General features: G+C 41.8%; 1 protein-coding gene across 3 annotated transcripts; it reads left to right on the top strand.

Annotated features, from left to right (window-relative positions):
* Nucleotides 1–45774: 45774 nt before the first annotated feature.
* Nucleotides 45775–185191, top strand: LOC124789532 (sialin-like). Of its 3 annotated transcripts, XM_047256927.1 has the most exons (11): nucleotides 45775–45870; nucleotides 76232–76443; nucleotides 80918–81151; nucleotides 89542–89626; nucleotides 103876–104090; nucleotides 110597–110749; nucleotides 118275–118407; nucleotides 132597–132838; nucleotides 155922–156042; nucleotides 176310–176461; nucleotides 184843–185191. In XM_047256927.1, the coding sequence occupies exons 1-10, from the start codon at nucleotides 45831–45833 to the stop codon at nucleotides 176429–176431; spliced, it is 1557 nt and encodes a 518-aa protein (XP_047112883.1). In that variant the 5' UTR covers nucleotides 45775–45830; the 3' UTR covers nucleotides 176432–176461; nucleotides 184843–185191. The 3 variants fall into 3 exon arrangements, 2 of the variants coding, with proteins under 2 accessions (XP_047112883.1, XP_047112885.1); XR_007016129.1 differs by lacking the exon at nucleotides 155922–156042; XM_047256929.1 differs by lacking the exon at nucleotides 110597–110749.
* The last annotated feature ends 26729 nt before the right edge of the window (nucleotides 185192–211920 follow it).

Genomic DNA, 211920 nt, shown 5'->3' with positions numbered 1-211920 from the left:
GCGCAACGTAGGCCAGTGCTGTGGGTCTGTTCCACACCTGATTATTCAAACAAAGTTAAGGCCGAAGCTTGGAATGAGATCTGTAGGATGTATAACAAGGATTTTGACACCTGGCCACCACAGGAGAAAAAACCATAGGTAACTGTAAATATTTTTATTAAACTGTAATTAGGTATTTTCTGTACAAACATACGAAACTGATACATTGTATTGTAGTTCGTTTTGTGCTACGTGACAACACATCACAGTTATCTTCCTCAACGTTTACATAACGCTTATATTCGAGAATATTGCCATTCGTATTCTCCAGTACTGCTAACGAAGTAGTCTGCAAAATTATTGCGAATACTTTTCACTGCAATCGATCTACCGTTAGTAACTGAGCCACATTCTGTATCTTTAAAACCATCACAGCCAATCTATCTTCAAATTTTATTCCTCTCTGGTGCGGACAGAAGTGTAAGGCACGGTGCAATACTTTATAATGTCTTCTGCAAAGTGGAAACTCGAGGGAGACATTCAATGGTCCCTCCCCCCCCCCCCCCCCCCCCCCACCCTACCCCCCTCTTTTAAACCAACCAACCAACATTCAATGGTCGGTGTAAAATTCGCCACTTATTCGACAATATTCCAAATGTTCATTCAATAAGACGTCTTCCTCTAGACAGACGGTAATTAAAGAAACTGTTTTTCACAAAGACAGAGACCTTCCAGCGAAAGGACGCTTAACATTCATGGACAATCGGAATGCTTCATCCGCAACAAAAACAAATGGCATATCTGGCTTTGTGATCACTGGCATTGGGCGTGGGCTAGGTAAATCAAATGTTTATTTATAATTTTGTTTCTGAAAGTCGAGTTCATGAAGAGCGAAGAATCAGAATTTTTTCCGTATCCTACAACGTCAACTGCAGTAAAGCAATAGTTATGATTGCAAGCAGCTAGAAGTACGATTGAAAAACAATGCTTGTAATTATAAAACATTGAGCCACTCTCTTGTGGAAGAATAATCGTCACATGCTTTCCAGCTATTGCGCCATCGCAGTTCGGGAAATCTGTTTCTTTGAAAAATTCGTCAGCTACTGTCTCCCACATTTCCTTGTTAGGCATTGGAATAGTCATTTGTCTCATGTGATGCCATAACTTCTTGCATACATCCTATATTATTCCATACAAGGTTGAAATTCCAAATGTAACGCAAATCAGTAAGAAATGCACCAGATGCTAAGTACCTGTAAGAAGAACAGTTTTACATAAATACAACAATGACAAATATACTTTTAGGGAATGATAAACAAAAGAAGTGGAAGAACCTGAGGTTATCATATGTGAAGGACAATGAAAGGTCTCGAGAAGTAAAGAAAGAGTGGTTCAGCAAGAACTGACAAAACTAAATATATTTATTCTGACCTCCTGTCATTTTTGCCACCCATTATTCAACACAAGATGTAAGTAAACAAAATATATGCTTCTAGAATGAAATTTTCACTCTACAGTGGAGTGTGCGCTGATATGAAACTTCCTGGCAGATTAAAATTGTGGGCCGGACTGAGTCTCGAACTCGGGACCTTTGCCTTTCGCGGGCAAATGCTCTACCATCTTTTTTCTTTATTTTCTTTTTTGGTATTTTTTATATATTTTTTCTTTATTTCTTTTTAAAGCCCCTTAAGAAAATGGAACTAAAAAAAACTAAGTGCCACCGCCACTTTTCATCCTGTAGAAAAAAAATCAGGTCCGCTTCAGGCGTTGGCTCCTGACTAAACCTACCCCAGAGAGCTGCCTATATACCAGGGGAAATATGTGAATTCAAGGTTAGGGCTATCCTTATAAACAAAACAAAATCTTCCTTTTTCTGAAATTTTTTTTTGTTTATTTTTGTTGTGTAATTGATCAGAGGCCTTCTGTGCTCCGCTGCGAATATGTTGAGTCACGTCTTCTCGAAATTGATGTGTTCCGTTCAATTGTTCAGAAATGTTCATTGGTTCAAACAGGAAACCTTCTTCTCTCTTGGCTTAACACATTCCAGCTGCGAGGCGGGTCCTGGAAAGCACTCCGGGAAGTTCGAAAAAATCTTTTGTGCAAACCAACTGAGCTACCCAAGCACGACTCACACCCCGTCCTCACAGCTTTAATTCCACCAGCAATATATGCTACTCGTGTATTATATTATTCTGTATAATTGAACACATTCAAATTGCTTTTTTTTAATGCTGTCACATACATAATTCTTTCCAGGACATTCTATAACTTTTGTGAAGAAGACAATACATTTATAAACGACGAAGCTGAGGAAGATAGCGATGAATATCGGGCTAGTATTAGTGAATGAGAACGGATCCCTTCAAAATGAAGAAGAATTACAAAGCAAGGTCCAAAATCCGATGTAGACAAATTGTGTAATGTTTTATACTGAAGCACTGAATGTAGAGAAGAGAAGAGGACAACATCGTCTGATGAGGACAAACTTTGTTTTATTATCTTTGGTAATGGAATTAGCAGCTATTCCAGAACACGGCAAGCTTCAGGCAAAATGTGAAATAACGCTAGTGATTTCTAAATATAAGCTACAGACTTTTATGACTATGCTTCAGCCAGGTTAGGCAAACTTTGCAGCACATATGGCACAACAATGTTATTTTCTCCCAATTGCTTTTTATCCGAGCCAGCAGTTTTCCTCAAATGCCTTTGAAATAAGTCACCCAATTCACCCGTACCCAGTCTCAATCAAGATAAATAGCACTTACAAACAGTTTTCCTCTCAACCCACTACAGGAATCGAAAAATAATCTCATAATTCGTCAATTCTGAGCCTTTGAAGAAATATCTTCCTTCGTTAACACATGCAGTACTTCCTTTGTTGTGCAGTTCTGAAAAACTTCCATGACATTAGATTCTATTATGTTGATTGACATATTTGTATCTATGACAAATAACTTATTAAAATTTTAATAAAATGTTCCATGTAGTTCCCGTACTGTACACAGTTCATCGAATGATGTTAATGACATACGATGTAAATTGAAAAATTTCTCAGTATCTGCTCTAAGTGTCCTGTGAAGGCAATGCAAAACTTGCTTAGTCGAGAACTAGTTATTGGGTGGCACCACTCTCTATTTTGCGTTTCTTTATAACAACTGCAGCAGCAGCAACAAATATTTCGTCTTCAGGAAACATTTTGTTATTGACTGGTTGTAGAAACAACACGTCAACAGGCAGCAGTTCTTTTTATGTACCACGTGACAGCTGCAGTGGAAGGGACTTCGGCTCTGTGCGCCGACCGGCGGCGATTAAGTGCGGCTCACTGCATCCAGATGCACGGCCTCCCGTGTGAAAGGCACGTAGAATACTGCTGTGCGGTGTGGGATCCTTACCAGGTATGATTTGACGGAGTACATCGAGAGAGTTCAAAAAGGGCAGCACATTTTGTATTATCGCGAAATAGGGGCAGAGTGTCACTGAAATGATACGAAATTGGGGTGGACATCATTAAAACAAAGGCGTTTTTCGTTGCGCCAGAATCTTCTCACAAAATTTCAATCACCAATTTTCTCCAACCTACATAGGGAGAAATGATCATCATAATAAAATAATGGGAAACAGAGCTCGCACTGAAAGATATGGGTGTTCGGTTTTTCTTCGCACTGTACGTGGTTGAGAATAATAGAGAATTATTCTGAAGGTATTTCGATGAACCATCTGCCAGGCACTTGAATGTGATTTGCAGAGTATCGATGTCGATGTAGATAATAAGGGAAGTCGGAAACTGTAGTATTTCAAAATGAAGAAATTAATAATTAGGAACTTACTTCAAACTTTCTATTAATGGCAACAGCAAAGTTACTCTTTTGAAGAGTACGAAAAATAACGACGTCAATATACACAGTTATTTACAGATTTCTTTACTGCGATATTCTGATTTCCATTGTAGACAACATTACCGACCTAGAATTGTCACATTGTAAAGGTTTCTTTTTATGTTACTGCGTAGTCAATGACAACAAAGCAAAATTAGAGCAATAACAGCCCTCGGTCGTAAAAAAGTCTTTTGACCTAGGTTTCGGCACTACTGTGAGTGCATTCATCAGAAGTAAAACACTCAAACTAGCCTATAACATAAGTACAAAATTACAGGAAAAAATTTTTTTTAAAGTGGAAGTACTGACTAACTGTACAAGAAAGAAACAGTATTTACATGTCACGAATAAAATAATTATCTAGCGATAAAGCACAAAATTTTTTGAAATGAAATACACGGAAGGCAAGCTTCTACGGGCTGCTCGTATATGTCTAGCTCAGATAGCATCAGACTGAGGCGCCGGCGTTAGCAATTGCGGCCAGGTGGATATTACACAAAGAGTGCCATCTAGTACCCGCAAATATAAACAAGCTACTTAACATTCAAATTATAGACAGATGATTATTATGGTGAACATTATTTAGTACAAGAAGTAAAAGGCAGTATTTTATCTGACAGCAGCAGACATGGTAACATTTTGTCTACATAAGAGTTTAGAAGTACAGTTTAAAGGATAAAAACGCCATTATAGAATTACAAATGGAGTTGAATAATCCAGCGAGTAGCAAACACTACAAAATGGAATTCAGCCGATATAAACCATTTAATAAACAAAAAATTGCGAGTTGACTTGGATACAGTGGCGGATACAGAAAAACCTCAAGGAGGGGGAGCCAGAATGCGGCTGAGGATTGTCTTGAAGAAGAAACAGCACGACAGTTATGTAATGTTGGCTGCATATCTTCAGGCGAAATTTCTCACCAGGTGCTCGTACTTGGCGGGAGACACTATTGTTCTAGGTATCTTTATGTGCTCCCTGTGTGCTCGGAACTAAAAACGCGATCGATAGGCATACTAGAGACACTGCCCAACACATCTGTGCAAATCTTCATCGGATTTTCATTGTGGTTTCCATTTCGCGACCGATTGTTCCTTACTTTCCGAATAACCCACGAATAATGTAAGGGCGAGTTTCCAATGATGACGTCATTTGGCAATTTAAGTGTGTGTAACTTGTGTAGTCGACTCCGTTCCTTTCTAGTGTATTCAGTATTACAAGTTAGGTATGGGAAACTATTGTAACGTTATTAGTAAAAACATTGTTACGAGTCTCGTAGAAATTACTATGAATTACTATTATTAATACTTCACAATCAACTGCTCACTCTCACTCTTGGCTCATCTTGACACTTGCACTTACTACAGCTAGGACCTTTTACTTATCCATTCTTCAGTCTTAATATTTCTGCCCCTGAATGTAAACTAGCTTCCTATTCGGCGAATAGTCCGTATTTATAGCGATACGTATCGAAGGTTCTCAGTACGAGAAAACAACAGAATATTCGCGACTTTTCTCGAACAAATGCCAGAGCGAATAACGTATCGAGATCACTAGAATGGCCGCGACTTTTCTCTTAGGTATGTGTTAGCCATCTACGTGCCAGACAGAAACGCATAAAATACGATGACGCGGACGCGCGTGCTACGTACGAAAGTACAACTACTCGATACCTCGATTCAGTCGAGTCGACTGACGAAAGAAACGAACGAATAGCGTGCAAACTAACTGGCGGAGGCGGCGCTGGTGGCAAAGAGGGCGGCCCCGCGAGGACCACTGCTTAGATAGAAAGATATATTTCGGTAAATGCACGAGAGAGCACGAAATCAAATATCAAGAAACGACTTTGTACCGTTGAAGAAGCTTTTATTACGTAATTATAGCTGCTCATTAAGAATGAGTACATCATTTCCAGAAAGATGTTTACAATTTCTAATTCTTCGAGAACGTCTAATCTACGCCCTTCCTTCTCAGTGTGTAAAATGTTGATTTCGTGAACAGCGTTAGGCGCGTGACCTATAATCAGAAGGTGGTCGGCAAAAGACGAATTTTGGGTGCTAGTGCCATTTCTTCTTAAAAAGATGTTCTTTGTATCTGATTGTAAAGCCACGTCCTGCTTGTCCTATGTAATAAGAAGAGCAGGTCTCGCAAAAAATCTTGTAGAGGCCAGAGTTTTCCAAAAAGGAACGGGTCGATTTTAAATTATAGATACAAAATTTTTCACACTATTATTGCTTGAAAAGGCGACATTACAGTTGTATTTATTACGAAGAAGGTGTTGACTCTAATAGGATATGGGCCCCAAGAAAGGAATAGAAAAAAACTTCTTTAGGCTGGATTCAGTGACAGAGGTGCCAAGTGTAGTAACTCTTTCAATAGTTTTCTTTTCAAAGATGTCATCCACTATGTAAGGCTCGTATTCTTTATTAATTGCTATCGTTCTGATTAAATTAATTTCTTCCTAGAAGTTTTCTTTCGAGAGTGGAATAGAAGTAGCTCTATGAGGATTAGCTTTTCAGAGCATTCACACAAGGCTGGCGCCGGTGGCGACACCTACAACGTGCTGACACGAGGAAAGTTTCCAACCGATTTCTTATACACAGACAGTAGTTGACCGGCGTTGCCTGGTGAAACGTTGTTGTGATGCCTCGTGTAAGGAGGAGAAATGCGTACCATCACGTTTCCGACTTTGATAAAGGTCGGATTGTAGCCTGTCGCGATAGCGGTTTATCGTATCGCGACATTGCTGCTCGTGATGGTCGAGATCCAATGACTGTTAGCAGAATATGGAATCTGTGGGTTCAGGAGGGTAATATGGAACGCCGTGCTGGATTCCAAAGGCCTCGTATCACTAGCAGTCGAGTTAACAGGCATCTTATCCGCTTGGCTGTAACGGATCCCTGAGTCAACAGATGGGGACGTTTGCAAGACAACAACCATCTGCACGAGCAGTTCGACGACGTTTGCAGCAGCATGGAGTACCAGCTCGGAGGCCACGGCTGAGGTTACCCTTGACACTGCATCACAGACAGGAGCGCCTGCGATGGTCTACTCAACGACGAACCTGGGAGCACGAATGGCAAAACGTCTTTTCTTTCGGATGAATCCAGGTTCTGTTTACAGCATCATGATGGTCGCATCCGTGTTTGGCGACATCTCAGTGAACGCACATTGGAAGCGTGTATTCGTCATTGCCATACTGGCGTATCCCTGGTGTGATGGTATGGGGTCCCATTGGTTACACGTCTCTGTCACCTCTTGTTCGCATTGACGGCACTTTGAACAGTGGACGTTATATTTCAGATGTGTTACGACCCGTGGCTCTACCCTTCATTCGATCCCTGCGAAAACCTATATTTCAGCAGGATAATGTACGACCGCATGTTGCACGTCCTGTACGGGCCTTTTTGGATACAGAAAATGTTCGACTGCTGCCCTGGTCAGCACATTCTCCAGATCTCTCATCAGTTGAAAACGTCTGGTCAATGGTGGCCGAGCAAATGGCTCGTCACAATACGCCAGTCACTACTCTTGATGAACTGTGGTATCGTGCTGAAGCCATCCAAGCTCTGTTTGACTCAATGTCCAGGCCATCAAGGCCGTTATTACGGCCAGAGGTGGTTGTTCTGGGTACTGATTTCTCAGGGTCTGTGCACCCAAATTGCGTGAAAATGTAATCACATGTCAATTCTAGTATAACATATTTGTCCAATGAATACCCGTTTATCATCTCCATTTCTTCTTGGTGTAGCAATTTTAATGGCCAGTAGTGTAGATTCATAAAGTCAGTGATCATAGAAAAAATTGTCATCATTTCAAAAAAGAACTTTCAAATGAAAAAATCACTGACCTTATGAATCCAATCACAGTCATAGTCAGAAACAATTATTTTGAATTGAATGAACAATTGTGTCTGCAATCCGACGGTCTCGCTATGAGAAATCCGTTAGCTGGTATCCTACCTGACATTCTCATTAACTCTCTAGAAGAAAAGTTTTCAACTGTTTCTCAGCTACAGCGTTAGGCATTCTCTCCTATTTCAGATATTTCGATGATATTTTAGTCATCTAAAAAGGACCTGTTGATGGCACTGACCATATCTCAATCTTTTCAACGAACTTCACGATAAAATATCCATCACCTGTGAACTCGAAAACGAGGCCCGACAATTGAACTTTATTGACTTGACACTTACAGTAGAAGAAAATAAAATCTCATTTAATGTTTTGCGTAAAGAAAAGCACCTGATCAGGTCGCTGTGAAGAAGTTGGTAGCACTTCGGCGTTGAATGTTGCTGTACGGAAGACTTTAATGCACGATAGAGAAGATATAATCAAACTTATGAATATCAAAGCATGTACTACGTTCTACCATTCTTAACAGTTACATACACCCATGATTTTTCTTTCTGTACATTTATGGCAAAGTTCCTTTCGAATTACGTAAGTTTCATTGGTCTCCTTTTATAATTAATACTAAAAAGCGGTTCTTTTGATTTCGTGTTCACATATTAATATTATAATAATCTTTAAAGTGGCATTCCAGATTACTTCTCTTTGTCTGCAATCATCTATAAATTTCAGCGTGCTCTCTTTAGAGTCAAAAGTCATTATTACCCATAAATCGCATTGAAGAGTAACCTCGACACACTAAACTACGAAACGCACATGGGTCCCAGCTGTCAACCATCTTCTCAACAGTGTAAGAGATTCCCACCGAAACCGGGAAGCTCGAGGAAATGAGGTTTTCACAAATGCGCATGTGTAGTTGCGCCTCCGGAAATGGCGCATGCGCAAAGTTGAACGAGAAGATGGCATCGTGTGGACAAACCTTAATTGCTAATCCGTCACGCCGTTTTAGATGGGGTACCACTGATTAGCAGCAGTTACTAGTAACGTGAAACTTTCCGAATTCTCTCGACGACTTGCGATCAGTAACAGGGGGCAGGGGCTCTAAATAAAGGTGTGGACGAGCGTTTCTCGGCGCTTCAGTCATGAACCGCGCGACCGCTACGGTCGCAGGTTCGAATCCTGCCTCGGGCATGAATGTGTGTGATGTCCTTAGGTTAGTTAGGTTTAAGTAGTTCTAAGGTCTAGGGGACTGATGACCTCAGACGTTACGTCCCATAGTGCTCAGAGCTATTTGAACCATTTGAGCCATCTAAATAAAGAGAGAAGCCGTTATTTTATATCACGAATTTATAACACAAAGTAATAACTACTTGTACAGTACATCACGGAGTGAACTATTTTATTTTTATACTTATCAAATTTTTAACAGAAAAGAGTAGATACCTTTTCCACACAGGTGAGTGAGTAAAGCTTTCATGAACTTGATCAACACTGAAAAAAAAGGTCATGCAGTAAAGTAACTTAACAAAACACGGTATAGGTAAATATCTCTTTTTCAATGAAATATGTTGGTAACTGCATTTTCTGAAGATTACCTAAATCAAACATTTGTTGGTTATGCATAGGCAGATGCTTATCGCTTATTTAGTTGGGTCTGTAATCCTTGTTCTGAGCTTTTATAGTAGATTTAGCTGTTATCAACGAGTTAAGAAGTGTAGATTCTGTCTTATTTCGAGTTAAAATGGGTGATCCCGTCTTACTCGGTTTCCGGTTCTGCATTTGTGAAGCAGAAGTGTAAACACAATCTTTGCAAGACTGCAGTTTTCAAAAACTGTTTGTCCTTCAATAATTTTGACTGACGACAGTTGACTCTAAAAGACTTCAGGCAGTTCTGTTTGTAAGAGCTCCTTGTTCGTTCTGTAATGAGACAGAAATTGGTAACAAATACTGATACTTTTCTGAAAGCATTTGCAAATTTGGTTATCTGTCCTCTTTGCATAGCTAAGAACAACATTTGTCTCAACAATCCTAATCTCTTGGAATAACGACTCTGATACTAGTAATCTATGTATCACTTCGATTGCAGTAGTTTGATAAAACTGCAGGCACCGCAGTCTTAAGTTATGACTATCTGTTTTCCCGTTATTAGTAGAAGTATTTAACAACTTTTCACATTCAGTTCCAAAGTACACTCCTGGAAATGGAAACAAGAACACATTGACACCGGTGTGTCAGACCCACCATACTTGCTCCGGACACTGCGAGAGGGCTGTACAAGCAATGATCACACGCACGGCACAGCGGACACACCAGGAACCGCGGTGTTGGCCGTCGAATGGCGCTAGCTGCGCAGCATTTGTGCACCGCCGCCGTCAGTGTCAGCCAGTTTGCCGTGGCATACGGAGCTCCATCGCAGTCTTTAACACTGGTAGCATGCCGCGACAGCGTGGACGTGAACCGTATGTGCAGTTGACGGACTTTGAGCGAGGGCGTATAGTGGGCATGCGGGAGGCCGGGTGGACGTACCGCCGAATTGCTCAACACGTGGGGCGTGAGGTCTCCACAGTACATCGATGTTGTCGCCAGTGGTCGGCGGAAGGTGCACGTGCCCGTCGACCTGGGACCGGACCGCAGCGACGCACGGATGCACGCCAAGACCGTAGGATCCTACGCAGTGCCGTAGGGGACCGCACCGCCACTTCCCAGCAAATTAGGGACACTGTTGCTCCTGGGGTATCAGCGAGGCCCATTCGCAACCGTCTCCATGAAGCTGGGCTACGGTCCCGCACACCGTTAGGCCGTCTTCCGCTCACGCCCCAACATCGTGCAGCCCGCCTCCAGTGGTGTCGCGACAGGCGTGAATGGAGGGACGAATGGAGACGTGTCGTCTTCAGCGATGAGAGTCGCTTCTGCCTTAGTGCCAATGATGGTCGTATGCGTGTTTGGCGCCGTGCAGGTGAGCGCCACAATCAGGACTGCATACGACCGAGGCACACAGGGCCAACACCCGGCATCATGGTGTGGGGAGCGATCTCCTACACTGGCCGTACACCACTGGTGATCGTCGAGGGGACACTGAATAGTGCACGGTACATCCAAACCGTCATCGAACCCATCGTTCTACCATTCCTAGACCGGCAAGGGAACTTGCTGTTCCAACAGGACAATGCACATCCGCATGTATCCCGTGCCACCCAACGTGCTCTAGAAGGTGTAAGTCAACTACCCTGGCCAGCAAGATCTCCGGATCTGTCCCCCATTGAGCATGTTTGGGACTGGATGAAGGGTCGTCTCACGCAGTCTGCACGTCCAGCACGAACGCTGGTCCAACTGAGGCGCCAGGTGGAAATGGCATGGCAAGCCGTTCCACAGGACTACATCCAGCATCTCTACGATCGTCTCCATGGGAGAATAGCAGCCTGCATTGCTGCGAAAGGTGGATATACACTGTACTAGTGCCGACATTGTGCATGCTCTGTTGCCTGTGTCTATGTGCCTGTGGTTCTGTCAGTGTGATCATGTGATGTATCTGACCCCAGGAATGTGTCAATAAAGTTTCCCCTTCCTGGGACAATGAATTCACGGTGTTCTTATTTCAGTTTCCAGGAGTGTAGATCTGATCTAAAGTAAGTAACGTTTTAAGGCCAAAAGGATATAATTTATCCATTTTTTTAAGTAGAGGGGTTTCATAAAGTTCTGACAAAGAATTATAACTAATGTGTGGCTTTGCGGCTGAAGTTGCTCCATGAAACTGTGCTTACTTTGGAAAAGAGCATTTGCGGTGTTAAAAAAGCCAATAACGTATTTAATAAATTCGAGAAAAGCTTTTGCATAAACGTTGCACGTTAAGTCATCATCACTCAGGGTGTATACGCCCAGGGACATCGGGAAAAACCGAGGAATTTTTTCATCCCGGAGAAAACCGGGAAGAAGCCGGGAATTTTTCATTGTTTTAGTTTTTGGTTAAATTTTTGTAATTTTGACTGGTAAGAACTGATACACCAACAAAGAAATTTATATTAGCCCGCTATTGCAGAATAGTACTGCAGCAATAAAATTTAAACGAGGGAAAGAAAACCAAAATAAACTGAAGTTGCAAAGGAAATGAGCCATTTCCAACAACATAACACAATGGGCACCCAAGGATCTGCCAGCATCAAATACTTCATAACAACAAACTGCTTCCAATGACCGCGACGTCACAACGCTTTATATTAGGTTCGTTTGAGCAGTTGTCATCGGGCTCGTGCGCATGCGTAATTGAGTCGGGTATGACTTGAAGCACAGCTGTTGGCTGTATCAGCAGTAGCAACTAGCAGCCAGATACTAGCAGGAAAAATTCTTCGGGCGACCCCAAGCTGCCAGATTCGCGCAAGCGCAGAGCAATCTAAGTTGCAGTGGAGATGGCATTAGTCTCCACGTGACCCGTGTTTAGGTTTAAGAGATTTTGCTGTTTCTTCTTCGTTATCAATTCTCACTTCAAATGAAAATAAAACGGATTTCTGTGATCGAGAGCTAGCAAGTGAATTAAAATACATTCACATACTTACGGAAGGCTAAAATATGTTATTAGTTTTAGTCTCCTGGTTTTATTTTATTTCCAGGTTATGGCAGTCAAGCATTAATTGCCTTGAAGCACACTTAAGTACTTTTTGTCGACTTGCTAAAGAAATTTGGCTCTTATTAATCTTTTCCTCAGAGATAGTCAATTTATTTGAAACGAAGTGTTTCATTCCACAGTATTGGCTAGTGTCAACAGTTTGCTGAATTACAAGCGTACGTTTCTATCTCTGTATAGCGATATGCCGTATAGCGTTATGCCGTAATCAACACCCAAACAAGAGATAATACAGTACTAGTACTCCAAGAAAATTTGCAGCCCGAAAAGCTTAATAACAGGTTGGTTCCTACTTCTTTGTGAATCTGAACATACGAATGCGCACTTTCAACAGAATTACAGATTTTCGTCTGGTTTACGAAATTCCGATGTTCTTGGAGTACCCTTTGATATTCTGTTTCGTTTACGACATAATGTAAGACCTCTATAGGTACGATATATGTAGGTACACCCATGCAGGTTTTCTGTCACCGAAGCCGCGCAGGTGCAGTAACGCCGTTTTCTGGCGCAACTGCTGAAGCGAATTCTAACAGGTCGCGGGAAAATATTGCGAATGGTGGTTGAAAAGCCTTACTTTCAACGTAAATTTCATTTTAAGCAACATTAATTATGTTACGTCTGCGAATATGCTTTGAATTTCTTAAATCACAGAGCGTTTGTTTCTCATTTAAAGCTTAACACATATTATTTAAAATTTTACTGGCATGTTTGTGTTTTGTATATTAAAGTGTGACACGTGTAAAAATACCGGTATTATATGTGAAAGCTTAGCTTTTCCGCCGGTCGGGCTGGCCGAGCGGTTCTAGGCGCTACAGTCTGGAACCGCGCGACCGCTACAGTCGCAGGTTCGAATCCTGCCTCGGGCATGGATGTGTGTGATGTCCTTAGGTTAGTTAGGTTTAAGTAGTTCTAAGTTCTAGGGGACTGATGACCTCAGAAGTTAAGTCCCATAGTGCTCAGAGCCATTTGAACCATTTAGCTTTTCCTGTAGCTACACTATGTATATTAATTTAAACCATAACTTTTCCCATTTGTGTGTTCACGCTACTGTTGGTTGCTATTGGAGGACTACGTCACATTTCCTATGCTCTGAATATCTGTTGTCATAGGCTGTCGAGATCACGTGAAGTTGGCTATGACTGGCTTACTAAAGTGCATCGCAATCTCGATTTCACTGCTTCAGAAACTAACGTGCTGTGTTTGGTGGAATTCAATATATACTTTCGTAATACACAAATATGCAGCGTACATGCTGCTGCACATCATAGATCTTTCCAAAAAACGTATTTCTTTTTTTCTGTGGGAGGGGGGTAGGTTGTTCGTTTTTTAAGTGCAGGGAAGTTCTACGCCTGTGTATAAAGCCTTAACCATTCGAAGGGTTGATAAGTTTTATGGTTCCAAGAGAGCGTATTCTGTCACTTAACACGGAAAAAGTGTATTTTCACGCGGAAGAAAGTGTATTTTTAATCGGGACATCCAAGAAAAATCCGGGAATTTTTTTCCTTGTCCACGTATACACCCTGTCACTGTATCTTATAACCTGGCTTCAACAAATACGAGCTGCAGGGTCCTCAGTGCTCTGAAAATTGGAAATTTGTGGTAAGGACTATGGGACCAAACTGCTGAGGTCATCGGTCCCTAGGCTTACACACTACTTAATCTAACTTAAACTAACTTTCGCTAAGAACAACACATACACCCATGCCCGAGGGAGGATTCGAATCTCCGACGGGGGGGAGCCGCGCGAATCGTGACAAGTCGCCTTAGATCTCACGGCTACCCCGCGCGGCTCAGTGCTCTGAAATCCTCGACATACACTACTGTAATTCTAGTCACTTTGTTCTAGCAGCTCTCAAAATTTTGTTTCTCTTGGGTCATAAGTTCTTGTAATTAAGAGAGCATTGAATCTTCATTTCTCGACGGCTTCATTGCAGCTTTACTGACAGCAGTGCGTAAGAAATGGCGTACATTTAACAACAGGGAATGGTCACTTTCCTTAGCTTCCAGTTTTGTCATCAACGAGTAATTTTCCCCTAACATGACGCATGCATTATCTACAGCCATAGCAAAAATATTTTTAGCTGGAATATTTTTTCCGTTGAAACGTGTGATGGCATCTAAAGTTATGATGTTCATCAGCTGTGCAACAGTACACTTTCTGTCTTCACAAAAATATCTAACAAGTACATACAACAATTTTTTGGTGAAAACGTCAGTGCTTTCGTCTGAAAAATTATGAAAACTCGTGAGTGTCCAGGATGTCGTTCAATTTATCGGACTCTACTTTAGCCACAACATTTTAAAAATACTTGTGCACTTTGTTCTATCAATTTTCATACCTTGGGCAATTTCAAAATCGACGAAAATGTCTCTTATGAGCTCATCTATCTGATCTATGGTTGACAGGAACTTCTGTCGCCAATCTTATTTCAGCAGCTTTGGTGTCCTCGTCGTAACGGCGTCTCAAGCGGGAACGGGGTGGGGGGGGGGGGGGGGGTCAGGGGACCAGTAGCGGCGCCCCCCCCCCCCCCAGTTCAAACTCGTGGTGGGGGAAGTTTTACCACCCTTACCCCCAAAAAAATTAACTTGGAGCTTCATTTGATCTGTGGGCAGAGCTAGTGATAAACTATGCTGCCGCCAAGAAATGTTAAATCTGTATTTTTGCTGGCAACAATTTTTGCTTTTGTCTGAAGCATCTTATGACACCTACTGCATCCTGCCCTCTCCCTTCGTCACATTTCTCAGTCTGTGACCCCTAATGGGAGGCAGCCTGTGTATGCATATGTAATAAATTTTGCATAGCACTGCCGAACAATAGTTGAGACTGATCGGGCCCTCAGTCGCATAGGCGAACTACAATGTAGCCAGTGAGCTGAATTTGGGGGAAAAGCGCCTGTAAAAAATTGATTTTGTTTTCGCTTTGCGTTGTTAACAGTTATCCTCTGCACTTGCGTAATAATATACTGTTCAAAACAAGTACTACCACCACTCTCATTATTTACTGTTCGGTTTCACGTGAATAATAAGTCCACATACGTTATCCAGCAGGTGGCGCAAAACTTTTTTTGATCAGTTTATTCTCGCGGTCACGAAGGCACAAGCCCCATGCGGTCCTATCGAAAATGACAAACACCGGCGAAAAATGGCCAAACAGTAGTCGGTACGCCCGACTCTCGCCGCTACGACAATGTCCACCGCACTCTACAAGCAATCCAACATTTAAGAAAATAAAAACAACGTGATAACCTGAATGTGAGGAGAGGCAGTATTTTAACGCTCCCCCCTCTGGACCTTTCACGACCACCATGCCTTCACTCCGTAATTACATCGCTATACATTGTTGCTCTGCTAACAGTCGTGAAACGTGTAAGCCGGCCGAAGTGGCCGTGCGGTTAAAGGCGCTGCAGTCTGGAACCGCAAGACCGCTATGGTCGCAGGTTCGAATCCTGCCTCGGGCATGGATGTTTGTGATGTCCTTAGGTTAGTGAGGTTTAACTAGTTCTAAGTTCTAGAGGACTAATGACCTCAGCAGTTGAGTCCCGTAGTGCTCAGAGCCATTTTTTTTGAAACGTGAACAGTGTAGCCAGAGATTTTTCCCCAGGTTTCTGTACAGAGATAAGGACACAAACATTTATTTGCAGTTTCGAGGTGATATGAGTGAACCCTAGTGTATGTAACTGTTTTATGCCATTTGTTTGTCAGAAATCTCCTAGTTCAGTAGTTGATTGAAGAATGTAAATGTAATTGTATTCCCACACTTCTCGGTAAGACTTTTATGGGAAGGGGTGGGGGTGGGGGCTACGGCGTAACCGAAAGTATTTGCGAAAAGAAGTCAGTTATTTCCGATACAGTGGAAATGCTTTTGAGTTGAACGGGGCACCAAATATCAATGTAAAAGCGACAAAACATTGCCTGGATCTACACTGGAATACTCAGAATTTACTTGACTATCCGTATCAGTGACAAACAGATCAATCCCAAGAATTCAAGCAGGGAAAAGCGAAGAAATGTTCCAGAAATAGCTAACAACGGTCGGTGAATAAGCATTCCCTACCATTTCAACTAAGCAGGTAGAGGTTCGGTCAACGAAGCTGTCGATAATCACTATGTAATGATATAAGTTAAACTCATACAGAAAGGCGCAGACTACGCACATATAACATCGTATCGAGAACAGAGATGGAATAATTCTTGTAAGTTGCAAGAAAACTAATATTTTGGGGCATGGGTTTGAGCTGGGCACAGTATTGCAAGAAAATCCGTCCGTAACGCATCACAGCTTGTCCTGGCATTAGGCATCGTGACAGTGGACTCAGATCATTCTTTTATTCCACAACAAGAAAAAGTCCACTGCTGTTACAGTGATCAGAAAAGTGAAACGTATGTTTCGAAATATTATTATGTAGCAAGCTGTTATGAAGTCCATAGTTCATAACACGCATTACATTCACATTTCAGTGTGAAAATTTTAATTAATTTGACTAGTTACAAACATCTTCCATTTGTGACTCATAGGAAAACGTAATACACTCATGATTCGACACACGCTGCTATGTTTAGAGGCCATATATCTCATACACCCTGGAATAGTAGTTCAGCAATGGTATCAATTAGTCGGGGCATTTATTGCTTAGATAATGTCTTTCAGGTTGAAAACAACCCTCAATTTACTAAGGCATTACAGATAATTTTATCCTGAAGCCTAGTACGCACTGATTTATTATCCAGACTCATTATCGCAGTTCGTTATCCCTGGTTCATAGACGCGGTATTGTTGTTGCGGACTGTTTGTGGAAAACTCTTTCTCACCCTGCAACACAAAAGTATCGAAGCAGAAACCGAATTTTCACTAATGTGGATCACTTCATGAGGCAAAGCTACATCCTTTTCTGAAACTAGTTTCCTCGGAAAACCCATTAATATTTGCACAAAAAAATTAAGAAAATAATATTTTTGGATTTGCGTGGGGTTTTTCTTTTCGCTACGCAACGTTTCTCATGTGATTTCATATAAAAGTTGACATATTGTTGCCTAACATTCGTGATTGGCAGAGAAGTGGCTAACTTTTCGTTATGTCAGTTTTTACCTTGTTTATAAATGAAGTAGCATAACTCATTGAGCGTAATTTGAAAAATTTGCAATGAAGAATGACCTCCCTGGCTGTTTCGGGTTTTTGCGCTTTAGGTCATGTATTGTAGCGTGCCAACTGAAGCTAACATACCGAAGTTTTTTTTTTACCGTGGTAGGAAAGTATTTTTTTACCGTGGTAGGAAAGCTGTATCTTTTCAGTATCGAGTGTGTTGGTGATAAGCCGCACATGATAAGTTCCTGCACGCCACGCAGAGTACAGCGTGACAACGAACTACACACAAACAGTTCGAGGTAGTCAAACACGGTTTTCATCAAATAATAGTACGCAGAGAGATGAGTAGTTCTCTGTACAATAAATATTGAGTTGTTTTATTCTTAATAATGGGGAAGTGTATTAGTGGTTCAAATGGCTCTGAGCACTATGGGACTTAACAGCTGAGGTCATCAGTTCCCTAGAACTTAGAACTACTTAAAGTTAACTAACCTAAGGACGTCACACACATCCATGTTCGAGGCAGGATACGAACCTGCGATCGTAGCGGTCGCGCGGTTCCAGACTGAAGCGCCTAGAACCGCTCGGCCACATCGGCCGGCAGTGTATTAATGTCATTCATTGCTTATGAAAGGAAGAGTATAGTGCTATAATGCAAATCAATGTTTACAATAAAACTTGTCGCAAAAACAGCAGCATGTAAAAATATGTAGTCGCTTCTGGTAACAAGTTTTAATATACTGCGAGTGTGGCTTCATTCTTGCCTGTTATACAGCCACTGAGAAAAGCATTCGTACACAGAAAACGAGATATGAGTTTGTAACCTCTCCGCAAAAAAATTGATAAATGAAAATAATGAAAATGGAGCAAAGCGTAACCTATAACCTCCCAGCAGAAAATAATTAAATGATAAATGAGAATGGAGCCAAGTGTAACCTCTTCACACAAAAATTAATGAATGAGAATTTGTGAAATGAAACCATGCGTAACCTCCCCACAAAAATTAAGGAATGAAAATTGACCAAAAACCACACAATAATATTGATTAAATAATGAACCATGAACGAAATGTAACCTCCTAACAGAAATAATAATATCTGGTAAATTTTATAAGGACAGCAGCGCTGACCTTCGGCCCTGTATTCTGAATAGAAAAAGCAAAAATTCTTACCTCAATAAAAACTGCAACTATATCTGCTCTTATTTATCGACACAGTTTCGTGCAATGCTTTCATATAATTTTTTTTTTATTTTTGGAAGGAATGCATAGGAAATATTCTTTAAATTGAAATGAATGCTTTTTCTTCAAAAGAGTGGAAAAATTCTTTAAATTGAAATGAATACTTTTCTTTAAAAGAGTTACTTTATAAAAAAATTATTATTGGGGCATTTTTCTGAACAAATTAAACTACAATTAACATACGCTATTAAATAGGCACAAGACTGCTTCTTTACCTTCTACAACAATACTCATCGTCCAGAGTCCTGACCAGAGTCGCGACCATAGCACACAGCCGACGCATGCCGACTCCCTACTACCGTATCCGACTACTACTGCAGACTCACTACTACTGTCGACTCGCGCAGACTAGCGCAGACTCGCGACAAGCAACAACTAACAATAAACTACTCTCTGGTCAGAGATTCTGTCATGCCTCGCCCATCGCCGGCGAAGCATACACCTTACATAACCCTCCACTGGGGGGCAAAAATTTGGCAGCGATGGTGAGTCAATTGGACTTGCCATGAGCAACAAATTTTTCTTAATTAATTAACTTTACAATCACAAAATATTTACAGATATATAAGTGCAGAACACGAAATAAAATATAGTGCACATGCACTGAGTACAGAACATATAAGGCAATGACAAAACCTATACACAATGAGCACAAAACATATTAACAAATGGCAAAAGTGCACACGCACTGTAGTACAGAATATATCAGCAAATCACAAAATGTATATACAATGAATACAAATCATGTTGACAAAATGACGAAAGTGCACACGCACTGTAGTACAAAACATATCTGGGAATCACAAAATGTATACGTAATGAGTACAAATGGCATAAAGTGCACACGCACTGTAAAACTCTCTAATATTTTTACAACAGATAAACCTAATGAGTACAAATCATATTGACAAATGACAAAAGTGCACACGCACTTAAGTTCAGAACATATTAAGTAAAGACAAAATGTATACACAATGAGTACAAATGAAATGACATAAAGTGTACACGCACTGTAAAACTCTCTAATATTTTTACAACAAATAAACCTAATGAGTATAAATTATATTGACAAATGACAAAAGTGCACACGCACTGTAGTTCAGAACATATCAGCAAATCACAAAATGTATAAGCAATGAATACAAATCATGTTAACAACATGACGAAAGTGCACATGCACTGTAATACAGAACATATCTGGGAATCACAAAATGTATACGTAATGAGTACAAATGGCATAAAGTGCACACCCACTGTAAAACTCTCTAATATTTTTACAACACATAAACATATCAAGAAGTGAAATAAAGTGCATACGCACTATAGAAGTCTTTAGTATTCTTAGGACAACTGATCTTGTTAACAAATGAAAGGAAGTGCACACGCACTGTATATGCCTTTATCATTTTACAAGAATTAGGAAAGGAATGGGAAGGATTGCGTCATGGTTTTAGCACTTTAGGTTGCACGCAGCTGCACTGAAAGTCCATATCTTTCTACAGAAGCACAACACCAAGTGAGACAATCTGAAGCTTTTTTCCTTGAAGTATTAATCAGTGTATCCAAGACACTGAAATGTCGTAATAATATTCCATGCTATCATTTTGGTAGTACACTAGGTACACCAAACAGTGGGACCACTATAACATCTCCATCGCTCAATGTGGTGGACAGCATGTCGTGTCAACACCATGTTCTTGTAAAGTAGACCAACGTAGAATTAGTGCAGAAACCAAATATAGTGCTCCATGATCATGAGGATAGACAGGACAAATGGATATTGCAGTAATTTCTGGTAATTAGGTCAGAAGGTGAAGGACATTAAGTCACATAGTAGTCTTCACTGATAATTACACTAGTCTAACAACTGATTTGAGTAATTGGTGGCACTCATCGCCCAGTTACCGAACATTTCTGTACCATGTATGTAGTATTACAGAATAATGTTCATAAAATTAACTGAATATAGTAATTATTGGCACTCATTGCCCAGTTACAAACCATCAGAAGTCATCATTCGAAACAGAAGCTAATGAATGGCATAGTATTAACATAATTCACTTAATTATAGTAATCATTGGCATCATAGATAATCTTATTACAATAAACAGTGGCATTCATTGGCCAGTTACAAGGCTTTTTTTGTATTATTCAAAAGTCATTACTCAAAATGAGTTAATTATTGGCATAGCATTTATACATAATTAGTCTAATTATAGTAATCATTGGCATCATAGGTAATCTTATTACAATAAACAGTGGCATTCATTGGCCAGCTGCAAAGCATTTTTTTGTATTATTCAGAAGTCGTTACCCAAAATGAGTTAATTATTGGCATAGCATTTATACATTATTAGTCTAATTATAGTAATCATTGGCATCATAGGTAATCTTATTACAATAAACAGTGGCATTCATTAGCCAGTTACAAAGCATTTTTTTTGTATTATTCAGAAGTCATTATTGAAGTGACATACTATTCAGAGCTGATCAGTATTATTCAGAACTCTCTTAAACTAGTAGCTTTATTTGGGACTGGTGATTACTTTGTTTGCTTTTGAGTTATTGCTGCAAATGAAGATGTGTAACGTCATTCGTCATGAGTCAGCTGTAGCAAGGTTATGAAACAAGTAGAGTATATGTGATCACATTCATAAACGACATAGGTTTAATAAACAACTATTTATACCACATTAATTTCATGAATAATTTCTTCTGCAAAATATACAAAATGGATTATGAAACTGAAAGAAGAAACGCATATTATGCTGAAAAGTAGTGAACTTCGAATTAACAGGTAGTGAAATGAGTATAAAAATATATATGTTCTCTAGCTGTCCTTTCCAAAACCTTCAGTCATCATACCACGCGATATAATACATACTGTCAAAACGAACTGCAACAAATACTTAAATAACTACATATCATCTCTTAACTAACAGCAAATATGTAAACTTCATCATTATTTTCATCTGCAAAGAAAAACTTCATTATCCATATCACCATAACTCCATTATTATCATCACCTGTAAAGAAAAACTTCATTATCCATAGTAGCATATTCTTCATCATTATTCATCACCATTCATTATCATCTGCAAAAGAGTCACTTCATTATTCATTATACAACTATTCCTTATTTCTATCATATTTCATCACTAAAACTAAGATGTGTAGTTCTGTCTGACAGCCTGCATCAATCGCTTCGTATTGTGAAAGAAAAAATTAGTTAAGACTGCTATTCTACGATGTGTATAGTATATTCTTGTTAATGCTTGTTAATTCTGATCCATTTACTCTTCATCACGAGGTATTGCATCCTCTTTCGTTCATTCCGAAGGTGTAATTCCCATTTTGTTTAATTTATTTCGTTTACACGTTATTTCTTTCTGAAAATGATGAACAAAGTTTAATGTCTTGCATTTAATTCATATACCCATTAGATAAAAACTGTTTTATAGTAACATAATTGAGCATACAGCATAGCATGACAGAAAACGTAATATGTCAAAAACATCGACAGTGTTCAGAAGCAAAAATGTACACAGTGTGTCACAATGTAGCAGCAAAAAAAAAAAAAAGTAAAGTAGTCACGATGTTTAGCTATCATAAGGCAAAATGTTAAAGTCAACTGGTGTTTCTTATATCTTAAATATTTCATAGTACATACAAACAAAACAGGAAAACAATCTTACATACATAAAAATGGAAAATATGCACGGTCTAGGGTGTATAACGACAAGAAATGTGATCTTCTCTGTGTACAGCTTGTATGTTGTGTAGTTAATAGAGGCGAGAATTGAAGACTTTAATGGAGAGAAAATTTGATAAAATTAATATATCACTAGATAGAATTGCATAATTATTCGTATCTGGAAAATGTGCACTGTCTAATGTTTAACGACAAGAAAAGCGACCTGCTAACCTTACCTTGTCGGGCACTTGCCAAGAAAAAATGCAATAATCATCAGTAAGTGTTCATATGAATATATATGCATAAGCGGTCATAAAGAATTAGGAAATGGCATTACAGTGTGATAAATCATGAAGTATTTTCATTCAATAAATGGTTTGACGTTCGACACGTGGTGGTTCCCTTTGGTTTTTCTGGTTCTCAAAGTTTCGACGTGTACTACATTGGGATGAGGAATGCTGCGAATTCGATATGGACCTGCGTGTAGAAGCTCAAATTTACTGCATTTACTCTTTCCTTTGTTGGATAAATAGTGTGTACGTACTAATATCTTCTGTCCAATGTGAAATTCACGGCGTGTACAAACCTGTTTTTGCTGTCTTCTCCGGCGCTCTGCGGCACGTTTGATGTTGTTCAGCGCAATGTCAATTATTTCATGGTGTCGTAGTCGACGAGATGTAGGAAATGTTACTAATTCTTTAATTTTGTTAGGTGGTTCAACATTTTTCAGCATAACAGACGGAGATAACATAGTAGATTCATTCGGTATGGAGTTAATTACATCTTGGAATGAGAGTATATGTGTGTCCCAATCAGTATGTTTTTTATGGCAGTAAATTCTACACAGTTTACCAATTTCTTTCATTAATCGTTCACAAGGGTTCGAAGAAGCATGGTACCTGGATATATAGATCGGAGAAATGTTTCTAGCTCGTAACATACGTGTCCATATAACAGATCGAAACTGTAATCCATTGTCGGAAATTACTTTCAACACATGCCCTACATGAAATAGAAAATGTTTTACAAATGCTTTCGAAATAGTTTTAGCAATAGCTTTGCGTAACGGAGTGAAGGTAACAAATTTTGAAGTGAGTTCAACAGCGACAAAGATGTAGCAAAAACCTCTATTAGTTCTGGGAATCGGACCAAAAATGTCTACAGCGGCCATATGTCTTAATTTAACAGGTACAATGGAATGTAATGGAGGAATATGTGAAGTCGTATCTGATTTAGCTTTCTGGCAGATTTTACATGACGCTAAAACTCGTCGTATACGTTTCTCCATGTTGGTAAAATAACAGTTCTGTCTCAGTATAAGAAAACATTTTCTGGCTCCGTAATGTGCGTAACTTAGATGAGTATACCAGATTAATTTGTTAACAAGTTCGTCAGGAATGCATAATAACCAATTGTTGCTGTCAGGATGAGAGCAGCGAAACAGAATGTCATTGCGTACAGTGTAATGGTTTCTAATGGTAACATTATTCCTATCTTGCCAAAGGTGTTTAATCTCTTTCCATGCGTTGTCTTTATTCTGCTCTTGTGCTATGTCTTGTAATGACGACGAAATGAAATTTTCAAATGCAACTTGTTGAATGTACATGACGCTGAAATTTGCTTTGCAGAAGTTGGTTGCGATGTCTTGCTGATTGTTGCTGAGAGAACGGGACAGTGCATCTGCTACAATATTTTGTGTGCCGGGAATGTGAACAATTGTAAAATTAAATTCCTGCAAATTAAGTTTCCATCTACTTAATCTGTCGTGTGCAAATTTAGCCGAAAGTAAAAATTGTATCGCTCTATGATCCGTGTAAACTGTAGTGTGTCTTCCATAAAGAAAATGCCTAAATCTGGTAAAAGCCCATACAACACACAATGTTTCAAGTTCTGTAACAGAATAATTTCGTTCAGCAGGTGACAGAATGCGACTTGCAAAGGCGATGTTTTGAATTACTGTAGTGCCTAAAGCGGTGTTAGAACTGTCGGTCGCAATGGAAAAATTTCTAGTAAGATCTGGGTGCGATAAAAGTGGTGCATTCAACAAAGCTTCTTTCAGGTTCACAAATTCAGAATGTGCTTGCCTGTCCCAAGACCAAATAGTGTTTTTACCTGTCAATTGATATAATCTAGGGGTGTCTAAAGCAGAGTAATGAATAAATTTACGAAAAAAGTTAATTAAACCCAAAAAACTGCGTAGTTGTTTCTTCGTCGTTGGAACAGTAATGTCACGTAAAGCTTGAAGTTTTTCCGGGTCAGGCGTAATGCCCTCTGCTGAAATTACATGTCCAAGAAATTTTATAGAAGTTTTACCAAAGTGCGATTTACTGAGATTAACTGTGAGGCCTTGTGCACGTAAAGTTTGCAACAGTCGTTCAATAATCAGATTGTGTTCAGACCAGTTAGCTTCTGCAATAGGAATGTCGTCTACGTACGTTGTGATTCTGTCTTTAAGTTCTGTCGGAAGTATTGTATTCAAACCGCGAATAAAAGCTGCTGAAGAAATAGTTAAACCGAACGGTAATTTACAAAATTGATAACAGTCACCAAAACAGAGAAATGCTGTGTACTTTCTGCAGTTCGGATGGAGCTGAATTTGCCAAAATCCCGATTTCAAATCTAATGTGGAGTAAATAGCAGTACCATGAAATTTCTGGAGAAGTTCTTCTGGTGTCTGTGGGCGATCTGTTTCATTAATAATAATGTCATTGATGTGACGCGAATCAAGTACGAGGCGAAGTGAGCCATCCTTTTTAACAATATGGAGCGGGTTTATGTACGGACTAACTGCCGGCTCAATAATTCCTTGGTCAAGCATAGCTTGCAATTCTTTCTTAACTTGTTCTCTATGAATATACGGAATGGGATAATGCTTGGCTTTAAATGTGTCGTGTTGTTTAACTTGAAACTCATACATAAAACCGGACATAGTACCAGGAACGTTGTCAAAAACTGGAGCTTGCTGTAAAAGAATTTTGTGTAGTTGCGTGCGTTCGTCGTCTGTGTTTGCACTGCTCTGTTTAAATTTATCAGAAATCGTCTGTATAACGTCATACTCGGCTTCGTCTGGAGTATTATAGTTGTGTACGTACGTATCTGTGAACAATGTGGAATTACAGTCTATGTTACGTGATGCAGAAATGACCTCTGTCCGATTAATTGCTTCTTCTTCCGCAGATAAAGAGTGCTGAAATTCTAAAGCCAGTTGTACATTTTCATCCTTTAACGTTAAATAGGAGTTTTGAAAGTCAATAATGGCATCGTGTTGTACCAGAAAATTCGTACCTAAAATAATGTCTATCGTCAATAACGGAATAATCCATAAATTTGAGTGAAATGTATGACCTACAATACAAAATGATAAATGTGTCTGTAATTTAACGTCTACTCCTTTACTAGATACTGTTCCTTTTACTTTCGTTTTACCGAATAGTAACGTAGGATACATATTATCTTTGTTACACTCGTTGAAAGTTTCTTCATTTATATCTGACATAGGTGATCCAGAATCGATTACTGCTGAAAATTTCGATGATCCAATTTTAACTTCGATGACAGGGTGTGAAATGGTTTTTTGAACAACTGGTCTTTCCTGTAAAAGTGTGTCTCGGATGTCGTCAAAAGTAATAACATTTTCGTGAACAATATTCTGTGTATCTGAAGTATTGCTTACGTTGCTGGAAGATGCAACCTGCACTGTATCTAGTCAAATTCTATCTGACGTGTTATTATTTTCGGGAGGATGCTGTGGCATTTCGACTATTTGAACTGTTCTGTTATTTCTTCCTGACGTATTACGTTCCGGATGATATCTACTGTCTGGTTCATTCATGATTATATGTTGTGGCGGATGTTCTTGCTGCTGATAAGACCGACTGTTATTAAATGTACGCTGAAAATTGTGCTCATTATTTTTACGTCTGTCATGATAGTCATTTCTATACGGTGCACTGCGTGACACTGGGAAAATTTGAGTTCTCATAATTTGGTAAACTAATTAGTTGATCTTTAATTCCGCGCTGTGTCGTCTTCGACCAGTACGCTGACAGAAAAGCATTCTGAAATTCTTCTACCGAGTAGCATTGTCTCGCGATCGGTCTCATACGAGTTGCCGGTTCGCCTTCCAAAAAACTGCAAATGAATTCAAGTTTGTGCATTGCAGGCCAAGGCGGTGGAAAAGCAAAGCTAAATTGTTGTAACCAATCCAGGGGGTGAATCTGTGTTCTGTCATTTTTAAATACTTTAAATTTTCTCACTGATAGAAAATGCTTATAATCAAAATTATCGTCTCTGTACGTCTGAACAGGTTCAGGATTGTATAAGAATCTACTTGCCTGTGACTGTTCGGAATCTAAGTCACGTACTCTCTGTAAATTGGCCAAATTATACTGGTTGTGTGAGTGTGAGAAATGTTTGGAATGTGCCGTATGCTGTGACGTGTTATTAACTGAAATATTTTTTATCTCTGTCACTTCTTGCTGTAAAGTTGACGATTTTCTACGTAATGTATTATTAGATGAATCTATCTCACTGATTGTCTGCTGTAGATTTTGAAATTCAGGTGTTTGATTAAACGAAATCGGTGAAGTATCGTCTGATTTGCTGTCATTATTACTTTCAATAACGTCAATACGACTGGCCAATTCATCATATTTTTCAGTCAGTATTTTTACCTGATCATCGTTTTTATTGTCAGAAGCATTAATCTGTTTTTGTAATTTACGTGTGGTTTCGTTCAATTTTTTAACGTCAGCTTTGATGACATCAGAATCCTGTGTTAGTTCTAATTGTTCGAGTCTGTCGGTCACTGTCTGAAAGTCTACTGTGTATGTGTCTGTTTTTGTTTTAAGATCGGAAATTTCATCACGCAATTCGGTGTTCAATTGTTGTTTTGATAGTATTAATTTCGTCCGATACTGTAGCAATATTGTTGTCTACGTATGTTTTTGCTTTCGTAAACAATTTACGTGTATCCTCCTATCTCTGTGCGGTAATTGTTTCCATGACTTGTCGTTTTACTTTATTTTGTTCCTGTATAAATTTACGGAAACGCGTTTCACTGTATTGTAGGTGCTGATTAAAACGTTCGTCAGTTTGACTGTTCTGTTGGTCGAATTTCGCGTCTACTTTTGCATCCAGTGTGCGCGAAAGTTCTGCTGTCATTAACTTAAACTCGTCGCGTAACTGTGTTGCTTTTTCAGAGCATTGTTTACCGACTGCACTAATTTCGTCTCTAAGTGATTCTGTTGCAGCTGTTTCCATATCTCTTAATTCTTGAGCAACAGATCTAATTTCTTCACTACTTTTCCTAGCGCAAGCCTCAATTTCCTCACGTAATTGTTCTTTAGTATCATGACACTGCGCGGCAACGGCTGTAATCTGTTCACTAAGCTGTCTGGAATTGTTGTCTAATTTTTCATTCAACTGTTTGGAATTGTTGTCTAATTTTTCATTAAGTTGTTTGGAATTGTTGTCTAGTTTTTCATTAATTTCATGAATAAGTTGTTTGTGATTGTAGTCTTGTCTTTCATTCTGTTGTTTGGAATTGTTGTCTAATTTTTCACTAAGGTTGTCATATTTTTCACTCTGTTGTTTGAGATTGTTCTCGTTAAGTTGTATCATTAATGCTATGACTCGATCCATGTCAAAATTAGCTACTGTATTCTTTGTGCTGTTTAAGGTGTACCTGCAATTGTCACGTTTTCTGTAACCATTTGGTCATTCTGTAATTTTTGAAAAGGTTTGCTAATCGGATGTGCACTGTTAATCACTACACCGAAATGTAATAAACCTGCCCTACTCTGATTACACTGTCCATTTTCGTTAGAAAAATTTGTCTGTTCGTCACGTAAATCCTGCAAACCGGGTGTGTCAAGCTGGGCAACGCTCATTGCAACAGAACGTCCCGCGTCGTCAATTTTCGTCAAATTAAGCGAGGACACAATCGAATTTATTTGCTCATCACTAGAATCAAAATCAATATTGGTGGTCGGTACACACTGATTGTCTGTAAATAGAGGATTGTCATCATTACACTGCGTGTCGCAAGTACTATCGGTCAAATTATTTGAGTCGGCTATTTCACTCATTATACATCGCGATGTACTGTTAACAGTTTTTCGCGGCATTTTTACACAAAACAAAATTATTCACTAATGAAACAAAGACAATACAAAATGCAACAAACACTATTACAACAAAGAGCAACAATTTGTCGATGATCTGTGGAAGAAAGAGTGACAAATTAGTAAATGCGTTGCGCCAAATGCTAATTATATTTAAGTAAATAAGAGCAGATATATGACTACTTATCAGAAGATTCACAAAGAAATACGATCCTGGCCGGATGTCGCCAAGTGTAAACTCTCCGCAAAAAAACTGATAAATGAAAATAATGAAAATGGAGCCAAGCGTAACCTGTAACCTCCCAGCAGAAAATAATTAAATGATAAATGAGAATGGAGCCAAGTGTAACCTCTTCACACAAAAATTAATGAAGGAGAATTTGTGAAATGAAACCATGCGTAACCTCCCCACAAAAATTAAGGAATGAAAATTGACCAAAAACCACACAATAATATTGATTAAATAATGAACCATGAACGAAATGTAACCTCCTAACAGAAATAATAATATCTGGTAAATTTTATAAGGACAGCAGCGCTGACCTTCGGCCCTGTATTCTGAATAGAAAAAGCAAAAATTCTTACCTCAATAAAAACTGCAACTATATCTGCTCTTATTTATCGACACAGTTTCGTGCAATGCTGTCATATAATTTTTTTTTTTATTTTTGGAAGGAATGCATAGGAAATATTCTTTAAATTGAAATGAATGCTTTTTCTTCAAAAGAGTGGAAAAATTCTTTAAATTGAAATGAATACTTTTCTTTAAAAGAGTTACTTTATAAAAAAATTATTATTGGGGCATTTTTTCTGAACAAATTAAATTACAATTAACATACGCTATTAAATATGCGCAAGACTGCTTCTTTACCTTCTACAACAATACTCATCGTCCAGAGTCCTGACCAGAGTCGCGACCAGAGCACACAGCCGACGCATGCCGACTCCCTACTACCGTATCCGACTACTACTGCAGACTCACTACTACTGTCGACTCGCGCAGACTAGCGCAGACTCGCGACAAGCAACAACTAACAATAAACTACTCTCTGGTCAGAGATTCTGTCATGCCTCGCCCATCGCCGGCGAAGCATACACCTTACAAGTTCTCTGTATTTCATATCGGTTTCATCACAAATGCAACTTGTAACGCCGGGCGCGATTTGCCGCGCGGTCTAAGGCGCTGCAGTCATGGACTGTGCGGCTGGTCCCGGTGAAGGTTCGAGTCCTCCCTCGGGCATGGGCGTGTGTGTTTGTCCTTAGGATAATTTAGGTTAAGTAGTGTGTAAGCTTAGGGACTGATGACCTTAGCAGTTAAGTCCCATAAGATTTCACACACATTTGAACATTTGAACTTGCAACGGCACAAACATTACTCAGTTTACTTAAATTGATTCAACAACTGAAATTTGAATGTCAAATAACAGCAAAAACAGTGCTTCACACGGCAGTTCATCATTGAACAAATGTGGTAGCACACATCATCTTTATAGCTGAAAATATTTTATTTACCATGTGAGTTTCCTTCTAATAAATCATCAGTCGCAGTCGATTTGGTATGAATTGTGCAAATTTGTTAGTTATGTCTAATGTTAATGTTCTTCCATTTACATTACAGTATGGCTTTAAGGTCTGATTTGCACCCTCTTCTGTGATTTACTACACTCATGTTCAAAATGTTTACAGTGTTTCCTCTTAGTCGCGACGCACTCAATTAGTGAGCTATAGCGTCGTTTTAAATTTCATTACCTAACTTTTCGTTCCATTATTATCTCTACATCGATCCATGGGTGATGGCTGATACTACTATTTTGTTATTTTAGGTGTGGTACTGCACAATGTCACAAAAATCAATCAAGGAATTTTTTGGAGGTGGTAGTAGCACTAAAAAATCTCAGATCGTTTGTATTTGTGTTACCCATGACAGTGCCCAGTTACAGTCTGATAGTAATAATTCTAGTCGAAGATACTTACAAGAACGCACGAACATTAATACTGGTTAGTCAAATATTTTGTGGTCAACTATAAGTGTTTCTTCCTATGCTTGTGCTGTTATGCTATGTTCTCACTGTAACAGACTTTGCTTGTGGAAAGTTATTTTTATGTCAGATGTGTACGATACAAGTCATGTTGCACTTTTTTATGCATAACGATTTCAGGTATAGGCGATGGACATAAAATTTGCGGCATAGGACCGTCAAAGCGTGCAGACACATCGTTCTCATATGAAAACACAATGTATACTTGATTTTTAAACAAAATTTCACCCTTTACAGAAGCATAAGTTTCCGCGAAGGAATGGAAGATCTTGTAAATCGGAATGGTTTGTGGTTTATCCATGGCTACATCACGAGGAAAAAGTGATAGTGTTGTCTGCTATGACTGAATTCGGTCCATCCACGTACTGTACAATTGACGACCACAGTAAGAGACGGTTTTTCTTAAAGGAGGTAACTGGAAAAGAGCTCCGGTAACTTTCAAGACACGGGAGAAGGGATTTTGTTTTCGTCGAGAGCCTCTCGCAATTATTCAGAAACGTGAAAGTAGGCACTAGTGACTCCCAACTCTGCTGACTGATCAGAAGAGAGCTAGAACCGCTTTACAGGTAATTATCACTACATGAGTCGAACAGGAAACGCACTGAGAGGACATGAAACGATCTCTGGGATCTCAGTGAGAGGAAGAATGATGAGCCAGAACTGAAGGCATGGCTGAAACGCCGCGACACTTGATTGGCGCCAGTGATACAAAACGAAGAACTGGAAATTATGGCTCACATGAATCAGCGAGAAACGGTGCAGAAAATAAAGAATCCCCCATTTTACGGAATGTGGCAGATTCAACGACGGTCGTGTCTGGCCAGGAGCACTTCACTCTTTGTGTTCATTGCGTTGACCCTAAGACGCTCTAAATAAAAGAGCTTTTTCTGGGTTTATACAGTCCGCCGGACTCACTAGAAATTGAGTTTCCACGTGCTCACTATTCGATAGTGCTGCTAATACACTACTGGCCAATAAAATAACTACACCAAGAAGAAATGCAGATAATTATACTAGAACTGACATGTGATTACATTTTCACGCAGTTTGGGTGCATAGATCCTGAGAAATCAGGACCCAGAACAACCACCTCTGTCCGTAATAACGACCTTGATACGCCTGGGCATTGAGTCGAACAGAGCTTGGATGGCGTGTACAGGTACAGCTGCCCATGCAGCTTCAACACGATACCGCAGTTCATCAAGAGTAGTGACTGGCGTATTGTGACGAGTCAGTTGCTCGGCCACCATTGACCAGATGTTTTCAATTGATGAGAGATTTGGAGAATGTGCTGACCAGGGCAGCAGTCGAACATTTTCTGTATCCAGAAAGGCCCGTACAGGACCTGCAACATGCGGTCGTGGATTATCCTGCTGAAATATAGGTTTTCGCAGTGATCGAATGAAGGGTAGAGCCACGGGTCGTAACACATCTGAAATGTAACGTCCACTGTTCAAAGTGCCGTCAATGCGAACAAGAGGTGACCGAGACGTGTAGTCAATGGCACCCCATACCATCACGCCGGGTGTACGCCAGTATGGCAATGACGAATACACGCTTCCAAAGTGCGTTCACCGCGATGTCGCCAAACACGGATGCGACCATCATGATGCTGTAAACAGAACCTGGATTCATCCGAAAAAAATGACGTTTTGCCATTCCTGCACCCAGGTTCGTCGTTGAGTACCTCATCGCAGGCGTTCCTGTCTGTGATGCAGCGCCAGTGGTAACCGCAGCCATGGTCTCCGAGCTGATAGCCCATGCTGCTGCAAACGTCGTTGAACTGTTCGTGCAGATGGTTGTTGTCTTGCAAACGTCCCCATCTGTTGACTCAGGGATCGAGACGTGGCTGCACGATCCGTTACAACCATGCTGATAAGATTCCTGCCATCTCGACTGCTAGTGATACGAGGCCATTGGGATCCAGCACGGCGTTCCATATTACCCTCCTGAACCCACCGATTCGATGTTCTGCTAACAGTCATTGGATCTCGGCCAACGCGAGCAGCAATGTCGCGATACGATAACGTTTGACCAGGGAACGCCGGTCAACTGCTGTTTGTGTATGAGAAATCGGTTGGAAACTTTCCTCGTGTCAGCACGTTGTTGGTGTTGCCACCGGCGTCAGCCTTGTGTGAATGCTCTGAAAAGCTAATCATTTGCATATCACAGCATCTTCTTCCCGTCGGTTAAATTTCGCGTCTGTAGCACGTTATCTTCGTGGTTTAGCAATTTTAATGGCCAGTAGTGTACGTTAGGGTGGAACAAAAATGTGAAGGAAATCCTTCGTCAAGACCAGCCAACGAGTTGTTACATCCACTGCAGCAATCATTGTTTGAATCTTGCACTACATAAACTGTGATCCATTGTGCGATGTACAGGTAACTGTTAAAGACGCATGAAATATAACTCTAGAATACGCAAAAAGGAAAAACGTGTACGCAGATAGAGACGAGGTATTGGCAGAAGTAAAGCTGTGAGGACGGGGCGTGAGTCGTGCTTGGGTAGCTCAGTTGGTAGAGCACTTGCCCGCGAAAGGCAAAGGTCCCGAGTTAGAGGTTCGGTCCGACACACAGTTTTAATCTGCCAGGAAGTTTCGTGTACGCAGATGTGCTACCACCTGGTGTCGATGAGACGAATTCAAATCCAAAAGATCAACGACTGATTCCATTGTGTCCCATCCGATGGACTGTAAAAGTAGAATCTTTGACACGTTTCAGGGAAAACTATGCGAGATTCACAAAACGGTGACCGAAATATTTAATGTACCGAGCTCAGTTAGAGACGAGAGATGGCCAGTCCTGCAGAACTAAGCGAAGTGGCTCGAGAAGTTTGAAACTATTTTTTGTATAACAGTAGCAAATGAAGTGTTTGGACCGTCTGAGGAACTGGCCAGATCTCTAGAGAATCCTTATTTTAGTGCAGCCGGAGTGAAACATTCTGTAGAGGTTCTGAAAGTAGCTCTTGCAAATCTTAGGCCTACGGAAGCATTTGATTCGACGTTAAAGAATTTCAAAGATTATCCTAAAAACCTAAATATGAAAGACCCAAATGTCTCACGACCAAGAAGAAAACCAGCGAAATTGCAACACACAGAAACACCGTCTGTTCCCAAAGAATAGTCTAAGGAACGAAAATTTAGCAAAGATTTTTTGACATGCTTGATCCCCTTCTGAATGAAATTGATCGAAGGTTCAATCAAGAGGATCTAAACTGACTATCTCAGCTTGAAGAGATACTTGTTACATGCTCCCAAACACATCCTACATCTACACGACGTTTGGAAGAATTGCTTGGAGTACATGCAACAGAACTTAACCTGGACACAGCTCGAAATACTGCGGTCCGTTACGACTGGTATACAACCATGTAATGTATCCTCCGTTGGAATGGTTAAAGAACTCTTTCAGGAAGTTATTCGTCTCATCATTCTGATTCTAACAGTTCCAGTATCGTCAGCATCCTCTGAGAGGTCATTCAGCCCCCTGAGGCGACTTAAAACTTGCCTCAGATCAACAATGACTCAGTTGAGACTCACACATGTCCATGAGCATCAACACAGGGTTGGAAAAATTAATTTTATGGATGTCATGAAAGGATTTGCTTCCCGAACTGTCTGAAAGAAAACTACATTTGGAAATTGTACATAAAATTTTTAGTCTAAGTAAAAACAAAATAAAAGTCTTCTTCTTTTTCAAACTAATTATGTTTTTCTTTTCTTTTTTCAATACATTGTGATGCACAATTTTTGTAAAATAATAATAGTAACAAAATGTTTCTTTCTGACCGATTGATATTCCAGTCTACAGTAAATATGAATTCCTTTTCGTAAATGGTCTAAAAACAAAATAGATCAAGTGTCTTACCAGATAAATGATGTCTTTTTAAAAATTGAAGCAACGAAATTGTTTTCAAAATCACGACCTACAATATTGGGTCCATATTAGTATTAGTGAATTGTTTCTATCTGTAGATTAACATAGTGCTGATTACCTTCCCACAATATCGGTATGCGTGTATTCTTAACAATTTTGATGAAAGACGAAATCACTTCAAAATGGTTCAAATAGCTCGGAGAACTATGGGACTTAACGTCTGAGGTCATCAGTCCTCTAGAACTTAGAACTACTTAAACCTAACGAACCTAAGGACATCACACACATCCATACCCCAGGCTGGATTCGAACCTGCGACCGTTGCAATCGCGCGGTTCCAGACTGAAGCGCCTAGACCCACTCGGCCACTCCGGCCGGCACGAAATCAGTAAATGGGTTTGCCTCCCTCTAAAGAAATATTTGACTCGCCACTGCCTCTTCAAGCTTAATATTTGCTGTGCTTGTAGTAGGTAGATGCACCCACTATGAAAGCACTGATTGTTAACTTATGACACTAAACTTCATTGCGAATCGCGATTTGCGTCTTTCAAAAGTTCGCTTCTTCCAGTACACAAACTAATATCACACATCCTGCATCAAGCACGATAAGTGTCTTTGGGGTCTCAGTTAAACACCCTTTAAACTGTTCTTCCTTTTGTCACACTTCCCTGAATTTCTGCTTTCAACTTTGACTATCACTACTTTGTAACTCTCTTTTCTTTTCTTTTTCGGTGCTGAAGCCAATACTAATACTACCGTTACACCCTCCGACCCAAAGAAAAACAACTTTAGAAGCTTATGGAAAGGCTAAAGGAACTGAACTGATCTACGAAAGCTGTCTATCCTTTACTTTCAACATGTGAACAAAGACAGAAACACAGTCGCCACTCCGGATGTTAAGAATGGAACTGTGTAAGTAACAATGGTGCAGAGACGCGCTAAAAGTTGCCTGATGGACCCCTGCTTTCGGTTGTCGGATGATTACCCCATTCGGTGCACTTCGCATTAATTGTCTTCTATTCACGATTGGTACTAGCGTTAGGTTTTTCTCAACAGTGCTCATTTTCTTCTAATCATTGCGTTGCACTACAGCAACTTTAGTTTCAAAATTTTCTGGAGCATTGTTCCAGGAAAAACAGCGATCGATTAATATTATAACTTATTTCAGTACACACAGTCGTGGTCGTATTTAAGTTGTTTGTTTTTATTTTTAGATGCTGGAGCAGTGTTCTCCACGTCTGCACAGATGGACCTGTTCCATGGCAACGGCTCCTATGGTCATCAAGGATTATAAGATTTAAAGATGATCTCTTAGAAGATAAAATCGGTCATCTGAAAAAGAATAAACAACTTAAATGGGATCACAAGTGTGTATTGAAATAAACTAATTCGTGTTTAGTTTATGTTCTTTGCTACAAGTAAGTACCGCATTTGAAAATGATTGTCTCGTAATGCGCGTTCCTGAGTCTGTGTTGCTTCTGTGCAAAATTTGTACCTCAGGAAGCAGCAGCTCAACGGCACGGGTAGCGCTAATCTACAAACACGTCAGTATATCCCCTCCAGACTCTTACTTTCCTCTGCACCTCGTTTCATCCCTGAGGTAGGTCCCAATAGCCAACTTCCTGCATATAATGGTGACAGACGTGTACAATTTTTAAAATTTATACAGTTTGGTAACTTTTTCTTGTTTAATTTCTCATTTCGCAAATTTTTCTTTCTTGGGCAAAAACTCCCTGCGTTTTACAGAAGGGTCGGGAATTCCTTCCTTCGTCGCTAGATTTTTGAAAAAAGAGATAAAAGTTCCTGCACGTAGGAATATGACCCTATGGTTGGCAACTGTGCTACTGACTTGAGATGGGCCAGCTCGAGTTGCCAAACCGGGTTAACTCGAGTTCCGCTCACGCGGTGTTCGGCGGCCGCCGCTGTCGACGACAGTTTCGGTCAAGACTGGAGTTCACCGCCGTCGCGCCGACCGAACCCGAGTTGAACCGAATAGAGTCTATGCCTACAGAACGGGGTGTCATTCACTGTGGTCGATTCGACGAACGCATTCCCTCCTACATTAACCCCTATTGTTGCAGACGGGAGGGGCACGCCGCCCTCTCAGCAGTGCCTGGGGGGGGGGGGGGGGGGTTCCATAGTCCGATCCACGAACGATGGTGGTTCACGCATGTCGAAGCAGGGACGGGTAGTGCATTGTTGACGATTCCAAGAGAGAGTTGTGGTATGTACGTGCGCGTGCTTTCCTCTTGAAGACAGCGCATATCCTGCAAATTATGTCTCTCGCTTGTTTGTGCAGAATTTGTCACTTACCACGACAATTAGTGATGACAACTCACAACAAATGGAATCGAAATTCACTAAACAACTCGCTACAGCCACGTTTAATGCTCGCATTAGCTACATAATTCACAGCAGAGCGCTCAGAACACTACCGAACGCTCAATGACTGTCGAAGAATACGTGACGTAGGTGCGCAAGGTCAAGTGTAAAACAGACCGTCGTCGTTCGTGACTCCAACTATATTGTACGCGCAAACAAAGTTGACACTCGGCACGGTGGCTGATGGGAGCGACTGCAAAGGCACTTCCCATTTACAGTCGCTCCCATCATCTAGCGCGCCGGGTGTCACCTTTATTTGCGAGTGTAATAATTGGCTCTGTGATACTGCAGGCGGAAGTGATCTAAACCGCTTTTCAATCAGGTAAATCGTATTTCGTCCCGAAGTCACATCGTCGATTCGACGAAGGTATAAGTGTACATGTAAATGTTGGCTCGTTGAAACGACTAACGTGTAGTAGTAACGAACAAAAGGTAGTCGTCGATTGGACGAACCTTTAGTAATGAGCGAATAATTTGCTATAGGTACGTAACTGGATTCTGTTGAATATAATGCTTTGCTTTCATGTGGGTTGTCGTTTCCATAACTTTCCTTTTCTATTCAGGAGCTGGCGAATTATTCAAAACAGAGACTTATGGATTCAGTGGAGTCAAATCTCCACCTACCCTCATCTGATGATTCTGACGAAGACTACAACGCCTAAGAAGATATCATTTTCGATGACACTATCGACTCTGCATCAGACTGGGCTGAAGAAACACTCAACGCAACGGTGGCGCCAACTGAGGAGGAAGCATCTGTTGGGAAAAACAAGAAGGGGCAAAACAATCAACTGCTTGCCCCGAGAAAACTGGCCGGAAAAATGTGGAGTACGCAAGTAACAAGTATGTTTTCGGGGAAAAAGAGTTCCTCGACAGCTTCACAATCGTCAGTCACAACGTCATCCTCAGGAGACAACTTCCGAAACGTCTTGGTGCCATCTGAAGGCGAGCTTATGTCTGAAATAGGAATCGCCTGGAAAACGATAAGTCTGCGTGAAACCACTGGTAATGCACCAGCATCAAACATAGCCAATATTCGCCAAGGTCCGATTCAAATGGCTCAAATGGCTCTGAGCACTATGGGACTTAACTTCTAAGGCCATCAGTCCCCTAGAACGTAGAATTACTTAAACCTAACTAAGATAAGGACGTCACACACATCCATGCCCGAGGCAGGATTTGAACCTGCGACCTGCGAGCGGTTCCAGACTGTAGCGCCTAGAACCGCTCGGCCACCTCGGCCGGCCAAGGTCCCATTGCTTCCACTGGATAGACGTGTGACGTTCTACATTGTTTTGAGTTACTCTTCTCAGATGACATTGTCCTTCTATTGTTTGTATTCTTTGTATTCGATGCTCCTGGTTCTGGTCACTCAAATTATCGTGTAAGAATTGATGGCATTTTCTTTTCGGTACTTATTCCATAGTGTTCCCGGCGGGTGATGTATGTATATCTATATGGTGGTCCATTGATAGTGACAGGGTCAAATATCTCACCAAATAAGCATCAAACGAAAAAACTACAAAGAACGAAACTCGTCTACATTGAAGGGGGAAACCAGATGGCGCAATATTGGCCCGCTAGATGGCGCTGCCATAGATCAAACGGATATCAACTGCGTTTTTTAAAATAGGAACCCCCATTTTTATTACATATTCGTGTAGTACGTAAAGAAATATGAATGTTTTAGTTGGACCACTTATTCGCTTTGTGACAGATGGCGCTGTAATAGTCACAAACCTATAAGTACGTGGTATCACGTAACATTCCACCAGTGCGGACGGTATTTGCTTCGTTATACATTAGCCGTGTTAAAATGGACCGTTTACCAATTCCGAAAAAGGTCGATTTCGTGTTGATGTATGGCTATTGTGATCAAAATGCCCAACGGGCGTGTGCTATGTATGCTGCTCGGTATCCTGGGCGACATCATCCAAGTGTTTGGACCCTTCGCCGGATAGTTACGTTATTTAAGGAAACAGGAAGTGTTCAGCCACATGTGACACGCCATCCTCGACCTGCAACAAATGATGATGCCCAAGTAGGTGTTTCAGCTGCTGTCGCGGCTAATTCGCACATCAGTAGCAGACAAATTGTGCGAGAACCGGGAATCTCAAAAACGTCGGTGTTGAGAATGCTACATCAACATCGATTACACCCGTACCATATTTCTACGCACCAGGAATTGCATTGCGACGACTTTGAACATCGTGTACATTTCTGCCACTGGGCACAAGATAAATTACGGGGTGATAACATGTTTTGCACACATTCTGTTTAGCGTAGAAGCGTCATTCACCAACAACGGTAACGTAAACCGGCATAATATGCACTGTTGGGCAACGGAAAATCCACGATGGCTGCGACAAGTGGAACATCAGCAACCTTGGCGGGTTAATGTATGGTGCGGCATTATAAGAGGAAGGATAATTGGCCACCATAATATGGATGGCATTCTAAATGGTGCAATGTATGTTGATTTCCTACGTAATGTTCTACCGATGTTACTACAAGATGTTTCACTGCATGACAGAATGGCGATGTACATCCAACATGATGGATGACCGGCACATAGTTCTCGTGCGGTTGAAGCGATATTGAATAGCATATTTCATGACAGGTGGATTGGTCGTCGAAGTACCATACCATGGCCCGCACGTTCACCGGATCTGACGTCCCCGGATTTGTTTCTGTGGGGAAAGTTGAAGGATATTTGCTATCGTGATCCACCGACAACGCCTGACAACATGCGTCAGCGCATTGTCAATGCATGTGCGAACGTTACGGAAGGCGAACTACTCGCTGTTCGAGAGGAATGTCGTTACACGTATTGCCAAATGCATTGAGGTTGACGAACATCATTTCGAGCATTTATTGCATTAATGTGGTATTTGCAGGTAATCACGCTGTAACAGAATGCGTTAACAAAGGTACTTATATCACATTGGAACAACCGAAATAAAATGTTCAAACGTACCTACTTTTTTTTTTCTTTTTCTGGCAGCAGCTTACTACGCTGCTCTACAGCCTACAGACTTTTTTTAAATAAAGGAAGAAGAAAGAAACAAGGAAAAACAGGCGATAAAATGGTGATTTAAAGTGTAAAATGGCGTAATATTGCGGAAAGTTAAAACAGAAAGCAAAAGGGGTTGGCAATGTAGATAAAATACACAGGAATCAAACAAGTAACATAGTAGACACACAATTAAAAAACATGGCGACAGTCTGGTTTCTGTTCGCAAGAGATAAAAGGCACACCCAGCGACAGTATGCTGGCCGTTCGCAACAAGTCCCAAAAAACACAACACGGAACACTCACTGGAAAACACGCACTGTAGAACACTCACTGTAGAACACTGCACGAAAGTGGCAGCACAAAGAGACACTCCTGAGCCAAAGGCAGATGGGGGGGGGGGGGAACCTGCAGGAGGGGGAAAAAACCAGGAGGGAGGAGAGGAAAAAACGAAAAGGGGGGAGCCAAGGAGGGAGAGGACTAATGAGGGGGAGAAGGGCAGACGCGAGAGGGAATGAGAGGAGGCAGAGGAGGGAAGTGGAAAAGGACACGTGGGAGAGAAGGGGGCAAAAAGAGGGGAGGTGGGGAAGAAAGAGGATGGAAGGGGGGGGGAGAGGGAGCCCGGGAAAAAGGACAGAGGAAAGGAGGGGGAGTGAGGATCAGAGTGGATAGGAGGGGTAAATGGAGGGAGAGAGGGCAGCATCCGGGAGGGGGAGTTGATGGAAGCCACCTTGGGAAAGGAGATGTAGGGTGTAGAGGTGGAGGGTAGGGGGGACACAATGGTGAAGACGTGGCAGGGGGCAGGGATCGGAGAGGGGAGGAGCAACCAGGGGGTGAGGGGGTTCAAGATGGCGGGAGGTGTAGAGGATGCGGATATGTTCGAGGAATAGGAGCAGATGGGGGAAAGGAATGAGATCATAGAGGATCAGGATGGGGGACGGGAGGCGTATACGGAAGGCGAGGCGGAGTGCATGACGCTCAAGGATCTGGAGGGACTTATAGAATTTGGGGGGGGGGGCAGATATCCAGGCAGGACTGGCATAACAGAGGATGGGACAGATTAAGGATTTGTAGGTGTGGAGGATGGTAGAGGGGTGCAACCCCCATGGCTGACCGGAGAGGAGTTTGAGGATTCAGAGGCGGTTGTGGGCTTTGGATTGGATGGAGCGGAGATGAGGGATCCAGGTGAGGTGATGGTCAATGGTGAGGCCAAGGTAGGTGAGGGTGGGGGTGAGGCGGACAGGACAGGTGCAGACAGTAAGGGAGAAATCCAGGAGCCAGAAGGAGCGAGTGGTACGACCTACGATGATTGCCTGGGTCTTGGAAGGGTTGAGTTTCAGGAGCCACTCGTTACACCATGCAGCAAAAAGGTCAAGGTGATTCTGGAGAAGGCGTTGGGACCGTTGGAGGGTAGGAGCGAGGGCGAGGAATGCGGTGTCATCAGCATATTGCAAGAGGTGTACTGGAGGGGGGGGGGGTTGGGGCATATCTGCCGTGTACAGGAGGTAGAGGAAAGGGGAGAGGACAGAGCCCTGGGGCACACCTGCAGAGGGGTAGAAGGTGTAGGAAGTGGCATTATGGATGGTAACATAGGAGCGGCGGTGGGAGAGGATGGAGGCCACCAGACGGATGTAGTTGATAGGAAGGGAGTAGGTTTGGAGTTTAAACAGGAGGCCGCGATGCCAGACATGGTCGTAGGCCTTTTCGAGGTCAAGGGAGACAAAAATGGCGGAGCGACGGGAGTTAAGCTGGAGGGAGATGAGTGAGGCGGAGGAGTTGGTCATCAGCAGAGAAGGAAGGTCGAAAGCCACATTGGGTGTTTGGGAGGAGGTGGTTTTGGCGGAGATGGTGATGGATGCGCCGGGAAAGGATGGATTCCAAGAGCTTGCTGAACACCGATGTGAGACAGATAGGACGATAGGAAGAGGCATCGGATGGAGGCTTGTTGGGTTTGGAGAACATCAGGATACGGGAGGTTTTCCACAGGTCGGGATAGAAGCCAGTGGCAAGGATGACATTGTAGAGGGTGGCAAGGATTGAAAGGAACGAGGGAGGGCAGTGTTTGAGGTGGCGGTAGGTAACGCAGTCGTGGCCGGGAGCAGTGTTGCGTTTGGTGTGGAGTGTGAGGCTGATGTCCTGGGTAGTGATGGGAGTGTTAAGTTCAGATGGTGGTGTGTGGCCCAAGTACTGGAAGCTAGGAGCAAGGGGAGGAACAGAGGTGTTCGTACGGTCCAGGACATCAGGGAAGAGGGAATAATCAAAGTGGGGATCATCTGGGATGGAAAAAACATCAGAGAGGTGGGAGGCAAAGTGGTTGGCCCTACTGAGATTGTCAGGAAAGGGACGGTCATTAAGGAGGAGAGGGTACAACGTACCTACGTTCTGTATTTTAATTTAAAAGACCTACCTGTTACCAACTGTTCGTCTATAATTGAGAGCCATATGTTTGTGACTATTACAGCGTCATCTATCACAAAGCGGAAAAAGTGGTCCAACTAAAACATTCATATTTCTTTACGTTCTACACGAATATGTAATAAAAAATGGGGGTTCCTTTTTTAAAAAACGTAGTTGATATCCGTTTGACCCATGACAGCGCCATCTAGCGGGCAAACCATAGCGCCATCTTCTTTTCCCCTTCGAACTAGACAAGTTTCGTTCTTTGTATTTTTTTCTTTTGACGCTTATTTCGTGAGATATTTGGCCCGGTCATGATCAATGGACCACGCTATATATATATATATATATATATATATATATATATATATATATATATATATATATATATATATACGCTCTTTTGTTTGTGAACCTATGCATTGTGAGTCTTTGTGATTTATTGCAGTGGAAAGACCGTGCAAAACCTGAGATATAGTTTTCTTTAACTTTCCTACAATAACGGGTTTATAATTATACCGTTGTGTCGCTTTTAGTAATTTTCCTGGCCAAACATAGGCGTGGTACTCGAATCGACGAAGGTATAGGTATGGAAGGGCTCTAAATTATTGTGGTATCCTAGGACTAAAAGCTAAAAGTGATTGAGGGAAGCCGGCCTTTGTGGCAGAGCGGTTCTAGGCGCTTCAGTCCGGAGCCGCGCTGCTGCTACGGTCGCAGGTTCGAATCCTGCCTCGGGCATGGATGTATGTGAGGTTCTTAGATTAGTTAGGTTTAAGTAGTTCTAAGTCTAGGGGACTGATGGCCTCAGATGTTAAGTCTCATAGTGCTCAGAGCCATTTGAATTTGATTGGGGGAAACGATGACGAAGCGGTAACTTTATAGGAATTTTGCTCCAGCCGTGGTATTTGGCTACAGCTCGGCGACATTTATGCACATGACGAGGCAATTTGCTACCTTAAGATGGTCCGATCACCGTCGAAATCTCACAGCACATTCAAAATGGCTCATAAGTGTGTTCGCATTTCAGCGTGTAGTGTGGCAATACCAACACGTTTTCCATAGCGCGCTTTGCGGGGGAAGGGCGGCGGGTGTGTGGACTGTTCTTTATGCCCACCTTAAAAAAGTTAAAAAATAAATTTCGTTAATTGTTGTTTATTTATATTAATAACATACTGCTTAAAGAGGCAGTGTCGTTCAAGTAAAGTCCAGAACCTGTAACTATCTTTTAGAGTACTTTTAGCAATATTTGCGCATTTTTCAGTAACGTGTACTACCCAGATGAGGGTATTTTATGATCACCGAAAAAAATTTTAAAAACGCAGATTTCGCTATCTGCCGTTGACTTTTAATTACAACATAGGTTTTAAGGAGACATTGAAGTGTAAGTAAGGTCTTTAACATGAAAGTACTTAATATTACATTTGTTGTGGAAAGGGAGGTCACTGTTATGACTTAAATTTTTGGCCTAAAGCGCAGTATCCATTCACGCTCGTGGCGAGTCATTTGGCTACTTGGCTACAAAATCGCAGATTATGAACTTCCCTCAAAAAAAAATGTTAATAGTGTTATATAATAATGAGTATATAGCTTACAAGAAAAAATAGTAATAGGTGGAAAATAATGCTTTGACAACAGATATTTGGATGTCAGGCAAGAAAAAGAGTGATTTCAAATCTGACTGCCGATTTCACATAAGAACCAAAACTTCAATCAAGCAGGTACGCAAACCGCGCAGACGCTAACGAGAGAAACGAACGCTACAAGAATTATTCTGCCAACTTCGTTTGGTTATTGTATTTTAAGAGAAGCTACAACCTGAGCAGACTGAACATTGCAAACGATATCGAACGTTAATTCAGGATTTCCTACTAACACGCTCTGAACGTGCGTAGGGTGAACTTGGTTTATGAAACGGGCCAATTTGGGTTGAGATTATTACTAACTCCACTTAAACGCGTTACAGGGCTGATGGAGCTGCGTACGATTTGTTTCTCGCTAGTTCGTAGCTCACCGCCGCTTTCCCACCGAGCGAACCCGAATTTATCCGAATCAAATAACTATATCTTCAATGACCCACGTGAATTGAATATTTTCATAAGTCTATCTTTCAAATTTCAAGCCGAAAGACCAAAAATTGCGCCCTATATAGTACCCATTAAGCTCGTGAATATAACCATCGATTGGGAAACCGCGAATCTCTGTTTGGTTAACTGTAATGAATCGTAATCTGCTCAGACGCGAAAGACATACCGGCATTGAATCATTGAATGTTCTCTCTGTGTTTTTCTTTTTTTTTTTTTTTTTTTTTTTTGCCCAACTCCGTTTACGCAAACTTTCAACTCGATTTGGCGTAAACCCGTGTTGACCCAACACTACTAACTAGCAACTCGAAGACATTAACAACGAACCGGCCTTTGAGGCGTTTTGATTCTAATCGTTGGACTTTGGGTCCGCATTCTTCAAGTGGATAGATGAATATAACTTTGTAACCTGCGAGATATCGTAAAAAGCGATGCCACCCATAGCATATATTACTATTTTTTTGTAACGTTCTATTATTATTTTTTAAGTGAACGAACTAAATACGAATGAAATGTGTGAAGTCTGTGCATAGTGACTATAAAAGCGATTTTAAGTATGACATACATGTCCTACGTAGACGTCCTCGCCTCAATCATAGGTGGTAGTAAACGATACATCAAGATATATTAGGAATCTGTAATTAAATGACCTTTCATACCCGAGAAGGCGAAGTTAATCTATGTCAGTAATTGCGATGAAAATCAACAAAATGTTAACTCTGAATTTTTGGATTGCTATTGACGGTAACAAACTTTGTCAGAACTCACATCTACTCTTTCATTACGAAGTCCGATTTCCACCGCGAACAAAATTTGTTGCGCATGTAATAATAAATATTTACGCCGTCGCGAATTAGAATTTAGGAGCCTGTTAACACGGCAGCGGACAATGTGTGCACATACCCACAATTCAAATAATTTTCTTTACCAATGCAACTCTTCTTCTCCGCCGTAGAGGAAGAGTATGTAAACGAAAATTGGCTTTAAGTAAGCGTGGAATTGTTTGTGTAAATCTAGCCTATGGAAGTGAAATTCGGTGGCAATGACTTTTATTACACATTTTGTTCTGCGTGAAGCTTAATTTTAAAGCGTAGGAGTAGCTATTCACGTGAACAATCGTCTTTGTCCCGATATTTTGCTTTCTGTGGGAGCAAAAACTGAGAGCTGCAAGTAGCGTTTCGCGGGTCCAGCTCATTGTGTGCTCCTCTCTTCATGCGGGTGAGCCGCCCAACACAAGAAGTTGTTTGCGCTGTGCTTAATAAGAATTAAGCTTCTCCTTCAGCAGGACAGGAGATTCATATGGCCTTGCAAGGCGTCAAGTGTCGTATGTAAAATGATGTCATGTGGCTGTTACGCAACACACGTTAGCAACAGTGGTTGTTGGATGATTTCTTGAGTACCTCGGCATCTGTTAAAATACACCTCGGCGCTTTCCCCTTCGGCACTCTTCGTATTTTCTGCTACAGCCGCCAGAGAGTATAAATAGAGGCGCACCAGCGCAAAACAGTGCAGTAGGTGGCTGCAGTGCAAGTCGCGAAAGAGATCTTCAGCAAGCAAGTGAATTATTTCAGGAACAGAATGTCGGCTGCTGTGACGACGGCGCCTCAGGACAGCGCAGGTGTGACATTATCTGCGTCTACGAATGTTTCTTATCCCTTTCTCGCTCGTTTCACGCATTTAAACATCAGATACAAACTTCTTACTTCGCCTGACTGTTTTTACTCTCGTAGCATATCAGAATCTCTTCATTAATCCGCTGAGTTGTTTCTTCCATTCATCTGGCCATTCCTGCGAGTGATCACTTTCAAGGCTTTTCCTCGAATTGTCACTTTGTTTATAATATTCCAAGATTACATAATTCTTATCTTGTGTTTTGTGATTATTTGTTTGTGAATCAACAGTAGCCTTCGCTAGCCAGTGGATGTTACCTTCTTGGAATCGATAATGGTAAATAGTATTACGTTTTAATAATTTTTTGGAGTTGAGATCCATGGACTATATAAAATTATCAAGTGACATAATATAGATTCGGAAGGAGAATCAGCATTGGTCGTATTTTTTTGTTTTATTATCCGCAAAATCGATTTCGGTCACTTAGTGACCATCGTCAATGCTGTAATATACAATTAAAATTGGTAGGCACTGGTATCAACAAGCTTACAGCTTACAGCTTGTTGATACCAGTGCCTACCAATTTTAATTGTATATTACAGCATTGAGGATGGTCACTAAGTGACCGAAATCGATTTTGCGGATAATAAAACAAAAAAATACGACCAATGCTGATTCTCCTTCCAATTCTATCCACTATTTGGTCGTGGTGCACAGAATACTCCATGGAGTCGCCAATCAATAATTTAGATTTATTAGGCTGTAATTACTGAATCGAAGTCTGCACATCGAATACAGTCAGCTGATTTATGTCACCTGTCGCCATTTTCATGTTAATTGTACGGACAGATAATCAAGATTTGGTTCCTGGATTTGGAAACCAAAGATTTCCCCTTCCTTTTTTGTCGCTTCTGTTGTATTTTTACTAAAAATAAATTAGCAACATTACTCAGATATTTTATACAGTTAATAATAAGTTTTAGTTTTATTAAAGTGCGAATCTTTTTTTTTCGCCAAGTCTTCACATAATAACTGAAGGTGCAACATGAAGTCCCGTAGAAGGCATGCGACAATAATGTAAACTACTGAAAACGTCGCTAAGACAACTAGATATTGACTTTGCTTTTCAGAAATGGTTTATTGACGAGTTTTTGGCTCTGTTCATCATCAGAAATATCTGACAAGGATGAATGCAAAGTCGTAGGCACAAATGTAATTAACAACACATAAAGTACGGGAGAAGACATACCAGAAATAAGAACAAAGACTTCATACAGAATACAGGGTCATGTGTACCATCCATCGTATTGGAACTTAACTGATAGCATGACGTTATCGCAAAGCTTAACTGACATCACTAGTCGCCAGATGACATGAACGTATTAGTAGAGTGGCGCTGTATTGTACCCATAGAATTAGCGGAACAACCTTACATTAAAAATATAAATAATTAAAAAATCTAAGTATTAACCTAAAGATATGATTAAAAAGGATATATACAACAGTACGCACAGTATATAGGTAAATAGGCAAATTTCCTCCCTGTCCTCACCCTATATATATATACATATATATATATATATATATATATATATATATATATATATATATGTGTGTGTGTGTGTGTGTGTGTGTGTGTGTGTGTGTGTGTGTGTGTGTGTGTGAAAAACTTTAGCTCTATTTTATTGGAGTCGCATTTGAATATCTTGTTCTGTTGCCATATGGCTACCTCTAACAACCACATGTTCGAGGATGATCCTCTTATGTCACGCGTTTTTCTTAATATGGTATGTACTTTGTGTGGCTCAGTCGACTTTTGGTTTAAGCACTACCTAGTTTATACACAGGGGCTTTTTCCTCGACAGTGTTTATATAAGAAAAGTAGACATTTTGTCCTTTCCATTATAGTCTTATACTCCATAGAAAGATGCGTTTAGTTTCCTAAATAGGTAGTAATTTATAAAGGGTAAAAACAAGAAATTTATCTTCGAAAAAGTTCGTTACTCGTCGTTCAGTTATGTTGGCCTAACTGTGATAGTGTGCTATTACTTGTTGTCAGACATGTCAACTGTGCCTGCAGATCCTAATATTCCTAAACAGAATTAGACACTGTATTTCTGTGTACTCGTTTCTATTCTTATGGTTAATTTTTCCATGTATCCTGTGGATATAACCATTTATTTTCGTGCCAGTAGGTCCTAATATTCAATTCTCCTTAAGAATGTTTTAATGCTATTAGCTCTCTGTCAACTTTTTGTCATTGATACTTGTTTTGTTAAAAAAACTGCCTTTCTTGCTGCCACTTTATTTACTTATCCCATACGCGTTTCCCCTCTCTCTTGTTCTAAGGCATCATCAATGGGATCTATAACGCTGCAATTTTGTTCAGTTCACATCGCGATTGTTTTATGTACAGTCTTAGACATAAAACCTGGCCGCCGGCCGACCGCCACAGAGACTAAGTCCGAGTCGTTCACTTAAGGTGGCCTATAAAACTGACCGCCCCTGACAACTCTAAGTCCAGCTATCTGCACAATCTGGCAACACTGTAAGATGCGGAAGTGTTAGGAGGAAGTGTTGTCTACTTCCGAGTGGTTCTCGGACAGGGTGAGCCCGTGGTCTAATGGTAATCGTCGTGCATTCTAAACTTGAGGTCGCATGTTCGCGTTCGGTGTGTATATATATATATTTTTAACCACATGTCGGTCTAAAGTTGTGAGTCTGATTGAACATGGAAGATAATTCGCTTAACATCCTACCCACCAGCAATAACAAGTATTCCAGAAACAATTCCGCAGGACAGCTCGTGGCTGCGTCGCGATCATAACAGCATACGCTCGAGCGTTTCCTCACGCTGCAGCGGCTACCGGCCACCGGCCAGACGCCACCCGCCGCCTGAAATACGGCGCCGCCCATGTGAACGCGGCGCGACGCTGTCATTTTCGAATTTGATGTTCTAATTATCATCTTGCAGTTAAGCATTGGATTTCTGCATACTTGAAAATCATGAACTACAGTTCAGCATTGTAAAATTGAGTTGCAAGTGGAAAAAGGTGTAACATCTGCAACACAACGTTTACTTTTGGTATATCAGAGGGGTGAACGCAGAGGAGGCAGCTAGAAAGATTTGAACTGTGTTTGGCGTATTTTTCGCAAAAACACTCGCTCCAAAGACCGTTCTGGCATGAATGATTTTCCACATTAAGGAAGTCTCGACTACTGATATACGTGAAAGATTACCTTTTTACCATCATGCGACATTTGCATTCAACAGGCAAAGTTCAGAAGTCTGGTGTAGGAATACTGCATGCTTTAATTCGAAACAACAAAAATCAACGGAGTGACTATTATTGAACGTCATCAGGTCGCTCATTAAGCAGTCCTATGCAGTACTGATACTGGTGAGGTGTTATGATGCCTTTATCGTTAACTTCCTAAGAAGAAATGAAAGTCTGAGCTCCACTAAAAGACGTAAACTCGAGCAAAGAGTAGTGTGAACATAATATTTTACATCTGATAGCTCCAAAAGTGTGTTTTGGGCTACGAATTCTGCCCCAAGGGGTGTGTGCAACACAGCTGGAATTTGTTGCCAACAACATCCAGGAGATTGATAGGAAAGTCGTCTCACAGGCACTTGAATTGATAGGGAAGTCCTCTCTCAAGCACTTGTCCCTCTCGTCATATATTCGTAAAATTTTACCTTTCCCGCTCTTGATCGATCAACCGTCAAGGCCATTCATTTCTAGAAGATAACACTCTTAAAACTACACTGGGTTAATGACATTGTTAGAACCAGTGGGTATCTACGGGCGTAGAATTTGTAAACAACTTTAGCATTGTCAGATTGTATTAGATATCGTGAAAGAAAATTCTGCTGCTGATTAATTTCTCTTTGATGATTACTGTTGCGTTTGGTAAACTAATGGAAAATGGAATTAAAATATTCACTGTACAAATACAAATTGAATTCAGCTTACTACAGAAATATCACGACGGCAGTCTATCTTAATAAAGCATTAAGTTCAAAAGTGTTTCAAATGGGTCTGACCATTATCGGACTTAACTTCTGAGGTCATCAGTCCCGTAGAACGTAGAACTAGTTAAACCTAACTAACCTATGGGCATCACACACATCCATGCCCGAAGCAGGATTCGAACCTGCGACCGTAGTGGTTGCAGGCCCCAGACTGTAGCGAAGCATAAAGTGTCTGTAAGACGATTGAGGCTATTTTAACAAGAATTAGTGTGATATTACCGACTTTTGACCCCGAAAAGATCTGTATTTATTTATTTATTTATGCATTTATTTTACCTGGCAAGATTAGGGCCTTCAGGCCCTCTCTTACACCTAACCAGGCATACTCAGATTCAACAAATTTCAGTGTCTACAGAAAATTAGGACATATAACATGTTATACAGTATTAATGTTAAAGAAAAAAAATAGAGATTATAAAAGTAGTACAATGATAATTATAACAATCAAAAAATAATTATAACAATCAAGAATAATAAAAATAATAATAATAATAATAATAATAATAATAATAATGACTATGTATATGAAAGTAAACATATTTTTCTTATATGAGTGTCAGTCCTATTGCTAGTTGGGAATTTTCTCGTTATATTCTTGCAGCTTGTAAGTTATTCTCATCAAGCAGAGACATAAGACGATGGAATGGGGTGAAAGAGATATAGAAGAGGTAGATAGGTTAGAGGAAGAGAAATAGAATGGTAAAATTCGAAGCTATGATGGAGAGGAGAAAGAAAAAGATGAGGGGGGGGGGGGCACAACAATGGTGGCTATACCGTCCCTAATATGTAAGTCTTAAGTTCCCTCTTGAATGTTGAATGGTTTTGGATAAGACGCAGATCACAGGGGAGCGCGTTCCATAGTCGTATGGCTGAGATGGAGAATGACACGGAGAAAGATTTTGTGTTATGTAAAGGTACAGCCAAGATGCTAGACGTATCCGATCTGGTATTGCGGTTGTGGAATGATGATAGGTGTTTAATGTGAGAAGATAAGTATTGGGGGCACCAGTGGCTAAGAAATCGATGAAGTAAGCACATCGTGTGGAGATCGCGTGCCTTATGTGGGCGTATCCAACCTAGCTGGGAGTATGAAGGACTGATATGATCATACAACCGTATGTTGCATACGTATCTAACGCAAGCATTCATCACTAGCTCAAGGCATCTCGAATTTTCATTATTTGTGCCATGTTGAACTACATCACAGTAGTAAAGATTAGGCAAGACTAGTGTTTGGACTAATTTTTGTTTAACGTGGGATGGAAATATTTTTCTAAACTTTTGAATTGCATGTAGGGAGGAGAGCGATTTCCGGCAAGCTGTGACTGTTTGTTCTTCCCAGTTTAGGTGTTCATCCAAGATTATTCCAAGGTCTTTTACTGTTTTTTGGTATGGTAGTTGGGTACCATTGAGGAGTATTTGAGGGACTGTTTCGCGAAAGTACCGACTGATTAACTTTGGATGAGATATAAGTATGACCTGGGATTTCTTGGGGTTTAGTTTCAGACCTAGGTTCTGTGCCCATCGAGAAACAGAGCAAAGATCTGCGTTCATACTCGCTACTGCGTCAGCAATGTTCTTGGGGCTTGCACTTATGTACAGTTGGATGTCGTCGGCATATAGATGGTAGTTGCAGGAGTGAATCACTGAAGAAATATCATTGATGTACAGTGAGAAGAGTAATGGACCAAGGACGGAGCCTTGGGGAACTCCAGAGCGCACGTTTTTCCATGATGACTTTTCCGATCCACAAATGACTTGTTGACTTCTGTTTTTGAGGTAGCTGTCGAACCAGTGTATTGCGCTGTTTGAGAAATTCAACTGCTTCATTTTAATTAGTAATATATCAAAGTCAACTGTATCAAAAGCCTTGCTAAAGTCAAGCAGTGTTAGGATGGTAGCTTCACGTCTGTCCATAGCATGTTTAATGTCATCAGTTACTTTGATTAATGCAGTTGCTGTACTATGGTGCTTTCGAAAACCTGACTGATATTTGTCGTGGATGTTATGAGTTTTGAGGTAATCTGTCAGCTGTTCATGGACGATGTGTTCTAGGGCTTTAGATATTGCAGGAAGTATGCTGATCGGCCTGTAGTCACCTGGCGACTTAGGGTTGTCAGTCTTGGGTATAGGTTGAATTAAGCTTTGCTTCCACTCAGTAGGATATGTACTACTGACAAGAGACAGGTTGAAGATGTCTGTGATAACTGGAGTAATAGTGTTTACGACGTTCTTAATCATGCCAATGCTCACTCCATCATTTCCTACTGCCTCGGAAGAGATTCTCATAATTGCCTTGTGTACTGTGCCGGTAGTGACATGTTTTAGGAAAAACTTGTCTCTCGAGAGATTGATATCTTGGGGCTGGTAATTTGTCGCTGCGTGGCAGTTTACGGCTGTTGAGAAGAAATCGTTTAATTCTTCTGCAGACGCTTGATAAACAGCGTCAGATCTTCGCTTCCCTATACCGAAACTGCGCAGCTTTTTCCACAGTGCGGCAGGTTTTGATATGCCGCATACGACAGAGCGGGCATGTCTGATTTTGGCATTCCTCACGCTTTGCTTGGTTCTATTTCGGAGTTTCCTATAAGCTTCGTACGCCTCGGGAGTTGGGTTACGCTTGAAGGCCCTATGTGCAGCATCACGTTCATTCATTAACTGGCGTAATGCAGTGGTGAGCCACGGAGCGGGAGCTCTCTTTACCTTGACAGTGCGTTGAGGAGCATGTTTATCATACAGTGCAATAATTTTGCGACATAATTCCCGAATTTTTCCGTCTAAAGTCGGTTCATTGCTTATATCATGCCAAGGGATGTCTGAGCAATCCTTTTGAAGAGCGTCATGGTTAACATTTTTTAGGTTTCTGTAGGTTACCAGGTGAGATTTTTCTTTGGTAGTATGTACTGAGTAATTTAAGAAAATCACGTCATGAGCAGAGAGTCCTGGAGCGGATGTCTGATTGGCGCGAATTATTTTATCTGGTCGCTTTGTTGCTATTATATCTATGAGTGTATGGCTGTGTGGCGTGTGATGAGTTGGGTCCAGCGGTGCTAAACTCATATCATTGGAGTGGAACAGTCTCCTAAGTTTTTCTGCAGAGGGAGATTTTAACTGTAAGTCGATGTTTGTGTCGCCCATAATGATTATGTGTTCATACAGTGTCACGAGCGAGGACAGGGCAGACTGAAAGGAGGACATAGCACCGACGTTTGGAGGTTTATAGATTACTCCAATTAGCAGTTTCTGATTTGATGTATTTATTTCGAAAAACAAGAACTCTGCTTCTCCTTCGCCCTTTGCATCCGATGTGCATAGTATAGTAGGTCTCAGATCAGAGCGAACATAGGCACCCACACCACCCCCGCGTCGTGTTTCACGATCTGCCCTTAGGAGAGAGTAACCAGTGATTCGGATAGCGTCGGAAGAAATGTTTGGTTTCAACCAAGTTTCAGAGACGAGGATAATATGGAACAGCGATTGGCAGAACAGGTCACAGAACTCGTCGAAGTGAGCCGTTAGCGACTGAGCGTTCGCGTGGGCCACAAAGAGCCCGCCGCCGGAACCGGTCCGTCCCATTGTGGCCGCCTGTAGGACCGAGCGCGCTCCGTCTACCTGCTGGCCGGAAGAGGGACAAAAGCTGGATTTCGCGGGGGAAGACATATTTACAGGTGTGTCCAAGGTCGTGACTGACTCAAGCGTCTGTGGGCTAAAGGTGAAAGACAGGCTGGTGGTATCGGAGAAGGGAGCGAAAAGAAAGATGGAAAGTGGCAGTAGTGGTTACGATAAAGATAATAGTAGTAGTAGTGGTAGTGACGAGGATGAAAATAACAGATATAGAAAGGCGGTTTTAAGGAGATTCCTGTTAATGGAGAATGTTAATTCCCATTTGACTGACAATATGAATATAAATGAGCACTTATGATAGGCAACTAAAGAAGCAATATTTATGTGAAACAATTGACTGATTTTAAATAGAGTACTTATGGTACATATAGAAATAACGAAGCAATATTTACGTAAAAAAATGAAAAGAAAGAATAAAAATTAACTTATATTAGACAGAGTAAAATATGAGACTTTGTGTCTCGCGAGATTTCGCTCAGTCTTTCAGTATGTACTTCACTTCCTGTATCATTCGCAAGTGTTATGAATATGTGGCAATTCATAGATAAAATTATGTATTCACTACAACACTACAACAAAAAATATGTCGGCAGAAAACAAAAGTGGCATTATGAAATTGGCAGTACCGTATAGTTTTCGCTCTGACACTAGGGATTACTGAAAGTAGCAAGACGAATTTTTCTCGAGCGTTATCTTATGATTCCCTTATTGAGTTTGTATCTGCCTGCTTGTAGCTCTGCTACAAAAGAATTAAAAATCTGGCCTTCACCAATTCTCGAAAGGCGAACGAAAGCCGCTTGTACCTGACAGCCAAGCATGTTAGCTGGGAAATGGTTTTTTCCTAAAGTGGGAAGATATCCTTTTGTGGTTAAATTGTTGGCAGATGTCTGTCAGACGTGTGCCGTTGGTCTAAGCGTTTCGGTGTGTTGAATTTGTACCAATGATTTTTCTATACGTTTTTTCAGTCCCAAATAGAGAGTTGAAGTCTCCCGTTAGTATTTTCACGTCATCTTGGTGAATTTTGCTCATAGTATCTTCGAGTGTGTTCCAGAATTGTTCGACATTTTCGGTGTTTTTCTTACTTTCGATGTTGGCGGGGGCATGTGCATTGATGAGTGTATATTTTTTACTGGGGCTCTGAATGAGCATAGTCATAAGTCGATTGTTGATGGGTGTGATTTCTTTGACAGAGATGATGATAGATCTGTGTTCGAGAAATGCCATGCCGAAGATTGATACGCCTTTCGCTACCTTTTATTGTATTTTGCTCTTGAAGATACAATGGTTTCCTTAATGCAAGATTTCATTGTCGGTTAGCCGTGGTTCTTGAAGTGCAAGGATGAGAATTTTTTGTCGCTTGAGTTCTTTTGTGAGATTATTTATTTTTCATATTTGGATCAATGTATCGACGTTTAGTTTGCAAATGCATGTTTTCTGCTTGTAGGGAAATTTACCAGAGATCTTCGATATTCTCTGCCGTGCTGACCAGGACTCCCCAGAATCCGAGAATCCAACTGCCGCCTGTCGACAGCCGGGTTGTGTACCACCAGGGGTAAAGTTGACTTTGCTTGCGTAGTTCATGTTTGCTTGTGTTTCATTGGTTTGGCCTGGGTGATTCCAGGACCAGACAGGACCAGTGGGTGTTGAAGCCTTTGAAAGCGAATATTTTCAGCCGAGATGATTGAGCTAACAGACGGTGACCAGAGTAGCGGTGATTTTCACTCAGACGTGTCTGGATTTTGGGTTCAACGGACTGAGTAGTCATTCAGGATTGTGTTAGAATTTTGTTCACCCCAAGTAATGGAATTCAAAGTGGTTCAGATGGCTCTGAGCCCTATGAGACTTAACTTATGAGGTCATCAGTCCCCTAGTACTTAGAACTACTTAAACCTAACTAAACTAAGGACATCACACATATCCATGCTCGAGGCAGGATTCGAACCTACGACCGTATTGGTCGCGTGGTTCCAGACTGTAGCGCCTAGAACCGCTCGGCCACCCCGGCCGGCAGTATTTGATTTCCTCGGTACCACCCATATGGGGTAGGATTTCCTCGGTACCACCCATATGGGGTAGGATTTCCCCTGTCCGCCACACGGGATTATTATTATTATTATTATTATTATTATTGTCATTATGTCATCAGCAAATCCGATATGGTGTATCATTCCATCACTGAAATAGATGTGTATTGTTCGATCCAGTATTTCCATCACATACATATGGGCTATAATTACGTTACATTGCTGCTAGTAGACATATTTCTCACTTCTTCTTAGACAGTTGCTACCTGTTACTCCATCATAAGAATTTATGTGCGCAGCATTGTTGCAATACAGACGTTTAAATTATCCGATTTCTGTAATTTCTTTTCGATACCAGATCGTTCTAATCGGATTCAGCCATTCAATCTTAATGTGGATATCCGATTACGACTCTCATCATATGATGAATTTTGTAAAGCACATTCTTAATCGCACTGTTGAATCTAGATCACTTATCTATGACAGGGCCTGAATTCTTAAACACTGTGGAAAATAATAATCCAATATGCTTATTACAAACAAGTTATTTAAATATAAATCCATGAACTAACGAGATAACAGTTTACTTACAGGAGCAGAGCCCCATCCATCATAGCAGAGCAGTGCGAGATTGGTTTCAGGGCCAAGAGAGGATAAAGCTGTTGCCGTTTGTTCCACGATCACCGAACATCAACAAGATATAGAATATGTGGGCAGAGGTAACAAGGTCATTGCCATGTGGGTCTACTAATGCAAGCGCCCTTTGGACGAATATCGAAAACGCATGGTGGGAAGTAAACCACACTGTCGACGACTTAATGAAATCATTGCCCCTACGCCTTCGAGAAATCATTCGTAATGATCGTGGGTGGGTTGGTTACTAGTATACTCGTCCACAAAACCCATATGGACAATTACCTGATAATCGGTCAAGCTTTGCTTTGTCGCAGCTCTTTAGCTTACAAGTCCATTTACTTTCAGTCTCCTCCATACAACTCTTGCAATGCAAGGTAACTGAAAAATCTCATCCACTCAACGCCAGCTGAGGAATTGACTGATGCATGTCTTGCTCAACACACAGTAGTTGTCCCCCGCACTGGAATCAATGACTGTTTTCGTGCGTGCGCGCGCGCGGTGTGTGTGTGTATGTGTGTGTGTGTGTGTGTGTTTTCGTGTTCACGCACAATCTGAAGCAATACTATTAACATTGGAAAGACAACCAACAATAAATATTGCATCAAATATGACTGTAAAGTATTTTAATGCGATGGGAAGTTACAAACTCAATTTTTACCCAACCACGTCCTGCATATTACGTTAAGTAAGATGTATTAACTCCATAGTATCGTTAGCAGAGACAGTGCGCTCTTGTTGTTGAGGCTCGCGACAAATGCAGCGATTAGCAGTGCCCAATGCCGCCGCGATTTGTTTACGTTGGCTGAGCGTGGACACTGCAGCAGACGTTTCGCCATAAAGAGAAAGAAATCACCTTGGCTCTGACTGCAGTGAGCGGATATCACTGCCTGCGTGTTCTTATAGTAACCAACGTGAGACTCTACTCACAGGTGCCATGGAGCAATTGCAACGGGTATCATGGCATTAGTCATCAGAATATTAACCAGTGATGAAATGTCCACTTTATTTGAATCCCAAGAAAATGTGAACCTTCTCACAAAGGAATGTGGGGTGATATCAAGATTTTTGCAACATACAAAAATTAACTGCAGGGCTTTCATGTATGCAGTAGTAGCACACAAGGAAATATTGTGTCTTGGAAGCGTATATTTCATTTCCTCCTCTCATATTAACGCCCTCATGAAGCGAAAAAATAAACACGAATAACTAAAGTTCCTTAGAAGCATATAAGTCATTTCCTCTTCTCATATCATCACTTTTGTTTTAGTATGAAGTAAAAAATTAACAGTTTAGGGTTGTGAAGCATAATATGACACCAGATTCTTATCGTAGGCGCTATCGGAAACGCATAAAGCAGGGAGCTGTCCATTCTTTTGTCCAACAGTATGTTTCCTTTCATGCATTACTCCCGCAGGAGATTCTTATTTAAGGACTTGTGGGAATCAAGTTCTTCGGCAGAATAAGCCTTGTGTTATTGTGCTAATTACGGTATGGAAAAAATTCAACAAAGACTAGTTCCCCTAGAGCAGCGAGGATATTTGCACATGTCTGTATTCAGCAATGACTGCCAGCTGCCACAACACTTCACAGAATCCATGCGGCAGGCAACACAAATGTGCGTGCACTTCAGACTTCATTCGGTAAGACGCCAGGTGATGGATGGAAACGTCAAATTAACGTCGTTTTCCGAGTCGTATTCAATCCAGAATGAGGTGTTATTAAGGTAGTTGAGCGTTCTAGCAATTACACTTTTATAATTCCCACATGATTATTTTGATAGCCAAAAGAACCCGTTAGAGTGAAACCATCGGGAACTGCATTAATATCAAACTGCAAGAACTTGAAACAATAAGTGGACTCTTCCCTTCGCTGGGTGACCTATTACTGTTATTTAGGATTCCCCCCGTCCTAGTCGTAATGCAAATGAAACTTCAGAGGCGCTTTACGCTATTCTTGACAAACATCAACAACTTGTAATCAGTGCGAGTAACAACTGCGTAATGATAATGGTTCAGGTTGTCAGTAGTCGTGGTGGTGTTATGCTGTCAAACTGTGTTCAGTAACGTTAATGGTGGCGCACATAATTTAGCACTGACTACTTACTTAAGTAAAGATAGTGTTGTGGCGTCGTCGCTTCTCTTTATTTGGCCTCAGCTTGAGTAATCCGATTTAACGAACATAGTACTCCATTCGCGGGCTGCTAATGATACTGTATGACGACAGAGATCATCGTGGGGGTATTACATTAATTCTGCAATGAATTGCTTTGCAAATATTACCCTCAGCTATGCAGCTGGAATGACTCATTACACAGGTACTCTATGTTGCACTTGGTTAAGTGATCAGTTAGCTGCAAAGCTGCTTCTGCTGTTCGTAAATACTTGTATACTTCAAAAATGGTTCAAATGGCTCTGAGCACTATGAGACTTAACTTCTGAGGTCATCAGTCCGCTAGAACTTAGAACTACTCAAACCTAGCCGCGCGGGATTAACCAAGCGGTCTCAGGCGCTGCAGTCATGGACTGTGCGGCTGGTCCCGGCGGAGGTCCGAGTCCTCCTTCGGGCATGGGTGTGTGTGTTTGTCCTTAGGATAATTTAGGTTAAGTAGTGTGTAAGCTTAGGGACTGATGACCTTAGCAGTTAAGTCTACATCTACATCTACATTTATACTCCGCAATCCACCCAACGGTGTGTGACGGAGGGCACTTTACGTGCCACTGTCATTACCTCCCTTTTCTGTTCCAGTCGCGTATGGTTCGCGGGAAGAACGACTGTCTGAAAGCCTCCGTGCGCGCTCGAATCTCTCTAATTTTACATTCGTGATCTCCTCGGGAAGTACAAGTAGGAGGAAGCAACATATTCGATACCTCATCCAGAAACGTACCCTCTCGAAACCTGGCGAGCAAGCTACACCGCGATGCAGAGCGCCTCTCTTGCAGTGTCTGCCACTTGAGTTTATTAAACATCTCCGTAACGCTATCACGGTTACCAAATAACCCTGTGACGAAACGCGCCGGTCTTGTTTGGATCTTCTCTATCTCCTCCGTCAACCCGATCAGGTACGGATCCCACACCGATGAGCAATACTCAAGTATAGGTCGAACGAGTGTTTTGCAAGCCACCTCCTTTGTTGATGGACTACATTTTCTAAGGACTCTCCCAATGAATCTCAACCTGGTACCCGCCTTACCAACAATTAATTTTACATGATCATTCCACTTCAAATCGTTCCGCACGCATACTCCCAGATATTTTACAGAAGTAACTGCTGCCAGTGTTTGTTCCGCTATCATATAATCATACAATAAAGGATCCTTCTTTCTATGTATTCGCAATACATTACATTTGTCTATGTTAAGGGTCAGTTGCCACTCCCTGCACTAAGTGCCTATCCGCTGCAGATCTTCCTGCATTTCGCTACAATTTTCTAATGCTGCAACTTCTCTGTATAATACAGCATCATCCGCGAAAAGCCGCATGGTACTTCCGACACTATCTACTAGGTGGTGCTGGTGGTGGTGGTGGTTAGTGTTTAACGTCCCGTCGACAACGAGGTCATTAGAGACGGAGCGCAAGCTCGGGTTAGGGAAGGATTGAGAAGGAAATCGGCCGTGCCCTTTCAAAGGAACCATCTCGGCATTCGCCTGGAACGATTTAGGGAAGTTACGGAAAACCTAAATCAGGATGGCCGGAGACGGGATTGAACCGTCGTCCTCCCGAATGCGAATCCAGTGTGCTAACCACTGCGCCACCTTGCTCGGTTATCTACTAGGTCATTTATATAAATTGTGGAAAGCAATGGTCCATAACACTCCCCTGTGGCACGCCAGAGGTTACTTTAACGTCTGTAGACGTCTCTCCATTGATAACAACATGCTGTCCCATAAGATTTCACACACATCTTTTTGGAACTTAAACCTTAGGACATCAGACACATCCTTGCCAGAGACAGGATTCGAACTTGCGACCATAGCGGTCGCGAAATTCCAGACCGTAGATCCCAGAACCGCTCGGCCACTCCGGCCGGCATACTTGTATACCGACCATTCGTTATTTGACTAAATATGAACTACAATCTGATTCGCATATATATGACATGGGCTAGTGTTGGCACAAAGCAATGACTAAGGGTTGGATGCCGTTGAAGTCCTGTTACATTGATGGCAAGACAAATGTTCGCAAATCACCTCTATTGCCTCAAAAAACAATTGCATCTTAAATATCGAAGGACCGACGTCCACACTGTCACAGCGCGTTGAAATACAGCAACGACGGCAGATGAAAATTTGAGACCGACTGGGCTTCGAACCTGGACCTCCTGCTTAGTAGACACACGTGCTGATCACTGCACTATTATTTTTTTTAAGTTGAGAAGACTTTCAGCGCCAGGTAGGCGGTGGCAAAGAGGGGAGGGGTCGAAGATCCGAGGCCTAGCCACAATGCCTCCCCCGTACCTATCACCATATATTACTTTAAATTGTAGAACAAAATTGATGTAGTTATTAAGGTAAAATAAATTACAGATTGCAGTCTCCAATGGCGTGCGTTCCTTGTAGAACATAACTTATAACAGTGAAAAGGGTGACGGAAAAATACATAGCAAACATTCATTCAGAAATATATTCATAATTTAAGTTATTATGCACTGGATGCATATGAGGTCTGTAACGAAGCCATTTATTTTTCAACAAATGAAAGAAATTTCGGAGCCGGAGGGATTTTGCCAAATTAGAACAGTTCTGATTTTAGAATCAACGTAAAAGAATATTCCAGGGATAAAAAAGTGAAAGAATAGTATTCTGCTTAAGAATATTCCAGGAATAAAAAAAAAGTTAAAGAATAGTATTCTGTTTCTAATCAAAGAAACTGTCCACCTCTTTGTAGCCAACATATAGATAAAAAAAAATTTGAAACCATTCCTTATATTTGTTATTCTTCTTCAGCTTAATATATTCTTCTGTAATATAAAACATGTACTCTTCTAAGTTCTAAGTTTTGTTTGTTACGACGTAAAACAGAAACTGTCCCAGAAGCCACGAATAACTGTTATTCTTAGCGGACGGGTAACATTTCCAGTCGGGATGTAAAGCTTCAGTTATCGGTATATGACGTTCTGCGGTTCTGTTGATAGTGCTAATTTCTTCCTAGACCAGTCCCAAATTCTGATTCTATTTTCACATAAGAAGATGTGCGCTACAGTTTCTACAAGCCGACATTTGTCGCAGTATGGAGATGGTCTGAATTTGATTTTCCATAATCATTTCGCTGTGTATATGGCTTCGTTTACAACGTCGCACCATACGGCACTGACTCTAGTTGGCAGAATTTTATTGTTGATATTTTTCCAGACGTTCCTCCAGTTTTTTGTAGGTTAATTTACCGGGTTTTGTTTTTTGAAAACGTTGTTCAAATGGTTCAAATGGCTCTGAGCACTATGGGATTTAACATCTGAGGTCATGAGTCCCCTAGAACTTAGAACTACTTAAACCTGATTAACCTAAGGACATCACACACACCCATGCCCTAGGCAGGATTCGAACCTGCGACCGTAGCAGTCACGCGGTTCCGGACTGAAGCGCCTAGAACCGCACGGCCACCGCGGCCGGCGAAAACGATGTCTGGTAATATAATCATAGACGGTTCTAGTGTTGGTTTGTGCTGGTGGAAGTCTTACACAGCTCCAATCGCCATAGTACTTTCGGACGTAATCTATGCTGGCATGCCACATTAACAGGAGCGTTCCTATCCCCAGGATCTAACGAGAGGAACAGAAGTTTCGTATTGCCTGTCTTAGTGGCATGTATTAGTTTAAAAGTACGTCTTTAATTCCAAGTCCTCCGTTTTGCCTCTGCAAAGTCGCCGTGTGGAAGGATACTTTGAAGATATTTTGTTTCCACACATACCAAGAGGCTACAGCTAATATTTTATGTGCAGTCACCTGTGGTATCGGTAAGACTGCTACGACTTGATATATTTTGCTAAGTATGTATGTATTTATAAACTGAACTTTCTGCAGTCGGTCTAACGATCGTATGCCATGCTCCTTCAGCCGACCGTGGTGGTCTCGCGGTTCTAGGCGCGCAGTCCGGAACAGCGCGACTGCTACGGTCGCAGGTTCGAATCCGGCCTCGGGCATGGATGTGTGTGATGTCCTTAGGTTAGTTAGGTTTAAGTAGTTCTAAGTTCTAGGGGACTGATGACCACAGCTGTTAAGTCCCATAGTGCTCAGAGCCATTTTTGAGCCATGCTCCTTCAACAAGGTTCCGATGACATTAAGTTTCCGCTCCCAATTGTTCGTGACCATGCGCTTGGGATTCGCCCTTAACCACAATCCGAGTTGGAGTGTCTCATCAGTTACATCTAACCAGTGCGCACCTATTGCACTATTGTAAGAACCGAGATGCAGTATTTTGGATTTAAAATTTTGTAAATTTGTAGTAAGAACTTATGAGGCCAAGCTGCTTAGGTCATCGGTCCCTAAGCTTAGACACTACTTAATCTAACTTAAACTGACTTACGCTGTGGACAACACACACACACACATGCCGGAGGGAGGACTCGAACCTCCGACGGTGGGCACTGTCGGGACACAGCAGCCAACCTCTCTGCAGCACCTATCTACACACGCTCCTCGTCAGACGCGAATTCCCATCTTTGCCGCATACGCAGTACCCACCGCCCCCGCCCCTACTCCCACCCCCCTTCCCCTCCCCGGGCCGTTATTGCACTCGCTCGCGGCCACACTGTATTCCCGCGAGGGTTCGGACCATGTCATTCGTCTAGCACTGAAAACTTTCGATGACCCGTTGAGACCCAAATAATTATACCGGATGTTTCAGGAGGAATAGTAAATATTGTGGGAGGTGGTAGTATAGACAAATTGCAGAAAAAAATGCCATATAACACCCTCTATATGGATATATATGTAGTGTCTTCTTTCGGACATTTCCGAAAGAACAAAGACACTACGAATCCGGGTTCGAACTTGGTCAGGCACAAATTTTCATCTGACGCCGTTGTTCTGTTTAAATTCTCATGACAGCCTGGACATCTGTCCTTCAATCTTTACCGGTTTAACAATGCTGTCTATTTCGATTCTTAGTGTCTGTTCTTTCGGGAATGTCCGAAAGGACAGACACACACACACACACACACACACACACACACACACACACACACACACATACATTTTTATCTTAAGTGCTATCGGAAAATGTTTGGCAGCTCAGTGATAGTGCCAGAATGCAGCTGCATCAACCTACTCATTTCACTAGATTTAATTGTAATTTTCTGAACAATTCCTGTTTAATAAGTGACAGCGACATTGTCTCTCATTGTTTACTTTGTCGGAAACCTGCTTCTTTCTGCCCTAGCCTATACTGTAGAAATGAGTGATTGCTCACATTCTTGATACCTCAAGAATAGCGAAAGATTCAAATCCCGCTGGAAAAGTATGCTTCAAGTCAGATGGTTTTGCTGCTCCCCAACTGTCATAGAAAACGATCACAACGAAATTAAGTATAGGTATCCTATGAAACCCTTGAGTTCATACTGCGGTGCTGTGAAGATGGAAAAAGTAGTTTTTCACAATTATCAGATGACAGATGGAATTAGTCAGATTCCACTAATTATGATCGCATTATTAACTGTTGGTTCACAGGCGCTTTTCTGCCGCTTATTGTAACTGTTATTTGAATGTTAGAGATGGAAGAATAGAAACATCAAATTTTCGCCATATGGAATGTTCGAATTCACCTTAAGTCTTCACGTTTCGAGCAAAGGCAGAGTATCCGTCAGGAAAAATGACAACAATAAGCCAGGCTATGCCTGTCTTCTGGTGGATAGGCCAATGACTGTGATCTCAATAACAATATTGTACAGCAAAGATACATTGCCAACTCAACCACTGTAGAAGCTCCAAAATTGTGAATCGCGTCTGGTGAAGACGCCTTCTAGGTTTCGGCCCGATTAAGACAGTAAAACACAAATAATTGTAGCAGTTGGATAAATCTTGATATCACCTCACATTCCTTTGTGAGAAGGTTCCTATTTTCTTGGCATTCAAATAAAGCGGACATTTCATCACTGGTTAATATCTGATGACTAGTGCCATGACGCCCGTTGCAATTGCTCCATGGCACCTGTGAGTAGAGTCTCACTTTGGCTACTATTAAGAACACGCAGGTAGTGATATCCGCTCACTGCAATCAGAGCCAAGGTGATTTCTTTCTCTTTATGGCGAAGCGTCTGCTGCAGTGTCCACGCTCAGCCAACGTAAACAAATCGCGGCGGCATTGGGCACTGCTAATCGCTGCACTTGTCGCGAGCCTCGACAACAAGAGCGCACTGTCTCTGCTAACGATACTATGGAGTTAATACATCTTACTTAACGTAATATGCAGGACGTGGGTTGGGTCAAAATTGAGTTTGTAACTTCCCATCGAATTAAAATACTTTACAGTATATTCGATGCAATGTTTATTGTTGGTTGTCCCTCCAATGTTAATAGTATTGATTCAGATTGTGCGTGAACACGAAAACACACACACACACACACACACACACACACACACACACACACACACACACACACACACCGCGCGCGCGCACGCACGAAAACAGTCATTGATCCCAGTGAGGGTGACAACTACTGTGTGTTGAGCAACACATGTATCAGTCAATTCCTCAGCTGGCGTTGAGTGGATGAGATTTTTCAATTACCTTGCATTGCAAGAATTGTATGGAGGAGACTGAAAGTAAATGGACTTGTAAGCTAAAGAGCTGCGACAAAGCAAAGCTTGACCGATTATCAGATAATTGTCCACATGGGTTTTGTGGACGAGTTTACTTTTAGTGTACCGTGGTGGTTTACTTCTATATTCGTCCAAAGGTCACGTGCATTTGTAGGTCCACATGGCAATGACCTTGTTACCTCTGCCCACATATTCTATATCTTGTTGATGTTCGGTGATCGTGGAACAAACGGCAACAGCTTTATCCTCTCTTGGCCCTGAAACCAATCTCGCTCTGCTCTGCTATGATGGATGGGGCTCTGCTCCTGTAAGTAAACTGTTATCTCGTTAGTTCATGGATTTATATTTAAATAACGTGTTTGTAATAAGCATATTGGATTATTATTTTCCACAGTGTTTAAGAATTCAGGCCCTGTCATAGATAAGTGATCTAGATTCAACAGTCCGATTAAGAATGTGCTTTACAAAATCCATCATTTGATGAAAGTCGTAGAGGGACCTCCACATTAAGACTGACTGGCTAAATTCGATAAGAACGATCTGGAATCAAAACGAAATTACAAAAATCGGATAATATTAAACGTCTGTATTGCAACAAAGCTGCGCACATAAATTCCTATGATGGAGTAACAGGTAGCAACTGTCTAAGAAAAAGTGAGAAATATGTCTACTAGCAGCAACGTAACATAATTATAGCCCATATGTATGTGATGGAAATACTGAATCGAACAATATACATCTATTTCAGTGGTTCTCTGCCTCGTGATGACTGGGTGTTGTGTGATGTCCTTAGGTTAGTTAGGTTTAAGTGGTTCTAAGTTCTAGGGGCTAATGACCATAGATGTTAAGTCCCATAGTGCTCAGAGCCATTTGAATCATTTATTTCAGTGGTGTGAAGATACACCATATCGGATTTGCTGATGACAACAATAATAATAATAATAATAATAATAACAATCATAAAAATAATAATCTCGTTTGGGGATAGGGGGAATCCTCCACAATATGGGCGGTACCGAGGAAATCAAATACTTCGGGTGAACCAAATTCTAACAGAATCCTGAATGGCTACTCAGTCCGTTGAACCCAAAATCCAGACACGTCTGAGTGAAAATCACCGCTACTCTGGTCACCGTCTGTTAGCTCAATCATCTCGGCTGAAAATATTCGCTTTCAAAGGCTTCAACACCCTCTGGTCCTGTCCGGTCCTGGGATCACCCAGGCCAAACCAATGAAACACAAGCAAACATGAACTACGCAAGCAAAGTCAACTTTACCCCTGGTGGTACACAACCCGGCTGTCGACAGGCGGCAGTTGGATTCTCGGATTCTGGGGAGTCCTGGTCAGCACGGCAGAGAATATCGAAGATCTCTGGTAAATTTCCCTACAAGCAGAAAACATGCATTTGCAAACTAAACGTCGATACATTGATCCAAATATGAAAAATAAATAATCTCACAAAAGAACTCAAGCGACAAAAAATTCTCATCCTTGCACTTCAAGAACCACGGCTAACTGACAATGAAATCTTGCATTAAGGAAACCATTGTATCTTCAAGAGCAAAATACAACAAAAGGTAGCGAAAAGCTTACCAATCTTCGGCATTGCATTTCTCGAACACAGATCTATCATCAACTCTGTCAAAGAAATCACACCCATCAACAATCGACTTATGACTATGCTCATTCAGAGCCCCAGTAAAAAATATACACTCATCAATGCACATGCCCCCGCCAACATCGAAAGTAAGAAAAATACCGAAAATGTCGAACAATTCTGGAACACACTCGAAGATACTATGAGCAAAATTCACCAAGATGACGTGAAAATACTAACGGGAGACTTCAACTCTCTATTTGGGACTGAAAAAACGTATAGAAAAATCATTGGTACAAATTCAACACACCGACGCTTAGACCAATGGCACACGTCTGACTGACATCTGCAAACAATTTAACCACAAAAGGATATCTTCCCACTTTAGGAAAAAACCAGTTCCCAGCTAACATGCTTGGCTGTCAGGTGCAAGCTGCTTTCGTTCGCCTTTCGAGACTCGGTGAAGGCCAGATTTTTAATTCTTTTGTAGCAGAGCTACAAGCAGGCAGATACAAACTCAATAAGGGAATCATAAGATAACGCTCGAGAAAAATTCGTCTTGCTACTTTCAGTAATGCTTAGTCTCAGAGGGAAAACCGTACGCTACTGCGTCACTTTTGTTTTCTGCCGACACATTTTTTGTTGCTGTGAATACATAATTATCTATGAAATCCCACATTATCATAATACTTGCGAATGATACAGGAAATGAAGTAAATACAAATCTTTACGAAATCAAAAGTCGGTAATATCCTACAAATTCCTGTTAAAATAGGCTCAATCATCTTACAGACACTTAACGCTTTACTGAGATAGACTGCTGTCGTGATGCTTTTGTAGTAAGCCGATTTTAATTTGTATTAGTACAGTGAATATTTTAATTCCATTTTCCATTAGTTTAATAAACGCAACAGTAATCATCAAAGAGAAATTAATCAGCAGCAGAATTTCCTTTCACGATATCTAAAACAATCTGACAATGCTAAAGTTGTTTACAAATTCTACGCCCGTAGATACCCACTGGTTCTAACAATGTCATTAAACCAGTGTAGTTTTAAGAGTGTTATCTTCTAGAAATGAATGGCCTTGACGGTTGATCGATCAAGAGCGGGAAAGGTAAAATTTTACGAATATATGACGAGAGGGACAAGTGCTTGAGAGAGGACTTCCCTATCAATTCAAGTGCCTGTGAGACTCCTGGATGTTGTTGGCAACAAATTCCAGCTGTGTTGCACACACCCCTTGGGGCAGAATTCGTAGCCCAAAACACACTTTTGGAGCTATCAGATGTAAAATATTATGTTCACACTACTCTTTGCTCGAGTTTACGTCTTTTAGTGGAGCTCAGACTTTCATTTCTTCTTAGGAAGTTAACGATAAAGGCATCATAACACCTCACCAGTATCAGTACTGCATAGGACTGCTCAATGAGCGACCTGATGACGTTCAATAATAGTCACTCCTTTGATTTTTGTTGTTTCGAATTAGAGCATGCAGTACTCCTACACCAGACTTCTGAACTTTGCCTGTTGAATGCAAATGTCGCATGATGGTAAAATGGTAATCTTTCGCATATATCAGTAGTCGATGTGGAAAATCATTCATGCCAGAACGGTCTTTGGAGCGAGTGTTTTTGCGAAAAATACGCCAAACACAGTTCAAATCTTTCTAGCTGCCTCCTCTGCGTTCACCACTCTGTTATACCAAAAGTAAACGTTGTGTTGCAGATGTTACACCTTTTTCCACTTGCGACTCAATTTTACAATGCTGAACTGTAGTTCATGATTTTCAAGTATGCAGAAATCCAATGCTTAACTGCAAGATGATAATTAGAACATCAGATTCGAAAATGACAGTTGATACATACACTGACAGCGTCGCGCCGTGTTCACATGGGCGGCGCCGTATTTCAGGCAGCGGGTGGCGTCTGGCCGGTGGCCGGTAGCCGCTGCAGCGCGAGGAAACGCTCGAGCGTAAGCTGTTATGATCGCGACGCAGCCACGAGCTGTCCTGCGGAATTGTTTCTGGAATACTTGTTATTGCTGGTGGGTAGGATGTTAAGCGAATTATCTTCCATGTTCAATCAGACTCACAACTTTAGACCGACATGTGGTTAAAAAAAAAAAAAAATACACCGAACGCGAACATGCGACCTCAAGTTTAGAATGCACGACGATTACCATTTTTTTTTAATCTCATTTTGTTCGTTGCATCTGCTCGGTGCGGACGTCGTAAGACATCCGTTTAATTTCGTTGTTGATCGATTAGCTCAGTTTTTTTTATTACAGAGGGCTGCTAACCCTCTGACCGAACACGCTGAGCTACCGTGCCGGCAAACCATTAGACCACGGGCTCACCCAGTCCGAGAACCACTCGGAAGTAGACAACACTTCCTCCTAACACTTCCGCATCTTACATTGTTGCCAGATTGTGCAGATAGCCGGACTTAGAGTTGCCAGGGGCGGTCAGTTTTATCGGCCACCTTAAGTGAACGACTCGGACTAAGTCTCTGTGGCGGCCGGCCGGCGGCCAGGTTTTATGTCTAAGACTGTACAAAAGTACTTACGATTTGCTGACCTGCGTGTCCTCACATCTGGTCTGGAAATCGCACTTCCACTTTATTATTGACATATAAGGACAACTTTTCGTTCTCACCTTCTTCACACTGTTCACCATGTTTCTCCTTGTTTTTTGTGGTGTACTATTGTTCTTTTGCCACTCAATATAACTATTTCGGTGGACACTGTTTATCACAACGTAAATATTGCAACTCCATTACGTGTTTCCTCCTGTTTGGCAAGTTTACCTACTCGTTGCCAACCTAACTTAGTATATGTTCAAGACTAACTCCTGTTCATTATGTTTATACCGTGTGTGTGTATGAGAGGAGAATATGTGATGTCAGATATAAAGAACACATGAGAGCCTGGAAATATGGGATAAACCACTCCACATTTGCAGAATACCTAAGAGAACACGACCACAAACCAACCACTAGAGAAGATGACGTGAAAATAATTGGAATCAACAGTAAAAAACACCTCTTATCCCTGGAAGAAAATTACCACATACAGAAAACCAAAGCAAAAACCCTGTTGAATAATCAAGTACACATACCAAGCAATTCATTATTTACACTAATAGATAATATAATAGCATAACTCTCCCAAAGACGATTAATACAATAATACTATCCAATATAATAATAAAACCACGCAACATCTTTACACACACTTATCCATGAACCCTTCTACGGAATATTGAAACGAAAGGCAAAATCAACTGTCACCAAAGCTTTCAACCACTCGCTAACAGCTAGTACAACACCATACAGTTCAAACCACGAACCTCCATAAAAAACACTTTTCAGCTCTCTCTCTCTCTCTCTCATACACACACACGGTATAAACATCATGAATAGATTTTAGTCTTGAACATATACTACCTTAGGTTGGCAACGAGTAGGTAAACATGCCAAAGAGGAGGAAACACGTAATGGAGTTGCAATATTTACGTTGTGAAAAACAGTGTCCGACTAAATAGTTATATTGAGTGGCAAAAGAAGAATAGTACACCACAAAAAACAAAGAGAAACATGGTGAACAGTGTGAAGAAGGTCAGAACGCATTGTTGTCCTTATATGACAATAATAAAGTGGTATTGCGACCTACAGACCAGATGTGAGGCAACGCAGATCAGCAAATCGTAAGTAATTGCTTTTTCACATAAAAAAATCGCGACGTGAACAGTTTAATAATCTAAAACTAACAAAACTGTATCGTTATAGATCCCACTGATGATGCCTTAGAACAAGGAAAAGGCGAAACGCGTATGAGATCAATAAATTAAGTGGCAGCAGGAAAGGCAGTTTTATTTACAAAAAAAGTATTTATATGCGTGCTGCAGAGGATGGCCACACAAACAAACTTGTTTTTCTCATTGCTTTATACATTGTACCTTATTTCCGCTCCGTATTGTAACGATACTTTGAAATGATTGTAAATACACACACAGACTCCTGAGCCAATTACTTCTATAAATTTGCTCACGCACCTCATATGAGTATTTAGTCGAAGTGGCACCACCTACAAAATACAATAACATCCCCTCATCGTAAATATGCCCATGTACTGTCGTGCTTTGTGGTTCTATACCGTCAGTCATATTAGCTATTTTATCTTATAATTTGATTTTTGTATGAAAAGTGCATTACGAGTGATTTGTTTTTTACTATTTACTACTAATGTGGCTTCGTTTTTTCCAACTCAGTTTCGCCGCCTGACGGTCGCTCCTATCAGTTATTTTTTGTAAAACTGTCCTGTTTACTGTGCATATTGTCTTTTATTATATTTAGATTTTTCTTTTATTATTTATTTTAATGTAAGGTTGTTCCACTAATTCTATGGGTACAATACACCGCCACTGTCCCTACAAATTCATATCACCAGGTGGCAAGTGGAATCATGTAAGTTTTGTAGCGTCATCTTGTTATCAGTTAATTTCACATACTAATGCGCGATACATATGACTCCATACTCTGAATGAAGATCTTGTTCTTATTTTTGGTATGTCTACTACTGTACTTCATGTAACATCATCAGTAAAGTTTGCTCTGAGTTACGTGTTGCTAATTACATTTTTGGTTATTACCTTGTATTCTCCCTTGCCATTACTGATGGTGGACAGTGCAAGAAACGCATCAATGAATGACTTGTGAACAGCAAAGTGAATAGTTATTTTAGCGACCTACCTAGCAATGGATAAAGATGCAAGTTCACGTAATAAATGGCGATGTTCATTTTGAATGAATCCATATTACTAAATTTCGGTAAAATAAGTTGTGCATTACTTAGTGTGTTACAGTTCCTAGGTGTTCGCAAGCAGTTCCGTGATGTTCCTGAATTACTTTAACGAGCTAGTCCGCCACACATCGAGTGAGGTGGCACAGTGGTTAGCACACTGGACTCGCATTAGGGAAGCCGACGGTTCAATCCCGCGTCCGTCCATCTTGATTTAGGTTTTCCGTGATTTCCCTAAATCGCTTCAGGCAAATGCCGGGATGGTTCCTTTGACAGTCACGGCCGACTTCCTTCGCCATTCTTCCCTAATCCGACGAGACCGATTACCTCGCTGTTTGGTCTCTTCCCCCAAATCAACCCAATCCGCCACAATAGTATACATATGAGAGAGTTCGGAGCTCTGCGGTTCGGGGAAAAAAATCCCTGTCTTCCTCTCGCAGGACTGGCTTCCTAAGCCCGTGATTTATGCATCTGTGAAGGCAGGAGTGATACAAGGTGAGAGCGATAGTTGATCCTTCTTGGTGTTGTGGGAGTCGAGTCCCATCACGAGCAAGAAATATTCTATTCAATTTCGAAGAAAGAAAATAAAAGTGTGCGTAGTATTGTTCCTCCTTCTTACCCACGTCATACAATGACTGTTCCGTAATTATCTGGATAGTGAAGACTCTAACATAACAACTCTAACGTTTAGGGTCACGAATGTTATTTGTGAAACCATTTATCGTCCATTGCCCCATAAAGATTCACAGTAAATTCGACTATAATACAGTATACTGTACGTCACGAAGTGTAAAAAGATTTTTATACACTTAAATTCCAGATCATTGATACGTGACTCTATTTTTATATCTTATTATCCCACTCTATTTAGACATTAATCCAATAATGAGACCATTCTGCTGACACGATTTTTTCCACAATAATACAACAGCGTAGCGGTGAACGAAGATCTACGAATGCTGTCAGCTGTAACACTGCTGATATGTTGTCCGTTACCGGCAGTCAGCGCTAGGCTCATTTCTTGTTTGTTTAGCAGCTGGCCTTCTATCGTGTACTTAACGCCATAGACTCCATGTGCATCATGTTCACCACTGAAGGGAACGCTGCTTCGCATAGGCAGGAAGTGGCAGATGACCCTAATAATTTCAAAACTTCCATTGCTAGCTGTAGATATTCTTATTTTCTTATCATCCAGAAGGCGTCAATCTTTCTCGAAAAGTTCCATTTTAAGCATGCAGCAAAAATTGTAAGTGTTCCTTCCGTCCTCTTCTCAGATCAATCAGTTGTGCTAGGATATCCAGAAATGATTTATTATCCATCTATGCCCGTTGTCAGTTTAAGAATTCAGCTCTGGAAATTAACATAATAGCTTCTCTTCAAAATTGTGCAGGCTCTGTGTCACGCAAGGACTGTGCGAACTTACTGCCACAGATTCGTCCGTTGCAATGTCTTCGACAATATTCTGAAAGCAAGGGAAAGACTCAGACATTATCTTTTATAAAAATGTGGATCACAGACGAAGTTTTGCGTGGAATCCTATGATTTTATCTTCGACCGTTACGTTTTGTCTCCCTCGGCGGCTGTTGTTTAAAATAATTAGATGATTAAATAGATCAGATAGAAAGGTTAATTTTAATCGCTAAACAGGTTCACAAAAATTATTCGAAATTCAGATTTAGAATATTGTAAGAACATTAACAATTTTGCTTTTAGTTCGAGAACCCTTGTCAATACCTTTCCTTCGGAGTGCATCTGGCCTCTGTGTGGTAAGGGAGATTTTGATAGAGCGAACCCATGTCTACAAAAATTATTCTTAACAGTTGAGTGTGCAAAGCTTTACTTTTAAAGAGTTCACAACTTTGATAACCACTTTGCTTGCATCAAAATACACTCTAAGGCAAAGGAAAAAAAGAAAAGAAAGATGCACCATGAAGGAATTATTCGAATGGGACGAAAATCAGTAGATGTGATGTACATGTGCAGACAAAAAAATGATTACAGTTTCAGAAAAATTGGATGATTTATTCAAGAGAAAGAGCTTCACAAACGGAGAAAGACAATAACGCGTTGATACGCAATTATACGGCTTGGAGTTGATTGATAGAGTTGTTGGATGTCCTCGTGAAGGATAATATCGTGCCAAATTCTGTCCATCTAGCGTGTTAGATTGTCAAAATCTCGAGTTGGTTGGGGAGAGATCTGGCGACATTGATGGCCAAGGTAGGGTTTGACTAACTACTGGTTGCCTTCGTGCTTGTCGAACCCTACCTTGGCCAGCAATGTCGCCGGATCTCTCCTCAACTGAGCACGTTTGAAGCATTATGGGCAGAGCCCTTCAATTAACTTGGAATTTAGACGATCTAACGCGCCAGTTGGGCATAATTTGGCACGATATTCCTCAGGAGGACATCCAACAATTCTGTCAGTCAATTTGAACCGAACATTTGCTTCCGTAAGGGCCAGATTGGACCAACGCGTTATTAACTTGTTCAATTTGTGATTGGTTTTCCCTTGAATGATTCATCCAGTTTCGCTGAAATTGTAATCTTTTTTTGTCTGCACAACGTGGTGTTTTCCGTTCCATTAGGATAATTCCTTCGTGATGTGCCATTTCTTTTGTCTTAGAGTGTATAAAAGAGCGCAGTTGTGCACCTAGACTCAACCTTTAATGAAGTTTTTCGAAGAGTTGTGGTTCTCTGAAAGTGGACTCTTTCTAAATTTTGAGATAATACACCATTCACAGTTCTGCACATCTAAGAGAGCGATACAAACAGCTGAACGGGAGTCAGTAAACAGGGTAGACGAGTATTTAATACGTGAGAAGCGTATTACTGAGCTCATTTAATAATTAAGTTGAGCTATTTTTCCAATTCGCATAACTGCTGGTCCAAGAAACATATAAAGCAACCGCCAGACATATTTTGCAAATATACACTTAACAATGTCTTATGGAGTAATTTTCTGGAGTCACTCATCACTTAGAAAGAGGGTACTGATTGCACAAAATCGACAAATAAGAATAATATGTGGTATTCGTCTGTGATCATCATTTAGGATTTGGTTCAAGAGCTTATGCATTTTAACTACACCATCGCAAGACATACGTTCACTGATGAAATTCATCATAAATAATCCATCACCATTTCAGAAAGATAGTGATGTCGATGACTACAAGACTAGAGGAAAAGATGATGTTTATTACCAATTGCTGAAGTTGTCGTTAGTTCAGAAAAGAGTTCAATATGCAGCAACAAAAGTGATTACTTGCCCAATAACATAATCCGTCTGATAGGAAGCGAAGAAAGTTTTAAATTGAATCTAACAACCCTGGACAATTCCTACTATTCCATGGATGAAATGAGTGAATTTTTATTTAAAGACTGGTAGCCTATAAAACAAACTATATTCATGCTAATAAATTAAGGATAATTGCAGAATATGGTGCACATAACGTGGCACTACACAAAACTGGCGCTAATAGCATAGGCACATTGGGAACACACACGACACAGATCTGTAAGTCCACGGTATTGGTGATAAGTTGAGAAAACCGTCCCGAAACGCCACTGTTTCCTGCGCATGTACCCCGAAATCAGTATGATAATATGATCACCATGCACACGTACACAGGCCACACAACGGGTTGGCATACTCAGGATTAGGTGGTCGAGCTTCAGCTGGGGTATAGCCTCCCATTCTTGCACCAGTGCCTGCCGGAGCTCCTGAAGTATCCTAGGGGTTTGAAGACATGCAGCGACTCGTCGACCGAGAGCATCCCAGACGTGCTCGATGGGGTTTAGGTCTGGAGAACAGGCAGGCCACTGCGTTCGCCTGATATCTTCTGTTTCAAGGTACTCCTCCACGATGGCAGCTCGGTGGGGCCGTGCTGTATCATCCATCAGGATGAAGGTGGGACCCACTGCACCCCTGAAAAGGTGGACATACTGGTTCAAAATGACGTCCCGATGCAACTGAATTGTTACATTTCCTCTGTTAAAGACATGCAGGGGTGTACGTGCACCAATCAAAATCCCACCTCATACCATCAAACCACGATCTCCATACAGGTCCCTTTCAAGGACATTAAGGGGTTGGTATCTGGGTCAGTGTAATGCACCTTGCACGTCTCCAGGCGAATAAACCATATCTGTTCAGTCGTCTGTAGACTGTGTGTCTGGAGACAACTGTTCCAGTGGCTGCGGTAAGGGCCCGAGCTACGCTACCTGCAGTACTCCGTGGCCGTCTGAAGGCACTGATGATGAGATATTGGTCTTCTTATGGTGTTGTACACTGTGAACGTCCCGTACTGTAGCGCCTGGACACGTTTCCTGTCTGCTGGAATCGTTACCATAATCTTGAGATCACACTCTGTGGCACATGGACCTGCTGTGTTTGACCAGCCTCCAGTCGTCGTAGTATTCTACCCCTCATAACGCCATCAATGTGTGTTGATCCATTTTCAACACACAGGCACCATTAGCACGTCTGAAAACGTCTGCAAACTTACTCGCTGCACCGTATTCTGACATGCACCAATACACCTCTGTGTATGTGGACTGCTGCCAGCGCCACCGTGCGACGACCGCAAGTCAAATTCATTGCATGGTCATACCCCGAGGTGATTTAAATCAGCAAACCGCCCACTAGAGCGTTGTTTCATCATGTATCAGCATTATCCCTAATTTGTGAGCATGAGTGTAGTTTTAAAGTGTAACAGCATGAGTAGTAATAAAAAATAATATGCTCATTAAAGTTAACACTAATCATGTACATATATCCGTAATCTGACTCGTTCCACATGGTATAGATAACCTATGGGATATGTGGCTAACTAACTAACTAATAAATTAGCGAACTCAGATAAGACGAAGATGAAGACCACTCCTTTTATTCCGTAGGCTTCTGGAAGACGCGCTACACGATGCTGCTGCTGAACACTCTTGGCCTGGCCATCAGCTACGCGACGCGCGTCAACATCTCGGTGGCAATCGTCGACATGGTCAATGGGACAGCGCTGCGGGAGAGAGAGGCCGCTGAAGGGACCCAGCTGGTCCGCGACCCTGACTCCTGCCCGGGTGAGCTGGTGCTCGAGGGTCCTGGCGGGCGCAAGGCGAGTTGCGTCCAACGTAAACATACCGTGTTTCAGGCGGCCGAACGAATCTAGCAGTGGGCTCTAAGGACCATTAATTTCTTGCGATTTCAACGTAGGGTCATTTCTTTGAGTTTTCAACAACTACCATTATCATCGTCACCATGAACAACGGCTGACTGCAACGATTAGTTTATACTCATATTGATAATGATCATTTGTGTCCCCACTAGACTGAGGTCTTTCACTTGTATGTCCTTTAAAGTTTAAGAGAGTAATTAAATAAAATGTAGATAGTGATAAAAAATAAATAAAAGTTCTACATGGAGGCCAACAACAATTACGTATGACAAGATGTAGATTGTAATGCTATTTTGATGAAGCAAAGCTGTATAACGGAAATGGGTGACGATCTGCTCCTGGTAAATGTCGGTAAGTTGGAAAGATTATTGCGTAAGAACTTATTTGAATGTACAGGTATCATGAGCTTCATACCTGCCTTGTGGCAGTGACGTGATGGAAATTGTGGTGTGGTGGCTATACGGAACTTTGTTCTGTGCGGACATGCCTTTCCATGAGCATGCAACACGTTTTCCGCCTGAGACTGTGTCTAATAAAGCCTTGATTAACGGAAAGCTTATTCACAGCTAAGATAAATTTTTGCATGAATTTTTGAAACAAGCAGCGGGAATCGCTGGTATGCCTTTGATCGTGTGGTATTCTGTTGAACTACATGTTGAACCTTGCAGACGTCTTTTGAGCACAATTTTTTTTCTATCTGTTTGATAAGTCAGTCCGTGGCAACACCTTCAAATTTAGGAGTATTTGTAAACTTGCTTTGTCTTTTGTAACTATATCAATTCACGATTCACGAATATTCCTGAATATTTTCGTTCCCTAAACCCAATTGTGAAAGATAAACTAAATTTAAAATTACCGAATAAGCAGCTTATTTGGTAATTTTATGGTTTACGGTCGCTGCACAACTTGGGAACCATATGGAGCCCACGATTCAAAACTAACTTTACTCATACGAATAGGACTTTAACAAGAAATGTCACCTGTAATTAAAGGATCCGTATGACGGTTGTGAATACTGGCTTGAATCAGTTCATGTCACGATGTCAACGGAAACATTGAGACAGGATCTGCCTAGACAAAGCTTTTGTGGTACAGATGCAATTGCAAGAAGTGTAATGAGCGATGTGAATGCAAAGAATAGACTTCAGTGATGTACGAAGTATAACACATGGACTGCCGACCAATGAAAACATTGTGGTCTGACTGTTTTACTTTACATTGTTTCAGACAGAAAAATGTATTTAGAAGTGTATTGAGCATTCGTACGTGTCTATCCAAAAAGGTGATACATTAACGGGAAAGAAATCGTAACACTAAGAAGAAGTTATGGGACTTAAACGAAGGTTGGTAGGCGTGTTTCTATATCTGAAAGATGATATCTGTTCAAATTTCGCCCCAGCTGCCTAACAGGCAAATCAAGTTTGCCTTAAATACACATTGGGTTATGTTTGAGATTGGACGTGATGAATTGATTTTAGTCAAGAATACCTTCAAGGCGATAGAGAACCATGGATGAAGGGTATCAGACGGATGCCATATTTCTTGACTTCCGGAAAGCGTTTGGCTCGGTGCGCCACTGCAGACTCCTAACTAAGGTACGAGCATATGGGATTGGATCCCAAGTATGTAAGTGGCTCGAAGACTTCTTAAGTAATAGAACCCAGTACGTTGTCCTCGATGGTGAGTGTTCATCGGAGGTGAGGGTATCATCTGGAGTGCCCCAGAGAAGTGTGGTAGGTCCGCTGTTGTTTTCTATCTACTTAAGTGATCTTTTGGATAGGGTGGATAGCAATGTGCGGGTGTTTGCTGATGATGCTGTGGTGTACGGGAAGGTGTCGTCGTTGAGTGACTGTAGGAGGATACAAGATGACTTAGACAGGATTTGTGATTGGTGTAAAGAATGGCAGCTAACTCTAAATATAGATAAATGTAAATTAATGCAGATAAATAGGAAAAAGAATCCTGTAATGTTTGAATACTCCATTAGTAGTGTAGCGCTTGACACAGTCACGTCGATTAAATATTTGGGCGTAACATTGCAGAGAGATATGAAGTGGGACAAGCATGCAATGGCAGTTGTGAGGAAGGCGGATAGTCGTCTTCGGTTCATTGGTAGAATTTTGGGAAGATGTGGTTCATCTGTAAAGGAGACCGCTTATAAAACACTAATATGACCTATTCTTGAGTACTGCTCGAGCGTTTGGAATACCTATCAGGTCGGATTGAGGGAGGAAATAGAAGCAATTCAGAGGCAGGCTGCTAGATTTGTTACTGGTAGGTTTGATCATCACGCGTGTGTTACGGAAATGCTTCAGGAACTCGGGTGGGAGTCTCTAGAGGAAAGGAGGCGTTCTTTTCGTGAATCGCTACTGAGGAAATTTAGATAACCAGCATTTGAGGCTGACTGCAGTACAATTTTACTGCCGCCAACTTACATTTCGCGGAAAGACCACAAAGATAAGATAAGAGAGATTAGGGCTAGTACAGAGGCATATAGGCAGTCATTTTTCCCTCGTTCTGTTTGGGAGTGGAACAGGGAGAGAAGATGCTAGTTGTGGTACGAGATACCCTCCGCCACGCACCGTATGGTGGATTGCGAAGTATGTATGTAGATGTAGATGTAGATCAACACCTCACTCAGTTTGAGAGAGGTCGTGTAATGGGACTACGCGGAGTTAAATGTTTATCCTTTGACACCGTAAAAAGACTTGGCATGAATGTGACCACTGTACACGATTGCTGATAGCAGTTGTCGCGAAAATGTACAGTCGCAGAAGACTGGGCTACGGACGGCCGCGTGGCACGACCGAGAGGGAGATGTTCGTCATTAGCGTGTGGCTCTGGCGCATCGTACTATATCTGCAGCAGCAAACTGAGCAGCGAGTGGTACCACAGTGACACAACTAACAGTGAACCGAACAAATCGGTTACTTCAAGGACAGCTCCGAGCCAGACATCGAGTAGTGTGTATTCCACTGACCCCGAACCACTGCCATTTGCGATTTCGGTGGTGTCAAGCGAGAGCGCATTGGAGAGCAAGGTGGAAGTCTGTTGTGTTTTCTGATGAAAGCTGGTTCTGCCTCGGTCCCGGGTGAAGGACGGGTGTTGGAGGCCAGTTGAGGGTCTGCAACCAACCTCTTTGCATGCTATACGTACTGGACCCACACCTGGAGTTATGATCTTGGGTGCGACTTCGTATGACGGCAACAATGGCAGGGGCACTCTCGTGGTTGTCCCATGCACCCTAACTCCAAATTTCTACGTCAGTCTGGTGAATAGACTTGTTGTGCTGCCATTCATGAACAGCATTCCAAGGGGTGTTTTCCAACAGGATAACGTTCACCCACATGCCGCTGTTGTAACCCAACATGTTCTCAGAGTGTCGACATCTTGCCTCGGCCTGCTCGATCACCAGAACAGTTTCCAATCGAGCACATATGGGACATCATCGGATGAAAACTCCAACGTCATCTACAACCGGCGTTAACCGTTCCTGTATTGACCGACGAAGTGCAACACGCATGGAACTCCATCCCTCAAACTGACATCCGGCAACCGTACAACACAATGCATGTACGTTTATACGCTTGCTTTCAACATTCTGGTGGTTATACCGGTTATTAATGTACCAGCATATAATATTTGCAATAGTGCTCGAACAGTCCACGGGTCCACTGCCGGTTCATAGTGTCCAACGGGCACAATGTTTCGGCGATCAGACAGCGCACCTGACGATGGCGACATCTCTGATCGCCGAAATTTTGTGCCCGTTGGACACTATGAACCGGCAGTACACCCATGGACTGTTCGAGCAACAAATACGCCGGGAGAAACTGAAGAATCACATTTGCAATAGTAATTACTTAAATATGTTACCTACACAAACGTATTCCCAAAATTTCGTCAATCTACATTAATTATTATTTAGTGCTGCGATTTTTTTCCGTTAGTGTATTTGAGGTGAGCATATCGTTGTTATCAGTGGGTCTTACAGTTTTGTGGTATTGCTCATTATTTTATGAAGGCACGTCCTCTGAAGGGGCTTCGTACTTCTTCACACGTTTGTTAAATCCATTGTTGATTTGATAAGCTTGTATTTGAAGCATAGCATCGTTTCCCGGATTCCACACTTCCAGATTTCAATTCCACGAGTATTTTCTTTTGGAAAAGTTGATAACCGTTAAACTCCCGGAATCCTTAAAAAATCGGCAACTTCTTTGGTGATGAACTATAAGTTGAGTATGAAATCCCACTGACCATCATTCAGAATCAACCCACATACTTACGATATCCTAAATGACATAACTTCATTCTATGTGTATTACGTGTACGATATACTAGCTGTAATTTTTTAATGTATATTACCAAATAAACTTTTCAGAAAATCAACTTTTATATTGTATCGCTATTGCAGGAAGGGGAGTTCGTCTGGGACATGTATATGCAAGGAGAGATCCTCGCAGGCTTCTACTACGGTTATACGGTAGGGCATATCCCAGGCGGCGTGCTTGCTGATCGCTTCGGTGGTAAAGTCGTCCTGTTGTTCGGCATTCTCGTCTCATCTATTCTGACTGTTCTGACACCACTGTCTGCGTGGGCTGGCTACTACGTTCTGTTTACCAACAGAGTCCTCCAGGGACTAGCTCAGGTACCTACACTTTTTTCTTCTTCTTTGTATACATCATCAGTACCTAATGCTTTGAATGTTGATACTGATAAAGTCAAGAGCTTTGAATAGCCTTAACACAGTTATAAATAAGTTGGATAAAACAGTAACAAACGTATGTTGGCAGAAAAAAATTTTCAGCACCGTAAAATATTCCTTGGAAAAGCGTAAAATCTGTGTTAATTATTATTACCAAAGATACAAATAAAGCTTAATATTTGATACTACATAATGTTACGGCCACACAGCTGATGAGAATTTTTTTCTTACCAGCTAGATTATCCACACCAACAAATACTTTTATGTCAGTTATCAAGAGGTGCTAATCAGTGACAAATTGGAACAAGGGCGTGATACGAAAAACGTCGAGGATCTTATTTAACAAAGATGACAATGAAGTCTGTAACAGCAATGTAATAACTGAACAATAAGATTTCTGCTTCTGTTAGTTCATTGCCTATTGGCCACACCACCCAACACTTTCCGGGTGCAAGTTACTATCGTAGGTGCAATTACGTAGCCATATATAAAGTATGATATTACTGTGGTGTCACCGCCAGACACCACACTTGCTAGATGGTAGCCTTTAAATCGGCCGCGGTCCGTTAGTATACGTCGGACCCGCGTGTCGCCACTGTCAGTGATTGCAGACCGAGCGCCGCCACACGGCAGGTCTAGAGAGACTTCCTAGCACTCGCCCCAGTTGTACAGCCGACTTTGCTAGAGATGGTTCACTGACAAATTACGCTCTCATTTGCCGAGACGATAGTTAGCATAGCCTTCAGCTACGTCATTTGCTACGACCTAGCAATGCGCCATTATCAATTGCTATTTATCTTGTGATGCATGTACCGTCAGACAGATGTTCACCAATTATGGATTAAAGTTAAGTATTACAGAAGCTACGTACTATTTTTGCTACTTTAAGACCTTGACCTGTTCCAGACCTCACGCCAGCCTGCGTGAGCTAAACGCGTGCCTTTCGGCTACCCGTCATAGTGGCTTGGCTGTCTTGCCAAGTCACAACAATTACAGCATAATCCACCATTGAAAAACATTTTGTACTTCTTGTGCATATTCCGTTGAGCATGTGTGGTTACGAAGCATTTTTATAACACCGTTTAATGGACAATGAGAAACGTTAATAAGGCATCCAAACCAGCGATATCTGAACTGTAGTACTCACTGTGAGGACAGGAAAATTAAAATTTTATTACAAAACGAATGGAGATCGTGAAGAAGGTCGCTAGCTGCTGGATTAGGTGTCAATAGGCGATCGCTTAATAGTTGTATTGTTGTTTGCGAATCAAGAATGCGTGGGGTATATTACTTGATATTCCCATAATTCTAACAATTTTGCCAGTTGTGGTACATTAAATATAATTCTTTGGTGGTTCTGAGCATTTGCGATTCCCCCTCCCTTTCAGTACTTATCTGTTTCTGTGAAAACTGTTCTCTCAGTAACACGGATAATTCAATCACTTTGTTTCTAATAATGAAAACAGCCTTAGTCCACCAATAACCACGTCAGACTCCGAAGAGCATACTTATACTGGTGCAGTTGCCTGTGTGGTCTTGTGGTCAGTTCGGCCGACACGAAACGGAGAGGTCCCACGCTCGATTTCCAGTAATTCAAAATGTCTCGGATAGAAAGTGCGGAATGTGATTCCTTCAGCCTCATGAGGCCAAATGAAAAGGTGCTTGAAGAAAATGTCACAAACTGATACTTTTATAGACTGATTGAAACCATTTGATCTTTTTTTTATTTATTTAACCAAGCTCTAGTTACAGAATTCAGATACCCATTTCAACCCGTCTTCCAATAGAAACATCGTTCCATGACAAGATTTCATTTTTCTTTTCAGAATCAAGCCACTTCAACAACGTTATTTTTATCTTCATAAAGGTTTCTCCGTTTCTCTTGACACTATAGTTCCTAGCACAACAATGTCCTAAATGAACCAGTTACCATTTCCTTTACTTGAAGTTTATCAGCGCTGCAGCCAGTCATGAGAGAGTATACGACTCGCACTCTGTATACTGGCCAGGCAGTAGGGGAAACTATGGAGAAATGGTCATCGATGGTCATCAGGGCTCAGTTCGAAGTGCAACTCTTCACTGAAGACAGTTGCCGGCCGCTGTGGCCGAGCGGTTCTAGGCGCTTCAGTCCGGAACCGCGCTGCTACTACGGTCGCAGTTTCGAATCCTACCTCGGTCATGAATCTGGTTCAAATGGGTCAAATGGCTCTAAGCACTATGGGACTTAACATATGAGGTCATCAGTCCCCTAGACTTAGAACTACTCGAACCTAACCAACCTAAGGACATCACACACACCCACGCCCGAGGCAGGATTCGAACCTGCGACCTTAGCAGCAGCGCGGTTCCGGACTGAAGCGCCTAGACCCACTCAGCCACAACGTCCGGCGGGTATGGATGTGTGTGATGTCCTTAGGTTAGTTAGGTTTAAGTAGTTCTAAGTCTTGGGGACTGATGGCGTCAGATGTTAAGTACCATAGTGCTGAGAGCCGTTTGAACCATTTTAAGACAGTTCTACTCAAGTCAATCAGAGTCCAGGCCGAAGACGTGTCTGGAGACGCGCTGGACAGCAGTAGGATGCCAACCTGACTGTCGTCCGTCATATGTCCCGACAAGCAGCAGTGATGATCTGGGGTGCCATTTCGTTTCATAGCAGGACTCCTTTGGCTGTCATCTGCAGCGCAGTTATAGCACAGCGGTAAATCGTTGATGTACTGCGCCCTTCATGGCAAGCTATCCAGGGCTTACATATCAGCAAGATAATGTCAGCCTTTACACGGTGAGAGCTCCTGCTGCTTGTCTTCGTGCTTGCCAAGCTCCACCTTGTCCAGCATGGCCACCGGATCTCTTCCCAGTTTTGAACGTTTAGAGCATTATGGGCAGGGCCCTTCAACCTTATCGATATTTTAATGATCTAACGCGGCCGTTGGACAGAATTTGGTACGATATCCCTCGATAGGATATCTAACAAACCCAGCAATCAACGTCAAGCCAAATAATTGCTTGCATAAGGGGCAGAAGTGGACTAACTTGTTACTGACTTGCTCAATTTATGAATCCCTTTCTCTTTTGATAGAATCATCCAATTTTTTCTGAAACTGTAATCATTTGTTTGTCCGTACAAGTACATAATTTCTACAGATTTCCGGCCTAGTCGACCAGTTCCTTCCTGGTGATCCCTTTTTTTTGCGTAAGAGTGTGTTTCATATGGGCAAATACACATCTAAAAGTTCATTTGACTTACCATATTCTTAATTTAATGTGTGTGAAGTTACTGAGTGATCAGTCTATAACACTAACTGTGTCCTAGATGCACAGTAATTCTTCAGAATGTTACCTCAGGTGTAATAGGATGTTGCCAGCGCCTCCTGCTTCGTCAGTGAGCAATAGCACACTTGAGTAATTTCATTACATCTCCTAGAGCTCGAGTAATTATCTGGGTGTTTTCCGTAAACAGTCGGTCCTCTAAATATTGCTCATTTACAGTTGGTCAGCACTCCACCGCACTTCCGTTCGTATTCGAAATTAGACACCTCCCTGCTGCAGTCTGTCTGTCACGGAACAAACACTTATTTCTAAAAGGTTACAATGCCCTATTGACGACTCGCTAAATAAGTGTTGTTTACAAAGATTCTTCCATATAAAAGTTTTCATTGCATTACTATATTTTCGCGACAAATGATTCCACACGTGTAAACAAAATCTTAATATGATAATTTACAAAAACTTAAACTTATGTATTTCAACTAGTTACGCAAACGACCACCAGATAGGACTACAGACTTGTCAAATACCGTAATATTCATTGGTAATGCCGCAAATATATTTCGGGAAAAAGAATCTAGGTCTGTAATCTCAGTACTACAGTTGTTCATGATATCTTGAGATAAGATAAGGGTGACAATAAATAACGACACGGTGCTGGATAAAACATACTTTATTTCCGATACGTTACACTGCTGGGCAGCCATAGAGCGAAATGAGTCATTTCTCCAAAGATCTGCTTAGCGAGGAAGCAGTTGATAGTCAAAGAGGTTCCTCTGATACGACGTCCCCATAGAGCCCAGTCCAACCCCCCACCCCCCTCTCCTTCCCACCCCATATCACGTGGGAGAAAGGCACCCGTGGTCCATTGTTGAGATGAAGCATCCTCAGCGCCATAGTGGAAAGTGGTAGTCACAGGGATAGGGTGGAGAGTGACGAGGGCGGCCGTAACAAGAATGCCAATAGACGTCATATGCTGGACCAGACCTGGTTTGAGCCCCTTATGAAGTGTGGGGGTCCGTTGCAATAGAGGTGATCTGGTGTGATGTCCTAGTGCCCATTATAGTGAGGAACCCATTGGATGATAGGCAAGACATTATGGCGACCATATCTATGTCGTTATGTAGGTTGTAATAGCGCGTGAATTGAGGAGTCATGAGTCCATTCTCGGCGGTTTCTCGTTTGTCAGGTCGCCCCTCGACCGCCAGCAAGTTAACGACTTGTTTGAAGTGTAGATCATCTGGTATAAAGTGTTGGGCTTTCAGGCATGTGGGGTTGTTGGCACCTGTGACATCCGACTGTGTATCAGTGGTCACGGCTGAGTGGGTCAAAGCAGTTGGTGCATTGTCAATCAAACTGTTGTCACGTAAGTTCCATTTCAGGCTGGCCATGAAGTAAAATGTCAAACGTGAGTGCTCCACATTCAAGAACCTTGTGAGGACCTGTGTACGATGGCTGGAGTGACAGCCGAATGGTATTTATCACGAGGCATGACAAAATACGGTCAGTCAACGCCTGTGGACGAAGGTTTCAGAGTGTTTTGCGGCTGTGGAAGTGGCACCCAGAGGTGTTCTATGTGCTGTCTGACACTTCCGACATGGATAGGCAGGTCCATAGTCGATGTTCATGGTGCCCCAGTAGAGCGAGTTCTTCACTGTATAGGGTCTCTGCTAGTGACGCACCAAGGTCGTCCTTGTGCATGGAGCGAATGGCCAACAGTATAGAGGGAAGGGCCTCAATCCACTGACCCCGAAAGCACATGAGGGCAACTTTCGAGATAAAATGGCTGCGTTCAACGAGAGCATTGCTTTGTGGCTGTTATGTGGAGTTGCGGTACCAACAAATGCTGTAAAGGTTACAAATTTCGTTGCACAAAGTCGATTCAAACTGCTGATGTTGATTGCCTCCTACGGAGGCCAGACACCTGGGTCAACAGATCTTGCAGTCCGGAACCGCGGGACTGCTACGGTCGCAGGTTCGAATCCTGCCTCGGGCATGGGTGTGTGTGATGTCCTTAGGTTAGTTAGGTTTAAGTAGTTCTAAGTTCTAGGGGACTTATGACCTAAGATGTTGAGTCCCATAGTGCTCAGAGCCATTTGAACCATTTTTCAACAGATCTAAATATCAACAGAAGCTGTGGCAGTCGATTCTCCTTTGACCTCCGACTGGGGGAGCCGCGCGAACCGGTGAAATCCCGTATGTTCGATGTAGTATAACAGCGTCTGCGTGAGCGTTAAGTCCTATAGTCTCTGCACAGTCTCACTGGCCCATGTTTCTTCAGCACCAACATAATGGGAGAAGCCCATCAACAATCAGCACGTCTCATGACCCCAACCTATAAAAGTTTATCGACTGCCATTTTGGCAGCACAAAGCTTGCCTAATGGTAATCTGTGTGGCCTGTGACGAGCAAGACGACGTGACAAGATGGTAATCTTATGGAACATGCTGTTGTAAATAGCACATTGTGTAAATAACACCGTAAATAACACTCACAACTGTGGAGAGGTCGTTGGAACAATTGAAGATTCAGTGGGGACTGTGTGATGTATAGCGTCGTTTTTATCTTGTAGGCGTAATGACTCCAGTCTTGTGTCAAGATACTGCAGCAGCTGAAGTTGTTGCAGTTCAACGAGGAATGCAATGCATTCTCACAGTTCTTGTTGACGTTCATAGGTTCGGTTGCGACACTGAGATCCATTGGTCGGAGGGGGCCACTGTCTTGATGCATCAGAGTACCAAGGGTCAGATCTGGTAAATGTCGAAAATAATGAATGAAGTCAGTGCCAAGCACCAGATCACTGACATCTGCATTAAGGAAGTTTTAGGTAGACAGTTCCCCGAGACTGAGATATAACAAGTGAGACTCTGCCCCACAGACAATAGTGAAAGAGTCATTCGCCAGATGGAGCCGTATAGCATAAAAGAGATTCGACGCTTAAAGTAGACTGGGAGGTGCGGTACTCATGTTAGAAACCATGATGAAGAGAAAATATTGTTGACTGATGCTGCTGAAAATGTAAAGCTTGAAAGGCTTTCACGACCCATTGCTCCTACTGCGGGCTGTGCCTCGCTTTTATGTATAAGCATGGCTGTCAATAGTTCCATGAAGTGTCGCTGTATTGAGTGTGGAACAATGGAAACAGTTCCTGTAGCGACATGTCAGCTTTCAGGATGTGGCTGTCAGATGTGGAGATGTTTGGAGGAGTGTGGTGACGTGAAAGTCACCGTCCCCTGTGGCGGGAGTTGATGTCACGTTCAGCTGGGAGGGCTTGGTCCAGCTTAGATGTAGGAGGAGGCGGGTGTGTCACGGCTGCTGTGATCTACGTTTGGAGGCGTTGTTTACTACGTTTACTACAGTATTTGTACTTTTAGAGGCTATAAAATCGTAAAGATTCTGTTTGCTAACTTTGATTTGCGTGACACTGATTCATGTTCATGCGAAATCATCGCAAGCTGGACTTGAGGTGGGAGTTTTACAATCCATAGTTTCACAGTGTGTGGTCTGGTATCGGACAGCCGTCAATTAATGTGCGTAACCAGCGCCAAAGCAATGAAGGCATTCTGACCGTGTTGGTCGTAAATAACTCTTATTGTATTTGTTGTACCGGAATCTGGGGGAGGCGCTTGGGAAGAGCAGATATTTATTGTGAACAGGGGACAATAGAATTACGTTATTGATCACAAGTGCGTGGTCACCAAGCTGCGTAAGTAACGTCAGGAATTTAGTACCGTCACTTGATGTACGTATGTAGCGAGCATGATCTCGACAACTGCGAACAAGATACTGGGTTGATCGTGGGTTGATCCTGGCTGAACAGCGGCAATTTAGGTTGAGCCCTATAATGGTTACTGGTATCGTTGGTTGATGGTCATGCCAATGACCAAGGCGAAATAGTGAACGGTACATCAGACCGTTGTTCGGGATCCGTATGCGGCGCGGTTGTAGGTGCGATAGGAATATCTGAAAATTGTCCGGCAAGCGGCTTGAACAAGCTATGTGCAGTGTGTCGTCATCAACGGCTGCGAAACTCGCGAATATGCCCATTCGAGCAGTTGATGCACATTATTTGTCTGGCCTGCATGTGGAGTAGAATCTGGAATGAATCGCCTAATAGACTGTCTGTAGGATTTCCTTGTTTATTTCCATAGTCCACCACTGTTGTAGTGCAGCGATGACAGTCATATTCGTTTTTGTGGAATGCGGTTTGCTATGAAGCCGGCCGTAAAACAATGTTCACTTCCGTACGGAGATCATTGTCCTGCCTTGAGAATTGCGACGTATGGCAGCTGCACAAGGGCTTCGACGTTGACGCGTAGAATCTGGATCCGGAGCCGAAGGAGAGCGAAAACTATCCTTACATGGTCGACACGGGTCACAAATGTAGAATCTCACCCTCATATAAGATAAGGGCGACAATTAATAACGACACGGTGCTGGCTATACCACACTTTATTGCCGATACGGCACTCATGCAAGACACTTCACACCGCTTAGCAGCCATATAGTGAACTGAGTCATTTATCCAAAGACATGCTTAGCGAGGACGCAGTCGATGGTCAGAGAGGTTCCTCTCTTGCGTTGTCCCCACAAATTCATATCCAAATATGTATACCGTGTGAAATTGATTGCTTACCATCTGCTATGCAACTGCTTGCCATTTCTCTCTCTCTCTCTCTCTCTCTCTCTCGTGATGACTGGGTGTTGTGTGATGTCCTTAGGTTAGTTAGGTTTAAGTAGTTCTAAGTTCTAGGGGACTGATGACCGTAGATGTTAAGTCCCATAGTGCTCAGAGCCATTTCCATTTCTCTCTCTCTCTCAGTCTTAATCTCTTTTCGCGGCTGCCGAAGTAACAGACTCAAAATTAAGTCGCGTTTCTTTTAAACTTTAGTGAAAACTGTGCATTTTTAACAGCAAATGTTGTTGTATGTTCACTATAATTCTTTTAGTGGATAACTATTACATAATAAAGCATTCCAACATCTTGCTAGACTTTTCTCATTAATTTATTTTTCAGTTTTTTCCTGATTGGTCAGATCGGACTTGAAGAATGTCTTTTTCGTTCATAGGGTGGCATAATACCAGCTATACAGACAACTGTTTGCACTTGGGCACCAGACCACGAAAGGAGCTTATTTTCCATTATTTTTCTAGGTAAGTGTCAACAAATTGTGCTGCACCTATACTTCAATAAACATTATATTTCATAAACATGTGGTTTTAAATCGTAGCTAATGGTATGCGGTCGTCAATAGGACAATATCGTCAATAGGACAATATCACTAAGTACATTAGGATATCCTACTGAACGTCTTTCAAATTCACTAAAAGATTACAAAATTGTGACCAGCTTTTCGCCGACCACTGATGTGTAACGAAGTTGACGACAGAGCGCTGCTCAGCCAATGTATATGTAATTCTTCAGTTATTCTTATCACTTTCCTGAATTACTCCTCTTTGATGCGTCATTCATATTGGTGAAAACTCATACACAGTGGAATAGGTAGTGGATGACGGCGACACATACCATCTAAACAGACGACGATCTGCAACCATTCCCATCGCCCTCACCGCCTGCACATTGATCATGGTCCAGTGCGCAGTAGATATCTTCCATCTACGTAGAACATTTACTTCCACCCAAAGACTTCCCATAGTAAGTCAAACCACTTCTGTATTCACAATACTCTTTAAGGTTTATGTGATGTATTTGTGTATACTTGTAAAGCAGCTGCTATGATTTCAGACACGAATCTGGAAATGGAAAAGAAATAAGGTATCTACCAAATTTTGAAACAGATGTAAGTTGTTTGCATGCACACGAAGAAGTTTATTTCTCTTGTCAACTATAAAACATTAGCTGAGTTGATACTTGTTATACACTACTGGCCATTACAATTGCTACACCACGAAGATGGATTGCTACAGACGCGAAATTTAACCGACAGGAAGAAGATGCTTTGATATGCAAATGATTAGCTTTTCAGAGCATTCACACAGGGTTGGCCCCGGTGGCGACACCTACAACGTGCTGACATGAGGAAAGTTTCCAACCGATTTCTCATACACAAACAGCAGTTGACCGGCGTTGCCTGGTGAAACGTTGTTGTCATGCCTCGTGTAAGGAGGAGAAATGCGTACCATCACGTTTCCGACTTTGATAAAGGTCGGATTGTAGCCTATCGCGATTGCGGTTTATCGTATCGCGACATTGCTGCTCGCGTTGGTCGAGATCCAATGACTGTTAGAAGAATATGGAATCGGTGGGTTCAGGAGTGTAAAACGGAACGCCGTGCTGGAACCCAACGGCCTCGTATCACTAGCAGTCGAGATGACAGGCATCTTATCCGCATCGCTGTAACGGATCGTGCAGCCACGTCTCGATCCCTGAGTCAACAGATGGGGACGTCTGCAAAACAACAACCATCTGCACGAACAGTTCGACGACATTTGCAGCAGCATGGACTATCAGCTCGTAGACCATGGCTGCGATTACCCTTGACGCTGCATCACAGACAGGAGGTGTACTCAACGACGAACCTGGGTGCACGAATGGCAAAACGTCATTTTTTTCAGATGAATCCAGGTTCTGTTTACAGCATCATGATGGTCGCACTCGTGTTTGGCGTCATTGTGGTGAACGCACATTGGAAGCGTGTATTCGTCATCGCCATATTGGCGTATCACCCGGCGTGATGGTATGGGGTGCCATTGGTTACACGTCTCGGTCACCTCTTGTTCGCATTGACGGCACTTTGAACAGTGGACGTTACATTTCAGATGTGTATTGACGCGTGGCTCTACCCTTCATTCGATCCCTGCAAAACCCTACATTTCAGCAGGTTAATGCACGACCGCATGTTACAGGTCCTGTACGGGCCTTCCTGGATACAGAAAATGTTCGACTGCTGCCCTGGCCAGCACATTCTCCAGATATCTCACCAATTGAAAACGTCTGGTCAAGGGTGGCCGAGCAACTGGCTCGTCACATTACGCCAGTCACTACTCTTGATGAACTGTGGTATCGTGTTGAAGCTGCATGGGCAGCTGTACCTGTACACGCCATCCTAGCTCTGTTTGATTCAATGCCCAGGCGTATCAAGGCCGTTATTACGGCAAGAGGTGGTTGTTCTGGGTACTGATTTCTCAGGATCCCAAATTGCGTGAAAATGTAATCACATGTGAGTCCTAGTATAATATATTTGTCCAATGAATACTCGTTTATCATCCGCATTTCTTCTTGGTGTAGCAATATTAACGGCCAGTATCTATATAGTCCTCTACTACTGTTGTGTTTGGGCTAGCGGCCTAAATGTTGTAGGTACGTTAACCATAATAAATAACACACACTCGGAATTTCAGAAAAAGAACAGTATTTATTTTACTGCTTGCAGCATTTGCACAATTTTAAATCGCGCATAGATCATGCAGTGAATGCAGAGGTACCAGAGATTGGCTGAATTGCCCGTGTATCGCCAATAGCCATCCACTGCATCAAGCAGAGTACGCACTACACTCGAAGCCCTTGTCGAACTTCTACTCGGACACAGCCCCTTTGCTGCAGACTGGAGCTGCGCCGGGAACGTATGGCATCAGGTGTCGTACTCGACGTCTAGTCCTCGTATACACTGGTGGGCATCGTTGTCATCCTCAAAGGATGTCTTTAGGAGTTGACAGCGAGAGCTCATGGTGCGGTGGTCATGTAGGCCTCACTGAAAAGCTTACATGCATGTCTGAAAGAGCAGACACTTGACGATCCCACTCCGTACGAAATACTTCGGAATTCCTCGACACCAGTTGTATTAGGAAATTTTTTGTGGTGATAAGTTCCTGTGGAACCAAACTGCTGAGGTCATCGGTCCCTAGGCGTATACACTACTTAATTTAACTTAAACTAACTTACGCTAAAGACAACACATACTACACCCATAACCGAGGGAGGATTTTAACATCCGACTGCGGGAGCCGCGCGAACGGTGGCAAGCCGCGCGGCAGTTATATTAGGCACAGATTTGCTACCCAGTAGTGTTGTTGTTGTTGTTGTTGTTGTGGTCTTCAGTCCAGAGACTGGTTTGATGCAGCTCTCCATGCTACTCTATCCTGTGCAAGCTTCTTCATCTCCCAGTACCTACTGCAACCTACATCCTTCTGAATCTGTTTAGTGTATTCATCTCTTGGTCTCCCTCTACGATTTTTACCCTCCACGCTGCCCTCCAATAATAAATTGGCGATCCCTGGATGCCTCAGAATATGCCCTACCAACCGATCCCTTCTTATAGTCAAGTTGTGCCACATATTTCTCTTGTCTCCAATTCTATTCAATACCTCCCATTAGATATGTGATCTACCCATCTAATCTTCAGCATTAGTAGTAACCCAGTAGTAACAGGTGAAAATCCGGGTTCGAGTCCCATGCGGGCACAGATTTTCATATGTCGCTACTACGTGATAGAGCGATAAATCATCTAGCTGATGCCAAGCCTTTAGCAGTCGGAGAAATAATTTTGGTTGCTGAAATGGGTGGCTCGTTGACCTCACTCGTCGCATCTGATGGAGGACAGAGGTGCTGAGATGGTAGGTCGATGCCACGTAACGTGTAATCTCGTTTAACTCTGTCCAATGACAGTGTCATATGTTTACCTTTGTACAATATTTGCATAACATAGGGGGCTGCTCATTGTACTTCAAACCTTGGTAATGGCCAGTGTAAGGAGGCAGTGAGAGTGGACAGGCAGCGTTTACCCTTAACATAACACGTGAGCACTTCCTTGGAACCTTGCAAATGAAAATTCTGGTTTGAGAACAAAGTCTTACACGACGCCACTGTCGTATAAAACATTGTCGGACTTCCTTCCGCGTCAATTCAGAGTAAAATCTTGAGATTTCGTCGATTACCTCCATCGTCTCCGTCAGGAGCAACGGACTATTAAAACTGCTGCAGTGGTGGCCTTATATAGCCTAAACACAGCTTCTGATTGGCTAGTAATTACGTCGTGCTGTCGTAGATGGTGTCAAATTCTGCGCTAGTGGCGCCACCGCTTCCGTCGTAGAGTAAACATTGCGACGAATATCTCTCGCTCTTCTCTGCATCAAGAGTTCACCTCCATGCACCACTAAAATTACATCCGTCGACACGGTTGAAGATTATCTCCCACATTCTTATTTCTACAGGCTCTTTCATCATGGAGTCCCAGTATGTGGGAACATAGGACAAAACTTTTGTTTCGTCAAACGTTATTTTATGTCTGTATGTGAGTATGAGCTCAGCAGCTACAGATTTCTCCAGTCTTCGATTTTTAATATGCCGTTGATGTTCTGCACAGTGGTCGGAAACGGCACGGATGGTCTGATCAGTGTAATTGCTTCCCTCCTCACACGGGATGTATAAGTCGTCTTTGGGTTATACATATAAGGACATCACAGCAGCAGTCAATTCTTCTTGACGAAGACGACGGATGTAACTGTCGAAATCTCGAAATTTTGTCCTGAATTGACGCGGCAAGCAGTTCGAGAATGTTTTATACAAAATGGGTTCTCTGTAATGAGATGCCTACGTATGTCAAAGCTTGGAGATTTCTTACCTTGTTGCAACAGGAATGGCGGTTCAGATTTGTACAGGTACTGATGTGCTACAATAAACTCTGATGGAGCTGTAGTGTCTCATCACAGCCCATTTGAGCCGTTGATGCGCCGATTTCTTGCTTCGGGCAATGAAGAGGCCAAGGTGCTCTAGCGGTAGTTTCGCTGTTTAAGTCGTGTGACGATACATAAGCGCAGCTTTCAGCGTCCTCTTGCATCACTTTATCATACAGTTGCTGGCTGGGATGATAAAAAGTGGCGTGATGGTTTTAGACTCCATGGTGTTCACATAATTCAGTGAGTAGAAGCAACAGGACTGACTCGAAATGTCGTCCTTGATGTGTTGTGACAAGTGCAGGGCAGCCGAACCTGGCGATCCGTGTAGCGACAAACGTTCTGACTTGTTCCTGCTGAAATGTCTGTCACTGGAGCAGCTTCGGCCTAACGGGTGAACCAGTAGATTGGCAGCAGATTGGCATGAAGATATATCTCAGTCCTTCAGGCGGAGACAGTAGCCCCAGCAGGTGCGAGTCAAAAGTTCTTGGACACCTTCATAAGTTGGAAGATTAAAGGGAAAATTGAAATGTGATGATGGGAACATAGGTCTGACTTGGGGCCGCAATTTTGGAACGAATGTCATTCATGTCCGCCATCTTGAAATCCGCCATTTTGGATTCAAGTCATTTTTTTTAATTGGAAGGGGGTGTATGACACATCAAATAAGACTCGCTTGAGGTCTGGAAGTGAGTGGTGTAATTTGTTTTTGTCTATCTTGTACAGTTTAGAAGTTATTAATGTTCAAATTTACCTTGATACCGACTCATGTCTCTCTTTGTTCCAGGTGATCTAAAATGTGTCTGACACGTGAACAGAAGATCGAAGTCACCTTATATCACGGAAACGCAGCTACTGAACAACAGCAGCTGACTACAGCGGACGGCAACCAGACAGAGAACCGGTATCGCACAGCACGGTGGCTCGCGTGATCACCAAATTCCGGGAGACGGGCTCTTGTTCACGATAGGGCACCTAGTGGACGACCAAGGACTGCCATCAATGAGGAATCTGCAACTGCGGTTGTTGCATCGTTTGTGAAAAGTCCTAAACGAAGTACCCGTCATGTGGCCTAGCATATGCTGTGCGATACCGGTTCTCTGTCTGGGTGCCGTCTGTTGTAGTCAGCTGCTATTGTTCGGTTGCACTCCCCTGATATAAGGATGTCGCCGCAGGCTGCCACGATACGTTGTTTCATATCCTCTGGGGTTGTAGGCACATCACGGTACACATTCGCCTTTAACGTACCCCACAGAAAGAAGTCCAGAGGTGTAAGATCAGGAGAACGGGCTGGCCAATTTATGCGTCCTCCACGTCCTATGATACGCCCGTCGAACATCCTGTGAAGGGTCAGCCTAGTGTTAATTGCGGAATGTGCAGTCGCACTATCATGCTGATATCACATAAGTCGACGCGTTTCCAGTGGGACATGTCCCTGCAGATGCTGCTCGTCGACCGTGGCCCGTGTTTGTTACAACACGCAACTGAACGTCGGAGGTTTCAAACGTCAACTTTAGGTTACAATATCTCCGGATGTAATTAACATTTTACAATGCAACAAACGACACTGATTACGTATTTGTTTATATGTTCAGATATGCTAACAAAACTAACGTGGTTCCATTTTAAAAAAAACGTAGGTTTGTGTTAAAAAACGTACTTCCGTGCATTTTTGTATGGTTTGTATTAAACAATTACACTAGCCCCTCTCCTAACGTTCGGTCTGTGGAATCGATTCGTCAGTATTTGATGTGGTTTACGAAATATATCCAGCGGTGGTAACGTTAGGTGACTCACCCTATATATATATATATATATATATATATATATATATATATATATATATATATACTTTGTCGCGTGTGGACTAAACCACGTCTGGCATACAATACAGCCAATCTGTTTTCATACTCAGCGAAATGTAACTGTCCCTGATAAGGTTAATTGTGCTGTTAGCTCCGGGGTGTGCGGGGTCGTGCACTAAGTGAAACCTTGCTTTCGCAAAGGAGCAGGAACAAAGAATGACCTGGGAGGATGCCCTGAAGCATCACACCAGAGTGATTTGTCTCACACTGCTAAAGGCACTTTTAAAACTGCGGTACTGTATCTCCATTCGCCACGAGTTGTTGTGGCTGCACATTGGCTGCTTTTGTAGCAGTTAATTTATCAAAGTCAGTGTGTAGGATATAGTAGCTTGTAGTAGTCGGCAACTGTGAAATCTGACCAGTTAACCTGTCTGAAATCTGTGGTAAACTAATTCTAATTGCCGAAATTGGCGCTGGGCTAAGTCTTGCTGAGTATTTTGAAGACAAAAGTTATGGGTTCGTGGCCAGTGGATACTCCAAACGCCCGTGCTTCCACGTACAGGCGGAAGTGCCAAATAGCGTCGGAAATCAAGAGCAACTCCTAATCGTAAGCACTCTGCCTGGTCCGAGCCTCAGTCGTTTACGACAGAACGGGAGTTGCCACGCTGGAGCAACGTCCGCAACCACGGCAAGGGGAGACGCGTGTGCAGCATGTACCGAAAGTAAGGCTTTGCGTATGCTGGCCTATACTTGTTCGAAGGCGTGTTCATGGGTGCCAACCAGTTGTGTTTTGACCATCCACAGCTGGTGTCAAGGGTGCAGCTGTTCACGGTAAGAGTCGTCGATAAAAACAGGCTGTCCCTAAAAGTCTTCTTAGCTGCTGAAAGTCGACGGGGTGGGGCATGTTTTGTATGGCATCGACTTTCTCTTTAAGATGACAGTTTCATACTGCAGAAAAAGTGTGACCTAAAAATTGTAATTGTTGTTTCCATAGCACAAATTTGGCGTTATTTACTTTCAAATCGTTGAAAGGGAAAGGAAAGGAGGAAGGTTGTTATTTTTCTAGTATTATTTCCCATCATTAAAAATTAGAACTATTTAACACAACAAATAATTATGATGTAGGCAAGCATGCAACTGAGATGGACATTGCGGGGATGCCCTAAAGATAATTTATTTAATTACCCTTCAATTTGGGACATGCCTCTTTTCAGTGCACGCATATCTCTTAATCTTGCATTGGCATTCTGATCTAGACACGTTAGATTGTATGGGGGATCGGGGTTATGTGATCGGGGTTATGTGACACAAGGGGAATATCTGATGAAAGAGAGTGGAGGGAATTTATTTCATAAACGCATTGTAGAAAATAGGATAAAAATACATGGAAATTATGTCATTAAAATGCATCTTGTGACTTGAATTAAATATAGGTCTTTTAACGTGTATCAGGTTAGGAAATAGGGAAGGCGTTGTATTAGTGGGAATGAAGCCAGTGTCGAGCTCAACACGGCACAATAACGTAATGCATAGGATAAAATTCGTTGACATAAAAGTTTTTTGAACATGGAACCGTATCGTAACGTAAAAATCGTGATAGAGAAACCAATAGCTCGGCCACATTTATTGTTGCCTTCTTCCGGATTTACTGGTGTGTGTTAACTGTGCAGAGTCACGTAAGAGACCAATTATAACAACGAGCGTTTAAAATTGTGACGTAATGTCATGCTCAGTGAGCAATAATGACACAATGGAAGTGGCTCTGTACAGTTAAAACACACAAGTAGACCAAGAAGAATGCCGGTCACTGTCCCCGTGACCGAAACTTTGATTTCAAAAAACTCTTAGGTCAGCTCACTCTGGCCGCAGAAGTCTGCGAAATTGCATGGGACAAAAATCATTGAATCCACACGCATGCGTGCACAGGGGGCGGGTAATATCTACTTTGACCACGAAATATCATGGGAACGTTCAAATAGCAGACAGAGAGCGCAGGGAGCGAGAGCATCGGTACTAAGATTCAAGACAGCAAGAATCCGCTTATAAACGAGAAATTCGAGATCGAAAGAAAAGTGTCACTAAATATTGCGATCTACAAAGTGCATACCACTATTAACTACTATCTACTATCGCAAGAAACGTGGATGAATCTCACTTCATGAGTTTTCCTAATCCCGATAAACCACCAACTGTTCTTTAGCTAAATATTCATGAGTGATTTGGAAAAAAAAAAAAAAAAAAACGCGAAAATGCAAGCGGCAACTTCTGAAGGCATTTATACGCCAAATATAATCATTTTGTAGCGGGTAGTACCCGTGAAATACGTGATGATGTGTTGAACAATTAGTGAGATATCTTACACAAAGACCGCATAGTCAAAGGAATGAGAATTCAGAACACGATTCAGTAGACTATATGCACCGTGAAATTAAATTAGTGAATAAGCGGTTCCTGGGAACATCGCACCGCTTGAAAAATTCGGTCATGGCGTTCGTCCAGAAGGAACGAAACGAATCCAATCAGACCACATTCAGAACGCGAACATCAGAAAAATGTACTACACCTAGATATTGCAGATAACTTCCGAAAAAATGTAACTGAAATTGATTGAACACTAAGCAGCCTACAACCAACATCAAACAGCCCCCTGTACCAAAGGGGCCCACAAGGGGAGGCAAGAGGTGGCACTTGCCCCCTTTTGGAAGCTGAATTATAGTCTTTCAAATTATTACAGAATTTTACGCATTTCTAAAGATAATAACTGCAATTTTATTAAACCTCAGATTTAGCACTGCCGAGCGATTCGGGAAATACTGTCGACATTACTTAGGACTGCCTAACTATCAAGTTTTTCACAAGAAATTGCACCATTTCTTCGGTACAATATCACTTCCGACACAATGTTGCAGCGAAGGCTATAGAGAACCTTCACAGAACAATCCCTAAATAATGTTCCCCGATTTTTTCTCTTTCAGCTCTTCGTACAGTGCTTATCTAACTACAAAAAAGTACCTGTTCAACTTCCTCCTTGTGAAGTTCATTAGCAAATTATCAGGACAGTTATCTTCTTCCTCAATAGCGCGGCTAGAGCTTGGCAGTAGGTCTATACATGACCACTCCCCCTCACGCTGGTGCACCAGTTAATCACAACACCTCCATGCACAAACCAGACTTGTGGTGAGTTAGTGAGACTGCAGTTGCTTTTTCGCGGCAGAGCGATTTCAATAGACCGTTGATAATACCGATATTTTATAATATGATTGGTATCAAAGCTGTATAAAGGATTTTATTAGCGTTTATTTCTTGTTTCTCTACTTTAAAAAGTATTAATCAACGGAATTAGTTGCTGGTTATTTATAAGACATCCAGCAAGAATTTTCCCGCCATTGTAACTACTTCATGTACATATGGACGATTACTACTCCGCATTTCTCTACTGTTCCATTCTCGAACAGCATGCCGCAAAAATGAACACTTAAATCTTTCCGTACGAGCTCTGATTTCTCTTATTTTATTACATTGTTCTTTTTTCCCCATGTAGCTGAGTGCTACCAAAATATTTTAGCACTCGGAGAAGGACGTTGGAGATCGAAATTTAGTGAAAATATCTGGTGGCAATGAAAATTGCCTTTATTTTAATGGTTGCCACCCCAGCTCTCGTACTTATCCGTGACACCCTGTCCCCGAATTCACTATAATACAAAACGAGCTGCCCTTCTTTGAACTTTTTCGATGTTCTCCTTCAATCCTACCTTGTAAGGATCACACACTTCTCAGTAGTAGCCTTCCCCACTGCATTATTTATGTGTTCGTTCGAAATTAAGGTATTCATCATTGTAATTCCTATATATTTAGTTGTATGGTCAATTATTGATTTCTGTGTTTTATCATGTAACCGAAATCAGATACCTCGTCTAAGTCACTTTGCAATTGGCTTTGATCTTCTGATGACTTCACTAGACGATAAATTAACTCTAGTGAACAATATACAGGATGTCCCAGCTATCTTGTCCACCCAAAATATCTCTGGAACAATAACAGCTATTGGAAAACAACTTTCACCGGTATCAATGTAGGGCTGGGGCCCATGAATGTAAATATTTGGAAACATTCTAAAACGAAAGCATATGTGTTTTTTAACACAAACTTATGTTTTTTTTAATGGACCTCCTATATTTTTTCTTCAGCAATCCATAGCATGACAAAGCACATACACAATGGCGTTGATTGCATCGCAATATTCCCATTACATCCCGAGATATTAAGACGCTAAGCTGACGCTTGAAATACCCGACATGCGCTGCTAGCGCACGTCCTGAGGCTCAGGCGTGAACCCCATGCTGCCCGTAATCGCGATGTGATTGACATGCGTAATCACACTTCCATACTTATCAAGAGGTCCGAAACGAATAATACGGTCTGCTACCATCCTGCAGCATGGGATTCACGCCTGAGCCTCAGGACGTGCGCTAGCAGCTCATGTCGGGTGTTTCAAGCGTCAGCTTAGCGTCTCAATATCTCGGGATGTAATGGGAATATTGCGATGCAATCAACGCCATTGTGTATGTGCTTCGTCATGCTATGGATTGCTGAAGAATAAATATAGGAGGTCCATTTAAAAAAACATAAGTTTGTGTTAAAAAAACACATTTACTTTCGTTTTAGAATGTTTCCAAATATGTACATTCATGGGCCCCAGCCCTACATTGATACCGGTGAAAGTCGTTTTCCAATAGCTGTTATTGTTCCAGAGATATTTTGGGTGGACAAGATAGCTGGGACACCCTGTATATTATAAAAGTAAGTGTACAACGTGCGTGCCGCTAAAACTCAGAAACGAGTCCCGGTACGATCAAGGGAGTTATATGGTGTTGTAGTCCTCAGTCCCCATTCATGAAGAACTTTCCCGTTTTTTCCTGAAGGACGTGCTTTTGAAGATATAAGGGCTGGGAAGTTTCACCCCTTAGAAATTTCTAGAACATTCCAGAGAATTTGAGAGTATTAGAGAGCATTCCACAACTTTCCAGAATGTTCCGGAATGTTCCACAATGATCCTTGATGTTCTGGAATTTTCGTCACTCGTCTGGAACATTAGGGAAGATTTCAGAATGTTTATGAACATCCCGGAACATCTCAGATCATTGTGGAACATCGCAGAATACTTTCTAGTATTGTGGAATGTTCTGGAACATTGTGGATCATTCTAAGCCTTTTTGGTACGTTATGGAAATCGTCGCTGGTAGGGCTACCCATTGGTAGGTAATTTCCAGGAATGATTGCCTGTCGAAGTCGCGGTGTCTTCGAACGGCAATTTCTTATGAGTGACGAAGGGAGGAAACGAAAAAGTAGTGCGGTGAGTGAATTAAAACGAACAGTGAAGTGTAGGTAGTCTATGTGATACAGTCACTGAATAAAAGTCGAAAATAAAATATGAAAAGTGTTCTCAGAGTATTTGTTACTAAAAAGTTGGTTTGATTTATATTTTAGACAATGCCCGAACGTAAAAGAGAAGGAGATCTTGCCAGCTCTGAAGCAAAACGGCGAAAACAAAAAGAACGGCGAAGAAACGAAGCAGACGATGAGCGCGAAACTCTGTTAAGTTCTCAGTGAATGAGAATGAGCACCGTGAGAAGCAGAGACACCGAAGAACGACGAAATGAACGGACTGAAGAATCAAGAATTGCGACTCAATCTTTGAATAAAACACTGCGAACTCAATCCAGCTATGACAATATTACCCTACGAGAAGTGCGACGAGAACAAGTAAACAGTACAACATAACAAATCAGGCATTCCACTACGACCCGACTAAAGAATGTAGAAAACACCAACACGTCGTAATCGTAAAAATGGATAACATCTGCCGATTTTGCAACGCGAGAAAATTCATGAAAGAAACACCAGGATTTTGAAAGCGAAGTTCTGGCAACTAAACATAATTTTGTCGACGACATCAATTTCAATATTTCAGATAAAATTCCCGGTGAAGAGAGATTATACAAATAGATCGACACGATGGTTAATGATGAAGAATGTGTCAACGTACCTATAAAATTTCTAAACTCTTTGCAAATACCAGCAATGCTATCACACTGCCTTTGACTTAAAATTGGACCTCCGATCCTTCACCAAAATTATACAATGGAACAAGGATGAACACGAAACAGCTGACGAATAACGTCATCGAAGCACTACTTATGATTGGAAAGTAAAAAGGACACGCACTATTTAATGCGAGAACACCATGATCTCTATTGAACTGCATTCCAACTTAAAAGACTGCAATTTCCAATCGGATTAGCATGCATTTTTATAATTAACAAGGCGCAGGGACAAACTTTAAAATATGGTGGCATCAACCTCAGAGACCCCCACTTCTCCCACGGTCAGCTGTATGTAGCTTGCTCTCGAAAAGAAATTCCAAAAATTTCAACATACATACCCCGTATAACAAAATGAAAGATGTTGTTTAGAAACAAGTATGTAAATAGTTAGAATACGTTTACAATAAAAAAATTTACCTCTTGCAAATATTTAGAATATGCAAATAGTTATTCCCACTACCACACAATCTCATATCAACACCCTTAGTGAAGCCGGTTACCCCAGCTAGTATCTAATAAATGTGAGATCCCCTGTCGGTAGCATTCATTACTTCGCGCTAATAAAGAATTAGCTGTATTTCACAGGAAAGATATTTTCTGAATTCGAGGTAATTCATAATGTTCGATCACAGTATACTTTCTAGAAGCCTACAACAAATTGACTTTAGTGATGAGGATCTGTAATCTGGCGGGTTACTCCTGTTTCCTTGGTTGTGTATTGGTGTGATATTTGCAGCTTACCAGTCTTTATGAATATGTCGACCGACTTAACGACCATCTCGTGTCCATAATATCAACATGACTACTTTTTCTACATATACATCTATACTCCACAAACCACCTTGCGATCTATGGCGGAGGGTACTTTTTATACTGTTTTCACTTGGACCCTATCCCACCCCAGTCACGAAAAGTTCGTGGGAAGAACGATTGCCGGTAACCCTACGTGTGGGCTCAAACATTTTAATTTTATCTCCGTGTCTTTTCACGAGGTATACGCGGGAGGTAGCAATATATTTCTTGACTCTTCTAGCAACGTACGCCCTCGGAACTTTAACTACAATACACACGGTGATGCAGAACGCCTCTCTTGCAGCGTCTGCCACCGTAGTTGGTTGATCATCTCCCTGACGGTATGGCGCTTACTAAATGAACCTGTAACGAAACGCACTGCTCTCCTTTGGATTTTCTCCATTTAAAAGTATGGTGACGATGGATCTTATACACGTGTTTCATGAGGCTCTGGAAACAAAGTGATAGGTTATGGAGTGGATGTACGTGTTCTTGTCTCAGAAAATCAGAGTTAGACTTGTTCTCACTTAACCTGAAGTCCAACGCTTCGTGTTTTGTGCCAGATGGAATCTGCAGTGTCGTGCAGTCATAAACATCACCACTTATCCCTACAATCTAGGGACAGCGCTTCGTACTACTCAAAGCAAATCACATGGCTAGGTGAAACATGGGTGAAGGTTTTATCCGCGGACATACTCGTCCACATACGGCGATCGTAGTGTCACGGCCCATCATAGTCTTTGGCTGTAAGACATATCCTCATGCTTTTCATCTTTTCCTTTCATCCTTCCCTTAGTGCCACCCGATTTCTGGATAATGATGCTGTCAATTAGCTGCTCCCGCTTAGTTACAACGTGTGGGAACGTTCTACAAGGTTCATGTCTCATCATGAATGATATTTAGGCCAAAACATTATCCTCGACCTTTACTTCATTTTACAGACTGTGGAACTCTTTTCTGGATATTCCTTGTAGTTACCCAGGAGTTTAATAAGTCTGTCTAAGAGATCGTATGTGAAATGAATTCTTCATGTTGTTACTGAGTTGCTGTGTCATTTGTTTGCTGACAGGGATATGTGTTGGAACCCTCGTATCCATGGCGGTGACGGGAATTTTGTGCGAGACCATCGGTGGCTGGCCGCTTTCCTTTTACTTTTTCGGAGGCGTCGGACTGCTGTGGTGCGTACCATGGTTCTTCCAGGCTGCAGATTCGCCGTCGCAGCACCCGTCCATCGACCCAGCCGAACGTAACTACATCAAGGCCACGATACAGTCAGCTGCTAAGGTAACATCCGCATTCACTGTCTCTTCCTGTACCATGGCGCAGTAGTCTCCCTGTTGTGACGTTGGTCTGCTAAAGGTGTCCTATGCGACGATGGCTGATAGTAGTTATTTTCAAAAAATAATATTTCTGATTTACAAAAAAATACTTCACACGCTTAAGCTACCAGCCACTGTGCTACGTATACTTGTGTTGCTGTCTCCGTTAATGATGAAGTTTAAAGATGATCAGAAGTACTCTACATTCTTGTACTTCACTGCTGTCCTTAAATATCTGTTATCTTCATAAGACACACTTTCATAAACTCTTGACAGCCTAGTTAACAGAAAATCGTCAAGAAGACCGTGTCCGCCATGTCTAAGCTGCCACTCACACAATGACTTACAAAATAAATCTTCTCCTAGCACACTGAGTGAAATCTTATAAGCTCATGGCTTAGGCTAAACAGCGCCGACCACCGAGGAACTGGGAGACTTGTCACTAGACTCGCGCCGGCCGGAGTGACCGAGCGGTTCTACGCGCTACCGTCTGGAACCGTGCGACCGCTACCGTCGCAGGTTCGAATCCTGCCTCGGGCCTGGATGTGTGTGATGTCCTTAGGTTAGTTAGGTTTAAGTAGTTCTAAGTTCTAGGGGACTGATGACCTCAGCAGTTAAGTCCCATAGTGCTCAGAGCCATTTGAACCATTTTTGAAGTAGACTCGCTTTCGGGAGAAGTGGTGTTCAAGTCTCCAGCTGAACATCCACAGGTCTTGATTTTTTATGCTTTGTCTAAAGAAGAGGCGAAAGCCGTGGTGTTACGCTCGGTATCCTGCCGTATCCTTGTAAAATCGGGACTTGAGGTCTTTATCTAATCATCTTGTTGTCGTGTCGTCGACGGGACGTTAAACGTTAATCTTCATCTCGTCCTTCTTAAAAGAAAACACGTATCTCTCCGTGCACGACAGTCCACGGTACCAATATTTTCCAACAAGCCTCGCATGAAAATGTGATTTTTCAGGGGCTCGTATCTCGGGCTCTATTGTTCACAGAGAGAACAGGTGAAATGTTACGGATACCCCTTGATCTAATGATCATTTGCAAACGTATCAGGAAAGCGGGCATGCTGTAGCTATTCTACAGCACAGGGTCAAAATTTAAACATTAAACACTTCTTCCATCCCAGGCAGACTGAGGAAATCGGTTGGTTCTTTGCATTAGGTGTCGTCTAGGGTAGGCCTTAGACGGCTTATAAAATCACGATTTGTTAATGGGCGGTTCTTAAGAAAACCCCGAAAAAACCACGATTTCTGGACGCCAGTTGGGGGAATGGCCCCTTGTGTGATTTCTATTCGTGGTAAATCGTCTAAATTTTTGCCATATGTTCGTAAGATGATGCTCTCGGCGAAATTCGAAACTTTTTTCGGTGTTATTATCCTTTATCGAGATCCAGTCACCGTACTTATAACTCCAAAAATCGGTTTTTCGCTGTTTTTGGACCGGGGGCCACAATTATCTAAATAACTACACTTAGAAAATAGCTTAAATTTTAACATTAAATTCTTTAGACATTTATCGAGAAACGCTATTTTTTTACGTTTTCGAAAATCTGTATCCGTTATCAAGACACACTCGAAAAACCATGATTTTTGGATACCCATTGTGGAGCTGGGCATTTCTATTCATGACATATCGCCGAAGTTTTACTGTATGTTCTTAACCTTGAAACTTTTTTCGCGATCATTATCATTACCGAGATCCAGAGGCTCAAAATTAGGGTAGTTATGCATGTAAAATATGCCCATACTATCCGATCTGAGCAGCAAATGTAGTTTTAACTGACGCAGTGAACAAATGGCTAGAGTTCTGGAGTCATCGCAAGGGTTCTGAGGTTACCAAACTATCTTTTCAGTCGCCATTTTTTCACCACTAAATCTTTATGCCGCGCTGTCTATATAATGGGCAGTTCACGCCTATACAGGCCGTTTTGAACTGAAAATTATTCGGGGGCTCCACCTGGCGGCGTAAGCACCGTACAAAAAATTATTTTAGCATACGGAATTCTTTGTTGTTGCAAATCAAACATCGCATTTTTTGGTATATTGTAAGTGTAGCCTAAAATATATTTTGCATTTTTATATAAAGTAGTTACAAGTGAACTTGCATTGGATGAGAGACGATTTCGTTTTAACATCATGTTATGAGTACTTATCTGTCGTTTACATGTGTCAAACCATGTAAATATGTCGAAGTACATAAATAAACTGTCAAAATATTACTAATCTACAGAATTAGTTTTATACGTATAAGCGGTAACCTTACTGTAACAGGGAAAGGATGAAACCAGCTAAAAAATGCTAAAAATGCACAAAAGGCGAATATTCTTCTCTTTTAAGAGTGACAGGTAAGTGGGGAACAAGCTGCATCAATCCTTATTCGTCCTTCCTTGCCAAATATTTTTGCATGGGAACGTATTCGCGCATTTTGTGCTGAAAGAGAATAGCAGGGCGACAGCGGCAGTGGAAGACACGGGAGACAGTGCCAGTGGCACAAAAAGAGAGAAGAGACAGTTATGACGGACGAAAGATAGTGGCGGTGAAAGAGAGAGAGTGATGAAGGGAAGAGCAATGGGAGCCAAAGAGAGAGGGGATAACTATGATCAGTGAGCGGCGGTGGCAGTTAAAAGAGAAAAAGTGACGGATGGAGACAGTAGCAATGGGAGCAAAAGATGCCCCCCCCCCCTAGACCAGTGAACTTAACGTGATAAATCCTCACCACTTTCAATCTTCCCCTATATCCACCTGTTAAACTTTCCCCGTCTAGTAGTCAAAATCCCGAGCAAACAGTCCCCATGGACATTTGATGAGAGGAGCAGAATGTAAGTGAGAAAGAAAGATGCAGTAGCAATGGGAGAGAAAAAGAATGGGACAAAGAGAATGGCCAATGGGAGAAAATGGAGACAGTGGGACACAGACATATACAGGGTGTCCCAGCTATCTTGTCCACCCAAAATATCTCTGGAACAATAACAGCTATTGGAAAACGACTTTCACCGGTATCAATTTAGGGCTGGGGCCCATGAAACATTCTAAAACGACAGCATATGTGTTTTTTAACACAAACTTATGTTTTTTTAAATGGACCTCCTATATTTTTTCTTCAGCAATCCATAGCATGACAAAGCACATACACAATGGCGTTGATTGCATCGCAATATTCCCATTACATCCCGAGATATTAAGACGCGAAGTTGACGCTTGAAACACCCGACATGCGCTGCTAGCGCACGTCCTGAGGCTCAGGCGTGAACCCCATGCTGCCCGTAATCGCGATGTGATTGACATGCGTAATCACACTTCCATACTTATCAAGAGGTCCGAAACGAATACGGGCAGCATGGGGTTCACGCCTGAGCCTCAGGACGTGCGCTAGCAGCGCATGTCGGGTGTTTCAAGCGTCAACTTCGCGTCTCAATATCTCGGGATGTAATGGGAATATTGCGATGCAATCAACGCCATTGTGTATGTGCTTCGTCTTGCTATGGATTGCTGAAGAAAAAATATAGGAGGTCCATTTTAAAAAAACATAAGTTTGTGTTAAAAAACACATATTCTTTCGTTTTAGAATGTTTCCAAATATGTACATTCATGGGCCCCAGCCCTACATTGATACAGGTGAAAGTTGTTTTCCAATAGCTGTTATTGTTCCAGAGATATTTTGGGTGGACAAGATAGCTGGGACACCCTGTATAGGGAGAGTGACAGTGAGAGGGAGATGCTGAGTATGAAGGTATCACTATAAAGAGAACCTGGGTAAAATGATTTAGAATGTTCTACCTTAAAAGGGCGCGAAATATTCGTACGTGATGATTGTCGGTGAGAAAGGCGAAATGAGGGCTGAGGCAGCTAGTTCCCCACTTTTCTGCTAGAGTCTGTTACAAAGGAGGATATTCGACTTTTTTTGTGCTCCAACAGGAGCATTTTTCAACTGATCTTTAAATGAATCATTTACATGTTTTGACTGCCACTATCCTTTCATCACAGTTACTGCTGGTTTGGATAGTGTAGTTTATAACATTTTAATCAAATTAGAACTTCAATGACACTGGTGTGGCAAAAAATAACAGTTTTCAATTTATCCAGAACATAACATTGAGCATTATGCTGCCAATTTTTATAGATATAGGTTCTATTACGCTTCTACTGTTTAAATCTTGAAATCTGTGAAACCTACCTTCACATATGACCTATTTTCGTATTATATATTTAAAATGTTATAAATTGTTATTTTTTGCGTGGGCGTGTTTTTGATGCTTTTAAATGCATTCTGTCGTATATTTGTTATTGCTAAAACTGCTTTGGCAAATATGTTAGAAAATTACAAGTTTTGAATCTTTATAATAGAACGTGGTACTGAATTTTACTGATAATTAATTACTATTGGACCATTCATGTCCAGTGGGTCATTACATAATTCTATTCCACAGTGAGTTTTAGTCAGGTAAGAACTAGGACGAGAGCATAAACGAACTGACATGACAGAAATAAAAGGGGAGATCATGTCTGAAGAATGACTGATAATAGAATGCCTAAAATAATAACGATTTATCTACCAACAGGAGAAAGCTTAATAGGCAGACCAAGAAAAATGAGTAGAAATAAAATAGAAACTAACAACAGAAAATATAGCACTGAAAAAAGCATGTATCATGAAAATACCTAACAGTTGAAGAAAGAAGAAGTAGTTTCACACTAGCAGATCACTAAGTATAAAAAAGAAAAAAGATTTTGAAATGACAACTTCGCAGGTGGTCATAAACGTATTTCTTGTTGCGGTCTGATTAGAAAACTTGGGAGATAGTTTCAGGTGTATGCTTCTATAATACCAGGTGAATAAGCAACACGGCAGTACCAGTGAAGTGGTCTAATAATATAGATTCACGAACCTGTCATATACTGGCAGTTTAACTGCAGCATTCCCCTTCAGCTCAGGCATTATGGTATAGGACCTGTGCCTTCGTGAAGTGCGTTATGTTCAGTTCTGCAGCCATGTCGTCGACCCAGGTGGGGCCTTCATGACGCAAATGGCTTCGCGTTCAAGAAAACTGCAACTCAGATCGTCGTCCTGTCATCCAGATTTAGGTTTTCCGTGGATAACGTGAATTGGTTTGAAGGTTCTTTCGAAAATGATCCATCTTCCATACTTGTCCATATCGAGCTTGTGCTCTTCCTTTAGTGGCCTCATACTCGCTGGGAATTGAAACTGAAAAATTCTATCGAAGTTTTTCAATAAAATGCACTCAAGTGGTTTTTTAAACCCCACTTTGACGACTCATCTTGACGCATAACAAATTTCTTAACCCCGAGACTGGAATGTTGGTAGCAGTAGACAGTATCCCTAAAACATGAAATCTGGCGCGTAAAATGCAACCTACTGGAAAACCAAAGGAGCTCGTGCGTTCGATATGTCTCGCAGAAGCGGTATCGATAGCTTTCCAGGCATTATAATGTTGGTATGACTTCATCAATAAGGTGATTGAAAAGCATTTTGCTTTGTATATCTGATATGTGAATATCAGTTTCTGCCTAACATTTCTGCTTCCCTTAGCTTTTCCCTGTAACATATACCATATCTTCGAGTTCCCCTAGATATTTTTCGAACTAATAGCTTAAATCAGGTATGACAGTCTTGTAAGCGATTGGACATCATGCAACTGCTTGCCTCCTCTCAGACTGATTCATCTTATTATCGGTGAGGTACGTAACCAGGGGCAGTAACGGCGTACCCAGACAAGGGCAGGAGAGGACAGTGGCTCCCCACCCCCTTGAAAACAACCTAATTCATCGTGTAAACCAAAATTCATCCTCCCCTGTCAGACAGACGTATCAATTCAGTATCAGTCTGAATAAAAATAGAGCATTTAATTGTATTGATTACTTGTATGTGTGCATTTGTTGTAGCATGAAATCCAAAAGCGTTTCGTCATTCGCTGCGAAACTAACGTGAGTCGTCGTTGTCGTCGTTGTCATTGTCGTCGTCGTCCCCTCCCTCCACCACAGCTCAGACCTGAGATCCTAGATATGCTACTGGGCAGCATAACATAAAGGGTCAATAAATCAGCCACACGCAGCTTTACCTACCAAATGTTGTACATAAGAGGCCTGCTCAACCAGAAAGGAAAGGAGAGACGAACACTAGAGTTTGGCGTCCCGTCGATAACGTGGTCTTTAGAGACTGTTCAGTTGCTCGGATTAGGCAAGGATGGGGAAGGAAATTGTCGTGCCCTATTCAAAAGAAACACCCTGGCGTTTGCCATAAGAAATGTACAGAAATCACGGAAACTCTACATCTGAATGGCCAGACGGGCATCTGAACCATCGCCCTGCGAGTCCACTGTGCTAACCATTGCGCCACCTCGTTCGATGTGTTAAGCCAGATTTCAGAAAACTGTTCAGTTGCACTTTAATTGGGAATTACGTGAACATTACTGAAGAGTGTACAGTGGTGAGTGTTGCGTCTTTGGTGTTGCAGAAGAAGCTGCCTGTGCCGTGGAAGAGCATTATGTCAACGCCAGCTGTCTGGGCTCTCATCGCTATCATGATTACCTTCGACTGGATCTTCTATCTTCTCATCACATCGCTGCCGCAGTACATCGCCCAAGTCTTGCACTTCGATATACGTAGTGTGAGTGTCCTAGCAGTACATGTTCCACAACTTAAAAAGTAATTTACAGTAATACAGATTTCTGTGCTGTGCTGCCGCGCAGGATTAGCCGAGCGGTCTAAGGAGCTGCAGTCATGGACTGTGAGACTGGTCCTGGCGGAGGTTCGAGTCCTCCCTCTGACATGGGTGTGTGTGTTTGTCCTTAGGATAATTTAGGTTACGTAGTGTGTAAGCTTAGGGACTGATGACCTTAGCAGTTAAGTCCCATAAGATTTCACACACATTTGAACATTTTGTGCTGTGCTGATTCATCTCCACAAGAAGACAAGTGGTATGGCGACTTCCGTAATTGCCGTTTTCGGTGTATTCTTATGCTGACAGCAAAGCGTAGTCAGGCTGTTTTGCCAATCAAGGTCCGCGCGTTGTACGTTGTTATATCATACTACTGAGGCGCATTTCCGATACAGACCGTGTGTCAGAGTTGCAGTGGTTAACGCAACTGCCTAATAAGAGGAGATCACGGTCCTAGTCGGGCACACATTTTTCACTCATCGCCGCTAATATCGTCTGTTCCTTCCCTTTCTCCCCCCCCCCCTCCCCCCCCACATCATCAATTTACATAACACTACTGAATGTACTCTAGGCTACACGACCTACATGAATGTAATGTGTGGGTTGTTTTCTGTGTACTTATTATACGTCCTGTTGGACTGCAGAACAGTTTTATTGTACACCTTTAAATTTTTTAAAGTTCTACCGGGGAAACTCAGAACAGAAGCCTAGTGTGCCAAACAGAATGTCAACAACAAGTACTGCCATTGCAACAGATGTTGGGCACGCGGCGAGAATTGCCACACAATCTCCAACTGAGGAAGGCAAAAATGCAGATGTTGCAGTACTGTATAACAAGGCACTGTGGAGTATAAGTAACTTCAATGCCAGAGCGCCACTGGGAAGTCAGACGTAGGGAGAATGACCTAAGCCGTCGACTCAGAATAATTAGTAAATTAACACAGAGAGGCAAGTAGCGTTGACGGGACAGATAAACGAGGGAAAATGTGCTCTTATAACACGAGCCACCGCGTCACAGGCACAGACTCAGCCGTTTAAATAACGAAACTGTCAGGGCTCAAAAAGACACTTTTCGTCGTGCTGCCATTCTGTCTAGTTCTCTAGAACCAGAGAGAATTACAATCTGTTGAGTTCCAGTGAAAACACAACAAGCTGATCGATGATGGCCTCTCTGTCATCCAATTGCTAAGTTCAGCATCGAGATGCAGCCAACCTGATGCAAACCACCGCCGTGGTCTAATGTTGTTATATGCTGTGTCATCACAGATGAGGAGACTGGTGTGCGGCCAGCCCTTCTCCACTTCATGTCATGACAGATGATCTGAAAGGTGCCATCTTTGCACTGATCAGCCATAGCTTGATTGCGTGGCCTCCTGGCTGACTCATGAGTATCTGCTGCAATCTTGGTCGATTCATGGTGGATGACCAGGACCTTGTCTTTCCAACAACCGACATCCTGGACCACAGTCGACAGTCTCCACATGAAGACACAAGTCCGCAGCTTGTGGGCAACTGGCTAGCATTTCTACCTCTGGATCACAGGGTCCTGGGTTTGATTCCCGGGTCGGGGATTTTCTGTGCCTGGGGACTGGGTGTTTGTGTTTTCCTCATCATTTCATCATCATTTAGGACAATGGCTAGACTGAACAATGAAAAGACTGGGAATTTGTACGGGCATTAATAACCACCATGTTGCGCGTTCTGAAAATCAGAATTATCATAATCATCTGAACACACAATGTGCTGTCTCTGAGAGCAATGAAGGAGGAACCGCACTGTGTTGCGGACTGTCTGGACAGACGATGCCTCCTTGTGCCCCTCACTGGCGCCAGATTAGCACACGACCAAGGCCCAGTGCCCCCCCCCCCCCCATGAACCATGGACCTTGCATTGGTGGGGAGGGTAAAATATTCGGAGATAAATAGTCCCCCATTCGGATCTCCGGGCGGGGACTACTCAGGAGGACGTCTTTATCAGGAGAAATAAAACTGGCGTTCTACAGATCGGAGCGTGGAATGTCAGATCCCGTAATTGGGCAGGTAGGTTAGAAAATTTAAAAAGGGGAATGGATAGGTTAAAGTTAGATTTAGTGGGAACTAGTGAAGTTCGGTGGCAGGAGGAACAAGACTTTTGGTCAGGTGAATACAGGGTTATAAATACAAAATCAAATAGGGGTAATGCAGGAGTAGGTTTAATAATGAATAAAAAAATAGGAGTGCGGGTAAGCTACTACAAACAGCATAGTGAACGCAGTATTGTGCCCAAGATAGACACGAAGCCCATGCCTACTACAGTAGTACAAGTTTATATGCCAACTAACTCTGCAGATAATTCAGAAATTGGTGAAATGTATGATGAGATAAAAGAAATTTATCAGGTAGTGACGGGAGACGAGAATGTAATAGTCATGGGTGACTGGAATTCGAGAGAAGGAAAAAGGAGAGAAGGAAACATAGCAAGTGAATATGGACTGGGGGTACGAAATGAAAGAGGAAGCCGTCTGGTAGAATTTTGCACAGAGCACAACTTAATCATAGCTAACACTTGGTACAAGAATCATAAAATAAGGTTGTATACATGGAAGAATCCTGGAGATGCTAGAAGGTATCAGATAGATTATATAATGGTAAGACAAAGATTTAGCAACCAGGTTTTAAATTGTAAGACATTTCCAGGGGCAGATGTGGACTCTGACCACAATCTATTGGTTATGAACTGTAGATTAAAACTGAAGAAACTGCAAAAAGGTGGGAATTTGAGGAGATGGGACCTGGATAAACTGACTAAACCAGAGGTTGTACAGAGTTTCAGGACGAGCATAAGGGAACAATTGACAGGAATGGGGGAAAGAAACACAGTAGAAGAAGAATGGGGAGCTCTGAGGGATGAAGTAGTGAAGGCAGCAGACGATCAAGTAGGTAAAAAGACGAGGGCTAGTAGAAATCCTTAGGTAACAGAAGAAATATTGAATTTAATGGATGAAAGGAGAAAATATAAAAATGCAGTAAATGAAACAGGCAAAAAGGAATACAAACGTCTCAAAAATTATATCGACAGGAAGTGCAAAATGGCTAAGCAGGGATGGCTAGAGGACAAATTTAAGGATGTAGAGGCTTATCTCACTAGGGGCAAGATAGATACTGCCTACAGGAAAATTAAAGACACCTTCGGAGAAAAGAGATTCACTTGTATGAATATCAAGAGCTCAGATAAAAACCCAGTTCTAAGCAAAGAAGGGTAAGCAGAAACGTGGAAGGAGTATATAGAGGGTCTATACAAGGGCGATGTACTTGAGGGCAATATTATGGAAATGGAAGAGGATGTAGATGAAGATGAAATGGGAGATACGATACTGCGTGAAGAGATTGACAGAGCACTGAAAGACCTGAGTCGAAATAAGGCCCTGGGAGTAGACAACATTCCATTAGAACTACTGACGGCCTTGGGAGAGCCAGTCCTGACAAAACTCAACCATCTGGTGAGCAAGATGTATGCGATAGGTGAAATACCCTCAGACTTCAAGAAGAATATAATAATTCCAATTCCAAAGAAAGCAGGTGTTGACAGATGTGAAAATTACAGAACTATCAGTTTAATAAGTCACAGCTGCAAAATACTAACGCGAATTCTTTACAGACGAATTGAAAAACTAGTAGAAGCCGACCTCGGGGAAGATCAGTTTGGATTCCGTAGAAATGTTGGAACACGTGAGGCAATACTGACCTTACGACTTATCTTAGAAGAAAGATTAATGAAAGGCAAACCTACGTTTCTAGCATTTGTAGACTTAGAGAAAGCTTTTGACAAAGTTGACTGGAATACTCTCTTTCAAAACTGGTTCAAATGGCTCCTAGCACTATGGGACTTAAAATCTGCGGTCATCAGTCCCCTAACTAACCTAAGGACATCACACACATCACACACATCCATGCCCGAGGCAGGATTCGAACCTGCGACCGTAGCGGTCACGCGGTTCCAGACTGAAGCGCCTAGAACCGTACGGCCACATCGGTCGGCACTCTCTTTCAAATTCTAAAGGTGGCGGGGTAAAATACAGGGAGCGAAAGGCTATTTACAGTTTGTACAGAAACCAGATGGCAGTTATAAGAGTAGAGGGGCACGAAAGGGAAGCAGTGGTTGGGAAGGAAGTGAGACAGGGTTGTAGCCTCTCCCCGATGTTATTCGACCTGTATATTGAGCAAGCAGTAAAGGAAACAAAAGAAAAATTCGGAGTAGGTATTAAAATCCACGGAAAAGAAATAAAAACTTTGAGGTTTGCCGATGACATTGTAATTCTGTCAGAGACAGCAAAGGACTTAGAAGAGCAGTTGAACGGAATGGACAGTGTCTTGAAAGGAGGATATAAGATGAACATCAACAAAAGCAAAACGAGGATAATAGAATGTAGTCGAATTAAGTCGGACAATGCTGAGGGAATTAGATTAGGAAATGAGACACTTAAAGTAGTAAAGAAGGTTTGTTATTTGGGGATGAAAATAACTGATGATGGTCGAAGTAGAGAGGATATAAAATGTAGACTGGCAATGGCAAAGAAAGCGTTTCTGAAGGAGAGAAATTTGTTAACATCGAGTAATTTCAGTGTCAGGAAGTCGTTTCTGAAAGTATTTGTATGGAGTGTACCCATGTATGGAAGTGAAACATGGACGATAAATAGTTTGGACAAGAAGAGAATAGAAGCTTTCGAAATGTGGTGCTACAGAAGAATGCTGAAGATTAGATGGGTAGATCACATAACTAATGAGGAGGTATTGAATCCAATTGGGGAGAAGAGGGGTTTGTGGCACAACTTGAGAAGAAGAAGGGACCGGTTGGTAGGACATGTTCTGAGGCATCACGGGATCACAAATTTAGCATTGGAGGGCAGCGTGGGGGGGGGGGGTTAAAAATCGTAGAAGGAGACCAAGAGATGGATAGACTAAGCAGATTCAGAAGGATGTGGGTTGCAGTAAGTACTGGTAGATGAAGAAGCTTGCACAGGATAGAATAGCATGGAGAGCTGCATCAAACCAGTCTGAGGACTGAAGACCACAACAACAACAAGACCCAGTGACCTGTGGGGCGAAGTCACGTCTCGCTGAAGAGGCACTAGTACTTCTTCGCCGCACACGCTTACACCGGGCCTCCAACCGTCGCTCTAAAGACACTTTACAATTCTGTAAACTCATCACGATAAATAAATGTTCTTGCAGATACCACTGTGTCACTGACAGTTCCGAGCATTCACTGAACCACTCACCCAAACTCCAATCCCAAACTCCTGCTCAAAGAGCAACCCCAGTTCTCCCGGTCGCAACAGTATGCTCTAAAAAGTCCTCTGCCAGATGGCACTACTTAAATCAATAGAAATCAAATGACACTGAGCGGAATTAAATTACTTCTTACCGTTACTAGCGTAACTATCAGGCAACACTATTCAGTACACCTGCATCTACGAGAACAGTGATGAGATGCTAAGTTAACGATCGCTGAAATGTTTTGTGTAGCCTAATTGTTACTGGAATTATCTCAGCTATTGACACGCTAGGCCCAATATAAACAAATAAAATTAACGAAGCTGTGGAGTATTTCTTGCAGTGAAGCCAGACGATGAACGTATCGCAGGGCCCGTCCTGTATCTCAGCGGCCCATTTAGGTGACCACGTGAATCATAAAAATCAACTGATCATTCTCGTGAAAAAAGCGAAAACCATCTAGATAGTAGTAATAAGCAATTCACAAGTTTTAAACGAATGATTTTTCTTAAAACCTAGAAAAACTAAAGCTTCCGTACAAAATCGATATGTCACCCATGTAATGGGCTATAAGGTAGATAAAAACTTGTGTATTTAATGTGTCAGAAACCATGTGTTACCTTTCAGACCATTAACGAGTTTTCACAAAGGCTTGGATGGGACTAGACAAGTACATCTACTGCGAACCTGAGCGCATTATTTGGAGCTAGTCCAACGACCTGCCACTTAAAACTAAATCGCCCGACTGTACCCAAAAATAGGGGGCGTGGTGAAGTGTCCTGTTTCAGCATTGTCCTGCAAAAGGTTCGCATCTGCCTTGTATTCAAGTCAGCACCAAAATGCAACTGTACCGACGAAAACGGCGTAATTTCATGTGAACAGTGTGACAGCAAAAGAAACACGAGTTATGTATATGCCCGAGTGGGGTCTGTTATGTAAGACAAGTCCGGCAGAACAGACACTACTCAGACATATACATTTCTGCAAAAGAGAGTAACGTCGTTAATTTCTGTGCGAATGCACAAATATCATTTAAACTCCTATGGGAATTAGGATTTGCGAGTAGAGTGTTTAATGGAGTAGGGTCACTGCATTGCAACGTGTGGTAAGTTGGGATTTCAGTCGGTTACGGACCGTGTTCAGATAGCCGAAGCGGTTAAGGCCACCGTTCATGAGATGCGGTAAGTCTGGGTTCGATTAAGGCGATCATTTAAAATAAAAAATAAAAAAATCCGCTAAGGCCACCGTTCATGAGATTCATTAAATCCATGTTCGTGTCCCAGTTCGGCACAAATTTTCAACTTTCGCCATTGCACTACCACAACACCCTCCGTGGCTAGGCATTAGGATTTCCCACCCACCCTTCCCCTTTCCTTCTCCTTCCTACATTTCGTATTTACAATCATAAGTTATGCCGAACTTCGTAAAGTCTTGGTATATCGCGATGGTCATCCATGAAATGATAGCGTTTCCTAAAACTCGGCTGGTTCAAATGTCTCTGAGCACTATGAGACTTAACTGCTGTGGTCATCAGTCCCCTAGAACTTAGAACTACTTAAACCTAACTAACCTAAGGACATCATACACATCCACGCCCGAGGCAGGATTCGAACCTGCGACCGTAGCAGTCGCGCGGTTCCAGACTGTAGCGCCTAGAACCGCTCGGCCACTCCGGCCGGCTAAAACTCGGTTTAGAGGATTCACACACAATCGTTTTTTTTTGAAATGTATGTCAATTCCGTCTGTACTTCATATTCCAGGAATTCGGGGAGGGGGTAGTGCCTTCTCACATGCCCTCCTTAAAGCCTGAGCCTGAAATGCACCGAAAACTAGTTAATGGAAGTAAAGTAGGTGTAATATTACATGAGCGACTGGCTATAGACGTAATTCATTTAACATACTGTCACAATGTTCAACGATATTCTCATTGGACAACCTTTTATAGAAGGTCTGCTAAACTTACTTGTTGTTAGTGGCATATGCGTATTTACTGTAAGCTGTGGTAAAGGTTGTATGGAGTCATGTTACCATGGGTGATTATGTAAATTTTCTGAATACATGAAATTTGGCTTCTTAACCCTTCATTTTACACAATGAGCAATTCAAGAACTAATTATTCCATTAACAGCCTTTCTTACTGCTATAATATTATGAGACGTACATTCTTAGTTTAATAGGGAATTACGCCGTCATTAACATTCTGTATTCGTGCTTTTCGACAGAATGGGATCATATCAGCCATTCCTCACATCACTGGTGGTGCTGGCAATTTGATATTTGTGTGGTTCACTGGTTTCCTGCTCCGGAAAGGACGCGTGTCCAAAACCTGCACGTTCCGGATTATAAATGGATTAGGTAAGTGCTGGCTGTCTAAAATTTCTTATCTTAGTAACAGCTTACATAGATACTTAGAACTGCAAAGATGTATGCACAAGACATTAAAATACCTGCTGTTCATTATGGAACATACTGCGTAGAGATATCTACAATGTAGAGGCCTAGCAACTGCTATTAAACACGCAAAAAAGGCACGTAAAGAGTTCAGGATATGAAATTAATTTAGTTAACACTGACTGATACCATTGATCACAAAGTGATGTCGCTGAATTTACCTAGCGCAAAGTGGAAAAGGGAAAAAGGATAAAGTGGAGAGTCCGACATAATGAAGGGTTAAACTCCCGATTCAAGACGAGGTCATGTGGAAGAAGCACAAGCTCGAAATTTTTAAGAATATACAGAGAAATCGGCCGTGCCCTTTCAACGGAACCATCTTAGCGCTCACCTAAGCAGAATATAAAAATAACAGAAGTCCTAACTTCGTTAACTGAACGGGCGATTGAAACTGTAAGTGGGCTGTTCTGTGTCGGCAGCGCTGTGTAGCGCTTTACATTGGATCTCTGACTGCGCTTTCTTTGTAAGAGACTCTGTGGCTGGTCGGACAGGTTGTTGGGGGTTAATCGCCAATACTGTTGGGCAGTTGGAAGTTAGTCGCCAGCAGTGACAGAAGTACTGTTGGGCAGTTGGAGGTGAACAGCCAGGAGTGATGGATGTTAAATGTAAGAAGTTAGCATTGATGTAGGGTAGAGGTCTGAAGTGTTAGCGTAGGCTAACGATCTGTACATATCCAACATTGAAATTGAAAATTAGTCATGATTATATCTTAGTATTGGATGACAATGATGATTTATATTCGTGTTTGAGCTGGATGTCACTTTATTAAGGTAAAAAATACATTATTTGGTCTGCAACAAAATATTTCCTTTGCTAACCACATGCCTATTAGCAGTTAGTGGCTTTAGTACCTAGAATCTTTTATTTAGCTGGCAGTATTGACGCTCGCCGTACTGTAGTAGTTCGCGTACTGAAGATTTTTCTGAGGTAAGTGCTTAATGAAATGTATAGGTTATTGTCAGGATTGCTTCTTATTCAGGGCCATTCTTTTGTATTAATTATTTGAAGTCAGGTTGTAATTTTTTTTGAGCAGTCAGATTGCGTTGAGCTAGGATATTGTGGGTCAGTGTTGACATGATAAGAAAAAGTAAAGAGAAAGTAAGCTCAGTACGTTTAGTTTTACTCAGCTGTTTCAGGATCAAATAATGTAGAAGTTTCATCTTCTCAGTCATTCTGCAGTTCAAGTACAGACATACTCATTTAAACTCCGGCCGGGGTCGCCGAGCGGTTCTAGGCGCTACAGTTGGAACCACGCGACCGCTACGGTCGCAGGTTCAAATCCTGCCTCGGGCATGGATGTGTGTGATGTCCTTAGGTTAGTTAGGTTTAAGTAATTCTAAGTTCTAGGGGACTGATGACCTTAGAAGTTAAGTCCCATAGTCTCAGAGAAATTTTTTGAACTCATTTAAATAAAGAAGTTTCAAAACATCTTTCTTTCGAATGCGACGCCAATGTCTCACCACCGCGCCACTTCGCTCGCTCTGATGTGACGAGTTTTTGTGATGTTACTCACAAGTAACCCCTCGAGTGCGAGGTCGCAAAAGGCCAATGAGGATTATGCCATTCGATGCCCGACGTTTTGTCTACCATGCAACCACAATATTGGTTGCTAACGGCAACAGAGGGGGGAACTGGATATATCCAATGGTGAGCACAGCATGAGGCTACGGAGCATAGTTCAACTGCTTAGTCGAAGAGTAACTCACAACAGTGCTACAGTGGTTCAAATGGCTCTGAGCACTATGGGACTCAACTTCTGAGGTTATTAGTCCCCTAGAACTTAGAACTAGTTAAACCTAGCTAACCTAAGGACATCACACACATCCATGCCCGAGGCAGGATTCGAACCTGCGACCGTAGCGGCCTCGCGGTTCCAGACTGCAGCGCCTATAACCGCACGGCTGTGCTACAGTGCTAGTGGTGTTAATACAGGGGCAAATAAAAGTGGCCCAGACGAGTGGATACGACTGGACGTGATTGTATGCATATAAACATACACCTTGACCTACAGTTACTTCCAACAGGATCGAGTATCTGCCTAGGCAGCAGGCCGAACCTTGGAGCACCTTCACACAGTCTTCACGCTTGACGGAGTTGTTACCAGAGGCCAGTCTGGTCGCGGCCCTAGCTGCCCATGCAGGTCGACTGACATGTCAGTGTGCGATTACACTGTGTATGAAGCCCTCAAGTCTAAGGTGTATTACAACAACCCCCATAGTCTTCAAGAACTGCAGCAGAACATTTCAGATGAGACTGCAGCAATTCCAGTACTCCTACTTCGATCCGCCTTCAGCAGCTTGCTGACCAGGGGCCAAAAGCGCAAAAAGATGCATGATGCTCACTTTCAACGTCTGCTGTAGTCAGGTTAGTATTGTATTTCCCTTCCTCTGCTGTTTTTGTTTGTATCCTGGAACTCTGTTCTCCGAGCCACTTTTATTTGCCCCACCCTGTACAAACCAGACCAATGACAACGATAAACGAAGCAAGCATTGCATTACATCTACAACAAGAGCTGCCGAAGTTGGTATTTCGTCAGGAAGGAACACAAGGAATTTTATAGAGTGAGAAAGAAGCAGCAGATGAAATATTAACGTTTTTGCACGACGAGTCAGTGGAATGTATGGTGTCGTATACGCTCGACTGTGAGGGCAATGTACATGAGGAGTAAAATGATGATGCTACGTCCTTAACAAGTGAAAGAGACACAAAAACAGGTGTCGAATCATGTCGTTCATCATCCTCGTCGGACAGGGAGTCACAAATCCCGTGTGGAGCGTAACGTAGTAAAGGACAATCGTTTTCCAAAGAGCGGATACTAAACACAATTACGTACATCTACATCTACATCTATACTCCGCGAGCCACCTTACGGTGTGTGGCGGAGAGTACTTATTGTACCACTATCTGATCCCCCCTTCCCTGTTCCATTCACGAATTGTGCGTGGGAAGAACGACTGCTTGTAAGTCTCCGTATTTGCTCTAATTTCTCGGATCTTTTCGTTGTGATCATTACGCGAGATATATGTGGGCGGTAGTAATATGTTGCCCATCTCTTCCCGGAATGTGCTCTCTCGTAATTTCGATAATAAACCTCTCCGTATTGCGTAACGCCTTTCTTGAAGTGTCCGCCACTGGAGCTTGTTCAGCATCTCCGTAACGCTCTCGCGCTGACTAAATGTCCCCATGACGAATCGCGCTGCTTTTCGCTGGATCATGTCTATCTCTTCTATTAATCCAACCTGGTAAGGGTCCCATACTGATGAGCAATACTCAAGAATCGGACGAACAAGCGTTTTGTAAGCTACTTCTTTCGTCGATGAGTCACATTTTCTTAGAATTCTTCCTATGAATCTCAACCTGGCGCCTGCTTTTCCCACTATTTGTTTTATGTGATCATTCCACTTCAGATCGCTCCGGATAGTAACTCCTAAGTATTTTACGGTCGTTACCGCTTCCAATGATTTACCACCTATGGCATAATCGTACTGGAATGGATTTCTGCCCCTATGTATGCGCATTATATTACATTTATCTACGTTTAGGGAAAGCTGCCAGCTGTCGCACCATGCATTAATCCTCTGCAGGTCTTCCTGGAGTACGTACGAGTCTTCTGATGTTGCTACTTTCTTGTAGACAACCGTGTCATCTGCAAATAGCCTCACGGAGCTACCGATGTTGTCAACTAAGTCATTTATGTATATTGTAAACAATAAAGGTCCTATCACGCTTCCTTGCGGTACTCCCGAAATTACCTCTACATCTGCAGATTTTGAACCGTTAAGAATGACATGTTGTGTTCTTTCTTCTAGGAAATCCTGAATCCAATCACAAACCTGGTCCGATATTCCGTAAGCTCGTATTTTTTTCACTAAACGTAAGTGCGGAACCGTATCAAATGCCTTCCTGAAGTCCAGGAATACGGCATCAATCTGCTCGCCAGTGTCTACGGCACTGTGAATTTCTTGGGCAAATAGGGCGAGCTGAGTTTCACATGATCTCTGTTTGCGGAATCCATGTTGGTTATGATGAAGGAGATTTGTATTATCTAAGAACGTCATAATACGAGAACACAAAACATGTTCCATTATTCTACAACAGATTGACGTAAGCGAAATAGGCCTATAATTATTCGCATCTGATTTATGACCCTTCTTGAAAATGGGAACGACCTGCGCTTTCTTCCAGTCGCTAGGTACTTTACGTTCTTCCAGCGATCTACGATAAATTGCTGATAGAAAGGGGGCAAGTTCTTTAGCATAATCACTGTAGAATCTTAAGGGTATCTCGTCTGGTCCGGATGCTTTTCCGCTACTAAGTGATAGCAGTTGTTTTTCAATTACGATATCGTTTATTTCAATATTTTCCATTTTGGCGTCCGTGCGACGGCTGAAGTCAGGGACCGTGTTACGATTTTCCGCAGTGAAACAGTTTCGGAACACTGAATTCAGTATTTCTGCCTTTCTTCGGTCGTCCTCTGTTTCGGTGCCATCGTGGTCAACGAGTGACTGAATAGGGGATTTAGATCCGCTTACCGATTTTACATATGACCAAAACTTTTTAGGGTTCTTGTTTAGATTGTTTGCCAATGTTTTATGTTCGAATTCGTTGAATGCTTCTCTCATTGCTCTCTTTACGCTCTTTTTCGCTTCGTTCAGCTTTTCCTTATCAGCTATGATTCGACTACTCTTAAACCTATGATGAAGCTTTCTTTGTTTCCGTAGTACCTTTCGTACATGATTGTTATACCACGGTGGATCTTTCCCCTCGCTTTGGACCTTAGTCGGTACGAACTTATCTAAGGCGTACTGGACGATGTTTCTGAATTTTTTCCATTTTTGTTCCACATCCTCTTCCTCAGAAATGAACGTTTGATGGTGGTCACTCAGATATTCTGCGATTTGTGCCCTATCACTCTTGTTAAGCAAATATATTTTCCTTCCTTTCTTGGCATTTCTTATTACACTTGTAGTCATTGATGCAACCACTGACTTATGATCACTGATACCCTCTTCTACATTCACGGAGTCGAAAAGTTCCGGTCTATTTGTTGCTATGAGGTCTAAAACGTTAGCTTCACGAGTTGGTTCTCTAACTATCTGCTCGAAGTAATTCTCGGACAAGGCAGTCAGGATAATGTCACAAGAGTCTCTGTCCCTGGCTCCAGTTCTGATTGTGTGACTATCCCATTCTATACCTGGTAGATTGAAGTCTCCCCCTATTACAATAGTATGATCACGAAACTTCTTCACGACGTTCTGCAGGTTCTCTCTGAGGCGCTCAACTACTACGGTTGCTGATGCAGGTGGTCTATAGAAGCATCCGACTATCATATCTGACCCACCTTTGATACTTAACTTAACCCAGATTATTTCACATTCGCATTCGCTAATAACTTCACTGGATATTATTGAATTCTTTACTGCTATAAATACTCCTCCACCATTGGCGTTTATCCTATCCTTGTGGTATATATTCCATTCTGTGTCTAGGATTTCGTTACTGTTCACTTCCGGTTTTAACCAACTTTCCGTTCCTAATACTATATGCGCACTATTTCCTTCAATAAGAGATACTAATTTAGGAACCTTGCCCTGGATACTCCTGCAGTTTACCAATATTACGTTAACTTTTCCTGTTTTTGGTCTCTGAGGACGGACGTTCTTTATCAACGATGATAATGTCCTCTCTGGTAAGCCGTCAGGTATTTTATCGTTTCGCCCAAGGGGGGGGTCCCTCTAACCTAAAAAACCCCCGTGTGCACGCCACACGTACTCTGCTACCCTAGTAGCTGCTTCCGGTGTGTAGTGCACGCCTGACCTGTCTAGGGGGGCCCTACAGTTCTCCACCCAATAACGGAGGTCGATGAATTTGCAACCATTATAGTCGCAGAGTCGTCTGAGCCTCTGGTTTAGACCCGCCACACGGCTCCAAACCAGAGGACCGCGATCGACTCTGGGCACTATGCTGCAGATATTAAGCTCAGCTTGCACTCCGCGTGCGATGCTGGTTGTCTTCACCAAATCAGCCAGCCGCCGGAAGGAACCAAGGATGGCCTCAGAACCCAAGCGGCAGGCGTCATTCGTTCCGACATGTGCTACTATCTGCAGCCGGTCACACCCAGTGCGTTCAATAGCTGCCGGAAGGGCCTCCTCCACATTACGGACGAGACCCCCCGGCAAGCACACCGAGTGCACACTGGCATTCTTCCCCGACCTACCCGCTATTTTCCTGAGGGGCTCCATAACCCGCCTAACGTTGGAGCTCCCTATAACTAATAGGCCCGCCCTCTGTGACTGTCGGGACCTTGCCGGAGAATCGGCCACTGGCCCAACAGGCGAGGCATCCTGTGGTGGCTCGGAAACGATGTCATCACCACTAGGAAGCACCCCGTACCTGTTGGAAAGGGGTAAGGCAGCTGCCACGCGGCCAGATCCCACCTTCGCCTTTCGGCCAGGCACGCGCGAGCCCACCACTGTCCGCCATTCACCCTGGAGTGATGGCTGACCGGTAAGATGCTCACTGCCGGAAGACGCAGCGACATCAGGGGTTCCATGTGATTCCAAGGCCACCGAAGTAGGCATAGGTCTCACCACAGTTGCCCCAACGCCACTACGAGCCGACGCCTGCGCCTCGAGCTCGATGAGCCTAACAGACAAAGCCTCCACCTGCCCCCGAAGAGTGGCCAATTCTCCTTGCGTCCGCTCACAACAACCACAGTCCCTACACATGACTATGTTTACCCTACTCTATACGGTGACAAATTCCCAAGATAATCTTCTGATGAGCTACTCTGATAATCAAGAAACACTCACTGAAATACGAGACGCGAAAACTACGCTAGGTTTTCCCAGAAAAACTATTTAAAAGCTAAGCGCAGCAAATAAGTACAAAAACGCTTTATACAAACAGTACTCGCTGCTGCTGGTGCTCTCGCTCTGGCTGTCACAAGACAACTGCTGATTCAAGTGACTAGTGGCTAACGGCCGCGAAACAAACAAAAGACGGTTTTAGGGCGCTTTCTGTTCTAAACGATCAAGAAAACACTAAGAAATCTAACACGAAAACTACGTAAAGTTTTATCAAGAACTGTTAGTTACTATGCAGAGCAGATAAACACAAATAGAATCCCTTCCTTAGTGGAAGGTCGTAAACAAAATGCAAAATAAACGCTTTATACAAACAGTACTCGCTGCTGCTGGTGCTCTCGCTCTGGCTGTCACAAGACAACTGCTGATTCAAGTGACTAGTGGCTAACGGCATCGAAACAAACAAAAGACGGTTTTAGGGCGCTTTCTGTTCTAAACGATCAAGAAAACACTAAGAAATCTAACACGAAAACTACGTAAAGTTTTATCAAGAACTGTTAGTTACTATGCAGAGCAGATAAACACAAATAGAATCCCTTCCTTAGTGGAAGGTCGTAAACAAAATGCAAAATAAACGCTTTATACAAACAGTACTCGCTGCTGCTGGTGCTCTCGCTCTGGCTGTCACAAGACAACTGATCATCCGCAACATAGTATAAATCAATTACGAACAGATTTCGAATACGTTCGCAGCATAAGAAAAACTACGGATATTCAAGGGAGGACAAGAGGCACTTGTTACAAAAACTGCTGTTTCTGCCTTTCCATGACGCTAGATACAATTTACAGACAGCGCACAACAGTGATGTACTGCGTTTTCCACATCAAACCGCGCGCTACGTAGATTACAGTGATTTCAATGGAAGCAGTGGATGGTTGCATAACTTCAGACAGTGCTACAGCATTGGAAGACTTAAGACAACGAAATTTCAAACAAGCATCAACTTGATGATGCACAACAAACTGCGTAATCGGGCAGAAAATTTGTAGATGAGATAAACTAACTTTTCCCATCGTTTAGTAAGGAATTTGTTTTCAGTTCCGACCAATCAGAATATTAAGAGGAAATTCATATGAAAGGAACTCTAGAAATTAGATGTACTAAGAGAGTTGTATCAAGATCAACTAACATCAATGCCTTAACACATTTGTATGCAATTACGTCGAGTGTTAAGATGGATCGTAAATTGGATGGAAAATTATTTATTATGCTGTAAAAAGTCGGAGGTGACCTGCCCCTTACGATTCTTTCTCCTGTGCGTGATCTTGCAAAGGCTGTGGGGAATATTTATGTCACAGAAAGCAAGAGTGGGAAAAAGGGGCATAAGAAAACTACTACTATGGTATGAGCACTGCTTTTGGCCAATAGCTTGTCAAATAACTTGCTTTTTCTTGATTCCTGGTCTGCGTATAAAAATCATACTCCTTTAGAGCAAACTACCCCTCGATAAAAGTGTATGACAGTGTAATTCATACCGTCTGAAACCATGGACAAATTCAGCTCTGGATGTTTGTCTTTTCCGTGCCTATAAAACATATTATCACACTATCTGCAGCTTTGCCTTAAAGCATAGCCAGTTTCACGATAAGCTCCACGACAAACTGTTTCGCAATCAGTTGCATGCCATCACCTTCCATCAGTTATCATCACCCCGTTACTCCAATATGATTCTACATGAACTCTTAAAAAGTGAATTTCTAGCTAGATGTCTGCACGGTCTGTAATTCCCACCTTTGATCTTGATGGTGTGAACCTTTGTGATCACTGTGGTACGCCATTTTTCATTTGGTGTTCATGGTGTAAGTTAATGGTTTGTTTTGAACATTTCTTGAATATCGACGATGTCCATTTTCTGAAGTATAATACATATGTCCCATAGAAGATTTATCTCTGCACCTCCCTGACCCTCATTTTTCGTCGCCCTCCTGATGCACATGGTGAGTCATTAGCAGCTAACATTTTTGCTGTAATAATTGCTGACAAAACACTTTCAAATCAGCCTTATTACAGCTTCAACTTGCGACCTCCCGCTCATGGGGTTCAATGTGAGATAACGGGGTTTTTGCTGAACGAGAGCTTCACACTGCAGTGGAATGTGCGCTGATATGAAACTTACTGGCAGATTAAAACTGTGTGACGGACCGAGACTCGAACTCGGGACATTCGCCTTTCGCGGGCAAATGCTCTACCACTTGGTCGATATAACGAGCCACCTAAATGATGTTAATACTCGACTCCAGGGAAATTATCGGTTAATTAATATCATGACTGAACTTATTTCCGCATTGCAAATGAAACTTGGGCTTTGGGAACAACAGTTACGAAGAAAAAAATTTCACACATTTTCCTACTTTATCAAAACAATCGATCGTCACATTGGCGGCAGCTATTAAATGCTTGATATCTGACTTGATATACGAATTCTAAAACCGATTTAAAGATTTTGAGAAATATCGTCTGCTTTGTTCTGTGTTTGCTACGCTATTCTCTGTAGTCATGACTTCACTACCGAGACATTTACAAATGAAATTCTGCGAAATACAATATTATGCACAGTTAAAAGGGAAATTTAATCAGGTTGATTTGGAAGAGTTCTATAAAACATACTTGGAGAAGAAGAACTATCCAGCGCCTTACAAACATGCTTTAAAAATTTCAGTATTTGGAAACACTTACTTGTGTGAACAGATCTGTAATCGGATGAATTACACACATCAAAAAAAGTTTTTCATCACTCCGGTTCCCAGAACTCCCGAAGATAAACGTTGACTGTGGATATTGTATCACAGGCACAGTCCCTTTCGCTGTTCAGAGATGTCACTAAACCTGCCCAAAGATGTAAACAACCATGCATGATCAGCGCTTATTAGACGGAGGCGGTCCGACAGCCGGTCATTTCCAGTCATTCCACCAGGAAGGAGATACAAGGCTCGTCTTGTCAGTAGTTGAATCATGCCTGCACGGTCAATACCGTGGTTCGATCGCGTCCGCATTGTTACTTTGTACCAGGAAGGAATCTCAACAAGGGAAGTGTCCAGGCGTCTCGGAGTGAACCAACAGAGAGACAGGAACTGACGATGACATGCCTCACTCAGGTCGCCCAAGGGCTACTACTGCAGTGATGACCGCTACCTACGGATTACGGCTCGGAGGAACCCTGACAGCAACGCCACCAAGTTGAATATTGCTTTTCGTGCAGCCAATGGGCGTCGTGTTACGACTCAAGCTGTGCACAACAGCCTGCATGATGTGCAACTTCACTCTCGACGTCCATGGCGAGGTCCGTCTTTGCAGCAACGACACCTTGCAGCGCGGTACAGATGTGCCCAACAACATGCCGAATGGACCGCTCAGGGTTGGAAACAGGTTCTCTTCACCGATGAGTGTCGCATATGCCTTCAACCAGACTATCGTCGGAGACGTGTTTGGAGGCAACTTGGTTAGGGTGAAAGCCTTAGACACACTGTCCAGCGAGTGCAGCAAGGTGGAGGCTCCCTTCTGTTTTGGTGTTGCATTGTGTGGGGCCGACGTACGCCGCATTACAAATATCTGTATAATGTTTTAAACGCTAAAATAAAACGTCCCTAAACGTTTAAATAAATAAAACATCTCACCTGTGTGTTGATGGTGTTGAAAGCACACATCTGAAGTGTTAGCAGGTGGCTGGAAAACGCGTGATGTGCAAATGGCTCTGAGCACTATGGGACTTAACAGCTGTGGTCATCAGTCCCCTAGAACTTAGAACTACTTAAACCTAACTGATCTAAGGACATCAAACACATCCATGCCCGAGGCAGGATTCGAACCTGCGACCGTAGCAGTCGCACGGTTCCGGACTGCGCGCCTAGAACCGCGAGACAACCGCGGCCGGCGAGTGATGTCCCTCCACTGGCTGGAGACTATCTCTTGCGACCGAACATTTTTGTAAGGCACGGCATGACTTCCAGACGTTGTTTAAACATCAAATTCTGTACACAAAATGTTGCTGTTTCCACTTAAATTTTTAAGTAACATACCAAATGCCCGTGCTCGATTTTAAAATCGCTAAACATCTGTACTATAAGACTAAATAACAAAAACGTTCATTCTTAATGTTGAAAATACTACACACACGACTGGCGATGGTGGAGATTATAGTGAAACACAGTAGCCCAACTGTACCACATACACAACTGAGTCAACTTGGATGTCCAGCCATTTTATCAGCACAACGGAGTTATCTTCGACTGTAAAGTCATAGTAGTGTGAGGAGGAATGGGAGGCTTCCTTTGTCTGTGCTAGAAATGGCAAATGTCCTGGGGGGGGGGGTCGGGAAAATTCTTTTTCTTCGTTGTCATTGGTCTGGTTTGTACAGGGTGGGGCAAATAAAAGTGGCTCGGAGAACAGAGTTCCAGGATACAAACAAAAACAGCAGAGGAAGGGAAATACAATACTAACATGACTACAGCAGACGTTGGAAGTGAGCACCATCCATCTCCTCTTGGATGTGGGAGACGGATTGTGGCTGATCTTGACCTTAGGGGGAGGTAGGTAAGGGGTGATGAGGGGAAAATCCTTTATTTGCACTGAAAATGACAGAGGTCCTCTACTATTGTAATCGTGTATAATGATTTTCCTGGAGAACCGAATAAGTCCTACATAGGACCGATCTTAAAAACGCAGCTTTCTCTGTTAATTGATCATTTCCAGAAGGAACCAGATAGAGCTCACATTGATACCACACTTTTTGTCTTCCATAAAACCTTCGATACAGTTCCAGGCCATCGCCTAATAACCAAAATACATACTTATGGGATATCTGAACAGATATGCGAAGGGTCTGAAAACTTTCACAGTGTCCTTTTCTTAATGGAGAAGTATCTTCCAAAGCAAATATATTCTCTGGCGTACCTCAAGGTACTATGATATGGTCGCTGGTGTTCAGTATATACACTGCGCCACACGCCTTTGAAACCCTACCACTTTCTTCCCCTGTGACACAGAAGTCAGAAATTTGGCTCGAAGATGCCTACGATCTTCTTCTGTATCGGTACAAAAGTCTGACACCCTGCGACCTCATCCTCGAGCTAGACGATGGTTCAAAGAACAAGGTGTCGACACATGAGTAAAAGAAAAGCCGGAGCTCTGAAGCTCACGTGAGATGTAAGGTGGGAAAAGATGTCATAATTGCACCAAATTTCGTCACCTGACCAACGCCATAGTGCACGTTTCACACGATGGAAAGGTCGCTAACCACTCCCCTGTTAACCATATTTCACTCTTTCTCTCGACGCCTTCGCGCTGGAGATCAGAACAGCGACTCTCTGCCTTTAAAATGACGTTGGTTTCTGATGCCTGGCCGGCGAAAACATTTCAGACACACCGCCGCTCGGAATCGATACGAAAAGGACTCAGCAGGTGGTATATAGTGTGTCAATGAAACCACCCCTTCTCTTGGGGAGGCTCATTTACACACAACTGCCGGTCAAAAACTACAGTTTTCAGTGCGATGTGCCGCAGCGGAAAGTTCTTGAATAACTTAGGAATTGCTAACACTTGCCCCAGACGACTCAGCCCTTCTCTCAGGACTTCATGGGGTTGCAACCCCACGGAATGTGATCTGACCCCCCTGCACTGTCACGCGACCCCACTTTTTGTTCTCGTATACATTGCGGGACCAGTAGGGAGCGTTTAAAATCAGTCGACAAAATTTGAATTTGGTCTAGAAACAAGAAAGGGTTTTTAGGCTTTCTCAAATCTCGTGTTTCACGCCCTCCTGTGACATGATTACGAGGGACCGTGATATTGACAAGAACATGAATAAAATAGCAAAGGGTCCGTTTAAGCCCCCAGTTTGGCAACGTCGTCCATATATGCAATCACTGACGACCACATGCTGGGTGGAGAGGCAACCCTATCGACACAGTCTCAGCTGCGTGACGCTATAGCCCTACATTAGCACCTGCTGCCCACATGCGAAATCTGAGGTGTGTCGAAAGTGTTGTCTATCCTGCCAGTGCATAGGCGTTAGTGAACGCATGTTTCTGTACAGAGACATTATTGAAATGCTCAAGATAGATGTGCGGGTAGTACTGAGGGCGTTCCCAAACTGGGAACTATGCCAGTTACTCGTATTCATGACATTGTCAATGTTTTACTTCCCTGTGAAGATGCCACAGAAAGTCGTGAAACAGAAAGGATGAAGAAATATAAACACCCTTTTCTGCTTCATATCACATTCAAATTTCGTCGAATGCTTTTGAACGACGCCTCGTGGTTCCATCCTGTACATCGCAAAAAAACTTGTGCTCATGCTACACTCCAAAGTGGTCAAACCACGTTCATTGGAATTGTGCCCCACGCTGACCTCAGAGAAGGGATGAGTCGGCTGAGGGTTGTCAGCAGTGTCCAAGGCTATCAAGAACGCCGTCCTGTGCGTTAACTGTGGTGCTGTGTTCCAGAAAGTCAATGAGCAGCGGGCCCTTGCAGTCAAAGGAAAAGGTCATCATGACTTTCCTGGAAATAATGTGCCTGTTGCTTCGAGTACTCTGCAGAATTTTCGCTGGGAAGCGCTTACATGTCCTTCATACAGTCCCCATTCCTCCCCTCGCAATATCCATATTTTTGAAACCTTGGTGAAAGAAACTGGTAGCTGTCGATTTGCTTCGGACGGAGATGTGCATGTCTCGGTACAATCACGGTTCCATAAACAACTGAAAACGTTTTTTCATGAAGGCATTGACCGTCTTGCCTCACAGTGGGATAAATGCAGTAACGTTTTTGACGACTCTTTTGAAACAATGAACAGTTTACTTACTTTTTACCCTCTATCTCTTTTTCATTTCACTGCCCCTTCTATATTTCAGATACCAACTTCACGCTGGTAACAATTGTGGTAATAACTGATTTAATTTAAATATTGCTTCTTTCCTAAGTGTGACATAATTGTCTTAGAGCAGTAATTTTTACCTGAGCTAAACCTTCAGCCGAATAGTTGCCCACTGAATTTGTTTGTAAATAGTTGGTCACCCACTTATTCGTCAAGGTCTTCCAACAACGCTGGAGGTGCTTTGTCAAACACCATGCAAACTGAGTAGGGGGAAGCTCTCAAGTTACATATGCACCCTGTCTATAATTCCCTGCCATGATGCTTAGAATCTCTGCTCATAGCACTTGTTTAACAGTGTTTTGAATTTTCAGAATCAGTGATGACGTACAGCTCTGTAACGGCAACCGTTGATGCCTAGGCACCCTGGTGCCCGCAGCCGCACTGGTCGTGGTGGCACTGATGGGCTGCGACAGCACCGTCATCATCGTGATGTTGGCGCTTAGTGGCTTCTTCATCGCCACAGACTGCACGGGCTCCTACCTCAACATGCAGGCCATCGCGCCCAACTACGCGGGCACCATCGTCGGGATCGTCAACATGTTCGCCAATCTGACGGGCATCGCCATCCCTTACATCGTTGGTGCATTCACCAACACCAATGTAAGTAGTTACGGTGTTACGTTGAACAATGTATACGGGGCATTTCGAAGCTTGTTCATTAGATTATAACTTCTACACTGGTGTGCAAAAGTTAAGGACATAAGTAACTTTCACATGGTATTTCACTGCCAAGTAACATAGCTCGATTAAAAGTGGACCAAGTTGAAAGAACTGCTACAGTATAGTCCAGAAAATACGCTGTGAGACGAACGATTCAAAGACAATTATTACAGTGACGTCACCACGATTCGTGATGGCCCCCTGTAAATTAAAAAAGACGGGACTTAGTTTTTAATAGGGTGTGTGATCACCACAGGTGGTAGTGCATGCCCTACAATGCTGTCCCGTGCTGGCCATAAGGTTGGTAAAGAGTCCTTCTTCTAGGGCGTTCCATTTCTCCACAGTGCGATTGACTCTGCTTTATGGTCGTTGCTGTACGTGGACGTGCTGCAATTATCTCCCGAAATACCACAAGTGCTCCATGGGAATTTATTCAGGCCAGGCCATTTGCTGAATATCATCTCGTTCCAAGAGCTCCTCCCCCTGAACTGTTCGATGCGGTGGCGCATTTTCGTCCATAAAAATGACATCAGGGCCCTAAAATGACGCACATGCAGAAGGGGTACATTACCACAGTAACGTTGACCTGTGAGTGGACCGTGCCCGAAGATTTGGAAATCAGTACGCCCCTGTGACATGATGCCTCCCCACAACATATTACCTGGACCACCAAAATTGTCATATTCCACAATGTTTCGCCATATGAGAATACGTCCAGCATTCTCTATCATTAAGATGATTCACGTTTTACGGTGTGGGAGGTTTAAACACGGCACACTCGCTACTCAACGTTATTGTGACTTTGTACTATTTACCTCTGTCCGTCTTTTTAGGGGTGCATTTGGCTCTGACATAATTTTCGTGGATGACAATGCGCAGCTGCATCGACCTGTGCAGACGGAGAAGCTCTTTGAACGAGAGGATTGACGTGCCCGTTCCCCCGTCTTAAACCTCGCAATACCAGAGGAGGAGTGGGGTACATTCTGCCCAGGTTTTAAAAAATATTGCAATCTAGTCAGCTTTTTATACTTTAAAATTCTGAAGAAATATTTATTGTTTTTAGTAAATTCTCTACTGGATTCTAGAAATGTAAATTTTTCAGTTAAACTTGACCCAGAATTTTAAGTCTTAGTAGTAACTGTCGCTTTTTCCAGTGAACATCATATTCAATTTTCTCAGGTGCATGTCCGCAGTTACCCATCAGTGCATCTTTAAAAAGTATGTTTTGAGTAAAAAACAACAAGTAATAAATTTTCCTTACAAAAATATTTTGGTTCTTCACATTCTTCTGTCCATAGACAGGCATGGGATTGGCCGTGTCATAATAAAAGTTAAGTGAAAACCAAAGGAATCAAACATGACTCTCGATCATTTCTTATGCTTAGGACTGGGGAACATTTCAAAATCTCCTAATTAGGTTCTTCTGGCCTAATACCGAGCTCACTAATAATGTTACTTAATTTTAATGCTTTCTTGATAGATTCTGTCTTAATCAGTTTTAATCTCATTCCTCCTTCTACCATGGCAAGAAGTACTTCCCTTCATAACTGGTAATACTCTTCCCAAGTCGGAGTGGCTTCAAGAATATCGTCGACATTAACAGCCAGTCGTTCCATCATGTCTCGATCTTAAAAATTGATTCATGAGCTTTACAAATTAACATACAACCATGTTAAGCACAAACGCTTCTATATAAAACTGATACACACAAGGTGTCCCAGGAGGACTGGTCAATATTTGAGAACATGACAATAACTATCACACGAAACAAAAGAGTCTAGTAAACGTGGGTTCTTAAACGCATACCTTAAGAGCTATGTATACTTTTTCATTTTCAATGCTGTAAAACAAATCTCTTCTATTGTAAGCTCTTTGCTTTCCATACTTCGGGAGGACCAATATGGATTATTTTTCTCTTGTTTCACTGCATACTACCACATCCCAGAATATGGAAAGCAAAAATCCTGCAATAGAAAAGATTTGTTTCGCTGCATCGAAGGCGAGGAAGTGCTCATAGCTCTTAAGGTATGCGTTTTAGAGCCCATCTTTGCTATACCTTTTTGTTTCGAACAACTGTTCCTTTCATATCCTTGAATACTGACCATTCCTCTTGGGACTATCTGTATACTGCCTTGCAGAAATGCAGTTTATTCCTCCATTCAGGGATCAATCTCAGATTCCAATACCCACGAATGACATCCAACAAAGCCTCACAAAGGCTGTGTACGCCCTGCTTGCCAACGGCGCTCTGCAGACCCGGACTGGCACCCATCCAAATGCTAACCCAGCCCGACTGCGCTTAATTTTGGTGATCTGAAGGAAACCGGTATTACCACTGAGGCAAGGCCGGTGCCTCCCTCAAATCCACTTTTTGTTTATTAGACAAGTTTCAACTGAGGTGAATTTCACGTCATGTGCTCTGACTGGAGTATCCTGAGCGACTTGATTACCACCTCCACCTCCAGCAGTTTATGAGTTGCCATGGTATACTAGGTTAGACTGTATCAGCAACCCAAGTCTCAGTCTACAAACCAAGTGTCATTTGATCTATTCTTCCCCATGGTTTGTTGACCACATCAATTTCGGCTAATGTTACTGCAGTATCTTCTGCTTCATATAAGTTCTTTGGTAATTCCACGACTATCCTATGTGACATTTGCGGTGGCAGACCCCAGAAAAATGTATCAAGTGCTCTCTGTCCGGCTTCCTGTAATACGGCCTTGCTGGCGTTATCATCTTCAGTCAGTACATATGTGTTAATGAAACTTCCCACAGATTTCACGTGTTTCTGAAGTACTCCGAAAAGTGATCACAGTAGCACCTTGACGTATTTTTTCCTTCTATGTCTTTACACTAACCCTTGTGAAAAGGCATAAAATGACTGCTTGTCCCTTAATTTCTCATTGCACACTGCGTAAACCCTAGCGCCCCTGCTATCCTCATAATTGTTCATCGCTCCAATTTCCCAGCCTGTCAGCTGTACCCAAATTATAATGAAACACAAAGATTTTAACACTAAATTTACCGGAAACTTATGTTACAAACAAAACAGTGTTAGTATTAAGAACAGGTACATTACGGTGTGACTGTTCTCTCTCTCAGACTTTTCTTTTCACTGCGCAGTTCTAAGTTATCCACTTGTACCAAAACTACTTTTTCCAGAAGACGCCGAATAGCATCCTGAGCTCTCTAGACATTTTTCTCACATACTACCACCAAAAGTACATAGTATACCCAAAATAATAAAGAAGAAGAATGGATAGGAAAAATAACCACATCGCCCAAGTAAATTCTTAAGTTGGCACTCATTTTATTGGGTAGAACATCCCTGTTGCAGAACCGTGGAGCAGTTGCTGTCTTCCGTTCGTTGTCCACCTTAATCTTCAGTAGCTTCTTGTGACATCAAATTATTGGGTGTAGGAATAGCTTGGTGTGGGCGAGAGACTGTAAGCCAGAAATGGATGTGGATACAGCAAAGACATCCCATGGATACAGATGCCCCTTGTAGTTCCTTACTTACTTTCATTCAGTCTTCAATGCTATCAGTATTGATGCCTGGTGAGTGTGGCTCGCAGTATGCTGACCTCACATCGCTGGCCTCATCAGTGGTAGCGCTTACACAATATCACTGCAGAAGTGTCAGGTCCCTGGTGATACCAAAGGAGCCAACTGGCACGACGTCCACGGCTGCTGCAGAGAAGGTGTCTCGGTAGGCTCTATCAGGCCCTAGCAGCACAAGCTTGGACGGGTCGTCAGTGCATGTCCCAGGATCTGCGAGGGCTGCTGCTTCTCAGTGGCGCTGACCCACACTGGCAGTAGAGCATAGGGCTGCCAAGTGCCTGAATGGTCAGACAGCTGTCGAGGGTTCGGGGTCTGGTGACGGTGGTGGCAGCTGCAGGACGGCGTTGTCTGGCACAGAGTGGACATCATAAAATAGCCCAGTTGTTCGATTCCAGCTGGCTGGCTTCGAGGGGTATAAATACAGCAGTCTGGTGGCTGACCATGTGGAACGAGTACCACTGTCACACTGCTCCGTGTCATCGATGACTCTGTTCCTAGTACTGAGTCTTCCTGAAGAGTGATCAGTACCGGAGGTATGGTCATTGCCTCGCAGAAGTAGATCGAAGCACAGAAGCGGCCACCGATCTGCGGTGTCAGGTGCCCAAAACTTGGCGCTCTGCTATTATGTGCTCAACAGTACGGTTAAATGGTATTTTTTCTTAATTCTTTAAACAATAAGCCGAGATGAATCAGAATAAAACGCGAATTATCCCTAGTTATGTATAACACCATGCAGCTTTCTGGAAGTTTTCCTCTGCAGACTCTGAGGTAAAAAGAAAGGACGCACCACAAAGAAGCTACGCAAATTTGTCACAAATTGATTTTCACACAGGTATCGACGGAAAATGCAAAATCGTAAACTTTGTCGGCCAATGGATGAATGTGTAAAGCTGCAGCGGAGTGTCACTTCTAACTGGCAAGGATGGTAAGGGGGGGGGGGGGGGACATGTAAATACCTGGGCATTAAGTCTTTGCAAGCTTCAATCCATATACTCCGTTGGACAGTAAGTATGCCTCGCAGACATGCACATGAAGAACATATGCAGGTGTCAGCATTTGAGAGAGAACTTGTGGTTGGGCTCAAAGAAGCCGGCTGAAGTAATCGGCGAATCGGTCGAAGTTTCAGTAGGAACGATGTCACTATTCGACGATGTTGGCAGGAATGGGCAACCATGGCCGAACACAGCGTCAACAAGGTAGCGGTCGACCTAGAGAGACGACAGAGTGTGAGGGCTGAGCATTCCTCCAAGAGACACTCAAGAGTCCGGGATTCGTCATTACCATCGATCCGACGTGCAGCTGGTGCTTTTGTGACCACAAGAACCATTGATAGGCGGCTTACAGAAAGGCGGATGAGCTCATCGCAGGCTTTGCGCTGACTCTCATTGACATCTGTACGCCAACAAGCCCGTTTGAGGTGATGTCAATCACATTCCGCCTGCAGTCTCTTTGACTGGATTATAATTGTCTTCACTGATGAGTCCCTCCATGAACTCAACCCCGATTATCAGCAAAGACTTGTCTGCTCAGAGGTGGGATACCAACCTGACCGTCACCCACCATATAGCCCGACTACCAGGAATGCTGGTATCTGATGCCATATCAATTCATAGCAAGACCCCTTTGGTCTTTATCCACGACAACGTTACAGTAGAGCGGTATATCGACGATATTCTACGCCTCGTTTTGTTCCCTTGAGGCAAGCCATCCTGGGCTTACATTTGAGCAGCATAATGCCTGCCCACACAGGGCGAGAGTTTCTGCTGGATGTTCCATAACATCACGCCTTCCATTTTACTGTGTAAGTGAGCTTGCCTTGATCACTACTACGAGCATTATCATAATAGAAAGGTTACACAGAATTAATTCGTTTACCTCCCTGAGCAGAGAACGGCAAAAGGTGATGATTTAAGCCTCCAGTCAAAAGGCGCATTGCTACATACTGGAGGCTGGAGAAGGGTACCAAAGAAACTCCGACGCTCTTCATACGTCCACATGCTGCTGTCATTAGTATCTTTCCAAGGTGTATGATAGCTATTAAACTGGTAATTGACTTCAAGCCTGGTAATGAATTTCAAGCAATGAACGTCGATTCTCTTAGTTGCTTCGTCCAAAATCTAGACACTGGTGTGCTGACAACTCTATAAAGCGGAATAACTGAAAGAAGGAAAGGAAAAAACCTGCCATCCTCGCATTTGGATGCAATACAACATTTTTCTACGTCTACACCTACATCTACATTCTGGACACCACCGAGAAATTCATGGCAGAGAGTAGTCTCATTGTACTCCTTATTCCATTCACGTGTGAAGCGCGAGAAGGATCATGGTTTGAATGCGTCTGTGCGTGCAGTAATTATTCTAATCTTATCCTCACGATCCCTATGTGAGGGATAAATAGAGGGTTATATGCTGGAGTCATCATTTAAGGCCGCATCTTGAAATTTTGTTAGGAGACTTTCTCCAGTTCAGTTTCTTCAGCATATCCGTGACACTCTCCCACGGGTCAAACAGACCTTTAACCATTCGTGCTGCCTTTCTCTGTACACGTTCAATATCTCCTGTTTGTCATATTTGGTACTGGTCTCGTACACTTGACCAGCATTGTAGACTGGATCCCACAACTGAGTTGTAAGCAATATCTTTTGTAGACTAATTGCATTTCACCCATATTGTATCAATAAACCTAACTGTACCACCTGCTTCACCCATGACTGAACCTGTGTAGCGGATTATGAATTCTTTCAAACGTCTACAGATCATCTCATAATTCCATAAGGCTGTGCAATCCGCAGATCCAGTTTTTCAATTTTTTCAGCAGGTGTGCTCTAAAATTGAGTTGATCTCAGACAGCAAAACCCGGAGGGTTGAGGTCAGGTGATACTGGAGGCCAAAGGACAGGCCCTGTTCGACCTAGCACACGAAGATCGCAAGTCGACTGAACACAGACACATCGTCCAATTTAGTGTACACAAAGTAAACAAAAACAATTCACGTTTACTCACATAGTAGTTACACTCACAAACGAGCTCCATTACGGTAACTAGCCTTTAGTGTGAATTTTCATAATTTTCTGTTCAAGCTTCTGTTGCCTACACACGACACCATGTTGTGATGTCACGCACAACGTGCACAGGCTTTGTTTTTTTTTAGGACGTGCCTTTTCGATCTGTCCATCTTGGACCATTTTGGAGCATTATGTGCCGTCTTACAAGAGAAGCAAAATGTGGTGGAGTCCCATCACGTGTGTACCACCAACCAAAGATCATAGGTGAAATTCGAGCTCTTTTAGATGAGATTAACCGAAAAGTTTACTTTTCAAATACATTTACACTGACTAGGACTATATTTCATTCTAAGGTGGCGGTGGTTAGCGTGCACATCTTCGCAATTATCTTGTAGAAGGCTCGTTTGTGGTTCCATGTTTACTGGCATGGTTTTGGTTCCATTATGCTAGACTTTCACCTGTGTCGGTGTACGCTAACAATTATGATCCACCCTATATAGTGCAGTATGATTAGTGTTCTGTTGGCTTCATAGTTATCGATTGTGATGTCAAATATAGCTGTGGTCTCATACCAAAAACGGTCCGTCTAAAGGAGGTAAATGGAGCATAAACCCTTCCCGTACCTGAAATTGCCAACGGACCTTATATTACGATGCTCAGCCGCTTATAATCTTTATGGTGTATTAAACTTTCTTCATCAGCTTTTGAACGGCGACATGACGTAGCGTGAAGTTCCTTATCAGCGGCCTATACGCAAATTCCAGATTTAAATGATAGACTTATTTGGTACGTCCCACTGACTGGTGGTGATAATCTGTCAGTTGGATGAAAACTTTAAATTCATAGGCAACTTGGCTCTGTCAGAGAAGCGGCGGGTTTCATCCTATACCTTTTCTCCCTTGTGACGTCAACGATGGGCGGCGTAGGAGTCATTCTTCTGGTTTGCCAGGATGGTATTCGGTTCCCCAGCTGCCAGTTGTATGTTCGATCAGTTGGCGAGAGCTGCAATAACCCCTCTGGCTGGACTGACGGCGTTCCGGAAAACACTATTTTATTCCAACAAGCTGGGACAGATGTAGGTGCGCCGGCCGCTGTGGCCGAGCGGTTCTAGGAGCTTCAGTCCGGAACCGCGCGACTGCTACGGTCGCAGGTTCAAATTTTGCCTCGGTCTTGGATGTGTGTGATGTACTTAGGTTAGTTAGGTTTAAGTAGTTCTGAGTTATAGGGGACTGATGACCCCAGATGTTAAATCCCATAGTGCTCAGAGCCATTTGAACCATTTTGAGACGCAGGTGTGTGCAGCGTGGCGTCGACCCACGTGCCTTCGTGTCAGAGAACGGCCCTGAAGGTCATACAAGTTGCTAGGGGCCAACGCCCTGACTGGTTCCTAAGTGCAATGGCGGCCAGCTGAAGCTAGGCCATAGCGGATACGACTGACACAGCGGCGGTGCGAAGGTGAAGATGACGACGTGGAGGAGGGGTGATATGACGAACCGAGCTTTGAAGGAAGGAAAGAGGATTAGAGTTTAATGTTCTGCCGACAGCTCAGTCATTGGAGACGGAGCACAAGTTCGGCGGACATCGAAAGGATGGGAAAGGAAATCGGCAGTGCCCGATTCGGAGAAACCATTCCAGCGTTTGCCTAGAGCGGGTCAGTGAAATCGTGGAAAACTTAAATCCAGGTCGTCCTAGCGAATCATAGTGAGCGTACTAACCACTGCTATGCCCCCTCGCTCAGTACCTGAATTCCAGACAATGTCTGCGTGCCTTCAGGACAATAATTGCAAGACCGTAGCCCGAATTTCCTTACTACGTCCGTACCGTAACACCCTTATTCATCATTCCACACACTTGTCATCTGAATAAAACATTTGTGACGAAGCTTACGGTTTCAGAATTTAGGTTTTATTCACATCCGGGTGCAAGGTTTTCAAATGTACGATATTTGGATTGCTTGAGCGAGCTAACATCCCAAAGATGTTCGGGCTCACACGCGGTTCCTCGTCGTCGAAAAGTCTTGGCTCAAACTCGTGTAAGGGTTGAACCGCACATGTCGCATTACATGCCCTAAATTAGACACTTGTGACGCTTTGGTTAAGTTGTCTGGCTGATGGCAAGTTTGCGAAATACGAAGTTAACATAACATATAATAACAGTAATAATAATATCGGGATCTAAAATTAACGACCAATAAATGATGTAGGCAACACAGTTGAGATTTCGTTAGAGTAATGTTTTTTCAGAATGCAAACTAATAGCGAAAGTGGTCGTATTTAGAGTTACTATTACACTCGAGCGCATACCCATTTGACATAGTTCGATTATTCATAATCTCATCGTGAAATACAAGTTACGCGAAAAGTTAGAGTTCACACCAGGCGCGCGGCTGCTCACTGCTCAGAGACTAAGTCCCGCGACACCACACAACGCGAAATTTTCAAAGTCGTTTCACATCCTAGCTGCCTAAAGACCGACCGTCCGCTTTCGCGTCTGCATCTGAACTGTACCCTTTAGTGTCTACAGCCGAACTGTGCGTTTTCGCGTCTCTATCGGAACTGTCCCCTTTAGTGTCTCGACCAAAACTGCCCTCTGCCCGTCACCGACCGCGTTTCCCGCGCGCCAAACATCTCCACTCAACTGACTAGCGCAGTTCCCTTTCCTCAAGCCATCCATCTGATTGGCTAAGCTAATTCTACAGTACTTTACATTTTAACATATTTAAATAATCAAAGCTTGACCACTTTCACGATCTAAAAAAAGTAACAATAATATCCATTACATAATAAACGTTAAATTCATTTACATAAAACCAATCCATATCCTTTGATAAATAAATGATGACCAAAAGAAACTATTATGCACTAAACTTTACAACAAATATTCTGTTGTTTTGTAGGGCGGGCAAACTTCGACATTTTTCCAAAGAAACTTTCGCAATGGCTGTATCAATGATTTTTATTAAATCTGCGACCGGTTTCGCACCACTTATTGGTGCATCCTCAGGCAATATGTACAAAAAATAATGTAATATGAGCTCATATAAATTATTCGATCCCCCAATTCTGAGGTATAAACTGAACTTTTAAACAACCAGTTTTTTGAATGAGACAAGAAAATACTCACATACGCTATTTATAACATGGTAACGTTGACCATTGCCCTGTAGCCACTCCCCACCATTCACGTCCAACATACCGTCATCTGGTGAAAGCGGTAGTTAAAATATAAAAATCTTTTTTAAAACTTTTAAAATGATAGGAGCGGCAAAAACCTAGAAAATAAAATACGATGCTGCTAAAACTCCCCTAAACACGAACGACGAAGAGCGCAAACATTAGCATGGACAAACAGCGGAATTAGGTCCATGTAAACATATCAGAACTTACCGTGCAAGCTGAGGGGAGTGGACACGGACTGACTGACTGGCCGAAACCCGGAAAAAGCTGACGCAGCGGCGCGAGAATCGCCAGAGGCCGGAAGACCTGTACAAGGTGTGAAGAGTGGGGGTTGCTGAACATTTGATAAACAGTTTCTTTTGTCTATTTTTTTAAAAAGTCTAATACCATGCTGGTGGCCAATATAAAACATGGCAGTTAGTTAAAACTATAAGAGTAATAAATGTGGTGGTTCTGAATCCGTAAGGCCCGGAGAACGCATAAAAATACATAAGACAGAACCTACTAACAAGTAAGCTATACGGGTTAAGGCTGCCTGTTTAAGTAATCAGAATTCTGTAAAAGACCCTTGTGCCTCAGATCGGTCTGGGCATTAAGTGAGGAGTAAGGCGACTTCTTCAAACTCTGAAGATGTCAACCTCTTCCAAAACATTAAGGGTGTTGCACTTATTTTCCAAGTGTAACATCCGCATGTTGTTCTGGACACCGGTGATAATGGTGACCCGTTTCCCGCAAATGCGCACCTACGGCTGATTTTGAGCCTGGGTCGCTGATGTGCTCCTTAAAGTGGGTCTCAAAAGTTCTTCCTGTGTGGCCTATGTACTCCGCATCACAATCAACACAGGCGATACTATATACCCCCGACGACTTGAAACTACTCCATGTTGCAGTCACCTTGTGCCTGAACTTCTGTCCAATGTTTTTAGGAATATAAAAAGTCGGATTTATTGGCTTGGAACTTAAGCATTTGCCGATTCTGCTTGAAATGTTACCATAAAAAAGTATAATGTGGAATTTACGCCAATAGCTAATCCGCTACTTGCTGGCTGTAGGGAAGTGAATGTTCCGGGCGTGATTGGGGTGCGAGCAGTGTTATACTTCATGTTTATCTTCCGTAATACATCCCTGTTTATGTTTCCAACAAAATCCGCGTCGTATCCATTCGAAAGGTTTTAACTATTTTAAATTTGGGGATAGTACATACCGGGTGATCAAAAAGTCAGTATGAATGTGAAAACTGAATAAATCACGGAATAATGTAGACGTGGGGTTTTATTAGAACAAAAAAAATACAAAAGCTCAGAAAATGTTAGACAGATGGCGCTTCAACTGATCAGAATAGCAATAATTAGCATAACAAAGTAAGACAAAGCAAAGATGTTGTTCTTTACAGGAAATGCTCAATATGTCCACCATCATTCCTCAACAATAGCTGTAGTCGCGGAATAATGTTGTGAGCCGTACTGCAAAGCACGTCCGGAGTTATGGCGAAGCATTGGCGTCGGATGCTGTCTTTCAGCATCTCTAGAGATGTCGGTCGATCACGATACACCTGCGACTTCAGGTAACCCCAAAGCCAATAATCGCACGGACTGAGGTCTGAGGACCTGGGAGGCCAAGCATGACGAAAGTGGCGGCTGAGCACACGATCATCACCAAAGGACGCACGCAAGAGATCTTTCACGCGTCTAGCAATATGGGGTGGAGCGCCATCCTGCATAAACATCGTACGTTCCAGCAGGTGTTTATAAGCCAGGCTGGTCTGGTATGATTTTTTTTTAGTAATTTAATTGAAAGCTTTGTTGCTTTGGTAAAAATAAAATTGGTTCTTTTTGTCGTGACAGAATAAATTACTATTAATCACACCAGATTTGTCGGAGAACAGCAGCAACATGCGTAATTGATCCAGCTTTAAGAAATTCTATTACCTTTTAGCGGAAAATTCGTGCGGTACTCTCCGACGTTAGAAAAGTCGTGGTGTTCCGTTCGGAGCAGGAGGCGGCTGTCTCTTCTCATTCGCGATATCGAAAATTACTAAAAAAAATGAACAGAAATTTTTTTCGGAGGAAGATCGCGCGGAGAAAACAGACGGAAGTTACATGAAAGAAACCTAAGGGACCAACTAATTGGATTTGTACGAACATATAAACGGAACTGAAAGAACTTGGAATAAATAATATAACGATGTCGTCACGACAGCCTCCTGTTCCGACAGAACACAGGCTGGATCATAAGCTGCATAAATCTTTTAAACAGGAAAGATTATCACAAGTATAATTAATGAAAATAAGGTTGAGAGATTTTCTTTGAAATTAAATAAACTTCAAGGCTTCAAGTATTATATTATGAAACGGAAACTTACATTAACATGGCCACCCATTGCGGCGGTGGAGCGAATTTTCATGATATACAGTCTCGCTTGTTTGTGGCTACCTATATTTTTTAATCACTTAAACTCTTAAAGTTACAATAAAATGATTATATCAGTATGGAGCACAATACTTTTGCGTCCGACTCGCAACACATTCACAGAACAGCTAGAGAGTGGCGCGGCTCCCTCCAGAAGTAAAAATTGGCAATTGTTATTTTGAAATATAGGTGCATCGTTTTTTTTTTTTTTTTTTTTTTTTTTACTGATCGATAGCAGCGTACAACAGTTTATAGCTATCGTGATATTCTGCGCTTTTTAGGAGCGCGGCAAAGATATCTGGTTACAACATTCATTGGTATATGTTAAAAGTTCGCACATACTGACGCGAATACAGAAAAAAAAACTTTTACATGTTAAAAATCGCAGTGATAAAGGCTGTAATGTCACAATGCCTCCCATGTGAGACATGATGATTCCGGAAGGATCATCAGGACTCACATGTAGTTTCAAGACATACTGTGTTTTATCATCTGTTTACTTTCGTTCTAACATAAAATTGGAATGAGTTTGTCATCTAGTTATTTTATGCTTCCAGTACAGTTATGAAAACAAATAGTCTTTCAGTGTCTTTTGTGCACTTTGGCACTTCTCTCAGTTCATTGTAAGGTGTCCTTGCACTGTCATCTTAATTGCTGTTACTGTGAAACAAAATATGACAAAAAACAATCTTAAGTCTAACACACACAAAGATAAATGAATAATACGCTATATAGAAAACAAAACATGTCAGTAGACAAACATACACAGATACATTGAAATAATTACTTAAACAGTCCTCTAAAATTGTCTGTGACCTGTTTGGTCTCGTAATGTTTTTTATCCGTTTCATTAGATTCTTTTAGAATGTCGTTGTTAATCAGGACGTTTCACTTGACACTACACTGTACACTTTTATTTGTCACGCGCTCACTTAACCGGAGTCTGCAACGTCTATTCTCGTTCGGTGAGCGGCGTCGTCCGAGAGGTCACGACCCTGGGTGGCGTCTTTTTTGTGTTCGCTCGTGTTGCCTCTCTAGTGTCTCGCATCAAGCGTCATGTCGTTTACACGCAAATAAACAGAAAGAAACCTGTGTTACGTTCGTGCTATAATGTAGACTTACAGGTAAAGGTTTTATAGGATTCTGGACAGGATTGATAACCTTCCCTTCCAGTTAACGTTTCAGTGCTCAGTAATGCCTTGTCTTTATTTAACTATCTATCGCAAAATATCCGACGTGACTGATTAAATGGAAATTAATTTGAAGCTAAGACTTCCCTTTTCACAGAATAGATAAAGTTCATAATTAAGTTTCACTGTGATAGCTTTAGCAATGTCTCTTGCGTAGTTGTGAGACGGATAACATTCTAAGGTCAATGACACGCCTCCACAGCGCGCGCGTCGGTTGTTTCAAACGTTAATTGTTGAGTCCAATTGCAAGCAGCTCCGCGCTGTTGCCGGTTACTAGTCCAGTGCAACACGCGCTCGTGTATGCTCGTATGAAGTTTAACGTGTGTCACTCGCGCTCTGCTAAAATGAGAACACGCGGAAAACACACGTCTAGTGTCCTTTCTTCATCGTCGATCGGCGTATCGAAAACTTGGGTGGAAAATACCTCCCGTCTGTTTCGAGGATTTCACACGACAGTCCCTGCGACCTGCCATGCTGCTTACACACAGGTAAGTGAAGCCAACGTTTTACATATAGTTTGCAAAATGCTTTGCTGTGATCGCTGTCACTACCTGCACTTGCGTGTACACATGTCACTGCACACGTATTTTGTACACTTTATCACTTGCATTTTGTTTAGAACGTCTTAGAGTGTCTGCAAATTCACATCTCCCATCTCACATTGTGATTTCAAAGTTCACAGTTCAAGTTACTCTCAGGTAAATACATTACAAGATTAAACAATGTCCATAAATTACATACATACATACATACATTTCTTAAGTTTGCTTACAGTTACAAAATTCTGTTAACCTTTTCAGTCACGCCACGCCGGATTAGCGTATTGAATACCACTACTTGTGCATCAAGGCACGATTATTTTGGGTTATTCTCTCTCCCTTTTACAAAGGTAAAATTTTTTTAAAAACAAATCTTTTAAGCAGCTTGTTATTTCGTTTCTCTTCAAAATTTAGTGTCACTGTTTATGTAGAGCACAGATTGAACAAATTCTGTCTCTACTGGTCGAGCATACTCATGCATTTCTCTCCGGAAGATTCATGCTTCATAAAGTTACTGGCTGCAAGTACTACTCGCGGAATGTATTATAATCTCTCAACATTGCTACTCGCGATACGCGATTAGAACAAAACTTTCGCTAACGGATCTCTCCCACAAATTTCGTTTCCACTTCAACCGTCTAAAGAGCACTCAGATGAGCCTGTCAAATTCTAATCCTCACTTTTTTTTAATGGGATAGGATGGGGAAGTGGAAGAGGAGAGGATCAAATATGAACATAAATACACTATATACATATACAAATTCTAGCACAACTACACTAGGATATTTTTGTGACCTTAGATGCATGACATGCGTCACGTGTGCCTTCAAGTGGCTATTCTTTAATCTAATATCAGATCTTAGTTTTATTATTATAATGTGAGTCATATCTGGTGACAGCTTTCTAGTTACTCACACTTCCTTCTGGGCGATTGTCGGGCTTGGCTGTGAAATAGCTAATTACTTTAGTGCATCTTACATGTTTAAAGAAGAAACGTTTACCGTCAGGAATACTTCAGACTTGTCAGTACGACGTATATGTTTCCATGTAGTGGCACTCTCGACTACATGACCTAACAGCTGTTGTAAAACAGAATAGAGGAAATGCTTTGTTGCTTAGCTATTAAATCTTGATGAGGCTTACTGTTCGTAGATGATACTTTGAATCTGAGATTGAATCTCCTGAAAACTATCAAATACTACGTGATACTCTCCCTCTCTGTTATTTACTGCTTTTGACAGTTCAAACACTTGGCTACACAAATCTGTTTAATTCTGAAGATCGCGCTAACAAAAGGTATAGTTCATGGCGGTGTTACAATAACGCACAGTTTACACGTAATAGGCTGTACTCTGTACACTTAAAGACTAACATTCCATCTTGAGGGCTGAAAAAGAAATTGCTTAACCTAATATTTCACATACATATATATTCATTGGAGTTGGAAGGTGGCAATCTGCTACTTCCTTCCGTATCTCCTTTCACCAAAACGGCATTTCTCAATGCCAACAGCCAACTTGGACTGTTTACACCTATGACTAACTTAAAACTAACTGAGAATCTGCCCTCTCAAATGGAATGTGCTTTCTTTTTCGTACGCCATAATAAATCAAATCTTCAATTAGCTCCATAGTTTTTCGCCAAAGTGTGAGTACTCGTATTGGTGTGTTTGAATACCGAAGTGTTTCACAGGTTAAACCTTAGGCTAATGTTCCTTTGCTTGTTACTTTGCCTCGTTATACTTCTTGAGATCCTGGTGGTGATACAATCCTTTAATTCTGCCAGATGCTGGATCCGCTATTAGATAACATCCTGTATGTGGTTTTCTAATTACTACAAATGGTCTGTCGTACAATAGCCTCCATTTCCGATTTCTTTTCAACAACTTCGATGGCTTAAAATGTGTCCGTAAAAGCACCTTTTCATTAATATCATATGTAAGAGCCTTAGATACTTTCTTGTCATAAGACTTCTTGCGTAGATTCGCCTGTACAGCTAAGGATACCAATGCTTGCCTAAGTTTTGCATCTAAATCTAATTCTGGTTCTACAATTTTAGGTATGTGATCTAACCATTCATTTCTTTCCCGATGACTCGTCATTAATTCCGCAGGTGTAAATCCAGTTGAGAAGTGTGGAAGATTGTTGACAATCTGCTCGAATGAAGATACAGTCAATCCAACGGGTTTGTCGATTAGGTATGTAGGTTCGAATGAATCTATTGAACTCTTTGAAGATACGTTCGGTGGGATTAGATTGCGGTCTGAAACGAGATATAAGTATTTGTTTGATGCCATGTCTGGCAAGAAAATTGCGCCATTGTCTGCCAGTGAAATTCGATGCATTATCTGATAGAATGGCCTCCGGCTTGCCAAATCGAGGAAAATAGTCTTGTTCGATTCGACGGATGATCGGAAGTGCACTGGATGATTTCACTGCATAAAGTCTCACATGTTTTGTGAAAAGATCCATCAATGCGACTAGGTATTTCACCCCTCCCCTCCCTTGCGGCAGGGGGCCGGCAAGATCAAGGGCCAGAACTTGATTTGGTCTCTCAGTAATAATTGGATTCAGAGGAATTAGGTTCGAATGGTTGAAGGGTTTTGCCTTCTGGCAGATAAGACATGTACTTAACAACTTGTGGATTCGATGGTGCAAGTTTGGTACATAGCAATACGCAGAAATCTTTAGTTTGCATTTTTCAGGTCCATAATGACCCCAGGAAAGATGTGTGTACCAGATAAGGTGTTCAACGTATGCGTGTGGTATACACACACACCATCTACCAGAGAGGAGAGAAGTTCGATGGAATAGAACATCGTTGTGTAGTTATAAAATTTGGACAAGTGGTGATCGGGTTTTGTTAGAAGAAGTTGTTTGACCTTACGCCATTTGGGATCTGTTTCTTGGAGTATACGCATCTGCTTGCAGAGCTGAAGGAAATACTTTCTATGTAGTGGGTCTTTCATTAGAAGAATTCGGTAGTTAGACATCTGCTCGATAAGTTCACTGGACTCGGGAAGTCCTTGCGGCATGCGTGACAAAGCATCCGCGATAATGTTGTTTTTACCCTTGATGTATACTATTTCGAAATCATACTCTTGCAAGAAGAGACTCCATCGTGTAAGACGAGGATGAAGAAGTTTACACGAGAGCAAGAAACTAAGAGCTTGGTGATCAGAAAAGACCTTAATTTTCCGACCATGGATGTAGTAATTGAACCTTTTAAAGGACCATACAATGGCCAGAGCCTCCAACTCTGTCACCGAGTATGACCTCTCACATTCTGTGAGAACCCTACTTGCAAAGCTGATAACTCTTATCTCTTCTTTTCCATCAATTACTTCTACTTGAAACAAACAAGAACCAAGCCCCTGAAATGAAGCATCTGACGAAATACAGAATTCTTTATCCATGTCTGTTCCGACAGAACACAGGCTGGATCATAAGCTGCATAAATCTTTTAAACAGGAAAGATTATCACAAGTATAATTAATGAAAATAAGGTTGAGAGATTTTCTTTGAAATTAAATAAACTTCAAGGCTTCAAGTATTATATTATGAAACGGAAACTTACATTAACATGGCCACCCATTGCGGCGGTGGAGCGAATTTTCATGATATACAGTCTCGCTTGTTTGTGGCTACCTATATTTTTTAATCACTTAAACTCTTAAAGTTACAATAAAATGATTATATCAGTATGGAGCACAATACTTTTGCGTCCGACTCGCAACACATTCACAGAACAGCTAGAGAGTGGCGCGGCTCCCTCCAGAAGTAAAAATTGGCAATCGTTATTTTGCAATATAGGTGCATCGTTTTTTTTTTTTTTTACTGATCGATAGCAGCGTATAACAGTTTATAGCTATCGTGATATTCTGCGCTTTTCAGGAGCGCGGCAAAGATATCTGGTTACAACATTCATTGGTATATGTTAAAAGTTCGCACATACTGACGCGAATACAGAAAAAAAACTTTTACATGTTAAAAATCGCAGTGATAAAGGCTGTAATGTCACACTGGGGATGATGCGATTCTGTAACATATCGGCGTACCTGTCACCCGTCACGGTAGCAGTTTTGCTATCCAGCGCCATCCGTCGGACATTTTGTGTACCTTTTTTTTTGTTCTAATAAAACCCCTTGTCATTCCAAGCATGTGTGTCAATTTTTACCTCTCTGTCTACATCATTCCGTGGTTAATAAGTTTTCAAATTTATACTGACTTTTTGATCACCCGGTATATGCAAAAACAGGGCTTAGCAATGGGATCTCCACTGTCTTACAGCCTTGCCAACATTTTCATGACGTTCTTTTGAGCGTAATATGATGGTCAACTTAAGCAAGTACTCTGAAAGGATAATTTTTTGGGCAAGATATGTGGATGACATAATTTTGCTGTATAACGGTTCTTCCCAGGATTGTAACGCTTTCCTAGGTGAACTAAACAAAATACATGAGAGGATCCAATTTACATTGGAACAGAGCATTAATGGTGTCCTTCCCTTCTTAAATCTGTTGGTCAAAATCAGTGGGAACTCGGTTAATTTTGATATTTTCAGAAAGCCCACCACTTCTGACGTCGCGATACATAGATCGTTTAATCATCCTTTGCAATTCAAAAAGGCCGCATTCAGGGCTTTACTAAAATGGCTCTGAGTACTATGGGACATAACATCTGTGGTCACCAGTCCCCTAGAACTTAGAAGTACTTAAACCTAACTAACCTAAGGACATCACACACATCAATCCCCGAGACAGGATTCGAACCTGCGACCGTAGTGGTCACGCGGTTCCAAACTGAAGCGCCTAGAACCGCACGGCCACACCGGCCGGCAGGGCTTTACTAAACAGGATGCATACGTTCCCATTATGTCAAGAAGCCAGGGGTCGGGAATTTAAATTAATACAGTTTTTTAGGCTTTTCGAATGGGTACGACGCGGATTTTGTTGGAAACATAAACAGGGATGTATTACGGAAGATAAACATGAAGCATAACACTGCTCGCACCCCAATCACGCTCGGAACATTCACTTCCCTACAGCCAGCAAGTAGCGGATTAGCTATTGGCGTAAATTCCATAGCATACCTTTTTATGGTAACATTTCAAGCAGAATCGGCAAATGCTTAAGTTCCAAGCCAATAAATCCACCTTTTTATATTCCTAAAAACATTGGACTGCAACATGGAATAGTTTCAAGTCGTCGGGGGTATATACACTCCTGGAAATTGAAATAAGAACACCGTGAATTCATTGTCCCAGGAAGGGGAAACTTTATTGACACATTCCTGGGGTCAGATACATCACATGATCACACTGACAGAACCACAGGCACATAGACACAGGCAACAGAGCATGCACAATGTCGGCACTAGTACAGTGTATATCCACCTTTCGCAGCAATGCAAGCTGCTATTCTCCCATGGAGACGATCGTAGAGATGCTGGATGTAGTCCTGTGGAACGGCTTGCCATGCCATTTCCACCTGGCGCCTCAGTTGGACCAGCGTTCGTGCTGGACGTGCAGACCGCGTGAGACGACGCTTCATCAAGTCCCAAACATGCTCAGTGGGGGACAGATCCGGAGATCTTGCTGGCCAGGATATTTGAGTTACACCTTCTAGAGCACGTTGGGTGACACGGGATACTTGCGGACGTGCATTGTCCTGTTGGAACAGCAAGTTCCCTTGCCGGTCTAGGAATGGTAGAACGATGGGTTCGATGACGGTTTGGATGTACCGTGCACTATTCAGTGTCCCCTCGACGATCACCAGTGGTGTACGGCCAGTGTAGGAGATCGCTCCCCACACCATGATGCCGGGTGTTGGCCCTGTGTGCCTCGGTCGTATGCAGTCCTGATTGTGGCGCTCACCTGCACGGCGCCAAACACGCATACGACCATCATTGGCACCAAGGCAGAAGCGACTCTCATCGCTGAAGACGACACGTCTCCATTCGTCCCTCCATTCACGCCTGTCGCGACACCACTGGAGGCGGGCTGCACGGTGTTGGGGCGTGAGCGGAAGACGGCCTAACGGTGTGCGGGACCGTAGCCCAGCTTCATGGAGACGGTTGCGAATGGTCCTCGCCGATACCCCAGGAGCAACAGTGTCCCTAATTTGCTGGGAAGTGGCGGTGCGGTCCCCTACGGCACTGCGTAGGATCCTACGGTCTTGGCGTGCATCCGTGCGTCGCTGCGGTCCGGTCCCAGGTCGACGGGCACGTGCACCTTTTGCCGACCACTGGCGACAACATCGATGTACTGTGGAGACCTCACGCCCCACGTGTTGAGCAATTCGGCGGTACGTCCACCCGGCCTCCCGCATGCCCACTATACGCCCTCGCTCAAAGTCCGTTAACTGCACATACGGTTCACGTCCACGCTGTCGCGGCATGCTACCAGTGTTAAAGACTGCGATGGAGCTCCGTATGCCACGGCAAACTGGCTGACACTGACGGCGGCGGTGCACAAATGCTGCGCAGCTAGCGCCATTCGACGGCCAACACCGCGGTTCCTGGTGTGTCCGCTGTGCCGTGCGTGTGATCATTGCTTGTACAGCCCTCTCGCAGTGTCCGGAGCAAGTATGGTGGCTCTGACACACCGGTGTCAATGTGTTCTTTTTTCCATTTCCAGGAGTGTAGTATCGCCTGTGATGATTGTGATGCGGAGTACATAGGCCACACAGGAGGAAGTTCTGAGACCCGCTTTAAGGAGCACATCAGCGACCCAGGCTCAAAATCTGCCATAGGTGCGCATTTGCGGGAAACGGGTCACCGTATCACTCGTGTCCAGAACAACATGCGAGTGTTACACTTGGAAAATAAGTGCAACACCCTTAATGTTTTGGAAGAAGTTGACATCTTCAGAGTTTGAAGAAATCGCCGTACTCCTCACTTAATGCCCAGACCGATCTGGGGCACAAGGGTCTTTTACAGAATTCTGATTACTTAAACAGGTAGCTTACTTGTTAGTAGGTTCTGTCGTACATATTTTTATGCGTACTCCGGGCCTTACGCATTCAGAACCACCACATTTATTATTCTTATGGTTTTAACTAACTGTCATGTTTTATATTGGCCACCAGCATGGTATTAGACTTTTTAAAAAAATAGACATAAGGAACTGTTTATCAAATGTTCAGCACCCCCCACTCGTCACACCGTCATCCCGCCTCTGGCGACCCTCGCGCCACTGCGTGAGCGGTTTCCGGGTTTCGCCCAGTCAGTCAGGCCGTGTCCGCTGTCGCACGGCTCCTCTCAACTTGCACGGTAAGTTCCGATATGTTTACATGGCCCTAATTCCGCGCCGGCCGGGGTGGCCGAGCGGTTCTAGGCGCTACAGTCTGGAACCGCGCGGCCGCTACTGTCGCAGGTTCGAATCCTGCCTCGGGCATGGGTGTGTGTGATGTACTTAGGTTAGTCAGGTTTAAGCAGTTCTAAGTTCTAGGGGACTGATGACCTCAAAAATTAAGTTCCACAGTGCTCATAGCCATTTGAACCTAATTCCGCTGTTTGTTCATGCTAATGTTTGCGCTCTTCGCCGTTCGCGTTTAGGGGAGTTTTTTCAGCATCGTATTTTATTTTCTTTGTCTTTGCCGCTCCCATCATTTAAAAATGTTAGAAAAAGGTTTTTAAATTTTAACTAGCGCTTTCACCAGATGACGGTATATTGGACGTAAATGGTGCGGATTGGCTACAGGGCAATGTTCAACGTTACCATGTTATAAATAGCGTATGTGAGTATTTTCTTGTCTCATTCAAAAAAACTGGTTGTTTAAAAGTTTAGTTTATACCTCAGAATTGGGGGATCGAATAGTTTATATGAGCTCTTACTATATTATTTTTTCTACAGATTGCCTGAGGTAGCACCGATAAGTGGTGCGAAACCGGTCGCAGATTTAATAAAAATCATTGACGTAGCCAGTTCGGTAGTTTCTTTGGAAAAATATTCCATTACCTAATGATTCAATAAGGTGTTATGCTGCCATGGTTCTATGTGTTTTTTGTGGAGAAAATAATGATCTGACGCTCAGCTGTAAATACTGACAGTTTAAATTTACTATATCTTTGAAACAAATAAAGTTACAGAATTGATATTTGCAACGTTTGTCATTTTAATGATGCGTTTCTATATGAAATGTCTATCGTTAAGATCGATCAAAGAGTTAAGATTTTAGCATTCAGATCTCTGTTACAAAGCTTGTTAATTTCACTTTAACACTAAATCCTAAACTATTACAGAAATGATCAATATTCAAGTCTTATTGGGACCACCATGAAAATTTATGGAGGATGGCAGATTAAAATTACTGTGGCTTAATTTCCTGCATTACTATAGATTTTAATATGGTTCAAATGGCTCTGAGCACTATGGGACTTAACATCTGAGGTCATCAGTCCCCTAGAACTTAGAACTACTTAAACCTAACTAACCTAAGGACTTCACACACATCCATGCCCGAGGCAGGATTCGAACCTGCGACCGTAGCAGTCGCGCGGTTCCGGACTGAGCGCCTAGAACCGCTAGACCACCGCGGCCGGCTAGAATTTAATAGTTTTCATAAATGTTTCCCTTTATAGCCGATCTTAGGTCCGCCATATCAAACACTGCTATGTCTCCTTAGCCAAAAAAGGCTTCTACTGGGTTTCACTATGATGTAGGTTCTCGTCTGTCCGACTCGCACACTACAGTGCTTAGGCCTCAATAGACAATAGACGCCTGTGAGTTTCCCCATCTCGTGGTGACTCTGTCCTCTTTGTGGCATGCGCTCCTGGACCACACGGTTTATTTCACAATTCCTATAGGCTGACTCCTTCGGCCATATACTTAAATGACAGCGAAATACTCGTTAAATCACACTTGCATGTTCCATATAACAGATGTGTTACTTGTCACTGGCTGTGATGAATGCGTTTGGAATATAGTACCGTGTTAGTAAAAAAATTTAAATGTGCGGCTTATATTTTATTAATTTATGAATTTTGGGAGAGTCACCATGGCAGCACCACTAAAACCAGATAAAAACAAGAACCAGCTAGATATTGACATTTTGGCGTTACTTGATATCTTTAGATCCCATGTTCACATGCTAAAACATAACACAGAAAATAAACACAATCTTTTTTACGTGTACCTACAGCCAACGCGTTCCGCTTGGAATGCCGTCTTCTACCTGTCGTCTGCGGTGGCCGCCGTGTCGTACTTAATATACGCTGTGTTCACTACCGCTGACGAGCAGCCATGGAACGTGCCACCCTCAGGTGAGTGCTGAAAAGCAGAGGTGATGATACATCCTACACATAGTACTTGGCGCTATTAAGTAAACATTATTGAGAAGTTACAACACCACTAGCATTTTGCTGTAGTACAGTATCTCGCATGTCGATTTAAGCAAGGGCACTTGCAAATTGTTTTGATGTCGCACCAATCACATCACTGATCACCAGTGCCACTTAAAACGAAACTGAAAGCCGAATAAAAGTCATCAGAAGAGGATATAAGTTCATATTGCTGCCATCGCGTGTTTGTGAAGTCGGAGTGTGTTAGGCGTCCCTAGAAGGTCATACTGTATTCTGCAGAATTTGTTTGTTAGGAACTGTGTAGAAGACATGCAACGAACTAGTTTCAGTAAGCAAAGAGTAATGTGTCATAGTGATCGTAGGCGGACCACTTTGCAACATACATTAACAAAGGCCTTACGTCACATCAGCATTCTTCTGAAATCCATCGTGGACTGCAGAAAGTAGAGATGGACACACTAGACGATATACTGCAACCTGTCTATCAGCGAGAGAGTCACAAATTCTGCATTCGGCAAAGCCAGTATCAGCTTGACAGGTAAGGACCACATCGGCCCTTAGCCGTGCGGTCTAACGTACTGCTTTTCAGGTGGGAATGCGTGCCGGCCCGGTACGAATCCGCTCGGCGGATTAGTGTCGAGGTCCTGTGTGCCGGCCAGTCTGTAGTTCTTACGGCGGTTTTCCATCTGCCTCGTCGAATGCGGGCTGGTTCCTCTTATTCCGCCTCAGTTACACATGTCAGCGATTATTGCGGAAACACTTTCTCCACGTACACGTACACCATAATTACTCTACCACGCAAACATTGGGGTTACATTCGTCTGGTGTGAGACGTTTCCGCGGAGGGGTGGGGGGGGGGGGGGGGGAGCGGTGGTGAGAGTGGACTGCTGTGGGGTTGTGTACCACTACGGGCTACGGCGGGGACAAAGCCTCTCCGTCGTTTCTAGGTCCCCAGTTCCATACAATACAATACAAGGACCACATCTTCATGCAAATCGTTTCTTGCCTAGAAGAATAGTCATTTGAATGTATCAACTAGCTTCTGTTCCTTATGACTTTCGCTAGTGAATAATGTCCTGTTCTGTGATACCACACCTTCGAATATCTCATATTGTCGTTCTTTACTGTTGCGAATTTTAATCCAAATATTGGTTCGATGCAGCGTTTCACACAGGTCAATCCTCTCCATACCTGCAAAACTACTGCAACATGAATCCGTTTGAACCTGCTTACTGTAGTCAAACAGCTTACCCCCACACTTCTATCCATCAGCCAATTGACGATGCCTCAGCATGTGTCCCACCATGCTGTAATTATTCATAGCTCTATTTCGAATAGTGAGAAGTGATGTCAGCATATTTTCCGCTGTGAAAATTAGTTTTTCTGGAAAATTTGATACAGACATTTACTCAGTTTACTGAAAATATTGAAGTTAGATTCATAAACAAGACTGAACAGTATATCCTGTACCGTATATTTGGTGTTCTGCAGCTTGTAAGTATTTGTTAAGACGTATCTCGCTGTACACCATGAACAGCATGTGAAATACGTGATTGACACATTATTATTCAGGCATAGTACCGGTCTTGAGTGGCACCTGATACAGAGGACAAACAATGAGAGGTGTACTTGTCGTTATCTATAACATAAAAATATTTGTGTTCACTGATGAGTCAAGACATTATGACCACCTAGTTAAAAGCGTGTTGGTTCACTTCTAGAACGCAATTCACATTAGTTCTGCGTGCCATGGATTCGACAGGTATTTCATAGGTTTCGAGAAGTTTGCTGGCTCCAGATGCCTTCGCACGGGTCATACATACACTTCTCGTAATTTACGGGTGACTGGTTTGTGGGCGTGGTGCTGGTGCCCGTAAGCGTACCAGCTGGGTTTTATCGGATTCAGATAATCCGAATTTGATGGCTAACCACTGCAGCACGATACTAGTCTTGTTACGGAGACAGTTATCCTGTTGAAAGATGCTGTCGCTGGAAAACAGCAAGCATAAGGGGTTATAAGTGGTCCCTGATAATGTTCACGTAGTCCTGAGCAGCCATGTGCTTTCGATTTTTACCGCAGGTCCCGTGGAACCCCAGGTGAATGTCCCCCATAACATAATACTGCTCCCACCGGCCTGCGCCTGTGGCACTGCATGTTTCGAACAGCCGTTCGTCTGAATGACGGCGTACCTGGACACGAACATCCAACTAGTTTAAAAATAAATGGGATTCACCCGACCAGGTGACACGATTCCACTGACCTCTGTCCAACCTGGATGATGAGGTGCCCAGTATAATCATAGTGGACGATGTTTTTGGGTCAACATGTGAACATGTAGAGGTCTTCTGCTGCGGAAAACCATGCTCAACACTGTACGCTGATTGGTGTGCTCCAAAACACTCGTGCCTGCTCCAGTGCTGTACTCTGTCGTCAGATCTGCCACAGATCGCCGCCTGTCCTGCTTTAGAGAGCGGGTAAGCCTCCGACCCCTATGTTCTGTGATGAAGTATGGAAGTCCAACTTCTTGCCGCCTATTCGTGGTTTCAGCATAATTTAACAACTTTCCACAGATGGTCACGACAGTAGTATACCAACAGCCGACCACCATCGCGTTTCCGAGATGTTCGCTCCCAGGCAATGGGCCCAACAGTCTGGCTTTTGTTAAAATCGCGTAAGTCGACGCATTTCCGAATTTTGCGCTACTTATCGTCGCTAGAATGATTCTCCATTCGTCTCTGCTCCGCTCATACACTTCTCTTACCGCGTCACGTGACCTCAGCGCCACCAGGCAGCAGACAACCTCGCGGCGGTCAGTGGTCACAATGTTTCGGCTCATCAGTGTGCACAACACAAGAAATATCAGGTTACTTACATATTATGGGTTTCCCTATGAAACGTGTTCTGTGTTAATTATAAAATCTGCTATCAAAATTGCTGTCGACCTGGAAAACACAGACCCATGGATATTTAGTCTAATTATAGATACATTTGCGATAGCACTCACTTCTGTTTTAGTACCACGCTTGGACAATTAGTACATATGCGTATAAGAGTAGAATATATATTAAGAGATAAAACAGCTGTTAACTGTCAAAGCAGTAGACCGATCAGGATTGAGGTAATTCATCTGTGTCTACTATGTAAAGAGGTTGTCAAATCGAATTTGGATCTAAGGATGAACCAACTTGTCAAATTTAAAAGGTGAAACTGTCTATAGATACGTAGTATCTTAGCTCTGCTGTTCATCAAGGAAGTTTCAGGTGTTTCAGCACGTGAATGTGTATCTCCGTTTATTTTGGGATGTTCAGTAATTTACCTATTCCTGCCTTGTGAAGAATGATGATGTTTTTAGTGTTGTCCTTAACAGAATGATTGAAGTTTCTTAAATGAGCACTAAATACTAAGCGATTGGATTCACTAATGTTAACATATTGTCTAAACCTCGTTTTGAAGTTTCTCGCGCTTAGCCCAATATGCCTGACTCTTGTCTACGCTATGTATAATGCCTAAGCCTACAACGTTTGAATTAAATGTTCGAGTCAATTTATGCTAATAAAATCGTCCATTTTACTATATACAACATTTTAAAAGTACGTAAAAAAAACTTTAATGAAAATATGCGACGTCAGCAGTGCCTCAGGAAATATGAAAGTTATTCACCAAATAGGCCAAATATGCACTTGTATCCATTGAAAAATCAAACTAAAAAATTACAGAAAAAAGAAGTTTGCATATGTTTCTCAACTACACTATGTTTCGACTATAGAGGGATAATTACTTTTGCAATGAAATTTGGTAAATAGTAATTAGGCTGAAAAGAATTAAGTCTTATTTTCTAATTGTGCTAAAAGTTTTCACTTCATGTTACAGCATATAGAAATCAGTTTTAAAAAATCAATAGTCTTCTTCATTACCGAAATCTCTGAATGGAGGAGTAGTTTTTGGTTCCCTGAAGATTATGGTGAAAGTTGTTGTAATGATTCCAAATTCCCTTTAAATTTATTACCTTTAGAATATAAAAGGTGAAAGTCTGTAAACACTAGGTCAGAATATTACGCGAAATATGGAACCACGTCGCCTTAAAAGCCGGTGGATGGAATCTTAGGTCATATTATCAAATGGCTCTGAGCACTATGGGACTTAACATCTGTGGTCTTCAGTCCCCTAGACCTTAGAACTACTTAAACCTAACTAATCTAAGGACATCACACACATCCATGCCAGAGGCAGGATTCGAACCTGCGACCGTAGCGATCCGGCGGTTCCAGAATGAAGCGCCTAGAACCGCTCGGCCACTACTGCCGGCGGTCATATTATCGTCGTGTGGGCATGAGTACTCTTGTGTTGTAGCACCAGATTATATCTTCTAGTCTCCTTTTCTACATTTGCAGCTACAAGAATTACAGCACAAACGTGAGAAGCTCTGGTTAAATTCCAGGGAACAGTTCGTGTGTAGTCAACAAACATTTTCTTCAGCAATCAGACTCAAAGACCTGAATACGTGATATCGCATCCTGGTCAGACTCAGAGAGGTGTCGATCAGGCTATACAAGGAAAGAAAGATTGAGATGTTTGGCATTGCTGAATTTGAGACCCCAAGGAGTAGGTCAGTCACTTAATCGGAAAGTGATTTCTTCTCCTCTGTCAAATTTAACGATCAAATGCTACTGTGTGCTTTAGTAGGGGTTCCGGTTCCGGTCTGGTGTGCCTGTTTCAGCGCGCTGACAATCTATTTTCCGTTTAGTGCGTTTTCGATTCCGGCAGGACGCCTGGAACCGACCGTGTAAGGGGAGCGATTTCGGTACAAATACTCAAATACTCGGCCTATTCCGAATGCCAACTGAGGTTGGAGCGTCGTCCACTCGACAAGCAATCTGAGGTAGCACCTGATGAAGGTAATGAATCATGTCAAAATATTGTACACCTACGACGCTAATGCCGGCCGCAGTGGTCTAGCGGTTCTAGGCGCTCAGTCCGGAACCGCGCGACTGCTACGGTCGCAGGTTCGAATCCTGCCTCGGGCATGGATGTGTGTGATGTCCTTAGATTAGTTAGGTTTAAGTAGTTGTAAGTTCTAGGGGACTGATGACCACAGATGTTAAATCCCATAGTGCTCAGAGCCATTTGAACCATTTTTACGACGCTAATATCTGACACAATACCCGAAAGATCACAGGAACAAATGTTGATTTGATGATCAATTTTCTGTGCTGCATTCAGGTTATTTGTGCTAGAATATATTTTGAAGAAGTTCCTGGCTAGTTAACGCCTTCATCTACGAAAAGAAGCCGACTGTACACTGTTTCGTCAACAAAAAAGAAAAGGTTTATTTTATATCAGAAAACGAGTCATAGTCATTGAATCAAGAAGGAACAATAAAAATAGCAGACCAAGAGCTAAGTGCCTGGCTAAAATTATGTGATACAAGAGGGGCAGTGTTTCTTTATTTTTAAACTTGGTTATCGAAGAATACGAAGGGATGAAAAGAAATATGCAGATTTAATAATAAAATTCCGATTCACTAACGACGTTCCTGACCTCAGTGGAAGTGATGAAGAATTACTGGAAATGTTGAATGGAATGAAAAGTTTACTTAATTCATTCGCCTAACGAAACATCAAAATTGGTGACTATGTAGTAGCCGAAGTGAAGGAATTCTGGTACTTCAGAAGCAAAATAACGCAAGTATGACGAAACAAGAAAGACTGTAATATGGATGTCAAAGCAAATATATTACAAGGAAAAGATAGTCATATCAGATAACAAAATAAAGACAATATGGGATATAGTGAAGGAGGAGACCGGTAGGACCAGACATGAAGAGGAACAAATAGCATTAAGAGTAAATGATACATTGGTGACAGATGTGTATAGTGTTGCAGAACTTTTAAACAAACATTTTATAACTGTTACTGAAAAGATGGGGTTGTCAGGTTCGGTAGATGCTGCTATGGATTACCTTAGACCAGACATTTCAAGTAATTTCCATAATATGAATTTGACCCTCACTACCCCAACAGAAATAATGTCCATCATAAAATCTTTAAAATCAAAAACATCTAGTGGGTATGATGAAATATCAACAAAGTTAATTAAAGAATGTGATTCTGAGCTAAGTAACATATTAAGCTATCTGTGTAACCAGTCGTTTATCAGTGGAATATTTCCTGAATGGCTGAAATATGCTGAAGTTAAGCCACTGTTTAAGAAGGGAGATAAAGAAATAGCATCAAATTTCCGTCCAATTTCACTGTTACCAGCATTCTCAAAAATTTTCGAAAAAGTAATGTACCGTCGTCTTTATAACCATCTTATCTCAAATAACATACTGTCAAAGTCACAGTTTGGATTTCTAAAAGGATCTGATATTGAGAAGGCTATCTTCACTTACAGTGAAAATGTGCTTAATTCATTAGACAAAAAATTGCAGGCAACTGGTATATTTTGTGATCTATCAAAGGCATTTGACTGTGTAAATCACAATATCCTTTTAAGTAAACTAGAATATTATAGTGTAACAGGAAATGCTGCAAAATGGTTCAAATCTTATATCTCTGGCAGGAAACAAAGGGTGTTATTAGGAAAGAGCTTGATACATGTCTATCAGGCATCATCCAACTGGGAACTAATTACATGTGGGGTCCCACAAGGTTCCATTTTGGGGCCCTTACTTTTTCTTGTGTATATCAATGACCTTTCATCAGTAACATTACCAGATGCCAAGTTTGTTTTGTTTGCCGATGATACAAACATTGCAATAAATAGCAAATCAAGTGTAGTCTTAGAAAGATCAGCCAATAAAATATTTGTGGACATTAATCACTGGTTCCTAGCCAATTCTTTGTCACTAAACTTTGAAAAAACACACTACATGCAGTTCAGAACTTGTAAGGGGTGTCCCAAGAGTATATGTCTAACATATGATGACAAGAAGATAGAAGAAGTGGACAGTGTTAAATTCTTGGGATTACAGCTTGATAATAAATTCAATTGGGAGGAGCACACCACAGAACTGCTGAAGCGTCTTAACAAATCTCTGTTTGCAATGCGAATTTTGTCAGACGTAGGGGATATAAAAATGAAAAAGCTGGCATACTATGCTTACTTTCATTCCATAATGTCATATGGGATTATTTTTTGGGGTAATTCATCAAGCCAAGCTAAAGTTTTCCGGGCACAAAAACGTGCAGTAAGAATTATATGTGGTGTGAACTCAAGAACATCCTGCAGAAGCCTGTTTAGGGAACTAGGGATACTAACTACAGCTTCCCAGTATATTTATTCCTTAATGAAATTTGTCATTAAAAATATATCACTTTTTCAAACCAACAGCTCAATTCATGGAATCAATACTAGAAATAAGAATAATCTTCACAAGAATTTAAAGTCACTTAGTCTTGTACAAAAAGGTGTGCATTATTCAGGAACACACATTTTCAATAACTTGCCAGCAGCCATAAAAAGCTTAACAACCAATGAAATTCAGTTTAAGAGAAGCCTAAAGGATTTATTGGTGGCCAACTCCTTCTACTCCATTGATGAATTTCTTAGTAAAACCAACTGATTTGTATATAAGTACAACATAACTTCTGCACAATTTCAGTGCAGTAATGTGTTCACTGAAAATTTGTGTGTGTGTGTGTGTGTAAGTATAATCTAACTTCTGCACCATTTCAGTGCAGTAATGTGATCATTGTAAATAAGTATTACAGTAGTTGTATTACATGTTTATTACCTTATAAATAAATAAAAAACGTTTTTTATTTTAAATTCAGTGCATTAGTATTTGTAAAATGACTCTTAGTGTTCATTAAAAATGACGATCATTCCACTTGGGACCTGTGGAATGGTACATTAGCTTATTTGTTTTAGTTGTAAATATTTGTCATGTATTGTTGTTTTTCTGACATGTTCCACATCCAGGAGGACCTCCTCACTACGGATCAATTGGAATGAAAGTAAATCTAATCTAATCTAATCTATAAGAAACTAACTACCACAGTAAAGCTAACAATCCTCAGCAAAATAAATACAGTAATATCAAACATAGGTCTCTACCTGAGATAGAAATTTCTGTGAATATACTTCTGAAGCACAGCATTATTTGAGAGTTTGTCATGGTCTGTTGGAAAATTTGGAAAAAGAAGAAATAAATAGGTTCTCCACAGAATCGAAGAGAAGAAAAATAGCAACGCTGTGCACGTTTTGGATATAAATTGACCTTTGGTCTTTGGGCTGCCCACATGTAGGAGTGGGGTCTATCACCATCGACCCTCGACCCTTGACCTAGACCATGACCTTGACCTTGACTGACTTGTGACTCTTACGTGATCATGAAGGTCATGCATGATAGCCAGCCACTGTGGCCGTGCGGTTCTAGGCACTTCAGTTTGGAACCGCGTGACCACTACGGTCGCAGGTTCGAATCCTGCCTCGGGCATGGATGTGTGTGATGTCCTTAGGTTAGTTAGGTTTAAGTAGTTGTAAGTTCTAGGGGACTGATGACCACAGATGTTAAGTCCCATAGTGCTCAGAGCCATTTGAACCTTTTGAAACATGCATGATATCATTGATGACCTTGAACTCATAATGTCATCAATCAATCAATCAATAACTGTAATTAAAAATCCTCTCTCCTTCTTACAAACAGCCAATCAAAATGGAGTATTAAAAATGAAAAATCCAAGTTGTCAGGAATAGGCGAACTATTTTAGCTGAAAATTAAAATCCCCTTTTGAAGCCATTTTGACTATTTTTCGACTGTGACTGTCTCAAAAACCTTTACATATTAAAATTCCCTACCCCTCCCTTGGCTATCACCACAGTGCAATACTCTTTTATCTCCAGCCAATCATACACAGTATTAAAAGAAATCCACAGTGGTGGAAATAGTCAATTGAGCTAGTACCAAATTTAAAACTCCAACCAACCAGAGCATAGAATTAGAATGACATGAAAAAATTTTCAAATTAAATTATTTCCAATGTACACATCAAGGCATTTCTCTTCCCACTCCACTCTTGTCTCCAGCTCATCAGGGCGCAATATTAAACATACGAGATGATGTAAAGAGACCGGTTGTGCTTTAAACCACAGCCCCTTCACTTTCTAACCAACCAGAGAATAGTAACATTACCTTGTATTGCATTACATTAATACTTGTTCCATCGATCATTAATACAACATTTCATAACGATGTGGAACGTGTCAATTTAACATAATGTTTCTTTACACAATATAATTAATCTCTTCTTTCTCGATTACTACTTCATATCTAAAAATTCATCTATTGAGTAGTAGGAGCTGTCATTCACAAACCCTTTCAATTTCTTTTTAAATACTGGTGAGCCTTCTGTCAGACTTTTAATACTATTTGGTAAATGACCAAAGATTTTTGTGGCAGTATAATGCACCCCTTTCTGCGCCAAAGTCAGATTTAATCCAGAAAAGTGAAGCTCATCGTTTCTTCTACTGCTGTAGCTATGCACTTTGCTGTTATTTTTGAACTGGCATGTGTTATTAATCGTAAGTGAATATACAAAGTAAGTATTGTGAAGGTACTCTGAATATCCCAAGTTCGTTAAATAAATGTCTGCAAGGTGATCTTGGCTGGGCTCCAGTTATTATTCAGATTAAACTCTTCTGTATAATGAATACTTTTCCTCTTAGTGATGAATTACCTCAAAATATGAAACCATATGAAAGCAGTGAAGGAAAATAGGAATAGTAGGCTTATTTACTGATATGTTTATCACCAAAATTTCCAATAATCTTAATAGCATAAGTAGCTGAATTACAAAGTTTCAGTAGATCAGCAATATATTTCTTTCAATTCCATTTCTCATCAATGCACAAACCCAGAAATTCTGAATATTCTGCCATAGCAACAGACTTCTGTTCAAAGTCTGTATTTATCAATGATATTATCCATTTACTGTACAAAACTGTAGATACTGTGCTATTTTCTAATTAATGTGAGTCAGTTTGCAGAGAGCCAACGGCCTTGCCGCAGGGGTTACATCGGTTCCCGTCAGATCACAGAAGTTAAGCGCTGTCGGGATGGGCTAGCACTTGGATGGATGACCATCCGGTCTGCCGAGCTCTGTTGGCAAGCGGAGTGCACTAAGCCCTTGTGAGGCAAACTGAGGAGCTACTTGACTGAGAAGTAGCGACTCCGGTCTCGGAAACTAACATACGGAGATTTTTTTTTTTTTTTTTTTTTTGTAGTTTTAGGGCGCACAGTAGTGGTGTGCTGACCACATGCCCCTCCATATCCGCATCCATGACGCCTGTGGGCTGAGGATGACACGGCGGCCAGTCGATACCTTTGGGCCTTCTTGGCCTGTGCAGGAGGGGTTTGCAGAGAACCACTTGCTAATTTTCTGGAAGACATTATTTACAATTTCCTCAGCTAATTCTTGTTTGCTGGGTGTGATTATTATAATTGTATCATCAGCGAAAATAACTAGCTTTCCATCTTCATGACTATAGAGTGGCAGGTCGTTATTATATATTAAGAACAATAAGGGATTGAGAACAATAGGGACTCAAGACTGAAAGCTGTGGGACACCATTCTTGATACCTCCACAGTTAGAGAACTCTGCTGATTTTTGCAGACTATCTGCACTATTAATGTCTACCTTCTGCATTGTTCCAGTTAAATGTGAATTAAACCATGTGTGCACTGTCCCACAGATACCACTCATGAAAAATTCCAGTGGTGGATGTTCAGTTATTCAGAGTATTTAATATTTGATCAGTGAAAGCATATATAACATTTTCTGCTGGCATTTTCTGCTGAAAAGCCTTTTGAAAACCAAACTGACATTTTGTTGGCACTTTATTTTTACAAATGTGTGAACCTACTGTTGAATATATTACTTTTTAAAGAGTTTTGGGTAAAGCTGTCAGAAGTGAGACTGAGCAGTAGTTGTTAGCATCACACCTATTCCCCATTGTATGCAATGGTTCAATGATAGCATATTTCAGTCTATCCTGAAAAATGCCCTATTTTGGTGAGCTGCTACATGTGTGACTGAGAAACCTACTTATCTGTTTGGACGAAGCTTTTAGTACTCTGTTGGAAATGTCATCAATTCCATGTGAGCTTTTACTTTTGAATGAATTTATTATTTTCCTGATTTCAGTAGAAGACGTGGATTTAATATCAGTGTTATCAAATTGTATAGGTATTGCCTCGTCCATGTACAGCCTTGCATTTTCTAATCAGTAGCCACATCAAATTTTCTCTACAACACCTAAAAATGATTGTTAACAATATTTTCTACTTCTAACTTTTGTTAACAAACTTTTCAGTGAGTTTGGTAGTAATAAAATCTTCCTGTGGTCTCAATTGCATTGTTTCCGTTTTAATAATACTTCAAATTGTTTAATTTTATCATAAGAGGCTGTTAATCTCAGACATTCTACTGGATTTTTTAATATCTTTTTTTAATGCCGTAAGTAGTTTTTATAATGTTTGACTTTTTCTGGATCATTACACATTCTGGCTGTAAGTTACATTTCACTTTTATGTTTACAAGATATTTTTCTCCCTTTAGTAAGCCATGGCTTTTTGGCTGGTTTCATACACTTATGTTTCACTGTTTTCTTAGGGAAACTATTTTCAAATATACTCACGAAGGTACTGTGTAATAGACTAAATTATAAATTAGCATCAAGTGCCCTGAACACTTCGTCCAGTCTTACTGTTACAAGCTTTCCTTAAAATTTGCAGTTGTTAATTCGTTAATTGAATACACTCTTTTGGAGGATTGTTTTGCAATACTGTGTGGATCTATGTCATATACTGTAATTAGTTGTTCCTCATGATCAGAAAGACCATTCTTAACACTAAAAGTTATTATTTGATTAAATGTATCTTGACCTTTAAAAACATTATCTACCAGTGTGCTGCTTTCCTGTACTATCCGAGTAGGAAAATGAGTAACTGATGCCAAATTGAAAGTAATGCTTAATGATGACAGATATTCTCTAAAATATTATGTAAGCTCAACTTGATCAGATAAATGAAAGGTATGCATTATTTATGTAAAGTATCATACGTACGCTGCATAGCATTCCATCTCCTTCACTCCTCCTCCAGTCAGAGCCTCATACTACTATTACAATGTAGCCCCCATCGGGGCTGTGCTCAGAAGTATCCACAATATTTATCAGAAATATAAGCAGCTATATTCTCATTAGTGAGTTCCAAAATATCGATTACCAACAGGCACACCAGCCACAATGACAAATTTAATTTGAAGCTATGTATCATCCACTTTAGAATACTGGAGTGAGTCTATAACACACTCCCTATAAATAACTAAAAACCAACAATTGCTTATTAAGTGTAATTAACGAATTAGTAATACTTAGCTATCGTACATGAATTTTACTTTAAATATTATTCCAGAAGCACTGAAAAAGAAGAAATAAAATCAATTGTTTACTGTCATCAACAGATGGCTACACTGTTAAAAGTGTCAGCTGTTCGATCTTTGTACCACAAGTTTCTTGTTGTCACTAGCAGATGTTTGCACTAGTAAAAACATTAAGTGTTCGTTCTTTGTACCGCCCTGCAGAAAATAAATGTTAGAAGTTCTGTCCATGTACAACACTTGGTGTAAAGCACACTAGAAGCTTAATTAATTACTTTCCACATCTGTGATGCTTTTCAAATGTCACAATATTCTTCCCAAGTCTAAAATAGCAGCAAAAATACGTCTGACACGCAAAGAAAGTACAGTGCTTACGTCAAGCATCGTAATACAAATTTCACATATACCCGTAGTTGTCAGATTAGTGCCTAAAACACAATTGTCCACACTAAAGCAAGTACTGTAATGCTATTTGGATTCCTAAATAGCTACCAATAACAATTTGCAACAGACGTTAGGCCCTGGAAATCGATGTCCAAAAATAACCTAATCAGGCTTATAACTGCAGAAAATAAATGTTACCTAAAATACAACGCTAAGCACGCGAGCACAAGCAAACTCACAGTCTGAAAGTAATTAACTAGGCCTACTCCTGATGTAAATCACAATACAACCTCAAATTAAATATTTCCGCACTTACATTGTTCTCAGTTCCCAATCTGGGGAGGACAAAGATAATGCACTATTAGAAACGTATAGTAGATGGCAGTCATTGTTATTATTACTAATGTCTCCACCAGACGTTATGTACAACAACTTGTGACAAAATTTTCGTCCATAAATATGTCGCGAAGGCATGCTAAAAGGCTTATAGACTTATTCCTATAATCAACTATTAAATGACAGTACCATCTAATCAGTTAACGACACACACAACATAGCCAAAAGACAAACATACATCATATTAGGAAGGAAGGAAATACGCGTTCGATTTTAGGAAGGAAGAAGATGTTCAGTTTTAGAAAGCAATTAATGTCTATGTTATAAAGATACAGAATGACATGCTCTGTTTAAACATACTCATAAGACACTCACGAGATGATCAAAGCCAACAAGAGAGAGGTGTGGCATTTCAAAAAGCAATGTTAGGGTCTGTATTCAGAAAAGAAATAAAATTATTTATCATTTATTGTATTAGACGTAAGGTAACCACTTGCAAGATCTATGTAGCGTCAAATTAAATATATACAGTAGGAAATTTACTGTATAACGTATTAAACGACACCCTGCTTACATGCTTATCGTAATGTGTGAGATCTCTACGAAAATTAAAGCAAAATAAAATTATGTTAGATGTAAGATTTCTCACACTTTGCAACCACAATGAAGCTTCAAACTGAATATTGTACACCTAGAGTCTTGATTACTTAATAAATTAAACATAATGTAAAATTCATCTAGGGCACTGCTGTAGATCTAATGTACAGAATTTAAGATCCAGAAGCCGACATTCTTACCTTGTTGGAATACTATTTACGGCTCAATAGCGTCATACTCTTTATACAAAACACAGACGTCCACCATTCCCTAGGTGTCCCCCATTCCTCTCCTAGGTGCTCGTCATTCGCCTCATAATCTCCTAGGTTTCCACCACACAGTAACACCTCACATCTAACGTATTTAGGGACTGATGACCTCAGCAATTTGGTCCCTTAGAAACTTGCCACCACCACCTAACGCATAACGCCTCATGTCTTAAATATTCCCTCAACTAAAATGGTCTATTCTATTTCTTAAAATACACACAACATTACATTCATGTAGACTAACACTGCAGATCTACACTGACGGAAAAAAATCGCAATATCAAAAAATTATTAATGTTGAGTAGTGAAATTTTGGGAGTACATTTGACTAGCTAACGTATTTAAGTGTTTAACATTGCAAGATCACATGTTAATGAAAGCGCGAGATAAGCCATTGCAAATGTGAAATGTTAGTACATTAATAACTGGCGCCCCCATAGTGCACATCTTGTGAATGGCTTCCTTCAGGATAACGACATCGGTCGACTAGAGTGGCCAGCATGTTCTCCATACATGAACCCTTTCGAACATGCCTGGGATAGATTGAAAAGGGCTGTTTATGGACGACGTGGCCCACTCTGAGGGCTCTACGCCTAATCGCCATTGAGGAGTGGGACAATCTGGACCAACAGTAACTTGATGAACTTGCAGATAGTACGCCATGACGATTACAGGCATGCATCAATGCAAGAGGACGTGCTACTGGGTATTAGAGATACCGGTGTTTACAGCAATCTGGACCACCACCTCTGAAGGTTTCAATGTACAACATGCAATGTGTGGTTTTCATGAGCAATAAAAAGTGCGGAAATGATGTTTATATTGATCTATATTCCAATTTTTTGTACAGGTTCCGGAACTCTCGGAACAGAAGTGATTGCAAAACTTTTTTCGATGTGTGTATTTATATAGAGTATTTACATATTCGTTCCAATACTCCACATGTAATGATATATAACATCGATTTAAATTTACTGATGTGACTGGTGAGCTAGTCCGTAAATGATTTCTTAGGATGTTAATAATGAAAATATAATTGTCATTTTTTTACAGTTCCGAAAGTTTTATGTATTTCTTGATACATATTTCAAACACATTTCCAAGTGTGACTACGTTGTGTTACCTGTAGTAATACTAGGCTCTGATTGGAGGACAGGAGAGAAACGTTTGCAATGTACTTTTTGATAAATATTTCAGATCGTGCCAATACTTTTGAGCGTAGTTCGGATGGATCTACATTGAGAGTGGCTCTTTCATTTTAATACTAGGCTCTAATCAGAGGAGAGGAAATGGAGGTGCATTGTGCAGGTTACCTGTGTGTGTGTGTGTGTGTGTGTGTGTGTGTGTGTGTGTTTTATAAATAATGTAATGCATGTCTCTCACTTTTAAGTTGAAGTTACATAAATTTTTGACCTCATATCAGGCGCTGTTTTATAACAGTACACTCTGACAAGCTGGAAAAAGGAGGTGGGGTATAAAGCAAAACTGGTCTGTTTCCATCAGCTTGCTACACTATGACTGGTTGCAAATAAGAAGAAGAGAGGGGCCAAGGACTGTGACTTCATGTGTATGTTGGAAATTTGACATCAATCTTATGCATCATTTTAATAATTTCCTCTGACTGGTTAGGGCTTTAAATTTATGACTAACGCAATTGGACATGCCCATCAACTTGGATTAATAGTGCACTATGACTAACTGGAGATAAGGAAGAGGATCAGGGAAAATAATTCTTAATTTCCTGTTTACACACTAGGGTTAGTTTCATTATCTTGGGTTTTAATACTGTGCTATGATTGGCTAGAGATGTGGTTACACCGTGGTTTGTTGGAGTTAGGAAGGAGTTTTCTTTTCAACTTTTCATTAACATAGTTGGGACATTTCCATCATCTTGGCTCTTTCCTTTTTAATACTATAGTTTGACTGGCTAGAGATAAGGAGGGGAGAGGATTTTTAATTTATAATTGTTGATTGATAGATTGGTTTTATTGAGTGATGATGTTATGAGTTTGAGGTCATCAGTGATGTCATACATGACCCTGATGACCACATGACAGACACTTGTGCGTCAAGGTCAAGGTCAGCGTTCAGAGGTTATTGATTCCTGCCGCTGAATGTAAAATCACAATCAAATGTCAATTTGTATCCATAACATACCCAGCATTCTGAGGGCAAGGAATATATGGCGAACACTAAAAGATGACAGGACATATGTTAAAACAGCAGGAAATAACAGCCATGTTATTACTATGAGATGAAGAGGTTGCCATGGGAGAGGGTGTCTTTGCAGGCTGCATCACAGAAATCAAAGCGTTGATGGAAAAAGAATATTGGATATAATGCAAAAAGGTTAAGAGTGATAAGAGTGATCAGAGTGGCCCTCACCTTAGTCTACACTCCTGGAAATTGAAATAAGAACACCGTGAATTCATTGTCCCAGGAAGGGGAAACTTCATTGACACATTCCTGGGGTCAGATACATCACATGATCACACTGACAGAACCACAGGCACACAGACACAGGCAACAGAGCATGCACAATGTCGGCACTAGTACAGTGTATATCCACCTTTCGCAGCAATGCACGCTGCTATTCTCCCATGGAGACGATCGTAGAGATGCTGGATGTAGTCCTGTGGAACGGCTTGCCATGCCATTTCCACCTGGCGCCTCAGTTGGACCAGCGTTCGTGCTGGACGTGCAGACCGCGTGAGACGACGCTTCATCCAGTCCCAAACATGCTTAATGGGGGACAGATCCGGAGATCTTGCTGGCCAGGGTAGTTGACTTACACCTTCTACAGCACGTTGGGTGGCACGGGATACATGCGGACGTGCATTGTCCTGTTGGAACAGCAAGTTCCCTTGCCGGTCTAGGAATGGTAGAACGATGGGTTCGATGACGATTTGGATGTACCGTGCACTATTCAGTGTCCCCTCGATGATCACCAGTGGTGTACGGCCAGTGTAGGAGATCGCTCCCCACACCATGATGCCGGGTGTTGGCCCTGTGTGCTTCGTCGTATGCAGTCCTGATTGTGGCGCTCACCTGCACGGCGCCAAACACGCATACGACCATCATTGGCACCAAGGCAGAAGCGACTCTCATCGCTGAAGACGACACGTCTCCATTCGTCCCTCCATTCACGCCTGTCGCGACACCACTGGAGGCGGGCTGCACGGTGTTGGGGCGTGAGCGGAAGACGGCCTAACGGTGTGCGGGACCGTAGCCCAGCTTCATGGAGACGGTTGCGAATGGTCCTCGCCGATACCCCAGGAGCAACAGTGTCCCTAATTTGCTGGGAAGTGGCGGTGCGGTCCCCTACGGCACTGCGTAGGATCCTACGGTCTTGGCGTGCATCCGTGCGTCGCTGCGGTCCGGTCCCAGGTCGACGGGCACGTGCACCTTCCGCCGACCACTGGCGACAACATCGATGTACCGTGGAGACCTCACGCCCCACGTGTTGAGCAATTCGGCGGTACGTCCACCCGGCCTCCCGCATGCCCACTATACGCCCTCGCTCAAAGTCCGTTAACTGCACATACGGTTCACGTCCACGCTGTCGCGGCATGCTACCAGTGTTAAAGACTGCGATGGAGCTCCGTATGCCACGGCAAACTGGCTGACACTGACGGCGGCGGTGCACAAATGCTGCGCAGCTAGCGCCATTCGACGGCCAACACCGCGGTTCCTGGTGTGTCCGCTGTGCCGTGCGTGTGATCATTGCTTGTACAGCCCTCTCGCAGTGTCCGGAGCAAGTATGGTGGGTCTGACACACCGGTGTCAATGTGTTCTTTTTTCCATTTCCAGGAGTGTACATGTTGGGCAGAACATCTACGTGACGGGTACAACACACTTCATCCACTCTGCACATGCGCTTCTTTACTAGTAGTTAAGAAAATGCTTTGTTGCATGTCACTATATAGACTATGTCATTATTCTGCAAGATTCGTTATATCTTCTACTGTAAATGGACGAAAACGATAATAATGGATATTGCCTGCCCTAGTGTTCAGCCTTTTATTTTTTCTACAATGACAAAAAAGCCATCATTTGTTTTAACTAGCAGACATCTCGGCTGGAAATAGCTGATGTATCTGAGATAATGTTTAGGACTAAGAGGAAATTCACGAATTAACTGGAAACTAATACGACAGATACAGGTGTTTGTGGTATGCCATGATATTTCAAACATGCAAATAGAACGTTAGATACAGTATTATAAGCTCAAGTAGCAACCATCAAAATACTTATACCAAACCGTCATCTACAGGGTAGCAATTACAAGATAACAGGCCAAATATAACGGACCAGACTGCGTTTTCACATTTGAGAGTTCAGAACTGAACAAGAGCGTGTTCAAATTATGAGCAAAGGAATACTCATGGTCATTCGTCACTAAGCCCACCGTCAGTGCCAAGCCGCAAAGACCCAACACAAATATGAAGGCATCTCGCAGTTCATGGCTCTCTTGGAATGAACATAAGATACACAAAGAATAAAAATGCCTAAATGCCGATGCTTAAAATCAGGTCGAATTCAGAATTTTCTAATGAGAAAATGTGAAACCTTCTTCTTCACACACAGAGAGACAGGTATATATTTGCTTTTCTGAATTAAGCTGATGACACCTCCAAAACCATCCGCCACCAGTTACTAATTTTTGTGTCTGATGCTACCCTTGGTGGTCGCAGTCATATTGTAGTGTTCATAGGACATCTTCTGTCTCTTTTTCTTCAATTTATTTTTCAAGCGAAAACACTCTAGGCTGTTCTATTACATTCGCAAACTTTGGCGAATATTCTCGAATGTTAACGAATGTTCTACGATAGCTGCAAATATTATTGAACATAATTTGGAAATGTCACATATCACATTCATCGGCCCTTCGGCGAAATCATATTACAGATACAGGAACAACTTAATGGAAATATGTATCTGCTTCTACAGAGAAACTATGTAAACAAGAAAATGTTTGTGTCCTAAGAGTTTCAGCAACAGAAAATTGCGTTGTACAACAAACTTCTTCTCTGGCCTTTTTCCTGTCCTGCTGGTCTCGATTTGGCAGTGTTAGTGGTAGAGGGCAGCCGGATGTCTTTCCTGTTTTTGCAGACACTATGTAGGCATGTCAGTGGGCGGCTCAATCAAACATCAAGAGAAAACCCACTATGATAATCTATACATAACAACTGCAACATTAAAAAATCTGACGAGTGACATAGAGACAGACTGTGTGTGTGTGTGTGTGTGTGTGTGTGTGTGTTTGTGTGCGTGTGCGCTTGTAAGTGAGTATTTTGGAGGGGAGAATGTATGTGTGGGCATTTGACGAAAATTTGACAAATATATACTATAATGAAATAGTGTTAACTGTATAATATATGATATGGCTGTACGAGTGACCTGAATAAGAAATGAACAATAGACTTTTAACAAATTTTCGTACATTGTGAGTGAAAGGAAAATGTTTCATGACATTTAATAATTATTGGACGTTTGAAAATAGCTGCATGGATTTAAGTGTCGTTATTGATCTTTTTAAGAGTGTAGTTATCACACACACAGTCTTCGAAACCACAACAAGGTTCCCTGCCATACTTTAAATGAAGATATTTTTGCCACATTATAAATGTGTCGTGTCACCTTCGATGCCTTTGTCCTATTACTAAACTAAACAGAAACACAGATCGGAAGTATGTTTACTCTGCAAATGGCACTCTCCTCACAGACCTCACAAATAGTATTAAGCTTGTTAAAATCTGAAATGTTAGAACATATTTGCTATCACAAAATTCAAAAAGTCAAATGACATTCCAAAAGTTTAAAAAGTTCTAACGAGGCAATGTTGTGCTAATGAAGACACTTTACATATATAAACTGTATACTAGTTGGAAACAAAGTACTCTGACAAACCTGTAGTTTGATACCAAGTATGTTTATTATATTTATTTATGAAAAATAATTAATTATATTTTTCCACTCTCAATAAGAGTTTGGTGCCAAATATGATTAATTAACTTCACTATTTTATTTATTTATTAAAAATAATTAATTAGTATTTTTCCACTCTCAGTACATTACTTATCGTTATAACGGGTTCTCCTGCCAGTTAATGTTCATATGATATCAACACCGCCACACTGTATTTCGCCTTCAAAATTATGCATCTTCATAGAAGCATTATCACTATCAGCAACAGATACGCAATGAAATTTAAGAAATGTAGTCATACTACTTTCTTTTACCTCTCTTCATTTCAGAAAGAGCACAGAAAGCAACCGCCAATGAAGGTATCGAGAACACAGCGTTTGACAAAGGCGTAACACCGATGGCTGATGGAGACAGGACGCAGAAAGGTCGTTGGAAAGCCAACGTACCTTAGAATCCGTCCCTTGGACACTGGAACTCTGTGGTAAATACATTCGCATTACATGCTAGTTATAGTTTCTTAAACTAAGCAATTGTCACTTGTATGTACGTTCGTACCATTTATCACATCCCTATTCTTGTCTCTGCGGCAGGTACATAGATTTCTACTTCCGCTAATGTTTATAAAAGCCATATCCAGTCATGTCACTGACAGATAGCTAAAAACGTTTGTACCTGTCGCTGCAGTAGCTGAGCTTCAGTATTAATAACTGATGGCGCATCGTATGTATTTCTACGTTAGACACCACCTGTGTAGTCGAGGCTGCCGAAAATGCTTCACTCAGGTGTGCTGAAATCTAGTAGTTCCGCACCTGGGACATTACAGCTCCCTGGGCCGACCTCCTTTCTAGGGGCGGCTGTGCAACGAAAAGGGAGCCTTGGGTTGGAGGCTGAGGAGAGAGCGGTCGTGCATTCTGTGTTTAGTTTACTTACTAACAGACGAAATGGTACGAGAACTTAATTTCCTAATTACTAGTATTATAGATTAAAACCATGTTTTGGTTACGAGTTAGTTTAGTAAAGAGTCAAGATCAGCCGAAGTAAGAAATATAAAAATGAAAATATTTTAATTACAAATTTATAATTATTAATACTTCAACATGCACAAGCCATTATGTCAGCAGGTTTTCTGTCTTGGCGTCAAGAGCGCTCCCGTAGTGGATGAACTCAGCCTCACAGCTCTGACAAGAGATTCCTCAAGCCGGTTCGGCGCAAGCTATCCGTTCAGCATTTTTTTATTGTACCCGCAACTTACCTTTAAATGGTGCTTTGTTGATTGTCACAAAGAATGAGAATGTGATATAATATAAATTCCTAGAAAAATAAGATCACACTAGTCAATGACTTCGTGTTAAAACTAAACTTTGAAAAATTTCAATGAAATAATTAAAAATACTTTTTTTATTATCAGAACATAAGGTAATTATGTGTAAGAACTATCCCATTTTTCCAGCAATGATTACAGAAGTATATTGAATAAAGCAGAGTTTGTACATATGGTGAACTTCGAGTGTGTTGGTCATTGTTGCAAGACAGAAAGAGAGCGCTGAGGTGAAGAGGTTGAGAATCACTGGTCTGATCTATCACTTAGCTTTTCGCTCCTCGTGCAATAAGGCCTCAACGCACGCTAACATGGCGTCACTCTACACCTAAGTCTATACTCCACATGTGACCTGAGTGGGCGTACTGGAGGGTTCTTCAGGTCTTTGTAATCGAAAGTATCCTGGCACCTACGGACCTTAACAAAAGGTGTGTCTACCCCTCGCCTTTGTTACGGATTACACTTTATTGGGGTCACATTTTCAACGAGTTGCCTCAATGCCTGTGCAGGAATAGTAGCCCATTCTTCCTAAGGAGCCGAAACCAGAGAAGATAGTGATGTTGGATGTTGCAGTCTGCAGCGAAGTACACGCTCTAACTCATACCAAAGGTGTTACATTAGGTTCAGGTCGGAACCCTGGCCAGACCAGTCTGTTTCAGGAATGCTGTTGTCCACAAACCATTTCGAATTGTTCCCCTACCGTCGGCAGCAAGCAAAGCAGTAAAATATGTTCATATCTTTTCGTATATCGCGTCTTCTTAAGGGCAATAAGTGAAACACCATCTACCCACAAAGAAACCCCGCCATACTGTAAAACCATCTGCTCTGCACATCACTGTTGCTTTTACATGAAAGTTGGTAATGTTCTGCGGGCATTCGCGAAACCTTAACCCTTCCACCAGATTGCAACAGGGTATAGTGATTCGTAACCCCAAATAAATCGTTATCAGTTACCCACTGTTCCTTGGTGTCGCTCTTTACACCTCTTCAAGGGTTGCTTAGCGTTCATTACTGACATGTGTGACTTATGAGGAGCTGCTCCACCATTGCAACCCATTCTTTTTTAATTCCCTATGCGCAGTAAGAGTGCTATCTGGACTGGCGGCAGCACGTTGGAACTTACGAGCGATTCCTTCCTCAGATTTAAGGCGTTTTTTTTCGTTTTTTTTGTTTTTTCAGCCAACCCCCCTCCCCCCCCCCCCCTCCCTCCCAGTGTTCAGTGGTCCCTGTCTGGCCTGCTGGTTTGTTCCTTCACGCTTCCACTTCACAAGCATATTACAAACAGTCGACTTGGCAGCTTCAGAACGGTTGTTAAGTCCCTGACTTGTCCACGTTCGATGTCACTAAACTCTCCTGATCGACACATTCTGCTGTTATTACTTCTCTGCTGACGCGTTCTCCTCGCCTCTTTTTATACCGGCAGGTTCACCTCTCGTGGCATCTAGTGGCGAATTCCGTATTGCATAATGGTGTCCAAATAGTTTTTTTTTTTTTTTTTTTTTAGATGTTGTTGTTCTGGTCCTCAGTCCAGAGACTGGTTTGATGCAGCTCTCCATGCTACTCTATCCTGTGCAAGCTTCTTCATCTCCCAGTACCTACTGCAACCTACATCCTTCTGAATCTGTTTAGTGTATTCATCTCTTGGTCTCCCTCTTCGATTTTTACCCTTCACGCTGCCCTCCGATACAAAATTAGTGATCCCGTGATGCCTCAGAACATGTCCTACCAAACGATCCCTTCTTCTAGTCAAGTTGTGCCACAAATGTCTCTTCTCCCCAATTCTGTTCAATACCTCCTCATTAGTTACGAGCCAGCTGCGGTGGCCGAGAGGTTCTAAGCGGTTCAATCTGGAACCACGCGGCTGCTGCGGTCGCAGGTTCGAATCCTGCCTCGGGCATGGATGTGTGTGATGTCCTTAGGTTAGTTAGGTTTAAGTAGTTCTAAGTCTAGGAGACTGATGATCTCAGATGTTAAGTCCCATAGTGCTCAGAGCCATTTGAACCATTTTTGAACCCATAGTGCTTAGAGCCATTAGTTATGTGATCTACCCATCTAATCTTCAGCATTATTCTGTAGCACCACATTTCGAAAGCTTCTATTGTCTTCTTGTCTAAACAATTTTTTCAGATACCGTATCGATTTTTGCTAAGTCTTCGTATGACCTTTACTTTCAATTTTCCCTTCGAGATCGTTTCGCGAGATGTGTATGGGGCCAAGTAATATGCTGCCTGACTCTGTTTGGAGCGCACGGTCTCTGGATTTTTAGTGATATTTAGCACCTCTCTTCTCGTGTCTTCTGCTTGCGTTAGAAGACAATTCCCGCCCTTTGCTTAACCCATGACAAAATGCGCCGCTGTCTTTTATGTCTCTTTTACGTCCTCTGTTAATAGTATGACGAACAATACTATGTATCGTTCGAAAGGCTGTTTTCTGAGTCGCTTCATTCGTGGTTGAATTACATTTACTCACATTACCGAGAGAGGTGGCGCAGTGGTTAGCACACTGGACTCGCATTTGGGAGGACTTGGGTTTTCCGCGATTTCCCTAAATCGCTTCAGGCAAATGCCGGGATGGTTCCTTTGATAGGGCACGGCCGACTTCCTTCCCCATCCGTCCTTAATCCGATAGGACCGATGACCTCGCCGCTTGGCCCCTCCCCCGAATAAGCCAACCAACCTTCTGATTCTTCCAGTCATCCTCAGCCTAGCATGTGCTTTTCCTACGACTAGTTTTATGTGTCCGTACCCCATTCCGTAGCTGTCTTGCTATTCTTAATGTTTTCAGTGATTCTTCGCAAGTTGTGTAATCGAACATTAATGGCTTATTCTTCCTGGTATCTTGCATGTGTTTCCTTTAAGAATCAGGTGAAAGTCCTTGCAAAAATCGTCTTCTTTCATTTCGCTACAGTTTTCTAACGTTTCGACTTTGCTACATACAACAGCGTCAACTGCGAACGGACTAACGGAGATTCCAACGTTACCCACTAAGATCATTTACATACGTTGTGGACAGTAACGGTCCTGTGACAATTCCTTGGGGTACTCCTAAAGTTGCATCGAACGATTTCACCCTGTTAAGAAAGACGTGTTGCCTTCTGTCTCTTAGAAAGTCATGAATCTAGTTACACAGCTGGTCTTATATTTCTTCACTAAGCGGCAACGTGCTGTTGTATCGAAAGCCTTCTGGAAATTAAAGGACACATCATCAACCCGCATGCCGTTGTTTCTGACCGCTTGGATCTCTACACATACATCCACACCTACATGATTACCCTGCAAGTCACTATTAAGTGCCTGTCACAGCATTCAAAATGTTCAAATGTGTGTGAAATCTTATGGGACTTAACTGCTTAGGTCATCAGTCCCTAAGCTTACACACTACTTAACCTAAATTATCCTAAGGACAAGTACGCACATCCATGCCCGAGGGAGGACTCGAACCTCTGTCGGGACGTCACAGCATTCACCGAACCACCTTTAAGCCACATCTCTACCATTCCAAAGCGCGCGAGTAAAACGAACACGCAATTGTTTCCGCGCGGGTTCTAAATTTTCTTATCAATGATGAACATTTCTCCTTATGTAGGTGCGCTCCAACAAAATGTTTTCACACTCTAACGATAAAGTTACTTAATGAAATTTGATGAGACGGTCCTGCCGCAGTGAAAAGGCGTTTTAGTGACTGCCATCCCAATTCGTGTATCATATCCGTGGCACTCTCTCCTCCATTTCGCATTAATACAAAAGGAGATGCCCTTCTTTGAACTTTTTCGATGTCCTCCGTTATCTATGCCATCGATACAACTGAAGTTATCCGTAACTGTAGTCCCTAAGTATTTTGTTGAGTTTACAACCTTTAGATTTGAGTGATTTTTCGTATAACTGAAATTTAGCGGAATCCTTTTAGTTTTCGTGTGGATAACTTGAAATTTTTCATTATTTAGAATCAATTGCCCCTCTTCGCACTGTACAGATACCTTCTCTAAATCATTTAGAAATTCGTTTTGGTCATCTGATGACGTACAGGATGGTAAATAACAGCGTCATCTGCAAAAAATCTAAGAGGGCTGTATCTCGGACAAGAAATCACGAATCCAGTCACACAACTAAGACGATACTCCGTAGGCAAGCATTTTGTCTCCTAAATCATTTATATAGATCAGGTACAACAGAGAGCCTATTAATGCTTTTTTGGGGAACGCCAGATATTACTTCTGTTTTACTTGATGGCTTTCCGTTAGTTATTACGAAATGTGGCCTTGCGGACAGGAAACCACGAATCAGTCACACAACTGGGACGATACTGCATAGGCATGCATTTTAATTAGAAATTGTTGTGAGAAACGGTGTCAAAAGCTTTCTGGATATCCAAAAAGTGGAATCAATTTGACATCCCCTGTCGATAGCACTCATTACTTCATGAGAATATAGTGCTAGTTATGTTTCACAAGAACGATGTTTCTGAATCAATGTTGGCTAATTGCCAAGAAGTTTTCTCGAGGGGATACATAATACGTTCCACAATCCTACTGCAAATCGACTTTAGTGACAAAGTTCTGTAATTCAGCGGATTACTATTTCCTTTCTTGGGTAATGGGGCGAATTGTGCAACTGTCCTGTCCTTGGATGCGGAACGAGCGATTGTGTATGGTTGCTAAGTATGGAGCCATTGTATCAGCATTCACTGATAAGAACCTGACAATCGTGACCTTAGGTCTTGTCTATCTTCAGTGTTTTAAACTGTTTCGCTACATCGAGGATATATGCTTCTCAGTTACTCAAGCCGGCCGGGTTGGCCGAGCGGTTCTAGGCGCTACAGTCTGGAACCGCGCGACCGCTGCGGTCGCAGGTTTGAATCCTGCCTCGGGCATGGATGTGTGTGATGTCCTTAGGTTAGTTAGGTTTAAGTAGTTCTAAGTTCTAGGGGACTGATGACCTCAGCACTTAAGTCCCATAGTGCTCAGAGCCATTTGAACCATTTGTCAGTTACTCAAGTTCGCAGTTGTTCTTGATTGGAATTCTGGAATATTTACTTCGTTTTCTTTTGTGCAGGAATTTCGGAAAGCCTTGTTTAGTAACTCTGCTTTAGTGACACTGTTATCAATAACATTACCATTGTTACCGCTCATTGAAGATACTGATTGCGTCTTGCCACTTCTATGCTTTACATATGACCAGAATCTCTTTAGGTGTTCTACCACATTTCTAGACAGAGTTTTGTTGTGATAACTATTGGAGGCATCTTGCATTGATGTTCACGCCAAATTTTAAGCTTCTGTAAAACTTGGACAATCGTGGGTTGCTTTCTATTAAATTTTGCATGCTTTTTTCGCTGCCTCTGCAACAGTGTTCTGACATGTTTTGTGTACCAAGGGGGCTCGGTACCATCTCCTACTAATTTAATCGGTATATATCTCTCAAGTGGCGTCGATACTATTTCTTTGTATTTAAACCACATCCTGTCTACGCTTACATAGACTGGATGGAGTAAAGACTGTCTCTTAGGAAGGCATAAAGCGAATTTTTATTTGCTTTTCTTCCTAAATCGATGTATTTTGTGTTTATTTTTGGTAGGTTCGGATATTACTGTATATATCTAGCTACAACGATCTTCTGGTCACTCATCTGTCATGATGCTCCCTATATGAGCAAGATTATTTATTGCTAAGAGATCAAGCATGTTTTCGCCACCATTTACACTTCGAGTGGGCTCCTGAACTAGTTGCTCAAAACAATTTACTGAGAAGGCATTCAGTACGATTTCGGACAACCTTTTATGCCTATCACCGACTTTAAACGTGTATTTTCGTTAACATAATGAGGGTAGATTGAAGTCACCTCTAACTATAACTGCATAAGTGGGATACCTGTTTGAAATGACACTAAATTTTTCTTTGACCTGTTCAGCAACTGCATCATCTGATTCGGAGGGGCGGTAAAAAGAACCAATTATTAATCTTATTGTCAGGGATAACCACTACCCACACTAACTAACAGGAGCTGTCTACTTCAGTTTCACTACAAAGTAAACTACTTCTGACTGCAATAAACGCTCCATCACCAACTGTAGATAGTCTGTCATTTCCTATCAGGGTTAGGTCCTTTGCAAAAATTTCGGCTGAACTTATTTCCATCTTTAACCACGTTTCCGTACGTATAACGATTTGAGATTCAGAGCATTCTACTAGTACTTGGACCTCAGATTCTTTTCCAACGCATTTACAACAGTTTACAACTACAATATTGATTATTGCTATGTCTACCCTCTTCCTGTATTCGTCCCACACCCTTTGAAACTGAAGCCCTTTCTTCACTTTCCAGAGACCCTCTAACCTAACAAACCGCCCAGTGCCTTCCACCCAGCCTCTGTTACCCTGCAGCCGCTACCTGTGGACTCCTGACCAACTCAGCCCAACCCGGAAACCCAGCAGCTTATGGAGTAAGTAGAGGAATCTGCAACTTATAGATTCAGAAAACCGTCTGAGCTTCTGATTCAGACCCTCCACTCTGCTCTGTACCAAGGACCACAGTCGGTTCTGTACACGATGACACGATGCTACACATGTTGAACTCCGCCTTTATTTCGCAAGCAAGACTGACAGTCTTCACTACTTCAGCTAACCGCGCGAAACCAGGGAACATCTCTTCCGATCCAAAGCGATACGCGTCGTTAGTACGAACATGAGCCACCATCTGCAGTTAGCTGCCCCTATGCCCTTCATGGTACCCGGAAGCACCCATTCCACATCTGGCATGAACCCTCCCAGAATGCACACTTGAGTATACACCGGATTCCTCCCCTCCTTTGTAGCCGTATCACTAAGGGGCCCTATCTTGCGCCTAACGTTGGAGCCTCCAACTACCAGTAACCCCACCCTTCGTCAATGCCCAGACCTTGAACCAGAGGATGCCTCTGGAACAGGACTAGCGTCTTCGTCTGGCTCAGAGACTTCGTCAGCCACAAACAGAAGGAGCTGAATTCCACATCAGCTCTTTTCGTGAAATCCGTGGTTATTTCTGTAGAAGAAATTGAAGTTCTCCAAAAAGGTCATAACGCAAGCTTTTAAGAATGTCCATAATTCTACAACCAATCGGCAGTACTGACACGGGTATACCTATTCTAATTTAGACAGTACGAAATGTTTTCATTGCCAGTGTATGCCCGGTAGAGGAACCCAAAGTGATGGCTTACATCTCATCACTAGAGTGTGCTCCACTGTCAAGGATGATAACACAAACTTCTCCATCTGCCAAGTAATTAAACGTCACGCTGTCAGTGGTTATGGGCCAAATGATGTCAACAGTCACACATCTACACTAAACATTCAGACTTAAGACTCAATATTTACGCTCCATGAAAAATCATAGAAGGTCCTAAAGAGATAATCACTCTAGGCATCGGATTCTGACAGTGAACTATTACCTACAATTTTACCTTTTTGGCGCACTGTTATCCCAAGGGCTTTGACAGTCCGAGCAAGACTTAGGCTTCTACACTGAATCAATACGACACATATGCTAATCTGTTAATGTTATTTGTTGCAGCGTCACTGTGGTCGATGCAGCTACGCAACATCGTCGTTGGTGCAGACAACACGAACTCTGTGGTCATCAGCAAGGAGAGAAAATGCTTACAGCACCGTGCGTACTGAGGATCTCTTTCTGCCGCGCCACGCCATCACCGTGACCAAGAGAGCATCAGTTACCATCACGACCAGCTATAACCATTGTAGTCGCCCTCGGCAAGGAACCACCATCGAAATTCTGCTAACAATTTTTCTAAACTAATTGTGTGCAGAATTGTGAGTCGAGTGTCAGGAAGAGCACGAGCTCATTTCTTCGCAAATTTAAATCCAAGTTCATTCTCAAATACATGATTTATACCTTCACTAAATGAACTTGTCGTCTTATGTTTTTTAGTTTCTACCACATAATTTCCTCATTAATACATCTTACTTTTCATCCTTGAAGTCATTCCTGACTGAAAGTAAAATTATTCATGATTGTTTCCAATGCAAAGAGACAATGTATACGTAAGAAAAAGCTGCATTAATTATCAACTATCGTAAAAATACTGTCCACTATTTATGCATGCTAATCGCTAAAATTGAAATCGTAAAGTTAGCGAGAAGACCGTTACTTTGGTAGACTGAGTTGCTATCTCAGTTATATTAAATAGCTGCATTTAACTTTTATTGCACACTACTTTGCATCATAGAATAACAGTTATGGGAAACGTGAGTAGAGATTTTTATTCATTGAATATTGCTATTTCTTGTGCCGTCATCGTGAATTTTCAATCCCTGAATCTAAATAGTCAGATAATTACTCAGATAGTTACTGAAAAGAATGCTCAATAAAGAATGCTATTAATTTACTTCTTTCATATATGTATAGACCCCGAATATTTTGATCTATATGGACGGGATCTCATTGAATATCTTTATACTAAAATACACTCTGGCGATGTGATACTTGAATACTGTTCGACAGCCTACTGGATACATTGTGGTCTGGTGTGCCAGTAAATCTTATACTACCTCGACCCATCATTTCTGGTACAATGGATCATATCTGACTAGAGTTATTGTAAACCCAGTAAAGGGTGTATTACTTGCCTCTCTTCTGACGGGTCTGCGTTTTGATACAATCTCACTATTTGTGTAGGCTTGTATAAAAATCGCATTTGCCTGCTCATAAAATGAATATCCTATTACGCTTAAAGGGAACATTAACTAGGCAGCTCACTACTACTATGTATGTGATACATGCAGTGCAAATGCAAATGGAAATGTCAAATGTAAACGTGTTTCACTATCAGTACCCTGTCATCAAGGATACGATGAGCGCAGGAGTGGATTGACTTCAGTCGATAATGTAATGAAATGAATTTTAATTATTGCTTACCTACTTCAGTTGTCGACCCTATCAATGAAAATATTAATATCAAACTTCCAGTAAAGCCTTAAAATAGAGTAATTTTGGACGAATCTTTATCTGACTTTCATTCTAGTCTGGTGTGACGAATCTCCCTCAAAATTTTGTATACATACTTATGAAACACACAGAGGGTGGCATTAAAGTTTAACTTTATTTCGTTATTGTCCACTTTTGAGGAGTATTAGACAAATGCACTTTATGACTGGTTATAATAATTATTATTGAGGTCCACCAGGGTTATCACAGTTGATCTCATTACCTTCTAGCTCGGATTTTTAATTTTCGCTGTCAACCTAGCTTTATTAATATATTTATAAATAAATTATCGTTGGTAAATATTTTATACCTATATCTCGCAACGTATTGACAATTTTGTTTGAAGCTTTCTGGATTGAGTAGAGTAAAAAGTCGGAGGAGAATACAATTTCAAAAATTAAGTGAAAAGGATAGTCCTACTAGTTTTAATGTTAATTCTTAACAATAGTAACAATGAATCAATTAATATTGTTACAAAATTATGTTTTTAGGAATGATTCATATCCTCCTTGTAATATCATCGTATTCTACGTACAATAAATGGAAATTTTAATACCCTGGAACGTTTGCATAAATTTTTGTGGACGTCTATGTGGTAAGCTGCACTAAAATCAATTGTGTTAATCAGATACAACACTAAACCTTAAAATCTGTCATATTCATTTAATTGCCAGCTGCTTTTATGACATTCAAATTCGATTAAACTATGGTTTACTGTAATTTGTATGCCACAAGCACTGAACACTGATGGTTTCACTCTACAGAGAAAAGAGCGAAGCATTTTGCCAAATATGGGGGAGCGTAAGAGGCACTTCTTCGCACGTCTGTTATAAAACAGGTTTCTTCCACAGTACTGTCTCTCTCTTTACTATTCCAGGAGAACCAAAATAACCTTATGCTAGAGTAGCCGTTGCCTCCACTCGTAGCTAATATTGGTATTTGGTCCACATCAAATGCTACTAGATCAACTTTCATGTCGATCCCGAATGGCCTTGTCGTTCGCCAGTGAGTAGAAAATATCGTATAAATATAGATGATAACAATGAAGTAAGGCAGTGTAGGTGAACAATATACGGGTTTTTAGCCCACAAACTCTTTTCATAGGAAGTTGGAAAACAAATCGAATTACTGGTGACTGTTGGTTAGACCAGAACCTAACTCCTTGTAGCACCACGACAAGTAATCCAATAAACATGACATAGAAGACATACAAAACAGTAGTCGCACTCTGTCAGCTCCCCAGACCCTGCGGTAACCAGGTGTCCACGTCAGTTTATGATCGAATAAGACGCCGAGGAACGTCTCTGGCTTTTACACTCATGGAACACCGATGCACATCCATAAAACGGATGAATGTAAAAGATATGGTGAAATGTAATGAAAATGAATTGTTGCTGGGCAGGAGATACATCCAGATGAATGAGTGGTAGGTAGACCAAATAGTTTCTTTGCAGATTTCCAAAAGTTGAGAAAAGACAGATACAATGAGACAAACAAAAGGCCAGTAACATACTTTTGCTGAAGACCACAATACGTGAAAATGCGTAGATGGCTGTTTATGATATTATTTTATCCAGTATGCTGAGGATGCAGAAACAATTTTATTTTCAAATGGCTCTGAGCACTATGGGACTTAACATCTGAGGTCATAAGTCCCCTAGAACTTAGAACTACTTAAACCTAACTAACCTAAGGACATCACACACGTCCTTGCCCCAGGCAGTATTCGAACCTGTAACCGTAGCGGTCGCGCGGTTCCAGACTGAAGCGCCTAGAACCGCTCGGTCACAGCGGGCGGCTCAATTTTATTTTCACGGTGAATGATATAGGTTTGTAGTAGTAGACTACAATGGATTTTCGTTTCAGTAAGCCATATAGCTGTTCATAAAATTCAGTATTATGCCTGAAAAAAAAAGTGAGACATCCATGAAGACATGGTCGGATGTCAATTTAACTTACTAAACCTACATACTTTGGAGGATAGGTAAATGATTAGACTTGCAGTTGTATGTGACAGATGTATCGGTCATCAGAGTGCAATAGTGTTATTCATGTTTAGTTTTGTTATCAGGACTGTAGGTTATACAACGGGCTTGAACAGTCAGATACTGAGCAACCACTGTGAGGGAAACAGAGAGGTCCCGTACTCTTGTAAGGAAGTGTTACCGGCAACAGTCGGTTTGAAAGGGGCTCCATTTGGCCGGCTGGTCGAATCGTGCAATATTCAGATGTGTCCAATGTTTTGAAGAGGCACAGGCATGTTATTCCTGGTGTCGTAATGTGGGAGCTATTGGGTAGACTTCAGGTCGCAGCTGGTTGTGTTTGAAGGAACTCTAACGACAGAACGGTATGTCACGGAAGTCCTGCGTCCTCAAGCGTTACCTTTTATACGAAAGTACCATGGTGCCATTTTCAACTGGAGAATGCTCTTCCACACATGTTTCAGTGAACTCTGTGTGTCGTTGTTGTACTGCTGTGGCCAGCAAAATCCCCAGACCTGTGCCCAATGGAGCTCGTGGGGGAATAGCTCCAACGTCAGTTACACCCCAGTGCCAATTTCTGATACGGAGTATTTTCAACAGCTGTAGGCAAGCTTTCCCCCGGAAGAGATGCAACAGATTTTCCAAACAGAATGAGAGCATGGTATGCCAGAAAGTATGCTTCGTCATATTGCTAAGTGGGGTCATAGATACTGCCTAGTTCTTTCTAAACTTGACTCTATATTGTAATCGCTGAAATAACATCACGTTCCTTCTCAATCAGCGAAGTTTCATTCCGTTTCCTTCCCCACTTCCGGGTTCTTTACTTTTTTGTCAAGTAGGGTACCTAAAGAAGCCGTGTCTTCGTGACGTGTCTAGAGGGTGCGAAGGTACCCAACGGTTACTGCGCGGTCGCAGAGGGTGGGCTTACTGGTAATTTGGAGCTCCAACGTCAGGCGCGTAATGGGGCTCCTTAGGGATATGTCAGCAAGAGAGGAGAAGAAAACCATTGTGCACTCCGTGTGCATACCGGGGGGAGTCATTGCAGATGTGGAAAAGGTCCTTCCGGATGCCATGAAGCGTACAGGGTGCACCCATCTGCAGGTGGTCGCTCATGTCGGAACCAATGATGTGTGTCGCTATGGATCGGAGGAAATCCTCTCTGGCTTCCGGCGGCTCTCTGATTTGGTGAAGACTGCCAGTGTCGCTAGCGGGATGAAAGCAGAGCTCACCATCTGCAGCATCGTCGACAGGACTGACTGCGGACCTTTGGTACAGAGCCGAGTGGAGGGTCTGAATCAGAGGCTGAGACGGTTCTGCGACTGTGTGGGCTGCAGATTCCTGGACTTGCGCCATAGGGTGGTGGGGTTTCGGGTTCCGCTGGATAGGTCAGGAGTCCACTACACACAGCAGGCGGCTACACGGGTAGCAAGGGTTGTGTGGCGTGGACTGGGTGGCTTTTTAGGTTAGATGGCTTTGGGCAAGTACAGAAAGTGCAACAGCCTCAAAGGGTGCAGGGACCAAGCATCAATCGGTATTGTAATTGTAATCTGTCGAAGTTGCGTTGGTAAAGTACCGGAACTTCAAGCGCTGATAGAAAGCACCGAAGATCAAATCGTTACAGGTACGGAAGCTGACTGAAGCCAGAGATAAATTCTGCCGAAATTTTTACAAAGGCACAGACGGTGTTTAAAAAGGATAGATTGCATGCAACCGTTGGTGGCGTGTTTGTCGCTGTTACTAGTAGTTTATCCTGTAGTGAAGTAGAAGTGGATAGTTCTTGTGAATTATTATGGCTGAAGGTTACACTCAACACCCGAGCTAGGTTAATAATTGGCTCTTTTTACCGACCTCCCGACTCAGCAGCATTAGTGGCAGAACAACTGAGAGAAAATCTGGAATACATTTCACATAAATTTTCTCAGCATGTTATAGTCTTAAGTGGAGATTTCAATTTACCAGATATAGACTGGGACACTCAGGTGTTTAGGACGGGCGGTAGGGACAGAGCATCGAGTGACATTATACTGAGTGCACTATCCGATAATTACCTTGAGCAATTAAACAGAGAACCGACTCGTGGAGATAACACCTTGGACCTACTGATAACAAACAGACCCGAACTTTTCGACTCTGTAAGCGCAGAACAGGGAATCAGTGATCATAAGGCCGTTGTAGCATCCCTGAATATGGAAGTAAACAGGAATATAAAAAAAGGGAGGAAGGTCTATCTGTTTAGCAGGAGTAACAGGAGGCAGCTTTCAGACTATTTAACAGATCAAAACGAAAATTTCTGTTCCGACACTGACAATGCTGAGTGTTTATGGAAAAAGTTCAAGGCAATCGTAAAATGCGTTTTAGACAGGTACGTGCCGAGTAAAACTGTGAGGGACGGGAAAAACCCACCGTGGTTCAACAACAAAGTTAGGAAAGTACTTCGAAAGCAAAGAGAGCTTCACTGCAAATTTCAACGCAGCCAAAACCTCTCAGACAAACAGAAGCTTAGCAGTGTCAGAGTTAGCGTAAGGAGGGCTATGCTTGAAGCGTTCAGTGAATTCGAAAGTAAAATTCTATGTACCGACTTGACAGAAAGTCCTAGGAAGTTCTGGTCTTGCGTTAAATCAGTAAGTGGCTCGAAACAGCATATCCAGACAGTCTGGGATGATGATGGCATTGAAACTGAGGATGACACGCGTAAAACTGAAATACTAAACACCTTTTCCCAAAGCTGTTTCACATAGGAAGACCGCACTGCAGTTCCTTCTCTAAATCCTCGCACAAACGAAAAAATGGCTGACATCGAAATAAGTGTCCAAGGAATAGAAAAGCAACTGAAATCACTCAACAGATACTAATTCGATTCTACACAGAGTAAGCGAAAGAACTTGCTCCCCTTCTAACAGCCGTGTACCGCAAGTCTCTAGGGGAACGGAAGGTTCCAGGTGATTGGAAAAGAGCACAGGTAGTCCCAGTCTTCAAGAAGGGTCATCGAGCAGATGCGCATCGATCTGTTGTAGAATTTTAGAACATGTGTTTTGCTCGCGTATCATGTCATTTCTGGAAACCCAGAATCTACTCTGTAGGAATCAACATGGATTCCGGAAACAGCGATCGTTTGAGACCCAACTCGCTTTATTTGTTCATGAGACCCAGAAAATATTAGATACAGGCTCCCAAGTAGGTGCCATTTTCCTTGACTTGCGGAAGGCGTTCGATACAGTTCCGCACTGTCGCCGGATAAACAAAGTAAGAGCCTACGGAATATCAGACCAGCTGTGTGGCTGGATTGAAGAGTTTTTAGTAAACAGAACACAGCGTGTTGTTCTCAATGAAGAGACGTCTACAGACGTTAAAGTAACCTCTGGCGTGCCACAGGGGAGTGTTATGGGACCATTGCTTTTCACAATATATATGTGACCTAGTAGATTGTGTCCGAAGTTCCATGCGGCTATCCGCGGACACTGCTCGTCTTCGTACCTGTACTCGCCCCCGCCTAGCCACACCTACCGACACGCACTCTGAGTCCTGGGGTGGATAGTGTTCAGCCGTACAACAATCTCATCTCATCTCGTACCGTCTCCAGGCAGCCAATACATTCGTATAACGGGTAATCTGTTCTTTCATTCCTTCAGATCCGTTGGACTTACCACCATTTATGTTTCTGCGCATAGCGTGCGAAATTAGCAACAATAGTACGTCTCAGCTCAGGAGGACTTCTCAGTATTTAACTTTCTGATAATAATGTATAAAATTAGCAACAATAGTACGTTCCCTATACATGTGCAACGATGCACAATACTATTTTTGCTTTGCTAACGTATTCCTTGTAGCTTGTGTGAATTACGTGCTGTTCTTGATACTTCTGCTGTGTTCGTATGGGTACACTTTTTTCGGGATTTGAAACAGTTAATCTCTGAGGCAGAGTTCTGCATTGTATTGAGAACTCATAACGCAGATAGCTGAACCGCCTCCATTGTGGGCTTAAGTTTCTGCTCTCAAAAAGAGTACTTGAATGTTAACATAATTACAACTCTAGTTTTCTTATTCGTAAATATTAAGGTACTATTTTTATAGCTTATTTTACTTGGCTCTGAGAACACTTGTTGAGGCATGCATAAATTCTTTGCTGCCTTTATGAAAGACGTCTTCTGGTTTTTTTTTGTTTTTTTTTTTTCACTGTAATATTACGTGACAGCTGGGAATATACATCCCTTCTCTCGGCTGTTCAAGTCTATATGTAGCTTCTGTTATAGAATATTATAATCTTTTCATCATGGTATTAATTTCACAGTAGGAATTGGAAATTTGTGATAAGTTCTGTGGGACCAAACTGCTTAGGTCATCAGTCCCTAGGCTTACACACTACTTAATCTAACTTAAACTAACCTACACTAAGGACAACACACACACCCATGCCCAAGGGAGGACTTGAACCTCTGACGGGGGGAGCCGCGCGAACCGTGGCAAGGTGCCCTAGGCCGTACAGCTACCCCGCGCTGCTTCACAGTAGAACTTCAACCTTTATAAACCTGTAGATACAACATTTTGTATATCTCTGTTGCATGTCTTTGCATGAGTATGGAATTATATACATATTTGCTACCTGGTACGTTGATTATCACCACCATGCCGTAAGAAGTTCCTTATAAATTCTAAATATCAATGTAAAATACAAAGACACATAGAAAATATAGAAATATCTAATGTGGAATAAGGAAGCTCGCCAAGAGCTAGAAATAAAGCAGGAATATATGGAATTTCCTTTGGTTGTGGGTAACAGTAGTGGATACTGCGCTGAGTTCGCTGGAGAAGGGAATAGAGTAAAATAAAGGCAAACGTCGAAGGGGGAAACCCAATTAGAAGACAGTAAGATAACTGTGGCAGAAATGACTTTGCATTCAGAGAAACAACAATCTTACGATTCTATCTGAAAGGAAAGGGGTCCTATCAGACATGAACGAGTATGATGATGGTGTGTGCCGAGAAGCGATGAAGATATAAGTTGAGACCATGAATGTCAACTGTAAATAGAATGGTGCAAATTTTAACTGTAACTGATCCCCGATGTTGAAATGCAGAAATAGTCCACGTTGGCCCTATAGCAACAGAGGCGGCAACAACCGACAACGTTCGAATTGAGCTCGAATTCCATAACCGTATAGCTTCACACTTCTGCGAAGCAATATGCATCAATTACAATTCAAAATTTACTTCATTTAGTAGGGAAATAAGGTGCACAACGGTCAGCTTCACAGAGAGAAAACAGTGAAAGAGGGCTTGCCATGGAACCGTCATCACGCGGGTTTCGCCGTGCGTTAGAATGAAGTAAATCATTATTATTTTAATAATATCCAGGCCCGACCAATGAAATCACTTGCTGTACAAACATCATGAAAGCTCCAAACCACCCTACACTACCCAATAATCTTTGAAAGAGATGTCATTTTTCGTTCACACACGTCGTCAATGGAATCGATGTGTATCCTGCTTAAAACAATCTTATAAGGCAGTGTTAAGTGCTTTCGCAGCTTTCAAATTCAGCTTTCTCTGTCGAGAATGGTGACTGCCGGCGTCACGCCCGTATTCACGTCGAAACTTATTTGTACTGCCTTTGCATTGTCACCGTTGTTGTTTCGGTTGGACCACACGACACTGAAGCCATTACCGACCAGAGAAGTGATGTTAAGTGGGGTTAAGTGGCGTGTTGGCACTATGAAGTCATATTTTACTCGCTGGACAGCTGCCTGCCCGTACTGCAGAGAGCAGTAACCATTTTGTCGTTGTTTCGTCATTCTGAGGTATCCTTACGGAACTTTCGTCGATGGGGTGTGGGCCAAGATTGCATAGCTCCTGATGTACCTACACTACCAACATTTATATAAAAATCACAATCAGTAAGATAAGAAACATGCAATCCACTAACTTTACAAGACATTCAAAGAGCATCTTAGCTCTGGTGCTTGTATCATCTGGAACGTATTTGGAGGAATGACATAGACTTCATCAGATTTCCATTGATACTAAACTATACACTAAGAAACGAAATTCTCAAATGACAATCGCGGTAATCATTGTCCCCATCAACACAATCCTTTGTTACATGTATCACTAAAGTTTCAGCAATCTATATACAGTCGAAAGTTCAAGAGCCCTCGGAAAAATTCCTAATGACTGGTAGATCTATTTTACGACAGTTTGGCTAATCAAAGTGGAATCGAAAAAAGCACAAATATGGTTAGTACCTGCAAAATTTAAGTCAATAAAGTGTTGTAATCTCTATAACGTTCTTATTTCTATTCAAGGGAAAGCAGAAAGTAACAACTGGACCTCAAATTCAAATTATATTAATTTTTCCCTTACTCTTTATTCGGTTCAACATTTCAAACTAAAGGCACATACACATTTCCGGAAAATATAAGAACATTCCAAATTCGCAAATAAATCAGTGACCTTTTTCTGCCTCCGTGACCTGCAGTGAGATTAGTCAAGCGCATTTTCTCTTGTGAGCAAAGCCGGAAACGCCTCACCGTCTACTTGCTTGGTAAGGACGCGCATGTGCAATGATGCCAATGATGACTTTGTCTCATTTATAGAGTCACTTATGGAATCGACTCTGTTTCTTACGCTCGATCATCATCTTAGGTTTTCTCATCGAAAACAGTCAACATTTTAACGTCATTCAGGGCACTCCACACTTCCATACAATCGTCTTATTGTCAGAAACCATCAAATAAAACAGTTTCTCCTAACTCAGAAATAAGACCCCAGGTATCGTATAAACGTGAGTGCATTTCTGTGCTTTCCAGTTGTTTCACTTGATTCGGTGGCTCTTTGATGAATGGGCACTGAAGCGGTTCGCTGTCATCGTCAGAATGACATTTTTCACGCTTTCACAAGAATGGTCATCACTGCGAATACTAATGTATTGGACCATGGCCATAATTGGTACTGTCCAACACTATTGCCCGACGTCTTCGTAATACGAAGTTTCAGATTCTAAATTACTTCCCGGCCAATCGCTTGTTATATCAAAGTGACGCTCACAAGGAAAAAATAGAGTTTCACATTACCCAGAGCTGGTCGGTTACTGAAAACTTCGGAACTGTTTGGCAACAGCCTAACTTTCCACTTCTGTGTTTTCCTGTCTTTGTTCATGTAGCCATTCATCGAGGAATTCTGCTGCCATCCACGCCTTTTTGTTGGAGCAGTAAGCAGTAATAATTTGATATAATAAGAAATTCAGCCTTCAGTTGCTAGGTAAAATTTTTTTAATTTACCTAGGTTTCGAAGCCAATAATGATATCTTCTTCAGAACCTATAAATTAACCCATACAGACATATATTAAACATTGAAACACATCATCAATCTAATGATTTCGTAATAAGGAAAATCGTGATACTTACAAAAAATAAAATATTTTGAGGGCCAAACGTTGGCCACGTCACAGAATAAAACTAATACAGAATAAAGACGCATAATCATAAGATTATGTCTGTCGATACTAAAAACAATAAGAAAAACGTAGACGTAGCTACGCCGGGCCAGGGATAAGAGTCACACGTAAGCAACAAGGAAACTAGGCGTCGCGAGCAGTTCCGCGGCGAGGCTCGGCCAGCTACCAAGCGCATGCGCAAGTGCTAGAGGCAAGCTGTCTCAAAATTACTTAGCGCAACGCAAATTGTAAACAGAATGTGACAGGAAACAGTCCTGCAAATTGACAAATGTCTACCTATGGTACAGTACATTAAACAATTTTCGTAAGAACAAGCTACTAAGTCCGAACTGTATTAGTTTTATTCTGTGACATGGCCAACATTTGGTCCTCAAAATAATTTAATTTTTGTAAGTATCAAGATTTTCCTTATTATGAAATCATTAGAATGATGATGTATTTCAATGTTTAATATATGTCTGTACGGGTTATTTATAGTTTCTGAAGAAATACCGTTATTGTCATCGAAACCTAGGTAAACTAAAAAAAATTTTTACCTTGCATCTGAACAAGTCACGGTTGCTGAAGCGCTTCATTATGTTAAAGATCTGATAATTTGATATCCCTGAAACGTCTATGTCTAGAAGTTTTCACTATCAAAGGAGGTTTTAGTTTCTGAGAACCGCCCATGTTCACTGCAAGCAATTGCGTGAAGCTTTCTTAGTTTTCCTCTCATCCATAACGTTTTTGTCTTTAAAAGTCAGTGTTTGGTCGAAGTGAAATTATATACAGTTTTGTCAGTATCAAACATATGGAGAAGATCGTAATTTGACGGCAGGCTTCCTACTTCATTTTTCCATACTGAACAAGTAAAGTCAGTGAGTCAGTCCTCACTAGCGGAGAAGTCTACGATGCCCAGACCAAACACGAATGACAAGTTCTCCTTAAGGAATACGACTGCCGAAAGGTATGTCCGGTCCTCGACATTGTCTAAGCTTCACGACACAGGAACTCAGCGAGGTCCATTTCCTCACTCTGTATGATGCGTTTGCAGCATCGGACATTTCTGCTTCAGAATCATTAATCGAGAGAGTGACTGTGTCTTGAAAAATTCTGTATATCCCTTTTTCCATCCCACGTTCCGTGGCTCCAATAATCTATTTCTTTTCTGCGGGAGTCTAACACTATTACTTCTTTTACAACTGATGTACCGGTAGCTATAATAGAAGTGCAGCTATTTACGGAGGTCCACTGTGGGTTGTAATTACCGTATGGCAGCGACGCTTGGTAGATATGCCAACGCGTTAATACGGTACCGATGTAGGCTGGACAACAGATTAGTTCCAGTTGTGGCCACTAGGTCCAAACGTAAAGCTGTGCATTGTCTGTCATTTGCCAAGTCGTAACGTTGAATGAACAGTATGACTGTCGAGAAAAGAGACCGTGTGCTGTTAGCTGTTTCAGTGCTGCTATTACAGTGCTGCATCGGGAGAGTACCGCCGACTGAAAATTCTGAAAAGAGGTTCGATGTCATTAAATGTTTCAAAGAAGATGATAATGAAATTCGAAAACGGGTGAGCTTTGTGTGGCACCTGGAAGAGGACAGCGTCCTATCCCAGTAGACGTCGATGTTGGGGTTGATTTTGCTCTGACTGACTATGCAGCACGTTCCCCGTGTAGTGCTAGTGCTCGTACAGTGTTAAAAGAATTGTCCATCCCATGGTCAACAGTACGGAACGTTATGTGGTTGATTTTATAGTGGTATTCGTGCAAGATCCAGACGGTGGAGCTACCCAAACATGATGATCCGAAGCAACGTTCTCAATTTGCTGTTCGGTTTCTGGCACGGGTCGAAGTTGAGGACACGTGGTCGGCCAATATTCTATGGAGCGACGATGCACATTTTTCACTATAGGATGCAGTGAATACACAGAACTGCCGAATTTGTGCTGCTATTAAACCAAGTGTTGTGCACTAAGAGGCATTGCACTCGCTGTATGTGACTGTGTGGTGTGGTTTAACAAACGCCTATACTCTCGGTCTGTTCTTCTTTGAAGAGATTATATCGAGAGGGCGCATGATGTGTATCGTGACGCCTTCACATTATCGAAACCTCCCTGTACAGCATATGATTCGTGCTTTAGAAGAGCGCAACTGTGTGGAAACCACGGTTTACATGCAAGACGGTGTAACATCATTTCCAGATGTATAGCCTGAATCCATGTGACTTTTTGCTCTGTGGATATCTAAAAAGACACGTTTACCAATGAAGCGTTCGGTCTCTATCTCATCTGAAGGCCAGTATACAGGAACACGTTGCTCGGATTGCACCGGAATTTTTGCGAGCAACTGTTGGTGGTCTTTTTATGGATGCATCATATCGTCTACGTCTCCGGTACTCATATTGAACAAATTGTGTAAGAGGCGATTACTAAAAACAATCAACATTATTTATTGCATTCATAGCACCAAATTTGCATCTGATGCCAAAACTGGGATTATTTTTTTCCAGCGTAATTCGGTTCCGCTATCTACCAAGTGTTGCTGCCATACGATGATTACAGCCCACGCTTCACCTCTGTGAGTAGCTGCATTATAACTGTAACCACACAGTATGTACTGAGGTACGTTACTCAATCTGTGGTGAAGAGCTGAATCACGAAATAATTGCTAACACAATTTACGAACCATACGTAGTAAAGAGAGTTAGGTACTCAATGATCTTGAATTACACAGCGTTTTTCGGTGGTCTCCCATGACAAATGCTTCGATGTACTGGAAGTACCAAAACACACGGGATTTCTTCGATTTATAACGATGTTTTCAAGAGACCCGACAACTTGTTCTACACCGCGGGAAAAAGAATGCAACACCTTCAAGAAATGTGTTCACTGGCACTACAGTATGATATGTGCATTTGACGAATTGTAGTGTTAGTGATTCATTTGTCGCGGTCATTCGTCATCCGATGGCGCTCTGGAGGCCTCTCCGTTCGCCCTCTGTTTTGACTCTGTGGGCAGTAACTGTGCTGAGTTTAGAGGTGAATAGTGCGAACAACATTCATTCTAGGATACAATCGAGCCCCGCTAACAGTTACATATGTTGAACCACTTCAGCAATTTGAACAGAGTCGCATTGTTGGCCTGCGGGAAGCTAAATTTACGTATGGACAAGTTGCTGCACATGTTGTGCACAATGTATTGATTAGGTGTCACTACTTTCAGCAGTGGTCCGTGGAACGTTCTCACACCTGTAGACAGATTCTGAACGTTCGCGTAGTACAGACACACATCAAGGTTGACACTTTCCAAGAGCCAAAAGTAGCTGACAGAACATCATTCAGGAAAGAAATTTGGGCACATATCGAACCTGATGTGACACAAAGGATTGGAAACCGTCTGCTTGCAGTTTGCCTCTGATCAGGTTACCATTGACAGAGCAAGACCACCAAGCACAGATACTCTGGTGCCGTGAAAGAGTCGATTGGAGACTGTAATGGGTCTCTGTTGTCTCCAGTGATGAGAGTAGGCTCAGTCTGTATATAAGTGATGGACGGACCCGTGTCGGTGTGGACCTCATGAGCGGCTTATTCAGAAGTGCATTCGACCACAGGATTCACCCCAAGTTTCGTGGTGCGAGGGGCTAGCAGTACAACCCGCAGTAACATTTGGTTCCTGCAAGGTAAAGTAGCCAGTGCCCGTTACAGTGCGTAGGTTGGTATCCCTCAGCTACTACAGTTTTGGTGACTGGAAAATGCCCTTGCAGTGTAGGACAATGATCACCCATGCACGGCCGTTACGTCGCAAGGCACCCTTATGACGCGCAATTGTCCTGGCCGTTAAGATCAACATATCCTTCGCCAACAGAACACGCATGGGATATGACTAAAAGGGAACTGATTCGTTCTCCAAACGCTGCAGGAACCATCTTCGAAGTGGAACAATAGGCGGAAGGCGCCTGGGACACTCCGTCACTGAATGCCATTCTGCTCCTTTACGATTTTCTGCATACGAGAATGCACAGTGCTTTGCCGCCAGGGCGGGTTACACTTTGCACTGATACGACTGTTATGGCACCTTTACTGTGACATTTGTGCTTCATTTGGTCGGAATTCGTCAAAACTGAGGTGCTCTTTCAGCAGGAAATGCACAGTCACAAACGGCTACTGCACCGCAACGCGCTCCTCTTGGTGTACAGTTGTCTTATCCAGCAACATCACCAGATCTTTCTCCAATTGAACACGTGTGGGACGTCATGAAGTGGGAATTTGCTCGTTTTCCAAAGGCTCCAGGAACCGTTGCCTAATTGGAACGGTAAGTACAAGGTGCTTGGGACCGTCCCTCGCTGAATGCCATTGCGTACCTTTACGATCGTTTGCATGCGAGAATACACAGTGCGTTGCCGCCAGAGGGGGATATTCTCTGTACTGATGTGACTGTACTGTGATATGCGTGCTTCATTTGGTCTGAATTTGTTATCATGTACTCCTACAGTGACGAATTACCTTTTATATCGCTTTTCAGTAAAATGACCTTGTCCTTGAGCGTGCTGCGTTTTTTTCCTGGCAGTGTATTTATCGAGAAATTCCATTTATCGAAGATCGAATTAGCAAGAGTTGGCGCTGCAAATGTAATGGTAACGAACAGCTATTCTTCAGCTACATACACATATTAATATGGATCCAAAGGAGTCATGGTGGCAGCGTCTCCAACGCATAATGACTTATCATTATTGAATATCACCTATCTACATACAGGAATCTGAAACGCTCTAATGACACAATCATTTCACATTGTCTTTTAAGATCGACATTCATATATACGCTACCTTGCATGCTTTTACAATTACTCTCTTTCTTTCTTTTTTGTATCAGATGAACTACACTGCCATTTAGTAAACGCTTTTCAGTTTCATCAACCACTTATTTTCTAATTTAACTTTCATTTTCCCATCAGAAACGCAATTTTCTTCATGAGGACTTGATGTCAAGGTCTAAAAGTTTGACATCATGCAACAACATATTTCTCATTCATTTGTTACATAACAGTTATTGCATTAGAAATGAATCTTTGAAGGATGACTTGCTGACCTCTGGAAAATTAATTAACATCAAGATAAAATTTGAGAATAAGGCATAATTCAGTAAGTAAAATAATACAGATTAAATCCCTTTTGTGTAGGAGCTAAGCAACAAATACTTCATATAAGTATTGCATACTGAAAGAGGAATGCTACCCCACTAACTTTCCGCCTATACTTCTTACATGTTCAAAGAAGGTACTGATTATTGCTTTCACTTTTTACAAACCTTAATGTTTTCAGTGAATACCAAAGGATTACCATACCTTAGAAGAACGCATATAAAAAGTATCATTTTTCTTCAATGCGAAACAAATATTTTCATTAGTATATTTAATGATACTGAAAAGAGTTCAAATGATTACCATGAATATAAAAATGGAATGGATACCACACGGTACTAATAAATGTCTGTAAGAAACAATTGTAAAAATAAATATGATGGTAAAGTACTTCATGAATGCTGACATTATATGGAGCTAATAGCTACTGCGATCACAGTCCTCGTAAGAAAAATTGATTCACACAAGTTTCTTATTTAGGACGTTTAACAAAGCAACATCTTTCTAAGATCAAAATTCTCTCTTTTTTTCAGACGGTTGAAACAACAAGAGGTAAATATCAAGGTAATAATGTGACAATTATAAAAACAAATGAAATGAAAGTTGTGAAAACACTAAATATAAATGAAAAAAGAAAAATCTTTGAGGAGGGATGAGTGCTATGTTAGATGCACACAGTTCAAAAGGGAATGTAGCATTTTTATTTCTAGTAACTTAGCTATAACATGCAAAGTCGGTTTTGATCTTGAATGCAGTCTATGACCTACACCGCTTTATGTCACATGCAGGTTGCCCGAACGTAGAGGCAATGATGTTACAACTCAAAATGATGGAGATATGGCTGTGGCAGGAAATTTAAAACTGCACAATGGCGCAACTAGCACAATCATCCCTAGTTTAATGTGCCAGGAAATTAAAAAAAGTACTAGATGCTGGAATTAGCCCAGTTTTGCTTTGCAGCCCATTTATCACAATCTATGTTGGCACCCTTTTCAAGGACATAACCTTCGTCAGCAACTCACACAAAATGTTTATGTCAATGTTATTTCCACATCTAAGATGTAAGTGAAGAATTTCTAAAGATATTGACGATAATAGTGCAACTTACAACATTTCCATATCAAGAACATCTTGTATTATTTATCAAAATACAAGTGACACTGTTAACCTAACTTCCAGAAAAGACTTAGATCTTTATGCTACACTTGATCCAAGGCACAGTGAGGCCCAAAATTAAATATTTCGAAATCCAAATTGTTTGTATTATTGTTCCACAACTGCACAAAACACAGGATAGCTAAAGTAATGTGTCAGCCCCTGGAAAAATGCAATTCTTGTGTAACTTAAGATACACTTCATCACCCGAAAAAGCAACATTGTAATGGGAGAAGAGGACAATACTGCAAGAGAAATATAGCTAACGTTATTGACTGGCTAATATTGATATTTTTAATACTTTTGATCTTCAAACTACCTGTGATTATGTTCTGCTGGTGTACAAAACCAAACTTATGAGGGAAGTTGTGTAATTTACTGATGTCAACTATGGCACTAAGGCTACTCAGAGAAGTTTACAGATCGTATCTTCATAACCAGCTACCAAATAATACCAACATCTATAGGATGTTTATACACTGACATCACATTTACTGGCATTTTATTACAAGAAGGCTTTCGAAGACTGGTGCATTTTTCTGAGATAATAAATGCATTGTTTCACTTAAACTCCATAATTTTGTAACACAAGCATAAAATAAAAAATCAGCAAATACAATATGTTATGTTCGCAAATATTGTTCTGTCAAAGATGATGATGTACAAGTTTTCGCGTAGATCTCTGACAGTCAACGAAAATCGATTTTAGGGTCAAATTAAAATTTTCAGAATTATTTAACAAAATAGGTGAAAATTTCTTCTGTAACAATACAGAATGCACACGTGACTGTACTGCTATAACCTAATTGTTCTATAACTGAAAAAACACATTGCTCATTTATTGTCACTAGTGATGTAACTTAGAGGACAAGCTGCATTTGGCAATGAGCAAAGCTCGATTACCATACCACACATCAAAGGAACCAAAAATCGTCTTCCTTGTTTATCAACATACATACAGATTTAGTCTATAATTTTACAAAACACTCATGGAAATACAGACCCAACTTGCATATTAAAGGCGCTTGCTGGCAAGAACAGTTCAATCTTTATACCACACTATACAGAAACCAAAAACTGTTTATACCATTATTTGTACTATAACACTTCAAAATACACATGGTAATACTGATATGACTAATATAATTGTTCTGTAATGGTGAAAAACGGATATGGTTCACATATTGGCACTTCTGATCTAACTTACAGGTGAAGCTGCTCTTGGCAAGAGCTAGGTTCCATCATTGAACCACGCATTAAAGGGATCAAAACTTGTCTGTATGATTTATCGAAGTATGTAAAGATTTGTTCTACAACATTATAAAACATTCATGGTATGACTGGTCTATCTGACACATTAAGCTGCACTTGAGGAAAAAAATTTGATTTCCATGCCACACTTTAAAGAAACTTAAAATTGTCTGCATGGTTTATCAAAGTAAATGAAGATTTATTCAACGTTAAAAAATACACATGGCTCACTTTTTAGCACTATTGGTCTAGCTTACAGGTTAAGATATACTTAGTGGGGACTGACTCATATTGTCACACAATGGAAACTACATGAGACTTCTTCGAAATAGCATACAGATGAGTAGTTTTCACATTTGAATTTTATACACGTTTGGTGACATGGGCCTGGGTGTTACTCCGCAAAAAAAAAACGTAACAAATAGCCACCATGTATCATTAACCCTCTACAAGGACTGCAACGTTAATGTGATGAGGAGGTTTGCATGTCGCGTTATGCACTGAGAGCTATACCGGTGGGAGTTTAAGCTCCTGGCAGAGACACCCAAGCCAGACAAGGTTGAAGTGTTGGGACCAGATGAAGCGACCAGTCCACAACGAGGCCCCTAAAGGTTTCATATTGGATGGCATCTGGGAAGGCTCAGTCGAGAGGCAGGAAGGGCTCTTAGATGTAGTGAAGTCAGCCTTACTAAGGGAAATAACCCCAAAGAAAAATTCAGCAGTTGCTGCCTTACAGTTAGGTGATGGTTTACCAAAGGCTAAAAGAAGTATACCTTGATCAAAAAGTACTGACAAGTTATGATGCCCTACTATGGCAGCCTTACCATATGTCTAGCTTGGCTATGTGGTGGCATCCCATACCGGACACTTTAATTTACTCATACTCTTCAAAGAAACCTGTCTGATGGATTAAATAGAAGACGACCCAAGCAAGATAAGGACAAACAATTTGGAATAGTTGAAAAGATCAATATTGTGACTTGGAATATGAGAATCCTGCATGTAAAAGAACAGAGCTATGTAAAGAACTGAAACAAAGAAACATTAACATTGCAACACTTACAGAAACGAAGAAAACTCTGAGAGGAACTACAAATTTAGATGGATACCTAACGATCTACAGCGGTGTAGGAAGTAACAAAAAAGTAAGTTATGGAGTATCTACACTAGTGGATAATAAATTGGATAATTATGATTCGAAGATTGTACTTACATAAATGACAGAATCATAACATAGGGATTCAGAACAGATCAAAGGCATATAACAATGACTCCGTTGTAAGCTCTTGAAGATGGAAGAAAAGAAGAGACTGAGACTCTTTGTGAAACCGTACAAAGAGAAGTAAATAAATACAACAAAATGGACCACTTATTAATCTACTAAGATTTAAATGCCAGTGTAGGAAATAATCCAGTGCCATTGCCGCATTTTACGAACTATAAGAAGCACTTTTTCCTCCGAAAAATTGCCTTCAAAATTCAGGTGCGTCTTATACTCGAAATTAATAAAAAAAAATGTCTATTGTTTGATTTAAAAATCCCACCAGTCTTAAAAACGGCCACAAATTTGATGCCACGGAAAACCTTTTTCTATTTGGCGACGTTGGATTCAACTGGCAGCAGCAATGCACCGATGCGACAAACACGCGTTCTAGGGATTCACAAGATTGCTAACGTCGTCTTCCATCCGCCCCGCCATCACAAACCCAGAACACTGTCTAGTCTATGATGGGTGATTGCGGTCTACTGTGCCAGTGAACTTCATTTGAAAGTGATTTGTGTTGTCGGTAACAGTACAATATTTTTGTTAGGTAGCTACATTAGCAGCGGGAACTTTTGGCGAGCAATACATAAATGACAATGGACTTTCTCTCATACATTTTGTCTCAAGTAATGGACTGTAAATAATTAAATCATCTTTTAGGAAAAGAAACACACATAAATACACTTGGTGCGGGAGGGGACAGAGATCAATAATAGTTTGCGTGATCGCCAACAGTAAAATACGCGCGATGTTCGTTTTTCAGAAGTAATGACATTTATTCGGATCACTATCCAGTAGTAGCAACAATAGATATTGTCGCTAGGTGGAAGATGACAAGAAGTGTTGACACAAGAAGGAAGGAAAATTTTAAGGTCTGCCTATTACAGGATGAGAGTATGAAACAGAAACAGAAAACAAACACCGTCCGAACAGGCCCTGAAGGCCCAACGGTAACGACCGACCGCCATGTCATCCTCAACCCTTATGAATTAATGTATTGAACAGGCGAAAACCGAGACACTAGGAAAAAAGAATAACAAAAGAAGTAAATAGGGACTTAAGAGTATGGAATGAAGACGTCGAAAAACAATTTAGGAAAAGAAACGAGGAGTATCAGATATATTTACAGTCGAAAACAGAATAAACGAAACAGGATTATAAAGAGACAAGAAATAAAGTAAAGCCATCGCCAGGAAAACAAATGAAGGATCGTGGAATAACTTTGTGAGTAGAATTGAACATAACATCCATGAAAGACAGTTTTTAGCTTACGAGATGATAAAGCATTTTAATAAAATTGAAAAAGGGACAGCACACCTAAATAATATACCAGAACAGAGATAAATTGCACTTTATAAGCAGCTTTAGAGGAATACCGCCTGAAATGGGTGAACCATACGACGGCGATCTCATACTGAGCCAAGAACCAAACGACGCCTTGAATAAAACAAAAAATCGGAAAGCAACAGGCCCCAGTGGCATAAACGCTGAGTTACTTAAATACGGGGTGTTATTTGTAGAAATTAGATTCCTTATTTTATATAATATGTGTTGGCAAAGACGTCAGCTTGCAAAACCATGGACGATTACAGATGTCATTTCTGTCTTTAAAGTAGAAAAACGAAATAAATGCAATAATTATCTTGGTATAACATTAGGAAACATGGCGTATGAGATTCACGCCAAGATAGTAAAGCAACGTCTACCATTTATAGTCGAAAATCTGTTATCTGAGGAACAAAATGGATTTAGAAAAGAAAAATACTGTACTTACAATGTTTTCACACTTAAAGAAATTATAGAAAAACTAAGAGAGTTTAATAATGAAGCACGTCTCGTTTTTATACTTATGGAACATATTGCACATGAATGGATATCCTCAGCAAATAATAAAGGTGACAGAAAGCGTATATAAAGGTACAAAAATAAGAATAGAAACTGACCATGCTATATCGGAAGACATACTGATAAACCATAGGATTCGACAAGGATGAAGCTCGTCACCCACGCTTTGCAATGCAGGGTGGGCCCATTTAATACATAAATAGGAATAACTAGGGACAGAGATGAGATACAGGAAAATGTTTCAGATAAAAGTTATAGGTAGCAAAGAGGGTCACGTAGTGCTACCAATGGCCGTGACCTTGAACGTGATTTTTCTAGGTGGTTTGGAGGTTAAAGTAATTTTTTTAAAGGAGTTCCCAATATTTGATTTAAGGCTTGAAAAGAGGGGCAAATTTTACGCATAAAATTTTACGGTCATGACATGGTTCAATGAAGGTCAAATAAGCAAATATGTTTTTAATTCTAGTAAGGATTAGCACAAAACGGAGGAGGGATACAGCAAAATAGAATTTTAGACACAAATTGAAAGGGGCATGCCGAGGAATGAGAGGTGAGGGGACTCACTCAGAGACTTGTAAAGCAATGATCTATGTTTTAATTATGTTTGGTCTGCCTTGTAAATGTCAAAATAACATTGATACATTGTGCTGTAACAATTTTTGGTAATAAATACCTTAATTAAAACTTAAAGTTCAAATCTCTCTTCGCTCTTTCCAAATCCGATGTCGCAAACAGAGGTTTCAATGAAACAAAACTCAACCATCGAATAACCTTCGATAATTACTTTTAAGATTATGGTTGTTGGCAATGATACGTGATCCCTTATGCTCCTTCAAGTTTGTGTCTAACATGTATGAAAGGGAAACGGGACAGCAGAAATATCTTCAGACTTCAAGAGCAACGCAGTAATTTGAATTCTAAGGCCATCAGTTTAATTCTGCAAAATAAATACATGAATTATTTATGGACCAGATGTTGCCCCGGCTGCGCTCGCATATCACTATCTTTGTTATGATGAGTGATGATGAATAAGTAAGCCAGTAATTTATGAATATTTGTGTGTATAGTCAGGTAAAGATGTATGTATAAAAATTATGCTGTACTGGTATGTAGGTATATAATGCTTGTGTTTCTGTTATTTTGCAGTATGTCGAATCTGAAGACATGCATTGTATTTCCTGATTATATTTAAGATATACCTCGATTCATTACATTAGTACAGAACTAGTAGATCTTTAGGGATTCCACTGACACACATGGGGCAGATTTTGCAGGCAGTGTAACAGATACTAACCGTTTCTTCCTTCCACTTAATGCATTATAGTGCCTACATTTTTTATCCATCCCCATAAGATTATTACGATTAATATAGTCAATTATTACATCAGAACCAAATGCATCCTCACCAACAGTTTCCCACGTTCCGTAAGTAAAGAAGATACGACTTCTTTCTGTTTGTCGTACAGACATTAAGCGACGCTGTCGCTGTGAGTCTTCAAACGTCTCGGAAGCTGTAAGAGACGCGTGACGTTTAGTGTCTAAAATGTGACGTGCTTGTGACTGTCTATTGTCTCCGTACCTCTTACGGCTGCCTGATGTTCTGCATCCAATTTCGGCGGAACTGAGATTGCTCCGAGCCCTCTTCGATCCATGCGCCAAATCAAACTCGTTTCCAACGTATCGTATTAGTTTTAAATATGATCTCGGGATTACCGTCGGCCGGCCGGGGTGGCCGAGCGGTTCTACGCGCTACAGTCTGGAACCGTGCGACCGCTACGGTCGCAGGCTCGAATCCTGCCTCGGGAATGGATGTGTGTGATGTCCTTAGGTTAGTTAGGTTTAAGTAGTTCTAAGTTCTAGGGGACTGATGACAAATGGTTCAAATGGCTCTGAGCACTATGAGACTGTGGTCATCAGTCCCCTAGAACTTAGAACTCCTTAAACCTAACTAACCTAAGGACATCGCACACATCCATGCCCGAGGCAGGATTCGAACCTGCGACCGTAGCGGTCGCGCAGTTCCAGACTGAAGCGCCTAGAACGGCTCGGCCACCACGGCCGGCGGACTGATGACCTCAGAAGGTAAGTCCCATAGTGCTCAGAGCCACTTGCATTTTCTTACCGTCGTATTTTGCTCTTATATCCCAAAAAAAACTCGACAGATATGCCAGGTGGTGTAGCAACTGACTCATAAAACGCATGCATAATAATATTGGTTTTACACTGTCACGGAATAATCTATAAACACTACGAGTCACCGATCATCGCTCCTGAGTCGTCTGCTTTCCACTCGTGTATACCATATTTAAGAATATTAATAATACTCAGAAAAATAATACACATTTCTAAAGTAACTTGTGATCTTCCTCAGGGTTCAGCAGCAGAGGAGAAAAAACGTGATAGAGTTATTTTCGCATTTAATAATATTAGTATTAGTACGGAAGTATGGGTGAAACTCGTTGAGAATTACATAAACGTTCAAGCTATCTCCATGCCAGATTTCATCAAAATCGGTTCAGCGGTTTAGTCGTGAAAGTGTACAAACAGAGTTACTTTCACATTTATAATTTTAGAATGGATGGCTGGAAGAAATGGTAGAAGCCGACAGTTGGAGAAAATCAGTTTGGGTTTCTGGAACACCCCTGAAAAAAGGCAAACCTACGCTTATAGCATTTGTAGATTCTGAGAAAGCCTTTGCACAATATTGGCCAGAATACCCTCTTTAAAATTCTGTATGTAGCGGGAATAAAACAAGGGAGCGAAAGCCTTTCTACAGTATGTACGGAAACCAGACTGCAGTTATAACGGTGGAAAGACATGAAAGAGAAGCAGCAATTGAGAAGGGAGTGAGCCAGGCTTGTAACTTATCCCTGATGTTATTCAGAGAAAGCTGTGAATGAAAGCAAGGACAAACATGAAAGGTAAGAAACGTTCAGGAAGAAGAAATAAAAACTTTGAGGGTTATCGATGACATCGTAACACTGTTATGGTCACAAAGAACTTCGAAGGTCGCTTAAACCAAATGAATGGTGTCTCAAAAGGAGATTATAAGATGCATTTTTTTTTTTTTTTTTTGAGTCAACAGTCTTCTGACTGGTCTGAAGCCTCCCGCCAAAAGTTCCTCTCCTGTCCCAACCTCTTCATCTCAGAGCAGCACTTGCAACCTACGTTCTCAGTTATTTGGTGCTACACGTATAGCAATCTCTGCCTTCCTCTACAGTTTTTACCCTCTACAGCTCCCTCTAGTACCACGGAAGTTATTCCTTGATGTCTTAACAGATGTCTTGTCATCCGGTCCCTTTTCTTGTCAGTGTTTTCCATATATTACTTTCCTACCGATTCTGCGCAGAACTTCGTCATTCTTTACCGTATCAGTCCACCTAATTTTCAATATTCTTCTGTAACACCCCATCTCAAATGCTTCCATTCTCTTTTCTCTTCTTTTCCGGTTTTCCAACGATCCATGTTTCACTATCATACAATGCTGTGTTCCAGACATACATGCTAAAGAATTTCTTCCTCAAATTACGGCCTACAAAGGATATTACTACACTTTTTTGCCCAGGAATGCCCTTTTTACCAGAGCTAGCCTGCTTTTCATGTCCTTGCTCCGTCCGTCATTTGTTATTTTGCTGCCTAAGTAGCAGAATGCCTTAGCTTCATCTACTTCTTGACCATCAATCCTGATGTTAAGTTTTCCGATGTTCTCATTTCTCATACTTATCATTACTTTCGTCTTTCTTCGATTTACTCTCATCCATATTCTGCACTCATTACACTGTTCATTCCGTTCAACAGATCCCGTAATTCTTCTTCACTTTCGCTTAGGATAGCAATGCCATCGGCGAATCTTATCATTGATATATTTTCAAGTTTAATTTTAATCCCAGTCTTGAACACTACTTTTATTTCCATCATCGCTTCTTCGATGCACAGATTGAACAGTAGGACGAGAGAATACATCCCTGTCTTACATTCTCTTTAATCCGAGCACTTCACTCTTCGAAAGCTTTTCCATGTCGACAAATCCAGTAAGCGTGTCTTGATTTTTCTTTAGTCTTGATTCCATTATCAATGGCAACGTCGGGGAGGGGGGGGGGGGGGGGTCGGGTCTAAATCAGAGAGACAAATGCTTCACTACTGGAACTATGATACAGGCTGCAAGGTTGCAGTAGTTGTAAGTGGATGAAGAGGCTTACACATGATACGTTAGTATGGTGAGCTCCATCAAACCAGACTTCGGACCGAAAATCACAACAGCAACAACAGCCTCCAATATAACTTCAGAATCGATACCTCTCAGTCCATTTGTCTGAACGACACTATATCGATACCTCAGAAAATCTGCCTTTTCTACACACCTGACACTTAGACAAACCATTCCAGATGCACCAGCTTCAGTTGTCTAGCCAATGGACTGATGTTATCCGACTGTTAGCAAGGCGAAGTCAAAATATTGTAATTACTGGGGCACTGTAACTGCTAGTCCCTTGCGAAGTAGGGGAGCAGGGTTGAGGACTTATGAGAAGTAACGATGAGATTAGTGGAACGTAAAAATTTATAATTTCCCGATAATGTCAAGAAAGGCCTGCGATAAGCCAAGTAATCCGAATTAGCGCTGCCGGCGCCAAGCGAATAAATTTGTACCAGACGTGCGGACGGCAAAGTGTTAGTTACAATTTTGCATTTAATCTTTTGAATATCATTGTGGTCTGTTAAAATTTGGACTATCTTTACAGAATCTCTCTTTGTTGTGGGCTTCTGATTGCTGCTGAACCACAACTTCTTTCAGTTAATTGCAATGCTCAGCAGTATTTTAATTAAATTTTATATTCCATCATATTACTACTTGTGATCAGAATACACAGCTTTACATTTACGTTCATGTTTGACAAACAATCTAATGAGTGCTTAGTGCCTTACCTGTACTCTGGGATACGCACTTACTGGGTTAGCTCTGTTGTGCTCAGGAAATACTGTGAGTCAGAATTGTTTTTCACATCTGGTTTAAAAAGTGAATACATGCTATTTGTGATCATTTATTTAAAGAAAAATAGTGCAGAAAAGTAGTAACATTTCGTGGCACTGGTTAGTAAATGAAGTTTTGTTCACATTTAAAAATACTGGAAACTTGTCTCTTATTTTGAAAAATACTTCAAAATACAGTGTTCAATGTGTGAGAGATTGTTATTTCAAGTTTACAGATGAAATTGTGTTTTTTCTAACGAAATTTCTTTTACTGACAGGATAATGATTTTATGGCTTGTAGAAACATTAGTTCTTGTACCTTGAATATAGTATTTCTTTCTGAAGGGTACATTTTTTCTTTTCCTTTAAAGGGCCTGACAGGCTGTTATGTCTATTATCACACATGGATGCTGGTGCATTATAAACATTGTCTACTCCTGACTGAGGAACATTTTGAAATTGTTATCTATTTTCTCCTGTTCATGAATCAGGGTTGAACGAAGGGAAGCAAGTGTGGAACCCGTTGGGATTTCTGTAGACATTTATAGTATTGTGAGTAAATTTGGAGTGAAGTCCAATCAATTTTTGTGACTTGAAGCATAGGGTTGAGA

The sequence above is a fragment of the Schistocerca piceifrons genome, chromosome 3, assembly GCF_021461385.2.
Source record: "Schistocerca piceifrons isolate TAMUIC-IGC-003096 chromosome 3, iqSchPice1.1, whole genome shotgun sequence".
In the NCBI taxonomy this organism is placed as follows: domain Eukaryota; kingdom Metazoa; phylum Arthropoda; class Insecta; order Orthoptera; family Acrididae; genus Schistocerca; species Schistocerca piceifrons.
The sequence above is the reverse complement of the archived record's forward strand: the minus strand, read 5'-3'. Positions and strand labels throughout refer to the sequence as shown.

What these genes read in the sequence shown, in the direction of transcription:
- LOC124789532 (XM_047256927.1), top strand. Translation starts at nt 45,831, where the DNA reads ATGTCGGCTGCTGTGACGACGGCGCCTCAGGACAGCGCAG. An exon ending in ATTTTCCATTATTTTTCTAG is followed by an intron (nt 89,627 to 103,875) that starts GTAAGTGTCAAC and finishes GTTTGCTGACAG; the next exon opens with GGATATGTGTTGGAACCCTC. An exon ending in TGCACTTCGATATACGTAGT is followed by an intron (nt 110,750 to 118,274) that starts GTGAGTGTCCTA and finishes GCTTTTCGACAG; the next exon opens with AATGGGATCATATCAGCCAT.